The 261,342-nt window shown below is 39.2% G+C and overlaps 8 protein-coding genes and 1 pseudogene across 17 annotated transcripts; 4 read left to right on the plus strand and 5 right to left on the minus strand.

The window, feature by feature from the left end:
- Positions 1-6,983: 6,983 nt before the first annotated feature.
- Positions 6,984-26,812, minus strand: LOC148367310 (troponin T, fast skeletal muscle isoforms-like). Of its 5 annotated transcripts, XM_088334177.1 has the most exons (16): positions 26,612-26,811; positions 21,913-21,952; positions 21,758-21,771; positions 20,123-20,140; positions 18,310-18,426; positions 14,458-14,475; positions 14,253-14,273; positions 13,784-13,802; positions 13,661-13,706; positions 13,331-13,447; positions 13,176-13,253; positions 12,391-12,504; positions 12,165-12,274; positions 12,006-12,096; positions 11,220-11,260; positions 6,984-7,198 (listed from the first exon to the last, which is right to left on the minus strand). In XM_088334177.1, the coding sequence occupies exons 2-16, from the start codon at positions 21,930-21,932 to the stop codon at positions 7,159-7,161; spliced, it is 864 nt and encodes a 287-aa protein (XP_088190303.1). In that variant the 5' UTR covers positions 21,933-21,952; positions 26,612-26,811; the 3' UTR covers positions 6,984-7,158. The 5 variants fall into 5 exon arrangements, with proteins under 5 accessions (XP_088190303.1, XP_088190304.1, XP_088190306.1 ...); XM_088334178.1 differs by lacking the exon at positions 14,253-14,273 and having other exon boundaries at positions 26,612-26,812; XM_088334180.1 differs by lacking the exon at positions 18,310-18,426 and having other exon boundaries at positions 26,612-26,810.
- LOC148367311 (uncharacterized) lies at positions 15,242-60,788 on the plus strand. Of its 2 annotated transcripts, none has more exons than XM_088334172.1 (3): positions 15,242-15,507; positions 54,843-56,750; positions 59,001-60,787. In XM_088334172.1, the coding sequence occupies exons 2-3, from the start codon at positions 54,851-54,853 to the stop codon at positions 59,690-59,692; spliced, it is 2,592 nt and encodes an 863-aa protein (XP_088190298.1). In that variant the 5' UTR covers positions 15,242-15,507; positions 54,843-54,850; the 3' UTR covers positions 59,693-60,787. The 2 variants fall into 2 exon arrangements, with proteins under 2 accessions (XP_088190298.1, XP_088190299.1); XM_088334173.1 differs by lacking the exon at positions 15,242-15,507 and adding an exon at positions 50,311-50,519 and having other exon boundaries at positions 59,001-60,788.
- LOC148367312 (insulin-like growth factor 1 receptor pseudogene) lies at positions 39,368-41,476 on the plus strand (annotated as a pseudogene).
- LOC148367313 (uncharacterized) lies at positions 52,049-94,948 on the minus strand. Its single transcript, XM_088334174.1, has 14 exons — positions 94,769-94,948; positions 83,735-83,857; positions 80,238-80,538; positions 80,059-80,159; positions 75,432-75,624; positions 73,420-73,542; positions 70,902-70,925; positions 68,979-69,020; positions 67,315-67,346; positions 66,657-66,738; positions 66,431-66,562; positions 62,703-62,780; positions 62,493-62,592; positions 52,049-54,702 (listed from the first exon to the last, which is right to left on the minus strand). The coding sequence occupies exons 1-14, from the start codon at positions 94,825-94,827 to the stop codon at positions 54,698-54,700; spliced, it is 1,395 nt and encodes a 464-aa protein (XP_088190300.1). The 5' UTR covers positions 94,828-94,948; the 3' UTR covers positions 52,049-54,697.
- A 2,810-nt stretch (positions 94,949-97,758) lies between these two features.
- On the minus strand, positions 97,759-115,844 carry LOC148367314 (forkhead box protein N5-like). Of its 4 annotated transcripts, XM_088333239.1 has the most exons (9): positions 115,435-115,583; positions 112,383-112,475; positions 111,158-111,227; positions 109,971-110,164; positions 109,726-109,788; positions 103,359-103,486; positions 100,820-101,052; positions 100,715-100,750; positions 100,309-100,521 (listed from the first exon to the last, which is right to left on the minus strand). In XM_088333239.1, exons 2-8 carry the CDS (start codon positions 112,473-112,475, stop codon positions 100,722-100,724), a joined length of 810 nt encoding a protein of 269 aa, XP_088189365.1. In that variant the 5' UTR covers positions 115,435-115,583; the 3' UTR covers positions 100,309-100,521; positions 100,715-100,721. The 4 variants fall into 4 exon arrangements, with proteins under 4 accessions (XP_088189363.1, XP_088189365.1, XP_088189362.1 ...); XM_088333237.1 differs by lacking the exons at positions 100,309-100,521; positions 111,158-111,227 and adding an exon at positions 97,759-97,925 and having other exon boundaries at positions 115,435-115,844; XM_088333236.1 differs by lacking the exon at positions 111,158-111,227 and having other exon boundaries at positions 115,435-115,844.
- A 2,827-nt stretch (positions 115,845-118,671) lies between these two features.
- atp6v0d1 (ATPase H+ transporting V0 subunit d1) lies at positions 118,672-129,008 on the minus strand. The gene is made up of 8 exons (XM_088334182.1): positions 128,780-129,008; positions 126,494-126,665; positions 125,465-125,643; positions 125,281-125,360; positions 124,038-124,115; positions 123,525-123,701; positions 120,274-120,351; positions 118,672-119,504 (listed from the first exon to the last, which is right to left on the minus strand). Exons 1-8 carry the CDS (start codon positions 128,904-128,906, stop codon positions 119,343-119,345), a joined length of 1,053 nt encoding a protein of 350 aa, XP_088190308.1. The 5' UTR covers positions 128,907-129,008; the 3' UTR covers positions 118,672-119,342.
- Positions 129,009-139,368: 10,360 nt separating this feature from the next.
- LOC148367316 (low choriolytic enzyme-like) lies at positions 139,369-150,642 on the plus strand. The gene is made up of 9 exons (XM_088333240.1): positions 139,369-139,382; positions 139,469-139,569; positions 139,645-139,672; positions 139,781-139,828; positions 140,081-140,212; positions 142,368-142,488; positions 144,672-144,850; positions 147,041-147,122; positions 150,507-150,642. Exons 2-9 carry the CDS (start codon positions 139,516-139,518, stop codon positions 150,640-150,642), a joined length of 780 nt encoding a protein of 259 aa, XP_088189366.1. The 5' UTR covers positions 139,369-139,382; positions 139,469-139,515.
- An 18,997-nt stretch (positions 150,643-169,639) lies between these two features.
- Positions 169,640-182,896, minus strand: LOC148367317 (hatching enzyme 1.2-like). Its single transcript, XM_088333241.1, has 10 exons — positions 182,833-182,896; positions 182,710-182,743; positions 181,903-181,944; positions 179,262-179,306; positions 176,747-176,899; positions 175,192-175,312; positions 173,197-173,375; positions 170,545-170,626; positions 170,350-170,468; positions 169,640-170,275 (listed from the first exon to the last, which is right to left on the minus strand). Exons 1-10 carry the CDS (start codon positions 182,884-182,886, stop codon positions 170,265-170,267), a joined length of 840 nt encoding a protein of 279 aa, XP_088189367.1. The 5' UTR covers positions 182,887-182,896; the 3' UTR covers positions 169,640-170,264.
- A 27,112-nt stretch (positions 182,897-210,008) lies between these two features.
- Positions 210,009-254,728, plus strand: c1qtnf4 (C1q and TNF related 4). Of its 2 annotated transcripts, none has more exons than XM_088334184.1 (3): positions 210,009-210,152; positions 243,692-244,055; positions 249,389-254,728. In XM_088334184.1, exons 2-3 carry the CDS (start codon positions 243,699-243,701, stop codon positions 250,175-250,177), a joined length of 1,146 nt encoding a protein of 381 aa, XP_088190310.1. In that variant the 5' UTR covers positions 210,009-210,152; positions 243,692-243,698; the 3' UTR covers positions 250,178-254,728. The 2 variants fall into 2 exon arrangements, with proteins under 2 accessions (XP_088190310.1, XP_088190309.1); XM_088334183.1 differs by lacking the exon at positions 210,009-210,152 and adding an exon at positions 239,086-239,161.
- Positions 254,729-261,342: the final 6,614 nt, after the last annotated feature.

Raw genomic sequence — 261,342 nt, forward strand, 5'->3', positions numbered from 1 at the left:
ATAACAAATCAAAAATTAATAAGGAAATCAATCAAAGAAGAAAAACATAAAAATAATAATACAAGGTATCGAAACGCCTGAAAAAAAAACATATGGCTGCTGACTAGAAAAACACATTTTTATTTAGTTCATTGCGTGTAATACCAGTGCTCTAACTCTTAAAGTGTTAAACATGAATGGAAAGGTGAACATTAACTGTTCTCTACATTAGTTCTCATCCCTACTCCTTGCTGCTACAAAACACACAAAAAGAACCCCCAAAACAACTGAAAAATGATTAAATACGAACCTTCAAAAACAAAAATAAACCACCCCAAAAATGACAGAAAAACACCAAAACAACCCCAAAAACACCTGCAAAATGATCAAGAAACGAATAGTAGCCCCCCAAAAACACCAAATTTAAAAATTTGAAGAACGTAGAAAAGTATAAAAAAATAACTGAAAAGTACTGAAGTACTGAAAAGAATGGAAACATTTACAAATGCTGCCGTTTCTCAGGAGGTTGAGTGCTTATCTAAGAGATCACGGGTTCAATTCCTGACTCTTAGGAGTTAAATGTCTCCTTGAGCAAGACACTGAATCCATAAAACCTCAGATAAGCTGACAAAAGGTAAGCCTCCTTCCACCAGATGGCGCCAACCAGCTTTGGAATATGTGTGTCCAGTCACCACGCTCCTGAACCTTTATAATGGCATTTTTAACATTGCCGGGTCAGTTCCATTTCAACTGCCACACCAGGTTTGTGTTCTTTTGTTACAGATTATTTGTCAGACATCTTTTACTTTGTCCCTTGCATCATCCATTACGTAAGTGTAAATTGTCTGCATTTATATAGCGCTTTTCAAGTAAGTGATGACCTCCCAAAGCGCTTTACAATGTGCTTCACACTTTTCCCTTTTAAACACTAACTGACCAATAGCAGCGTCAGCCATGCAAGGCAACTACCTGCTATCGGGGGCATTAGGGATTCAGTGTCTTGCCCAAGGACACAAATCACACAGAGGAGCTGGGAATCGATGCTGCGACCTCTTGATCCGTGTTTTGTTCTTTGTTTCTGGTATTGACTTTGTCAGGTATGATTTTGTTTGGACATATCATTTGTTTTCTAAAGATTTTGTTACTTTGTTCCTGGTTCTGATAATACATACCATCCTTATTTTGAATACCCTTACCCCAGTTCCTGCTTCCTCTTGTTTGGGTCCACCAAAAAAAATATACCAAAGAGCCTCTTTAAACTGCAAAGACACCTAGTTGCTTTTTTTAATGCGGTATTTTTCAATCCAGGTGGTAACTGGTAATTTCCAATCACTGGGCATAAAAAAGTATAGTTTGATAGAAAATGTTATGGTTAAGCGAAAGAGAAAGTATTTACATACCTGGAATACGATGTTCATTGTTGATATTGACTACGTTTTATGAATTGATACCAATGCAAAATCTATTGCAGCCCGGTCATCCTGGAAAGGGGATTACCTCTTGTGTGGCCCCTTCTCAGGGTTTCCTATTTTCCTCATGCTGAGTTTTGCCTTGCCTCCATGCAGGTTTCAGAATATGGGATGGTGTAATTGTAGCCTATGGAGTCCTTATGACTATTTGATATTACGGGCTGTACAAATACATGTGACTTAACTTGACCCCCTCGCACCCCAAGTTAATGCAATCATATTACCTCAAAGAACACATTCATGAATTCTATTTCAACTACAACAACATCAGAATGGATTTGTTTCCCCAGATGTTCTCTGGTTGATAAATGGTAGTCATCAAATACAGCCACAGTGGGTGCTTTTCCTCGGGTTTGCCGCTTGGCTTTGGCGACATCCAGTGGACATATTTAAAACTGCAATGGTTGGTGTAATTCGGCTGTTTTCTCTCTTGTGCTTCTCAACAATACTCACTGCCTGGATTAAATCTGTTGGCAGGCCGAATGTATAACACTTGTTTTTAAAATTATTTTCATAGTGGTTTTTAACCTGAGTTTGATCGAACCTTAGGAGTTCAATGAGGGAGTCTCTAGTTTGGTGGACCCTCTGCTGCAGATGTTAAAACGCACTGACTTACTAGAGTCTAGTAACTAGACGCTATGGTATGCCAGCCTTGACCATCTCTAGCTGCAAATAATCATGTGACATTGCTTGGCCAACCAGCGCTTGCGTAATTCAGCCCGCTCAGGAGCTTTACATTGTAATAATGTTCATAGTATGTTGTGTAATTTCTCATACTATATTAACTCGTACTGTGTTTGGCAAAACAGACAGTGGTCAGAAGAATGTGTACGTTTTGGTTCTCCATGTATCGGGATAGAAGTCACAATCCTGTCTGTTGGCCTCGCAATACGAAAACTTATCACTGAATGGGGTCAGAATTTGTTGTGTTAGACAGCTTGTTCCCCTTTTGTCAGTCATTTGCACTCTGCCGCAATCATGTACCAATCATTTGTCCTTTCTTGAGTCTTCGTCCATTTCCAACAGCTTTCAAATGCACATTCAGCTGAATGTGATGCTTAAGTTAGACCAACCTCCCTCTGAAAATTGACTTAATACTCTGGCTTCGCTTCACTGTTATTAGCTTACTAACCTGCAGGCGTGCACGGTACGTACAAGGCTGGGTAATACACAAATGTTAATGTTATTTCTGTGATTGGCTGTGTAGCGCAGGTTAACCTTATCTATCAATTGCTACCTATCACATTATTTTTTATCCCCCAAAAAAAACAAAAACTGTATATATACATATCCATTTAAATGAAGATTGATCTCTCTCTCTCTCTCTCTCTCTCTCTCTCTCTCTCTCTCTCTCTCTCTCTCTCTATCTATCTATATATATATATATCTCATTAGCTGCACCGCTTATCCTCAGTAGGGTCGCGGGGTTGCTGGAGCCCATCCCAGCAATCATCGGGCAGGGGACACACTGAACTGGTTACCAGCCAATCGCAGGGCACACAGGGACAACTCGCTCGCTCATTCACACCTAGGGACAATTTGGACCGGCCAATCCACCTGAAATGCCTGTCTTTGGAATGTGGGAGGAAACCGAAGTGCCCGGAGAAAACCCACACAAGCACGGGGAGAACATGCAAACTCCGCACAGGAAGTCCGGTAGCTGGATTTGAACCCACACAGGAGGTTCCCAAGACCTTAGAACTGTGCCGCACACGCACTGACCACATATATATATATATATATATATATATATATATATATATATATATATATATATATATATATGTTTCTGTATATAGAGTTGTGGTCAATAGTTTAAATACACTTGTGAAGAACATAATGTCATGGCTCACTTGAGTTCCCAGTTATTTCTACAACTATGGTTTTTCTCTGATAGATTGATTGGAACAGATAGTTCATTCTCACAAAAACATTCATGAGCACAGTATATTCAACAGCTTATGGATGATGTTGACTTTATGAAGCTGTCAATTGACATTCTGTTATCACCTATATTTCATGTTGATGTCTGTGTCCTGTTTGTTAATCTCCTCATCCTGAGGTTTTTGACATTTTCTTTGCTCTCAATTGAGTTTTACAGGAGGGAATTCTGTAGTCTATACAGCCCTTGGAGACTTCTTGTGATTAAGGGCTTTACAAATGAACATCACTTCTTGCCCCCCTGTTCCAGATTTTAGTAAGATCTTCTTTCCACTCCTTTACAGTTTGGACTGTTTAAGCAGCATTGTGGAGAGCACCAACTCAGACGAGATTCCCTGGGCACTGGCATGGTACCTCATGGATCAGGATTCCCGCAGAACAAACAGCCCTGCAATCCAGTCTGTAGAAAACTGAAGTGCCAAACGGATGGCAATTTCGAGCTGCTCTGCAAAGGACTTTTCCTCCATAATAGCAGCAGTTGCCGTGATCAATTTTATAAGTATTGCAGTGATTTTCAAAACAAGAAGATGATTGCTTTGAATATAAGAAAATAAAATCATGTTTTCTTTCCCCACATTTCATTGAACCCACTTGCACAACTTTAAATATAGGGTTTTTTTGTGTGGAAGTGAGATGTAATTTATAAGTACGGTTTATAATAAAATACTGTAATTATCATTCAAAATCCCTAAGCTGATGATTACACTTATTTTAACAAAGTCTTACTCTGGGTTCATGTTGTAACTTTGTTTCGTAGCTTTGTGGGAATTTTCTATTCTATCCATCTACCCTGGTTATATCCCTCGAGAGCACCAGCAAGACAAACACATATAAAAACAAAGAAAATGAAAAAAAAGGGAAAAGGTAGCTAAAAACACACACAAAAAAATTTGGACCTTGGCCAACCCAAATGCCTAAACACCCAAACAAGTTAAGCACCTCGGCACCCAAGTTGGTCATGCTTTCGTCCATCCAGATGAAACTGGACACAAGAAAGCGGCCATGTCACTCGGGTCAGGGTGACACAACACACTCTTTGGTTCAACAGCAGGGCCCGACAGCTTTCTCTGGTTTACCCCTGCTGCATCATACGGGAGCCCTGCCCATCCCTTAGAACACGTCTAAACATCCCACTATCCTATACAACACCTCCCCACTCATTCCTGTCGCCATCAAGAGCTATAGCTTCCATTATATTTAGACCTCTTTCCTGCAGTGCACTCATAACACCATCCATCCCCGTCAATCGCGGCCTTCCTCTTTGTCTCCTTACATTTACCTCTGCTCTGTAGATCCGCTTCAACATTCGCTCCTCATCCATCCTCTACAGTTCAGTTTACTGCCCAGATTTTATTTTCGTCTTTAGTCTGTGACTCGGTGTGGATTGTCTGGTGTGTGGAATTTAAACCCAAAACATTTCCACAGCAAGTTAAACACATTGTTTGGCATGGCAGTTTATTAAAATTGTAATATTTACTGTAATATTTGACCACTATATGTGACTTTATTGTGTAGTGCAAGTCAAGAATGCAAAAATGTGAGTACGTCCTTGACTCTAGCCAACTCCCATTAGGGGGATATGGCTCCAGTAAATACATACATCAAAATATTTGTCAAATTTCATAGAAAAAATGTTTCAAGTATATTGTCAAATGTAGTGCTTAAAATGGGACATAGTATATTACATTGCTTTGAAATGTTTTTTTTTTTCAAGCAGATTAAATGGTCTATTTAGAGAAAGCAATGGAATATAACATTGGTAATTTTTTTCTATTTTTTAATATTGGACAACTGCAGAGCAGATTGCATAGGATGCCAATTTGTTATTTTGTCCATTATTGCACACTGTTGTTCATTTTTGACTCTTATTAACTGTTTACATTGATACGATTGGCCAATCCTGTTGCTGTTCTACGATTCCCACACCCTCAAGGGCAGACTTGGTTTTTGTAACTTAGGAGATTTACTATAAAGAAAGGTCTCAGGCTAGGGATTATGAAATAGGTTTGGGCTCTACTCCGATTTTCTTGCAAGTTCATGATCTATTGATGTCTTCGCTTCTTATTTTGAGTGTCTGCTAAAGTTAAAGTGTATCAAGCATGTACATGTAGATATCTGCAAATTTTTTCACCGGTGCAAATTGTTGCTGCTAATCTAAAAAAAGTTTCTATTGCCAACAAAATTGAACCACCCCAATCGCAACCGGTTTCTAACTGGCATGATGTTTAGTAGTTATATATTGAGCCAAATACGGTACTGAGACTTCGTAGTGGCTCCCTGGTGCTTTTTCAAAAATATTTGATAATGAAAAAACATAGGATTTCAGTAGGACTGAACCGGACGGTAAATGCAGTTTTTTATAACGTCCACACGATGAAAGCAAATTACAGACGCTCCCCTACTAACGAATATTTGGTAGATACATTTTTTTCAGGATCTCGAAAAATATCCGTTCATTGCTGTAAGTTAGATGTTGTATTGTGCATCTTTTTTCTGAGTACAGGACAGCACTGTAGTGCTTCTTTCCGCCGCTACCTGCGTGTGGCAGTGTGAGAGCTCACCCAGTATCCATTCTGGAGAAAAAAATCTGCTACCTCTTCCGAGTTTGTGTGTAAACATACTATACTGTATCTCCAGTGCGCTAAGAACTTTGAAAATTGAATTGTTTAATGTCCCGTGCATCCATTCAATATGGATGGTGTAAAGTGTAAAATAGAAGCGAACCGTTTCATTTGAAATGAAAGTGGAATATGAAAGCTCGATGCGGTTGAGAATATAGTTGGATCGCTTTTTTTCAGCCACTTTCTACCACGGAGGAGGGAGTCGCCTAACTTTTGAAGCTCATCTTCCAAAAGTAAGTGAGACTTAACTTTATTAATCTTCATAGAGCATTTTATTTTATGATTTTTTTTTTTTTAGTACAAAACAATACAGCTTTCTTACACAAATCTTAAACATACTTATATAAACCTTAAACACACATTCCATACAAAACATAGCACTGAAGCAACTTACGAACAAATTCAACTTACCATCTCGTTCGTAGGTAGGGCAGCGTCTTATGTCCTTGAACCATGCGGTTTTGCAAATAAAATAACAATTTTATTTTTTTGATTAGTATTTGACAGTGCAGAAGTTATTTGTATAAAGTTTATTTAGTACATTACTTTTATTTGTTAATTCTTGAGCCTGTAAATCGAGTTTGTTCTTCAGTAATAAATAGCTAACTAAATAATCAACTAAAGGTTTCTATTTCGCGAATTTTGACCATTGTGAGACGATTTTAGAATGCCACCCTGCAAAAAGGGATTACTGTATATGTAAGTATGTGTTGCCTTCTTTATCAGGCTTATATAAAGCTTTTCATTTTTGGTGGCACCAAACATGCCTTTTTTCTCCTATTTGTCTCTTTCAACATGTTGGGTTGCCAACCCCTGCCCCAAACCATATGTATTAACCCAAGGCAGCCCTTGACTCAAAACATTTGCCCATCCCTGTTCCAAAATGACAAACCCTATAAGGAAACCCTTTGGGATATCTTCAGTTTTAAGTTTGTTTCGCTCGAATGGTCAAATGAATAAAGACGATGCCGGGTTATTTTGAATGCAGTATTTATTTTCTGGACAGTCACACCATCTTTATACAAATACATTGATAAACTCTTGATGTACTCCGGGGCGATAAACCCATCCAGAAAACTGTTTCACGAAACAAAGGATGTACAGATGTGTTGGTTCTGCAGGTTTGGTGTGGGTGCATCATCACATGCTCACTTTCTGCGACGACGTGTGGCAGCTCCTTTCTTGCTACTGTAAGGTTCACACACAAAATGAAAAACTAGGTCAGCTCTGGATTAATTGATTTGTTTTTCCCGATGCATTCACGAGGTAAAGTATGAGAATAGGAAAATATCATATTGGATGTGTTGGACCTAAAATAATTGTCTCAGCACAGTATGGCAATAGAAAAATAGGTTTCTTACAAAAAACACAATGATAGTTTAGGGAAATAGTACGGGATACCTTAAGTCCTTTTTTCAGTATGTTCTACTTTTTTAAAAAGACTGTTGGAGTACAGCAGGGGTGGCCAACCCGGTCCTCAAGAGCCGCATGTCCTGCATGTTTTTGGAGTTTCTCTGTTCAAATACAGGTGATCCCAATCACCTGGGTCATTATCAAGCTCCCGCACAGCTTGCAAACAATCTTAAAATTTGCATCACCTGAGAAACCTCCAAAACATGCAGGACATGCGGCTCTTGAGGACCGGGTTGGCCACCCCTGGAGTACAGTATGACGGATACTTTTAAGTACAGTTTTTTTTTTCTCACAATAAAACACTTAACCCCCAAAAATAGTCTTTTGTCATGTATTTCTCATACATAAGGCGCACCGTACTAAAAGCGCATGAAATTGGTTAAGAGTGCAGAAAGAGCTATTGTGTAGTAATACACTTAAGGTATATATTAGTGCAATGATTAGTGTCACGATTTATCAGACGATAATTCACCGTGTTGCTGACCAAAATCACCAAATTTTGTATAGTCAACGGGTATCTACCCCGATCCACGGCAGTGAGAGTGACAATAATTAACTAATGAACCACCAGTGATACAGTTGAGAGTATTAACATTGCCTATTGTCCCTCGAATCACAAAATTGTGTTCGTCCTTCCTCGCTAATCGTATGAAGCACAATATCGACTACATTTATATGAAAAATGTCTTTTTTTTAAGCCTTCTAACCCACACACATAAACGTGCCGTGCTCCCTCTTGTTTTGGAAAAAAGATTGCGCTTGACCAATTCCTAAACCTCATCTGTGAAATGCTGGTCTGGGCCAGTAAACAGAAAATTTGGTTAGGTTATTAGCTTTTGTTCTCATCATAGGTTGATGAAAACGATTCTAAAGCTGTTTTTAGTTCCCTATTGTGTTTTGTCCATGTTAGATAAGGCCTTTCAACATAAAAGACTTGAGTTGACCTGCTTGGTTGCTTTGACTTGTCCTAGTTTAGCGCCTTCCCACCTAAAAGCACCTTTGCACACATCATCTAGTTAAAACAGTTAAGACCATTGGGTCACACATTGGTGAGGCTTAGTGAGTGGCTCTCCCTAGTGGCTCCTTGTTTTTTTTTTCAAAAGTATTTGATGAAAGGAAAATATATGGTTTCTGTGAGACAGAACCAGAAGGTGAATGCAGTTTTCCATAACGTTCTCATGATGGCGGCAATGTATCATTTAAAGTAAAGTAGATCTTGTCCTTAATTCATGCAGTAGTGCAATAAAACAGTAAGATTATTTTTAAATTTATGATTTGACAGTACAAAAGTGTAGAGTATAGTACTTCTATTTGTTAAACAAATATGTGAGTCTGTAAATTGGGGTTTTTCTTGAGTAAAAAATAATTAATGAAAAAGAAAAAAAAAAGGTTTGACTATAACAGGACGTTTTTTGGAACGCTATCCCTGCGAATAAAGAGGGATTACTGCATTCAAGCTTTCTGGCATCCAGTAAAATATGCAGTCTCTTGGTTCTTATTTATTGTATACCAAGCATTTAGGATAAAAGAACCGGGCTGAATTTCAGGCGAAACCTGACATCCGCATATTGGTGTCATGGCCAGCATGGTCGCCGTGGCGACCGTCTGGCCCCCTGGGCACCTGCTGAAGCAGATCGCCTAATTTGAGTGTTTGCTTCATAAGGGGGGTTTTGTGTATTGCGGGTTGCTGGTTCATTGCATTTTCTGTTCTGTTTTGCTCTGTCCTGTTTTTTTTGATTCGGAGGAAACCTGTGTTTGCACGTTTTGAATATAAGCCTGTTTTTGTTTTGTTTTGTCCCTGAGTGTTGGACGACTTTTATTTCCTTAATAAAAGTATTTGATCGTTAACGCGAATGAGTTCACCCTTCCTGCCTCCGATCTGGTCCGGTCCCGTGACAGAATGAACCAGCCAAGATTTGAACTCAGCGAACGATCCCAACACAATTTGGGGAGAGCTGGAGGACGTCGTTTGGCAAGCGCCCAGTGAGGTAACCTTCCCTGCCCATTCGAACCATGGCCCCGCCCGTCGTGGCCATTGCTGTGCCTCGAATGGGGTCCCCGGGAAGATTTGACGCCTGCCTGTCCGACTCCCCTGCCTGCCTGTTCGACTCTCCTGCCTGCCAGTCTGACTCCCCTGCCTGCCAGTCCGACTCCCCTGCCTGCCTGTCCGACTCTCCTGCCTGCCTGTCCGACCCTCCTGCCTGCCTGTCAGACTCTCCTGCCTGCCTGTCAGACTCCCTTGCTTGCCAGTCTGATTTCTCCTGCTGTTCGCCAGTCTGATTTCTCCTGCTGTTCGCCTGTCTGATTTCTCCTGCTGTTCGCCTGTCTGATTTCTCCTGCTGTTCGCCTGTCTGATTTCTCCTGCTGTTCGCCTGTCTGATTTTCCCTGCTGTTCGCCTGTCTGATTTCCCCTGCTGTTCGCCTGTCTGACTCTCTTGCTTGTCGGTCGGATTCCCTTGCTTTCCTGTCCGACTCCTGCTTTCCTGGCCGACTCCTGCTTACCTGTCTGACGCCTGCTGTTCGCCTGTCTGATTTCTCCTGCTGTTCGCCTGTCTGATTTGTCCTGCTGTTCGCCTGTCTGATTTCTCCTGCTGTTCGCCTGTCTGATTTCCCCTGCTGTTCGCCTGTCTGATTTCCCCTGCTGTTCGCCTGTCTGATTTCCCCTGCTTTTTGCCTGTGACTCCTGCTTACCTGTCTGACTCCTGCTTACCTGTCTGACTCTCCTGATGATCGCCTGTCTGATACTCCTGCTTACCTGCCTGTCTAATACTCCTGCTTACCTGCCTGTCTGACTCTCCTGCTTTCCTGTTGCTTGCCTGTCTGACTCTCCTGCTTTCCTGTCCGACTCCTGCTTACCTGTCTGACTCCCCTGCTGATCGCCCACCGGACTCCCCTGATGACCGCCGGTCGGACTCCCCTGATGGTCGCCCGTCGGACCCTCCTGATGATCGCCTGTCTGATTCCCCCTGATGATCGCCTGTCTGATTCCCCCTGATGATCGTGTGTCTGATTCCCCCTGATGATCGCCTGTCTGATTCCCCCTGATGATTGCCTGTCCGATTCCCCCTGATGATCGCCTGTCCGACTCCGCTTTCTATCGCCTGTCCGACTCCGCTGCCGATCGCCTGTCCGACTCCGCTGCCGATCGCCTGTCCGACCCCCCCTGCCAAGCGCCGAGTCCGATCCGTCAGATGCCGATGGCGCCTGCCTCTCCCTGTTCCTGCGTGTTCGGAGGAGGGAGCGGGGTTGCCCCAATCAAGAGCGTCGACCCATTCCGGGGTGCGAGGTAATTATTTTCTTTTTGGGACCTCAGGAGCTGTCCCTGTCATGGCCAGCATGGTCGCCGTGGCGACCGGCTGGCCCTGCCCCCTGGTCACCTGCTGAAGCAGATCGCCTAATTTGCGTGTTTGCTTCTTAAGGGGGGTTTTGGGTATTGCGGGTTGCTGGTTCATTGCATTTTCTGTTCTGTTTTGCTCTGTCCTGTTTTGTTTGATTCGGAGGAAACCTGTGTTTGCACGTTTTGAGTATAAGCCTGTTTTTGTTTTGTTTTATCCCTGAGTGTTGGACGACTTTCATTTCCTTAATAAAAGTATTTGATCGTTAACGCGAATGAGTTCACCCTTCCTGCCTCCTGCCTCCGAACTGGCCGGTCCCGTGACAATTGGTAAACGAAATTATTCTGGAGCAGTGCTTTAGGTCAATATCATGTTGTGTGCAATGTTTTATATTTATGTATTTATTTTGAAAAAATCGTGTGCAAATAAAGCATTTTGAAAAACACAATGGGTAAACTTACTGTTTTTGCAGCTCATCAATGCGATTTCTGAGCGAGATCACCTGAAACAGAACAGAACAATACTTAGATTTTACATGAACAATTAAAACAATTTAATGATTACGTTTTAACCATTCTGATGTGAATTCTCCTTATAAATTGATGAAGGTGCTGTATCTGAGTCAGATCAGGAGGCTTCTGCTGCTACTGGTAACCATGGAATTTAGTACTTTACATGTGCGGGCAAACCCTTACCCCCCAAAAAAATCAGCCGGTAGAGGGATGGGTGCTGTCAGGCTGTACTTTCCCAAAACACACCACAGAAAGTGGTGCCCCCACGACCTTGGCGGTTAAGGGATACTTGAAACGTGTATAACATAGTAATAACATATTATTTTAGGAATGCATATTAGATTGGTGGGACTTTGCCCTAATCAGTAACAAAAAAGTAACTCTCAGCTTCAAAAAGGTTAATGACCCCTGTACCAGACTTTAATAGAACACTAATTGATGAGAACTGTAAAACTTAAATATGATTGATCAAATGGTCTCAAAGAATGGAATGTGAATGATGTGTTGCGTCTCAAATAATTTTCCACAAGTCATCGCAGGGTTATTGAACAATAGAAATAAGTATTATGAGAAAAACTGTATGTAATATGCGTCACTGTTTGCTAGCTTTACCAGTAAACGTGTCATCATATTGCAAAACAACTCATCGTACATTCACCATCATCATTCCATATTAGAAGACTTTCAGATGAAGCAAGTGCAAAATATGCCAAAATAAAAATGCTCTCAACAGACCTCGTATCGCTGCCTCTTGAGCTTCTCTAAGTGGTCGTACTTAATCTCTTCTAGACTGTGCAACCACTCCCACATCTCCTTTGCCTTTTCCCTAATGAAGGAAAACCAACAAGTCAGTTTTGATCCCTCGCTAAGCGCTTGAAGATACCATTGCGTTACCTCAATTGGTCGTCACTCATCGAGTCGACAGCCAGAGGTTGGCATCTCTCTGCAAGGATTTTCTTCTTCTTTTCCCTCTCAGTTTGCTTCTTTCCTCTCTTCTGGTCCACCTGCCGAGTGAGAGGAACCCACACTCATTATTTTTCAGATTTATTTACAGTATGCTTATTAATACGATATGTTTTCCGTCCATTCAGTCATGAATACAAAGTCTAATCCAGCATACCCTTTGCAGATGGCTGGTGAAGCCTGATCCCATACTAGCCAGAGCATTCTTCTTCTTGGCTTCATCTTCAGCTTTCCTGTGGGCGTCGGCCTCCTCCTTTCTGATCCTCTCTGCCTGTCACGTCAACATTTATAATCAGTACGATCTATTAAGGTCTCCCGAGCCCTTTTCACACTGCATTTTGCAATTTATTGTGTATGAAGTCAAAACTACCAACACCCTATAAATAAATATCACAATTATGTCAAACTCACCAAAAATATTCAGTAATCCTTGCTGTGTCATGTTTTTGTAACATAATTTCGCGACCTCACTGATTCAAAAGTAGTTACTTCACATTTAAAAATGTGAAATTTGTTGCTTAAATCATATTCCATAAAAGATAATCAGAAAAGGGTCATTTGGACCCCTACAGAAGATCTAACACAGCGTTGTTGAAAGGAAAATGTGTTGAATGGCAATAACTAATGTTAAGTTTTAGTTTTTAGTTATGCCTCGTGTTGCTGGAATCTGGACTTTCATTTGCCACAATGAAAGTTGCCGACTGCAGTAAAACCTGCTTTGGTGAGCCGACTCCATCAGCAACTCCTCACATGGGCGTTACCAAGAGAGTGCAGTGTGAAATGGGCTTTAAAAGGAGCAAAGACAAACTCATTTTGGCAGCTCTCCATTGGATCAGTTGGCTTGTGTGCAGTTTAACCAAGTGGGAGCCACTCATTAATGTGATCAGAATTTCTTTTTCCACACTGTTGTGAATAATAAGTTCAAAGCAGGACACTTCATACCTCCCGCCTGGCTTGACGCTCTTTATCCTTCTCAGCTCGAATCCTTTGCTGCTCCGCCCGTTCAGCTCTACGCTTCTCCTGAAGGTGACATTCCAAAGACACAATCAGACATCTAAAAGACACGATGACACCCACTTGCTCCCGGGGCATCTCACAATTCTCTCCATGAGCGCAATGAGCTCTTCTTCCTCCTTCTTCCTGCACTCAAAATGCGCATCGATCAGCGACTGGAGCTCGACGAGGTCTTTGTTTTGACGTTTCTTCTGAATGTCCTGCAAGTCACAAACCAGAGAGGACGATTAGTACACAATAGAATTGCATTATACCTTTTTTTCTAAAATTAGTTTGTTTTCAGTATAGATTATTTATCGTATTATTATTGTATTTTACTATAGGTTCAACTGTATACAGTAAACAAATCAACCCATCTATCCATTATCTGCACCGCTTATCCTCAGTAGGGTTTAATACAAATTTACACTTACATCAAAGTCGACTTTTTCCCCATCAGGGATCTTTGGAGCACTAGGTCTGTAATGACAAAACACGATAAGTAATCAGCTCGGCGATAACAAAAATACGGTTGCAGAAGTCGGAGACTTTCTCACTTGAACTTTGGCTTCTCTTCTGGATTGGCACCCCGACAACCAAAAAACGGTGAAAGGAAAAAATAATGACAGGGTTAGGATTACAAATATGGAGGAAGATGAAGTCAAACATGTCGGTTAATTGAGGGGAAGGAGTCTGGATCCGTTTGGTCAAGCGGTGTTACATCAAAGGGCTGCAAGTGATCTCCACCTTTCAATGATGTGAGTTAATTTTAGAAAAACTTTCCACAACATGGCTGTCAAATTCCTGTTAAATACCCCAGGTATACACCCCTTTGTTGAGTTAAATTGGTCAATTAGTGTGTAAAGGAAAGTTAATCAGTACCCTGTACTACAAATAACCTCAATGATTGAGTCGAAGAACTGTTAGTAGATGCGCATGGTAATAAAGGTTTCTAAGATTTAGTTTGAAGTGATCTTAGAAATGTCTCCAAAGAAAAAAAGTCAAAGCAAAACAACAGCATAGTACCATCTTGATCTCCCTCCTCCACTGGTTGGATACATTCATGCAAAAAAAAGAAGAGGCACATGTGAGTTGTTTTAGCGCAGCCGCTGCCTTTCTGCCTTTCATGACACCTCAGTTGGCAAGATTACTTGTGCCTTTTACCGGAAACCAAATTGGTGCATAAGAAAACTTTGCGCACATTAAAAAAAGATAATCTAAACCAACATACCTTCCTCCTCATAGTCTTCTGCATGCAGCAAGCGTCCAAAGCAAGAGCAGAATAGAAATCATTAGTAATCAGACTTAATTGCTTATTGCCGCTTTACAATGCAGCCTATTTACCAAACTAGGGTGTTGCATAAGTAGGGAGACACTGCAAAGTCCCAGTGCAAAGATGGCACAACAGCTTCCAAAGGGATGGCTTTGTTTTTTAGGGATGGTCGGCAATTATATTGATTTTCAGATTCTGAGGGGATGTTTTTCATAACACTTTCTTGTTCCCATTAAATGTCGTGACTCATGCAGTGACTCCCTCATAACAAAAAATCCAGTTAAAAGTATAAGAAAAACATGTCGTACAATAAGAAAAATAATAACCATGTGATATGGAGTTGTTCTGTTAATCAATAACTTTTTCCTTCTTTCACAATATTTTCCAGTCATTCCCACTTTCTTTGCAGTGTCATGATACAAGCAGACTGGAAATTAAATTGAGTTTGAAAAATTAAGAAGTAAAAAGAATGTTAAAGTTGAAATGAAAAGAAAAAAACTTATTTTTGGGGGTATTATTATGGTAACTTCAGAACTACAAGCTGCTACTCTTTTGGCACATGTTAAACACAGCGCCTTTAAATTTAGTGGGGCTTATCCTTTTATTATTCAAGGGGAACGGCGAGCTGTTCTTTTACACATAAGATATGCTCTAATTACAAAAAAAAAACGCGGTGACGTGTATATATACACAGAGACCCCTCGCCAATTCGCGCTTCGGTTATCGCTGGTTCACTCCTTCACAGATTTTGAATTTAATTGCCTTTATTGTCATTAATATAATTGTATAGTGCATTGTGTTCTTTCTCTGTGTTGGGTGGGTGTGACTGTCTTTGTGCGTGACTGTGATAGGCTCTTAGTCAAACAGCGGGCGTTACATTCAAAATAAATTCATCAATTAAATTGGACGCCGAGAAAAGTCAAAACAGAGCAAAGAAATGGTGGTTACGAGGGCGTGCTCCATGGATTATTATCAGGTTGGAGAAACCACTGAAGCGTCGGGGAGAAGGCAAGAGCGATGCTGCTAGTCTAGCCTACCACTATGGCTAAGCTACATAGCAACCCCCACAAGCTATTCCCGCAGATTACTTATTCCAGCAACGGCAGATCATTTACCAATGAAACGGATAACCTGGAGCTACAACTCGTGTGAAATCGTTATATTGAATGTATTTTAATCATTGCGGGGACTTGGTGCCATTTGAGGACACCCGACGCTAGCGTGCAGCTAGCCAGACAATCTCTAAATTGCTTTCATTCACTAAAAGGAGAAGCCCTTAAATTTAGTTTTCATTTTCTTTTAACAATATAAGAACTCATTCAACTGCAATTAAGTCTTTTGTGTTATTATTTGTAGATTTATAGTTGTTACTTAGTTACAGTCGTATACTCTCAGTCGGTAATGAATTCATCCCCAGATAAGTTTGCCGTTTGGGGGCTTTCATGAAGGTGGGATACTCCTTGCGGATTTTCACTTTTCGTGAGTGGTTCTTGTCCAATTAACCACAAAAAGGGAGGGGTCTCTGTATAGAGGATGCAAGATGATTATTGGGCCGATGACAGACAAATATGTCCCAAGTCTAATAGAAAAAAAAAGAAAATCATTTTGCTTCGTAGCACTCGTTTTAGGTTGCACTACACAATACATTGACATCTAGTGGTCAAATATAACACGGTGTCCTATTGTCATTATTTAACAAAACCAATGGTCATCTGTAACCAAAGTTTTGTCGTGCAGAGCTACTGCAAAAAGTCACATTAAATATTAAGAAAATATAGTAACAACTAAGAACAACTGCACTTAAACTGACCTAAAATATCTACCAATGAAGGAAGAACATTTGACTTCTCCTATCAAACTGTCATTATTTATTCTTATTTTACTATGTTTTTCCTTCCATTTTGAAACTAGTCCTTTTGGAGTGCAATACTATGTTTAAAAGATCTAGAGAGTGTGATTTGATCCTCACCAATTTGAAACAGTTTTCTGCTAACACCCCAGTGTAAATATCACGTTGCAATTTGCTCATCTACACAAAAACTAACAATGACAAAATAATGGTAGAACAAATCGCTTTTACATGACATCAGAAGAAAACAACACTTCATCCAAGGTGTGATGGCCGTTAATATTTCTGCATCAAATTTTCTAAATGACAAAACAAATTTAGTTGAAGACCTCAAATAAGGTTGGCCAGTTAAATCATGTAAAAGCAGCTGATTTCATTATTCCCACACTCGATATTTGAAGCACATCTCCTAACACACTGTTACAAGAAACACAGAGGAATGTTTGGTTCTGATTATGTACAGTATAAACAGCCAAGATTGATGGAGACGTGATTTAATCAGGATTGCCGCAGAGCAAAAGCCCAACACTGGTTTGTTACAATTTGCTTTTCAAGAACAAAATTCATTATCTAAACACATTTTGATCTTTCCACATGTAGAGACATAACCTTTGGTGAGAAATTGTTTTTCCCTTCAAAAATGAAATTATGACAGTTTACCCACCTAGAAAATGTAAAAAAAAAAATGAGTTTGAGTTTCTTTCATGCATGTTTGTGATTTCACAAAGCACAACAATGCTGCCTGCATGCTTCTAGAATGCAAAGGCCATGAGTCATGTAGCTTGTAGAATGACATTATTTTAGTATCTTGCAAGTGACCTCCAAATGTAAAGAAAAAACAAAATTATAATGTAATTTTTTTTCACCATTTACTAGGCTTTGTTGACTTAAGTTTTTTTTTTAAAAGTACACTACTGTTGAAAAGTTTGGGGTCACTCAGTCAATTTTGCCTTTTCCATTATAAAGTCACACTTCTGTTTGTGTTCTTTTGCCCATAATAATTTCTTCCTTTTGTTGGCCAGGCTTATAGTTATGGCTTTTTCTTCGGCACTCTGCTAGCATCTCGGAGTCACCTCTTCACGGTAGATGTTGACACAGGTACAATTTAACCAAACTGCTAGTTGAGGACTTGTAAGGTGTCTTAGAGTGTAAGGTGTCAAACTAAAGACTCTAAATTAACATACTTGTCATTTTACTACTTCTCTTTCTACTCTGGTTAGAGCCTAATAGCGCTGTTTTCTACATGGAGTAGTACACACCGTTGTAGGAAAACCTCAGTTTTTGGCAATTTCTTGCAAGGAATAGTCTTGTTTTTTTAGAACGAGAATAGACTGTCGAGTTTTTCTTGCCATTCATGAGGTTGAATCACACCCACAAATTCGATGCCCCAAATACACGACTACCCTAAAGGAAAGTCAGTTTTATACATTTCTAACCAGCTAGAGTCGCTTAACTGTTTGCAGCTTTGCTAATATCATTGCACAACTGATAATTCATTAGCTTTCTAACGCTAATAGCAAACACAATGTGCTGTTAGAAAAGCTTGCTAGAAATTGGCCTCTATTCACATGTGAAGATTTTTCACTAAAAACTGAAATCTGCATCTAAAATCGTCATTGACCACGTCCACAATGTGTGTGGTGTATTTCTTTTTTTTTTTTTCATGTAATCTGCATTGAACCAAACAGTGCATTTTCTTCAAAAATAACAACAATTCTAAGCGACCCCAAACTTTTAAACGGTACTGTAGATATGATGCATATGTACATTTTAGGTAGCCATTTGCTGTAGTTTCTTTACTGGCTTTGAGTGATGTGGCCGGCATCTATTTTAAACTAAATCCAAGTTATTGTTATTAAACGTCTTCCTATAAAGAACCTGTAGTTCCATTGCAATTCAAGTAACCTGGCAATCCGATGAGCTGGCTAGGGTTTGTAGTACAGACTGTCCGTGGCACGTACCTTCCTCCTCACGAACCGGCTCTGGTTCAGGCTCGGGTTCAGGTTCTACTTCTGGCTCTGCTTCTACCTGAGCCTCCGCCTCAGGGGCTACTTCTACTTCTACTAGCTCCTCCTGGGCTACGGCATGCACCAAACCGCCAAGGAGAGGGTGTCGGAGGAGGCCATTAATGAAGACCACAGACATGACAGAGCCATTAAAAAACAAAAAGTGAGAGATTGCTTTAGTTACACAGATGATGGATTGGTGAAGGACGGCACTGCTGGAAAACAAAGAGAGAAACAGATGATGATGATGACGATGATGATGTCGATGGTGATTCGAGTCATTTCAGCATTCACACAGAAGCCATGGGGGAATTTGAGAGGTGGAAAACTAAATTATTATTAAATTAAAAAAAAGATAAAGATTGATTATTATTACTATCTGTGGAATGCAATGAGAAACACTAGATGGTGCTAGAGCAACTGCCCCTATCCCTCCTCAAATAAGTTATTTTTAAAATGTAATTTTAGTTATTTTTGTAATTGATATTAAACAGTTTACTTCAAGGGAAAGTGTGTATTATTTTGTGCCTCCTAGTGGTAAAAACAGCTTAATTCAAAATGTTTTATTCATTCTAACATAATTGTCCGCTAGCTTGTTGATAAAAGTAACCAAAAATCCAAAACCTCGTGAAAGGTTGGGCAAAAACATGAAAAGAAAACTGATGCTGTTAGATTACTTTGAATAACAGTAGTTTTTATTTTTCCTTGTGGTTTTTAGCATTCATTTTTGGTTGCTTGACACAATACAGTACCATCTAGTGGCCAAATAATACAAGCTGTCCCTTTAGGTCGCTAATGACGGGCAGTTTATAATTTCTTCTATTCACACTTTTTTTTGTAAACATAGAGGAAAGACGAGGAATATACTGATATTTACCAGAGTGGTGTAAAAAGTGCTGATATTCAAATGTACTTTTGAAACTATTTTTATTTTTTCTTACAGGAACATCATGGTTTATTACACATTTTGTAGCACAGACTTGCTCAGTAGTTTATCATTTGGATCCATTGATCACACATAGAATGTTGAGAAAATATTAAAATAATGTAACAACTAAGATTTAAATCGTTTTTCACTTGGTGGGGTGGTAAAATAGTTATTTTTAAAATTTAAAATTCTATGGAGAAATTCACGTATGCATTTGCCCTCTACATGACATTGACTATTGTTAAGATAAGTTCACATTTACGCGTAAAATCTATTTAGATTATAACAATGACATTGTGTAGTCCACCTTCCGACTTGATTTTAATGTGTGTTTTCTAAATGTTTTTAATAGATGTTATTGTATTATTCAGATAGTTTCCCACTTTCATGGCAATTGCGTGAAAGACGTCAATGACGGCTGCACTAATCACATGGCAAGAAAATGAATGCAGTGAGCCTTGGAGCTCAATCCCATTTTTTGCTTAACCATGCGATTTAAGAAAAATCACTCGGAAGTCAGCAGAACACCCTTAACTTGAACTGTTTGACTGGCACTGGTATGTTAGTTGTTGAATTTAAAAAATCTCATTATTTATTCTAAAAATCTATTCTGATACTGGTGGCTGTTTGGAGTGGCAGGTAGGCAGATTTAAGTGTTTTGTGTTACAGTTGTGTCAAAGTTTTTACTAGTGGAAAAAATAAAGAGATGACGGTGTTTTCTTCCTATTTCGAAAGCCAGATGTCTGTGCCAAACACTTCAACTTAAGCATGGAACTCAGAAACAAAGAAATTAGTTGAAGGCAGGTCTTCACGGCTCAGAACAGGTTCAGTCACGTTTACCTTCCTGGTCTTCGGTTTCTTTGAAAAGATCGCATGGAACAACAGGGGAGAAAAAATAGTTCTGTTAGTATGCCTTCAAACTGCAGTGTACTGCACCAAAATGGTCTGTTGGTAGACATGCATGGCAGAAATTTCACTTGTGTGTGGCATAACTGTGTTCATTTGTTAGTGATTATGCATACAGCTGGCAGATCTGAGAAACATGGATGTGCAATTCTGTAGAAGTGGTCACAGCCCACTTTATCTTGGCAATTCATTTTGAGTCTTCCTTTCCCTTTAAATCAGGGATGTCAAACTCAGTTTGGCTCTGGGGCCGAATCCAGACTTTCTGTTCTCAGGTGCCCGGAATAAGTAGAAGAATTTCAACTCCATTTTTTTTGCTTTGTTTTTCAGTATTATATTTCAGTAAGCATAACACTTTTATTCATTAACAATCTGCAAAAAAATACTTTCAGGTTTGGCACTTAATTAGTTAACTTGTTTATTTTAACAGTTAAGTAAATGCAGTTTTACACTTAAATCAACTCACCATACAATACAAGCTCAAGAAAATGCTATAATAAATACTTTTTTTATTGCCTTGCTTGTCGTACTGGTTTAAAATAAATAAAAAATAACTACAAGATGAACGTTCAGGCAGCGCATTGGCAATAAAACTAGACTAAATCAGATTAAACTCCGAGCTTGAGAGTACCATTTAAAGGCCAGAGAGAGTATTTGGTTTGCAATTATTTAAAACATCTTTTGAAAGAAATGACCGAGAGAATCACTTCTTTTACTCACATACACAGAAATGTATGGCGGGTTATATCTAATAACAACATTACACAATATTACAGATCAATCAATCCACTTCTAACAGTGCTTTTCTGTTGTGCACTTTATTGATGGGAAGGTGCTAACATGGTAACATTCTTCACCAAGAAAACACTAACAACAAAAATGACTCATTTTATCAGTCAACTGTTCTAGACCAGTGTTTTTCAACTTGTGGGTCGGGTTCAGACCTGTGCTTTGTGGGTTGCAGGTTTTTGCCTAGGTAAAATATTGTTAGGAAGAAGAAAAGTCAAGGGTCAATTACACTCCTTAACAGTAGATCGTGATAATGCCCTGCTTGATCTTTTCTACCTGTTCAATCAATGGCGTGTTTGAGAGGGACCACATCTTATTTTATTGAGATTTTGTATGTTTTATTAGTGACAACAATGATCGAGTCGGAGAAAGAAACGATTGCGAAATAGGCAAATGGTGTACGAATATTTGCCATTGAAGCGCTGTTGTACACTAAATGGTTTAAAATTGTTATATTTAAAACTTTCTACCAGTATATCAACCTTTATTAACTACATAATTAAATATACATTGATTTCTAGGTACATACTTAATTAATATTTTGAATTTATTTTATGTATAGTCGCTTATTTGCGATGTAGGCACTTGAGCGAGTTTATACAGTACATCGTTTTTTGTTTTGGTTTTGCTGGTCAAATGTGATTATATTCTACTATCTTTCTATAAATATCAGAAGTGGAATCTTCTGTTTCAGAACTAACAATTTAGATAATAATGGTCTTCTGCAACTATTCGAATTGTTGGGAAAAAGACAACAATAAACATTCCTTGATGCGTACTTACCCTCGTACTGATCCCTGAAATAAGAGCACAAAACAGAAATCATGTACATTTTACAATGCATAGCCTACTTGAACTCCTTCCTCCAAGTAAGATATTGTCAGACAAAATGTGACCTCTTGGCGTGTTTATGGACTGTCAGCTTGTGATGCACTTACACTTCCTCGTTGTCGGACATGGTGACAGCAGACCTTTCAGCTGAGGGCAAAAAGACAAAGAGCCTCATGAGACCAGCATTCAAATAGCTGCTTCTGCATCACTTTCACCTCCATTTAGTCTTTAGCCTTTGTTTTGATGAAAGAGTGTATAAATAACATCTGAACAAATGGCAAGCAGCCTGCCACACGGAGTAGTGCATCACGTTTTTCCAATGCATAAGAGTCTGCAGGATTGTGTCAAATAAGCGGCTGGGTGGTTAGCACGCAGCCCCACGGTGCATAGGTTCAGGGATACCGTCCAGCTACCGCAGCCTCTCCGTGTGGAGTTTGCATGTTCTCCCTGTGCCTGCATGGGTGTTGTCCGGGCACTCCGGTTTCCTCCCACATTCCAAAAATATGCATTTCAGGTTAATTGACCGGTTTGAATTGTCCCTAGGTGTGAATGAGTGAGTGAGTCGTCTGTCGCTGTGTGCCCTGCGATTGTCTGGCAACCAGTTCAGGGTGTCCCCTGCCCACTGCCTGAAGATAGCTGGGATGGGCTCTAGCACCCCGCAACCCTACTGAGGATAAGCGGTGCAGATAATGGATGGATGGATAGTGATCAAGGGCAACACACAACCGGTGACACTTAATATACACTCATACAGATGACACATGAGAAATACAGTGTTTATACAGTAATTTGGGTTCAAAAGACTCGCGTAGAGTCAACGAAATTGTGTGGTAACCTGTATTTTAGCTCATATTTTATATACAGAGTAAAAATGTAATCTGATACAGTTACTAGTTACCTGTTGAAAAAATGTAATCAGTAACTTAATTAGAATACTATACTGTAGTAATAAAGTGATGTAACTGGATTATTTCGATAACTTCGGGCTACTCCAATACAAAATATGTTCATAAAAGATATAAATGAGGTTACTAAGATTAGATTATCATACATTAAAAATGTTACTTTTACTAAATTTAGATTAACGTAAATTATAAATAATTGCAGGAGATCAAGGTTAGGTAGTGCTCCAATATTAACCACTTATACAACCACAATAGTTTATTAAGCGAAAGGGAAATTTTCTCTTTCACATGGCAGACAATTTATGGCAATCCGTGTTTTGCTGCGCGTTTAACTTCTGGGATTCAGACAGAATATTTGGACGAAGAAAAACGATCTGAAGAGAGCAGTTCAGTTGAGGACTTTAATTGCAAAGTTACAAAATAAAAATAAACAGTACTCTGGGATTTTAAATGAGATAACATATTCCCTCAAACAACCATAGAAAAATTGGCTGACCACTGGCTTTTTAGGAAAAGGTGGTGGCTTGAATAAAATCAATTTGGCAGGAAAATAAAACTTAACTAGGCAACGTTTGGAAGTCACATCTCCACACGAGACCTTTTGTCAAGACTGGACCCAGTTGGATTTTGAATGTTGTATGATAAAATAAAGGCCGACTAACAAGAAAACCACCTTGAAACAGCCTTGAAGAGTTTTTTGGTCATTATTCAAGGTTGGGGTATACTTTTATACACAGTAATCGTTGTCTTTCCCGGGGGTTGTGTTTCAGCAACATTCTGCTGTAGTCAAAACCCGTGAAGTAGAAACCTTTGTTTATTGATTTAAATATGTATTTATTTGTCAATAATAAACCATATTCAAAGGCTCAAGTATTTGTTTAACAAATAAAAGTACTGTACTTTACTTTATGAATGTTTTTTTTTTTTTTACAAATAACTACTGTACCATCAAATTGTAATTATAAAAGTGATCTTGATATTTTGCTGCACAACTGTCTGGATTGAGGACACGATCTACTTTACTTTACATGATACTTTGCTAACATCTTATAGACGTTGTACTAAACATTTTTGAAAAAGCGCCAAAGACCCACATGTGGCTCCAGAGCAAGTTTAGCGGTTTGCAAAGTCCAGGTTTGTTGGCGATAAAAAGCCTCTGTTTCACCTATGTTTTGCCAATCAGAATGCAGAACACAATGCACGATGAAAGTCCTCGAAGTAGCAAAACTACGATAAATAAACTGCAATGCAGCAATTGATTACTGTATACATAAAATATATATCTTATATCTCTATCTGTATTCTATTTATATCCATATCTGTCTAACTGTCTATCTGTCTGTCTGTCTGTTAGCCCGCCTGCCCGTCTGTCCGTCTGTCCGTCTATCTTTCCATCTATCCATCGATTGCATCCCAAATATAATGATGGATGGATCGACGATAATGAAGGAATATACAAGATTAATTATAATTGTCAGACTGGTTCATGGCTGGAGTAAAGGAGCAAAGTTATTGCCAGCAATTTAACCCATCAAAGCAAGATCAATTCATAGATTAAGTGTGAACATATCCCACCAGTCGTGTTAACGCTAAACACCTCGTCCCTCGTTATTCAAGTCAGAGCAGAGGCAAGTGAGGAACAGGTCTACTGTAACCCAAGTGAAAGGATTTCAACACACTGTACGCAACTGTATCATATTTGATATATAAAAAGTCTTGTTGGATGGCTCTTTCACACTTAGCAGTGGGCACAGGTGCTGAGGACTTAAAGGATTAGCCAAGGATCAAATTTCTCCCCATCAGCTGAGCAGAACAGTCCAAATAGTTCCATTAATCCTCGAGCTTGGACCAGAGGGAGGATCCTCTGAAGCCCAGCAGCCAATCAGCATCAAATCCCGACAAACGAGTACTCCGATCGACTTAAAGCTGACAGCCATGTCCCCTTTGTGTTCAGCATTCAGGCAGCGCATACTCATGCATCAGCAATCTGTATATTTAGTGGACGGTCACTTCATTTCTCAAGTATTGCGACGTTGAATTCTGAGCAGTATTTCTCAGTCATTCTGAAACTAAAACGGAACAGGTGATCCGAGGGAGATGCTGAGCCTCGGCCAAACTGATTGCAAATATGTAATGTATTTATAGACAGATGCATCAGTCTAACACACATGGAGCAGAGCGAGAGAGTAAATGAGAAAGAGAGAGAGAGTGATGCCAGCCAACTGGACTTAGTATATTATTACTGTAGCTAAAAGTCATACATTACCAAAGTGACAGCCGGGCTTCCCAGGCCCGGAATTTGTATCAGATTAAAGTTTGTTACACTGACATGCAAGAGGAGCACTGCCATGCACAGATAGACACTAAGTTGCGCTAGAGCTTCTGCCCATTATTTGAGTCTCTATTTTAATTGTAGTCATGAAACACTTTATTGAGGTCAATAATGACTGACAGGTTCTTTTGGAAAGGTTGCACCTTTAACCTACATGAAGATTTATAAATCGTTTCTTTACATCAAATCAGATAAAACACAGAGAATATAACTACTAGGGAGCTGTTATTTCAGTGATGTGTAAAAAGGTGCTGATATTCAAACTGGAACATTTTTGTCGTATCCAAACGACTGCAGTATTATTATACCTGTTGTCACAATTTCATACAGAATTCTATGTGCTATATTCCATAGAATGATCAGAATGAGCTCTGTTGATTGAATTCAGTCAAAAACTTGAATTAATTCAACATCACATTTAGACATTACAAACAGGAGAGAAAGCTGTTTTTATAGTTATGCCTGCTACAATGGTTGATGTGGTCTGTCAAGTAAACCTCACAGATGGCACGATCCGCCTTCCATTTTATTACACCAAATTAAATTAATTTAAATACCCAAAAGAAATCTAATGTTTGACATCATTTTAATTATTTTTTTTATAATTTCATTAAATATCAAATTAACCTTTTTTTTAATAAGTCACACCATGACATACAGCTCATAGTCATCCATACTTTTTTAATCCGTTGTAAACCAGATGTGTAAAATGTAGAACAACTGATTCAGAGAATTTTACAAACAAAAGTAAAACGGAAGATCCAATTATGGACAGCATACATGCCCGTGCGCAAATGCAAAATCAACGCAGAGGACCGTTCGACTTGAAATATTTTCATGCGATAGATAGTCATGCATTTTGCTACTTGAATGAAATATAAATACATCTCCACTTGGCTTGTGAACCCGAGACCTAGTCCTAAATCCGTGAACACAAGTAGACATCATTTGCAGATGTTGCTACAAGTTGGGGCATAGCTGTCAAAAAGAAAGATCCATTTCAGCCCTTGATAGGACCTGAAGAAATGGTGCATTTATTTATAGAACTCTCATTTAGAAATTTGGAAGATGGGTATTCGAAAGATAGAATAATAATTGTAACGGTAATTGTGACATTGCGAAACATTCCACCATAATGGGTTTTTATTATATCACGCTAATTTGTGTGGCTTGACTTCACAACTACTAATTTTTTCTATTACTTAGCCAGTATTACTAGCAGAAATGGATTGGATTAGCAATACAAATAATAATGGCTCGAAATGTGCATTAAAAAATAAAAATAAAAATATGATTAAATTGATTTGTAACTGGGAAATTTTGTAAAAGTTACCCAAATAACAAATAACTAATCCATTCCTTTACAGTTGTAAGAACAGAAAAACAATTTTAAAATGTGTAAAATCAAGGTTTGGAACTTTTCACAATCTTAAGAATTTGGTTTGTAATGTTTTTCACTCTTATACACCAAATCTTCCGACCGAACACACACAGTATGAGCTGTCAAAATGGTATTGGAGCATGAAACGAATCTGAAGGTAAATTTTCCCCTGGGTGGCCAGTGCTTACCTCAGAGAGGAAGAGAAGCGCCTACGACGACCAAGATGAAGGTGTGCACAAACTGTAGCTTCTGCTCAGAGAAGATGTCCTTGTGTTACAGTGATACTTGAGCTCATCTGGCCCTCATTGGCTGCTGGATGACAGTGCCGTGTGGGTGTCGTGGATGTGTTAGTGTGTGGGAAATGCGGGGAGGGGGCCAGAAATGACCCCAGAGAAGGAGATGGATGGAATACTGCGGATGGGAGACGAGGGCTCGGGTTTTGGAAAGGAGCAGCTGAGAAGCTTCTGTTTCTAAATTTACATTGATGGAAGGCCGGGAGGAGGGGACAGGTTACACATCAGCTTGGCATCCAGACAATGAGAGGGAGGCGGGGGGTCCGCCTGGGGTTCTGTCTGTGTGGTTGTCAAAGTGTTTTTTTTTCAGTCATTTCATGGATCTGTTTTTCAATCACTCGTCCATCCCAAACAGGCACTGTAAAGAAGTCGTTCTCAAATGGTCTGATTTCAGGAGCCACAATGCCACCCTAATTACAGGTTGCGACCCAAATTCCCCAATGTATTGAAAGAAGATATAGTGCGGTTACGATCAGAGATGATAGAATGTAGTTAGTCTTTTAAGGACAAAATGACCAGCGAAACCAAAATGATATTCTCTTTAATGCTCAATTAGCCTCAATTTTAAAGACATCTTAAATATTTTTACTCACTTTGCCCATTTTGAACAGGCTCACAGTGGACAAACATTAAAGCTGGGGTGCCCCTTTTAGGGTCGCCTTAAAAAGAGCTGTTCGGGTGGAACTCATTACGTTCAAAGAATGGGGTGTGGGGGAATGCTGGAGAGTGACATTATGCTCGTCCTTGCAGGTTTTTTTAAAAAGCATGAAAATGGTGAAAGTAAGAGAAGGTTTTAAGTTGAGTTCGATTACCAACCCCAAGTCCAAGAAAGAGTAAAAAAGAAGAGTTGCGCAACATATTGTTACAGTGTTAATGTTACTGTGTACCTGACTTGTTAACCTGACTGCCCATTTTGCGCATCTGGTTAGCTACTCTTCTTGCACTATCGGCACTATGGTAAAATACTATACGTAGCCAAAATACAATACAACATTATTTATATCTGTACATTCAAGGAAACTGTGGGGGTCAGATGCATCGACATTTCGTTCTGTATACACGTGTACTAGAATGACAATAAAGTAGATCTGAATCTGAATCTGAATCTGAATAAAGGCGTTGACATAGGCTGAAGTGATGACAAAAGCAAGAAGATGGTGTCAGGAAGTAAGAAAGTTGCAAATTGCGTTCAGCACCATTAAATGAAAAAGTGGAACTACTGAGATGTATACATTCAAAATCAACTAAAATTATGTACTTTTAGCTGAGAAACCTCACTCGCTCATGGGGGAAAATATATTAAAACCCAATATTTCCTTTTGGCCTATCTTTTGAGAATATATATATTTTGAGAACTTTAATATATGTGCACAGTTAAGTCAAATCAAGTCATTTTTATTTGTATAGCCCTTAATCACAAAGAGTCTCAAAGGGCTGCACAGGTTATTAAACAGACTATTTTTCAGACTATTATTACACCATCCCCTGATCTGGAACCAACATGAGAGCAAGGAAAAACTCAAAAAAAGGTTTGCATCATCACGCCCCACCGGTTCTTTGTGAGAGCATAGATCCCCTCAGGGCTGTGGGCTCCAGAACCAGAGGAGCTCAGAGCGGGAACTGTCAGGTCCTGAGGCGGAAAATTACTTTTGGACAATCAGCTTTTACTATACAAGGCACTAAAGCCTGGAACGATTTACCCACTGAACTAAAGGAAGAGTCAAACTGGGTCCTATTTAAACATAAACTTAAAGACTTTTCAATAAGAAGTCAGCCATGTGACCACATGTAGCCTCTCCAATTGTGCTCTTTTATAATATTGTGTATTTTATGTATGTTTTTTTCTGTAAAAGCCCATCTAGAGATAGACATTAAGAATTAGCCTTGGCTAAAATGTTTTAGTATGTGACATGAGTTTATGGAGCATATCTGTCCCTTTTCAAATAAACGAAACCTAAAATGATGCCAACAGTAAAGCATGTAGGTGTCAGTTTGATGGTCTGGGGCTGCTTTGCTGCCTCAGGATCAGGACAACTTGCTATGGTTGACGGAATAAGGAATTATGTTATTTACCAGCAGATCCTGAAGAAGAACCGCTAGCCACCAGTTCACTCCTACAAACTCAAGGACTCTTGCATCATGCATTTGGACAACAATCCGAAACACACCAGCAAGTCCTCCTCTGAATGGCTCAAAAACTACAAAATCAAGGCTCTGAAGGGGCCAAGTCAAAGTCCAGATTTCAAACCAATTGAAATGATGCGGTGTGACCTTAAAAGGGCAGTTCATGCTAGAAAACCCTCCAATATGGTAGATTAAAAACACATTTGCAAAGAAAAGTGGGCCAAAATTCCTCCACAGCATTGTGAAAGACTCATTGCCAATTATCATAAAGGTTTGATTTCTGTTATCGCTGCCAAAGGTGGCCCAACTTGCTTTTTTTTCAGGGAGAAATTTTCCTATAGGGCTAGATAGGTTTAGATTTTTCAAATTTTGATTCAATTCAATTTACCACTGAAAAACATTACCTTAATTTTTGCATGACTTCTAATACATGTCCATAGTTGATCCGTAATCCATGCATAAATACACATTTCATAGTGCTGGGCAGGTGTATTATGCACCTGTCCTCTTGGGCATGACCCGTAAGGTGTAATGACACTTCATTTGATAATGCCATACAAACTAATGCCAGCTGCTGTTAATTCAAATGGATTAAGAAATGCGATGGCAAAGCAAAGCCAGCAGAAAGTGTGTCTGCACATTTTTAAGCAGACTTGTTGAGAATCATGGCACCAATTCCAAAAAAGTAAAAGTATTTTACTCAAAGTTCAATCACTTTTCAATCCTTGAAAGCACGTTATTAAAATGGAAGCATTTTCACGGATTTCAAACACCTGTACAAACCCTGTTACAAAAAGCAGATCAGCCCGAAGGGGCCTGAAAATCAAAGAACAGCAACATGAGTGGCCATTACTGTGTTAACAGAATTGAGTCGTTTCCATTCGAAATCAACACATTAAGCTATCCTCAGAACCGTTTTATGTTCAATCTAGAAAAGCCCAAAAGATCTTTTGGCACTGACAAATAAAGTATGGGGCAACTGTATGTCTGCCAGTCTAGCGAATATCCATCATCATAGATGAATGCCAGCTGAGGTGCTAAGCCCATTGTAGATGCCTGCATCGTTTTCACGCTTCAAAATGCTATTTAGAGCAGTATTACGCATTGTTGCAGTTTGTGTAAAGTCAAAGAGTCAAATCAAATTAAGCTTGTAAAATGCATGCAGTGCAATCTTTGAACTAACATATGGTGAGTACAATGGAAAAAAGGAACATTAAACTTGTTTTTTTGTGGGGTTAAGTTAAGGTATGTTGATAATAGAGAGCATCCAGGTTGGGTCTAACCTAGTATACCTGTATATTTGTCATTATCCTCATTGAGATCACACTTGTACCTGTCTTGCAGAGCAAAATTTGAGTTTGAGTTGTGAACTGAATTGATTGTTTGGACATTGTGATTAACAATAGGGGTGGGAAAATGGATCGGCAATGGATACACAAGTACTTGGATCAGATGGATACTGTTGTCCTCAAATCCATACATCACTCATCCACCAATTTCCGCAAAACACCACTTCTCTATGTAGATAGCGCAGCCATTCTCTTTCTTACCGAGTTCCTTCGGCTAATCTCATTTAGGACTGAAAGGCACACTTTTAACACCTCTCCCTTTCCAGCCTGTTGTTGCATCCTGCCTTCTAGGCAGAAGAGAAGGCCAAATCTATGTGCCCAGGCCCTACCAGAAGCTAAAAATGTCATAGGCAAACAGAAAGTGTGGCACGATGTGGACTAATTTTTTCAACTACACAAAAGAAAAATAGCCAGGCTTAGTTATTGCGGTAAAGTGATCTGTAGCTGTGGGAACACCACAAATTTACGTAAACACATGAAAAAAACATAAACCTGGTAAGAGCAACAAGCTGAAACTACAAATGTAAACATGTTATCGTTCCTGAAAAAAGAGCCCGTAAATTCGTTGTCACTATGGCAATTATGGCAACTATTGTAATTAAAAACTAACTCAAGAGGGTAAGATTCATTTACTGGATGATCGTGACATTTCCAAGCAAGTAGTATCAGATCAGGCATGGAACGATACTATTATCCATTTACTTGGATCAGATCAATAAAGGAACTCCCAGTATCACCCACACCTACTTACCAAAGTTTTGGAAAACACGTTGTCAACATTTAGTTAAAATGCAGAATCGATAATGATGACTGAAAGTAGGATTAAATTAGTAGTTATCAAGACTGCTTTTTCTTACATATCGGCTGGAATGGGTTCACAGGAATATGGGTGGCAAACAAAATGTCCGAAATGTTTGGGCAGCCATTTAGAGACTGAAACGGAGGAAGGCTTTTTGAAAAATTAAGGGTTGTGCCAATATAGTGTATATTGTTTTATTGATTGTATCATTTTCTTATTGATTTGCACTGGGTTCATAAGAAACACAAGACAAAAATTATATTTTTTGGGAATCTGTGATGAGATTTAAAACAACTGTTTGTGCCTCTTTGATGCAACCTTAATTCAAATCAAAACTGAAATTCAAAAATTACACTGGGATTGAAAGATTATTGTTAAATCAACTCAAAATTGTATGCTGCCTTGATTTTAATGAATCAATTGGGAATAAATATCTGACCTTAATAAACCTTTTATACTATGTCTTTTTAAAATATACATTACCTTTCAAAATTATGTTCGTTCACTTTTGATAATATGACTAAAAGATGGGGCCGCACGGCGGGGCAGTGGTTAGCGCGTGTGCGGCACAGATCTGAGGTTGTGGGAACCTCCTGCGTGGGTTTAAATCCAGCTCCCGGCCTTACTGTGCGGAGTTTGTATGTTCTCCCCGTGCTTGCGTGGGTTTCCTCCGGGCACTCCGGGTTCCTCCCACATTCCAAAGACATGCATTTCAGGTGGATTGGCCGGTCCAAATTGTCTCTAGGTGTGAATGAGCGAGTGAGTTGTCTGTCCCAGTGTGCCCTGCGATTGGCTGGCAACCAGTTCAGGGTGTCCCCTGCCCACTGCCTGATGATTGCTGGGATGGGCTCCAGCACCCCCGCGACCCTACTGAGGATAAGCAGTGCAGCTGATGAGATGAGACTAAAAGATGGACATTTTCCCAACCTATATATACTATCATTATAATAGTTTTGGTGGGGGAATGTATGTTGTTGATGTTCTAGTTTTGGCCAGGCAGAAATCTAAATAGAAGGCACGATAAGCTAGCGCACTGTAGCAGGCCATCCAACCGACATGGCAACATTCTTTTCATTCCCATTACTCTGTTGCAAATTTTACAATATGGTAATGAACAATGTACAACAGAAGATTGAAACACTCTTTATTTTGGAGTTTGTGACCCCCAACACAGAATGGTCTATAATAGTGGTCCACCGGGTGGTCGACTAGTACAGGGCCGTGGGGAGTTTAATCATTGGGCCTGATGGATTTAAACTCTAAAGATGTTATTCTACTATTGCACAAGCTTCTTTGCATACAATGCGCCTTTCTTGCTTGTGTGTGAAGAAGGAGGAAACAGGATAACACCTAATTTGCGGCCAGATAAGGGACCTCTCTGACCGCAGGCTCACTTAGTTTTTGTTTGCTATAGATAACATGTTATCGTATAAACAGGTCTCAACTGTTTGTTTTGTCACTCCCACTTCCCTTGCCAGAAAAGACCTTATGTAAATTAGGGCCTTCCGAACACAATAAAAAGACAAGGAGCATAAGAATATTTCAGAGTATCCAGCAGACTGCCTTAGGGTAGACTATGGATATTTCTCCTTGCAAGTAAATCAAATATCACGTTCTCTCTGTCTTTTTTGTATATAGGTTTTGTACATCTGTTGGGTTAAACCTGACATTTATTTGGTCCTTCGAAAGCCGGATTCCAAGATACCTGACGATCCCAGCGTGTGAGTAAAGATCCAGGCAAGTCTGTGGCCACAGCATTAAGACCCTTTTCGGGACTGGTCCTTTCCTTACAAGTTGGGATCCGAAGGTTGACGGAAAGTCCAAGGACTCAGAGAACTGTGAGTAAAACTTTTATTTTAAAAAGGAATGCATGTGACTAAAGTAAAAGGGTATGAGTGTGAAGAATTCAAAACAGAGTTAAGAAAATAAATCCTAACAATCCTAGGCACTATTAGGTAAAAGAGAAACGTGGCCAGTGGGCCTTAAGACACAGTGAAGTCTTAAGTAAGAGGGCAAGGGTTCCTCTAAGTAAAAGGGCAAGGGTTCCTCTTTGTTTAAAAAGAACTCAAGGGAAGTTCTTTGTTCTTCAAAAAGAGTGAAAGTGAGTGTGAAAGAAAATACTATTACCACTAGGTAATTGTATTTTATACCAAAGCAACAGGGAATAAATGGTGAGCCTTTGTGGATGCATGTAGGCAAGAAAACTCCACCTGGGAAAAAGGTAGAAGTGAGTTTTACCACAAAAGGTTATTTATCACCATCCTGTTGAAAGAGAAACTCAGTGTTAGAATACACTAGGTATTAAAAACCACTGAGTCCAAATTTAGTTCTAAAAATGGGAAAGGGGCAAAGTAAAGCAAAACAGAAGCTTTTAGAAGATTTTTCGTGCAAAGACTGGAAAGTTATTGAAAAGGAAGATTCCTCAGCAATAGAACCCCTATGTTACTGGATAAAACAATATAACTTTAATGGGAAGTTGTCCACAGCAGGCATTAGAGAACTGCAACAAAAAATAAGAAACAAATGCAAACAGAAAAATAATGAGATGAGAAAAGAAGGTTATGAACAGACACAAGTCTGGATAAAAATAGCAAGACAGGAGAGAGAGGATATAGAGGAATGCATAACGCAGATAGAAAATCTAAGGCGATCTTATCATCTAAACGGAATGGAAGTACAGCGAGTTTGGATGACACAATTAGGGCCAGATTGGTTCCACGTAAAAGTAGCATACTCTCCAACTAATGACGCTAACCCTCCCGTGATACTTGCACCCGAATCTGAACGATTGACACAAAAGGTGACCCCTCTCCTAGAAAGAATCAGAACTAAATACAGGAAAAGAGCAAATTACAATGAAATAGGGAGATGTAAACAAAAACCAGATGAGCCATTTGATGAATACAGAGTAAGAATGGAAAAGGTGTTTAGGGCACATAGTGGGTTAGAACCTGGTGATGGAGCTGACGAGGGCCCCTATAAACAACAATTAAAAAATGCATTGCACTCAGGCTCCTTACCAGAGTTTAGTGGATGGGTAAATCGCCACTATATAAGCATGAATGGAGGAACACTTGCAGAATACATAAATCATGCCCTCCATGCTGAGAAAGTGATCAAAAGTAAGAAAGGGGAGAAGAAGCCATCAACAATTTTCTACCAAGAAGATGAAGGAACCACAGTGTTCTTTCAACAATCTAGAGGTAGAGGCAGAGGTTTTGGATCACGTGCAAGCAATAAACCTAGAACCTGTTGGTCTTGTGGGAAGGAAGGGCATATTGCTATAAATTGCAGAAGCAACCCTTCCCCACAAGACCATCAGAGTGCATGACTAGGCCCGGAACCAGGACCAAAGCCTGAAATGAAATTTGAGATAGAGATAAAGCTAAAGGATAAAAATGAGGAAGAGGAAGAATATCTTTTCAAAACTCGCCATGAGAGATTTGAAGAAGAGGTTTTAAACTTAGAAAACATACTCTATAAAGAGAAAATAAGAAACCTAAATCACCAAATTTTGTTAAATTTATTAGAAGTTTGATTGTTTGGGCCCTGTGTATGTCTTATGTTATATGTTTGTCTGTCTTACTTGTCAAAAAGAAAGCTAAACGCTAAAAAAAGTACGTTTTCAAAAGAGCTGAGATTGTTTAAAGAGTGATATTTAAGAAGAATTGATAGAACAGATTAAAGGAGTTGGAAAAAGTAAATTTTTTGAGGAATAGGTGTTCACCATAAGGGTGTTTAACACAGGCACTGGGGGCCACAGATGGTTCTGGAGATTTTCTTGCGGTCCGAATTTTTTAGTTGAAAATCGATAAATTAAAAACTGAGAAATTTAGGGAAAAAATGAGTGAGTTATTTTAGATGCGTTAATTCAAGATAATGACAGAATAATACAGAAAAAGATAAGATATTCCTGTTTTCAGTAAAAAAAATTGGTAAAATAAGGACTCGGAAGACTAGAAAAAATCTATTTGAGTGAATTGGAATAAATTAATTTGAGATAAAGGCATTTTTATACAAAAAGTATTGAAAAAGCGTTAATAAATAATTTATTTTCAATGAATATGGAGGAAAAATGTATTGAGTGGAATACAAATGAGTAATATAACTTGTTGCACATCAATACATGTGATTTTCACATTAAATAAGTGAAGCTAAAATAGTAGATTTAATTGGTTTGAAGGAAAACATTAAAATTGAGTGAGATGATTATACGTCATTTTCGCATTAAACTGGTGAGCTAAAAAGCTATTGTGAGAGAGCGTGTAAGGAAGGAATGTTATGTTGAGAATGGATTGTTGGCAGAACAGGTAGGGAAGTTACAAATACAGAAAGATAAGAGTAAGTAAAAGAAGGTATAAAGGGAAAAGAAAATAAATATTAAGAAAAGGAGCATACAAAAAAAAAGAAAGAGAAACATAAAGGGGAAAGTTAATTAAATATCAAAAAAGATAATTGGTTGAAAATTAAGTGAGACTAACCGTAATACCATAGATTGGGACAAATAACTTTACTTTTTCAACATTGAATTGTGTTAAGTCTAGATGACTAAAAAAGCAAATGGGTGAGAGTGAAGCACATTATAGAGTGCTTTTGGAGGTCTTCGTTGATTTGAAAAGCGCTGTATAAATGCAGACCTTTTACCATTTATAACATTACTTTTATAGAAAAGCTACAAATATAAAAGAATATTATTTCAAGGGGATGAATATCTAATTAAATGCTAATAAGCATGGACATAATATGTTGTTTTGCTTTAGAAGAAGAAGAAAGAAATACCACAATATTTATACACAAATAATATTACAGAGGAGAAAATGTACGGTATTGGGTAGCAACAGGCGTTAACACATGGTTCAGCGATTCTACTGGACTATCCAGGAAGTCAGTATTCTAGACTATAATAGTAAACTCAGGAGTACATCTGAAAAAAAAAAGAAGGAATGACACATTTACTTTACTAAGGAACAGCAGGAGCTATTAAAACAAATTCCTAATAAACTATGGTCCCAGGGACCCACATATGCAAGACTAGTAAAAGTAGCACAAACTATAATAATAAGACCCAAAACAGAACATCGGCCCAGAATAAAACAATATTCTTTAAAACCAGATGCAATGGAAGGAATATAACCTGTAATAGAAGATTTAAAGAAGGTGGGAGTACTAGTAGAATACGCTGAGTCACCCGTAAACACACCGATATTTTCTGTAAATGAGGCACCCCATCAACATGATGGACAATTGTTCAGGATTTGATAGCAGTAAATAATACAGTGATCCAAAGGTCCCTGTTTGGTGGATCCACACACGCTATTGAACTCACTGAACCCAAAGGCCAAGTATTTCACAGTGGTAGATATAAGCAACGCATTCTTCTCAGTACCAGTGCATAAAGACAATCAATTTTGGTTTACGTTTACGTTTAAAGGGAAAATATATACCTACACCAGATTACCTCAAGGGTATTGTGAAAGTCCAATAATTTACTCTCAAGTAAGTTTCGAGCCTCTAAATAAGAGCCAACTACTAATTTATGTAGATGACATATTAGTAGAATCAGGAAAAGAAAAAGAATATTGCATACTAAAGAGCAGGAAATCTGAGTCATTTCAAATAATCAAAATTTTGAAATGAGTTTGAAAATAACGACGTATTAACACAGAAAAAGAAATAGTAAGATTGGAAATTAAATTTTCCGTTTTAATCTCTAAATGAAATGTGCTTTGTTCTTAAAAGGAAAAAAAGGACACACAAGTATTAATTCAGATAAGGTCATGTTTATTTGTATAGCTCTTAATCTCTAAGGATATTAAGGGGCTGCAAAGAGAAAATACTATTGCAAACCGAAGATTATGATAATAATATAATATAATACAATGCGAGTTGATAAGGCAATTTATTAGTGACAAGTATATGTTGTTTTATATTGAATCAATGAGAAAAGATAGTTGATTATGATTGAAGAGAGAGGAAATGACAATTAAAAAAGATTTGACGTTGAGTTCCATTTGGCATTTTTGAGATTTTTGATGTTTAGGCAGTGTGATGGTTTGGAATTTTGATAAGTTTAGCGCCAAGGACAAGATCCCCTAGGAGGACAACTGATAAAAAGTCTTTCAAGAGAAGGTGAAATAAGCCACGCTTAATTTTTAAGTATAAGCATGTTACAATTAACAAATGATTGATAAATACGTAACAAATGCTGACTTATAGTTAAAAAGAAACAATTTCTATGGAAGGAGTGTTTTCAGAAGATAACGAGAAACTGATTGAGCTTGAGTAGGTATGATCATAGGAATTTAAAAATAGCAGATTAATTATCTTGAGACAGATCATGAAAATTTTAAAAAATGTATATCTGCATGGATAAAAAAAAAAAAAATGTTTTCATTTAACTAAAAGAAAAAAGGAAACAGAACGTGAACAAAAAGAAAAAGAGGCTAAAATAACAGAGAAAGTATTGTTTCGTAGGAAAGAAAGATGAAACAGGAAAAAGGAGGACAGGCTATGCTGTAGTAACACATGATAAAGTATTAAAGGCAGAAGCATTAACTCAACATTGTTCAGCTCAAACTGCAGAATTAGTGATCCTAACAGAAGCCTGCAAACTTATGAAAGATAAAATAGCAACAATACACACAGATAGCCAGTATGCCTATGCAACAACTCACACGTTTGCACAACACTGGAAAAATAGAGGTATGATAACATCAACAGGAAAACCAGTGACACATGCAAAACTGCTAACAGAACTATTACAAGCAGTGCAGCTGCCAAAACAGTTAGCTATATGTAAATGTGTGGCCCACACACCAGAAACAAACCCAGTTTCAAAGGGCAATGCATTTGCAGATAAAATAGCAAAACAAGCTGCACAACGAGAAATAACAGTTCTAAGTCTAACAGAAAATGCCTTAAAAAACAAAATACTACAAGAAATGCAACAACAATCGCCTAAACCAGAGCAAGAACTCTGGAAAAGAAAAGGAGTACACCTAAAAGATGGAATCTGTAAATGACAAGAAGATAAACCAATCCTACCAAAAAATCTATATAAATGGGCAGAAATATTGAGACATGGGAAGACATGTCTCAACAGGAGGGATGTAGGATTGATTAACCAGATATTGATAACCTATGGTTTTAACTCTTATTAAAAAAAATAATAATAATAAAATAAAAAATTGTAGAACATGTTTGATATGTGCAAAGCACAATGCTCAGGGTAATCTAAGACCAAAGAGAGGACAGTTTCCAAAGATAGAGAACTGTAATTAATCACCTTTTATGGACTTTATAGAACTTAACAATAGTGAAGGGAAAAAGTTATGTTTAATGATAATAGGTTCATTCTCAAAATGGATAGAGCTTTTTCCTACAAAACACCCAGATGCGCTAACAGTAGCTAAAGCATTATGCCAAGACATAATTCCATGTTATGGGATTCCAGAAAAGATCTATAGTGATAATGGTTCATTTTGTAAATTAAAAACTTAACTAAAATAGGCATTTCATATAGACCTAAAATATCACTGTGCTTATCACCCACAAAGTGCAGGGTTGGTGGAAAAAAAAAAAAGAATGGAACTATAAAAAAATAGACTTAGGAAGTGTATGGAAGAAACCAAAAGACTATGGACTAAATATCTAGAATTAGTAAAACTGTATATTAACATCACCAGTACAAATGTGCTAACACCATATGAAGTAATATTTGGTGAATTACCATTCTTTAAAAATATGTGGGAAACTGATGATGAAAGTACTCTGGCTGATTACATGAGAAAAATGTTGCAGCACCAGAAGCAACTAGCAGATCCTAATGAGAACGATGATACACTTTCTATGTCTCCACAGGAAAGCCAATTAGTTGAACCAGGTGATTGGGTTCTGATAAAAAGCAGTAAAGATTGCAGAAAAACACATGAGCTCATTTGACACACTGTAAGAAAGTAATTAAGCATGAGTAAAACAACTGTTTCGATGTTTCTATTTTAGCATACGCTTTGATTGTTCTTAGGCGTCATTGTAATAGCACTGTGGTACCTACTGGAGAGCTGTTATTCCTCAACAAAACTTTCAGAGGAAGTCTGGCTACAAAGGGGGCTGCAATTATAGTTTGCAGTCGTCTCAAACCAGTGAAGATTGTCCACAACTCTGGAAGTGTTAGGAGGAATTGCAGATCTGCAGGTAGAATGCTAACAGGTAGAATGGTAGCGGTAGGCGAATTGATAGTAGCAATTATAGCAACGTTTTTATTGTTGTTTGAAGAAAACCTTAATGTGCAAAAGAGAAGAAGAAAAAGTAAAAGAACTCTCAGGAAGACAACTGGGATGGCGTTCCCCAGGTTTCTCCAAGAACCCCACGGGCGCTGAGATGCTTTTGCACCCGGCAGTGGTGAAGCCATATTTGACACTCCTTGCTGAGAGCTCCAACCCTGCAACTCTGGAGGGCGCTGCAGGGTCACTTCAAAACCTCTCACTGGAAGTTTGCGGCATACCGTGCTGCAGTGTGGAAGGAAAAAGGACTTTCCATCCTGGTGGAGCTGCTGCGAATGGACAACGATTAATGTGTCCCAGCCGTTGCAAGCACGCCTGCACCGAAAAAGGCGAATGCTGCCACCGCCAATGTCTGGGCAGTTGCACGCACGCAAACAGCGACACGGCATGCGCCGCCTGCCTGCATTATTACCACGAAGGCCGCTGCGTGCCCGACTGCCCGCCCGGCACTTTCAAGTTCGAGGGATGGCGCTGCATCACCATGGACCTTTGCTCACAAGTTCACCTGCCCAGCGACGTTCACTTCGTCATCCACGAGGGCGAGTGCATGCCCGACTGCCCCTCCGGGTCCGCACGCAACGAGAGTAATCGGATGCTGTGCAGCGCCTGCAACGGCCTATGCGACAAAATCTGCTCCACCTCCGTCATCGACTCGGTGAACGCCGCTCAGTCCCTCAAGGACTGCACCGTCATCGCCGGCAATCTGGACATCAACATCCAGCACCTTCACAACCTCTGGGACTGGACTCAGCACAACCTAACCATCCGTGCGGGACGTCTCTTCTTCCGCCTCAATCCCAAACTCTGCATGTCCGAGATCCACACCATGTGGGAGAAAACCAGCGTCACGGAAAAGCCCCAGGAAGGCGACTTTCGCAATAACGGCGAAAGAGCCAGTTGTGAGAGCCACGTCCTCAGGATTTTGTCCAACAGCACGTCCAGCTATGCCATCCGCCTGATGTGGGAGCGCTACCATCCACGGGATTACAAAGGCCTTATCAGCTTTATGGTCTACTACAAAGAGGCCCCTTCTCAGAACATCACCGAATTCGACGGCCAGGACGGCTGCGGTTCCAACAGCTGGAACATGGTGGACGTGGATCTTCCAAAGGATAATAATACGGACCCCAAAGTCGCCATTCACCACCTCAAACCCTGGACCCAGTATGCCATTTTTGTCAAGGCCATTACCCTGCGGGTGGAGGACAAGCACATTCCTGGTGCAAAGAGTGACATTATTTGAATTCGAACTCGTCTGTCATTGCCGACCGTGCCCAAAGAACCCCGTGCCTACGCAAATTCATCCACGAAGCTGCTGGTCAAATGATCGCCGCCTCTTTTTCCCAACGGCAACCTAACCTACTACCTCGTCAGATGGCAGCGGCAGCCAGAAGACCGAGAGCTATACCTGCACAATTACTACTCCAAAGAGCTGAAGATCCCGATCCGGATCCCTGCCACGGGATTTAGCGACATGGAGGAGATCAGCAAGCCCACCAAGTCGGAATTGTCCGGGGCCAAGAAGGGTCCTTGCTGCGTTTGCCCAAAGACCCCAGAGGAGAAGGACCGGGAGAAGGATGACCGCGTCTTTCTCAAGCTCTTTGAGAACTTCCTCCACAACGCCATTTTTTTTGCAAAGACCTCAAGATCGTCGTCGCCGGGACCTTTTTGGCCTGGCAAATGCCACTTCCTTACATTTTCCAGATCTTTTTTCAGAAGTTTTTGACTACGGTGAATCAGACGACAAAGTTTAACCTCTAAGTGTAACATGAGTACTATAACATGATTCTGTAACTGAAAATCGAGAGAAGAAGTTATTGGATGACAAAGAGAAATAGTGCAAAGTGAATAAACAGGAGGGAAATGATGGATTTAAACTCTAAAGATGTTATTCTACTATTGCACAAGCTTCTTTGCATACAATGCGCCTTTCTTGCTTGTGTTTGAAGAAGGAGGAAACAGGATAACACCTTATTTGCGGCCAGATAAGGGACCTCTCTGACCGCAGGCTCACTTAGTTTTTGTTTGCTATAGATAACATGTTATCGTATAAACAGGTCTCAACTGTTTGTTTTGTCACTCCCACTTCCCTTACCAGAAAAGACCTTATGTAGATTAGGGCCTTCCGAACACAATAAAAAGACAAGGAGCATAAGAATATTTCAGAGTATCCAGCAGACTGCCTTAGGGTAGACTATGGATATTTCTCCTTGCAAGTAAATCAAATATCACGTTCTCTCTGTCTTTTTTGTATATAGGTTTTGTACATCTGTTGGGTTAAACCTGACAGGCCCTACAGAAAGAAATCTAAGTTCCATTATGTTTTTACCTAGGGGCAGCACGACGGGGCAGTGGTTAGCGCGTGTGCGGCACAGTTCTGAGGTCTTGAGATCGAACCTTCCTGTGTGGAGTTTGCATGTTCTCCCCGTGCTTGCGTGGGTTTCCTCCGGGCACTCGGGTTTCCTCCCACATTCCAAAAACATGCATGTCAGGTTAATTTGCCGGTCCAAATTGTCCCTAGGTGTGACTGAGCGAGTTAATTGTCTGTCCCTGTGTGCCTTGCGACTGGCTGGCAACCAGTTCAGGGTGACCCCTGCCCACTGCCCGAAGACAGCTTGGATAGGCTCCAGCACCCCGCGATCCTACTGACGATAAACGGTGCTGATGATGGATGGATGGATGGATGTTTTCACCTATTGTTTTACTGAAACTGCTATGTTTCAGACTGAACTTGAACCGGGGCTTTGAGGTGGTACGAGAGAATCAAAATAAGGGTTGTTCACACGAGCGGGCACATGTTCCTATCAGGTGGTGCAATTGTAACATCGGAAGCAAGGATTCCCACTCGCCAAAGACATAATATGGGATGAATAGAACTTTTCAGATTTTAGCCAATCAGCATGGATGGTGGTCCATATGTCATGTTGAATGATTATATGCATAGATCCTTATGTCACTGAAACAACACAGAAACCACATAAATTATATAAGTATAAGCTTTTTGCACGGTTGGTTCATTTGGTGGGTTTGTATTTTTAATTACTTGGAGTTTGACTTTCTTTGCTTTGAAAGTAACTACGTGTGTTAAGTGACAAATTACTGTATAAATGACATTGAAACCAAACCCCTAAAACCGCTTCAAAATAGCCAAACAATAGTAAAAATAGAAGAAAGTGTTGACACTAGCCTGTGAAAGCAATATGAAACCTTTCATATTTCTTGGCTGGTGCAATCTTGAGAGCATGCAAACACTAAGCTCAGATACTACGTATCCATTTTGTCTTTAGACTTCAAATAATTTGATTTCCATTTCTATTTCTAGTTTATGTACGTATTGCAAAAAAAAGATTACAAATAAAAAGGCCAATATTTGGCACACTCCATAAATTTTGTGCTCATGTTCGCCCCAATGAGTTTGTTGTTCCTGTATAAGTGCCAATACACACTGCCTAAAATTCGCTACTGGTGACACACAGTCAAATATGCACATATAGCTGACCCCTTTTTTCCAATTTTGTTTTATAGCTGAAAACAGCTCAGGTGCGAGTATATACGGTGGGGAGAATATCTCCATGAGGAGGATTTCAGCGACCTCATACTCTGTGCTAGAGACAGCGTAATAGTAAATGTTTATAGATGTAAAACGCTTAACCTTCTTAATCGTTATCCATCCATCAACTGCACCGCTTATCTTCACAAATGGGCAGAGGACACCCTGAACCGGGTTGCCAGGGCGCACAGAGACAAACAACTCACTCGCTTATTCACACCTAGGGACAATTTGAACAGGCGAATTGACATTTTGGAATGTGGGAGGAAACGGGGATCACATGCAAACTCCAAACAGGGAGGCTGCAGTAGCTGGAATTGTACTCTGAACCTCCGCACCATGGAACTGCGCGCTAACCACCTGGCAAATATTATTAAATATTACATTATGAGCTGAGGAGGAACAAGACTCAATAAGAAGACGCCGAAGTCAAGTCAAGTAACTCACCATGTTATACTGATAATGGAGTTATAAATTAGTAATAAAAACATGTTACATTACTTGTCACCGAAAAAAGTAATTGCGTTCCTGGAATGCGTTCCTTTATAATGCGTTAGTCCCAATGCTGGTGATAGTATATGTGGATGTGCTAATAAAGTAAGTCTAAATAAATTATGTTCTATAAAATGTTCAACAAAAAAACCCATGGGATTTTGCAACGTTACAAATGTTGGGTATTGTGTTAATAAAGCTGCTGCAAATAACAAAAATCTGTTCTACTACTTCATGGCCCATGTCTGTTCATTTTTTTTACAAATTTCTACCACAGTTTTTTTTTTTTTTTTAATTTATATAACTACTTTTCATATATAAACAAACTTCCCCCCAAACACCCTCCCTTTAACAATAAATGCAAGAATACATGGTGGAGTACAGAGAAAGCCTGTGAGTAAAATCACCCAGGGAGAACTTATTGGCACTAAAAAGAGTGACAGTCCTCTGGCACAGGCAAGGACCCCAGACTTTGATTGACAGAGGCAGGCCCCACACAGAGTGTAGACCAGAAATCCCAAACTCAAATTTCTTGTGGACCGCCGGGTGAGATTGGGCCGCATTAGGTTTTAGATAAGTTAATTTTATGACTGGACGCCAGTTGTTTATTTTTACTAAAATTGCATTTTTGTTTTGACTATTACAGACTATTTAAGTCATTGTCACCAGTGGCCATGTGTTTTTTTTTTTTTGGTTTTCACACTCTTTAGGGCAGATATGCTTATGTAACCAATGTGATTTCATAAAAATAACTCAGGGGAGGGCCTTTAGAACAGGTTTTTTATCCGAAGGTTTGCCTCACTGTTCTCCTTGCAAGTTTAAAATCACCTCTTCTTATTTTGAGTGTCTACTAAAATGTCAAACTGTTTATAAAAGATGATAAAGACACCATGTGCTTCATTATGGAAGAAACGATCAAATGATTTGATGCAATTATATATATATATATATATATATATATATATATATATATATATATATATATATATATATATATATATCTCATCTCATTAGCTGCACCGCTTATCCTCAGTAGGGTCATGGGGTGCTGGAGCCCATCTCAGCAATCATCGGGCAGTGGGCAGGGGACACCCTGAACTGGTTGCCAGCCAATCGCAGGGCACACGGGGACAGACAACTCGCTCGCTCATTTACACCTAGGGACAATTTGGACCGGCCAATTCACCTGAAATGCATGTTTTTGGAATGTGGGAGGAAACCGGAGTGCCCGGAGGAAACCCACGCAAGCACGGGGAGAACATACAAACTCCGCACAGGAAGTCTGGAGCTGGATTTTAACCCACGCAGGAGGTTCCCATGACTTGAACTGTGCCGCACATGCGCTAACCACTGCGCCGCCGTGCTATATATATATATATATATATATATATATACCACTGCGCCGCCGTGCTATATATATATATATATATATATATATATATATATATATATATATATATATATATATATATATATATATATATATACTACAAATTCACTCACTTTAAAGAGGCCTGTTATTGTCAACATGGGTAAACCTCAACCATAAAAAAAAGTGTTCACATTTTTTGATTTTTAGAGAATTTATTTCCAAATGACAATGGAAAATAAGTATTTGGTCACCTACAAACAAGCAGGAGTTCTGGATGTCATCGAGGTCCAACTTCTTCTTACAAAGAGGCTCCACTTGCTACTTGGCACCTGTTTTAACTCATTATTGGTATAAAAGATACCTGTCCTCAACTCAGACCAAAGAGCTGTCGTAAGTCCCCAGAGATGAAATTGTAGACCTGCACCAGGCTAAGAAGACTGATTATACAATAGGTAAAACACTTGGTATAGAGAAATCAACTGTGGAAGTGAATATTAAAAAAGTGGAAGACACACAAGATCACTTATAATCTTCCTCGATCTGGGGCTCCATGCAAGATTTCAGCCCGTGGCATTAAAATGATAAAAAGAACAAAGAGCAAAAATACTAGAAACACAAAGAGGAATGGGGCGATGCATCAGGGATTTTGAGTAATGATTTCTTTCAATCAGCAAAGGCATTGAAAATGAGACGTGGCTGGGTCTTTCAGCATGACAAAAATCCAAAATGCACAGCCTTGGTGACAAAGGAGTAGCTTCGTAAAAAGCATTTCAAGATCCTAGAATGGCCCAGTTAGTCCCAAGAATTAAACCCCATAGAAAATCGATTGAGGAAGTTAAAAGTCTGTGTTGCCCAACGACAGCCCCAAAACATCGATGCACTGGAGGAGATCTGCATGGAGGAATAAATACAAAAATACCAGCAGCAGTTTGTGAAAAGCTTGTGAAGAGTTACAAAAAATGTTTGGCCTCTGTTATTGCCAACCAAAGGTTCATAACAACTTTTCGTTTTATCCAAATACTTAATTTCCAACATGATTTGCATTTTTTTTTTTCATATTTTGTCTTTCATGGTTTCCTGTGTTGACAACTACAAGCCTCTCTAATATTTTTAAGTGAGAGCACGTGCATTAGTTGACTAAATACTTGTTTGCCCCACTCAACTTACACTAAAAAAATTATTGCCACTAATGTGCAAGGCACCCCCACCATTGTCTACATGAAGTTAAGAAAACCACTTGACTATCATTCCTCTGAAATGATTATTCATTTTAACAGCTTTATATTTCTAAATCCAATCTCAACATTCAATCACTTGGTGTAAAAATCTGTTGAAAAACAATTATTGAACTCAAGGTCCCCCTTACTTGATGTAACGTAGCCTCGTTGAGGAGCATTGCTAATGTTGATTATACTAACTCCAACACCAAGTTCTTGGCTTTCCTTTTTTTCCTGTTCTAAACATTCCAACCAGCTATAGCCTTGTCTGTCATGTCTGCTTGATTTCCTTCTTTGACAGGGTAAGAAAAAAAAACTTACTGTCTAGGGGCGTATGTGAGCGGGCGGGGTGGGAGTCACCCTAGTAAATAGCAAGCCAATCCTATTGCGGGGTAGACGTACATCAAAGTCATTTTTTTCTCTCCCTTGTCTCTCATGCATGCCTTTCTATTGCCTCTTGTGCATGTCTTGTGCTTTTAACTGCCTTGCAAATACTACATTTAAACTGCAGATAAAACTCGCATTTTACAAGCTTATATAAATGTATTTACTCTCAAGCACTGTAGATAGGGTCACATTTGTGACTTAATTAGTCTGAATTTAGATTCCAGTTAAGCAAATTCGTACAGAGGTTTCATCCATATCAAAATCACACATACCCCAATAATCTTAAACCTTTCATATTAAGGATGGGTCCTTTGGATTCTGTCCCCTATGCCTGTGTGGGCTTGATTGAGGCGTTCCGGTTTCCTCCGATATTCCAAAGACATGCATGACAGGTCAATTGGTGACTCTAAATTGTCCCTAGGTGTGAGTGAGCGAGTGGATGGTTGTCTGTCTTTGTGTGCCATGTGACTGGCTGGCAACCAGTTCGGGGTGTGCCCCTGCCCATCGCACCCCCACAACCCTGGTGAGAATGAGCGGAATGCTTTTGTCAGAACTTCCTATGTAATCTCCTTTGCAGGTGTCTAATATTAAAAACAGAATAAAAACAGACAGGGCAAACACTGTTCAAATCAAAGAGGAAACAAACTTAGATGAAAAAGTATTGCGCCAGAAATAGATCCTTAGGAAACCATACATTTAGTTTGAACGGCCATAACGGCAAACATATTCAAAGTAAGAGAAAAAAAACATCAGTGAGATAGGAATAAAACCAGTGAGGAGCAGTGGCAAAGATGCCCACTAACATTCCAAATATATTTAATAAAATGTGGTGGTAAAACAAATTCAACAAGATTTGAAACCTGAAACTCAGAACATAATGCTACCCTTGACTATTTAAACCCTGCCAGGCCATAAATCAGGGGTCACCAACCTTTTTATAGCCGGGAGCTCCTTCTTTGATACTGATGGGATACCAGTTTGTATACATTTCTACTAACTTTTATGTTAGTACAAATATTGTTACTATACCATTATAACGATGTTACTAGATTGGCATTATTAGGGGTTTGGCAGAAATAAGCTTGGTTACCCATAGTCTTCCTCAAAAAACAGCACTGTCCCAGTGCAGTGATGATTTATAGGTGAATTTGAAAAAGATTAATTCAGATTGATCATGTATGTAAAAGTGTTGATCAGTAGACTGTAGAGAAAAACATCTTTTACCTCAGCATTTTGTTGGTTCCGGGTACCAGAAGGCAGGTTTTCAAAATAAAGGCTGAAAATAGATTATCAGTTTCTTTTGAAGGTTTCATTACAGAATCTATACTAGGTATAAATGAACCAACAGACAACAGCTGTAGCAATTCACTGGTGCGAAGGCTGACCTGTTTTACAATCATTCTTCTATTAAAAAAAGCAGTCCATTAGCTCATTCAAAATCTATTACAAACAGTTGAATGGAGCACTATTCTACTGAAGATTATCTCGTCACCTTTGGGGAAGTTTTACTCAAGCCGCTTAACCCTTAATGAGGAAATCAACTGTATTTTGAAAAATTGATGTCTCAACTTCCACTCAACTTTATTGTCAAATATGCTTTATGAACAAGATACAGCACGGATAAAATGACTTCCTCTTGCAGAGTGCAAATATGTAATAATAAGGAATAATACAAATAATAAATAGCAGCAGGAACAAATAGAGGCAAGTTTTCTATTGTCTTTTTTAATAAAAAAACAGAATAGAAAGAATGCATATACAAACCAATACGCATACATATAAAAATACAAAAATATAAAAGTTTAAATTGATAAGTGTGCAACATATTGCTGGAATCTAAATTGAACTGTTTTGCATTCATTTAACAAAGGGCATAGAGATGGTAGGTGGTAGGTCAGGGTGAGAGTTGAGAGTCCTGACAGCATAATGGAAGAAGCTGTCCTTGAGCATGCTGGTTCTGGCTCAAAGAGACTGCAGTTTTTTCCCTGACAGCAGTAGGTTGAAGAGGCTGCGATATCGTGCGGCCACCTGCCTTACTGTTGGCTTTGCGCATAAGGCAGGAGTTGCAGATGTCCAGGAGCAGCATGAGGGGGACATTAACGACTTTTTCCGCTGTTCTCACGATTTCCCATTATTCATTGTGTATCCCAACAAAAGAAGTAAGGTTATATTGTAAAATCAATACAAATTCCCTCCTCTGTATCACTCTACCAGGAGGAGTCAAAATCGCAGAGATGGTGGAAGAGGGGTGCCCTCGACCACCCTGGGACTTGGGGTGTGAGTTTTTTGTATAATTGAGTGAAAGAGAGGTGAGATTAAAAGTTTGTTTCTGAGAAGAAGGTTAAATGTTTGAGTGTGTTCTTGACTCTTGCCACTTCCCACTAGGGTAAGCGTGTACAAACTTTTCAGAAAGCGGGCCAGATTTCGTAGGCTGAAAATGTGCGAGGGCCAAAACTTTCTCGACCATTTTTATGACACAGCTTTTAATAAATTTACCCTCCAAAAAAGGTTTGCTGTGCTTGGCAATTAGTTTCGGAACCTCGTAGTTCACCTTCATAGCATTTTCATTTGCGATGTTCGTTTATTTTGTGTCTCCCTACCAAAAGGGGTGCCAAGGATGCAAAATCAGTTTTACAACTCTTGCTGTAGGTTTAATTGGATCCAACAACAGCAATCAGTCATTCAGAAAGTCAGATATGTTATAAACCTACAAAACAATACACACAATTTACTTTACTTTCATTTAGGGGACCAAATAACCAAGAAAGAAATAAAATGATATATAAATTCACTATCTCAACTCCCCCCGAACATTTGAGCAGAACAACTAAAATACCCAAAAATCCCTGACCGCTGAAGTGGGGTCAAGTGACCGTGCCCCAACATGTGCTTACTGAAATAATAACAACAGTCACACAGGAGCAAAATGGGCAGCACGGCAGCGCAGTGATTAGCGCGTGTGCGGCACAGTTCTGAGGTATTTAGAGCGAACCTTTTTGTGTGGAGTTTGCATGGTCTCCTCGTGCTTGCGTGGGTTTCCTCCGGGCACTTCGGTTTCCTCTCACATCCCCAAAACATGCATGTCAGGTTAATTGGCCGGTCTGAATTGTCCCTAGGTATGAATGAGGAAGTCAGTGCTCTGCCTCTTTGTGCCCTGCGACTGGTTGGCAACCGGTTCAGGGTATCCCCTGCCCAAGGATAGCTGGGACGGGCTCCAGCACCCAGTGACCTTAGGATAAGCAGTGCAGATAATGGATGGACACAGGAGCAAAATGAAGGAAGAGCTACTGGTGAAGTTTTGCTTCGCATGACGTTTTAAGTCATTTTGACTTGAGTTCCAATGCACATTAACATTTGCGCTTCGGTTTCAAACTCTGGACGCGCAGTTGTTTTGGATTTCGGTGAAAAAGATCCTCTAATTTCCACTTGTCCTGGAAGGGGAAGCACTCACAATCAACTCTCCTTTTTTATGTAAAGTCATCAAGTTGGAAATGGGGAAAGTGGCCAAAGGGCTACTGCCACCATCTGGTGAGATGGTAAATTATTTTTTTAAAGGTTTATTTTATACTGCGGTCAACATTAGTGGAGGACCACTTATCATTAACATTATGACAGACGCCTTTGGCCGGTATAAATTTAATCACGGACCGTATTTGGCCTGTGGGCCGGACTTTGGACATGGCTGCACTCGGTTGTCAAGGCTTCAGTTGAAAGATGGACAGACAGACGGACGGACGGACGGATATATATATATATATATATATATATATATATATATTAACATAATGACTAAATATTGGCAGTGACATATTTTATCTGTAAATATGTCACTGCCAATATAAACTGGTCTGAGGGCAATCTATGTGTTTCTTGGGAGCTATCCGGTGCCTCTGGGCCCCTTGTTGGTGAGCCCTGCTACAAACTCCTAATATTAGCATACATGTTAAGTCACACAGTTATTGTTTGTGAAGAAACTTTGCCTTCCTCCAAGTGAGCTCGTTATAGACTGCCTGTAGGGGCTGCACCTTGATCATATCTGAAAACCAGGAGGGAAAAAAACATGTTTCCCTGCAACATGTATTGGAGGCAAGTGTTTTATTTTTGGAGTCCCCACGCCACCGTGACTCTCTCCTTAAGGCTCCAGTTCTCGAAAGGATGAGACGGCCTAGTAGTACTCTGAGCCCGGATTAACAAGCAGAGAGCAGTTTGTCCCAACATCCACTCACCAAAGGTAAAGCAGACAGACGTTGTTGCCTGATTGACAAGCGGGTGATATTTCCATGTATCCTTGTCTGGCCAGGGGCCAGATGCTTCCTTTGTATCGTATCTTGGACTTGCTAGCAGCATGTGGCTAATTGGAAGCCTTTAAATGCATGGTACATAGGTTACAATTGATCCCCCCTCCAAAGAAGTTGCAATATTCTGCATTGTTTTGAAATTGAAATATATTGATCGATTACTTACCAAAATATGCACAACAAAAAAAACAGGTGAACTTTAACTTTTTAACATTGATGTACGGAACATTACTTCTCTTTCAGTCCCCAATTCATAATGGTCAGGTGTTGTATCAACATGACTTCTTTAGATTTACATAAAGCCACAGAAATTTAATGACTTCATTTTGCTCAATGTTGTTATTAAAAGATCATTTGTTGATGTAATGGTACAGTTCTATCGGAGATGATCTTATGCTTTCCACCTTTAAGCTGCTCCAACGTAAGCCAAGACACCCAAGTGCAAAGCCTTAAAAAGGAACATCTCATGTGTCAGCCTTGCCTCCTTGTCATTGCAGTCGCTTGGACAATCCAAATTTGTACTTAGGTTTGACCACATAAACGGTATTCACTTTTACATTTGAATATGGATTTAAATACTTTTTGCATTCCAATGTTTGGTAATTTTAGTTTGAGACAGATTTACACAACTGTTGTAAATGCAAATAAAGTAAACTTTAGGAGACAAGTCAAAGCTTATGAAAGCTTTGAGCAGATTTTGTGCCTCATATTGATTTCCAACTGACTGATGTTGTTTCTGTGAGACGTCACGCAGCAGGTGTGCACTGTCAGAATGTTTGCTCTTATTTCCCTCGGACTAAATTTAGACTGCAAACCTTTTCTAGTGGCAACCATACATACTATTCAAACTGAAACTTGGGGATTCCACGTATCCTCAATGATATGCGGTGTATAAAAGCTATTCATAATAATCAAAGGCGTTAATGGATGCTATGTTTTCCATGAACAACTTGCATTCCTAAGTTTAAATTTTTGTTTCGGAAGCACTCACTCAGTCACTATCACTCCTAAACTGTGCCTCTCTTTACCCTCTTCTGCGTGTGTCGTTTACTTTTATATCATGCCAAGGTCTGTCTCAAATTTGACCGCCTTCTTGGGAGACTATTTTCATAAGAAGCTTGTCATCGGTTCAATGCATCCTCACCATAAGCAGCAGCTTTGCATGCCTTTCTATTTCTAAGAGTATTGGCTTTGCGAGGAAGGCATCATCTTCAGGACCCAATTAAGACTTTCAAAATGTGTAAATGAGTCGGTGATGAGAGCTCAGACTCTAATTTCAGCTACAGATTTAGCTCAGAGATCTAAAGCCAGCTAAAACAATGTCACAGCAGGCAAGAGGAAGCCAAAGAACATGAACTTGACTTGCTGTACGTAAATAGAGATTTATAAAATAAAACAAATCAGAAAAACCACAGCGTTAGAAAAATACTTTTATTTGTTTCCAAGTTAAAGTACAGTCTTAATGAAGTATACGTCTCAAATAAAATGTTTTGTTCTGGTTACAGGTGGCTGATGAGATTACCGTATTTTCACGACTAAGGTGCACATTAAAGTCAAGTGTCAAGCATTAAAATTGAGTGCCACGCCCTATCATGCGCTGCACTCTGTGTGTGTGTTGTAGACTGTGAAACAAAAGACACCAGGAAACTGAGGGGACATGTAAGCATTGCATATAATGTGTAGAGAATTGGAATGTTACTATGAGTATGTGCTATTAACATGCCCATGTGTACAAGAGTGTTCTGTATACATTTCACACATCAAAGTGGTGTATAGTTTATGTCACAATCAATGTTCCCTCTAATTTTCCACGGGTCTGAGCGTTCACACAAAGTCGGTGAGCAGCGCTTGAAACAACAGTGAGCAACCATAATCCCAAGTGTGGCAAGATAATTAATTATCAAACATGTCCAAAACTTGACATCAAGTTACATTTTGCTGAGTTTCCGGCAATGCAAAATTATTTTTCTCTTTTGAATGAATTGACTCATGTACTATTACAAAGGTTGTACGGCCTACAAACGTCATTTGTTCTTAAAATTATTTCACAAGATATCCATTTCTTTTTATTTTCCGATATATTTTGTCGCATAATATTAACATTTTTGGGGGCTTATTTAGTCGGTTGTAAGATACAGAACTGTACTTAATCACATTTTTTAGTAGAAGTACAATGTTGGCAACAAGATTTACTTGATATAATTGGAAATTATTTGAATGCAACGCAAACTTTTTCTGCTTTTTTTCCGTGCTTTTTTTCTACTTTTTTTAAATTCCTGTACAAAAATCTCATTGTGTTTATTTTTTCCTAGCTGTTACTTTTTTTTTTTGTTCTCTATTTTGTCCTACATTTCTTTCTTTTCTTTTTTTCAGTTTTTTTTTTCTAAAGTTTTCCTTTTTTTTCTCTTCCTTTGTTTCTTTTTTTCTCAGCTTTTCACTACTTTTTCATTTTGGTATTTTTCTCTTTTTTGGTCTATTCCCCCTTGCTTTAAGTCATTTTGTGCATAATTTTACATAATATTTGGTCATGTTGGGATTAAAGAAGCAAAAACAACCCGAAGAGCCGTTTAGGACCCGAAAGAGCCGGTTCCTTTAAGTGAGGCGAGCCGAAGACGCCATTTCCCCGACAAACTCTACTAACTTTACTCAACTTCGTTCTCCTTTGACTCGACTTCAAAATACCGCATTTAGGAAACAACGTCAGGGGAATCCGTGTATTTTTACCTTCATGCACTGTAACTTTGACTTGAGTTGCTTCTTAATTAGTAATTTTGAGCCTTGATTTTTGTGCGCTGGCTAGATTTTCTTGTGCGCTGAGAATGTGCGAGCAGTGCGCAATTGTGCACGCGCGCAGCTTAGAGGGGACACTGGTCACAATATACTCACACTTTGTTATCAGATTGTGCCTCTTCGTCTCCCAAGGTCAAGCTTCACACAATTCTGTCGAGTTTTGCACAATTCTACACTGTTGATTTGATTTTTGTTCTGGTGCTGTCTTTTGTTACTTCTCACGTATATATTCACAGAAAACCTCCAATGACACTGTAAGATTGTTAAAAAATACTGCTTAACCTGTGTTGGCATCTTGAATGGTCACGTGATTCCAAAGTCATGATCAACATGTCTCTGAAAATGTCGTCTTGTGTGTGCCGGACAGCACGCGAATGTCATCTCGCTAATGGCACTTCAAGTGTGCACGGCTTTACAGCCGATATCAAAAAGCAACCAAACAAAAAAACAAGCAAAGCATATGAACTCTGAGCCGGCTGTCATTCTGGGAGGCCCAACATAGGAACTTCAACCACTGGACATGCGTGTGAACCGGCCGTTTAAAGAAAGGCTTCTAGTGGAGTGGGTGCGATTGATGACTGATAAATATTAAATTTTTACTAAGAGTGGAAGACAACGCTGGGCGAGTCAGGCTCCAATTTGGAATGGAATCTACATGGTGGGGCTAACATGTCTGCTCGTATTGTTGTCCTGGCTTTCGCAAAGGCTGAGATCATTACCAAGGACATGGAACGTTTCTGACAGTGAATACAGGGAACCTAGGACGTTTGATGTAGCTTTAGCGCAATTGTTCAATTCAGAAAGTGGATTAGGACTGCGATGGATTGATTAAATAAAGAAAATTGGTAAAAAATGTTTCGCTCAGGCTCGATTTTTGTGCTTATTTTATCAGTGTTATTTAATATCCCCACGCCCGTTGATGATTAAAAATGTCACTACTTTGTCATCGATACAGTTCTGCTATGCTTCTCAATTTTTAAATATGGATGCTTGTGTGTTTTAGCACGTTGTTGGTATAAGGGCGGCACAGTAAAAGACACTAAGGAAGGTGAGATATTGGTGTGCGGATTGCATATAAAGCCTGTGCCCTATAATTAGGTGTGTTTTACTTGCGTGCTAAATACAACAATGGCACACAAAATGCAGATTGTGCCTTGGTGTGCGGGGCGCCTTATTGTCATGAAAATACGGTAAAATTTGATGGAGAATCTTTCGAGTGTATGTAGATAACGTTGAAATATATAGATTCATGTATCACATTTCCATTTTTAGCAGAATTATATTACTGGATCCAGTTGGCATGCCTGACTTCTGCTTTTCTTCAGGCTGAAAAACACAAAACACATATTACTGCTCGTCTGGATAGAAAAATATCATAAAAATATCATCAAGACTTGAATTGTATTGAATTTGTAACAATATTGACGTAAAAAAGGCTTGCTGGTTAATATGGTTCTATTTTGCAGGACTACATATGCTGAAGGAAGTAAGCAATGGGTTGGACTCTGGTCTTACCCGGCAATTTCCACCACCCTTACTGCCAAAACCTGCTAAAGACGATGTGAGACTTCAGAAAATAAAAAAGAAGAGAGTCAAAAGGAAGGGAAGTCTCTCTCAGACGCCGATACCGTTTCGGTCTTGTCTGTCACCAGTCAATGAAGCCTGCACAGACCTTGAGGAAAGTGACTTATCAAGCCCACCAAAGTCACCTGTGGAATCCCCCTGGCCCACTTTAACACAGGACACCTTTGATCAACCGACATCTGAGTTTTCTCATGTTGAACGCAATGGAATACTTCCCAAGACCTACACAAAACATACTAAGACTTCTGCAGATCAGGTGGCACCACTCCACGAATGCTCTGCATTCTTATTTGATGAATTATCTTCGAGTTTTTTGCAACCCGGAGATTCAACTAATGAACCTGCAAATGAAAATGAATCTGATTTCAATTCCGGTTTGTCAAAATCCCCAACATTAGTCACAAAAGACCCCCATGTTACTGTCTCAGATTGCAATCCTCAAATGTCGAATCATAACCTCACAGGAGTTCCACCCGTCCTTGACCACGGAGCAGACTTAAACCATTCTAAAGATGCAAATATGCCTTCTGTAGAAATGAAACCTATTTCAAATAAATATTCTGTATTTCATACATCAACTTCTTGGACCCCCAGACTTCTTAGTAATGGTAACTTGTTGAAGCAGTTATCCCAGGAGACTCAATGTGATGTGCCCCTAAAATCAGTCTATACTTCAAATGCCACATTTGTTGACATCCCCCAGCCACCTTCCAACCAACACCAGTCAGCAATAAACCTGACCAACAAAGAAGAGCCGTCGATGTACATGGCGAAAAAATCTATAGAAGACGGAAAATATTTGAAACCATCGATGCCCACAATCTTATGTGGAAATGCCCAAAAAGCATCTAGTACACATTCAAGAGTTTCTAATTCTTTTTGTGAAATTTCTCAAATGAATCATCCAATATCGTGTCAAAATGGATTTGCATACTCAACCGAGTGTCTTCAGAGCAAACCATGTGGCGCAGATAAAGAAGTCCAACTTAATGCAAAAAAAGACAATAATAAAAGTAAAAATATCAATAATAAAATAAGTGATATCCGAAATACCTGCAGGAGTACTTTGAATTTTACATTTCCCATTGACACTTCTGTTTCGAAAGAGATTTTGACTTCAAATGAATCCAGCCCGAATATAAATAGGGACCAAAGAGATGCTGCTCATTTGCCAAAGGTCCCATCATTTCTGTGCACTTCACCAAAGAGCAAGACAGAGTTGTTTCATCAACAAGAACCGAAAAACTCAAAACATCAGTTGCCCGCCTACCATCATTCACTTCTTAAGGCACAAAAGTCTTTGTCATCTCTACTGGAGAGTCAAATGTCATTGGCCTCCTCTAGATCAAAAGCACAGTCTACATACTATGGACTTACTCCGCTTCAATATGCAGCCCATGGTGGGATTCGAACTCAAACGTCATATCAAAGTCTTGTCACGCAGAAAATTGAACTGAATTATTTCACCAAAACACAGGATGGTCAAGCATCTACCTCAAAGTACCATCAAACAAAATCACTGTTACCAGGTGAATTTGCAAATACTATGCCACCACTTACATCATCGCAGTCTACAAAACAGCAAACAGAATGGACTGATATAAATAATAAAGATGTATATGACAAAAGTTATAGTGTGGAAAACCCTTCATGTGAAGAATCTCGTTTGGAAAAGGTCCAACCTGAAATTTCCCTTGGCTTGGTACAGAAACATAAATGTCAGTCCACACTTGATTTATCTACACGAAAGACTCCGTACTCAGATGTTTCAATGCCAATTCCTAAAGCAGGTGAGGTATACAAAGAGATGTTTCCTGTAGAGGCTGATTTTAATTTGACCTCATGTCAACACAATAGCATTAATTTGCATGATGAAGTCCCGAAGCTTGTGGAGCAAGATTTAGTACCAGAAACACAGTTAAATTTAAAAGTTATAGATTCTAAGAAATATGTAGAAAATTACCAAAAATGCACCATTTGCGACTCAAACAATACATTTGACAAATCAAATGAAACTAATTCAAACAAGCACTTTAGCAACAATGTAGGTGGTTCAGGCTCAATATCAACGAAACATATATTATCAAACATAAAGCCTTTTATCAAAGTGGAGAGTCTAGCTTCACCGGACAAAAGAAAGCAGCCTAAACAAAACATGAACAAAAGTACTGATCTCATTCTACACAATAATAAAACTGATAATATTCTACTGTCAGCCATAAGTAATGAAATTCCGGGAATGGTCAACAGAGGCTACCCATTTAAAACTGAAATTAAAAACCCAAGTGCAGCTACAACAGAATCAATGCTTCAACATGAGCCTGTAACAGTGTCTGCATGTAACACACACAAACACAGATTCAGCAAGATTGCTGGCCACAAAATGTGTTTCCTTGGAGACAGCTATGCTTTGAAAACATGCAGTAGCCCTGTAAATACTTTGTCAAGCAATAAGCCAATGCGCCCCAACATGCCAATTATTACAGAGGAATCCCATAACGCATTCCCTTTGGACCAACCAAATATAGAATCTGTAATGCTTCACAAAACTAGTGAGAATAGGGTTGCAGAGCCCAGACTGCAATATAAAGTTAACCCAAAGCAAAGCTCCGTTGCTAATATCAGCAAGTCCTTGAAAGATGGGCCAGCAGCACTTATAGCAACTCAAAATTGCATTACTAAAAATACTATACAATTGAGCAGAGCAAATATGAAAACTCCAGCAGGCATTTTTAATGTCTCTCCTCCATCAAAAAATGGCCTCTGCTTTGTGGCTGAAAAATTACCACAAATGTCTCCTCCCTCCATATCTGAGTATATAGATACAAAAACTGCAGGTAATATATCATATACGGAAACACAACTGAATAGGTCTGAGCATATCAGTAATCAATCCGACACAATGTTTGAACGAACACATGCAAACACGGAATTAGGTGATATTCAGAAAAACCTAAATGATGTAGGAGCTCTAAATATGAAGTTAACCCAATCATACATTGGTGGAAATCTCCCTTCCACACGAATGATTTTCTCAGACACAATTGTAAGTGGTAAACCGTCATGCACGGCACAACACATCATACAGCATGTGCCCTCAAGCCCTACAATGAGACGCAGGAACCTAGAAAGTCCTCAGCCAAGAACACCAGTTACGACTTCAGAGCCAGCTGGCCACAGGATAGTTGAAAATATTAAAAACAGACCTCGGTCTGCAACAAATGAAGAGACTATAACTCACAGTCCTGTAAAGAGTGTTGTAAATTTAGGTGATTATGTTACTGCAATAAACAATAATAATGCAGAACAAAGTCCAAACTCAGAGTTTATGGATGAAAATATTTATGATTCTTTAAATACATCAATTCTTCAGACGAGAAGGGAAAAAATAAAACAATTTAGCAAAGACAAAAGTGCAGTTGTCAAAACTGGCATTCATAATATTATTAGAAACATCACACATAATGCAGCAAATATGCCACCTGCTAATGCTCACTCAGTAACCAAAACCCTGCCTTCTGTTTCTACCTCACCAAGCCTAATGATGCGAACACAATCTTTGGTCTTCCCACAGACTAGTTTGCGCAATACGCCAACACAATCAATTAATTCATTTTCCCACCAATTTTGTCCTTCAGTGAACAATTCGACCACACCCTCCTTCGCGAAAAACGAGAACATTTCTTTAAACACAATTTCTAGCACGGCTCAGATCTTTGTTAAACCAGAGTTCTCATCAAAACCCATCAACACAAATGTCGAGTTAAATTCAGACGCCAAAAGCAGCCCTCCTCGTCATCCTTTGATTGGAGTTCTTAACTCATATCCCTCCAAGCAGGTTGAAATAAGCCCTTTTTCTGTCACTGTAGAAAAAAACCCCTCTAGTTTGAACTTTCCCCATCGAGGCCAGAAAAGCCATTATACCCTTAAAGACCAGAATTTGCCAGATGAGCCAGTTGAGAGTATTCCTCATGTGTTTGATTCTCCCACTCCTGCCTCTTTGCCTCAGGCCTCAGTATCAGTCTCACCTCCATCCCCAGGCAAAGGAACGTCACCGCCATCTCAGCTAATCACTGGCATTGTGGAGAAACCGGTAGTCAAACCCTCCATAAAGTCGGTGACATCAACTGTATCTTCAACTTCTAAGAAAAAGACATTTGGACCAGGAAAATCTCCCCCACCCACTGAGTTAAGGGAAGCCAAGAATTCAAAAGGCTTTAAGGCTAAACCCAGTGGTTGGACACGGCTCAAGAAACACATGGTAGTTGAAACGGAGGAACCGGCCTTTCCAAAGCCACTTGCAAAACCTCAAGATCAGAAAAACACAGACAGCAGACAAAAGCAGAAGTTGTCAGCAGACCTATCGGACAGTCAAGGAGTGGTACAAAAGGATAAGAGTCCCTGGGCTTTGAACATGTGGGATGCTCTTCTGTTTCAGATGTTCTCCACCAAGGAACGGATCATGCAACACATTAACTCCACCAAAAAAGATTCCAAAAACAAAAAGACCACCCAAGACAAGCAGGGGGATGTTCCCGCTTTCGTCAATCATCTACCAGTTTTGCTGTACAGTCCTCGTTTTGATGCAAGAAAGTTAAAAGGCGCAGCAGAGAAACCACTTACGAAAATTGCAGCAGTGTTTGGAAGGGGGCTGCTGAAACAAAAAACTCAGGAGAACGATTGCAAGGACTTCAACAGAAAAGCGAGAGGATTTGGACCGAAAGAGACATAAGAAACGGGACTTGGACACATGTATTTACAACCATTAGTCCCTCAAGATTACAAAGATTTACAGTATTTGTTACTACGTAGGAGAACATTGATGTACACAAATGTGTTAGATAGAAAAATAAATGAGCCACGGTGTTAACTATATGAACAGTAAGGGAAGTTTGTTTGCTGTAAAAATGCATTATTTGCAGGAGCTGCATTAATTTTGCACATTTCATTTGAAAATGGAAAAAATAACGATATCGCGACAAACTAAGCAGGAAGACTTTAAATGTCAACATTGTTCAGTTGCACTACTAGCTGTCCGAATGATATCATTTGCTATACGTGCTAATGACTGTTTCACATCTATATTTGGATTTACATTCCTTAATTAACACGTTGCATTAAAAAAACAATCATATCGGACTGAACCATTTGGAAATCCAAAAATGGAGGGAAACGAGTAGGTTACTAAAAAAAAGATGACCTTTGTAGTCTATATGTTTAGAAGGGAATTAGAAAGCAGAAAAAAATATTTCCCGTTATCTGGAATGGCAACAGCATAAAGAGCCATAATTATGATTAAAATCGAAATTGTAGATTTATTGTTGATGGTTATGTTAAGCAATGGAAAGTAAGAAAATAAATTACTGTCACTGTCACATTTCGATGTAATTCCCGCGGTGCGAGGAATTTTAGACTGTACAGGTATCGATCTGTCTTTAAGTTCTCATTTGTGATTTAAAGGCTTCAATATCCCAATATACTTTTTAGTATTTTATTTACTACACGAATGCTACATCACGCTGATGGTGAAAAAATACCCATTATTTTCTCACTGTAAATGTGATTACTTTTTAAAGTTTTGAATACTAATCGGTATTTTTGTATTTGCAGTTTACTGGAATACTTTAGGTTGTTCAATTCAGCTTATTTCAACTGCAAGGTGAATAGAAGAAAATATGTTTAGTCTAACAGAAATTATAAACAAAGAATACATGTGACTTTTCCCTATTCTCCATGTAATATCATATTTGGGGGAAAAATATTGATATTATAGAATTTTCCATATTACCAACAAGCAGCCATAACTGAGCGAAATATATTTTGGTAAACCAGTTGACAAAAAAGTGCATTAATTAAATGGGACAGTGTGAATTATTTAGCGCCTCCAAGTGGTAAAAAAAAAACCTTCATCCGAAACAAAATATAATATTGATTTGATTTCTCAACTGGCTTAGTCGGGCAAGACACATTTTGAGTGGGTCACGGGCCTTTTCCTTAGTGAAATAATATTAAGAAAACAAAAAAGGCGCCATTTGACACCACAGAAAAAACAATAATGTTTGTTTACTCATGTAAAGCCACTACAATCCAATAAGGATAGAATAATATCTGACCACTAGGTGTCACTGTTGTATAATACGAACAAAAAAACATTGACACAGAACACAGCGAAGTTGGAATATCCCAGTCAAACATAGCAGCGACGATTAGGTAGGGATCCTACTATGTGAAAGAAATACAAATTGATTGTTTTTTTTTTTTTTATTACATTTGTATGAGAGTTCATTTATTTGTGCCTAGTATTTAAATCATTTTTTTTACTGCATGTGAGTTTTTTTATACCACTAGGAGGCACTACATATCACACCTTTAAAAAATAGAAAATAGATATAAATATTTATATCACAGCTGGTTCAATTTTTGTGATTAAGAGCTGTACAAATAAACATGACTTGACTTTAAAAGGACAGTGTGTAATATTTAGTGCCGCTGAGTGGTTAAAATAACTTTTATTTGGTAAACGAAACATACATTGATTGGAATAACTTGGCAAAAATACATACACTATCATACCAATGTTTATTTTTATTAAAATAAAATCCAAGGTTAAGACATTTGTATACATTGTGGAATCCCACCTAATCGTCCCACCTATGTCTATAAGACTGGTGTCTTGCTGTGGCACTGTTTCCGTTCGCATTAGACAATGGTGCCATCTAGTGGTCACATATCACACACTAAGTCGGGCTCCAAGAACTAATAATAATAATAATAATTTCCTTTGTATTGTCATTCTTTGTAACAATGTACACAGAACGAAATGTCGATACACCTGACTGAAGTCAATAAAGACATACCAAAAAAGGCATAAATGTAACGAAAATACAAACACTGTATTTCAACGTCAAAAAGACCAAAATATCTTAGATTGCATGATATTTTTAAATTAAAGCCAATTGTGGAAATAAGGTATCATTTAGCTCTCATTCCCAGCCTTTGGCTCTCAGCTCAGAGGGAGCGATTTTGGCTCTGTTGCCATAGTGACAACAGATCAAAATGTTCAGGAACAGTAACATATTGACATTTTTGTTTACAATTCGTTCCTCTTTGTAGGGACAGCGTTTTTTTAATGTCTTTATGTAAATTGATGATGTTGCCACTGAAGCAAACCACTTTGAAAGTCCACTCCACTCTGGTAGGGGTGGCCCGATGGATCTCACTGCTCTTTCGCTCTGTTGCCCTTTTCTCTGCTTGCCAGAAGGACCCAGCCGGCCAATCAATGGCCAGGTAGGGCAAGAGGCTAAAAGTGTGCCTGTCAGTCAGTTGCTTAGAGAGTGCTAGGTGAGAGGCAAAGGAGGTGCGCTATCTTTGCAGGAAAAAAAAACACTATTTGAGGAAATTGTTGAAGGAGCGAGGTATCAATACCAGAACAATAGTATTGATCCGATCAAAGTACTTGCTAAGTATCGATAATATGGATAGGTGGATACATCCGCCCAGCCCTAGTCATTCGCTGCTAAAATCAAGCTTACCTGTCCAGTTTGCATCATCACTGCAACCGTCCTCATCAGAAACCTCATACTTGCCATGAGCCATTACAACATACTTGTACTTTTTACCAGCTGGGCATTCCTGGCACAAAATTAAATAAGAAAAAAGGAAACAGGGGGTTTTTTAAATACACTCAGGAATGTTACTTAATTGTACTACTTGCAGCATTGCATCTGTGCTAAAATAGCTACCTTGCTATTCCCCTCAGAAGAAGCCAGAGGTCTTTCCCATAATGTTTTCTTCTTTAGAACATCACCAGGTTTTATTTCCTGAAAATAAAAATAAAAATAAAAAATACGGGGAAAATAATTCAAACAGAATGTGAAACTCCCACTGTGTTGCATGAATTCACAGCCATGGAGATTTATATCCACTGTATATTTTGAATATAAAACATACGTTGTTTTAAAAACATCCCTAGCATAGACATAATGTTGGTGAACAGATTAATAGGCTGAAATAAAATGTTAACTGCAGTTTGCATCGACGTCAGTAAAGCATAAACGCAATTAAATACTGTCTTTACTCAGGGTTTTTCACAATCCGACAAAAACAATTTGAAGAGAATAAATTAAAACATTTTCATAGCAAATGTGTACATCTTGTTTACAAATCCCCACATTCTCCCTAAGAGGTCAAAATGAGAACAGCTACAGTATTTGTGATTAAGGGCTATAAGAATGAATGTCACTTGACTGTATTTTCGTGTTTGACAAATTCCATTTTATACTGTCCTTGTATGTCATTTTAAAGCTCATATAAGGATTCAACAAACACATATTTTCCAGGATGGCCAGGGTGGTTGGAGCGTGCGTGGCACCAGCTTTCCTGTGCGGAGTATGCATGTTCTCCCCGTGCTTGTGTGGGTTTCCTCCGGGCATTCAGGTTTCATCCCACATTCCAAAAACATGCATGTCAGTTTAATTGGCCGGTTTGAATTGTCCCTAGGTGTGAATGAGCGAGTGAGTCATCTGTCTCCGTGTGCCCTGCAACTGGCTGGCAACCAGTTCAGGGTGTCCCCTGCTAACTGCCTGAAGATAGCTGGGATGGGCTCCTAGCACCCACACGACCCTACTGAGGATAAGCGGTGCGACTAATGGATGGATGGATGGATGAAAATGGCCAAAACAAGCACTGCATGAATATAAATATAACTGTGCACAAGTTGTGAGGCAGGTTTTATTTCCCAAACGCAGACAGGAAAGAACGTGTGAACCACTAAATAGATTTCCTTCAAAAATTGTAGAGACAAGACATCCAAAATAAGGCATTATACTGGCTACTGGGAAAGATAAAAGAAAAGACTAAGATAAAGTAATCAGATGACAAAAACATGGACATGTCACAAGTGGTGAGAAGAAATGATTGGCAGAAATAAGGATAAAGGTATATTTATAAACAATACAGGTATAGTTATTGTGTATACCCCCATACTGTTCTGCATAGGCCTGGACCGCTTCAACCGGATAATGAGAAAGATTGACTTTGGGTACCACTACCGGAATGGGAAAACCGTCTACCACTTACTCTACGTAGAATGTGTATGCCAAGAATAAGCGTGACACTGACTCCCTGGTTCACTTCACTCAAATCTACAGACATTGGAATGTAATTTGGACTGGACCCACCCAAAGGGAACATAGAAGATATCCAGGTTTTGTGTGCCCGCCCGGCTGTTTAAGTGACTGTATACACCGGCCTATCATAGTTGCGCACAATCACACCCACTCAACATACACACACATAAAGAGCCCTCCATGACCCGCTTCCATGATAGCATTTGCTGTGTGCCATCTGCTGCATAACACAATGCACGGTGAAAATCTGCAAAGTATCAAATCCACGAAAAGTAAACCGCGAGACAGCTAGGGATTGAGGTATTCTAAAATTCCAATAGTGGGGTTTAAGGCAACAGCACCACAGCATCATTGCTTCCCTATGGGGAGTTGATGAGGTTTTGAGAGCACTGGGCTATGAAAGAATTTGTCTTATTTTGTTTCTTGACCTATCAACAGTTTTTGTCACTGTGGACAATGTTCTGTTGTATGAAATTGTCTGATCAGGCTGTAACCAAGTTTGCAGAGAACCTGTCATGTACTGTACAATGTGTTCATGTGGCTGCCATGTGTTCAACATCTCTTGAGGTAAAGAAATGAATAGCCAGAAGCTCAGTGTTGCAATGCAGATGAGGGCAGCATGGTGGCGCAGTTGTTAGCGACACAGTTCTGAGGTCATGAGATCGAACCTCCTGTGTGGAGTTTGTATGTTACCCCCATGCTTGCATTGGTTTCCTCTGGGCATTCCGGTTTCCTCCTACATACTAAAAACATGCTTGTCAGGTTAAATGGCCTGCCCAAATTGTACCTAGGTGTGAATAGGTGAGTGAGTTGTCTGTCTCTGTGTGCCCTGCGACTGGCTGGCAACCAGTTCAGGGTGTCCGCTGCCCACTGCCCGAAGATTGCTGGGATGGGCTCCAGCACCCCCGCGACCCTGCTGAGGATAAGCGGAGCGGATAATGGATGGATGGATGGGTGTATGCTGATGATTTGGCAATTTATAGTCGCTCAGTCAGTGCCTTTTTGCCTGCTCTTGATTATGGAGATGTGAGCTTCATCCTGCTGCTTGCAGTCTTTGACACTAGTGTATCATTGTGGTCTGAGATTAATCTCTGGTTGTAGCCACCACACGTACCACTGTGATCTCTATGCCAAAGCTGGCATGCCCAGACGGGATGTAAAGTGGCATCCCATTGGATGATTCGGACTTTTAAGAAACTTCTTGGTTTGAGCCATATTTATTCAAGTCATGTTTATTTATATAGCCCCTTATCACAAGAAATCTCAAAGGGATGTACAGACTACAGACGACTATTACACCATCAATAATATTTATTACACCAAAAAAAAGAAAAAAACACTAGTACAGTAACACTGTAATACAAACATACTTCTACGGAAATATTACACAACTACTAAATTAATACTACAAAAATACTATGATGAAAAGACCAAGCAAAATGCTACAGAAATACTGCAAAAATACAACTACAGTAATACTATAAAACAAAAATACTACTACATGAATAATATGATGGAAGTACTACAAAAATACCACTACAGTAACACTCTAATAGTAAAATACTACTACAGAAATATTATGACAGAAATACTCCAAAAACACTACTATGGAAATACTACAAAAATACTAATATGGTACTATTTCAAAAATACTCCTACAGAAACATCAACAAAAATATCACAGCCATACTACGATAGAAAAATACTACAAAGAAATATGACAGAATGCTAAAAAATAGGACGACATAAACATTAGGGGAATACTACAGATATTCTACAAAAATACTGCAGAAATATTACGAAATACTACAAAAATAAAACTACAGTTATACTACAAAAACAAAACTAAAATAATACTACAAAAGTACTACATAAATACTACAAAAATCTAACCATCAATAATAATATTTATTACACCCGAAAAAATAAAAAATGATACTATAAAGATAGTACATGCACCTTCCTCTAGAGAACAGTGAGTCATTATTAATCCCTCTGACCGGTAGAAATGCACTACGTTCCTCTGCCAATTCTTTTTGGAATGCACTATAATCATTCAGCACTCGTTTCGTCTAAAACCCCCTGCTCTTTCATTAATGGCCCGACAAAGGATTTACACCGAGCAGTGTTTGTATTCTTAAAACGATGCTTTAAAAAAAGTCCTGCATATTATTGATTCAATTGTTTTTATCTTGTTTTCATCTAACTTTATTGGTTGTATGTCTTGTTTTGAGTGATACAGTTGTCACCTGAAAAGTTCACCAAAGGTCTTGATCTTAACGTTGTTTTTGTTATCTTGTTAAGTAATGATCAAATCGTTTTTTCATCATATTTCAACTGACCTTTGGTGATATGTTTTGAAGAGGGATTTGGCTAAATGTGCCTCCAGCCTCAAAAAGATTCCTTTTCTGGGTGATCGGACTTAGCACATCTGCCAGGACTGGACCAGCTGTTTTGCAGTCTTTAGCGGACACCTGAGAAATAAAAGTAGGATTTTGAACAATCAATCTTATTGTACGGATTTTTAGAAAACTAGCATCTCGAATTGCGATCCATTTAAGGCCTTACCTCAAGGGCATGGGTGTACTGCTGCAGCTTCTTGTCAATTTTTGAAACACAAATAGGTTGGGAAGTCTTCTTGACGTTGGAGCTTTGGCAAAAAGAGGAAATACCAAACATTTCTTGTGGCTTAAAGGGAAGTTATCCCCCTTTTTTTTACAATAGAACAGTATGTTCTATGCCAGTCAAAATAAAGTATCCTGTTTAATGTAAATTTTGTACAGGTGAAAAGCGGAATCCAAATATAGTTTGCAATTGTGTTCTCAGCTAAAGATGGTGAAATTTATATCTTTAATCAGAAAACTTTAAACACATTTATACATGCCAACCTTTGGACATTAAAAAATGGCAAATTTCACCCGAAAAACAATATATGTATATAATACAAAGGTTATATGTAAAAATACCTCTATAAAGTATTGTCATTTTATTATTTAAACAAATGCTTGAGCCTGTAAATAGGGCTTATTCTTTTCTTTCAGTGTATAACAGAGTAATTAAGTAAAGGTTCGTACTTTGATGGTCATTTTGTAACGTGACCCTCATGAAAAACGAGGGATTATTGTATTTGTACAGTTAACCCCGTGACCCCCTTATTTCCAGAAATTGAAATTTACCTCTTGCTGGTTAACAGTATTTCCATTCTGGGAGATTTCATAGGACTCACCTCTTTTTCAAAGATTCTGTACGCTCTGTGATCTGAGAAAAATGGCACACTTTAATATTGGTTTTTGACCATGTAAAGGGATTGTCAAAGGTGTATTTTCTAAAACATGCAAAATGTGAGAAATATAGTACATGTTTAAGAAATGATATATATATATATATATATATATATATATATATATATATATATATATATGTATATATATATATATGTATATATATTTTTTTTTCATGTGTATATTCTCGTTATTTTCCTAGATGCATTTTAAAGACAGGGGGTCTTGTATTTGACTTAGTGAGCTGTGAAGTTATGTGAAGAATACCGTCACTTGAGCAAGACGTTTGCCATATTGGTCTACGTGTTGATAAGTCAAAGAGGTTACAAGTGTTTTAAGTAAAGTTTAGGGTAGTTTTTGTCGAGAATGCTTAGGGGTTGCGTCTGAGTAATGGTAGAACAAAGGACATGCACCCGAAATGCTAACTGTCAAAAATAATGCACGGAGAGCTAAAGGAGTCTAACCAGGACAATAGACATAAAGCGGATGCAGCCTCAGCAGACAAAACGCAAAGCTGGTCGACTAAAAACATGCAGTGAGCAGCCAGGCTGACCGGAAACCAACAACAAAATACGGCTACGGCAACAAACACGAACACAGAATAAACCAATGGAAACGCCATGTTAGCCGGCTTCTAATGGGGAATAACTGAACAGTAAGCAGACAGGGTAACTGGAAACCAGCAGGGAAAAACAGCTACGGCAACAAACACGAACCCAGTCGAGAATAAACCAATGAACACGACAGGCTAGCCGGCTGCTATTGGGGGCAGCACCAATGCTAACGGCGAGGTAGCCTGACAATATTGCACCAACGCGGCAAAAAACACACAAAAAAGAATGCAAGGGCTGCCTCTTGTTGTGTTAACGGGATTCACCATTTTGATTTGATTTTCTTGTGTTCATCAGATGATGTCACAGTTTTAGAGGATATGAGCCGAATGCGTCAACTTTTAGTCCCCCGGCGTCTGGAATATTTTGCAACATGTCTGCAAAACTGTGCCAAATTTTAAAAAAATGTGTCTTTTTGAAACCCTCTAAGACAGGGGTGGCGAACAAGTTTGACACAAATTTTTAACTGTGAGAGTCAAAGAGCCACACCACACACTGACCTGCCATGAAAGAAGGACAGACACACACACACACACACACACACGCACACACACACACACACACACACACACACACACACACACACACACACACACACACACACACACACACACACACACACACACACACACACACACACACACACACACACACACACACACACATGCTATTAAAAACATTATTTCCCATAACACACTCCTCTCCTTGCAATAAAACAAGTATTGTTCTTGTGTTTATTTCAGGGAAAGTATCAGCCCTCAATACACAGAAAAAAAAACTAAACATGAAACATGGCCGCAGTACATGGAAAATATGATAATGCAAAAGCCGCATTCTTTTTGGCTAAGAGCCGCATGCGGCTCTAGAGCCACGTGTTCGCCACCCCTGCTCTAAGAGAATAAGTCAAGAAAATACATCAATATTGTCAGCAGATAGCGGTAACAAATTCATACAGCCCGTAAACAGTCAGCCGGTGGAGACTTTTGATCCCAACTTACCACACATTTCCCATCCGAAGGAATTCTGCTTCTGGCCTCATCCTAGTCAGAGAAACAGAGAGCTGAGATTGTCAATGCTCGTCTCTCTTGCATTCTTTGCCTTTGTTATGGCAACAAATCAGGTGAAGACAATATGTGTATCCTGCACACGACAGACACTAAATATGTTGTTTCAACCTTTTGATGTCTCTAAAGCATATAAAGGACAATTTCAGGTAGTTTGACTTGTACTTAGCAGCGCAACTTTTGAGTGAGCCTTTGCGTATCATTTTAAAAATATACAAAATATAAAGTGTTTTCCCTTCGTGTAGTATCCAGGTATTCCCCCAAGTAAATATTTGCATGTCAAATATGGTACCTTTTGCTACAGGATTTATAAACACTCAATATATTGTTTTTGTAGACAAGCATTTCATGTATTTTCTTTTTATTTGACTTTATATTTTTTAAAAAAGGTTTACCACATATTTTAAATTTAGACCTGGACTTTTGGGTGTGTGAAGGTGCAAAGAAAAAAAGTGAAAACAAAACGAATCAATTCATTTATTACAAATAAAGAAAAATGCTAATAATCAACCTATCTCTTGCCACCGTTACAATAAATATTTAATAGGAAAGATTATCATGACTGTAATTGCTTGTTGTGTCACGGTTTCTTTATTGCAATTTTACTACTTCACAGATTTTCATTGGAAGATGCTTTCCATCACCCAGAGTGGGACCTCTCCACCCGCTAAACTTTCAATGGACCCACATATGGGTTTTTGGCGCTCCCCAGTGCAGAACAACAGCAAGATTGTCTTCAAAATTATAATTTCACAGTACAGCAAAAATTTGTTTAAAAAAATATATATTTAAAAATAACTTTTGTTTGTTAAACAAATACTTGAGCCAGTAAACTATGTTTGTTCTTGAGTAATAAAATAAATAATTAAATAGATAAAATAAAATATTCTACTTTGTGAGTTTTTACTATCGCAGGACGTTTTTGGAACGAAACCTCTGCGAAAAACCTGGAAAAGTCAAGAAACTATGATGCAATAGACGAATGAAGTGTAAATTATCACCCTCAATTTTTTTTTTTAATTTGCATTACTGAGTGTACCTAAATGCACTTAGGTATAAATACATAAAGACTTCAGTGAAATTATACCGAAATTCTCTTGTATTTGAAACTGGAGGATATTCTATTAAATTACGTCGAACTTAAATTAAATGAGCAAACAAATGTACTAATTACAAGTTAACCACTCTACAGCATTCATACTGTAAATATTAAGTTTAAAATATGTCCATCATGCCAATGTGTTAAATCCAGTTAGGTATGTGCAAAGCTATTTTTCTTGCCAAGGAATACGAGTAAAAATACACTTCCCGAAAAGAATAGATTATAATAGATTGTGAATTTCCCTTCGGGGATGAATAAAGTATCTATCTATCTATCTATCTATCTATCTATCTATCTATCTATCTATCTATCTATCTATCTATCTATCTATCTATCTATCTATCTATCTATCTATCTATCTATCTATCTATCTATCTATCTATCTATCTATCTATCTATCTATCTATCTATCTATCTATCTATCTATCTATCTATCTATCTATCTAGATTAAAACAAAGACGTGTTCCATTGTTTATATGCGTCCCTTAATGTGAATTTGTGAATAATAGTTTCCGATTACAATTACAGACAGCCCGACATCTGGTTTCTGTATCACTTAAAAGAGTAAAACCCCAAAATTTTAACAGACTATTAAAAACAAGCTTTCATGCACCTGGAGGATAACATCATTAACCACAAACAGTTTCGCATTAGAAATACTTGATTGGGTTTGTTTGAAAACGTTTAACATTGGGTAACCAGATACAATACAGCATCATGATCACGTAACATGGAGGAAGAAAACGTGACTTACTGGGTAAAACTGAACGAGGAGTTTCTGTTGGGAAAAAAAGAGATTTGTTTATGGTAGTTGTGTTTATAAGTCACACCTACGCCTTCAGTAGTGCTAGGTCATAACCAATTAACCCCTCAATTACTTTTTTTCAATACATTTTATGGATATGGCTTATTTACTGCAGCTACAACTGTGACACATATATAAAAAAAACAGTATTAATAAATTAATAAATATAGAGTATCCTTTAGGAATGTAGCCACATTTTACTCACCGAAAATCATTTTCATTTGTGTACAAAATCCATCCTCTTTTCTTTCCTCAAGAAGATTTCAATTACTCTGTCATACAGATTTCCCATGTGTTTCACTTATGTCAAGAAGTTCTTTTCTATCACCATCAAAACTAATGCTGAATGTAAAGCCAGTCCAATTGTATTTCTGACCAATTTTTATCCGATTAAGAGCTGAAAAGGTCGATTCGACTGAAGTAGTGGACAAGGGCATTTTTTCTTCACATTTTTGTTGTGATAATTTGGTTTCTGCCCCCAGCCAATCATACTTTGTGAAACGTGTGACGTTTTCCCAAGGCCAGGTAACTTTGATTCTGATTGGCTAAACCAACAGTTTAATCAAACACTGATGTTATGCTACCAAGCCTTCAGAATTGTTTTTGAAGGCCTCTGGGTAGATTTATGACCCTGGCAACAAGTAATGGCTAAAAAGGTATTGGTTAAATGCCTACATATGAAAGCAAACATCTGGGAGCAGCGCAACAAGGGAGAACCAATGAAAGAAAGCTAACAGAACATTCTGAATTACGGTATTCAATAAGTATTGATGGACAAAATATCATTAACAAAACATGATTCTGATATTTTTAGGCCAACTGAGAAGGCCTTGCAGGCCCTGACGGCCCACCACTGGATTGTGTACTTAGATACATTTTTTTTTTTCACGAAACAAAATTTCTAAAATAGGGACTATCTTTGCGTACCCACAGCTTTTTGTTTGTATCCCTAACTGTTAGACAAGTATCGGCAGCTGTGGTTTTGTGCATGGTTTGCACGCATAATACAACATTTGTAAACCATACAATTTTTGATTCACACACAAGAAATAATTATAAACACAAATTAATACAATTACAGGAACCAGTTGTAATTGTTTGGATATGAGTCGTCATTTTACAGGTATGAATTGATAGTTATGTGTATAAATCGATTCATTTTCTTGTTATCCATAACATTTTGCTTGGGCACGGTACAATGGCCTATTAATGTGAGTTTGACGATGAAGCTATTTATCTTAAAACAGTGCGAATAATGTTCAGTAAATTTACACTCATAAGCACCAAGACTTTGCTTTAATTTTTAAGTGGATTTAATTTAAACCAGAGGTGGGCCATGATGGCCTGCAGGACTTTCTCTGCTGGCCTTAAAAATATCTAAATAATTTGATGTAAAATATATATTATCCATCAATACGTATTAAATGTTTCCAAATAGTCTGTCAGCTCCCTTAGTTGCTTTTCTCCTGGTTGCGCTGCTTACAACTGTGTTTTCATATTTAAGCATTTCATTTATCACATTTCAGCCATTAGTTGTTGCTAGGTTCAGATGTCTGCCCAGAGGCCCTCAGAAGCAGATCTGCAGGCCATCATAAGACCTAAGAAGTGACAATAGAACTGTTGGTCTAGCCAATCAGATTTCAAGTTGGTGGCTTTTAGAACTTCTTGCAGGCATAAAGAAACGTTACCTAGGCCCTAATGCACCAAAACTATTGCGCCAAATGCCGTTCAACTAGGAAACACACTGTTGTGTTCATTTATTAGGGAAAGGTTGGACAACTATGCCTTTTGCAAGTGGGAAAAGGTTTCGTCTGGCACTTTTAGCCTAGAGGTAAAAACCCAATCCCAATCCTAAACCTGAGCCGATCCTAATTTCAGGCTGGTCGGGCCTAAAAGTCAATCATTATGTTCGGTTTAGGCTGAGTTGCTCTCTCGCTGACTTTTTTTGTATTGTCCACCCATCTTTGATCTGTTTATATAGTCTTGCTTAACTTAGATTTCGTTACAACAGAAAGGCGACCCCCCCTCTCTCGTTCATACGATCCAGCCGGTGTGGTTTGAATCGCTGGTTAATTGCACCCTTATCACAAGGTAAAAGCAACTCGTTTACTTGTCCATCGTTTGGTAAGAAAAAGCATTGTCATTTCACCAAAGTAAATACATTTAACTTGCTGAAATGTGATTTCTATACAAGGTGTAATTTCTCTGTGCTTTTCTTTGCTGTTACATTTTCTCCAAAATTAAATAGGAAGTCGTTTTAGTGACTTATGCGAGCGACTAATAAGCGCTATTGCTCTGGGGGACAATTCACGTGAGGGGGAATTTTTTTTTTGCACAACACCGGCTCATAGACCCAATTTGTTCGCAAACAACACATGACTAAGTAAGACTGGAGTGAAGGTCCAAGTGTACATTTCAGGGAACAGTATTGGTTTCAACAATGGGTAGTATTTTCTCTTTGCGATACCTTGAATGTAGGGCTCATGGCTCCATAGCAGTTCCTTGTCTCCTCCTCTTCATTGCTCGAAACAGAAAGACCAGACTCCCCGTTTTCATCTTCATCAATCCTGTGCCCTCCTTCTTTTGACCTCTACGACCAATACGGCTATATTAAACATAATAGATTACCCTGCAAAAAATGGCATTCTTGAATCTTATCCTACAATCTTAACAATATCTGTATTTTTTATGCTTTCCTTCTTTTGCTATTGGAAAGCCTGAAATTTCATTAAATTCATTCATCCATCCATTATTTGCACAGCTTATCCTCACAAGGGTAGCAGAGGTGCTGGAGCCCATCCCAGCCATCTTGGAAGTGGGCAGGGGACACCCTGAACTGGTTGCCGGCCAGTCCAGGGAAGACAGGGACAGACAACTCACTCACACTTAAGGACAATTTAGACCGGCCAACTAACCTGACATGCATGTATTTGAGAGTGCCCGGAGGAAACCTACGCAGGCACAAGGACAACATGCAAACTCCACACGAGGAGGCTGCGGTAGCTGGACTGAAACCCTGAACCTCCACACTGTGGGGCTGCGTGTTAATCACCACATCTACCGTGCTGCCATCTTTAACATTAAATAATAAATTATATTATTGAAATCCAAACATGCTGTGCAACTGGCTGGCAACCAGTTCAGGGTGTCCCCTGCCCACTGCCCGAAAATAGGGGGTTGAGCTCCAGCACCCCCGTGACCCTATTGAGGATAAGTCGTGCAGATGATGAATGGATGCAATCAGAACAGTAGGGATGTTCGATGTATTTTTTCAGACAAATACAATACCCAAATCTTGAGTCGTCATTTATACCACACACTGATAGGCTAAGTACATACAATTCTCTTAACTAACCAAAAAATGATGTTCTTAAACAAATACCTCTAAATCATTACTACAAAATAGCTTATACTGGTGTCATCCACCATCATGAGTGTCGTTATCTTAAAAAAAAACGATTAAAAAACGAAAACTTGTTATTGGTTCCCACCAATCCCAACAAATCATAGGTTATTATTTATAAAAACGACTTCTCGCCCGTGCAGCACGGCGGCGCAGTGGTTAGCGCATGTGCAGCACAATTCTGAGGTAATGAGATTGAACCTACTGTGTGGAGTTTGCATGTTCTCCCCTTGCTTGCGTAGGTTTCCTCCGGGCACTCCGGTTTCGTCCCACATTCCAAAAACATGCATTTCAGCTTAATAGGCCCTTTCAAATTGTCCCTAGGTGTGAACGAGTGAGTGAGTTGTCCGTCTTTATGTGCCCTGCGGTTGGCTGGCAACCAGTTCAGGGTGTCCCCTGCCCACTGCCCAAAGATGGCTGGTAAGGGCTCCAGCACCACCGCGACCCTACTGAGGATAAGCGGTGCAAATAATGGATGGACTTACTTGCAGTTCATGCACTGTATGTCCAGTCCATGTACTATTTCAGTTTTGGCTGGAGATAGTGTTTAAATTATTTGGTTTTTTAGCCGGGTCAAACCTGACCCTAACAATACAAATGTAACAATTACAAACATTTATATTGTTCAAATCGATAAACCTGGAAAAGTCAAGAAACTATGATGCAATAGACAAAAGTAGTGTATGTGGTTTTTGTATGCCTTCAAAATCCAAACCAAGTCAGTAACAACCCCAACACAAGAGGAGGGTTACGTGTTGGCCTAGTGGACTATAGATTAAATTATCACTGATTCCTTAATGTTCATATTAATTCCGATTTCTTTAATCTTATTTCTTTAAGGGATTAATAAAAACAAGAGCTGCCTTTTTTATCAGAATTTTTTTGTGGAAAACACAACTTGGCACAAGCTCATTCAGACTCTAGCTACACCGGCCCCCAAGTAGCGAGTTCAAGTCCCCTGCTCTACAGTAAGTTGATTGAAAACATTTGAGAATGTAATTGGTCTCTCACTGCTTGGCGTATTCACAGTAATACAAGCGGTAAGATCTGTACCCAAAATTCATTTCAAAACTGACCTCTTGTGACGGTTTCTTTGTTGCGTCGAACTCCACAAGCCTTGCTTTTCTCTCCTCATCGGCGACGTGCAGATCCTCCTTCTCTTTTACCGCTTTGTACGTGGGTATTATACTGGTACTATGTTCTGAACTTTGCCTTTGCAAAATCCTCTGCGGACCTACGTTCTCTTGCGTCACCAAGGGCAAAGCGTCACTGTTTAGTAAAAAGAAGACCGAAACATTTACTCTATGGACCATTTACATCACTGGCTTTAATTATGAGAATCTTAAAAGATGAGTATTTTTTTAGGGGTGGTGGGGCTGGTTCTGGCTGATAGCAGACATCGGCATAGGGCCGAACCTCAGTCAATCCATACTGATGCCTGCGTAGACGAGTGTTCAGCAGATCGATCCTAATATCAAAACTATCAATACTAAATAAGTACTTCGATGGGATCGACAATATCAACAATTTCCTCAAAGGGCCCCTTGTATATGTAGATGATGCGGCCCTTCTCTCTCTCACCTAGCGCTTTCGCACACTCTAACTTTATGCCTGCTTTTGTTACTGACCGGCAAACTTTTAGCACCTTGCCTTACCTAGCCTGCTGCTGCATCTGGCCTACAAGGCACAAGAGAGGGCCAAATCTACATGTGTACCCTTATCACAAGCTAAATATGACAGAGGCAAAGTGGAAGAGCAGTGTGGTGTGGAATTTTAAGGCCTAGCGTTGCCAAATGGCAACATAACAGTTACCACCCCTCGAACATCTTTCAATGTTTTTGTTTTTCAAAGACATTATTTACTGTACTTTTACAATGGATCTTCTTGTACCTGCCATGAATGTCATGGGACAGTGTTTGTGTTTATAAGTCAAGCTCTCTGGCGCTGAAGTCATAAACCCTACAAACCGTATGAACCTCAACTTGCCTTGGATTATATTTGTCACATTCAGGTAAGTGATTTAGTTATGATTAGAATGTCTAGATGCATGTTGTACTTAATTCAGTTTCCATTAAATACATACATCAAATGTTATTTTTAGAGACTGAAATGGCCAGACAAGTGGAATGCTTTTGAGATGCAATTTGAATTATTTGGGAAGGGAAGATGAATGCAACTGTTGGAATTAGGGGTGTGCAAACAGGATTGGTACATTGGTATGTCAATATATGTTTTACTGCTTCCATTTCAGAATGCTATTAGCAGAAAAAAGGTCATAACATTAGTGTGCAGGATGTGATGTCTGCTATCTGAGATAGTGACAGTGACTTTGAGATGGGAATAGACAGTGATAAGAGTGATGACAATGCATTGTTTGAGTGTAAATTTTTTTCAGATTTGTAGTAATATTTTGTCTTGTATCTTTATTTACTTTTTATATGTATATTGATTGATTCTGTTCTAATTAGGTAAACAAATTAAGAAAGAGAAGACGGCCTGATGAGAGTGGGACGCCATCCTAAAAGCCATGTGCACGACCGAACAAGTCATGTGGATATCCTCCATTGGATGTCCCCAAGGACCTAATGGTACATTCCCCACTGAAAACCGATAAAGGACACCGCAGGCAAAGGGTACCCCAGCCTTCAGTGTTGCAAATGAAATGTTCGCCTTTGCCTCACAGGAGAAAATAAGTGTTTTCTAAAGTTTCACTTAAAATAAGTTAGGTAAAAAGAGCGGAGAGGAGGCCAGAACATGGCTGAACATGGGGAGTTAAAAGAACAGTTTTTCACTTTTTTGATGTATATTGTTTGACTAATGGGTGACTTAATCATAAAAAAAAATATATGATTTGATGTGTGGTTACCATTCATGTTATACATTATACGGTATTGGGCCAAGTAGGCAATCAACCCTGCAAATAAACACTTAGTTGTTCTTTATATGTGTTTAGACAAAGTGAGTACAGATACAGAAATTCTGATTACCTCAAAGCCCAATGATGCCATATGGCAAAAAAATATATATGAACTCACCAAAAAAGCTCTTTCATTTCTACATCAGAGGTCCCTTAAAGTATCTGAAAGGTCCCCAAAAATGTTTTGCAAGTGATGTCCTATATCTGGGCCTTACAGGGTTAAACAACATTTTTTATGGTATAGTGTTCCGCTACTGTGGCAAATTTATATGAACACATGAAAAAAGTTCACCTGCAGAGAGCAATGGGCTGCAACCCAAAATATAACCATGTTGATGTTCCTGAACAAAAAACCTGTAAAGCTGTCGAGCCCAAATGGCTTGTTTATCGCATTTCTCATGTTTTGGTTCGACTCTGTTGACTTTTGCTCTGTTACTGTTCAAATGTACCATGTATTCACTTGGATCGGATCGATACAAAAATTCCCGGTATCGCCCACCCATATTGGTGACAGCCCGTGGCTATGGTTTTATTTCAGAAGTACCGATATTATGCACACTAAAAAAGAATCATACTCCTATTGCCACAAAAGGTTTTAGTATACGGTAATTAAAATATCATATATATATATTTTAATGAGCAAGAAATTAGAATTTATCAGTAGAGTAAAATAATTGAAAATAGTTATTAATTTAATGTCATGTGAGAGTTGGGATACATTCTCCATTAAGATAAAGTTTTTAATTGTATCCCTTGCCCTTAGTCTTGTTTTTTTCCATTCAGTGCCTAATGAATAAGAGTGTAGCTTTTTTAATGTTTGCAATTTTAATATATTTTAAGAAAATGTAAGTACAAAATTCTTAAATTTCTTATTTGAGGCATGCTTTTCTAATCTCAGCAGGGAGTGTTTGTCACCTAGAGATAATTTTCTCAATTTGTGTCTTGAAAAAAAGAAATATAGGGAAAAATCTGAAAACAAGAAAAATAATACTTAAAAAATTGTATTCCATTTGTAAGTGTTTGTTTGATTACTCCTTCTTGAAACTGATCGCCCCACCCCTATTTTGGAATTATGTTGCTGCTGAAAATCTTTGCGAGACTTCATTCAACTATAGTTGTGATACACTCATGAGCCGAGCTTGGCAAGAGAAAAACACATATGCATAACTTTCAGCAAAATTGTAAGACAACCGTATTTGTTTCATTTTCTTCAACAACTGACCATGGGCATTATAATACGGTGCCCCATTTATGAATATTGAGTCGCAACAGGTCTCTTAATATATATATATATATATATATATATATATATATATATATATATATATATATATACACAGTGGAACCTCGGTTTTCGAACGCCACTCAGTTCGAACAAATCTGAGTCGGACCAAAAATTTCGAGAAATTCTTGCTTCAATGTTCGGTCAAAAAATCGGAGTTCGAACGCCGGTAATGCATTAGTGCGTACACTGGGATGCGATGCTGAGCAGCGTACGGGTGTAGATCTTTCTTTTCGTGACCAACTGTTATGGCGTGCGGACGTGCTTCGTTTTGCTTTCGCTTTTAATATAGGTGTACGAAGTGTTTTAGCCTCTAATTATGCCTCCGAAGAAAGTCAGTGCAAGCAGCAAAGTTGCTACAGGTGAAAAAAGAAAAGTAGTGCATACAACTATTGCATTTAAGAAAGAAATAATAGCACCACCGTCCACCTGCGCCTTCTGCTGACCACCATAAAGGTCAGAAATCCTATTCATAATTCTTTTCTTTATACTTTTTTTTATTTTTACACGTTCATGTTAGCGTAATCTGTCGTACGGAAGATTACGATAATGTGAACGTACGATTAGCCAGGGTTAGCATTATGTTTACGTTGAACATTCAGGTAAACATTCAGGGTGTTGGAACGGAGCCCAACTTTCAGGGTGTTGGAACGGAGCCCCCTTTTCAATGAACCGCTCACCACTTGTTGTGGAGACCCGGGTGCTAAATGACTTGTAAACAACCTGATTTTTTTAATTTTACACGTTCATGTTAGCGTAATCTTTCGTACAGAAGATTACGATAACGCGTACGTACGATTAGCCCGGGTTAGCTTCATGTTTACGTTAAACATTCATGGTAAACATTCAGGGTGTTGGAACGGATTAAAACGATTTACATTATTTTTAATGGGAAAAATGATTTCGGTGATCGAACAAATCGGTTTTCGAACAGGGTTCTGGAACGGATTATTCCACTGTACTTAAATATCTTACATGGTTGGATTCACTACAATCACGGATGTAAAGGGACCATGGTTGCGTATTATCATCAAATGTGATGGCTGCAAGACGACGTCTTTGGTTAGTTACCCAGGCGTTATATTGTTAGGGTATCTTGTTTTAGAGTGACCATGATGTTTCTGTGATAAGTATATTATTAAATAATATATCTTGAATCTTAAGAATATAAGCTTTCCAACGATAGGCGGCATGATGTATTTCAGTGACAGATGACACCGTACAGACACCATGTTTGTACATGTCTGAGAAACGTATTTGCTTCTCAAGAGTCTGACAGGCCAACCGAGGGCCGTCAGAACGCTTAGGGGTTAATAAAGGTCGACTGAGCTATTCGACTGTTTTGGTGAGGTTCCTAGTGTAACTCCCTATAGTCCTTTGCACCTTATGCATGGAAAATATATGACAAAAGACAATAATTCGGTGCGCCTTATAGTGCAAAAAATACAGTACATTTTCCATTATTGGTGACGCTATAACAGATTATGTGCATGGAACACGTAACCTCATCTTTCCTGCCACGGTGTAGGGTAATGTTTCTGCCGGCTTTCTTCCATCACTTGCCAAAAGCACTTTAGAACAGAAAGGAAGAGCTGCTTCTTTGTTCTAAATGTGAAATAGGAGTCAATCAGAAGATGAGTGAATAAAAACAAGGACAAACGTATTCTGAGTAGTGCAGCATACCATCAGTGGCGGGCTTCTCCTCGATTGCACGGTATGACTCCTTTGTTTTGGACCGCGGGCATCCTTCTCCTCATCCTTCTCCTCATCCTTCTCCTCTTCTTTCTCCTCATCTTTCTCCTCATCCTTTTCCTCATCCTTTAATTTCTTATGATTTTTGCCTGCTTCCTGCTTCAGTGCTGAAGGTTGTTGTGCCCCAACTATCTGTCGTACAAAATCGTAACGGTTTTCCAATCTTTGGTTCCAGTCATTGAAGCCCTCATCCGGAGCAAAGCAGCCACCAGGCTTTACATCTCCATGCGACCTGTGCAATGGCAGAGAAAAAAAAATGGAATAAAGATAAATCCAGTGGAATTTGGAGGGATTAAGTGTGGGGAAAATGTGCTTTAATAAGAAGGCTTCAATTGAGATCAAACTGTACTTTTTTTACTACATCTGCATGCTCCATGTTAGCCGTTTTCCCAGCTAAAAGGGGAGAAAATGGAATAAAATAAATATAGTCAATTATTTTACTAAATGTTTGGTGTTTTAAAATATTTAATGTCATGATGACTTTTAAGAAGTACCGGTATTTTAGCAAAATGTTATTCTTGGGAAATGTTTCTGCCCTTCATTAACCAAATGTTCACTTTTCCTGACTGGCACATAATAGAGTACATTTTAAGTATTTATATTTTGTGGGAAATTGCATTTCAATATTTTTTTTTTTGTTCAGGAAAAGCTGTATTATTTGTCCGAGTATTTTCTATATAACTTTATAAATGTATTATTCTTTTAGTGAAGAATCATAATCAGTATTCTACGATCAAAGGTTTTTCAGATTTCAAAAATATCTATTTTAATTTTACCTCAATGAAGTAGAAACATAATAAACAACTATATTAAATTTTTTACTCTGAGGTATTGACCACTGCTGCTTGCAATCCAAGCTAAAGTTTGTTTACTCGCACAACACCGAGAATTACACTGCATCATTGTTTTAAATGACAACTTCACTATCAGTAGACTGCAATTGGTGCCACCGGTCACGGAGGTCTTAACCCCTTGGGTCGTTAGGGCACGAATGAGGAGACGATTCCGGACAGCTCTCTCCTCTGCTGACGGTTCCTGTCCTAAGTTTTGGTCGTGGCAAATTGGCATAAGTCCATTCCTTTGGATTGTCGGCCTAGTTCTTCTTTTGTCTTCCTCTTTTTCTGCCCTCTTGGGGCATGCACTGATGATTTTGTGACGTGACCATACCACTGCAGATTTCATCTGGGCACAGGTGGGCTCCGATGGTGTTGTGCATTGTTTCGTTCAAAACGTGGACAATGTAGCCAATGCTAAGAAGTTTCCTGTAGCATAACATCTCCATAGCCTGGATTTTATATTCTAGCTTTGCTGTGAGAGTCCTTGTCTTGCAAGCGTAGAGGAATATGGAAGTAATCAGCGCTTGCATGAGACTGATTAGTTCTCTTATTGCAATGTTTTTGTCTCTCCAGTTTCTGGCAAGTGTGGCTTTAGTTTGAGCTTTTCTGACCCCTCCTCTGATGTGACAGCTCCAAGATATTTAAATGTGGTGACGGCCTCAAGCTCTTGGTGGTAGATGGTGATATTTGTTGTGAAACCATGGGGGTTGTTGGTCATTGCATTTGTTTCTTCCTGTACTGAATTTCATCTTATCTTGGATTGATGCTTTGTCCAGGCGACTGACCAGATCTGACTTCCTGTTCATCTCCTTGAAGTCCGGCAACATCATGAGGAAAACAGAAATTAGTGACGTTCTGTCCCACAATTCTTACTATACCTTCATGTTGGTCAAGGGCTTCGGTCAAGGAATGTGTAGAGATAATGCAGCCTTGAAGCTGTGTTAGGGTCTGACATACTTCCTACCACCAAACGGCCCTTATAATCACACACCTGTGCCCAATTATACAGAACGCTTTAAAAGGACATTAAGGAGATTTTTAACATTGCAGTGGGTCAGATAATTTTCACGGCATTTCATTCCACCACGTCGCCAGGTTTATTTGAGTTTGTTTCTGGTGTTTCTTTGTTACTTTGCTCATTACATTTTCCATTTCCAGCTTCGGTTATTTTTTTTTCTTCTAGTTTTGACTTGTCAGGTTTGTTTTTTTGAGTTGGGTTTCTTGTTTGGACATGTTATTATTTGTTTTGTGCCCTATTCTTAGTTTGCTACTAATATTTTTGTTTTCAGCACCCCTGCTTCAAGTTCCTGCCTGCCCCACATAGGTCCATCATCTCCAAAACTTTAACACACTGTCTGTGGTTCAAAACTACGCTCCATTGGATGCCATTGATCAATAACGCCCTGCGTTTCAATGGTCTGAATTAGTTTCTGGCATATGTTGTACTTTTCCATGGTGGCTAACAAGGCAGCTTGCAGTACTCTGTCTTGAAATCCACAAAGACGTGATAGAGCTTTCTCTGGCATTAATGAAACTTCTCGCGTAGGATGCGCAAATTAAAAAGTCATCCGTCAACTGCAAAATGGCTCGCTTCATTTTCCTGTGAAGCAATGTGTTCAACCCCCTAAAAGGGGCCTCTCTTGCTCGCAAAGGTACACAAGAAAAGATAATGCAACGACCTGTTTTTCAGTGCAGGGGCATCTTTCATTTCTGACATGCTATAAAAATAATTCCTGATCATTCAAATGAGTAGATGATCTTGAAATTGGCTTTATTGATCAGTTCTTTCGTTATTGCTACCAAATTTCTTCCCTCGTGTCCCCTTTATAAGACTGGGAGCGCTTGTGTCAACAATGTGTTTTATTATTTTCTTTGATTACATTTTCCTTGTCATGTAAATAAAACGTAATTTGTTAGAACCAAACATTGGGCATTATTAATTTTTGTGTCAATATTATTTTCCTTCCAGACTGATCAATTATTATCTATATCAATTAACTGAAAAATCAATAATTTAAAGCTAAAAATAAAATATGTTTTGAGTTTTGCTTCCTTCATGATCAATGCTGGAACCAATATGAGGCTATTTCGAATTGATTTGGGTGGGAAACCGTGAGCACCACCTGCTGGCCAAACCTGTATCCACCAAATTAGATTCTGAAACAAATAAATATAATTTAAAGCAATTTTCTCTACATTGTTGACATGTTGGTTTAACACAAAGCTTCTGAGAAACATTAGTCCCTCAATTAGCTAACGTTCAAAAGCCTGAACTGGGGAAACCAATTTAACAGATTCTGAATAAATTTGCCAAAATGACTAAAATACAAATAAACTGCATATGTTTGTCCCTAGATGAGTATTTTTTTTGCTCCAGATTCTACTGTATTCAACTGACGGACCCAGGAAATGTTGTCTGAAACACATTTTTAAACAATATATTGGTCTTAAACTAGGTGTGAATTTTAACTGAAATGGAGAAGCAATAGCTGAGCATTACAATAAAAAAAGATTGTGACCACTTTATGGATTTCGAAATCTTTACAATCATTTTAGCAAATAAGGAAAGAAATTAAGCGTTTTGAGCCTTACACTTCTGAAAATGTTTGCTGAGGTGCCATCAGAAATGTTTCTTCTCTCTGCCGCTCCCTGATTCTTCTCCTCCGCTCTCGCTCCACTTCTTCTGCATCCTCGAGACTTCGCTGAAACGTCACCCTGGGGAAGGCACCATACAATTGCGATTAGAACATAACTTTTATAAAGTTCAATGCAGCAAACCTTATTTAATATGGTAGCAATAAAATAAACACAAAACCTTATCTTGTTCTTAGATCATTTGATTCATTGTCTGTCTCAGGCCGTGACTTTTTTTTTTTTTTTCAAAAACTCCTCTGAATATTGACAAATGTAACATCACCCAGAGTGACTCAGTCAAAAATTTAGGTGTCATATTTGACCCCAATCTGTCCTTTCAAACGCACGGTAAGAATATTACTAGAACAGCTTTTTCCCATCTTCGCAACATTGCTAATACTCGACCTATGCTGTCCCAGTCTGATGCGGAAATTATAATTCATGTGTTTGTTACCTCCCGTCTCGATTACTGTAAAGTACTACTCTCCGGTCTCCCGAAATCCAAAATCAAGAGCCTTAAAAATGCTGCAGCGAGGATTTTAACTAAAACAAGAAAGTTTGATCACATTACCCTGATTTTAGCTAACCTGCATTGGCTCCCTGTTAGCTTAAGAAGTGATTTTAAGGTTCTTTTGGAAGTATACAAAATCATGCATGGGTTTGCTCCTTCATATCTTTCAGATTAAATTTCCACCTATGTTCCGGTCTGACACCTTCGCTCTCAAAATGCTGGTCTACAAGTTATCCTAAGAGCTAAGAAGAGAGTTAAAATGAAATTTTAGTCCACAGGGTAACTATTTATTAACAAATCAACTTTTTAGTGGTGATGAAAGTTTTCATAATGTTCAATAAATTAAGTTGGTTATCTTAATTTTTTTTGCTTGTTTTAATGCAATCCCAGTAGTTCTTACTGCCGTTTTCATTTCATGTGATTTATCATCAGGAACGCGCCTTATACATGAAAAATATTTCACAGAAGACTGTTTTTGCAGGTGCTCTGTATAATCTGGTGCACCTTATAGTCAATACAGCACTCATTAAGGTGTAGGATAGTGGGTTTTACATTCAGATTACTTGAGGACCATTGGCTTAGTCAATAAGAATATAAAACAGAATTCGCGATGCAAATCCGTTTAGTTACGAAACTGTGAAAAGAAAATTGCGATATGGTGTCACGGTTGCCATGTGGCGTCGGCTGCGGTTCGTTGATGGATGGGCTTCCCTTCTATTTAAGCTCAGTGCAGCTCACTCACCCTTTGTCAGTCCGTCAACGAACCCCTGCACCCGCAAAACGTGGGTTTTGACTCTGTCTGATTTCCTGCTGGTTTTCTGTCCGGTATTGTTCCCGTCTATTTTGTCCTGTTTAATATCGATCTTCAGTTTTGTTCCCGTCTAGTTTGTCCTGTTTAACTTCGATATCCAGTTTTGATATCAATCCTGTCTGTCCCATCCCGTCTGGTATGGACCCCATCTGTCTGATATCTGCTCGTGTAATTGGTATCAATCTCGTCGGCTGCTGGCTTGCTGTCATTCCACGCCAGAATGCTGCCTTAAGTCTTTTGCCCAACGATCGCCGAATCACTGGCGTTTGGGTTAACGTGCATGACTGCCCCATTTCCCGTAAAATAAAAGCTTGTGTGAGAAACGTCACACATTTGGGTTCTCCTCCTATTCCGGTTCATGACTTATGGTGAATTGTACTCATGAGTCAATATTAGTGACAGTGCTGCATGTGACTTCTCTGATGGTGTCTCTTCAATTCTCACACAGTTGTGTAAATGACAGTGGCCGACTGTCAAGAGACCTCACAAATGAAAGCTAAGAAAAATTGGGATGATGACCATAAACTGTAAGTGTGACTTCTTGCAAATGAGTGCCAGTGGCATCATCTTGAAAGTGAAAGACATGTTAACCTTGACTTCAGAGTACAAAATGGAGGGCTAAAAAATACAATTTCCATCTTCCCAAAAAATCTATTCAAGCTGAATTGAGGCAAAGCACAGACAAAACTGAATTTGAATTTGAAACATAGAGACTTTAAGCATATTAAAATTTATAATGCCCCCTATTTTAGCAACAAGTTGGTTAATTGACCTGCCATGCATGTCTTTGAAATGTGGGTGGAAACCGGTGTCCCCGGAGGAAACCCACGCAAGCACAGGGAGAACATGCAAACTCCGCCTCGGGAAGCCGGTAGCTGGAATTGCAGTAACCACCAAGCCGCCACAAGGTTTCATGAAAAAAAAAAAAACATTTTATGGAGGTCTACAAAGGAACAAGTATGGCACCGAAACAACGTCATTTTTCAAATTTGTAGTAGTTTTTATGTTTACTTTCTGTTCACGAGGCCGAATTAAATAGCCCGGGGGCCGTATGTGGAATAGTTTGCCCAACTATAGCGTCTCTGACTGGAAACAAATCCTAGGCACTTTGTCAAACAAATCAAGCATTTTATTTTTTGGGGTTGGTGGTATTTTAAAAAATATTTTTTGAAAATGTAACTGATTATTTTCCCACGTAGCTTAAACCATTTGGATACAAAATTGAATTCCTTATGCACAGGTTGGTTTATGACTAAACAGTAGTAATAGATAGATAGATAGATAGATAGATAGATAGATAGATAGATAGATAGATAGATAGATAGATAGATAGATAGATAGATAGATAGATAGATAGATAGATAGATAGATAGATAGATAGATAGATAGATAGATAGATAGATAGATACTTTATTCATCCCCTAAGGGAAATTCACATTTATAATACATAATTTATAATAATTTATAATACAGCATATATGCACGTATTTGTATGTAGATAAATAAAGACATTGATTAAAAATGTTTTGTTTTTTTTCGTTAACCTATGTAAGATGAGCATTGCTAAACAAGGGTTTAAATAGAAGACAACAACCTGAGGAACAGTTTGTAAACAATAATCTGTTTTGGGGTTTAAACACCATTTTAGTAAATATTATTCATAAAAATGTTCTGTCTTTTTAGGATATAATGGTCAGAGGATAATTCTTTAATACATTCAACTGCTCTTATGAACACTATGTGCCCTCAATTTTTTTTTCTTGGGACCTACTATGCTCAGTAGCCTAGATGGTAAGGCGCCCGCTTTGAGACTGGGAGGTTCGGGTTCGCGCCCCGGCCGAGTCATTCCTAAGACTTAAAAAGTGGTCGGCGGCGCCCTCTCTTGGCTGCGGCTGCATCGGGTCAGATGCAATCGACATTTCGTTCTGTGTACATTGTTACACAGAATGACAATACAAGGAAATTATTATATTATTATTATATTATTATGGTCAAAAAAAGGAAATAGAACAAACCTAATCACAATCAAATGAGATGCGGTCCCTCTAAAACACAATCAGGACAGCACCAATTGACTGAACAAGGAGAAGAGATTGACAGGCCATTGTTGTCATCTACTGTTGAGTGTAATTGAACCTCAGTTTTTTTCTTCTTGGTAGCATTTTTTTGCCAAGTAAAATGCCCATAAAAGTGGGTCGTGACCCACCAGTTGAGAAACATTACTCTGGACTGCCCTAATATGAGAACCACTAATATAAACCACTTCGCCAACTGCTTTACCTATGATTCCGTTGACTGCAGCCAACAAAATCAAGTACAAATGCAAATTGTGGAAATTAGGGTATTATTCATTCTAATATGCATCATACTTTCCATCATCATGATTGCAGGAGTAAGAGAGGACTTCTACCTAAAAGACGCTAACCGTAAAGCACACACCTACACACACACGTGCACACCCTCACGCACATGCACGCACAAAGAATTTTGCTGCCTTTACAAGGATTGTGCAGCCGAATATCATTTGTGCGTGGGTGGGTGCACTTTTAGTGCAGCTTAGTGGGAGTTGGGGTCTCCTGCCAGATGATGTCATTGCCATAAGGGAAATTGCAACTATAAAACGCCATTGAACTGAGAACAGATTGAAGTGATGTCACACTTTTTCCGCCCATAACTGAGGATCCGGAAAAAAACCCCCACAGATAATGGAAACCATAGGGCCTGTTTTTCTAAATCTCACATCAGTAAGTAAGTCGTCAACTTTGGGATCATCGAGCATTGCTTTAAAGGCACACAGTGTAACATTTACTGCCTCCTAGTGGTACAAAAACATTCAGTAAAAATGAAAACACTGATTTGAATTTTAGGCAAAATCACATGCACTATCATACGGGTGTTATTTTTTATACATATAATAAAATATTTCGAGAAATCTTCATTTATTTTACACAGTGGAATCCCTACTTTGAAGTCTCTGCCATGTTTATCTGGCATCTTGCTGCTACAATCTGCTCTTGGCACTGGTTTTCATTCAGATTAGACGATACAGGGCCTCCTAGTGGTCAAATATTACACACTGGGGCTTTAATCAAAATGATTTCGTGCATTTCTATTTGTTTTTTGCACATTTGGTGAAGAATTATTTTTGCATGCATTATCAAAGTTTAAAAGGATACAGCAGTTCCCCGCTAACTTTTGGAACAGTGAGTTCATGAGGTCATTGAGACAATCGCATTTTCAGATCACCTGCTCTATCTTTACTGGGAATGGATGTTTTTGGTCTGTATGAGTTTCACTCATAAATTGTATTCCCCAATGATGTGCGGTGAATTTCGTGTCCAATGAGTAGGGGTGGGCGGATCAATCCAAATATCGATTTTATCGATACTTAGGGCCCGGTCACACAGCCGTTTGCGTCTGTATCGCGGACAACATTTCGCGAAATTTTTTGCCCGTGGTTGCCCGCGGTAGAAAATGCGCAAAATTGGCCAACCCGCTGTTCATCTGTGGTATGCCCGCAAAACAGACGCCGGCGACTGTTCCGCTTCCTCATCGCGTCAGTTCTACGTCATTTCCGCGTGTGGACCACGGGTATAAAAGCTGCCGAGCCGGGCTGTAGAAATCATAACCGCTCAAGACACAGTCCCGTGAAGATCAAGATTTCAAGCTATGGCACCGAAGAAGCCAATATGTTATTATTGTAATAGTTTTTCATTTTGATTTTATTATCTTGTTATGAAATGAAAAGAAATGTCAAGAAATAAAAATGGATTAAGACGAAGTCACTACGGTGACGGGGATCCATGTTTACCCCTTGACGTCTCGAGCACAACTGACGTGTGTTCAGCAAATCGCGCTGTATATACGCGGAGAAAGGCGTTTGACCGTCACATGCGTTACACACGCTAATTCACGTGGTAACTCCACGATACAGGTGCAGAACAAACGTGCTATGACAGTGCTCCACCCGCGATTACCCGCTAAAATTTCGCGTCCTACCCGCGTGTAACCGCGCCCTGGCCGCGGCCGTAGCACGTCGTTCTGCGTCTGTACCGCGTCATTACCTCGTGTGTACCACGTGTGCCGCCCGCGGTTACCCGTGGTCTAAAGTTTTGAGCAGCGGAAAACTTTTTCGCGCGGCCAACCGCGTGTGAATTTCTTGCCGCGTGTAAAGCACTGCTGTATGTCGTCTGTATCGCGATCTCAAAGCGTGCAACGCGTCTGCTTCACGGGCAGAAATTTCTGGCCGTGATTCAGCCTCGATACGCCCGTGAAAGGCTGTGTGACCGGGCCCTTAAGCAGGTATTTGGATCGAATCGTTGTTATTGTCCTGGGATTGATACTTCACCCTTCCATCAATTCCCTCAATGCGCCGCTTCTATATGTGGATGGCAAATTCCTTCTTTCTCTCGTCCAGCGCCAGCCAAACTTTTAGCACCTCTATCTACCTGGCCTGCTGCTGCATCTTGCCTGCCAGGCAAAAAAGAAGGCCAAATGTACAGGCAAGAGAAAAGTAATATGCCAAGTGTTCTTTGTATGGTAGAGATGTACTGTAGCAAATTTACACAAACATAAAAAAAAAGTTCACACCACAGAGATCAACGAGCGGCAAACAAAAGTATAAAGAATTTACTGTTCCTAAAAAAAGTCTTAATCTGTTGTCACTATGGCAACAGAGCCAAAAGGGATTGTTTATTACATTACTGATTTTTTAGGGTTTGACTCATTTGGCTTCTATTCTGTAACATTTGTTGTTGTAGAAGTGTACCAATTAAAGGTTTGTAGATGGCGGCGCAGTGGTTAGCGCTTGTGCGGCACAGTTTATGTCATGGGAACCTGTCGTGGGTTCAAATCCAGCTCCAGATTTCCTGTGCGGAGTTTATATATCCTCCCCGTGCTTGCGTGGGTTTCCTCCAGGGACTCCGGTTTCCTCCCACGTTCCAAAAACATGCATTTCAGGTAAATTGGCCGGTCTAAATTGTCCCTAGGTGTGAATGAGCGAATGAGTTGTCTGTCCCTGTGTGCCCTGCGATTGGCTGGCACCCAGTTCAGGGTGTCCCCTGCCCACTGCCTAGAGATGGCTGGGATGGGCTCCAGCCCCCCCACGACCGTAATGAGGAAAAACGGTACGGCTAATGAGATGAGATGAGATGAGATGGGATTGTATTTACACTATTTGAACTTTCAGACTTTATTCTCAAAATATTGTGAAATGGAACCTATCGTAGACATGATGACATGTTGACATATTTGTATTTGTTACATTGCTGTTTTTTTATTTGACTCTCTTGGAAATAAAATGTTTTATCTTAGCTCCAGGGTGAGCTTTCAGTTATTCAATGATCATGACATATCCACGCAAGAAGTAGCAAGAAGTGCACCAAATAAGATTCCTTGGTTTCACGATTGGCCTCTAGCACGAGGGAAGAGAATCGCGTGACACAAAGCTTCTTAAAATGTATGGAGGACCTATCTTAAATTCTAAATACTTAAACATATATTCCATATATATCACGTAATACTTTTAATACATGACATAAATGCATTGTGTTCATTTATTCATGCATTTTGTCATGTAGAATATTATGGATAGGTGTACTAGTAGATCGTAAGCAATATTCATCAATATCAAAATAATTAGAGGCTTGCGATTCTTCTGTTGATTTATTATGAATCCAGAATGTATGACTTTTTTTTAATTGCATTGCACAAAATAACTATCACAATGTTGTAGTTTTCTGAGAAAGTCCTGTAGGTCAGTCGCCCCAAACCATTTCAGTACCAAGAATCGATTTGATATGAGACCCCGAGACAATATTGCATTTTGTTGCCCACTTGCAAGGTTTAGTTAGCTATAGTGGGGCATGAGGCCAGACGGGGAATGTCTGGCCCATAAGGCAATCCGTTTTATTCAATAAATAACTTCATGTGTTTAAAATATGGTGCATATCTAAAACGGTTGTAGTTTCATTAAGAAGTGATTACATAAATATGTCCATCTTTTTTAGAGCTTGTAGTTAAAAAATATACAGAAAAATACTACTACTTCTGTGTTTCCTGCGATATTTCCAGTTCTGACGCTGTCATAGTTAAAGATATATCCAAATTCTAAAACGTGCAAAATTCGAGAAAGTTGTACAATCTTTCTGCATAAATTCTGTACATATTTCATCTGTATATTCCAATTTTTTTCTGAGTTACAGCATTTTGACGTCCTGAGCTGTGAAGTCACCCTATTGGTTGACATGTTAATTAGTCGAAGATGTTCCGGGTGTTTTAGGCCAAGTCTTGGTAGTTGATAGTTTTTGTGGAGTATGTCCAGGTGTTGCGTCAGAGGTGAATGTAATAATGGTACAACAGTGCAAGCAACACAGAAAAGTGGCTACAGCAGAAACGTGGGGATAAACTAATGGACAAGGCAGGTTAGCCTAAAGGGGGCTAACCAGAATGATAAAAGGCATCCACAGCCTCGGCTAAAAAACGCGAGGCTGTTTGAGCAAAAACACAGTGAGCAGCCAGGCGAACCGGGAACCTATAACAAAAAACGGTTACTGCGACAAACACGAACCTGGCCAGAAATAAACCAATGGACACGACAGGCTATTTAAGGGAGGCTAACCGGCAGAAAAAAAAACAGAAATTCCTCGGAATCCCCAACACCAACGAGCAGCTAGCCCAACATCATTATACCAATTGCTACACACGTGGCTAAAAATACAAAGGAAAAGCCACAATTGCCTACCTAAAAGGAGGCAAAAGTGTAAGAAGAACCCACATTGTAACGGCGGCAGGTAAACCTACCTCATGCAGATTTTGGAGGTTAAGGCACGCAACTCCATAGAAACAATCATGAGCCCCCAACAACATATTGGACCAACAACATTTATCCAAGCAGAAACAAGCTGTGTGCAATTTCTGTGCACTACAATTGCAGTCTGTTTTGGTGCTGCCTCACATGTTGTGTTAATGGAATTCGCCATGTTAAAAGTGATGGTTTCTTTCAATGATGTCACAGCTCTGAAGGAAAGGAGCTCGATCTGTCAACTTTGAGAATACATTTCTCAAGGCCCCCTTTGCATGGAATATTTTGAAACACATCGCCATAATTTTGGGGAAAACACTACACATACTGTGCCTCATTTGTATTTTGAAAATCAAGACTGATGCTAAGGATGATTTGATTGTTTCATTTCAAATTTGTCTCCATTCACGTTAATGGATTAACAAGGCAATGCCCTATTTTATTAAAAGTGATTATTTGATTTTTGGACAACTATATGTTGTATTAATCCGGAGAGAAGCAAAGCTTATGCAATATTGTTTTTTGCGAATGTATTGGCACATGTTGTCAATGCACTGTATTCCATGTGTGTAAAAAAAGTGCGACAAAGCCGAGCTTCGAGCGCATTTTTGAGGCAGAATGGCGGAATACAAGTCAGTTTATACCAAAAACATGGATCGTAGATACGACCATCTCAAATAAGCAACAAGATAACAACTTTATTTTATGATCAAAGTCAACGACAGCAACAAGAAAACCTGGTCTATCTACCTTGATTGTGTGAGACATTCGGTAAAGCTTTTGTGGGTAAAATTCTCGCTTGATATACAACGAGGGTCCATATCGGGTAAGTAATAATTAGGATAACATTTTATGCCATAGAGTTAAATGAGCGAAAAATGTGGCTCAGATGTCCAGTTCATATTAAAAAGAGATTAGTTCACACACGAGTTTAACTTGAGAAGAATTGATTTAAATGCAGCGCTAGTGTTCAATAGTAATAATGATCATGAAAATTAATGAATAATTATTATTTTAACAATTATGTATCATTATTAAACATACATCATGTAACATATGCTTTAATAATAATGTTTATAATAATATGAGTATTTTTATTCTTATTATAGAATATCTAGTCGTAGTAGTAAACTTACAGTCTATTGTAAGCATTGGTAGCAAACTCACAGCGTTTCCCGACACTTATCATACTTACACTTACTAAGATAATCAGCCTTCAAGAAAATCCAAACCCGATCGCCAAGATTACTAACAAGATTTGAATTCTGATTTGCAAATGTGTCATAAACCGGAACAGGATCAGGACCCAAATGCGTGACGTGATCACAGAAGCCTTTTGTTTTACGGGAAATGGGGAGTCATGCACGTTAGACAGCAGTCTGGCGTGGAATGATAGGAAGCCAGAGGCCGACGAGTTCTATACCAATTGCCCGAGCAGATATCGGACAGAGAGTCGTTACCGGACAGGACGGGACATACAGGAATGATATCAAAGCAGGATATCAAAATTAAACAGGACAAACTACGCAGGAACGAAACTGAAAACCGATGTTAAACAACGGGACGGATAGGAATTATATCAAAACGGGATATCGAAATGAAACAGGACAAACTAGACGGGAATAAAACTGGAAACCGATATTAAACAAGACAAAATAAACGAGAACAATACCGGACAGGAAATATCAACATGAAACAGGACCGAGTCGAAACCCACATCTTGTAGGGCAGAGGTTTGTTGACGGACAGGCAAAGGATGTGTGAGAGCACTGAGTTTAAATAGACGGGACGCCAATCCGTCAAAGAGCCGCAGCTAGCGCCAATTGGGCGCCATGGCAACTGTGAAAAATTTGGATATTCCTGATTATGTCCATGGCCCAGTGAGTCATTTTAATGTCTTGCAGCCACATGGCTCTTCTAAAAATTGCTCCTCCCAAAAATATGTTTTTTAGAATTGCACCACACAACTGGTTATGATGTTTTCGTAAATTGTGACTCTAAAAACACAACTCAACATACAAATCTTGTATTGCTTCATTCAAACTCATACTGCTACTCCCACTGTTGTGGGTCAAAAATGTGCACGCATCCTGCGGTGATGAGGTAGGCTGAAAAAGGTTCTAAAGTTGTAGTTTTAACCATCCGAAGAATGAAATAGAAGCCTCACCTACACGTCCCTTATGTTCCCAGTCCATCTTTGGTGGTTTAACTTGGTGTAATAACGATGGCACACATGCGCATATGTTATGTCATCGTTTACTATAGTTCATCCTAATGAATCATGCTGCAATTAATAAAATCCATCCATCCACTATCTGCATTGCTTATCTCCAGTAGGGTTGTGGGGGTGCTGGAGCTCATTCCAGCCATCTTTGGGCGGTGCGCAGGGGACACCCTAAACTGGTTGCCAGTCGTCCGCAGGGCACACAGAGACATACAACTCACTCGCTGTTTCACACCCAGGGACAATTAGAACTGGCCATTTAACTTAACATGCAGTGTGGGAGGAAACCAGAGTGCCTGGAGGAAACCCATGCAGAACATGAAAACTCCACACTGGGAGGCTGGACTTGAACCCTGAACCCTTTCACCGTTTGGCTGCGTGCTAACCACCCAGCCGCAATTAATAAAATGAATAATGAAATTACAGATAACAGAATAAGCACACACAAAAAATAACTATCACATGTCCGGTCTACATTCTTAAATCATTTAACTTGAAAATGAATTTGCGTTTGACATATGTAGTATAGATAGCTTATGTAAACCATCATTGAAACACACAATGATTAAAAGAATGACAACACTGAACTATCACTTAAATAATGTTTCACGTTTCCCTTTAACTTTAAAAAAAATGTTTCTCACTGGATGAGGTTTTGCAAAAGCTGTCTGCTGGAGCTCCGTCTCCCAGTAAATTCTGACATGGTGGCCTCGTCGGCTCCAGCACCTTTCCTGGTCCAGGTTCAGGACTTGAACTTCATAGAGTAGCTCCCTTTGCAATCCAACTCTATCTGCAGCTCATAAAGCATTGGTCTTCATGGTGAGCCACTCTTCCTCTCCCTCCAGGAGGTTTTCATCCAAGTGTTGACTGAGTCCAACCTCCTTAAACAAAAAGAGTCATGTGACTCTCCCCAGACACTACGCAAGATGAGTTTACTACAGAGGAACCGACATCACAACGCATATGCTGTAAACATGAACATAATCTTTTTGTTTAGTAATCAAAAATCAACTGTTGCACAATCTTACACTAGGAGTGTTTTTTTAATCTTTGTTGACAAAAATATAAACACAGGTTTGGTTTTGAATGAGGAGCCTTGTGATCTTTCTTTCAAGACCGAAGTGAAGCATTTCTCTGGCACAAAAAGTACATGAGATCACCAGGCATCTCCAGCCAACTTTGATTGACACTCAAACAGGATTTTTTTTTGCTTGCTTGCAAGCCTCCTAAAAAATAGAACCGCTGTGAAACACTCAAATGTATTCTACTCAACAGTTGCCATGGCAGCACCACCACAGCAACACAGTCCGGCACCTGAACAGCTCAATCTGAAGTAGAAGACTGCCTAGGCACATCCATCATTACCTATGTGGCACATTTAACACTTCTGACTGGGCCAAAACGTTGCATGAATACTCCAATTAATAATGCTTCATTGGTTCGACTGTTCTCCTTGTTTATTATTTTGTAATATTTTGATGACACTACTGTACTGTATTAAAAAAGTGATGTACAGCAATCAGTATGTAGGGGAGCTGGATCAGCATGGAATTTAGCTAGTCGAGCACGGTACAGGCTGATACGAGAACTATTCAAGGAGTTAAGCTCTGGAATCCTGTAAAACGGACAGTTAAATAATCTTGCGTAATCTTTTTTGCAGGAATGAAGACAAACCAAGGGTATTTAGCATTTCATGGGTCGCGGATCCCTTAAACAACTTGGTCGTTGAGGTACCATTTCCTGGGGTACAGCCTGGTGTCCCTCATCCCTCACCTGGCTATTTTTCTGGGTAGGGATTGACTTCCCCAAATGAAATGGACCCGTTGTGTTGAGATTTATTGCTTTGCCAACCTGGAAGAGGTAAATGTCTTTTTTGAAAAACCAAAACTGCTGAGTCCATTTTTTGGGTGTGGCATTTTCACCTCTAGAGTGACCTACCTGATTGCTTGTGAATGACTGTAATCCTGGCCAAACTTGTTCTGCATTGGGAGAGTAGAATGGCTTTCTGGAAACGCTGCTGAGTAAGTAAAACTTTAAAGGATGACTCAATTTCTACTACGTGAATATCTTGTCCGTGATCACAGGGATGATTTTTATAACGATTTAGGGTTAACTTGGAGGCTTTTGGGAGTTCAGGAACGGGTAATTAGTTTTTTATTATATTGGACCAACAAGAAATCCTCGATAGGAGCACAATCCGAGAAAAAATGTATCTCATTGCAGAGTTATATTTATATTGGTAGATTGGGGAACATCCATCCAAATATTGATATTATCGATACCACGGAAGTTTGTTGATTGGATTGATACTATTGTCCCGGGATAGATACTTTGCTCTTTCGCCAATTTCTTCAAGGCACCACTTCTCTATTTAGAGAGCTCAGTCCTTCTCTCTCTCTCACCCAGAGGCCTCGCCCACTTTGTGCCTGAGTTGGTGACTGACAGGTACAATTTTAGCTCCTCCCCCAACCTGGCCTGCTGCTGCCTCAATCCTGCCAGGAAAAAGAGGGGGCTGAAGCTTTGCGACCACCCCTACCAGAAGCTATAAATGACAAATAAGAAGCACAGCATGGACCTGTTTTCTTCAGAAAGTACAATGTTGGACAAATTTCAACATATTGTTTTCTTTTATTGATCTTCACTATGTGTTGTGTACCATTACCCAATGCTAAATCTATTGCACCCTGGTCATCCTGGAAGGGGGATTACCACCTGTGAGGCCCCTTCTCAAGGTTTCTTATTTTCCTCGTGCTGAGGTTTTGATTTTTTTCCTTGCCCGCTTGTCGGTTTTAGATCAGGAGATGGTGTAATTGTAACCTGTGCAGTCCTTTGAGACATCTTGTGATAAGGCTATACAAATAAATGTGACTTGACTTATCTTGTAATTTGTGTGGCAAAGTAGTTGCTACTGTGGCAACACTAAAAACTTGACATAAGCACCTGGTAAAAGCTCATCTTCACAGTGCAACATGATGCAACCAAAAATGTTAACATGTTAGTGTTCCTACAAAAAATCTGTAGGGCCATTGGCATTATGGCAACAGATCAAGTGAGAGACAATTGATACTTTGTCTGCATTGCTGACTAAATTTTAAAATATTGAGCAATAGGCTTTAGTTGACTCATTGACATTTTTATACAGTATTTGTATTTTCATTACATTCCTGCTTTTGACTCCCATGGCTATTGTTCTGAAATATATAAGATAAATATTTCTACTTGTTTTTTCTTATACTTTTAAAGTTTTCATAGTTATGTAATAAAACATTTGTTTCCCAAAATACGATGCTGTTTATCTCAAAAATATTAACTCAATTGGGAAGGGTTTCAATGATAATGAATATTCTAAGCAAAGTTATCTGTATTGGATTGATAGTGATCAATACCGTATTTATTTGGATCATATTGATACTAAAACCAAATGTTTTATACTTTGTGAAAACATGAATTATAGTTTCTGTTTTGTTTTTTAACTGTCTGGTCACCTACTTTGCAAAAAAAAAAAAAAAAAGTGATTGTCTTCTCAAAATGAGAGCAAGGGTGGTGGAAATGGCTGAAAGTCATGACTAAAGTAATCAGCTCCATAAAAAAAAAACTTTTCAAACTTGCTCACTGAGGCCCAGTTTCCTGCACATTTGGAATCTCCAAACACTTTATTTCTTGTAATTATTGAGCTTGTTTCATGTGCTGCCATGTTAATACAGCATAGATCATTTGAGAGAAATGAACACCTCACGCCACACAGGATGCAAGCAAATGTCTACAGGCACATTAAAGTTCCATTCGAAAATATTCAGGCACCTGAAAAAGATTAAAAACAGGTGGATAGGAAACAGACAGAGGATCATGCTGCTAGAGACATTACAAAATCAGTTACCTTCTAATTATTCTCACTAACCGAGCAAAAATGTTAAGGGGACAGTGTTTATTTAGTACCTCTTACTTGTACAAAAAACCTTCATTCAGTAAAAAAAAAATAAAAAAATGATTTGAAAATTAGGCAAACGTGCATAAACTATTGTACCAATGTTGACTTTTATGAAGAAAAAAAAAAAGGAAAAAAATTCATGAGTCAAAAAATTGGGATTTCTTTTACTCCGTGGAATCCCTACTTAGGTATCCCCCATATTTGTCCGGTCTCAAGCCGCCACACTGTGCATTGTGGAACTGAGTCCCACTCTCGCGTGACAACAAGGAGCGGATTTTATTTCACTGACATTTGATAAAATAATGCCCGAGTCTAACATAAATAAATATACCACTATGATAGGTCTCCTCCCCACAGTTAAGATAGTTTAGGCTCATTTTGACAATTATTTTTGTCGTAATGGTTTAAAAAAAAAATGGTGCTAAGAGTTATTTTGTAAAAATGTCAGTTTACTGCAAAAGAGAAGGCTATCTGTCTACCTTCAGGCCACGTCATCAAATTGCTGTGGATACCTGGCTGGTGTATTCAGATGTTTGTGCATTGGGTTTTCATCATAAAGTGTCTCAACAATCAGCATTTGTTGTTTAATAATTTTCAACAAAAGGATTTCATAAAGACGTAGAACCAAAACAGTGTCTGTTGTTGTAACACCATGACTGCAAACCGTAGTTTAGATTATGCGGGTTTACTTGTGACTCCAAGAGCCAAGAGCGATCTTCCTTCAAGCCCAGGTGCCGTGGAATGCTTTGCTCCGAGAAGAGATACACAACATCAGTAGGAATGTTTGGGACTTAAGACACCTACATTTGCTAGCAATACTTTTGTTTTCCTGTCTTTTCCGGCTGTCTAGCTGGTGGCGGAGGGGAGAAAGAAAGAAACCTGATGGGTAAGCAAACCAGCACATGGACCTGAGACATAACTGCATTGAGTAGCTGGCTAAGATGGGTAACTACACTGTCGCAGTCTCGGACTACTAGAACAATGCCAATTGTTATAGTTTTTTGATCATTTTACTACCGTATTTTCACGGCATTAAAGCGCACATAAGTCTCGGATTTTTTTCAAATTGTAAGGCATGCCCTGTCTCTCATGCAGTGCAGCCCCCCCCCCATGCAAACGTTACTTAGTCTTCATATCCAATTTTTGGGCTAACGTAATAAAACAGGGCATGGATCATTTGCTCCCTATATACGTGAGGGATCACCCACACCCCATTGTGTAGATGCGCCACCAGTAGTCAAATTCTGAAACAGAACCAGAATTTATTTTCACTCAGTGCGCCCTATAGTCGTGAAAATACGGTGCATTTTCTGTATTATCCAATGCAACATCTGTTAGTTTGCTCACCCCAGAAGGAGGGTTATCTTGTGTGGCCACTTCAAGTTCTTACCTAATGCTGAGGTTTTTTTAGTTTTTCCTTGCCCACATACAGGGTTTGGATCAGGGGGTGTTGAAACTTTGGCCTGTGCAGTCATTAGAGACTTATAATCAAGGGCTATATTCATACATGTGACTTGATTAGTTGGCCATATGTTATCCAGACCACACAATTTACTGTATTGATTCCACCTTCACAAACACAAAATAGGTATGATAAAGAATATGAACACGTCTGTATGCCAGATACTACTCAGGGAAAATATCCATATCTGGCTTGCGATCCAGATGATCTAGATCCTGCTTGAAGACACAAAGGTCATGCATGTCCGGTTGCTGGATTTCTCATTAGTATTCCATCTATCTACCTTGGTCATATCTTTCAAAAGGGGTGACCGACAGCAAGACACACACATTTTTAGACCATGGCCAACCCAATTGCCCAAACACCCAAACAAGTTAGGCACCTCGGCACCCAAGTTGGTCATGCTTTCGTCCCTCCAGATGAAATGGGACACCAGAAAGCGGCCATGTCACTCGGGTCAGGGTGACACAACACACTCTTTTGTTCAACAGCAGGGCCCGACAGTCATTAGTATTACCTATACTAAATGTTGATTGTATATAGTCTGCTGATGCCCATGCAACGTATATTGCAGCCTGATCATCTTGCAAGCATTCGTTGCTTAGAGATGGTGTAATGGTGGTCTGTACAGCGTTTTGTGATTAGGAGCCATACAAATACATTTGACTTAACTTTAAAAAAAACTACAACATTTTTTTTGCTTCAGACACGATGGAACAAACAAAAACAATTCTTTACAAATAATTAAAACATCAGTGGAGAAACGACCAGGAGGCAGCACACACGACGCAATGTGCTATATGGTAATGGTTTACTAACCCCAAATAAACATATCTGATAAAAATTTCCACACAAATGACTTAAATACAAAATAAAGGATTTTATTTTAAGGACACATGCGGAACTAAGGCCCATTTCCAGTGAGGCTTAAGGCACCCAATGCTTTAAACTATTCTTTGGGAGCTCGGGCATCTGTTCCTTGAGGGTTTTCACTTGATAGTGTAGCACTGCAAAAGAATAATTACAATGATGATACACATACAGGTCAATATACAAATGTTGTATAAACAAAAATAGGCTATAGTTTATCCATTCCTGTTGCATAAAATAGACTTCCGAGTAGCCCCATTTGATTAAAATTAGGGTTCAACTATCTAATAAGAAAATAGAACTGAATTTGCAACACCAATTCTTTTGTACCTTTTTTTCACATTCCAAGTAGTCTGGCAATTAAGCCTATGGGGAGGAAAAAAAGTGTATTAAGTGCCTTTAAAACAAAGTAACTGTTCCAGTTATGAAATTCACCTGGGCGGGACATGCTCCTCTCCAGCTGCTTCGCCGATTCGGCAGTCAACCAACTCATTTCTTCCCTGAGACGATGTTGTCCGTCCGGGGTCAAGTGCCAGAAGCACGACTTCCTCTTGCCGTCTCTACACATTTGGTTGCAAGTTTTGCGGAAACTGCTGTTGAAGCACAGGTTGTGTCGAATCGTGTTCTTCCAGCCGTCGGGTGCCGTCTGAAAGAAAGGGAAGTTCTCTCTGGGGAAAAACGGAAAGCCACGTGAGCAGTGTTGGGGCAAATTTCCTGGGGAATACTCTAACCTGTCTGTCAAACAATTTTGTTCCTCAACCGTTGTTACAATACGGGGTTTTTAAAAAAATATAATGAACCATAATGTCCTCAGTCCTTTGACGGTTGTTTTTTTTCCCAATTTGCCAGAAACAACAGGCAGGGCATGAGGTCACGTAATTTCTCACTATTGATATTCTCCCTATCCAATACACTCATATTCAAGTTGCATTTACAACTATGAAATAAAATGCTGCCAACTGCGGGTCAGTTTATATGTGCATCACCAGTATTGAAATGTAGGTAGGGAGGGAGGGAGGGAAGGTTGTACGAGAAGACAATAAAAATACGGTAAAATAGTGCTGAATTATTTTAATACGCCATGCCGGGAGAAAAAGGAAAAAAAAAATTGAGAAGGGAATCTGAGTGGTTTCAAGACAAATAGGATATAGAGTGTCTCAGCTAAATGTTCATTTCCGAGTTCAAGTTTGTACAAGCAAATAAATATTACGGTTTCACTGCTTCCACAGCTTGGTATACACATTTCCATCTATTCTCTCTATTATGTGGCTATTTTTGAGCAGTTTTAGTGGGGTCAGCTTCAATGTAAGAATTGACAGTAGTTTGTAAAGAAGTTACTTTTAGAGTACCGTGCTTCTTTGGGTATCGGTGATCTTGGGGGCAGAGTTAATGTAATTACTTTTTAAATGAAGTAACTCATAATTATAAATACTTCCTTACCAGTAATGCGGCAAACACTGCATGTGAGCTAATCCTCATTTGGATGGGAAAGTTTGTAGAGAATTTTTACTTTCTGCAGTCATCCCCAAACTATATGAATCCTTTTTTATAATGCTGCAGATATTAAACCCATTCCAATTGTTGGTGATCCTTTTCACACAAATTGCTGTATCTTGCACCCAATTTGACCTGTACCGTAAATTTCCGACTACAGAGCGCACCTGATTAAAAGCCGCTTGCATGGTTTAAGAATGAAACAACATTTCTCTGTACAGGCCGCAACTAAATCACGTCCATTTCTTACATTTTAAGCCTGGCGCACACTTGTTTAAGTGGGGGCTCTTCGCTCATACCTGAAGCCGCGCTAGCTTTAGATGATTGTCCTCCAATCTCATTTTGTACAATGACAATAAAACCATTCATTCAAATGCAGTTATGAGTCCTGTTGCGGTGTGAGGTAAAAATAGAGATTTGTTGATCTAGAGTTGTTATATAGTTAGTCGTATTCTCTCAGTCGGTAATTACGTCATCTCAAAGTAAGTTTGCACCTTGGGGGCTGTCATGAAGGTGTAAAGCCACCAAGAGTTTTTACTTTTCGCAGGCGGTTCTGGTCCCTATTAACTACGAAAAGTGAGTGATCTCAGTACTATTGTAAAATGACAGTAATGACCATTTATTTAACTGCAATTTTGTGTTTTTAATTTTAGATTTATTGCTACCATGTTCTTGCAGTCCTTTTTTTTATTACCAATATCTAATAAATGAGTAAATGTTTCAACGTCGCAAGTTCGACCATTGCAGGACTTTTTTGTAATGGAAAAACAAGGTGTTACTGTCGTGCAAGATTGCAAAACAAACTTGTCTTTGTGTTGGTAGTTTCCATGGTAATGGACCAAATTGCTTTCGCTCGTAATAGCTCCTCGAGGATTAAAGAAACTGACTTTGATGCTGATGATAGATGACATTGATAGATAACATCCACAGATGTATTATTTGTGGATTTGACAAGTGTCTGAAAAAGTTAATAATGTGAGTACATTGTAAATACAAAAAAAAAGTACTGTCAAACTGCCAGTTTTGCTCCTTTTATGGATATGAATAATGTTGGGAAAAACTGAAGATGTTTTCTCAAAGAAGGCATACATTTTCCAGACGCAACTGCAGTATTTTGTACTTAGAATTTGTGCGAAAGAGCATCTTGACGTTTTTCTAAGTGCTTCCACAACCACAAAGTCAAGTCAAGTTTATTTGTATAGCCCTTAATCACAAGGAGTCACAAAGGGCTGCACAGACCACATATTACTGCAAACCACAGACTATTATTACACCATCCCCGGATTTAAAACCCAAAAGAGTACAAGGAAAAACTCAAAAACCTCAACATGAAGAAAATGAAGAAACCTCGAGAAAGGACCGCACAAAAGGTAACAACAACCAATTGATTATGTCGCATTGCATTTACATCTGCAGTGTGTGAAATGGAGCATAAAAAAAGTGGCTTGAGGTCTTTATGGAACCTTAGCAATCGTCCTACCTGGTAAAGTTGTAAATCTGTTGCACTTTGAGGCTCCCATTGTGGCTGCTCTTCAGGGCCAGGGCAATGAGGATGCAATAATTGACGGGTGGGCGAGGCCAACATCCTGGCTTCAGGGTTTCATTGTCCTGGTAACACACACACATTTGAGATTATGTTAAAAACATTTTAGGCCTGGGGTCTCAAACTTCATTTACTTGGGGGCTGCCGGAGTTATAGACTGGGTGAGGTTCGGACAAATCGGGTTTTACATTTAAAAACGTTAAAATGTTTTTGTTTTTTAAATTTAATACACAAAATATAATCCATATAAAAAATCATTAATGAAAAAAATATATAAATGAGTATTAAATAAATCCATAACCCACTAGGGCTTCTTTTAAAGGGACAGTGAGTATTCGTCAGTGCCTCCTAAAAGAAAGAAAATGTCTTTAAAAATAAATAATTAGCAAAGAACATGATCATACAATTTTTTTCTTAAATACTGTCCTGTTTTTACGTAAAATGAGCCTCACCTAGAGGGAAATGACAACCAACGACCATCTTGCTGCAACAGGTTCCCCCCCCCCAAAAAAAAAACCCAACAACAATCGAGGCAAAATAAAAAATAAAAAAAGTGATTTTCAGTACTTGTTTTTAAGCTGCATCACACAATACATCTATTGGTCAAATAATACACATGATTCCTTTGAAACTGCACCTGAACAGAAAGCACAGTACACAGGAATGGAATTGGGGATCTCTGAAACAAATGTTGCACGACGATAAAGCGACATCTAGTGGTCAAATATACTGTCCTCTTAGATTTCAAATTAAGGTTGAAGACTCACGCTAACATCCCTGAGGGCTGTATTTGTCCCGTGTTTTGCAACTTTGAAACGCTTTTTTTCGGCAGTAATTCACAATTTCGTTGACGTTATTAAAAATATTTTACTGCCAAGATCGCTTAAATCGATTAGGATTTTTGATAATCAGGAGTGACAAAACAAAACAATTCATTACTTGGATTAAAAAAAAAAAGACTCAAAGACCAATTCGATTAATTTAATTTTAAGTTTGTAATATTACAAATATATATATATATATATATATGTAAAAGATATTAAATTCACCCGATTTGATTTTGTTGTTGTTTTTTTAAAGAAATTTGCCTCTTTTTGAGCAATTCAAAGAAAGTAGTTTAAGGAACACCACTGGTTTGGTATTTGAAACAAAAATCATCCAAATGTGTGTTTTTTCACAGTGCAACTATCCTTGGTGTGAGCAAAAATTGCAAATTGTGTTTCTATATTCACCATGAAGCACTGTACGTATCATATATCAAGTCTAGAAATTTGTATATGATTTGTAAGTATAGAAAAAAAAAATGTTTCCTCTCAACACCTAAACCCTAGATATTCGAAAAATAAATTCACCATAGTTCATTTATCAACATGAAATTGTCTTTTTAAAATTATTTGGAAAAACCTTAGGTAAATGTAGGTTTCTGCATATTTTACTTTGTTTAACCACTGACTAAGGAATTTGTCAAGTCAAGTCATTTTTATTTGTATAGCCCTAAATCACGAAGAGTCTCAAAGGGCTTCACAGATTGTTACACTATATTACACAAACTATTTTCAACCGACAAGAGGAGTAGGTTATTCGTATACAATGGAGTAGAAGTGAGTTTTAAGTTTAGATTTAAACATTTCCACTGAGGTTGCAGATCGAATCTTAGGGGGAAGAGCATTCCACAGCACCGGTGCCCGGATGGAGAACGCTCTCGAACCAGCAGAAGACTTCTTTGCTCTCGGGATCATCAGAAGACCAGCACTCTCAGATCGTAGGCTTCGGACCGGGACATAGTGGCAGATCAGATCTGAAAGATAAGAGGGAGCAAGTCCATGTATGATTTTGTACAATACTAAGAGAACTTTGAAGTCACATCTTTGGCTAACTGGGAGCCAATGCAGGTTAGCCAAAATCGGTGTTATGTGATCGTACTTTTTTGTCCTAGTTCTATGCGGCAGCGTGTTGGGGAGGCAGCGTCAAGAAGAAGGATGCCTCTCGTCTCAATAAACTGGCTAGGAAAGCGAGCTCTGTTGTGGGCAAAGAGCTGGACAGCCTAACAACAGTAGCTGAGAGACAGGCACTGAAAAAGCTTAGGTCAATCATGGACAATCCATCGCATCCGCTTCACAGCATTATCTCCGGACAGAAGAGCAGTTTCAGTGACAGACTGCTGTCACTGTCTTGTACTACGGACAGACTGAAGAGATCTTTTCTTCCTCATGCCATGAGGCTCTTTAACTCCACCCGGCAGAGTAAAGGCCCACATTAAACCACACCACCTACATTGGATATTACCGAATCTTACTGCATTATGTGTAGCACTATTTAGTTACTCGATATAACATGCTAAAGTGGGCATTTGCACGTCACACTGGGTATTTGTATATTGTATTCTTTTGGCTGTATTATTGTATTGTTCTCAGCTCAGGGATGCTGCTGGAAATGTGAATTTCCCTTAGGGGATGAATAAAGTATCTATCTATCTATCTATCTAGTTAAAAGCCTCGCTGCGGCATTTTGTACTAGCTGAAGAGACTTGATTCTGGACTTCGGGAGACCGGAGAGTAGTGCATTGCAGTAATCGAGACGGGAGGTAACAAATGCATGAATTATTGTTTCCGCATCAGACTGAGACAGTAATGAACGGATTTTAGCAATGTTGCGAAGATGGAAGAAGGCAGTTCTAGTAATTTGCTTTACATGCATCTCAAAGGATAGATCAGGGTCAAATATGACACCTAAATTTTTAACTGAGTCACTCTGTGTGATGTGACATTTGTCAATGTTCACAGCAGTTTTTGAGAATAAGTCCCGGCATTTAGGAGGACCAATGACTAACATTTCGGTCTTTTCAGAGTTAAGACGCAAGAAATTGAGTGACATCCACTCTTTTATCTCAGTGAGACAGTTTAGTGTGGAAGATTTCTCCAACGGAAGATATAGTTGAGTGTCGTCTGCGTAGCAGTGGAAGCTGATATTGTACTTGCGAATAATATCACCTAATGGAAGCATGTAAATGTTGAAAAGTAGGGGGCCGAGCACTGAACCCTGCGGAACACCGCAGGTAACATTAAAGGGCTCAGATGTCGTTTCACCATATTTAACACAGTGCGTCCTATCTGAGAGGTAGAATTTGAACCACGAGAGGACGGCTCCTGAGAGACCAATCCATTTTTCCAACCGTTCTAGTAGGATATTGTGGCGCACTGTGTCAAAAGCAGCACTAAGATCCAGCAGCAGCAAAAGTGATGAAGCGCCAGAATCCATTGACATTAGGAGATCATTTGTTACCTTGATCAGAGCTGTCTCAGTAGAGTGGTTAGCCCTGAATCCTGATTGCATGGATTCAAAAAGGTTATTCTCCGATATGAAAGCATTCAGCTGCTGTGCCACTACTCTTTCGAGAGGAAAGGTAGGTTTGACACAGGTCTGTAATTACTTAATATTTCTGGATCAAGGTTGGGTAGTTTCAGTGTGGGTTTAATAATGGCGGACTTAAAAGCTGCTGGAACTACACCTGAGGAGAGTGATGTATTTATAATATTTAGAACTGAAGGCCCAAGGACGCTAAAAAGACTTAATAAGTGAACCTGGGAGCGGGTCGAACTGGCAAGTTGTCGGTTTGGCCGCATTCACCACTTGTTTGAGATCATCAAGCGACAGTTCACTAAAACCGGCCATTTTCCCAGGGCAGCCACCCTGTCGTGCATCTGTAAATTTCAGTCCTTTAATACGTGTGGTACTAACAATATCTTTTGCAATTTCTTCCTGTATGCATTGAATCTTCTTAGTGAAGAAGACCATTAAATCCTGAGCAGAGTGTGTTGAACTGTCTGCGATAGCCTGTTGCCTTGTAAGCGATGCTACAGTGTCAAAAAGGGCTTTGGGGTTGTTCTTTTGAGACGCAATCACCTTCGAAAGGTAGGCCGATTTTGCAGAGGCAAGGGCCGCTTTATACTTTAACAAGCTGTCACACCAGGTTTGATGGAAAACCTCAAGCTTGGTAGCGCGCCATTTTCTCTCCCATTTCCTGCATTCTTTTTTAAGGGTTCTAGTTTCATCAGTAAACCAAGGTGTGCGTCTTTTAGGACGTGATTTTAGTTTTATGGGCGCTATTGAATCCAGCACACTAGTCAGGGTGGTATTGAACTCATTCATGAGTGAGTCAATCGAGCCATTGTATTTAGGAAAGGACGCAACTGCTCCAGGAAGGAGTTCAAAGAGCTCAGAAACTGTGCCAGTGCTTATATTGCGTCCGCTAAATCCCTCAGCTTTATTAACTCTACATTTAGTTAGCACCTCAAATGTCACTAAATAATGATCAGAGATAACAGTAGTACACGGTAGCACCATAATGCTTGAGGTTAAAACTCCTCGAGTCAGAATCAAGTCTAGCGTGTTCCCATTTTTATGGGTTGGCAAGTCAACCAGTTGAGTAAAACCAAATGCATTAATTAGAGAACTAAACGCAATAGTAAGTGAACTGTGTGGGGAGTTCATATGAATGTTAAAGTCTCCCATAATTATAATTTTGTCTGCATAGGTTACTAGTTCAGACAAAAGTTCAGCAAATTCGTCTAAGAAAGTTGTGTATGGCCCAGGTGCACGATAGATAGTTATTACATCAATTGACAATTGAGGGGACCGCATCACAAGAGCCTCAAACGTTTTGTAATTATTAGAGGTACGTGTATTAAATTTGAGCGATTTTTCAGAGATTAGCGCAACACCACCACCCCTTTTCAGCGTGCGTGCTATATGACTACTCTCGTAGTCTGGGGGAGAGGCATAATTTAGCGCTAAGTACTCATCCGGGCGTAACCACGTTTCACAAAGACCCATACAGTTAAGTTTATAATCACGAATAATGTTATCAACAAGTAAAGCTTTTGGAGCAAGCGATCTAATATTTAACAGACCAAATTTCAGCTTTGCTGAATCATTTGACTTAGCTGAACTCTTTGTAGTCTTTGTCGAGATCTTCAAAAGCTCCCGGCGTTGTGGCCGTTCGTGAGCGCTGAGTTTAAAGCGTCGGTTGTCCGGCGAGGAATGAATGGTGGAATTAGTTACATCCTCGCGTCCATCTTGCTGCTTGGACTTCACACGCTTCACACATCTACCTGCACGGCAACCACGCTTCTGTTTCCTTTCTTTACGGCGCCGCCGCCGTCGTTTATTAAGAGGAATAGCTGTCCACAAGGATGCCGGGTCTCTTTGAAGTTCGCTCGGTATATCATAGGCGGTATAAAAAGTGCCCGAAAAATCGAAATTTAGACGCCCACCCAACCGAATAAGTTCGTCCCTACTGTAAGTGTTTTTGGCCACACATGTGTCCAAAAGTGAAAGCAAAAAAGACAAGAGAACGGCAATAATTAGAAGATTAGCTGGAGAGCTACGAGCCGCAAGCATGTATCCATGCGCAGCCGCCATATGGGTTGAGTGTGCCACCCAGATTCCTCAGTTATATTTTGTATTTTCAAATATTCCATTAAAGATTTTCTAATGACTTGTTATTTAATTTGACACAAATTGTTAATTCTAAAATGATGCCATACTTCTAATATTATAGACTTTCCCCCCAACTACTGGGATTTATTAAGAATTTTTTTTTTAAATAAGCCCATTAAAAATAAGCAACCACGCTAACTCCTTTCAAAGTTGTTGTGCTATCAGTTTCATGTGGGTGAGCAAACCTGTACCCGAAAAAGTGGACTGGAAAGGAATGGGTGCCACCAGGCTGTACTTGCCCAACACAAACCATAGGAAGTGCTGCCCTGACGACCCAGGCTGTTAGGGAAACCGTGAACCTTGAAAAATAAAGGTCTAATATTTGAGGTTTAAAACAAATATGAAAATATTTTGGTCTTTGTAAATAAAAAATAATGTCATTTTATTGCGATTATGATGAAGGCTTTTTTTTCCTGCACAACAGAGCATCTTCAAATATTCCCTACTTTAAAAGGGACAGTATATATTATTTAGCACCAGAGATACAACAATGTCACTCATTAAAAATAAGCAAAATACATGAACTAAAAAAAAGACATGGATTTTTGAAAATACTCGTAAGTCAAGAAATTTGATTTTACCCAAAAGAAACAAAAACTATGTAAAAAGCTGGGCAAACTTTTTTTTTTATGTGCAGTTTGGTCGCTGAGTCTCTGTAGTTTGCATTCTTCCTAGTCCTTTTTAAGTGCCAATTCTCAGTTGTACTACCCAATACAGTGACAGCTAGTAGTCAAATAAGACACACCGTCCCTTTAAGGGACTAACCCTTTTACACATGTCACATGTATGGTTAGCTTCTCCTTACCCATACTTTTAAGGATCGACCCTTGCGTCTCCGATGTGTTGTCCGGCAAGAGGGGCCATCATCCTTGACGTCATAACACACCAACCCAAAAAGGTGAAAACAATTTGATGTTAGATGTTTATCACACTCTTGTCCAACTACATATTTTTTTAAATTCTAAAGTACAGAGTATCGGACCTGTACTACACAAAGAAAACATGACATCAATAAACATCAACGTGGCACAAAGTTTAAATAGACTGTACCAGGACATCAATGGATGAGCCGAGAACTTTCGTTCTTCCCTCCTTGGGACAGTACTTGTGCCTTTTTATGTCTTTCTTTTGAGTTCCCTCTGCAAGTTTAAGACTCTGCCGGGGTGCCGCAGGTTCTGCGTAGGGAATCGGACAGGCGATGTTGGGATTGACGAGAAGCCACAAGTTTGGCTTCACAAAGGTATCTTATAAATGAAAAGAGGGGTCAGGATTAAATACATTTCATATCAGGTAAAATGAAGAACTTTTCTTGGTAGACAGGCAACATGTTAAACCAAACATAAGGTACATAAATTAAAAAATTGAGAATGCTAGAAATAAAAAAATCTCTTGATTTAAAGTAACTATAGATCAAGGGTATTCCAAAAGTCTTGGGCACATTCAAAGTCTCCCCATATCTCCTTAACTATGAAGGAGTGTAAGACAACAGTTGTGCCATTGTAAACCCAATTTTGGAAGGCTACTTTTTATCCCTATTCAGACCCATTTATAGGGTTCATTCAACCAGAAAAGGAGTTTTGTGTGCTTGAATTTGCAAAATTTAAATAATGGAAGATTGTTCAACGTGCATTTTGCAGAAAAGGAGCCACCAGAGAGGAAGTCTATAGTGAGATGGCATGGTAAAATCACAACGGACGAGTGCTCATACGGTGCTAAAAGAACGGGACTCTCAATATCGGAAGATGTAATTGAACACGTTCAAACTGCTTTCTGGCAGTGATCCTGTGAATCAGTGGTTCCCAAAGTGGGCGGTACCGCCCCCCTGTGGGCGGTGGAAAGATCTGGGGGGTGGTGAGGAAGAAGGCGGTAGGTGGGCGGCAGTCCTAGGTCGAAGTAAGAAATTTGAACCTAGTGCGGTTGTGAAACCGCAAAGCACTGTTTTTTTTTCAAGGTTTCGTAGCGAGTGATGAGTTTTGGCCAACCACAATTGTTACTGTTCGAGTTTTAAAAGCGCTGACCAATTAGAGGCAAGTTTTAATAATAGCACAGGCCAATAAATGTGACTCAAAGTTTGCAAGCACCACGCTATGCCACACCCACCGTGTGAGCTCATTGAGTGTCATGGCGGACTCCGTTAACATAGTCCTAAAGTCAACAAACAAGAATGAAATTAAGTTCGCAAAGGCACAAAGACATAACCAATTCTGTGACTAGCTAAAAATGTCTAAGTGTCCTACCCCAAAACTGCGCTAGTAGAACACTGGGGAGCCAAGGGGGCGCCAGCTTGCAAACGTTTGGGAACCATTGCTGTAACTCAATCAGAAGCGCAGATACAGAATTTCAGTGTTCAACAAAAAATGTTTGGCGTGTCTTAAGAAGCAAACTGCACATAGATGAAGTTATTCAAACAGTTGAAGAACACTGATAAACCAGCTCGTCGTGATCTTTGCATTGCAATGCAAAAGAAGACTGATTAGACGGCCAGAAGTTAACACGCCTCACACTGGTATATGGGGTACTGAGAACCCACATGAACTTCTTGAGTATGAGCAAGATTCCTTAAGGATGACTTTGTTTTGTGCCATGTCAAATAAGCTGTCTGTGAACCATTTATCCTTGAAAGAGCAACAGTCAATGCTGAGTCGTATCTCACCATGCTGGAAAACTAGTTGATGGATAAATTGGGTGAGAAAGTCTAGTGATTTCATATTCCAAAACGATGGGGTGCCACCACACTGGAGCCTCAGGTTTAGACAGCTTCCAAACAACACTGCCAGAGATGGATTGGAGTCATTCTAGAATGATTACCATATCATATTCTGGCCACCCAGATCTCCAGATCTCATGCGATTTATTTTTCTGGGGATTTGTGAAAGCATTCTCTATGTGCACCCTATTCCAAGAGATTTGGATAAAGGCATGAATGAGAGAAGCTTTTGTAACCATTGAAAATGCAATGCTAGGACGCATTTGGCAAGAATTTGATTATCAGCATCGTGAGACCAATGGTTCTCATATTCAACATTTCATGTAACGATTGCGATTACGTCAAGTTTTCTGAAGTTTGAATTTTTGGGGTTTTTATATTCTTAAAATGTTTGAGATATTTAATGTGAAATGTGCTCAATACACCCTGCAATTATGAAAACACACCTTTAAGAGTTTGTGTATTTCTTCTTATTCTTTAAATCAATACTTTATATTAATGAAGTTTTTTAACCACTAAGGGGAACTAAACAACACACATTGTCTCAAAGTGACTTGAGGGAACAGGAACATCATAAAACATCAAGAACTTGTTGTTTGATTATTTTAACTGGTTTTATTGACAAAAAAACTAATAATACTTCAACACAAGGACCCCATATTTAAATGTTGTGGTACACGATGGGGTAAAAAGAACAAAAACCACAAAGCGCACCACATTAAAAATTAAACTGTAAAAGTAAGAGTCGCATTCACCTGATGTTTTGTCGTACCAAATGAACTCATCTTTTCTTCTGGAGGCTCTTGCTGAAGGCCTCTGTGCCACATAATGATCACCAAGTTTATCATCTATAGGTTCAAACAAACCTTTATTAGACACACAGTACATGGACAGCATCCCTTTTCAACTGAGTCAATTGCCAATCCATTTTGGTGAGAAATCACAAACTGATTTGGTTTGTTTTGGGGGAAGTGAAATACAATTAAATAAACATGTTGTGCCAAAATATATAAATAGCAAGTAGCAATGTGTCTTTCTCAAAAGTAATAGCTATATGAGCAGGCCCGTCACGATGGGAGGGCCACAGGGGGCCTGCTTCGCCCCGCAAAGACCTTTTGCCCGCCCACTGGAAGCCTCATTTTTTCTCTTAATTATTATTGTTATTGTTAGCTTTATCACCAATACATTAAATTATAAAGAGACAAGTGTGCTTTAATTTAATTACGCTCCCAAACAGCTCTTCAGATATTTTTGTTCCTTTATATGCAAACATAATAATTGCCCATCTTACACAAAAAATGACTTTAAAAAAGGGGGGGGTAATGAAGCAAAAAAGAAAATAATTCAAATTGAAAATAAAATAAAATAAATCAAAATGCAAAAAAGTAAAACAAAAGACAAGAAAAAAAATAGTAGGAATGGTAAATGGTCTGCATTTATATAGCATTTTTCAAGATTGAAGACTTCCCAAAGCGCTTTACAAAAAGCTAAAAAAAAAGTGAAAAGCTAGGTAAGATGAAACAAGAAAATCATGGGGAAAGGGGCAAGCAATAAAGCAGCAAACACACAGGGTTTTGGTGGTCTGTTCGTTATCTTAATAATGTAATATTATGCACAAAAATGAATAAATAATTAAAAAAACATCTGGGAAGCCCCAAAGGGTTGCCAGCCTGCAAAAGCTTGGGAACCATTGCAATAAATTATAGTAGCATTTATTTCATCTTTTTTCACCCTCCAGTGAACTTTTAACTGGTTTAAACTTTTAACCTTTCCATACTAAGCAACTTTAAAAGTCAGGCGAGTAGAAGCCCTGCGTGACACAAAAAATGTCAACAAATAAACTCCAAAGTACAATAATAAACTACTGTATAGTGTTTTTAAAAAAAAACTTAACACGAAACACATTCCTTAAAGACTATCTATCTAGGTCATATCCCTCAAGAGGGGTGACCGACAGCAAGACAAACACATACAATAACAAAGAAAATATAAGGGAAAAAATTGCAAAAAACACAAAAATTTTTGGACCATGGCCAAACACCCAAACAAGTTGGGAACCTCGGTACCTAGGTTGGTCATGCTTTCGTCACTCCAGATGAAACAGGACACAAGGAAGCGGCCATGTCACTCGGGTCAGGGTGACACAACACACCCTTTTGTTCAACAGCAAGGCCCGACAGTCATTAGTATTACCTATACTAAATGTTGATTGTATATAGTCTGCTGATGCCCATGCAACGTATATTGCAGCTTTCACTGGTTTACCCCTGCCCATCCCTTAGAACGCACCCAAACATCCCACTATCCTTTTACAACACCTCTCCATTCATTCCTATCACCAACAAAAGCTCTAGCTTTCACTCAAAGACACTGGAAACAAATAATATCTACAAATCTTAAAAAATATATACATTGGGACCTCGCTACTTCGCGTTTGACGTGCGTGGGTTCAGAAAAAAAAAAAAAAAAAGTATATATATATATATATATATATATATATACTATTTTTTTGAAGGGGCGTCACTACTTCGCGGATTTTCAATTTTCGCGGGTGGTTTTGGTCCCCATTAACCGCGATAACTGTAGCAATAAATATAACCCTACTTAACCTTTCATATATTCAACAAAGGGCAGCATGGCGGCGCAGTGGTTAGCGCATGTGCGGCACAGTTCATGTCTTGGGAACCTCCTGCGTGGGTTCAAATCCAGCTCCAGACTTCCTGTGCAGAGTTTGTATGTTCTCCCGTGCTTGCGTGGGTTTCCTCCGGGCACTCCGGTTTCCTCCCACATTCCAAAAACATGCATTTCAGGTGAATTGGCTGGTCCAAATTGTTCCTAGGTGTGAATGAGCGAGTGAGTTGTCTGCCCCTGTGTGCCCTGCGATTGGCTGGCAACCAGTTCAGGGTGTCCCCTGCCCGATGATTGCTGGGATGGGCTCCAGCACCCCCGCGACCCTACTGAGGATAAGCGGTGTAGCTAATGAGGTGAGATATTCAACAAAGTGCAACACGGCAGCACAGTGGTTATCGCGTGTTCGGCACAGTTCTGCGGTCATGAACTTGAACCTCCTGTGTGGAGTTTGCATGTTCTCCCCGTGCTTGCGTGGGTTCCTCCAAGCACTCCGGCTTCCTCTCACTTCCCATAAACATGCAAGTTTGGTTAATTGGCTGCTCCAAATTGTCCCTAGGTGTGAATGAGCAAGCAAAATGTCTGTCCTTATGTGCCCTGCGACTGGCTGGCAACCAGTTCAGGGTGTCCCCAGCCCACTGCCTGAGGTAATGGATAATGGATGGATATTCAACAAATTGAAATTCAACAAAACATAATCCATGGGGAAAAATGCATATTGACCAATCACAAGAGAAAAACAATCATCCGACTGTCTTTTGCTTTAGAGTAGATAATGAAGTATGTGAGCAGTTGTCGAATGTGCTGTCGATTATGTTTAGCATGCATCAGTCAAAAAAATAGGGTTACTAATCTTGCATTCCCATTCATATGATATGCCACCCTCTGAGACTGTTGTTTGTAAATAAACCATTTATCATCTTGTTTAAATTCTACATAGTCTGTCTTGCTGAAACGAAAAGGGTGCTGTATTGTGTTTGTAAGATCTATTAAGCCTTAACGAGGGAAATTGCAACCATTAAAAGGGGAGCAATTGACCGAAGTTGAAAGTTAAACTATAAATGAGTATGCATTATATTAGACGCATTTTGTCAAAGCAGACACGACTACATTATTGTTACAGTTGAATGAAAAGACGTCTGTGAGGATTTCAAAGCAAGGATGAGTTCAAATAGTCACCGTCTCCAAATTGATCCGTGGTTGTTTGCAGTTTCACCTCTTTGTCCAAGTCCCAGTCTGTTAGACCGACTGAGCAGTGGAGCTCAAAGAGGCGAGCTTGGGTTTCGAGCCTTAAAGTCATGGCAAACGATTTGCAAAGTAACATTTCCTCGCCTTTTGGAGGCTGCTGCATACCTGCTGCAGCTGAAACTCGTTGCACTTAATGGGAGCGTGGCACAATAAAAAAAGCAGCAAAAGAAAGAAAAAAATAAATAAACCTGCAAATGGAAAAAGTAGATAAGATATAGTTGAATCAAATTATAATAGAAAAATGCTGCTACAGGATAAAAACGTAATCGTTTGTGCACACGTGAAACACACTTTCTGCTTTGACGAATAAATAAATAACTGGAAACACACATACATCCCCATGAGAATAAATTTAATTCTAGAAAAATAAAATGCTGAAAAATCGCGTTTATATAGTTTCGCTCAATCAATAAAGTTTTTTAAAAATATTTTTTTTACCACTAAGAGGCAGTAAAAACACACAAATAACTCTGAACGAAAAATGCTTTTCATATCACGCACTGTAAAATAATTTGTCCCCAATTTGACATTCGACATTTGACATTGTGTAATTTTAACATTCTTAAATAAGGACCATATGTTCACTGAAATAACATTAAATTAACGCTATTACTGAGTACATTACACTTAATTAACCAGTGTTAAATTAACACTTAACGAGTAAACTTTTAGCAATACATCATTGAACATTTGTTTTTTGCCTACGAGTTTTAAATTAACTCTGATACTTTTACTGTGCATGCATTTGTTAACACTATAAGGATAACAGCTTAAGTAACTTACAAAATAAACTACCGGTAGTTAACATCCATCCATCCATTTTCTGCACCACCTATCCTCAGTAAGGTTGCGGGGGTGCTGGAGCCCATCCCAGCTATCTTTGGACAGTGGGCAGGGGACACCCCGAACTGGTTGCCAGCCAGTCGCAGGGCACACAGAGACAGACAACTCATTCGCTCATTCACATCAAGGGACAATTTGGACCGGCCAATTAACCTGACATGCATGTTTTTGGAATGTGGGAGGAAACTGGAGTGCCGGGAGGAAACACACGCAAGCCCGGGGAGTGTGCAAACTCCACACAGGAAGGTTCGATCTCATGTCCTCAGAACTGTCACACGCGCTAACCACTGCGCCGCAGTGCTGCACTAGTTAACATATCAGAACATTTTGCTTCACTTGTAAAAACTTAATATTTATGGAGGAAACACTTCCTATATTAAGAACAGTGTTGAGTCATTGTTGGGTATTTAAAACCACGCCAGACAATATATATTAATGTAAATATTCAGAATTATCTTTCAAGCCCCAATATGTAATATTTGACCGATAGTTTGCAATGTTTTGTCTGGTACGAGCAAGGGCTACAAATACACGACACAGCGTGGCGGCAGGATGCCTAAAGAACATAATCCAAAAAGGGATTCCACGGTGAAAATGAAATACGAATTTCTCGATCTTTTCATACATATTATATATATATATATATATATATATATATATATATATATATATATATATATATATATGTTAGAATCAAGATTAAGAATGGTATAATAGTTCATGGCGGCACAGCGGGTGATGGGTTAGCACAGTTCTAGGATTATGGGTTCAAATCTAGATACCAGCTTTTCCCTGTAGAGTTTGCATGCTCTCCCCGTGCTTGCGTGGGTTTCCTCCAGGCAATCCGGTCCAAGTTCCCTGCGACTGGCTGCCAACCAGTTCAGGGTGTCCCCTGCCCACTGCCCGAAAATGGCTGGGATGGGGCTCCAGCACCCCCTACTGAGGATAAACGGTGCAGATAATGGATGGATGATTGATTGTATTTTCTTACGGTTACTCCCTCACGGGAAAATTCCTTGATTCCTTGAAAGAGTGGAAATCTCGGTGATCCGAGTGGCAAAGCACCCCAGACCCAGAATCTACATCAAGGACCTGATTCTTCATAGACCTCTGCATCAAGGTCACGGTAGAAATTAGATTAGTCCTTCGATCTTGACTGTGACTTATGAACTTTGAGAAACCAGTGATACCCATTGATTTGGGATTCCCTGAATTGGAAAACATCTGAATTGAGTTTTCTCTGCTAATTCATTGAAACGTTTTGTCTTTTCTAATTTGATGAACCATCTTGTCTTTTGTAATTTGATGAACCATCTTGTCTTTTCTTTGCTTTTTGATGAACCTTCTTCTTGAATTGTCATTAAAATAAGAAGTGTATTAAGTGACTTTTAATTCTGACACAAAAACATTCAGGGTGATTAAAAAACCCTATCAGTGAGCTTAAATTTAAATTTTGCGTCTAATAAGTCATCAATCAAAATTAGAGTAGACGGCCGTCAAACTGAATCAGCAATAAAAGAGGATTTGTAAACCAATGGGGTGACGTGGTCAGCGCGTCCGCGACACAGTTCTGAGGTCATGGGATCAAATCCTGCAACCAGCATTCCTGTGCAGTTTGCATGTTCTCCCCGTGCTTGCGCGGTTTCTTCACACATTCAAAAAACGTGCATGTCAGGTAAATAGGCCGGTCTAAATTATCCCGAGGAGTGAATGAGCAAGTGAGTTGTGCGACCTGCTACTGGTTGGCAACCATTTGAGTGTCCCCTGCCCACTGCCCAAAGATAACTGGGATGGGTTCCAGCACCCCCGCAACTTTACTAAGGATAAGCAGTACAGCTAATGGATGGATAGTAAACAAGGATTAACCAAATTTAGGATTTCTCATCCAACACCTTAGACAAAATAAGAATGTTCTTTAAATATGATTGATTGGATCCCTTAGCCAATAAAGTCGTAGAGGCACCATTTACTGTGGTATGTCTTGGGCAAGTGCAGCTTGTTGGCGCCTATCCCTCTCAAGGCCAACATGTGTCCACCCGGTCTCAAACCGGGGACCTTTCGCGTGTTAAATGTTGTATCTTGTTTTGTTCATTATATTGTCAGGTTTCGTTCAAATTAACTTCGAATCTGGTGTTTTCTTTATGAATTTTACCCCCATCAAACCTAGATCTAATCCGGTGGCTTTTATTCCCTCTGCCTAACAGAATACGTGCTACAACACATTGTCAAAAAAAAGGCTTCTCTGACAACACCTCCATGAGCAATCCCACATTTCCAAACACACGCGAAAAGAACAAATATTTCACATTCCCAATTGCACTAGTCTTCAATCTCACACACAAAGTGTGCATAGGTAATTTATTGACACTTTTACAACACGTCACAGAAATCAATATTGATATAATATTTGTACAGCATGGTAAAACAGTATATTTTTATATAGCAATCTTTTTATAATATATCTTTCATTCAATTACACTAAAGTTTATCATTCCACACTCACCGTAGCACATCCTATATTTGATGCAAAAACTTGTATTCTGCAATGCATCCTAAATCTAACTATACCAGAAGTAGTATAATTTATTTCTGTGGTGCAAGAATGACAACGTTTTGAAACAAGGTTAATGACACGTCACATCAGTTCAAATCTGAAAAAACTTCCAATTATTAATTAAGTACTTAATGCTTCCATTAGTGGATTCGTACTAGCAACTGTAGCAGCTCCAGTCACTCTTTTTCCCTGACTCCGTATCACAAAGAATACACAACACAGGGTCACAAATAACTTACGATTCATTCAAAGACTACATAGCCAGCGCTTCACCGACGACGAATGGATAAAGAAAAGGATCCAAACATGCTCTGAGGGCCAACATACACCAGCAACAGAAAATTGAAAGTTGCTTGGTGTGGTGGCATCGGACACTTTACCAAAATGGAGTGAACAGACAGAGCCACGAGACGGAATGACATGAAAAAGGAAGAAAAGGAGCTTAAAAGATAGGAATGTAGTTGTCTATCTTGGCGCGGTGTCGCTGCGCGATGCACTCAGCAATCCAGACGATGTTCCTGCACTCTTGCTCCTTCAGCTTGACGTAAGCGTAGAACACACTGAAATGGAACTGGTTGAGGAAGGCAAGCTTGTTCAGTTTCACCTGCATAAGGAAGGAAGACGTCAACAAACATTGTCAGGGTTGAAACAAATGACATCGGCTTTAGGGCTGCAACTAACGTTTATTTTGATCATCCAGGAATTTGATGATTATTCTTTTTAATAATGGACGAAACTGATTTTTAAATAGCACATTTTTTACTGCCTTCCCTTTTGGACGGATAAAAATAAGGCACAAAACAACAGAATATTCTACGATATAAAACAATAGAAACATCTGAGTGTTAGTCAAATAACTTCACATGAAAAATACATATGAATGTATGTGAAACACCTGAACATTTGTAAAATCCTTTTTTGTAAGAGGCAAAGATGAATTAAGAGGACATCATACATTTTTTTATGTTTTTATCCTGTTGCACTTGTTTACCTTTTCAATTTGTTTTACTTGCACAGAAAAGACAAGCCCTCCAAAGTTGTTATACTTGCAAAAGACAATAACGACCATTCATTTATTCATGCATCAAAATAAGGTCTTGAGTAGTAGTAAAAGTACTACCCCAAGCTTATCCATTCAATGTCACAACGAAATTCAATGCATTAAACGGATGTGGTGAGTGACAACAAATCGATGTTGACATTTGTTGCAAAGGCTTTTAATTGATTTTAAAATCAAGATGTAATTTGTTGCCAACACTTTCAATAATTGATTTTAATCGGTTTTATTGATTTGTTGTTGCAGCCCTAATCTGCTTTGCCATACATTTGTCAAAGCAAAGCTAAATGATCGCTGTTTGGTAAAAATTTGTCACCTCATGCTCAAAAAAACGATCTTCCAATGTTTTGTCGCCTGGGTTGCTGCCGGCACCCTCAAATAGAAGCTTGTACTCCTGCCAAAGAGACACAAAAATAGGATTAGTTGAGCTGTGTGTGGACAAAGTATTGAAGAGTTGTTCTTGTTGTCATGGTTACTGTAGTCTGGCACATCTAGATTCAACTTGCCCACTCATGAAAGTCCATGCAGGATCGATCCAGCCGTATTATTATTATTATTATTATTATGTAGGAATAATAATACAGAATAACTACAACTATATGACAGTGGTCCTTATATACAGGGTATTGCAAAAGTCTTGGGAACTTTTTGACATGAAGTATCTCTGATACTATTAAAGATATAAAAACACATCTGGTAATTTCAAAAAGCTTGTAATCTCAATTTTTATATGGAATGTTTAAAAGTATTCAGTGTGAGCACCATTTGTCACACAACACACATGAAGCCAACAGTCAAATTCTTGCCAAACATGTCCAAGCATTGCATTGTTAACGGTTGCAACAGCTTCTGTAATTCGTGCCTTCAGCTCGTCTATGTCTCTTGGAATAGGGGGCACACAGTGTTCTTGTTTGCCCGCGTCCATGCGTCCTAGACGCATTATTTTTGCCGGGGACGCATTGTGTCAAATCAACGTGCGTCTTCGGGACGCAACTTTTTTGACACCAAATTGTCATCATCATTTTGTAACAAAGATTTACCGCACTCCAAACTTTTCATCAGGCAGATCCGCCATTGTTTTGGTTTTCGTCTGCACGCCGATCTCGAGTTCGAGTTGTGTAGTGAAAGTCCGTCTCTTTTTAGAGAACCGGCTTTTTCGGCTCAACTCATTAAAGAGCCGGCTCTCAAACGACTCACTTGCTTTGATGCATTATATTACGAATGATTATGTTGGATAAATAAGTTAAGAAAAAAAAGGAAGTATAAAAGGAGAAAATGCAAAAAAGACAGGTTTGTGGTGATCCCTTTTAATCAGTATATTACCAACAATAATTTAATGCAGAAAATAAATTAATAATTTGAATAAGAAAATGTATTATTCTACTTAATTATATTTGCATGTATTTTTTCCTTCTACAATGAACGTTCAAGCGACTTCGTTTGGAATTTTTTTTATAATAAACCTCATGTCGAGCAACTCTGTCTCACAACAAAATGTTCATTAACAATATATATGATACAAGGAAACATGTACAATATAACATGTTAAACTACATAAAGAAACGTGTTTGAAAAAATATATATATATTTTTTTGTATTTTGTAAGGGAAAATACGACAGTTTGTAAGGGCATGGAGCACACTAAATTTTGGGGACCCATAGATCTCTGTTGGGACCCATAGATTTATGAGCATGCGAGTCCCCGGGACCAATCACTTTTCAGAGCTAAAATGAACACTGGGGCACATAGACCAATTCATTCACAAATCTCCACAAAAAAAGTATTTCATGGTATGAGATCTGACTGGCCAGGACATAAGACCGTGAACATTCTGCACAGAGTGTCAATTTATCTGTCTGGCCGTGTTGTGTTCAGAAACTGTCTAACCCTAAGGCTCCAGTGTGGTGGCGCCCAATCCTGTTAGAGAATGAAGTCACCAGACTCCTTTTCATTTAATTTATTCATTAACACATTTTCCAGCATGTGGAAGTACATCTCATCATTGACTGTTGCTTTTTCAAAGAATAACGGTCTGTAGACCGCTTTCTTCGACATAGCAACAAACCACCTTTCGAAAATCAGGCTTGTGCTCAAGACGTTCATATGGGTTCTCAGTACCCCATATGCAAGTGTTCTGCTTGTTTATCATTTACGTGGAAAGTCGCCGGTCATCTTATTCATCATCCTCCATCCTTTGTTGCATTGCAATGAAAAAGTCAGTGTCCTTCAACTGTTGGCCTAACTTTAATTTGTAAGGCGTCATGTGCAGACGTCTTCTTAAGATGCGCCAAACAGCTGTTGTAGGACACTGAAGTTCCCTACTGGCTCTTCTGATCGATTTGCGGGGCCTCCACTGAAAAGCCATTTCAACTTGTTCAAAATACATCTTCTGACGTTGAGGGGGAATCTTGTCTTTTAGTTGGGCATAGGCACCCATCTGTTATGAATTTACCATGCCATCTCACTATAGACCTTCTCTCTGGTGGCCACTTTCCAAATTTTCAGCAAAATGCAAAACAGTCGGTTTGAATGGGTATCTTGGCCCTTTCGCAAAAGAGAACACCTCCTCCACCAATAGGCTCACTGCCTCCTTCATCTCTTCTTGATTTTGGAAGAAAAAGTACTGACTCAGTACTTCCGCCAAGGAGAGCAGCTGCTATCCCATCATCTTCAAGGAAGTGAGTAATATATTATTTATTTATGGATGTTAACAATACGTGTGTAATTATTAGAGACAAATCTCTCGCCATATAGGTGTTGGGTAAAAATGACATTTTCAGTTGCGTGAAGTTCTTCCTATTACAATTTACGACGGGAAACTCTCCCTTCTTTTTCTACATGGTCATAAATGCCTGTAATTGATACATAATCCTTGCACGAATACACAATTCATAGTGACCTGTGTAGCATGGAGGCAACTGTGTAGGTGTAGTATGGAGCCAACTGTTAGCAAAAAAAAAAAAAAAAATCATAGTTAAGCTAGTCATCTATGTGAATTACCTGACCCATTGTGAAGAGCTGGATCCCTTTTCTACACTCTGCAGCATGCTGTGCGTGGATTTGTTCCATGTTTTAACCGTTGTTTGTATTTTTCTTTTTCTGAGTCATCCTTCATTAAACTGCAACCTCCCGGCATATAGGTGTGATTTACCTGTTCTGGAGCACCTAAATTTTTAATGCATCTATGGGGGGCAATGACGTTTCACATGAGAACACCATCCAAAGCAATGCAATCCCAGCGCTGGGCCAGCGGCGTCATTTTTGAGCCGACGGCCAGGATACATCATTTGGCAAGAATTTAACACTTTCAAGCACATATACACAATTCAAGCATTTTCTTGACCTTGAAAGCATGACATTAAAATTCAAGCATTTTCAAAGATTTCAAGCACCCGAACAAACCCTAAGTAACACGCCCAAAAATGCTGATGCCTATATAAGATTTGAGCATCAGTCTGGTAAAAAAGTGCATAATCAAAAATCCCTAAAAAGTTGTTTATCAAACACATTCCATACAGAATACCTAAAATTTTTAAAAAAGAAGGTCTTAAGTGGTTTGAACTCACAGGATAGTAATCTGCCACAGCCTTGACTTGCTCGTAGTCGTCAGCACGTGCCAGCTGAGCAAGGCCTTCTGGGTAAAGTTTACCACAGTGGGGAAAGAGCTTAGCCCGGTCCTCCTTGGAAAGCTCGGTTCCAAATGAGTTGATGGTTATGATGAACGCTCTTCTGTCAGCCTCAAACTTTGGGGAAAAAACAAAACAGTTAGAACACATTTACTCGGAGCAGCCTCTAAATAACAATACTAAAACATTGGGAATATGCATAACCTTTTTTTGGCATACATTTATAGGTATTTTTTTAACATTTCTTTCTACATATGATAGGATCGGCCCTCTATGAATTAAAATCCTGTAGCATTATGAGACAATTTACTGAAAAAAATCCCACTTTTTCACATTTAAATGTTTTGTTTTAAGAAAGCTTCACAGCCCCATTGAGAGGTTTTGACCGCCAAAACCTCAAATACTCAATTATCTTTGTGTTTATTTGAATCTAAAAGCTAAGCAGAAGCTTACTTCCAGGATGGGACACATGGTATCAGCTGTAGTTCCTCCTAAAGTGGAGCAGAACTTGTAGAATGCTTCAAGATAAGCCTGAGAAAAACAAAAAATAAACAACAACCTATTTATAAAAGCGTGTGGCTTTAACAATATCTAATGACAATATTGTCGACCCATATTGGAAATTGTAAAATGAGTAATTGGCTTCATTCTCATTAATATCAAACATTGTATGCAATAAGATTAGACCTGGCACTCCAAGGTAAAACATTTAATAAAGACAATGAAGAGAGACAAGATAAGACTTTCGGGATAAATGGGAAAAAAAAAACTAAACGTAGTGCTTTGAAAACTAGTTGAAGTCAGAATAATAATGCATAACAAAATTAGTCTAGAGTTGCTCCCCTACTTACGAACGTTCGACTTATACAAAACATTTTTTTCGGGATGTCGTAAGTTAGACTTTGTATTGTGTGGACCTTTTTCCGAGTGAAGGGCTATGCTGTAGTGCTTCTTTCTGACATGTGGTGCTGTGAGAGAACACCCAGCATCCACCCCGAAGAAGAAAGCTGGCTTCTACTTTCTAGTCCGTGTGTGTACACACACTGCACTGTATCTCTAGCACGCTAAGAACTTTACACATACTGCACTGTATCTCTAGCACGCTAAGAACTTTGACGTTTTTCTTGTCTAATATCTCGTGCATTCATTCAATATGGTTGGTGCAAAGTGTAAAAAAAGAGGCGAGCCATTTCTTTTGAAATGAAAGTGGAATAAGAAAGCCTGATGCGGTTGAGAAAATGGTTGGATCGCTTTTTTTCTGTCCACTTTTTACCTCGGAGAAGGAAGTCGCCTAACTCTTCCAAAAGTAAGTTAAACTTAAATTTATTTATTATTTATTTAGTCAAGTCATGTTTATTTGTGACGCCCTTAGTCACAAGGGGTCTCAAAGGGCTGCACAGACCACAAAATATCAACGCTTGATGTGTACCTTTGTTTTTCGGTACTATGCTTTATCATTTAGCCTACTTTGTAACGTTATAGAGCATAATTTATTCAACGTTTATTTTTCAGTTTCAAAACAATTCAGGCTACCTATACAAGCCTTAAATATACTTATATAAACCTTAAACATACAAAATATAGCACCGAAGCAACTTACAAACAAAAATTAACTTACGAACGATTGTTCGTAAGTAGGGCAGCATCTGTAATAAAGATCTGTTTGACCCCCAGTCGCGTATTTTTTTTCTTTTACCTTGTAGAGTGTGTTACGAATGATTTCAATGTTCATTTCATCCAAGTCTTGCTCCGATATACAGTCCTGGAAAAACGCAGCTGAAAGCAAACAGTAGTTCATTAGAGGTGAACTATTTCCTAAACATTTCAAGCACACCTTGCAACAGGAAATAACAAATGTTTGTGACCCAAGTTGTCATTACCAAGAGGCGTGTCCACCAAAATTGCGTTGTACAACTCAGCTGGCGTCTGGGCAATATTGACTGCCTCCATTTGCTCAAAGCTGCCCAACGGGTGACACTTGGGCACCAACTCAGAAATGGCCCGCTGGTGAAGGGTTCCCGTAATGAGCAGGATCACGTTATCAATCATGTAGCTGTACCTGAAGTTGCCACCAAACAAACAAGCCACATGAATCGTTTTTCGTAGCACTCCGTACACCGTTTTTTAGGCCAATAACACTAATCAGGGTTCATTCAACTTTTTCCCCAGCCAAATTCAAGCACTTTTTAAGGTCTTTCAAAGCCAATTTTCCAATTACTCCAGTTAAAAAATAATAATTTGGTGTATTTCGTACAGCCACAGATGTTTCTGCGGTTCACATATTATATTATAGATTATTTTGCTGGTTCAAACCTTGGTCGAGTAATACCCAAGACTTACAACATTGGTACTCATTGCCTCCCTGCTTGGCGCTCGGCATTTAGGGGTTGGAATTGGGGGGTCTGGTCACCTAATGACTCCCAACACAGCAGTTGGGTTGAGCGAAGGGGCTGAGAATCCCCTCCTCTGTATCAATGTCCCAGAAAGACTCAGAAATATGAACGTGTTCCTGACTCTAGCCACCTCCCACTGGGGGGATATGGCTCCGGTATATAATAATATAATAATAACAATAGTGCCCTGTTTAAGTGTAGCATGCACCACTCCTCTTGGGCGTGACCCGTAAGGTGTGATGACGCCTCATATGACAATGCAATACAAATGAACACCAATCATTAATCACAAGAAGAAATGCAATGGCAGAGCAAAGCCACCAGAGAGCCATGTTGACATAATTTTTAAGCGGACTTGTTGAGAAACATGGCTACAATTTTAAGGATTTTACAAGCACTTTTAATTTTTTTTTTAAAACCAGGACATGAAAATTCAAGTATTTTCAAGGATTTCATGCACCCGTACAAACCCTGACTAATGATGGCCAAGCATTCATTTGTTAAATTTTCACTCACGTGATGAAATCCATAAAGCTGGCCAGTGGTTCATATGACTGGTTTCTCATGTGGCGAAACTCAACGACCATTTTCTCCTTTAACTTGTCGTCAATGACGGACACAGTAAGGGGCGATGCCTCATTTGCCAGGAAGCTGCCATAATCTGTGCTCTGCAGGTGAAGTTTCAGATCTGCAAAAATGGTGAAGGTGTAGGGGAGATACGGACCTTTAAACAGTTCTAGTTCCCTAATTTTAACAACATTAACCTCATAAAAGCTGGCATCATAAATGCACATTAAGCAAGAAGGTCTTGGGAGGTTAAAGCAGCTTTTAGGATCAGTGGCGAGCAACTTTCAGGGGGATTCCTTATGTACGGTCCCTTTTCAAGATTTCTTCATTTACCTCATGTGGAGGTTTTGAGTTTTTCCTTGCCCTCATGTAGGTTTTAGATAAGGAGATGGTGTAATAATAGTCTGTAGTTTGAAATGATCTGTGGTCTGTACAATCCTTTGAGAATCCTTGTGATGAAGGGCTATACGAATAAACATGACTTGATTTTAAACATGGATTATTAATCATCAGTACTAGAATTATCAAACACTGACAAGAAGCTGACTTGTGTCATCATTGCAGCTTCAGTGAGCTCGTTGGTAATGCACATGCAAATACGGGCATTTCCAAGACGCACTCAAATAAATTCTTCATTTCTTATCTTTTCATGGGTTTTAGTTGGCGTTTGGACTGGATATCTTACCTTCACCATTTTCATGATACACTACAGACAAAAAAAACCTGCGGGACAGAACATACAGTCTAAAATAATAAAAGGCTAACAATATTTCTGACGATTTGTAGTGGATTAAAAATGTATGACATTCATGTTTTTTTTAATTGCATTCCAAAAATAATAAAAACTATCAAAATATGCTGCTCTCTGGAAGGCACTACATCTGCATCAGAGCAAGAACTAACAGATGAGGAACAGCCTCTTCCCAAAAGCCAATACCACCCTGAAATACATCAACAGCATTCATGAGCATGATGTTCTGTACAACTGCCATTGTGAATATGAACAAATTAATTTTATCGTACACCTTTATCATGTCCAAATGCAAGCACTTTTAGAGGACTTCCAAAGTCTTTAAAATGTATCCAGTATCATTGAAAGAAAAAAATGCAGTGTCAATTACGTTTTTTGCATAGCCACAAATACATATTGTACTTACAAATGTGATTTTTAATCTTAGGTGTACATTTACCAAGACGTATGATTTTTAGATATTGAGGTAATCGTGAATATATTTTTTTATGAGACAATTTTCTCCCCGTGTAGGTGTTAGGTGAAAATATGTAGCTTATATTTTTTTAGTTGCAGTTTACACTACCTTCATTTATGCTGGCCCATAATAAATGTCCATTATTGATTCATAAACCTTGCAGTAATTCACATTTATTAGGGCCCTGTGTAAGTGTAGCATGCACCGGTCTTCTTGGCCGTGACCCATTAGAGGCCATGGCGCTCCATAGGAAAATGCCATACAAACTAATGCCAAGATATGCAATGGCAAAGCAAAGCCACCAGACAGCGGTTTCATTGTCATTATTAAGCAGATTTCTTAAAAAAAACATGCCATAGTTTCAAGCATTTACAAGCACTTCACCCAAAAGTCAAGCACTTTTTAATCCTTGAAAACACAACATTGTAATTCAAGCAATTTCAAGGATTTCATTCACCCGTGCAAACCTTGTATATAATGGATACATTTTTAAAAACGTTTATATCCGTTTGTATCTTTTTACGTTTTTACATTTATTTTACTTGCACTGGAAGGACAATTCATTAAAATTTCACTAGGATGTTTATTTATTCAGTCACAATAACCCCATTTTCTGTATGTTTTTCTGTTTTCTTTGATCATAAAATTGGTTTATTTATATGGTTTTAGCAAATTGGAGAATCGATGAAAAATATGAGTGAAAAAGAATAAGGCGAGGTAAAACAAGGTCATGATGATCTGAGCTTTTCATTTATTCTCGATCCAAAGGAGTTGCTCTTGCTTTATCGCTGTAGAGTAAATCCATACCGTTAGGATGCTAGCATTAATTCGATTAGCGGCGTTGTAGTTCCTTTTTTACGAATGACGAACACTAAACGATTAGAGCAGTTAGTTTCCCTATTTAGTAAAGCTGGGCCATTTTAAGATATGGACTATTCGTTATTATTAGTTTATTTTCAAGAGGGTATCAAACGCATTTGTATCGTTAGCTACAAGAGCTGGCTATCGTTTCTCTCATGAAACTCACCTTCGAGAGTCTCACATTGCACAAGGTTCAAATAATCAGCCTGAGACAATATTCCGGCTTTGAAGCCCCTGACCAGACCTTCCAGGTACCCGTTATCCACGTTAAAATAAAGCTCAGAGAAAGGCATCTTGTTGGATGGTCACTTATTCCTTTCTGCCGTTGGATCCTCCGACTGGCAGCCGAACATTAGCGTTAGCATTAGCATCAGCTGACCCGACCATGTGACTGTCACCTGATCAGTCATCACTTTACTTCCTCCTGGGTAAACCTTTCATTTTTACAAATTTACGCTAGATGACGCCAAATATTTCCTTCAATCCTATGACAGTTGTACAATATTAAACGGGCCTTAAAAATACAGCCACCAGAAAAGCCCGTAAATAAAACAAAATATTTTTGCAACAATTGAATGCGAACCCAAACAATGTCGTTGCTTCCCATTTATTTCAATAGAACAGTGTTTCTCAACTTTTTTGAGTCATATGCATATTACTGTTGTTTTATTTTTATACTATTAATATAGTAAAATATTGGGGTCAATTATTTGAAGAAATAATTGATTGATTAATATGAAGACACAAGTTAGTTCTTGTTATGCTCCTACATCTGTTTTTAGATCAGTGTATTTATTAATCCATTCATTATCTGCACAGCTTATCCTCAGTAGGGTCGCGGGGTGCTGGAGCCCATCCCAGCTGTCTTCAGGCAGTGGGCAGGGGACACCCAGCCAGTCGCAAGGCCACACATGCATGTTTTTGGAATGTGGGAGGAAACCGGAGTGCCAGGAGGAAACCCACGCAAGCACGGGGAGAACATGCAAACTCCACACAGGAAGGTTTGATCGCATGACCTCAGAACTGTGCCGCACACGCGCTAACCACCGCGCCACCTTGCTTTCCATATTTATTCATATAATGCATAAATAATTTAAATATAGACACAAAAATGTACAAAACGCAAAGTCTTTTGCCAAAGAATGAGCCTTTAATATGTCACAAAAGCAAAGGACATAACCTGATTGCCGCAAAGTTTGTTTTTTCAACAAAAATGAAAAGACACAAGTGATGCAATGCGAATTATACGATGTGATTCTCAAAATTTCGGAACAATATTGTTTTCCCTAGTGACCGCATTGACGTCGCTGCCAGTCAATGCAGAGGTCCGGCAAAAAACAATGGCGACCATATGATGAAGGTGCTGTATTTGAACCATATCAGGAGGCAGATGCTACTGGTACTTACTGGAAACCTGGTACTAACTGAAACCATAAAACTATCTGTTTCATGTGGGGGAGCAAACCCCTACCCCCAAAACGGCACGGAGAGTGTAGGGCAAATGAGCCATAACAGCAACCACAACTTATTTTTTTCAACTCCCCCTCAGGAGGTGTTCCGGGCATGTTCCACTGATAGGAGGCCCCAGGGGCAACCCATGACACACTGGAGAGACTACGTCTTTAGGCTGGCCTGGGAAGGTCTCGGGATCCTGTTGGTTGAAGTGGCTGGGGACAGGGAGGTCTGGGCTTCCCTGTTGAGGCTGCTGCCCATCGACCTAACCCCGGGTAAACGTAAGAAAATGGATGGATGGATGGATCAAGGTCAGGATAAATTGTCAAAAATATTTACCAGGTATTTCTTGGAGACTGGCCTGAGTTGTAATAGTAGCAGTGGTGGACTGTTCGGGCCTGCTAGGCCTTCTCTGCTGCCCTAAAAAATATCTGAGTCATGTGGTATCAATTATATTTTGTCCAGCAATTCTTATTGAATAATTACCAATTACCTGTCAGCTTCCTTTCATTACTTCCCCCCTGGTCTTGCTGCTTCCAGATGTGTGCTTTCACATTTAAGCATATAACCAATTACGTTTTAGCCATCGCTTGTTGGCAGGCTCAGAGATCTACCCAGGGGCATTCAGTTCTGCAGGCATAACATTATGGTCGATCAAACTGTTTGTTTAGCCGATCAGATTTCGATTTGGTGCGGCAGGGCCTTCTAGAAGGCGTAAAGAAACATCAGTGGTTCCACAAACTATGATTGGCCAGGGGGCGGCACCGGAATTATAACAACAAAAAGTTGTGGAAAAAAAATCTCCATGTCCACTGTTTCTGTCGAACGGACATCTACGGCCCTTCATCAAACAAAGACTTATGCCAAAAATACGACACTACAGGCATAACTTTCAGCATTAACTTGATGGATTTGAAACGCAATTGGACAATCTGTACTAGGAAAGAAAGAAGGTTGGATTTTGTGCAAAAATATATATTTTTTTTTTGTGAGTATAATGTGGCTTTATTCCTCATTAATAATGCAATTTTCTGAGATTATCCTTGATGTTTTTTTATAGGTTTTGCAGCTGTAGCCATAAGCTAGTTGTTGAGGGTTGGATCAATTTAGATGTTATTATAGAAATATTCAGTTATTCATTTATTTTTAAAAGGGACAGTGTGTATTATTTGACCACTACATAGCGCTGTATGGTATATTCCAGGGGTCAGGAACCTATGGCTCGCAACCCATTTATGGCTCTTTTCATGTGTATATATGGCTGGAAGATAAAATTATTTTAAACCATTATGTAGGGAAAAAAATGACGGTCAAAGTGAGCTTCAACACTCTTGAGTTACTGTGGTGTGGAGACACAATTTAAGAGTTATATTTATGTCGATTTGGGATGCAGGCTCTGTTTTTTATAGATTTTATTAAATCATCAGGGTAATGTGATGATACTTTTTTGTCTTAGTTAAGAGCCTCACTGCAGCATTTTGTACCAGCTTCAGGAGACCAGAGAGTAGTACATTACAGTAATCGAGAGGGGAGGTAACAAACGCATGAATTATAATCTCTGCATCAGACTGGGACAGAATAGGGAGAATTTTCGCAATGTTGCAAAAATGGAAAAAAACTGGAATATTCGTGACGTGTGTTTGAAATGACAGCTTGTGGTCAAATGTGACACCTATATTTTTCACTGGGTCACTCTGGGAATTATTACATTTGTCAATGTTTAGAGCAGTTTTTGAAAAGAGTCACGGCATTTGGATGTACCAATAATTACCATTTCAGTCTTTTTAGGGTTGAGACGCAAGAAGTTAAGTGACATCCATCTTTTTATCTCAGTGAGGCAGGCCTCCAAATTTTCACAATTTAGTGGGGCAGATACCTACATTGGAAGATATAGTTGCGTGTCATCTGCATATCAATGAAAACTTATATTATACTTATTATTATGACAACCCCCTTATGCTGTGTGAAATAAATGCTAATTTCTAGACCCATGAGTATTAAAAAAAATGCACATTTATATAATAATTCATTTCTGTGAATCATTTGAAACAATTTGTCTTTAAACAAATTATTATTTTTAGCACTAGAATGTGCTAAATGATACACACAATCCCTTCCAGAATTATTTCAAGTGAAAAAAAATAGGCCAAACTATGTTTTATGGGTGGGATGTCGAACTCTATTTGGCTCTGGCGCTCTGGATCCAGACTTTGTATTTTTAGGCGGGCCAGGTCAGTAAATGAATGTCAACTCCAATTTTTTAGCTTTGATTTTCAGTTTTATACTTTATAATTCAGCCTACATTAATAACCTACCACACATATTAGAATGCGGGATGAGAAGGGATCTTTTCTTAAAAACCAACCGATCACAAACTTTGGAGGATAAATATTTTTATGTTTGGCATTGGATGTGTTATCTGGTTTATTTTAAAAAGTTGAGTAAATGCCATTTGATAACTTAACTCACAATACCTAGAGGCGCGCTTCTTTTTTTGACATTCTCAGAAATTTGTGGCAGCCTGGATACCAGCTCAGTATGGTTCGCGCCTCGGCCGAGTCATACCTAAGACTTATAACATTGGTAAAAATGGCGGCGCCCTCTGTTGGCTGCGGCTGCATCGGCTCGCTACAACGGGTCAGGTGTATCGACATTTCGTTCTTACAAAGAATGACAATACAAAGGAAATTATTATTATTATTATTATTATTATTATAAAATCATTGTTGATGGTTGATTTCCGACCCACGGGGTGTATGTTGGACATGCCTGTTGTATGGCTTATTGTTTTTGGCATCATGAGCAAATTGTCCACTCCAAACTGGCGTATGTGCAGTAATTGTAGTTGCATCATTGGCAACAATCGTCATGACCAGCACAAGCAGTGGACCCAAATGCGTAACGTTTCAAACAATGCTTTATGGATGGATAGGGGAAGTCTGGGCGAGAGGAAAAAGACCGCGATCTGTTGTTTGCTGGGCAGGAGGAGCGAGAAGTCTTCGCGAACAAAGCGTGGTCGGGGATCGGGAGCAAGTCAGGCTGCCAGGATAGGAGAACGGAGCGTGGTTGAAGATCGGAACAAGTCGGGTTACCAGAGGTGATCGGACAGGGGATCGATAGAGGAAACAGGGGACTAAATCGAGCAGAATACGGGAACAGGTCGGAGACAGAACGGGAGCCAGGGTCAAAAATGCTTGCCTTGCATGTGCGGAGGTTTGCTGAAGGACTGACAAGGAGAGAACAAGAATGACGTGCCTAAATAGGAGGAGGACTTATTGGGAAACAAGTGGCAGCTGGGCCTGGAAGAGTGAGCGCAGGTGAGGGCATTTGACAAATCATGACAACAACTGTGTTATTTTTGGAACAGTATGGGTACTGAATGACATCAGAAGGGTCTGTTGTGTTCAAATACATGAGCTTTCGTATAATAATTTGAGCAGAATTCAACTTGAAAGGCAAAATGTCCTGTTACCATAGTTCTATGAGAAAGGAGGACAGTGTTTTGTGAATTGCATCATACCTAAAACCTATTTATGATGTAAAATGACTCTTGTATTGTGTGATTCAGCATTTAATTATATTAATGAATGAATAACAGTGACTGAGAAGAACAGGACGGACTACCCTTTACTTAGATTTGGCGCTAGTGGCAACCTTCAGTAACATTTTCATAACACAATGCACAATATAGACGTGACAAAAATGAGAGGAAGAAATCATCACCGGGTGAACTGTTTGTGGTTTGTACGTAATTCAACACTCACGCTTTTCTGGTTTTGCGGCATGTAAAGAAGCATCTACTGTACTTAAAGTTACAGTAAGGCTAGGTTGGGTCAAATGTTTGGAAAACTTACACATGTAATTAATACATGATACATATATGGATACAAGTTGTATCGTCTGAAAATATTCAGTCTAATAATAAGAATGTTACTCTAGAAAAAGTTAATATGTTAATCATGCCAATTGTTGTATTCATAGTCATATATTCAAAGAGTAGTAAGAACAATTAAGTCAGACATATGTACAAACAAATTATCAGTGACGGAAGTTAATAGACACAAAGTAGTGCTAGAGCCCCTGCCTCTATCCAACCCCCTGCCAAAAGGGTCTCTTTCACAATTTTGGATTAATAATCTTAAGTAATCATTAAATAGTTAAAATATTTCAATATTGACTGACATCGTCTTTTGGAAATACTGCACTATAAACCATTTATGCTTTTTTATTTTTATTTTTCTTCGTACACATCAGAGTAAAATAAGTAAATACAATCAACAAGTAACTGAAACATCCAAGGGTAATGTAATAAGTGTAATTGATGACCACCATACTGTCCTTTCCTACCCAGGTCATGTAGTAGTGAGGGGAATTCCGGCTCTTTTTATAGAACCGTCTCTCTCAGCTAGGCTCACTAAAAACAGCCTGTTATTTCGGCTCTTAAAATTTTGTTGTTGTTGCTGCAATCGGTATAATAGCAATTGCTATGTAACCTTATGCACAAAACGACCTGATACTTGATTGAAATAATCTACGACATTACTTAATTTTAATAACATGCATTTTTTCACTCTACAGTGAACTTTTAACTAATTTAAACTTTTTGATTCTGAGCAACTTTAAAGTCAAGTAATATAGAATCCCTGAAAAACACACGACACACCAAAATGAAAATTAAAAATCATTCATTCTTGACACAACAAATATACTTTAAAATACAAGAATACACTTTAAATGTGCTATGTTAAAAAAAGATCATCGTTATCCCTGAAAAAAAACAGGACATATTTAAGTACCGGTAACATATTTACAGATTGACCCAAAAGAATTATAGAATACAAAACATATTTTACTTTCTAAATACAGTAATTCCCTCACTGTATCGCACTTTACTCCGCGCGGTTTCACTATTTCATGGGTTTGCATTGTGATTTGGATTCTGATTCACTAAACAGAGGAACATGCTTTCTATTGCCAGAAATGTTGGACTTCTCTCCCCGCTAAACTTGCTCTGGAGCCACATGGTGCTCCCATGTGGCTGCCTGTTGCTTTCTCAAAAATGTTTGATAATGGTTAAATGTATGGTTTCTGTAGGACAGAACTAGAAGGTAAATGCAGTTTCCCATTACGTAAACATGATTGTGTCAAAGTATTATTTAAGGTCAGATCGTGTCGTCAATTCTTATAGTTGCGCAATGAAACGGCAAGTTTATTTTAAAAATTATAATTAGACAGTGCACAAGTCATTCTTAAAAAAACATTTGTAAATGAAATAGCTTTTTTATTTGTTAAAAATACTTGAGCCTGTAAATTTGGCTTGTTCTTGAGTAAAAAAAAATATAATTGAATAAATAAAGGTTTCTACTTCACAATCGTGGGACGTTTTTGGAATGCAACCCGCGTGAAAAACGGTGATATTATTAAGCCACAAAGCTTGTTTTTGTAAAGAGAAATGGCTTATTTATAGACCTAAATATGTAACAGCTGTGCGGAAACTCAGGACAAAGACAGTTCATTGAACAGGTTTTAGTGCTTTGCCTTGTTGTATCTGGACTCATCCAAGCAATTCATAGAGCTTGGGGCATTTCTATGTAGTTCCTGAAAGTAGAGAATTGAAAGCAGGTGGAATGACAGAACATAAAATTTTCCCTGTAAATCCTGTGCTTTTTATCATTTTACACCCTTTTTTATACATTTTTTGCACTGAAGAGCAACAAATTTAATCATAAAAAAGAATGCAAAGAACAATATGCAGCAACACTGCATTCCTTCTTCAAGGTGAACTGAATGTCGTAAGATCAAATTTCAGTTTATACTGTAGTATAGAATGCACCACGGCTTCTCACACTGACTGAGGCTCCATTTATTATTACTGTTGTTTAGTTCTTATTTGGAAATAAGACAAGAAACACTCATGACCAAGACAAGTGAATTTTGAAACAACGTTTTACACCATGTTACCACAATATCAAAGGATGTGTCTGTCCATTGGTGACACCAGATTAGATATTTGATGCAAAATGATACTGGATAATGTTTTAGCGTTATAATTGTGTCTTTGAATTGTTGGAGGAAGGACAAAATGTAAATAAATAATAAAGTTAAAATGAACTAAGTTACGAATGGATGATTCCAAACCTATCTCAGATCATTTTTTTCTTTTCATAATTATTAATGTTCTAGTACTGTATTACAGGTTTTCTTCCCATTTCACTGTACCAGTAGTCTTTCCTCAATGCTTGAAGCTCATATGGAAAATAAATAAATATAGTTAAAGAACAAAGGGGACATTATTTAATGGCTCTTAGTGGTAAGAAATCCTTCATTCATGAAAGAAAAACCATTTGACTTCGAATTAGCCAAAAATAGATGAGCCTTCTTATAAACATACATTTTTTTAAATACTCACAGGTCAAGAATTGTGTACAACCCAAAACCCTATAAAAAACATAGTTTATATTCTTCCTTGTGCTTCGTTGCACTCGTTTTTGGTTGTACTACACAATATACCGACATTTGAATACTTTTGTAGGCATTTGAAGATGTTTAAGAGTTAAATTTTGATATATTTTTAGTGTCAGTCTGCTAACTGGGTATCAGTGCTGCTTACGACCCAAAACCAAATTGCAGAATGGTACACAAAGGTACTTACTGTAAAGAAGCCAGTCAGGGTAGTGCGAAACACAGTGCAGAAACACAAATCATTACAGTAATGGTAGTCTTTAATTTCAGCAGAGTTCAGTACACGGAAAGTCAAGTAGTGAGGCAACGATCATGGTACAAGAGGCAGGACGTTTGATTAACAAATACGTGTCTGTACGACCAGTGACTGAAATATGCCACATATCATTGGAAAGATTAAACTCTTGGGATTCAATGTATGATGACCATAACAAATATTCTCATTAGAGAAACATCACTATCAGTCTCAATCAAGATACCCCAAAACTCTAAAGTTGGCGTAACGCACCATGGCCGTCTTCAAACTTCTTTGAATGTCCGCAAAAACGACTTTGTTAAAACAAGGACAATCCGTAGAATCCAACCATGTAAAATATTAACTCCAAAACACACAATAATGCTGCCTATAACATGCAGGGGGCACTTTTGAAGAACTTCTTCTAAGGAGTGGTCTGCTGGTGGAGCAGCATTTCAATGGCTGACAGGTAAAGACTGGACAATGGCTGCTCCCCTGACTCAGTGGAGGCGGTAGGGGAGAGGAGGATGTTGGCTAAACTGTCATCCATGACTAGGAACATCTCCCATCCCCTGCAGGACACCGTATCTGCTCTGGAGAGCTCCTTCAGTGACAGGCTGCTTCACCCCAAGTGTGTAAAGGAGCGCTTCCGCAGGTCCCCCATTCCTGCAGCTGTCAAACTATATAATATGCAGTGCTCTCGATAGACTGCACACCCTCCACGACTTTGCATATTCGCACATTACTGGCCACTTTAACTATTTTGCACACCTGCCATTGGAAATATTCTGGTTTTTATTTTTCATATTTTTAAATACTTGTTTATACTGTTGATATTCTTAGCTGCTGGAACAAAATAAAATTCCCCACTGTGGGACGAATAAAGGATTATTTTATCTTATTTTACCTGTTTTGTTGGACTTTGCTTTTTGTAATCTGTTTGTTTTGCCACATTCTTTATGTTTACAGATAAAATAAAATCATTTCCGATATGGTAGTTAGCCACCCCCCCCTTCGATCGACACCTTTTCAATGATGAGGGTCCGTTCATGCTAATTTCCTTCATGCACCAAGGGCGGAGTTACATTCAATTTTTGTCATCCTTATCAAATATATTCCACCTGTCTCACTCCTATCTTTACTGCTCGGGCGCCCTTTGGCGGCCGTTTGAAAAAAATGCATGAATTAGCCGCATCATTGTACAAGCCGCAGGGTTGAGAGCTTGTGAGAAAAGTTGCGGCTTATAGTCCGGAATTTAAGATAGTTATTTGCAGGGTTGGTAGGGTTACTTTAACTGGATTACTTTCAATTACTTTTAGATTACTCCAATACCAAATATGCTAATAAAAGACATAAGAAACTAAATATGAATAAAATTACTAAATTTTGTGCAGGCTTGGGGAGTAACGGAACACATGGAACGGCAAAAATTATGTTGGCAAGCTGTTTGGATTTATCTTCATTTTGTTTCTGTCGCATTTTATGTTAGTTTTGTCACAGTTAGATGCAGTCATGGTAAAACAAAGGGCAGGCAACAGAAAAGGGGATAACTAATAGGAAAACGAAACAGAGACAGCCGCCAACACAGGGATTACAAGGACCAATAACCAAAGGCAAGCTCAGTCTTGACAGAAAAACGCATGGCAGGCTGAACAGAGAACACATTGAGCACCCAGGATAACCAGGAACCAACAACGGAAAGTGGCAACGGCGGTAAACGCGTGACCGGCCAGGAATAAACCAAATTCCATGGAAAAACGCCTGGCGAGCCGGCATCTAACAAGCACCTACCGAGAGCAAACAATTCAGGAATGCCCTCGGCAGCCCTAGAAACACGGCAAAGCAAGACATAGACAATCATACCAACGGTAATACAAGCGGCAAAATCACAAACGAAAATCCAGAATTGCCTCCCGGAAAGGAGGCAAAGGCAAGCAAGGAACATATTCTATGACAGCGACAGGGAAACAATCCCCATGCAGCTTTTGGAGCTCATTGCTCATGTAACTCAAAAACAGGCAAGGCCCCCGTTGACAGGGTGGGAAAAGATACAATTTCTTTAAGCAAAAATGAGCTGAATGCAATTGCTGTTCACTACAATCCCTGTTTTTTTTTCGGAGACAGCCTCACATGTTTTGTTGGTGTAATTCACCATTTTGAAAGTGATGTGTTCCAACATTGTCGTCAAAGCTCTATAGGAAACAAGCCAGATGAGTCAACGTTAAGACTAAATTTCTTAAATCCCCCGGCACGTGGTATGTTTTGCGACATATCTGCATAATTATGGGGAACACAACACGCTCTGCGCCTATTTTGAAAAAAAAAAAAAAAAAAAAAGTTTGGAATACCTTTCAGAAAAGGAGGATCCTGTCACAGTATTAGAATTGAGATCTTTTAATTGTGTCGCAAGTTATGGGGATTTTCCTTCGTTTTAGACAATTGGCTATTTTGGGCATTGAGTTAATTACTACCTGAAAAATTCTCTGAGGGGTCTTCTACTGAACCATACGAGGTTAGTCTCACAGAAGAGTTTTGTACTTAAGACACACCCATCTGGAAAGTATCGTAGAGACAACAAGCTCATCATCGGCATTCAGCAATCAAGGTCTTGACAAGACAGGTACAGTACATCACATTTGCCTCACACTTCATTATAAAATTTTCTTCCTTGAAAAAAAACCACCTTAATTTTGCTTTATTTCACAGAGATTAGGATACACCAACACCAGACAGCGGCTGCCTTTAGTCCAATCATGACTCTGATATTTCTTATTATTGTCCAACTGTTACTAAATGATCTTCCAAATGTAAGACTACACTGTTGATATATTTTGTTAAAGTACTGTAAATGTGTGTGATGTAAAAATGAATTTGTCTTTCAGACACTATCCGTGAGTAACGATGACGCAGGCAAGTGAAGTAATTTAAAATACAATTATATAAAGATATTCATATTACTGTAGATATAGACGACGTGTCGACGAGTGATCATTTTAAGGATTTTTTTCCCCTTTTCAGAAAACATGGACATCAACGGAATGATTGAGAAGACAAATGCGAACATAAGTAAGAGCACACACACACACACACACACACACACACACACACACACACACACACACACACACACACACACACACACACACACACACACACACACACACACACACACACACACACACACACACACACACACACAGTTCCAAACCTTAAAATAAAGTGTTGATGGATTGCGTTGTCTCCTTTGTACTATTTTGAAATGGAAACAAATGATGGAACTTAGGATGGTAAATGAACACAAGTGCTTTATTTTTTCAGCTACACCTCTCATACATGGGGACATTGCCATTAGTCTTCTTAGGAATGCTGATTCCTGCACTAATACTGGATGCAAATGGCCTAAAAGTGGAGATTACGTCTATGTGCCTGTAATCATCTCCAGTGCTTACAGTAAGTCCCATTGACTTTGATAACAATTTTTTTAGTGTATACCAGTGGTTCTTAAATAGTGGGGTGGGCCCTTCTGGAGTAGCGTGAGGCTCTGTCAGGGGGAGCAGGCGCGTTTAATCCAGAAGGTTTTTTTTTTTTATTATTTCCAATGAATCAAGTGCAATTGCACCTACACAACTCTAGGAAGCAGTGTCGCTCTCATTGACAGTGTTTTGTTTACATTTAACCTCCACACCGTGCATATAGCACAGTTTATAAGCATTGACTGAAGTGTTGATGGGAAGTAGAGCAGACTCTCGAGTGACCCCATGAACAAATAGTTGACCAAAATGAAGAGACACTGGTGGATACAGACATAGCCACACCCAAGAACTTTAAAGGACAAATTTACTTTGCTTTTTTGAGTTTTGAGGAAGACTTTTAATTCTGGAGTATTTGGCCACTGCTGATAGAATCCGAACCAAATCACTGACATTGCTCAATGCACTTAGTAATGTCATTATTACGTAGGTTATAAAGCAGCAACAACACTAACACGGTTAATTGAAACCTAATACAATCAATCCAACATCTTTACACAATAAACCAAATGGATACATATACTGTAATGGCATTTTTCTTTTACCACATACAACTCTTAAAGCAAAATGTCATTTGATTGGAAACATTTGAACCCACTGGAATTTTTCTTTTCTCTTTGCCTTTGTCAAAAACGTCCCGGTTTAAATTATCCAATTGTAAAAACTAGAACCCTTTAACATATAAACCTTTTAATCATTAAATCAACATTGCAACACGTCTTACGGTTTCCATATCAAATGTTTAAAAATCAGTTTAAATACCATTGTTGGGCTATTGTCACTTCCATTGATAACCTTTTTTTTTTTTTTTACAAAGGAGTAATTTCAGTGTATTTTCAAAAATTTATTCTCTAAATCGCTTTATTTCAAACACTCAAGACACCCTTCTTGCGAATGTTTAATCTAATTTATAAATCATTTTACTGCGTGTGTGTAACTTGTGTTGGAACGGTTTTTGCTCATTTGTTGGTCATATTTATTCTTTTGTATTTTCGTTTGTTGTACTCTATTTTATTTTACACAAAAACGTTGAAAATACTTTACATTATACATCATTTACATAAATGTTAGAAAAAAACGATGTTGAGGTTTATTTATTTATTTAGTTATCTATTTATTTACTTATTGATTCTTCTGAAGAAGAAAAGCTATATCAGAATCTTCGTAGAAAACCTTAATTTACGCCGGTATTTTCACACAATTTTTAAAACGACATAACGGATATCACAGATTGAAACATAATTACGAAACAATTTAGAGGTGTTGAAGGTGTGTTAGAAATCTTCATCACATCATTAAACAATTTATTTTTAGATAAACAAACTTCAAACAAGAAACAACAATAATGCCTCTTCAGTGTGGTTATAATAGGTTTTGGGATTCGACTGGCAATTGTTCATACTCTGAGCTGCAGTCTTCCAAATCCTCATTGTCTCCAAACAAAATCGGAACCGGTTCCACTGGTTCAAAGCTATCAATGCTTGCGGTTTCTATATCATATGCGTCATTTGTTTCACAATCCAGGGAGCAGGAAGTTTTAAAACTTTCCAGGAAATGAGAGGAATAAAATTGAGGCTAAAAACAAAAACAAAATGTGATTTTTGTTATACTAGCTTTGAATGTTGAAATGAAGTACTGTATTGTACTGTTTTCAGTGAAAATAATCTAAAACAGTGGTTAGCGCGTGTACGGCACAATTCTGAGGTCATGAGATCAAACCTCCTGTGTGGAGTTTGCATGTTCTCCCAGTGCTTGCGTGGGTTTCCTCCGGGCACTCCGGTTTCTCCCACATTCCAAAAACATGCATGTCAGGTTAATTGGCCGGTCCAAATTGTCCCTAGGTGTGAATGAGCGAGCAAATTGTCTGTCCCTGTGTGCCCCGCGACTGGCTGGACAACCAGTTGAGGGTGTCCCCTGCCCACTGCCCGAAAAAAGCTGGGATGGGCTCCAGCACGCCCGCGACCCTCCTGAGGATAAGCGGTCCAGATAGATAGATAAACAGTAATGTATCCAATTCTCTCACGACTGCTACTCATTTGCTTGGACATATTTGTGGTTGAAATTTCCCTTTGCAGCCTCGGAAGAGCGTTCCATCATCATTAACGGCTTGATCAGTTTCTATGAGAAAACCTGCATTCGCTTTATGTGGAGGCGCTGGTGGCAAAGTCAATATCTGTACTTCTTCTCTGGATCTGGGTAGGGAGACACAAAAAGTATCTTTTTGAAGGGGAGTATACCCTGATAAATGTATTCTTCCATCCATCCATCCATCCATCCATCCATCCATCCATCCATCCATCCATCCATCCATCCATTTATTCATCCATCCATCCATCCATCCATCCATCCATCCATCCATCCATCCATCCATCCATCTATCCTTCCATTCAGCTACTGTGCCTAGCAAAAGTATACCGCCCAATAACATTTTGACACGATGCTACATTTCAGGCTTCAATCTTAAGGCTAAAAAAACATATTTTCTAAGAATCATCAACACGTGAGACAAAATCTTGAATTGGAACCAGATTATTTCAACATTTTATATCAAATCTACGACGACAAAACTGAAAAGTAGGTGTTGCAAATATATTGGCCCCCTGTTCTCTGCTCAGCCAACTGACTCCAGACATTCCTTGACGACGACTGAATCCACTGTCGACCTAAATGAGTAACAATGACAAACAGAGTGCAGCTGTGTGTCATTATGTCTCAGTTAATATTCACCTGCTCTGTGGTGGGCTCAGAGGTCTGTCAGGTGACTGTTCGGTTGGTTGCTATTGGACGAGTGCAAAGGAGATTTTATGGGATGCAAGCTTCTTATTTGGAGTCACTGTTGTTTTTATTTTGATAATTGCATCATTTTCCTTATTGGCCCATTATGTTGCTGTTCTTTGATTACCACACCCTTTATGGCTGATCTTTTTTTTTTGCAAACTTGAAGATTCAATAAAAATCGAGGGTTTGGAGAAGGGTTTTAGGAAGGGAGGGACTTTTCAGAGAACTCTACTCGCCCGTCCTCCATGCAAGTTCAAAATCTCGCCTTACTTTGACTGTCTAATAAAGTTATAAAAATAAAAAAATAAACTTATTAAAGACTCTTGATAACATCATGAAGACCAAAGAACACACCACGCAGGTCTGGGATAGAATTGTGAAAAGGTTCAAAATAGCAATGGGACACAGGACAATTTTGCAACATTTACCGATCTCCCGGATCACTGTTGGAGCAAAAATCTAAAAATGGAGTGAGCATAAAACCACTGCAAACTTACCAAGACCAAATTGTTCTTCGGCCCAAACAAGGAAAAAACTAATCCGAGAAGCAACCAAGAGACCCATGATTACATCGAATGACCGGCAGGCATACACAGCTGAGGTGGGACGATTTGTGCATAGGACATTTATTTGTCATACTCATAAAGGTACCCTTAATGGAAAAGTTGCAAGCAGAAAGCCCTTTATGAAAAAAGGGCCATTTGGTATTTGCAAGCAGCATGGGAGCCGCAAATAACATATCGATAAAGGTGCTCTGGTCAGATGAGACCTAAATTGAACTTTTTGGTATGCAACGTGTTACATTTAGCGTAAGAGTGACACTGCACATCACCCTGCACATCACACTATCCCCACTGTCAAACATGGTGATGGCAGTATCATACTCTGGGCTTGCTTTTCTTTAACAGGGACTGGGAAGATTGTTATAGTTGATGGGAAGATGAACGGAGCCAAAGGGCGATTCTGGCAGAAAATCTGTTACAGTCATCAAGAGACCTGAGAATGGGGCACGGGTTCCTTTCAACAGCATAACGGCCCTTAACATAAAGCAAAAATCTACAATGGAATTGTTTAAAACTCGCAATATATAAGTGTTGTAGTGGCCAAGCCTAAGTCCAGACATCAATCCTATGGAGCATTTAAAAAAAAACAAACGAATAAATGCTGTTCACAAATGATAACAATCAAACTTTAAGGACCTTGGCTGTTGGCTGTTGGCAGAAGAATGGGCAAATATGTCTGTTTGAAAATGTGAAAAATGTATAGAGAAATCTCCTAAAAAACTTGTGGCTATAAAGAAAGCAAAGGAAAAATTTACAAAATATTAGCTCAAAGAGGGCAAATATTTTTGCAACACTTACTTTTGATGATAGAACCATATAAAATGCTGAATATGTTTGTTTTCTTTTCACGATCGTAGCTCACATTTGGTTGATTCTTAGAAAAATGTTTTATCGATAAGTTTGAAACCTGAATTATGGCAATACAGTATGTCAAAAAGAAAACAATTTTGCAAGGCACTGTATGTGGACAACTCCTATTTCTGCCCAGAGGATTTGTGATGTCAATGCAGTCAATCATTTTTTGACACATATGCGCAGGTGCTGGTCATACCTTGGTCGCCAGTCGAGTGGACAGCTCATCTCTTTGCAGAAAAATGGCTGTGTATTCCTTGGCACTGTGCAGCATGAGGTTCTCCATGCGCTTGGATTCCACCATGAGCAAGTTCGGTCTGATCGAGATGATCACGTCACCATAAATTTTGATAACATCATTTCAGGTGAGCCTATTTTAATGAGAGGCCAGGATTAAGCACATTAGCCTACACAGTTACAATGAATAGAATCTCATAGAATTAGAAAGTATGGGTTGGTGCAGAAAAGGATTAAAAACGACTAAGTAAGACTATTGAGGAGTATTGAATAGTCCTGGTATGAAGTACTTAACAGTATTGAAAACAAAAAAAAAACAAACAAACAAAAAAAACTTACATTTGAAGCAAATAATGATAATATAAGACAGTACTGAAAGGTACTAAGGTACTAACAAGAATTGAAAGGACCTCAGATACTGAAGTGTGCTAACACGGACTGAAATGTACTGAAAAGTACTGGTATTAATGAAACCTGTCAAAAGTACTGATAGGCCCTAAAAAGTATCAGAAAATCCCGAAGAGTTATGAAAACTACTCCAAAACTTTAGAGACCTAAATGTACTCACAAGTACTGACAGCTACTCGAAAAACCAACACAACTGAAAAGTACAAAAAATATCTTGACAGTACTTCAAACTAAAGTACTAAAAAGTACTGTTGAATACTAAAAAGTAGAGCAATATAATGCGAAGAATGTTATAGCATTGGAAAGTTGGATCAATAATCAATATCTCAGTTCTTTCTGGGTTATGATGCAAAAAAAATTGGTGACCTCCATTTTTTATCTCAGTGACACAGGCCTCCAGATTACGACCGCTTATCAAAACAGTTTCCTCCAATGGATTATTTTTATTTTGTTGCTTTTCTTTGGCTCAGTGCAAAGAATAGACTTTAATTGCTTATTTATTGAGCATTGTTTTAGCTGATTAAATAATCCATTTAACACACATATGCCAATAGGTTATGTTTTAATGTTTGTGAACAACCATGGGTAAAATATATGTGTAATATGTACAGTGATGTCAAATTAAAAAAATAATTAGTCATCGTTACTCACTACTTACAAAAACTTAGTAACTGAATTACTCTAAAGTAAAAGTAATAAGTTACCAGGGCAAGTGACTACTTTAGTTACTTTAAAAATAAGTTGTTATATGTCAAATTATTTGAACTTTTCTGAGCAATATTTGGATCAGTGGAGAAGAACAGACGGATACAGACGTTGCCCCACTTACGAACGGTTCTGGATGATCGTTTGTAAGTTGAATTTGTTTGTAAGTTGCTTCAGTGTTATATTTTGTATGTTTAAGGTTTACATAAGTATGAATGAGTAACCGGTATTGTTTTGAACTAAAAGTATAAACATTTCATAAAATGATATGCTTTATAAAGATAAATAAAGTTAAGTGTAACCTACTTTTGGAAGATCAGCTTCAAGAGGTCCTCCTCCGTGGTAGAGAGGGGCCGATTAAAAGCGATACGGCCATTTTCTCAACCGCATCAAGCTTTCTTATTCCACTATCGTTTCAAAAGAAACAGCTCGACACTTCTTTACACTTCACACCAACCATATTGAATGGATGCACAAAATATTAAACAAAAAAAATGTTAAATTTCTTGCGCGCTGGAAATTCAGTACAGTATGTTTACACATGAACTAGGAAGAGGTTTTTCGGGGTGGATTCTGTACTCGCGAAAAGGTGCACGCAATACAAAATCTAACTTACAGCAGTATACGGATATTTTGCGACGTCCCGAATTTTTTTTTTGCATCTACTGTTTTGCGTAAGTCGAATGGTCGTAAGTAGGGGAGCGTCTGTAGTTGTGTTATAGAACCTTTGTAATATTTATTGCACCGTACCAGCAGCAGTTTTATCCTACACTCAAAGTACCACTTATGTAAACTGTAAACGATGTAATAAAATAATAAGGAAATCATATACAAATGATATAAACAATAATAATATGAAGTGAATTTAATAAATTAAATGCAAAAAAAGAAAGAAAGAAAAAAACAAAAGAAAAAAGAGAGAAAAGAAGTCGAGGCAAGTCATGTTAAAGAAGAACAACCAAAAAACTTTTACATTCTTTATAAAAACAGACTTACACTAAAAAACACATAAATGACAGTTTAAATATTTTGAAAAAAAAATAAAAAATAAAAAAGATAAAATACAAAACAACTGTAATCTTTCGACCTGGGCAAAAACATCTTTCGTGTAAAATCAGGATTGTTAGTTTTTTTCTAAATGTGAGGTAGTTGCTGGATAATAACACCACTTTGAGTATTCAATTCCTGTCTCCATTCATTTGCAGGAGCCGAAAACAACTTTCAGAAAGAGAACACAAATAACTTGGAGACTCCCTACGACTTTGACTCGATCATGCACTACAGCAAGTAAGTTTTTGGGGAAATAAAATTCCAAATATTGGGTCCAACTTTCAGGTGTGGATTATATTTCTACTATAACTGTCCTGGTTGGTAAGAATTGGTCATCTTAAAGCCAGAATCAAAAGTAGACTTTATGCCAGCTATTATCACATACTATTGATGCAGGTAGATTTTGGTGATAGATAATGCTCTTCTTGTAAGTACACGTTAGCATTTTATGAAAAATATGAAAACTGAAATAAACAATCTGAATGGAGTACCAATGAGTTAATATATGTAGCTATACTTTTGTTATATATATTGTATCAGGGTTCTTGAGTGTGATGCACCAGGTAGCCCCCTAAAAACCCTTAAGAGGCCTGTGGACAGGTACTTAAAAAAAGCTCCCCAGTGACGGGTGACGGTGAAAAATAAATCCACAAACAATAGTGAACATAGATGACAGTATTTGCAAATTGTCAGCTTGCTTTCTTTGCCTCTCCCTTAAATGTACTGCTTCCAGACGAGTTATTTCATATCTAAACATTTAACCAATCACATCTCAGGATGACTTGCTGTTGGGCTCAGAAATCTACCATGAGCCTGCAGAAGAGGATCTGCAGGCTCTCATTAACCCCACCAAGTGAGATTGAAACTGTTGGTACAGCCATTCAAATTTCAAATTGGTTCAAATTTGGATTCTGAAAGGCCTAGAGAAATGTAACCTCTTTCACCAACATAGGGGGTGATAAATCACCAAAATGCTTGTGCCATTAACCCACTGCACAAGCAAATACAGTATATTCATTGAGTCCATTGCTTTATTTGAACGGACATTTTATGCCTTAAAAAGAATAAAAATGTATCCCAGAAATACAACAGGATAATCTCAACTTTAAGCATTAGTTTTAGTAAAGAAAGAAAACTTCTTGATGAAACTGAAACGCACGGTTAATCTGTTCGACAGAGTAATTGAAATTATACTGAAGTAAGAAAGAAGGATATATTGTATGTTCAAATGAAATTACTTTTACCTTGCAATGTTATGAGGTTATCATTGATGTTTTTTATGTAGTTGCAATAAAAGGTCTTGTAGCCATAACACGTTATTGAGGGTCGGATTGATTCAGACTAGTAATGACTTGATAAAGGGGAAAATAAAGTAAAAATTAAACAAAACAAGAAAAATATAAAAGGAAAACGGGAAAAAAAAGAGGAAAACAGCTGTAAAAAAACACATTTTAGGGTTCCCCCTTAATCAATAGTTTGTTTGGATTCCTTTAACTACTATTGTCATAGGGGCTCCATTTCCTGTGCTGTGTCTTGGGCAAGTCCCTCTTCAGGCCAGCATATGTTTCCACCCAGTCTCAAACTGTGAACCCTTATTTTGTGTTAGGCAATTGTGCTAACCACTGCACTATAGATCAATACCAATAACAATGTAACATTATGCATAACATGAATTGATAATTTAGAAAGCATCTATTGTTCGACTAGATTATAGTAGAATTTATTTTTTAACTCTACCACAAGATGTCGCTGTGTTACTCATTAAAACTTTGAACTTTATTTATACTAAGCAACTTTAATGTCAACATCAAGCAACTCAGAATCTCTAATAACACACAACAAATTGTTAAAAGTATTGACTATTCAGTGCAACAACTAATACCCTTTGTAATACAAGAATATACTTACCATTCATGTTAAACAACATAAATGGAAAAACACAGGATCCATTTAATTTAAACTATTTACATATGTACATAAAATATAGAGTAAAAAACAGCTTTAACAATTTTTATACTTAACAAATTTAAAGTCAACAGCACATAATCCCTTAAAAACACTGTGTTGGTTAAAGACATAACTCCCTCACTACCATCACTACTCCACCACTGATGCACGGAGTTTCTGTAGTTTGTTCTCTTCTTTTTTAAATTTTAGCACTCAGTTTCGGGCACAGTACATCAGGGTTGTCAAGTATACAGGCCACCAATAGATTTAATCCGGCCCGCGAGACAACGATGATAGAAGCACAAGAGAAAAATGAGCCACAATGACCTGCAGGTTTCAGTATGTCCACTGGGAGTCTCTAAAGCCAGGTGCCACAGCAGGAGAGGTGTTACTTGACTTAAAATAGAAGTCCTGCATGTGCTTCTTTCAAACAATACGATTGGATGTCTCTCTTAACCGTAAAATTTGCTACAAAAACTGTGCTTTTTATCCACAATGATTGGATATTATCTGTTGATATATATATATATATATATATATATATATATATATATATATATATATATATATATATATATATATATATATATATATATATATATATATTTCTTTTTTTTTTGTGTTCGGCAATTATGCGGCATTCAGGGGCGGCAGTAGCTCAGGAGGTAGAGCGCTCGTCTTGGGATCAAGGGATCCCAGTTCGAATCCCGGCTCGTCCGTGTTACATGTCGAAGTGTCCTTGGGTAAGACACTGAACCCCTAATACCCCCAATAAGCAGGTTAGCGCCTTACATGGCTGCAAGGCCGCTATTGAGAAATGTGGAGCACATTGTAAAGTGCTTTGGGAAGTCATTGACTTGAAAAGCGCTATATAAAATGCAGATCATTTCATTTTATAATGAAATCTTACATCCTGGCATCATAATGGTAATTCAATTGTGAGCTGCCGAAAGATCCCCAGCTGAGGCAAATCTTTCATTCCATTAAATTTATTAGTAAGGCCCCTGTGAGAGTGTTTTTTTCTACCAATTTGGCTCCTGAGATCAAATTACTTTAACATCCTTACACCACACCACACATCAGCATCTAGTGGACAAATAATACATATTGTGTTATGTTTTGGGTGGACCCAAATGCAGAATAGCATGACCAAAAGCTGAGTTGCTCGAAAAAGGATGATGTTTAATAAAAGACCATGAGAAAAAAAATGATAAACAGACAAATAGTCAAAAACAATAACAAAACTGCCTGAACTGGAATAAATAAAATTAAAAAAAAACCTCAGCACCATTATGAAAGTGCTAACCATGGAGATAGTGATATTGATGATGACCTGATCCAGTATGCAGGTCCTTATAAAGGGTTAGGGTATTCACAACTGGGCCTGGAGATAATATGCACGTAATGCTTCACAACTGGTTGGCGCCCTCTGGGGAAAAGTGGCGTTCCTGACATACTGTCCCTTTAAAGTAGAGCTCTTCACTTCTGACAAAATACAAATACTTATTATAGCCTATCCCTTTGTATCTTTCCACAATGTTCATAGACTTTCTTTAAAAAAGACGCTTAAAAGAAATTTCATGAAGAAATATTTTCAAATGAAATGTTTATAACTTATATTACCGTACGGATGTCAAGGACAAGTTGTTGACTCAAATATTTTCCCTCTTGCAGTTTTGCCTTCTCCAAAAACGGACAGCCAACCATCGTCGCCAAAAGTGATCCTAACCTTTCCTTTGGTCGTTCACTTGAGATGAGCGACAATGACATTGAACGTGTCAATGAATTATATGAGTGTAGTAAGTTTTGATACCCGATTTTTTTCATTTGCTGTGTGATTATAAGGTAACTAATGTGAAAATACTCAAAAGGAAAAAAATGTAGTAATCTGTGCATGGGTTTGTGGTATCATATTTTAACATATCAAGATTTGAGTACGTAAATCAGCAACATATCGATACATATTGTCTCATATCTCTCTTTTTTTTCAGATTAACCGTAGAACAGATTGTGACTCGAGACTAGTATGGTGTGGAGCTGCTATTTTTCTAAGCAAGACAAAGTTTTTGTGCGTGAATAAAGATTTCCGATTTGGTAAATGTTTGTCCCTTCGGGTTTTAAACAAGCAGGTGTTGTTTTTTTTTTAAATATTCTGTAGACGGATTGTATTTCGCAAGTGAAAACAAACTACGCCATAATGTAAAACGGCATGTATGTTAGCGTAGTGAGAAAATTGTGAAAGTAAGAGAAGAACTTCTTTAAGTAGAGTCCAAACGCCAATCCAAACCCCAAGAAAGAGGGAACGAGAAAAGTTTATTTGAGTGTGTCTAAGAAATGCACATACTTGCGTGCACATCATGAACGAGCTAACAGAGGCTGCAATGTTGACGCAAGCCAGGAGATGACGACAGCGAGTAATAAAAGTTCCAAATTCAACACAGCTTCTTTAAAAAACACGTGTGTTTAATCTGGGGTCGCCCTGCAACAGCCTGGCAACCAGTTCAGGGTGTCCCCTGCCCACTGCCTGAAAATAGCTGGGATGGGCTCCAGCAGCCCCGCGACCCCTACTGAGGATAAGCAGTACAGATAATGAATGGATGGATGGATGATCTGGGGTCTGTGAGCGTTGCTTGAAACTAGAGATGCAAATAACTGTTTTTCTACCAATGTAGTAAAATTATAAAAACCTGCTTCATGAAAGAGATAAAAAAAAACTTTTTTTGACACAGTCAAAAACTCACTGAAAAGTGACTCCACTCCTCCTCAAGTTTCATGTCAACCATAGTGACCAGGCTGCAATGGATGTCCACTGGGCATCAACAAACAATACAGATACATCATCAACATACAATATAAGTACCGTAAATTCCGGACTATAAGCCACTACTTTTTTCCCAAATTTTCAACCCTGCGGCTTATTCAGAGATGCGGCCGATTTTTAAATTTTTTTTAATGGCCGCCAGAGGCGTTCGAGTATGAGAGGTAAGATTTAGACCGGTGAAATATATGCGCCGAGGAAGATCACAACTCATTAGCGTAAACACACCCTCATCGGTGCAAATTGCACAAAATAGGGTTCATGACGCAGGTTCCATGTGTGATGCAAATGGGCATTTTGCTGGGGAGTATTGAAGTAAGGGAGCGTGGAAACACGTCATCATGATAAAGTTTCTTCCCGATAGTGAGAAAGACATCTTAGACGTCATTACCAAGGAGGAAGAAGCGGATGGTCTTCCGTGAATCTAACGAGTACGGCGTTTATTTCTTTATCAGAACAATTTGCAGGTATGCGAGCGTCTTGATAGTCGCGTGAGGGTACCTACCAAAGGCACGGTTTAGGATGAAAGTTATATTATTATTATTAAAGCTTTGAAAACTCTCTCGATGTACCGTCTTTCTTTGTAAATATGTGTAATATGTATTTGCAACTGTATATTTTTGTAATTTATTTATTTGTATTTATTTGAGACACTTATTCTGCACAAACAAATTAAAAAAAGAGGGGCAGAGCAAACGCGGGCTGATGGGAAAGTGGAGACCGGTAAAGGTGAGTTTTTGTGGACACGGCGGACAATAATGGATATATATTTTTCCCACCCTTACCTTTGGAAATATACACTTTTTTTCCTTGGATTACTATCAAATCTGCAGGTCTGCAACAAATTTTAAGTACCTATATCATTTTACGCTCATTTTGGCGGCTGTGATTTTTGGACTGTGTGCTTCAATGAAGGACATTTGGTTTCAATCGCGGGACTTGAAGTTTGGCTAGGATTAATTTCGTGTTTATTTGATGTGGGTGCATGCGGCTTATATACAGGTGCGGCTTGTGTATGGACAAAATCAGTTTTCCCCTTAAAATGTAATAGGTGCGGCTTATAATCAGGTGCACTCTATAGTCCGGAATTTACGGCAATAACAGAATGTACAATTGACAGCTTCCTGCACAAAATTTTGACCAATGCAGAAGATTCTAGAGGATGGCATACACAGGTCCAAGTCCCGGTTCATTGGCTTAAAATGCACACACCGTGCAACAACCAGGCTAACCCTTTTCTTTCTCTCTTTCTTTCTTTTCTCTTTTTTCTCCCTTTCTCTCTCCATTGTGCACGCTCTCTCTCTATGGTGCCAATTCTATTCTTCTCACTCTTTCCCTCCTTTCCTGTCTCGCTTACCTTCTCTTTTACTCTGTCTTTCTTGTTCAGTCTCGATGTATCTCTTTTTCCTTCTCACTCTCTCTTTCTCTAGTCTGCTCCCTCCCGCGAGTTTTTTTTTTCAGCATGTGCCCCCCAGCTAAAATGAGTTTGTGACAGCTGACTTAGACGTTTTGACCCAGTTTGGTCAGTGGAACATTTTTCATTTTTTGGCCTCTGCAAGCCACCTCTTTAAATTTGAAGAGACACTGTGTAATATTTGACCAGTAGATGTCGCTGTCTTGTATAGCACAATTGAAACAGGTGCAAAGAAAGCACAAAGAAAATTAGGCCTAAAAGCTACAGGGATTCAAAGTGACCAAACCACATATTTTTCTTTTTTTTTTTGAGCAGTCTTTCACAAGATTTTTGCTATTTTTGGGCTTCACTTAGCTGTAAGACTGCGGACAATCTTATTTTAGATGAGGCTCATGTTATGTAAAATAAATAAAAGATTCTTGACATACACATATTTTCAAAAACGATTTTATGATTGTTCATGCTCACGACACATCAATAGTTTTTTTAACTAATGAAGATTTGTTTTTGACCACTAGGAGGCACTAAGTAAAATACACTTTCTGGCGGTGGTGGAATTGGTGGAGAGAGACGTTTTCAGCTGCTCCATTTTCCACTCTCCCATAATTTGCCTAGATTGTGTGAACGAACAAGATGGTGATCTCAAAGCCGAACACTGCACACACAAAAATGAAAATGATGGCTGCATCTGGCATTCACTTGTCATCATTTCTTGTGGATTTTATGAGGTTTTATTGACATAAAATTCGTCCTTTTCTATAGTTGACTACCCAATCATGCTTACACCTCAACAATGCAACGGTGACTGACAGCCTAGAAGTGATTACACAACAACTATGTATTTGCATCTTGACGTTGTCATTGTTGAAATTGTCTTCTTACATAAATGTCCTAAAACTTTGGGGAGTGTACCTTCTTCATGCAGATTAAATTATTTCTGGTTGTTACTTATTATGTCTAAAGGTTAAAAACCATTTACCTATCTCTACCAGGTAAAGAGTCAATGATTTATGGAGTACCATTTTGTTGACTGGTGTATACAATTCTTATTGACAGAAACTTTACCAGATGATCCACATATATTTAAATAAAGCCATATTGCATATTAACAAAGCAGTGGTGCAAGAAATGTTTATTTTACGCCATGTTTCTTTTACTACAACTCTTAGCAAACAGTATGGAATAACCAGTCTTGGGCAAGCCCTCACTCAGACATTTTATTCCGTAGAAAAAAACTCAACAAACATGCAACAATCGTCAGGTCAACCTCAAAATGCAACATATTGACATTCAGAAACACTAAAATAAATGAACAAAAATCATTGCAATGGTCAGTAAATGTTACTTTTATAGAGCAAGTGCAGGGAAATAAATATGGAATCACTCAATTCTGAGGAAAAAAAATGGAATCAGCACATTTTGAGTATAAAATAAGGACACACCCAGTCAATTTCCTTTCCTAGATTGGACACCTGCCTTAGATTAAGTCTGCTTGTTAATCAGAGGTTGAAAAACAGTGCAGTTATCACACTTTGGAGGGCTCTTGGTCTAAGTGGATTGCCAAGAATCCTGGCTCTGACAAGAGAGATGTCTCTCGAGACCAAAGATAGGATCGTCAAAGTTATTGAAAAAGGTAACTCTACTCGTATGGTTGCAAAAGATGTGGGCTGTTCACCATCAGCTGTATCAAAGATTTGGACTGAGTACAATTAGCATGGTAAGGTTGTTAAAGTCAAGGGTACTGGTAGGCCAAGAAAGACATATAGGCGTCAAGACAAACAACTAAAGGCCATATGTCTCGAAAATAGAATATGCAAAACAAGACAAATGATGATGCTGACACTTTGGTGCCGTTCTGGCAAGATTTACAAGGAACACTGCCTAAAGAAAACATTAAAAATTCTCACAGTCCTTAATGATATGAAATTGAGAAAAATTGTACACAGCAAGGATCCGACTTGCAAAGATGATCTGGCAACTGCAATCAAAGAGAGAGTTGGCACCAGATAGATAAAAAATACAGTTTGTCACTCATCAAGTACATGCCTCAAATACTGCAAGCTGTCATAAAAACCAAAGCTGGTGCAACTAAATACCAGTGATGTTTTGATTGTTATTTCTTTGTCTGTTTTTCATGATTCTATATTTTTTTCTTCATAATTGAGTGATCCCATATTTATTTCCATGTACTTGCTCTACAAAAGTATCATTTACTGACCACTACAATGTTTTTTATTCATTTCTCTTAGTGTTTCTGAATGGCAATATGTTGCACATTGGAATGACTTTACAACTGTTTCATGTTTGTGATCTGAGTTTTTTCCTACAGAATGAAGTAAGCTAGACCATACGTTTATACATTTCTGTATTGTACTCAAAACCAGTTAAGCTTTCAAGTTGTTCTCAGGAGCAAGCACTTTCAACGTCAGGACAATAAGGTTCCCAAGCCAAAAAGCTGCAATTCAGACACTCACTTTTAGATTCCTATCTGTAATCAAACAGGTGCGCCGAACTCCTTTACTAACCATCTACAGCTTGAGGGCCGTTGGGTACGTCTTGTTCTGTGAAGGTTTGACTCACAAATCTCAATGTTCTATTGCTCATTAATTATACTCGCATGCCGTCTAGCGACCAACATGATACACTGCATTTCCTGTCTAAACCAATCAGAAATCTTACTCTGTCCTCCAATCAGAATCCACAAGACTGTATAAAAAAGAGGCGCACACTTAAGTCTGCGTAAGTGTTACATTTCGATTTACAAGAACGCAATACAGTGGGACCTTACTACTTCGCGGTCCAACGTTCGCGGACTCAGAGCTTTTTTTGAAGGGGCGTCACTATTTTGCAGATTTTCACTTTTTGCGGGAATCCCCCTCAGCCGACGACCCTAGCACGGCGCGCCGTTCTCGTTTCCCGGGTTGTGCCCAAATCCTACTCCCGTACAGAATCCTCCCCCCCTCACGTGAACGCGCATTCTGCTGCGCTTCCGACAAAAGCGATCGTATTCTATATTATACGCTTATTGAAACCATAAAGCGAGCTAATTAAAATAATTGGGCGATCATAGTCTATCTAACGCGTTTATTTAAACAATAAAGCGCGATCGTAATCTAAAAAATGCGTTTGTTAACGCGGATGAAAAAGTCACCAACGTTACGTCTCCCGCTCGGGCCGCGATGGCTCTACATGGCGCTACACGACCTCCGATGGCTCCGGCCGACGGACAGGGCCGCGGGGGAAAGGGGTAGGGGGGACCTGTGGGGTTAGGGGGCGGTGAAGCGGAAGCCGCACCAAAACCGTGCGCCGGTGTTGTGCCCAAATCCGACTCCCGTACAAAATCCTCCCCACCCTCGCGTGAACACGCATTCTGCTGCGCTTCTGACAGGCCGGCCCGCTCGGCTTGTCGCGGTGTCGTGCGTATCGCGCCCGAAAGTACCCGCGCCGCGGGTTAGGGGCTCGCTCGCGAATAACAAGGATAAGCGGTGCAGATAATGAGATGAGATGAGATTTTTATTTTTTTATTGAAGGGGCGTCACTACTTCACAGATTTTCACTTTCTGCGGGGGGTTTTGCTCCCCATTAAACGGGTCTAAAAAATAATCATTAAAAAAAAAAATATATATATATATATATATTTATTTTTATTTTTTATTTTTAGGTGCGCCGCTACTTCGCGGATTTTCACTTATCGCGGGTGGTTTTGGTCCCCATTAACCGCGATAACCGAGGTCTTACTGTATTGCCTTGTTTCTATGTGGTTGCTTTTCTTTAATAAACGAGTTTGATTAAAACTTAAACATTTCTTAAATCATTCGGACATCGTTTTCAACCTGACATTAGACCATCCTGTCTTTGGTCTCAAGAGACATCTCTCTTGTTGGAGCCATGATTCTTGCCAATCTACTCAGTCCAGGAGCCCTCCATGGTGTGATAACTGCACTGTTGTTAACTGCTGACTAACAAGCAGATTTAATTTAAGACAGGTGCCCTATTTGGGAACGGCAATTGACTGGGTGTGTCCTTATTTTCTAATCGAAATGCTCGAATTCCATATTTTTTTCCTCAGAATTGAGTGATTCCCTATTTAAAAGTAACATTTACGTCAGTAAAAGTAAAGTGCAATGTTTTTTTCTGAATTTCTTTTAGTGTTCCTGAATGCCAATATGTTGCACTTTGAGTTTGACCTGACGATTGTTTCATGTTTGTGATCTGAGTTTTTTTCTACTGAAAAAAAAAAGTCTGAGTAAGGGCTTGCCCAAGACTGGTGATTCCATACTTTTTTCCAGGGGTTGTATTATAGAAGCATATTAAACGCATAAAACAGATTGTGAACTTTATTGCAAAAACTTCCAAAATAACCTTGCTTTATACTGGAGAGACAATGGAAAAGCATCATGGTTAACTACTTACAATGTAATGGCAATGTGTGTCCAAGCTTTGGACTAATAAAGACCAAGATGGTTTGTGGTCAGGTCTAAATAAAAAGATTGAATCATTTCTCTATAAGATGTGTTATGTACTGTTCTTGATCATGCTTTGCAACTCACCCAAAGCACTATAGAAACTTTAATACTCACTCACATTTTAAACCTACGGCTATTAGCTTGAACTTGACGGCAAAGAGCATGCTAGGATGTTGAGGAACAATGAGTTGATGTACTGGCGAAAAATGTGTGTAATGTTCTCAAAGTCCTCAATGGGAAGTTAAGCACAAGAGCATCAAAACCTTTATGCTAACTATTTGTGACTCTATTACTTGTTTTAATTACTTACATTGTAAACCTTGGAGACATGTTTGCAATCCTAAGTGGTCTTACTGTTAAGATTGTTGAGAAAGGTTGTTCAAACCTCACATTGTTTGTATGCTGTTATTAGTGTCAATAAATTTGTTCAAACCACAATGTTAAAAATGTCAGAAAAAAATGTTAAAACGTTATATTGTCAGATATAACGAAATTGTGAATATGCTGGATTGCTGTTAAGATCGTCGAGAGGGGTTGTTTGAACCTCACATTGTTTGTTTGCTGTTATTAGTGTCAATAAATTTGTTCAAACCACAAACCCCACCGAGACACGGTAGTTTTCTATTTTTGAAGTGAAATACCGTGTATTTGTGTATTTACATGTTTGCAAATCCTTTTTAATCTTGTGTGATTTGTAAAAATGTGGAAACATCACAGTTTGCATGTTTTCCCCGTGTTTGCGCAGGTTTCTTCTGGGCACTTCGGTTTCCCCCCACATTCCAAAAACATGCATGGCAGGTTAATTGGGCGGTCCAAATTGTCTCTGGGTGTGAATGAGCCAGTGAGTTGTCTGTCTGTGCCCTGCTACTGGGTGGCAAGCAGTTCAGGGTATCCCCTTTCCACTGCCCGAAGATAGCTGGAATGGGCTCCAGCACCCCCGCGACCCTAATAAGCGGCGCAGATCATAGATGGATGGATGGATCACTTGAGCAAACTTTACCGAAGAGAAAGCAATCTGAGTGACTGTTTCGTATCAAATGTCCTAATGAAAAAGAAATCCCACATGTTTAACCATATTCCAATCCTCAGCTCTTGAGCAGTGTTGAGCACATTACCCTAGAAAAGTAATTTGTTATTGTTACTAACTACTTCTTCCAAATAGTAACTGAGTTAGTAATTCAATTACTAGTAAAGTACTTACCAGTCAAGTCAAGTCATGTTTATTTGTATACACCTTAATCACCCCAGTGTGCCCTGCGACTGTCCGGCAACCAGTTCAGGGTGTCCCCTGCCCACTGCCTGAGGATGGCTGGGATGGACTCAAGCACCCTTGCGACCCTACTGAGGATAAGTGGTTAAGATAATGGATGGATGGATACTTTCAAGGCTGTTGAACATAAAATATAGCAGTGTACACAAATGACTCACTGAAATTGTTAAGTAACAAAGAAAATAATAGGGCTGACACTCGCATTACATAATATTTTTCGTCATCTTTTCCTGTTTGTGCAAAATTTTGACAAGCATGCGACTTACTCTGCAAAGTAATTATGATATCTGCGTGTTAAACTGGTTTGAAAAGAAGGAGAAGGAGATACCCTTCAACAGCTCTTGATTTCTAAGTTCAAGTACAAGCGCAACAGGTTATTATTATCTGTGTTCAACACAGCAGCAAATCCTCACACATTTACCACCTGGAAGTACCCCAGTCCATGTCGGTTGCATATTTTCCTTTAAGTAAAAAAATCATTAAATGAAAGGTGAGGCTGACTTGAGTTTGTCAAGACCCGAACAGACGGTGGACCCAGACGCGTAACGTTTTCACTTTAGCTTTATCTTACGGGAATGGGGCAGTCATGCCCGTAAATACAAACACCAGTGATTCGGCAATCGCCGGGCGGAAGAAGTAAGACAGAGAAGTCAGGCGCCGGAAAACAGGAAGCCAGAGGCAGACGAGATACAGGATACACGAGCAGATACCTGACAGGACGGAACAGACAGGATCGATACCTGATACTGGATACAAGAGCAAGATACAGGACAGGACAGACGGGATCGAGTAAGATACCGGACAGGACGGGACAAAGGGGATCCATACAAGATACTGGTTACACGAGCAAGATACCAGACATGGCGGGACAGACAGGATCGATAACGGATACTGGTTACATGAGCAAGATACTGGACATGGCGGGACAGACGGGATCGATGACGAATACTGGTTACATGGGCAAGATACCGGACAGGGCAGGACAGACGGAATGGATACCGGATACTGGATACACAAGCATGATACCAGACAGGACCGGACAAACGGGATCCATACCGGATACTGGATACAACAGCAAGGTACCAGACAGGAAGGGACGGACAGGATCGATACCTGGTACAGGATACTGGAGCAAGATACCGGACAGGGCAAGACAGACGGGATTGATACCGGATACTGAAGACTGGAGCAAGATACCGGACAGCTTGAAATGTAGTAACAGCCAAATGACTTTTCCCAACTCAACGCATCCACACCAGCTGGGTTTTTTTACATCTGGTGTCGCCGTGGCAACTCTCAAGGCGGTGGTCTCGCGATAATTTACAGCGAGATTTGGAAAGCCGGTGCCAGTCCCTGCTCATTCGAATTCACTGTTTTCAAGCTGTCTGGAGCCTCTCCCACTGTTATTGCCAACGTTTATCGACCCCCCTGAGGCCCCATACTGACTTTGTAACTGACTCGCCTAGCCTGCTCACTCAACTCTCCACTCTGTCATCTAACATTATACTACTGGGAGATCTAAACATTCACATTGACGATAAATATCTGCCACTTACCAGATACTTTTTATCTTGCCTCGAAAGTTTTGGACTCCACCTATCTGATTACTTTCCAACACACACCCAAGGACACACATTGTCTTATCCCCTCCAACTGTTTTCTTGACCTTCTCCTTGTAACAGAAAATGTTCTACTCACTTTCACTGCTTCACTCAGTCTCTCAGCAAATAAATCACAAAGGCTCATCTCATTTAGCAAACTTAAAGACATCAATGCTAACGCTTTATGTTCCAAAATGGACAGTATCACAATCCCAGATTTTACCACCAACCCAGATCAACTCCCAGCACTTTACAATAACAATTCAGCTAATATCCTTAACTCTCTTGCCCCACTGAAAACCCAGTGTGTCTCCTTTGCAACATCTGTTTCCTGGTTAACACCTGATCTCCAGCCTCTGAAAACTAAACGACGCCAACTAGCACACCTCTACAAAAAATGACTCACAATACAAAAAAAACCCACTCACATTCTTCTTTATAAAGACTCCAATGCACATAGTTAATCTGCCTACTATTCTGGACTCATCTCCCAAGAAGGCATTACAAAATCACTTTTTAGTCAACAAAATCATCCAGCCTCTTCATCCTGCACTCCACCGTCATCTGCAACTCACTGATGCCTTTCTTTAATGACAACATCAGCTATATCCACCAGTTTCTCTGTTCCCACCCTTCTCCTTTCTCGACACCTGAACCCCTTCTCTACAATAATCCATTCTCCTCCTTTCATCTCCCCAGTATAACTGTATTATCTGAGTTAGTATCTTTATCCAAGCTCTCTAAATGTCTGCTCGACCCTGTTCCTTCATCGCTGGTCAAATCGTGCCTCTCTCTTCTGTTTCCTCTCATTTCTGCCATTATCCTTTCTTCACTGTACTGTCCCTTCTACCCTTAAAACTGCCACTGTCTCGCCCATTTTGAAAGAACACCCGGTTCAGACCCCAACAACTTAAATTATCTCCCCCCTACCTCCAACATACCATTCAGTTCCAAAATCCTCGAAATAGTAGTCTCCTCCTAACTTCAGGCTCATCTCATTATCCGACGTTTATTTGAACTCTTTCAGTCTGGTTTCCGTCCGCACCAAATCTCTGAAACTCCACTTATCAAGATCACAATCGACCTCCACATTGTAAATGATTCTGGTTTACTCTCCAATATCACCCTCCTAAATGCAGCTTTTGACACTATTTCCCATTACATTCTTCTTAGCAGACCTTCTTCACTTGTCCTAAGGGCCCGGTCACAAAGCCGTTTGCGTCTGTTTCGCGGGTAAAATTTTGCGTTTTTTTTTTGCCCGTGGCTGCCCGCGATGGAAAATGTGCAAAATTGGCCAACCCGCTGTTCATCGGTGGTATGCCCGCAAAACAGACGCCGGCGACTGTTCCGCTTCCTCATCGCGTCATTTCCGCGTCATTTTCTCGTGTGGACCACGGGTATAAAAGCTCCCGAGCCGGCGTTATGCCGAGAAATGCATCCTTGCCGAGATTTGCATCCCCTCGCTACTACAACCACTTTTACCTTGTTTTATCTCACTTTTATATCACTTTTAGGGAATTTAATGGCGAACATATAACCAAAACCACTTCGTCTTGCATTTGTTGGGAATGTAATACAACTTAAACCATTCCGTCTTTGTATTTGTTGTGAATGTAATCGAACGGTCATGCACGCCGTATACAAATCACTTTTGAGCAGGTAACATGTTTATTTTGCCTTTTTCTATTCAAATCGCTCGTATTGAAACTGTTATGCACTCTACCATGAGGCTTATTTCTGCATAATAAGCTTTACGGGCAGGGATGAATTTCTCGGCATAACACCGGGCTGTAGAAATCATAATCGCTCAAGACACAGTCCCGTGAAGATCAAGATTTCAAGCTATGGCACCGAAGAAGCCAATATGTTATTTTTGTAATAGTTTTTCATGTTTATTTTATCATTTTGTTATGAAATGAAAAGAAATGTCAAGAAATAAAAATGGATTAAGACGAGGTCACTACGGTAACGGGGATCCATGTCCACCCCTTGACGTCTCGAGCACAACTTACGTGTGCTCGGCAAATCGCGCTGTATATACGCGGAGAAAGGCGTTTGACCGTCACACGCGTAACACGCTAATTTCACGTAATAACACCGCGATACAGGCGCAGAACATGCTATGACCGTGCTCCACCCACGATTACCTGCAGAAATTTCGCGTCCTACCCATGTGTAACCACGCCCTGGCCGCGGCCAGAGCACGTCGTTCCGCGTCATTTCCGCGTCATTTCCGCGTCATTTCCGCGTCATTTCCGCGTCATTACCTCGTGTGCCGCCCGCGGTTAACACGTGGTCTAAAGTTTTGAGCAGCGCAAAAGTTTTTCGCGCGGCCAACCGCGTGTGAATTTCCGACCGCGTGTAAGGCACTGCTGTATCTCGTCTATATGGCGATCTCAAAGCGCCCAACATCGTCTGCTTCACGGGCAGAAATTTCTGGCCGTGATTCAGCCTCGATACGCCCGTGAAAGGCTTGGTGACCGGGCCATAAAGTTTTGAGCAGCCATAAAGTTTTGAGCAGCGCAAAACTTTTTCGCGCTGCCAACCGCGTGTGAAATTCCGACCGCGTGTAAAGCACTGCTGTATCTCGTCTGTATGGCGATCCCAAAGCGTCCAACAGCGTCTGCTTCACAGGCAGAAATTTCTGGCCGTGATTCAGACGCAAACGGCTGTGTGACCGGGCCCTAACCCACACCCCACTCCAAAGGTTCCACTCGTACCTTACTGGCCGCACTCAATTCATTCAACCAAGGGAGAAGTGCCCTCAACCCATGACATAACAACTTCAGATCGAGGGAGGTCGGTACCTCACTTGGAGTGAAGTGACTACCCAGAAGGCTTTGTGAATTCTCAATATCAACAAACATGGCTGGAAAGGAACCGCACAAATGTAAGTTGTTTTCCACAAGCACTCATGTATTTGCAACGAAATATATTGAGATATCTTAGTTAGACGTACATGCAATAGAAAATCGTATTTTCGTGTTAAAACATGAACATTGCAAAATCACTACTTTACTAAGTGCACGAATCTACCCAGGGAGCCGCAAAAAAAAAACTCTTCACACTCCAAACCGTAGAGTAGGATAACTGTGCAGAAAATCGCGGTTCAGCCTATCCCTGTTTTTATCTTAAATGAGTCGTGTTTTTAAATCTACATGGCCAGTCGCTAAAGCAGCATAGTCACAGTAACGTTTTGGATATATGCGCTTGTTTACTGCCCACAATTTCGGGTGTCGTGTTTTATTTACAATGTGATTCTTTCACCTGAGATCAGAATGCATTAGTTTTCATCATGCATCATGAGTAATGTCTCTGAATTTCACTTGGATATACAGTTGAAACAAATACCTATCACATAGTCCACTGCCTTCTCTGTAAACAAATATTAAATAAACTAATTACCTTCTCAAAATGTTGTCCAAATGTGGAGACAGTTCTAAAGCATATGTGATGCTGGCCAATAGAAGGCTCTTACAGCCATACGAATAACATGTCAGGTTTGTGTATCTATTTACTATCAAATAATTATCAAGAACACATCCTATAATTTCCTGTCTCACATCAACTTGTTCAGTTCAGTTGTTTTTGTACAATACACCAGCATTAAGTAATTCTTGTTTTTTCCACCCAACCTAAAGGCCAATGTAGAACATCCCGTGGAAAAGCTGGCCACCATCACAGCTACTACACCATCCAACCACCGGGCATGTCGGCGGCATCTTCCACTCCGGCGCCTAACCCCAAATCACCCAGAAAAAAAAGGAAGCACGATACACTCCTTGACTTTTTGAAAGAGGAGTCTCCCAGAGTGCAGAAAAGGACTGAATAAAACAAAACTGAACGGTTCCTGATCCTTTTTTGAGAAGTTCGTGGACAAATTTCCAGAACAGTGTCATCCAAGCAAGTTTCCCTTTGTTTTATAAAAAGAAAATATCATATTTTAGTAAGAACTCAATGAAGTTCCAGTTTGTGTTTTCCAGTTTCATGGAAGTATTGGTATATTTTTGTTAAATTTTGTGACACATTATTTATTTACTATTATGTATTTCGGCCTAATGTGAGTTTGTTTTTCTGAAAGTTAACTATTATTTAACCCGGAGTTGTTTTCTGTCCAACAGTCACATAGTTCACACACAGTATGTCACATCATTATGAATTGAACCACCAAGGTGTTACTCAAAATAAAGACGTGTATTGAACAGTAATGCTTAAAAGCACAGGATGCAAATGTGGGTCTGACTCCCATAGCCTGAAACATGGCTTTTGGGCAATTTATTCCATATTAACTGTGAACAATTCTGTGTATGGTGGACCTGGGAACCCTGAAGACCCGTGAATCAACACGGTAGGACAGACCGTGGGCCAGCCAGTACACGTAGATCAGGACCTCCAGCCATGGTCCTGTTCCCTCTTCAGCAGCTTCTGTAGGGCCAACATGGCCTCCTTGCTCAACCTTAAGTCCTGAATGAGTTCTGACTCCACATCGAACCATAAGCACTGGATGGGAACATTCCTGTCCAACCTGTCCAAGCTTATGGGACGGCCACTCTGGAACACAATAGATAAGATAAACAATTTAGACATAAATGTGGGCATACAAAAGAAAAGGACAGCTTTTACTGTGATGTTTGCATCATGAAAAATGTAGAAATGATCTTTTTTGATATCCAATGACAACTCTTTTGAATTCAATTCCTCATGAACTAAGGTGTTTGGGTCCTACAGGGAAGTTTGGTGACGATCATGTCAGCTTAAGGGTCAGGTGGACTGTTCTTATGTTTGTTTACTTTTCATCGTGTCACAGTTAAACATCCCTATTATACGTTATAAAATGGCATTAAGATATTAATAAGTAGGTAGTCATTTATGTCTACACAAACATAGGGTATTATGTGAACGTGTGTTGTACGTTAACCCTTACTGTATTTGACCGAACGGGTCATTTTTTTAATCAGTGGACATACCTTGTAAAGATGAATCAGTGCTACATAGCGCCGAAGCCGTCTTCAATATCGCGCATTTCTCCTCCGTTGATTGGAGACACAGAGGTGATGAGCTTCCTGGCGATCGGTAATAACACAACTGTAGCGGGCATTTTTAAAGTTGCACGGACTTTCCAATTGCCACACCACAGGTTGAGACACGAGTTGTTTACATGTGACGTAGGCCAATACGTCACTGAGGTCTACAGCCAATTCGTATTACGGCCATCTACTGGACTGTGGTGGAACCTTGCAAGTCCCGTCAAATTTCTTAGGGGACCATCTTCACTTTGCACTCCACTCACTGAGGGGACTTCCCTATGGACGGACCTCACTGGAGGGTTTTCAGGCCCAAGTTAGAGGAATGGGATTGGGCCAATATCATCCATAAATTTAATATTTCCTTCCACTGCTTGGCAGATGACACCGAACTTTTCTGCAAAACCAACTCCACACTCCCACCACTCCACCACAAGTCCTGCCTTTCATGGTTCCACGCCAACTTCCTAAAACTATACAGCAATAAAACTGAACTGTTTCTCATCTGCACCAAATCCACATTCTCTAGATTTGACTCCTTCTCTCTTTCCATTGACAATTCCCCATTTTTTCCCTACCCTTTGGTCAAAAGTCTAGGTGTCATCCTTGACAGTACATTCACCTTCAACTCTCATATAAACAACTTCTGCTAGTCAGCCTACTTTCACCTGCGCTCCATTAACCCTCTTTCTTTGTTCCGCTTTGTCTCTCACTCTGTGTCTTCTACCTTCTTTTTCCCTCTATTCCCATTTTCCCTTTTCTCTCCTTCCTACATAGGCTCCATCGAACCACTACTAAATGAATTAAACGCTACCCTGGCTAGTGCCCTGGGTTCAGTAGCGCCCATCCGGCATAAATCACGACCTAAAAGACGCACACCTTGGTTTAATGATGAAACTAGATCCCTTAAACGAGAATGCAGGAAATCTGAAAGAAAATGGCGCGCTACCAAGCTTAATGTTTTCCATCAAATCTGGTGTGATAGTTTGTTGAAGTATAAAGCGGCCCTGGCCTCTGAAAAATCAGCCAACCTTTCGAAGGTGATTGCGTCACAAAAGAACAATCCCAAGGTCCTTTTCGACACTGTAGCATCGCTCACAAGGCAACAGACTATCCCAGATAGCTCCACTCATCCTGCCCACGACATAATGGTCTTCTTTACTAAGAAGATCCAAAGCATACAGGAAGAAATTGCTAAAGACAGTATTAATTCAACACATACTAAAGCACTCAAATCTATAGATGCACGACATGGTGGCTGTCCAGGGATTTTGTCCCATTTTAGTGAACTGTCACTCGATGATCTTAAACAGATGGTGAATACGGCCAAACCGACGACTTGCCAGTTCGACCCGCTTCCAGGTTCACTTATTAAAGGTTTCTTTGGCGTTCTTGCACCTTCAGTTCTAAATATTTTAAACATATAACTATGATCTCCTACGGGCAATGGACTCGGGCGCATCATCACTTTTGCTGCTGCTGGACCTTAGTGCTGCATTTGACACAGAGGACCATAATATCTTGCTAGAACGGTTGGAAAAATGGATTGGTCTCTCAGGAAACGTCCTATTATGGTTCAAATCCTACCTCTCAGATAGGACACACTGCGTTAAATATGGCGAATTGACATCTGAGCCATTTAGTGTTACTTGTGGTGTTCCGCAGGGTTCAGTGCTTGGCCCCTTTCTCTTCAACAATTCTATGCTTCCACTAGGTGATATTATTCGCAAGTATAATATCAGTTTCCATTGCTACGCAGATGACACTCAACTGTATCTCCCGATGGAGGAATCTGCCACACTAAACTGTGGAAATTTGGAGGCCTGCCTCACTGAGATAAAAGAGTGGATGTCACTCAATTTCCTGCGTCTTAACTCTGAAAAGACTGAAATGTTAGTTATTGGTCCATCTAAGTCCCGTGACTTATTCTCTAAAACCGCTGTGAACATAGACAATTGCCACATCACACAGAGTGACTCACTTAAAAGTTTAGGTGTCATTTTCGACCCCGATCTGTCCTTTCAAACACATGTGAAGAAAATTACTAGAACCGCTTTTTTCCACCTCCGTAACATTGCTAAAATTCGTCCTATACTTTCTCAGTCGGATGCGAAAATCATAATTCACGCTTTTGTTACCTCCCGTCTCGACTACTGTAATGCACTACTTTCCGGTCTTCCGATGACAAGACTCAAGAGTCTTCAGCTGGTACAAAATGCTAAAACGAGGCTTTTAACAAGGACAAAAAAGTACGATCACATCACCCCAATTTTGGCTAACCTGCATTGGCTCCCTGTTAGCCTAAGATGCGATTTTAAGGTTATCCTATTACTATACAAAATCATACATGGACTTTCCCCCTCATATCTTTCAGATCTGATCTCCCCCTAGGTCCCGGCCAGAAGCCTGCGTTCCGAGAGCGCCGGTCTCCTGGTGATCCCAAGAGCCAAGAAGTGTTCCGCTGGTTCGAGAGCGTTCTCCATCCGGGCACCGGTGTTGTGGAATGCTCTTACCCCTGAGATCCGATCTGCAACCTCAGTGGAAATGTTTAAATCTAAGCTTAAAACTCACTTCTACTCTATAACATACGAATAACCTAAACTTCTTATATGTAATAACTTGTGAAGCCCTTAGAGACTAATTGTGATTAAGGGCTATACAAATAAAAATGACTTGACTTGACTTGACTCTCTCTTTTCTCTATTTCTCTCTTGCTTTCCCCTTCTCTCTTTCCTCCGTTCTCTCTTTCCTGTAGAGTATTCAACGTTTGGTCAGAATCTCGTTTTGCAATGTCAGAAAATGATATCAATGTCAAAACCTGTGAGGTGAATACTGTGTTTGAAGTCAATCACTTAGACATGTTATCTGACTGTTTCTGCTGGAATGTGAGATTGGGGACGTGGGCGTCAGCTTCATTTGCACATCAAAGGTTTTCGTGACCAATGCACCACAGGGGGTCTGCCCCCACCCCAGGAGATCGGAACCGAGAACTAGTACACGTCTCACATCGCAAGGGCAGTCTGATTTTGGCCAGCCACAAGGCAGGAGGAATGTCCTAACAGGAAAAAGCTGGACCAAGGCCCTCGCCGGGCCTGGCCAGGTCTCAGCCCAACAGGCAGTCGACAAGCCTTGCCAGGTCGGCAGCCAAGCTTGATCAAGCTAGCTGCCAAACCTGTGGGAGAAAGCCAGCAACCTCCGAGAAGCGTCAAGCCACCAGCAGTCAACCTCTCCTTCAACAGTCTGCATCATGTGGTCCTCGTCCCAACCGGCTCTCGAGCCTTCTTTTGTACAATACACCAGCATTAAGTAATTCTTAAAAATTCCTCAATGTTCTAAAGCCGGAGATTGGGGGAGTATTTTGACCGCTGAAAGTTGCTAGCACAAAAATAAAGTTTCCTGCTATAATGCTAGTCGATTTGATATGAAATGAAATGATCTGCATTTATATAGCGATTTTCAAGTCAATGACTTCCCAAAGCGCTTTACAATGTGCTCCAGATTTCCCAATAGCGGCCTTGAATTGCAGCCATGTAAGACGCTAACCTGCTTATTTGGTGTATTAGGGGTTCAGTGTCTTACCCAAGGACACTTCGACATGTAACACGGACAAGCCGGGATTCGAACTTTGAGTAGATTGCCTCGTACAGAAAAAAACGCTTTTTCCCAAGTACCAGCAAACATAGTGTTAAATTTGAAACCGTCCTCTTGCTCTCTTGCTCCGGTTGTCTGAAACGCATTGACCTCGTGCTGGACTCAGAATGTAGGGCTCAGAATAATACTGTTCGGATTTCTATAAAATAACTTGGATTTTAGATTTATAATGCAACAATGAATGTATAATGAAGCAGTAATTGTGTGATGTTTTGCTTTATCTAGTATCAAGGTGGTTGTTGTTTCTTTTTTTGTATAATGTTATGTGTTCTTGTTGTTTAGTTTTAATTGGAAAACATGAATGAATTGTAGAGTATTTGATTTTAATCACTTTTTATAATTCAAAATGTAATTCAGTGGTTACTGATTCAGCCAGCTGGTAGTGCTCACGGTTTCCAACCCAAATTAATTCGACATAAACTAGCAATTATCATGAATAAGTAATACTCTAAACATATTTAAATTTTAGCTTGAAATTATTGATTTTTCAGTTTATTAATATAGATAATTATTGATCAGTCCAGAAGGCTAACAATAGAGACACACACAAAATAATGAACACATTTGATACCAATGAACTACATTTATTTACATGACAAGGAAAATTGGATCACACAAAATAATTGGGCGGTTGGCTGCGTGGCGGAAAAAAAACACCTCCTCAGAAAAGTCTCTCTATCCCTTTTCGTCGCATCCCTCAGCCGAGGGATAGAGAAAAAGAGAACCCCGGCTTAGTTTTGCCATGTTTCCTTGCTGGGGAAACCGTCAATGGGATTTTGTGAATTATTCAACAATGAGGCCATTCCAAAGCCAAAAGATGGGTATCAATCGATAGTACTCTGTATTTACCTGGATTGGATCAATACCAAAATTCTAGTTATTGCCCACCCCTAGTGTAAAGTGAAGCAGGGGAAAAGGTGGTCACTATACTCTCGCTAACGTCAGTATACTCAAACAAATATATAACTTTAATTTGCCATAAAGGTCATTTAAGCCATAAGACAAAAATACATAGAATTAGACAAGCAAAGTGACATTTATTTATTTTTGTGTGAAAATTGTGAAAAATACTTAATGCAATTAGAAAACCACAACAAATGAATTATATTTCAAATTATATGCTGATTTGTTAATGATATCATAGTACTCAAAACATGCCACTAAGAGACCTTGAGATGTGGACCCCCATCATTCCCCACCTGGAGAAAGAAAGTAAAAAACAATTAACAGTCTACATTATCATGTATGGCCGACAAATAAATGGATTACTCACTGCAGTATAATGCATTGATGCGCAACAAGTCATTGGAGCTCATTTGTTGTGATGTGCCAAAGTCAGTGGCACCATTTAGGGCAGTGATGGTTGGTAGGCCATTACTGGTAAAGGCGAATCTATGTAACAATGAAAGGAACATGGTTTATATCCAGTTTAGGAGTGATTTTCCACATTCCTATATGCAGTACCCACCTGCTGTAATGCATCACAGAATATAAATCATAATCTGTATTCAAATTGTTTGTTTGCACAAGAAGAAAGTTGCCTTCTCTTCCTGTATGGAGGCCAAGAGCAAAGAAAGCAAAGTTTAGCAAAGTTATTACAAATACATATGAGACATTTTCAGTGTCTTATTTCAATTCCAACAGTTTCTTTTAAACCAAAAGACCAATGTTGCTATACACAAACAAGAACAAACTAATAAATGTCAACGCACATTTTTTTTAACATTTGTTTGGGGCTTTAACACATTATGAGTTTTGGGGGAAGGGTCATTAACAATAAATCCCACACTGGTTTGTAAAATATTAAAACATTTTGTGGCAGGGGTCTTCAACAAAGTGCCTGCAGGCACTAGGTAAACCCCTAAGAGCACCTGAGTAGCACTTGGACTCGATCTGAAAATATTTAACCAGTGATGAGTCAAAGTAATTTTTTAGGAAAATTGATTTCTAAATGGCTTGAGAAATCATTGACATGATCAGTGTCTTTAAAAACATTGTTTTAGTCTTTGGGTGCCCGAAGCATAAATGCTTTATGGACGTTTTAATTTGTTGTTTTAGTAAATTATTGTTTTAACATGCTTTGTGTGTGATTTCTGTTAAAAATGTAGTGCTTTTAAAATAATATTTGACACGGACAACAAATTTATTCGTACTCACCTTATCAATTTAAAACTTTTACTGACACTGACAGGGAAAGCACGCCTCCTAGTGACACTTTTCACTGTGTGCCCAACACTATCACCCACTGTCTGAGTTTGAGGGCTTTGTTAATAAAATGTGATTAGCGAACCTTGGTTTTGTTTTGTTTTTACCCTTTTTCTGTTGTACACTTTTTTGTATTTTTTTTGGTGCCCTCCTGGGCACTTGATGCTCTACGCCAGGGGTCAGCAACCTTTTCGGTGTGGAGTGCCACTTTTAAATGTCCTTGTAAATCAGTGCGCCACACCAAGATTAATGACTCGCAGAGCTGTCATTTTACACCAGTCCAAATATACAATATGGATATACATTTAAATCGTATAATTCAGTGTTTTTCAACTCTTTTTGAACCAAGGTACACTTTTATTTATAAAACAGTTCCGAGGCACACCGTCCGTTCAAAATGTTTGAAAATGAGGTTATGTCAAATGTTTCACTATACTAACTCATAAGTAGATAATTAGTATATAAAAAGAAGTAAATAATACTTAAAATAAAAAAGAATAATGTGCTTTATTTATCTTTTTATTTATTTACAGTGCAATGTCAAACTGCTTTGTTAAACAAATTATCAAAATGTACTGTGCTACCCCAAGAGCTGATAATTAGTACATAAAAATTATATAGAAATCTACTGTCACCTACTGATATGGATGACTGTTACTGTTCCTCGGCTGAAGATTGCAAAAATACTGAATAATGGCCTGATTTTTTGGAAAGATAAAATTGGTCAAATTCCAGCAGCGCACAAGACAAGGTCTCACGGCACACTATAGGGTGCCCCAGTACACTGGTTGAAAAACACCATTCATCAATGAAATCTTATTGCAGAAAATATCAAAACTTGAAATAACAGCAGCAAAGCTGAAGGCACGCGCGCGCACACGCACGCGCTCTCACACGCACGTGCGCGCACACACGGCCACACACGCTTCTTTGAAATATTTGCCATCAGTAAATGGTTTTCTGTGCTCTGCTATGCAGTGAGCAATGTGATAACTTATGTTTTAGCAATGAAAAAGGTTTTCAGGGTCCGTGTTTGTTTGCCGTACCTTGACACAGCGCGTTTTAATGTCTACGCCTTGAATTCATGTTTCGCCTCATAAAGACGTTTAACACTTGATATGCGGGGTACAACGCTCTTGAGGCATAATGCACAAAACAGCACGGTCATTTTTTGCACAAAGCCTCATTCGTCTATCCACGTTGGCCGAAAAGAACAAGATGTTTTCGCTCGAGGGACCCCCATGATTCGTTCATTTATTGCGCGTGTGCGTTTCGTTGGCTGGGTTAAAACACAGATCTCTCCTCTGCGAGGTGCTGCGCAAACACACAATGACACACGAAGCAGGGGCGCTAACGTAAACACGGCGCAAAACTGAAATTGTCTAAATTTCAGGTAAAAATGTGCATTTTTAAAATATAATCATTATTATTTTGCCGTGCGCTCGCGTGCCACTGGTTAACCCCTCGTGTGCCACTGCTGGCATGCGTGTCATGGGTTGCCAACCCCTGCTCAACGCATGCGCGTTATGGGCGGTTGCGAGGCTACGGCTCTGTTTTAAGCTTACCTCTAATAATGAAAAAATGGTAATAACATTGTAACAAAACAAGTTGCTATTTTAGAAATACTCTTCTAATTGTTAGCCATCTGCGCTATTCAGTAACAAAAATGTAGCTCTCAGGTTCAAAATGTTGGTGACCTCTGTTTTAGGGCCGTGAGTTGTTTTGTAATGAAACACGTACATGATTTTTCCATTTTTTTTGTGTGTGTGTTTTTTTCAGGTAAGAGTATAGGCGCTTGCGAGTCGTAAACTTGTCCACTCTTTACCCAAATAAGTAATTTTGACCCAACTGAAGATTGTATGGTGAGCTTTCTAGTACTCTCTAGTAGTGAAGTATCTCATGTTGGTTGACTGACCTGGAATGATGTTCTCAAAATTAATAGTGACATGATTATCTCTGTCGGATCGGACTTGCTCATGATGGAATCCAAGTGCATGGATAATCTCATGTTGTATGATATATTTTCTCATACAACCATTTCTCTGCAAGGAGATGAGCTGCTGACCACCAATTTTGCCAAGGTAAGACCAACACCTGGCAAACAAACACAAATATTGGCACAAATAGATGAACATGAATTTCTGACTACAAGAAAATCATAAACCATTAAATTCTAAACCAAACATGTCCTGTCCACAATCCATCTTTTAAAAGTGTTTCTCAACTGGTCTGACTTGAGGATCCACTGTCCTACCTTAATTACAAGCTTGAACCAAATCAAGTAAAACATTTCCGCTTTTTCATTGTATTGAATAAAAGGCCGCTTATACCATTAAAAACAAAAGGACCAGAAAAAAACAAATCATTGCTCAATTAGCTTCATTTGAATTTGTATCATAAGTGGTGTCTCTGTCCTTCAGTTCTGTCCGCCTAAATGAACAGCACCCATGCAGCAATGATCTATTATCTCTGGTTGATTACTTGGTGAATTTTTGGATATTGAGGGGGGTTCTGGTCCCGAATAACGACAATAAACAGATAATTGTATCATGCTTAAAAAGTGTAAACACTTACCTCTGTGGTGTGAAATGGCAACCTTCAACTCACATTTGCAGCGCATCATCACTATCTTCTGTAAAGTGTGCCATTGACCCTTAACTATTTTTTTTCTTAGACAAGTCAAGTCTTGTTTATTTATTCAGCCCTTCATCAGAAACGGAATAAAGAGCTGCACAGACCACTATTGCACCTAGCAAACCTACATGAGGGCAAGGAAAAACTCAAAAACCTCAGCATGAGGGGAATAAGGAAAACTTAAAAATGCTTGAGAAGCCTTAGCATTATTCTGCCACGGATCTGCGACCCACATTTGGGTCTCAACCCACCAGTTGGAAACCGTGTTCTAAAAACCCTTCTAAGTATCAGGGGTGTATGAAAGTCAAACTTTTTGTTTGAGGAATTCAATGTCGGAAACAGTAGCTAAAACAAAACAACTTGGCAGGTGTCATAATTTTTTTTGAAGGGAACTAGTCAAGGTGGCGCTAACCACATGGAGTTTGGCATTGACGCCTGTGGCTGCAGAATGCCAGCAGCGCTACACCCCACATACCTGAAGATTCTATGAGGTGTTTATGTCACATTTATACAGATCATATGCCCATTCAAAATAGCGACTACCACAGAGTTAAATAGCGATTACAAAGAAGAGCACATATCTACTACTGTGCTGATATAAAACAGAAATGAGGGCTGTATTGCATAAACAGTGAGCCCTATATTTCTGGACTTCATCGGGCAACCATAATGTGGAGAATAGTCCCAGATTGCAACACAGGTGTAAAAAGTTTTTTTTTTTGTGCTGTTGTCAATAGTGGTTGCCATGAAACTCCAGCGACCTGGCAATGACTCAGATGATACAGAAAGAGAGCTTTTGATAGATAGATTGCAATGGTGTTCAATTTGGATGTATAAATTGAGGGGATGATTTGTCCGTGAAAAAGTTTAAATATCATGAGTATGTGGTAAGTATTGAATAAAATACTATCAAACCTCCCGTTCTGCTCTTATTATGTATTATATGACTAATGTTGGCAAAAACAACAAGTGATTTATTATCTAGAAGGGCGTCATAAATCTTTTCAGATGTCACCTCAGCGTTTTGTATTTGAAAAGGGCAGTTCGCCGTTATCCTCTGTTTCCCACACAATTGAGGAATTTAGAAACCTAGCGCCAAAATATAAAACATGTTTGATACTCTGCACCATTCGTGCCCTGCCGTTTTCCCGCAAAAAGTGCCCTCACACATGTGACACCAAAAACAAAATGACGATCGCCAGTGGCGCAGCAACCAGTTGGCGTCAGGTGTGCGCGGGGATTAAAGAAGATGAAGGGATCTTTAAACATGACTTACCCGGAGCCGGAAAAGAAGGTTATGTAGTCACTGTCACTTCTTTTCCTTTTCACAAATTTAACGCAGGTATTGTCCTCAATCTCGCCCATGGCTGTTTCGATCAAACTCCTTTCGCTGCGACCTGCAATGCCACACAATGTGTTAAGCTGATTGAAATCGTATCAAATACATCATATAAGTAGATATCAACCTAGAGCAGGGGTCGGGAACCTTTTTGACTCAAAGAGCCATAAAAGCAAAATATATTAATTTTGTTTTGGGAAAGAGCCACACCATGTATTATGAGACAAATTTATTAAATTGCTAAACCCGCGCCCAAGACAAAGCTTAGTCTTCAGCACATTTATTTTTGATGATTTGATAAAAATTATGAAAAGAGAATAATGCCAGGGCCCGTGTCCCCAAATCAACAAACATAGTACTTTAAACTTGTCTCTTTCTTGCAATTACTCAAGATCGGTTAAACTCATTTTGACCCTTTTTTCATACATTTTGGTTCCAAAACCAGATGCAAGCAGTTATTTTGTAAAAACGTCACAACATTCTGCAAACAGGAAGCCTAATGTGCTTATCTTTGGCACAGACGGTGAAGGGCGAGAGATGGGAGGGAGTGCTTGCACCTTTTGCATAGCTCCACCCATCCCTCCCACTCACCCGATCAAACAACTTTTAAGGTCTCTTCCGGTGTTTTGGCCTATTTACAGTTTTTTTCTGTGGATTCATCATAAGGTATCGGAACACTGAACACAGTTAGCTTTTATATAAAGGATTCTTTAGCGTTGTTCAGCCAAAATTAGTTTTTTTTGTTTTTTTTTTGGGTGTGACACCTTGACAGTAAATTGTACTGAAAAACGTGCCCTATATATTCTGCAAAGTACTGCTTTGTAATTCAGCTTTGGTTTGGCTTTGCGTGTATCTGAACAGGATTAATGGCTCACGTTTCACGCCTTCCTTCAGCAATGGAAAATCAGATGGAGCTGTAATCTACAAATACGATCTTAATTTAAAATTGTGGGTTCAGACCAGCTGCAGATAGAACTTTTTTTGTAATTGTCTCTGGGCTTCCAGATAAAGTAAATTTTAATGCGTGCTATTAGGAAAATGTGCAAGCGTTAATTTTGACAACACTAGTAACAGAACACCAAATATTGAATCATGGGCTGTTGTCACGATTTTGGAAAAACTGTCTGCATTATTTCTTAATATGTGCTATAATGGCAACTACAGTATCAGTGGTGTTTGTACAAAACTTTGTGAACAAACATTGTTTAATGAGGATTCCTTAGCTACATACAGCCAGACTGGGGTCTTATAGTGGGGCACCGTGACTTAAATGCAGTTAGGATTGTGCCCTATATATACCGTAGCGTACCACTTATCCTTCCGTGTTGTCTTGGCATTGTATGCACCAAAATCAACTTTGCATTTATTTAAACTGGTGTTACATAAGGAATCTTTCATGAGTTAGATTCTATCTCTGAGCCATAGGTTCCCATCCCCTGCTTTATAGTCAACCCTGCCTTCAGAAAATTAATGTTGAGTAAAAATTACTTACTGAGACCCTGTGTGTTAAAAGGTATAGTGATTTGGTTTCCTTTTTTAGGCCACAAACAGCTGCCAATTGTGCAAGGGACGGCATTCCTCACGATACCGTCGTCGTCTTCTGGGATCACGTCAACCATGATGTCGCCGTGTGTCAGGTGAGAAGCTGTACATTGAGAGATTGTGAATATTTGACCATTTTTGATAAAGCATCTCCGTGACCCGAGTGAGGATAAGCGGCGCAGAAAATGGTTTGCCGGATGATGCGGCAGGGGTAAACCAGTGAAAGCTGTCGGGCCCTGCTGTTGAACAGAAGAGTGTGTTGTGTCACCCTGACCCGAGTGACATGGCCGATATCTTGTGTTCCGTTTCATATGGAGGGACGATAGCATGACCAATTTGGGTGCTGAGGTGCTTAACTTGTTTGGGTGTTTGGGCATTTGGGTTGGCCATGGTCCCAAAAATTTTGTTTGTGTTTTTTGCTACTTTTGCCCTTTTTATATTTTTGTATTTTTGTATGTGTTTGTCTTGCTGTCGATCACCCCTCTCGAAGGATATGACCTGGGTAGATAGATACATACCTGTCAACCTGTACGTTTTTGCCGTACAAAGTACGTTTGATATGCATTTTAAGACGTGTAAGACGTACAAGAAAATTCGTACGGAAAAACGCAAAGTTGTCAATTATGGGTACCATCCGGTATACAACGACTATCACGAAACGGCAAATCAATCAAGTCAAACAAGTTCGCCGCGGTAGTCTCTATCTCGGTATCGTTTTTTTTCGTTGCAAACGAAGCGAGTGGTTTGATGTAGTGAAAGAAAGTGCGTCTCTTTTTAGAGAACCGGCTTTTGCTGCTCAACTCATTAAAGAGAGCCGGCTCTCAAACGGCTCACTTGCTTTGATGCATTATATTATGAATTATTATGTTGTATAAAGAAGTTAAGAAAAAAAGGAAGAATAAAAGCAGAAAATGAAAAAAGACAAGTTTGTGGGTATCCCTTTAATCAGTATATTACCAACAATAATTTAAAGAAAATGAATTAATAATTTGAATAAGAACATGTATTAATCTACTTAATTAAATTTGCATGTATTTTTTCCTTCTACAGTGAACGTCCAAGCTACTTAATTTTTGAACCTTTTTTATAATAAACCGTATTCATGTCGAGAAACTCAGTATCTCACAAAAAATGTTAATTAACAATATGTATGATATAACAAAACACATATACAATATAACGTGTTAAACTACATAAATAAACACGTTTGAAAAAAGAAATATGCTGTAAGATTAGTTTGTATTTTGTAAGGGAAAATCAGTGTTCATTTTACCTATGAAAAGTGATGGGTCCCAGGGACTCGCATGCTCAAAATTCTATGGGTCCCAACAGAGATGTATGGGTCCCCAAAATGTTGTGTTATTGAGGTTGAAATTGTAAATCGGCGACAAATATATAATATAAATCTATATATTCATTCAGTTTTAATTCACAGTTTATTGGTAATACAAATCAGTTATCACTTCAAGATTTTTCAGTTCACAACAATATTGTACATTATACAAAATAATATTGCTGAAATAATCCTATTCATCTATATTTTCATTCAGTTTTAATCATCACAGTTAATTGGTAATACGAAACAGTTATCACTTCAGATTTTTCAGTTCACAATATTGTACATTATACAAAATAATATTGCTGAAATATGAATCTATATTCTCATTCAGTTTTAATCATCACGGTTAATTGGTAATACAAAGCAAGTTATCACTTCAGATTTTTCACTTCATATAATCTTCGTGGTTTGCTGTCCCACCACAGTTGCAATGCCTTCTCAAGGTCCAATCCATTATCATCCTCCACATAGCGTAACCAGGAATATAATTTAGTCCATTTTGGCAGAAAAGTCCTTTTCTTGCTTGGAGTATTATTTTGTTTATTTTCTTTCGTCGAATCGTTCGCTTCAAAACACGTGTTTTCCTAGTCTCCGCGATCTTCCGAAGAATTTCTCCGCCGTTTTTTCGTGCCGGAATTATTGCCGTTGTTATCACTTTCTGCATTATGTTTCGACTTATTACTAACACTGAAGAGATTACCAATTTTGTGTTGACTTTCACCTTCCCTCGACGACAACCACCACAACAATGACGTAATCTCGAAGCAACGAGATCTCCTTGGCCGAGAACAACAAAAAGTCGAACCGCGAGACCAAAACAACAATGGCGGATCTGCCTGACGAAAACTTTGGAGTGCGGTAAATCTTTGTTTTAAAAAAAAGTAATTGGTTAATAATGACAATTTTGTGTCAAAAAAGTTGCGTCCTGGGGACCCACGTTGATTTGACACTATGCGTCCCCAGGAAAAATGATGCGTCTAGGACGCAGGGACGCGGGCAAACGAGAACACTGGAAAATACGACAGTTTGTAAGGGCATGGAGCCGTGGAGGTTGACAGGCATGAATATGGATAGGTAGATAGGTCTGATATTCATGTATTAATAATATAATATATTTTCAACTTACTTGAGCTGTCAGGTGCATCATGTAGATCAGAAGTTTTAAATATTTCTGAAAAAGTCAAACCACATATTTTAATACAATGTCATTTCATCCCATTGCTTGACTGGCTAGCCGATTCATTGGACATCAACGCCATTCAATATTGTTTTAACAATAACAAGGATCCCCAGAATAAAACAATAATGAGATATGGGCTTCCATTATCCCTGAGCAATGCTACAAGATATCTTCCTCAATGCAATGATGCATGGGGGCAGTTATTGTTGCGAAAAGTCTTTCAAGTATCAAATACTCAGGTACACGGGTTGGTACACCTTTTTCATGGCCAAATTTAAGCACTTTTTAAGGACTTTCGAAGACAATTATTCAATTCCTCCAATGTGATTACATGTGTTATGCAGAGCCATAAATATGACTACAATCTGGATATGTGATTTTTAATCCATTTTTCAAGACAGATTATTTTTACATCTTGGGTATAACACGAATATAATTGTTTACTAGACATTTTTTTCAGATGTTAGGTAAAAATAACTCTAATATGTAGTTTACATTTTCGGTTGCAGGAAGTTCTTCCCAACACAATTTACCACTGGGTAACACCTCCTTAATTTTTTGCATGGCCCATAATAAATGTCTATAATCGATACCTAATCCTTGCACTAAGATATACTACATATATACTTCATAGTGCCCTGTTTTGCTGTAGTATGCGCCAGTCCTTTTGGGCGTGACATGTGAGGGGCTTCATAGGACAATGCCGTATAAGCTAATACCACCTGCAGTTAATTACATGGGAAGAAGAAATCCAATGGGAAAGCGGGGCCACCAGAGAACAGTATCAAAGTCATTTGTAAGCACACTTGTGGAGAAATATGGCAACAATTTCAAGCATGCACAAACACTGCGCCCACAATTCAAACACTTTTCAATTCTTGAAAAAGCATTATTGAAATTCAAGCATTTTCAAGGATTTCAAGCACCCGTACAAACCCTGAAGTACAGACAACAAAGTAGAATATAATGATTGATCGATATTAATGTATTATTTTCTTTTGGAAGGGGTGAAAACAAAAACTCCTGTTACTTAAGTTGTGGACCGTAAATCTATGGTATTTTAAACAAATTTATAGAAATTAGTACAGAACAGAATATAAAGAAGGCTGATTCTACAATTTTAAACTTTTACTTTTCAATTGAAAACATAATTACAATTTCATTTATTCAATGGGAACAAACTTTGAGAAATGTGATTACTGTATTTACTGCTATTTAACTGATTCACAGTCCCCCCCCAAAAAAATCGCAATAAGAAAGATAAGGGAGTACTTAACAATCCTTCACTATGAATTAGGGGTGGGCAGAGCAATCTAAATATCTATTTCACCGATAATAAGCAAGTACTTGGATTGGATGATACTATTGTACTTCATTCCTTCACCAATTACCTCAAAACGTCACAGCCCTTATCTACTCAGACCCTAAAATAATTGACGCACAGGCAGACACAAGCAGAAAAGAAGCGGGGTGACTTTTTAGCCAATCAGAATGCAGAAAACGATGCACAATGAAAATCCACAAAGTAGCAAAACCGCAATAACTAAACCGTGCTACAGCATGGGATTAATATAGAGTACTTTTTCATGGATTGAAAAGTTCTTTTCACATTAACATTTTTTTTTTTGCGTTTTTTGTTTTCAAATAATTTCCACATGACGGCAACAGAATATCATCTGGAAAAAATAAAAGTGGATTGCGTCCTGGGATAATTTCCACCCCTTTTTAAAATCAATAATGCAATATTATTATATTATAATTTGACAGTACAAAAGTTATTTGTGAAAGAAAAAATACCGTACTTTAACTTGTGTAAAAATGCTTGAGCCTGTAAGTAGGGTTTGTTCTTTGGTTTCTAAGTACAATACAGTATTTAATAAATAAATACTACATATCCTTTGCACATATTTTGACTACACCTGCGAAAACCAAAAGATTTCGGCAGTCTAATTTTCGTGATATGATCATTGATGATATGCTTTTTTTCCTATTTTTAGAACCTGTCCTTAAAATGTGTGGATATCTAAACAAAGACAATCAGGCACAGAGACACCTTTTTCCCCAGGGCCATCGCCATCATAAACAAGCGCACACAACTGTGAAAACATATATTGCGACTTATTTTGCTATTTTGTTGCTGCTTAATGTTATTGCACTTCTTTTCATTGCATTATTGGTAAGATGCACCATTCTTTTTCATTGCTCTATGACTGTGTTATAACTTGGGCCAGTATCCAAGCACTATGTTGTAAAGATTCTATGATATATTCAGAGTTTTTCGTCGTTTTTTTCTCTTTGGCGTATTTATTACGTTTAACTTGTCTAATCTCGTTGTATACAAAGTTACACAATAATGATAAAAATGACACTAAAGATAATTCCATTCAATTACCGTTTTCAACACTCAAAGTACCCAATGGGCTCCACATGATATGGGATATATTGACTTAATACATCTTGGGTTAATGCAATAGCCTTCTGACAAGTTTTCTCTACTTAAAAACTAATTGTTGCGATTTTTATCTATGGTATTTTAATGGTATAATAGAACAAAAAATATTTCCAAATTAAAATGAAAAACACTTACTTGAAAAGAATGGTGAATTTGCGTTTTCAAGTGCCTCAGAAACTGAAAACGAAACAAAAACAAAATAAATAAAAGACAGCAATCACAAAGATGCATTGTGACTTTTCTAATATGTTGGATTAGAACAGGGGTGTCAGACAGGTGGCCCGCGGGCCAAATCAGGCCCGCTAAGGGATTGAATCCGGCCCGCGAAAAAACCCTCGGAGAAGCGCAAGAGAAAAACAGGCTGCAGGTTGAAATATATCCACTTGCCAAAGCCAGGTGCCTCTCACAAATGCTGTACTTGTATTTCTTTCTTTCTTCTCTCACTCTCTCTCTCTCTCTCTCTTTCTCTCTCTTCCTCCCTTTTTTTCTCTCTCTCTCTCTCTCTCTCTCTCTCTTTCACTCTCTCTGTCTCTCTTTTTCTCTTTCTTTTTTCCTCTTTGTCTCTTTCTGTGTCTTTTTACCTTCTTTTGCTCTCTCTTCCTTTTTCCTTTTCTCTCTCTTCTCTCTATTTCTCTTTGGATTTTGTTCTTTCTCTTTCTTTCTTTCCCCCTCTCCAACTATTTCACTTTTTAACATTTTTGTTTCTCTATCTATTTTTCTCACTCTCCCTTTCTGCCTTTCTCTCTTTCTTTGTCACATCCTCTCTAATTTTCTCTCCCTCTCTTTCCATTATTTTTTTCTCTCTTTTTTTCTTTCTCTCTAATCTACTACTCCGGCCCCAGAGAAAATGTTTGTTCTATCTTGTGGCCCCCGAGTTAAAATGAGTTTGACACCCCCGTATTAGAATATTTGAATGCTATATTTTAAAATGATTTTTCTCACTTGTAGTTGATTTGTCTTTTTCCTTTACTGGAACCTTAAATGGAAATACATCATTTACAATCAAAATATTGTGCATTTTGAGTATGTCTCTTTCACAAAAGTACATGTACGCAGAGAGCTTACCAGAAAAACTCCTGATAAAGAGACAAGAAGAACTGTTAGGGTAATTGGTGTCATTGTGTTGCTGTTCCCTGAAAAAGATAAATGAAGTAAGTCAATGAAATTGAAGCAAAAAAATAAAATAAAAGAAATAGAATACAAATTCAGCAAGAGGAAGATAGAAACTGTAGTAAACAGGCATACTGTATTATTTCCTACCTCTGTTATCAAGAAAGGTTTAGTGACGTTGTGATTCAGACACCTTTTAAAGGCTACTCAATGGGTGTGACTGAGGTGTGACTACTACATTTCTATCATTATCTGAATGACAAGGTGTTATTTCATTTCTGAGTACAATCCAAATTGCAACTTAATGTAATATGTTTTTGTCACTAAAGAGCCTGAGGTTTATGGTATGCACAACCTTTGGTTCCAGGCATAGAGCTAGCTACTGCCAATACTATGAATTTTGTTATTGAATTGTCTTTATTGTCATTGATAACAACATAATGCATATTGTTTACGATCATATTAGACACGGGACTCTAGGTTAAACAAGACAAACACTTAATAAAGACTTAAAAGAGAAAATTAGAAAAAAACGTCAGAATGAATAGGCAAACATACTGTATTTTATTCTAATTGAATTGTCTTTGCTGTCATTGATATCAACAATTACAATTTAAAAGGGAATGCGAAGAGAGTAACCTAAGTTATGTTGACAGTGCAATAACAAATAGTTTAATAACATTTAGCAGCAACAAAAAAATGAAAACGAGTATCCATTTTTCAATGCAACTGGCAAGATATATTTTTTTTCACAGTTTTGCTTTTTTAGGGTGGTGATGGCCCTGAGGGAAAAAAGTTTCTGAGCATTTTAGTCCTAGTTTTAAATGACCTGTAGCGCCTACAAGAGGGCAACAGGTCAAACCGGTGGTTGCCAGGGTGAGAGGAGTCCTTTATAATGGGGTTGGCTCTGTTGGAGTATCGCAGGCTACTAATGTCCTCCAAACTGGCCAGAGAGAAGCTCATGAGTTTCTGGACTGTTTCTTCCTGTTTGCTGCCCTGCTTCTAGCATACCACACCATGAGACTATATGCCAGAATATTCTCCACTGTGGCTACGTAGGAAACCTGAAGCTTCTGTTTCAGGTTGTTTTTCCTGAGCACTCACAGAAAGTGGAATCCATGCGGCGCCTTCCCCACCACAGTCCTGGTATGGCAGACCAGGAAAGGTCCTCGAAGATGTGCACACCCTGTTTGAAGGAGTGTACACTCTTTTCACAGTCTCCATTGAATGACCTCGGTCAGTGCTTGTCCTCCTAAAGTATAGTATGACATCTCTGGATTTTGTGGTGTTTAGTTTTTTTTTTTTTCAATCAACATATCGTATGCGTTTCCACCCCTGTTTCCACCTCCACCTGCGTGTTGTCGGAAAACTTTGCATATGTGTTTGTGTCCGAGCTATACAGGGTGAACGGTAGAGGGCTCAGCACACATGTTTGAGGGTATCCGGTGCACAGTGTTGGAGTGGATGTGATGCGGCGGCCAAGTTTCAGCAGCAGATAGAGGGGGAGAGCCCCAGGTGGGAGAATTCTTCCACCAGGATATCCAATCTAAGTATATACAGATTAATATGGATTGATACCCATACTTTTTCCTGGAAAATGTAATTATCAAGGACTAATTAGATTACGATACGCACAGCCCAAATATTTTAGTCACTGATAATGTTTAATTTCTTGTCAAAAACAACAATCCAAAAAATGAAATATAAATGTTTCTATTGTAACTTTTTCAAAACAAAAGCCAAGAGAGTCAAACCAAAAAAAGCAATACTGTAACAAAATTACAAATGTTGTCTAACAAAGTTAACAAGACAACTAGAATACCCTCCGCTTCCTTGATTTTTTTTTAAATAAAGTGAGTCATAAAAATAAAGCATCAATTCTCCCTCATTTCCAGCTTTTGACTTTCTGCTCCAACAAAGAAGACTTTTTGGCTCTGTTGCCATAGTATCAATGGATTTCTATGTATTTGTTAAGGAACATGTTTAGATACCTGTCAACCCTCAAGGCTCCATGCCCGTACAAACTGTCGTATTTTCCCGTACAAAATACAAAATAATCGTACACATATATATACATTTTTTTTCGGAACGATGCATGATGGGAAATCCCCAGGGGGAAAATTTGCGTTTTTCCGTACAAATTTCCTTGTACGTCGTACTCGTCTTAAAATGCATAAAAACGTACTTTGTAAGGCAAAACTGTACAGGTTGACAGGTATGTGTTTACCTCTTTTTGTTTGCAGGTAGTTGTTCTCTGCTTGGTAAGCTTTTTTTGAGTTTAGGTACATTTGTGGTGTTGCCACAGTAGCAGATCACCTTACCACTCAAATTATACCTTGTCTTTTAGCGCAATGGAAAAGTTCGCACTTCCCTGTGCTTCCTGTTTGCCTGTCATTTTTAGCTTTTTGTAGTGTTGGTCCTATCAATTTGGTTGTTCTTTTACTCTCCGATGCGCTCTCTTCTGCCTGGCAGGTAGGATCCTGCAGGCCAGTCAGTGGGCAAGTAGTGGAAGGGGTTCGATGTGCCAGTCAGTCACCCACTCAGGCATAGATTTGAGAGTTGCAGAGGGTGCTGCACTTTGTGAGCAGAGCTGACGCTTTGAGGAAATTGGTAGAGGAGCAATATATGAATCCCAGGACAATAGGATCAATTCAATCAAATTATTTGCTCAGTATTGAGGATATCAATATTAAAATAAATCCGCTTACCCTTAAATAGAGTATTTACTGTTCGGTTTCAGTTTTGGTGGATTTGGCACTTAACATTTTGCATTGTTGCATTAACTGCCCACTTAACTGCTAATATTGCCATGCATTTTTGTACACTCTACAGCAGGTTTCTCCAACCATTTTAGAACTGAACACTAGTTTATGTTACTCATTAGCGCAAAGGACTACCAGTTTGATATGAATTTGTAAAAAAAGAACTTAGTATGTTATTACCAGGTTAATTATAGGAAGTATGCTTATATAGGCTCAGTCAACCACTAGAAATATCATTTCATTTTTTTGATTTTCATTAGAAAATCACAGTGACCCTGCTTGGATGAGCTATTTTCGCAACCGGTCCGCAGGCACCCCAGTTGTCCATAGGCGGTACCATGTTAGCAACCCCTTGCACTACAGGTAGTGTTTTAATGCCCAATGATTGCAATTGTGCACATTAGTTGATTTAATTATTGCTTTAGTGCTTTCCTAGACTTAACAGGTAGAAGGATGAATTTGCATCAATGTACATCAATGTCATTGCTACCTCTTTGTTAAAGGGATTCTAAAAGACCTTTTTTCAATTGGGCACAGAAAGTGTAGTGCTCCTCCCCACAATAATGCAGATATGTTGCAAAATATTCTACTCGCCATGGATCTCACGGAATCAATTTTCAAAGTTTACAGTTTGACCACATATCTTCTGGCACTGTGACTTTACCGGAAGACAATGAGAACAGAATCAAATGGCGCGTCCCGATAAAAAAACAGATAGTGATTCTAGTAGTCAGCGAATGCATGGTGCACATTTCTGCTTGGATTAACTGGAACTTTGCTTGCTGTGTTGCTGGAGGACTTCTGACTGTTTTGTTCAATTTGATCACGAAAGGGTTGCCGTCGTGTACAGTGTGGGTTCCTTTTCTGACTTCGCCTCATTTTAGGTATTTTATTGTGACCTTTTCCCTCATTTTTTTGCTGATTGTTTTGCAATTAAGATAATATTGTTCAGATAGCTCCGTTAAGGCTTTCAGTTTTATTTGATTTAGGTGAGCCCCTTAGCAGTCAGCTTACTGGCTTGCCTGCCATGCTCATTGTTTATTCTCCCGGCCGGGTTCGTGTTTGTTGCTGTTGTGGCTCGCGGTTATCCTGGCTCAACCTGTTTTCGGTCAGCCAGCCTTTTTTCCACCGATCGGTCCTGGTTCATCTTCTATGGCACCCGGCTAGCCTGCCGTATCCCGGCTTATTCAGCCCCTGTTAGCTCGGTGTGTGTTATGTTCGTCCCATTTTGGCTGCTCGCCATTTGTTGTACCATTGCTGCAGCAATCTGCAACACATCACGTCAGGCATTCTCCACAAAAACTACCAAAACTTGGCTTAAAACACTCAAAACCTTTTTGATTAGTTAACATGTAAATCAATAGGGTGACTGGCTTGCTAGGCTGCTGGTGTGCCTCAGATGACGTCATAGCTCAGGAAGTCTGACGAGACACTGCAGTATCTCGAAAGGTAACTGAAATATACCAATGAACTATATAAAAACATGTACTATTTTCTCACGTTTCGTATGTTTTAGAATTTGGGTCACAAGGGCAAAGGACTTAATCTCATCATCGCAAAGTTTCTCCAAATAAAATATGAAAGCCCTTAAAATGCAGTGTACTATGTGATACTCAAGGTTTCAGCGCAAAATAGTTTCTTACCAGTAATGTAGGATATAGTATTAGTATTGCCAAACAAACACAGCTACCCGTTTTTGCCGAGGTCTGGCTTATCTCGGAAGAGCGGGATGACACGACCAGATGATGTAGGTGATGTATCTCAGTCAGATCACATGGCTTTTCTTGCTACTGGCAATCATGAAACCATTACTATCTGTTTCATGTAGGGTAGCAAACCCCTACCCCTAAAGAAAAAAACTCCTGGAGAGACCTTTACTTGCCCAAGGCACACTACAGAAAGTGCTGCCCTTTTGACCTTGGCCCTTAAGGGATCCGTGAGACATGACAAAAAAAATACAAACAAGGAAACATTTTTTAGTTTTGAGAAAAATCATATGGTTGAGATGATATGCACACTGTCCTATAATTAAGGAAGTGTTTGTGTTTGGAATTTCCTAAGCACTTAATTTCATGTGTTTCCAAGATGTAATGAGATGATGAGCCTCTAATTATTTTCAGGTTAAACAGGTATATTATGCCAACCATATGTTTTTTTGAGTAACGTCAAACCAGTAAGCAGTTGGCAGTCTGCCTACCTTGTATTTTTCTTTTCCTCCATCTCTCTGACAATGTAGTCCCTAAGTGACTTTTGTCTTTTTCTTTTATGAAAATAAAAGTTGTATTCATGTGAGGACACAATAAAATACATAGTTAGTATCAGTAGCTTTTTATTTTATGGTGCAAAATCATATCTAACAGGAAGAGAATTTAATATTTAAATTGTACGCTACTGTATTTACATCCAAATTATCTTTGTTCAATTTTCATCTACAGTAGTAGCAAGCAATAGCCATTGACTGTCGTCACATGAGGAGTATCCAAATCACGTCACTTTTTGTATGGTCCTCAATCCAACAGTCTCAAAGAGCTGCACAGGCCCACATTTTACAAACAGTAACGACATCCGCGAATTTAAAACCAACGTGCGGGGAAGAAAAAACTAAAAAAAAAAAACAGGATGAGGAAAAATGAGAAACTTGAGAAGGGACCTCACATGTAGTTATCCCTTTCCAGGTCTACCAGGCTGCAATGTATGCTAAATGAATGCAAATAGACATTAAACAGATTCATTAAAAACAAAAACCTTAACCTAAAAATTGGGAAAAGCCTTGATTGTGACGATAATGCTTTTGGGGCACAGTCATCCCTGACTACCGGGGACAGTCTTGGTGGGGACATAGCACATTTTTTTTAAGTGATCACGTTATATTGGTAAAAAAATAATGGTTGCAATGCCATTTTCCAATATGATCCAAGCGTTTGGTGCTCCAAAACACAGCTCCATGGCGTTGTAATGCATCAGATCATGTTTCTGGTTTGATGACTTTGTTTCCGTAGAATTTGGCAGCATCGAAGCTCATACTCCTCTAGCAACTATGTTTTGAGGATGATGGACCCATGTGGGACAAGCAAGAACTGAGGCACGGGTGCTCAAAACAACGATGGTATTTATTAACAAAACCAGGACCAAACTAACAAACAAACTAGTGGGCACAAAGCTACTCACAACATTCCAAAACAAGAAAAACAAAAAACAAACCTGACAAAACCCAAATAAGAAACATTGACAGAAACTGGAAATAGAAAAAGCAAGGAGCAAAGTGACATTGGAACCAGAAACAAGCAAACAAGCGTGGTGGAAATGAAAATGAGCCGACAGTGTGTCGTCCAAAATATTCTTACAAAGAATGAGGACAATTAGGGGCAGGTGTGTGGATAGTGGACACTCTTGTGCCCAGTTCCAAACCGCTCAGTGCCTCCCGGTGTAAGGAGGCACACCAGCCCCTAACATAACCTCCTCTTCAAGGGCTGGAAACCTGACGGCCCCAAAGAAAAAACGATGAATACTGCAGCAACGGGAACCAGGCACATCTGGGGGGCCTTTCTCCTCAACCCTGAGACAGGAACCAGGTGCAGCCAAGATACTTTCTCTTCACCATTCATCTAGGAACCAGGCGCGGCCAAGGGGCTCTTTTCCCGTTGGCGAACCAAATATTCTGGTGAAGTCAAGGGCTTTTTTCTGTGCTGCTGAGACAGTAAACCAAAAGATGCTGCCGGGGCTGGGATGTGAAACGAAGCGTGATCGCGGATCAGAACAATTTGGGTAGCCGGGACGGGAGAACGAAGCTTGTTCGGGGATAGATACAGGAAACAGGGGACGGAATCAGGCAGGATACAAGTAGCCTAGACAGGAGAACGGAGCGTGTATCGGGGAACGATACAGGAAACAGGACGGAATCAGGCAGGATACGGATGACCGGGACAGGAGAACGGAGCATGGATCGGGGATCGATACATGTAACTGGTCAGGATCAAAACGGTAGCCAGAGTCAAAAGGAAAACCCTCAATAATCATTTTACAATCAAATCTTACTTCCCCAAATCATAATTGAATTTTTAGCCTCCAAAAGACCACCTTTTATGCCATTTTTTTAATCTCATCCCCTGTGAGAATGTTGTTTTTCCATTGTGGCCCCCAAGCTAAAATTAGTTTGACACTCTTGCTATGATAAAACAAGCATAGAACTTTATTTTGCTTTTTGGTAACACCAGTAAGCCATACGACAACAGATAAATACATTTATACAAGAAAAGGGGAACAACAGTCATTAAATGTTTCCATTTGTGCTGTTATTGTGAAAGTCAAAAATCGTACGCAATTAAAGAATTGCAATATAAATATTCATTTAAAATGAGATGCTGATTTGTTTACGATATTGTAGTATTCAAAAATGCCGCAAGAGACCTTGATCCTGGACACCGCTCTTTCTCCTGACATTTCTAAGAGAAAAGAATGAGAGGGCAATTAACTGTCTACGTTATCATGTGAGGCATACAAATCTATTTATGAAATTGTTTTACTCACAGCATTGATATAGATTGTTGATGCGTAAAAAGTCATTGGCGCTCATCTCGAGTGCTTCGCCAAAGTCCGTGTTACCATTTAGAGCGGATATGGTTGGTTGTCCATTTTTGGAGAAGGCAAATCTACATAGCAGTACATTGAAATTGTGTTATGTAAAACGTTTTTACACAGTACAATATGCAGTACTCACCTGGTGTAATGCATCACGGAATCAAAGTCATAAGGTGTATTCAAGTTGTTTGTGTTGGCTAATTGAAAGTTGCCTTCAGTTCCTGCATGGAAGTGAAAAGAGAGCAATTTATTAACACTTTCAGCGCAGTAGACAAAATATCGTTTGAAAATGAAAAAGCCTTTCTAATTTTTATTTTCATTTAAATATAAATGTATTTCTTTTGATACAGCCTTTTACAACAATCCTTTAGTGTACCAAAATGTTTTACAGTGATTACACTGCAACGATGAGTAAAAACCAAACATAAAAAAACAAAAGTAAAGACAATAAAAACAATGGAATAAAGGGGTCCTCGGACTGCTGTGTATTAATAGCTATCCTGAAGAAGTGCGTTTTTTGCCTGGATTTTAAGAGACCTATGTCAGAAATAAGACGTAACTCGATGGGGAGCTGATTCCAGAGACAGAGGGCAGCAACAGACAAGGCTCAGTCACCCCAGCGTTTATATTTTTTGACCTGGACACTTCCAGCTCAAGTTGCCGATTGGACTGCCAAACTCTACCAGGATTCTGAATAGTTATAAGCTCAGACAGGGAAAACCGTTAAAAGATTTAAAAACAAAAAATAAAAACGATTATAAAGGATTAGGGTTAGGCTGAGGGTTAGGGTGACTGTCAAAATTCACACCCAGGTTTCTGACGGGGTTGAACTCAATTTAGAAGACAGGGTGCCAAAGCAGGCCATCACGGTATTTTCAAACACCATATACTGAGTTTTGTCTTTGTTTAAATCAAGAAAATTTGGGGCTATTGAAATCAAAATGATCAATTTTCAGGGAGAGAGTTGTTTTGTGTCAACCAACAAAATTTTAAATAAAACAATCCAAGACTATGGGTAAAATGAACTGAAGTAGGGCATTAGGCCATTCTTGACACAAATGAAATACGTTGTTGGTTTTTAGAGTGTATGTTATGCTACATAGTACCATGTATATGGTGGTTGACTGTGTTGGTTAACTAACCTGAAATAATGTTCTCAAAATGAATGGTGACATGGTCATTTCTGTCAGAGCGGACATGCTCATGATGGAATCCAAGTGCATGGCTAATTTCATGTTGGATGATATCTGTTCGTAGACAACCATTTTTCTGCAAGGAGATGCGCTGCATACCGCCTATTCGTCCGAGGTACGACCAACACCTAGCACAAAAACACACATATTGACACATATTGATGACCCTGAATTCCTGAGGGGTGTCAAAGTAATTTTAGCTTGGGGGCCACATGGTAGAAAAAACACTATTATGGGGGCTGGGAAAATAGATTAAAAAGAAAGAAAGAAAGAAAGAAAACAAGAATGAAGGAAGAGAAAAAGAGTGAAACAACTAAAAGTGAAACAGACAAAGTGAAACAAAGAGAAAGAGAGAAAAAGAGGGAGAAAAAGAGAAATAGACAAAAACGAGAAAGCGAGAAAGGGTGAGAAAGAGAAAGCAAGAAAGAGAGAAAGGGTTGCCTTGGGGTTGGCGCCTGGCTTTGGCCATATCAAGTGGACTTATTTCAAACTGCAGCTTTTTTATCTTTTGCTTCTCTTATTGATGTCTCACAGGCCATATATATATATATATATATATATATATATATGAACGTATGTATGTATATATGTTATATGACTTACCCAGAGCCGGAAAAGAAGGTTACATAGGAGGAGTGCGAAGAATCCTTTTTCACAAAGCGAACGCAGGTTCCTGCTTCAATCTGTGTCATGGCATTTCTGATGACTCTCTTTTGACGGCCATCTGCAATGCCACACAATAGCTGATTAAATGTTTTTTTTAATACATATTATTAAAGTGGAAGTCACCCTGAAGGATTTCCTACCTAGTCATTGTCATAACGTGTAAATATGTTTTCAGAAGCATTGTCCCTGTGTGCCCGCTGGGGATGTGGAGGCCATCCCAGCTATTTTTGGGCAGTGGGCAGGGAACACCCTGTACCGGTTGCCAGCCAGTCGCAGGGCACACAGAGAAAAAAAACTCACTCGCTAATTCACACCTATGGAAAATTTGGACCGACCGATTAACCTGACCTGCATGTTTTGAGTTATTTAAAAAAAAATACTCCCATGAAGGGTTTTGGGTCTCATCAGTAAGTATAGAGCCTCTGGTAATGATAACCATGCTATCAGCATATCGGAAATTGAGTTAAAATGACTTACTGAAACCGGTCATTCTGTAGGGAAAGATGACTTTGTTTTGTCCATCTTTAGGCCACAAACAGCTGCCGCTTGTGCAAGGGACAGCGTTCCTCAAAATACCATCATCATCGTCTGGGATCACGTCAACCATGATGTCACCGTGTTCCAGGTGAGAAGCTGTACAGTAACAGATTGTAAACATTCAACCCGTACGGTTTCTCATGTTCATTGATCACCTATATTCTTTAGACATCATAAAAATGTCTCAAATCTCAAAATCAGAGGTGTCAAACTCACTTAAGTTTGGGACCACATGGTAGGAAAAAAAACTCTCACAGGTAGAATAAAAAGAAAGGAAGAGAGAGAATGAGAAAAAGTGATGGAAGGAGTACAATAGATAGGGAAAAGGAGAAAGACAGACAGAACAGAGTAAAAGAGAGAAAAGAAACAGCAAAAAGAGAAAGAGAAAGACAAAAAAATAATGGGGGAGACATTGAAAAAGAGAGAGATAGAAAGAGAGAGAAGAAAGAACTGAGAGATAGCAAGAAACAAAGCAAGATAAAAAATAGAGACAGAGAGAGACAGAAAGAGTGAGAAAGAGAGAGGAAGAAAAAGGCATAGAATGAGGAACAGAGAGAAGAAAAATCCATGTGTGTCTGTGAGAAAGATATAGACACAGTGAGAGGAAGAGCGAGGGGAGAATAGAAAGAATTGAGAGATAGCAAGAAACAAAGCGAGATAAAAAAATAGAGACAGAGAGAGACAGAAAGAGTGAGAAAGAGAGAGAAAGAAAAAGGCATAGAATGAGGAACAGAGAGAAGAAAAATCCATGTGTGTCTGTGAGAAAGATATAGACACAGTGAGAGGAAGGGCGAGGGGAGAATAGAAAGAAAGAGAGAGAGAAAGAGAGAGAGAGAGGGGGCGAGAGAGAGAGAGAATACTGAGAAAAAGAGATAGCGAGACAGAGAAAGAGAGATACAGAGGAGAGAGAGTGAAAAAGAAAGAAAGAGATACAAATAGTAAAAGAGAGAGAAAAAAAGAGCAGAGAAGAGAGACAGACAGACGGACAGAGAAAGAAAGAGGTAGGAAGAGAGACAGATGGTGAAAGGAAAGAGAGAGGGAGAAAGATAGACAAGGAGAAAATACGGACAAAAGGAGAGACAGAGAGAGAGATAAAGAGAAACATAATGTAGACATATTTAAAACTACAGCTCATTTCTCTCCATCTCTCTCTCTCTCTCTAAAAATACACACACACACACACACACACACACACACACACACACATACACACGCACACACACACACACACCAAACACACACACACATATATATATATATATATATATATATATATATATATATATATATATATATATATATATATATATATATATATATATATATATATATATATATATATATATATATATATATATATATATATATATATATATATATATATATATATATATATTATATATAGGAAAATGTTTTTACTTACTTGAGCCAGTTGATGCATCATGTATATCAGAGGTGTTAAATTCTCCTAAAAACGACAAACCATATTATTTTAAAATTTGATTAGTGTCACCAATGACTGGCTAGCCAATTTAATTGACCTAAAATGTAATGAGAATGTGTAGGGTATTAAAATAAACAGCAGAACCCTAAAATAAAAAGAATATATATACATATAGCCAGTTGTATATAAAAAAAAGGTTCTTGTAAGAAAAATTTGTATTTCAGATCGTGGTGCCGCTAAGTGGTATTGCATTACTTTGCATTGCACTATATTTACATTTTTGAATCTCATTTTTCCTCTTTTAAGTCTTTATTACGTTTTTATCATTAAGTGTTATGTCCAATCTCATTGTAAACAATGTTCACTGTGTCGTTATTAATGACAATCAAGACTATTCTACTCTATATTTTACCATTTACAGTTGTTTCAACAATTTTTCCCTCCTCCAAAGTTAACGTTAGACATCGTATTATTCACTGTACTGCAGCAGAGAGGAGAAACAGATTATCAACAGTGTAAACACTTACTTGAGAAATATTCAGAATTTGTCTTTTCAATGCTCTCAAAAATGGGGATTCCTATAAAAAAGGACAGCAAATAATATATTACAGCAAAGCATGATGCTATTCCCCGAATTGTTGCATACTTTACATTTTATTTCAATGTTATTTCACTCACTTTTTTTCGAATCGCCTTTTTTATTGGCTGGAGCCTGAAACAAAAATTAACCTTTTATGATCCATGATTCTCTGGTTGTTTCCTTTTGTCTTACATGGACACGCACACTTACCAGAAAGACACCGGTAATAGATACCAGAAGAATTGTCAGCGCGATCGGCGTCATGGCGTGACTTTTGCCTAAGAGAAATAAATGAAATGAAGTTGGTTGATGAAGTTTTTATAATTATAGAGAGCGGGATAGTTCAGCAAGGCAGAGGGAAAAACTGTAATAGGAAAGCAGCAGGTAACGGAGCTGTTAGGTCTTACCTGTGTTCTCAAGGAAGCTTGTTGTGGTGGGATGATGGGATTCATCAACCTTTTATGGAATTCAAGAAAGGTGGGACCAATTCTATACTATGTTGCAATACGTGATATAGGTTTTGAGTGACATCCTTATTGACAGATGCTTCAGCACCCTGAGGTAAGATGCTTTACAATAGCCATGAAGTTAAACTGGTTGTCCAACATTTGCTTCCTCAACAATCACAGCATACGTTCAGGAAGGGGACACGCTGATCAAATTTTGCGTTGTTTTATAAGATGATGACTCCATTGCAAGGGTTCCATAAACCTGAGATACATTCCGTGCAAGTGGCATTGCAAAATGAGTACTCATATCTTATCTATTGAAGTATTTTATTTAATTTGTTTTACTGCTAAATGTTTTTCATTGCATTGTAGACAAAACTCTTCTCACCCCAGCCACCACCTCTTTCACCTCTCACCTTCCAGTAGGTCCCTTAAACTAGGACCAGCAGGATCACAGAGAGTTGAAAAATATATATCTAGCAACTCATTTGGGAATTTTTGTTGCTGCGAAATGTTACTGCACTTCTGCTCATTGCTTTATTGTTACAATGCACTATTTTTCATTGCACTATTTTTACAACTTAAGCCAGTCTCTAAGTACATCTTTGTAAATATTTTTGCTTATTTATCCTGACATTTTTTATTTGATTTTTCTCTTTTAATTCTTAATGACTTATTTCCTCTGGAATGCCAGGTCTAATATTGTTGCAAGATTTTGGTACTGTCCTAGATTGTGTTTACCTTTTGTATTCACCATTTTATACTACCTTGTCATATACGTTTTTCCAATATTTTTCTTTTTTTTTTTTTAAGATCTCACAATCGAAGCTTTACACCATTTCATTTTGAATGTATTTTCTTTAGCCTTGCAGTTTTTCCAATGGTAAGTACTTGAAAGTACACTTACAAATTGCTCTACAGCTGCCAGGTGATGAAGGTGCTGTATATGAGTCAGATCACAAGGCTTTTCCTGCTACTGGTAACCATGGAAACCAGTACTATCTGTTTCATGTGGGAGAGCAAACCACTACCCCAAAAACAGCCCAGAAAGTAATGGCCGCCACCAAGTTGTACCTGCCCAATATGACCCACAGGAAGTGGTGCCCATATGACCATGTTGGTTAAACGGTAAACTGTCCACATCCTTTTACAGTTGACGGGTGCACATACATGGTGATGTTGGATGGAACCTGAATTCGACTGACGCCAAACAAAGCTGCTACCCCTTGTTCTTAAGAGAATGTGGGTGCTACTTTTATGGAACCTGAAATTGACTTGCTGAGCCTGGGTGGGTCATGTGCCTCTATGGACCACCTCATTGGTAATACCTTTGTTAATTTAAAACAAGGGATTATCATGAATTAGGTCAAGTCAAGTCCTGTTTATTTGTATAGCCCTTAATCACAAGGACAATTATGACACCATCCCCTGATCTAAAACCTGCATGAGGGCAAGGAAAAACTCAAAAACTTCAACATGAGGAAAATGAAGGAACCTTGGGAAGGGACGACACTTGAGGTAATCCCACTTCCAGGATGACCAGGCTGCAACGGATGTTGCAAAAACAACCAATACCCAAATATTGTCAACATGAAATATTGGTCATTCATAAGCTATAGAATTAAACAGTCCCACTGAGGTTGCAGATTGAACCTCAGGGGGCACAGCATTCCATAATGGGGCCCGAATGGAGAACATTCTCGAACCTGCGGTTCTCTTCTTTGCTCTTGGAATCAGTAGTAGCGATTATTTTTAGAGTGAAGAACCGGAACAAAGGGGGAATTAAAGTACGATGATGAATAACATATGAATGATAAATGAATAGGGCAGCACGGCGGAGTAGTGGTAAGTGCGTATGCGGCACAGTTCTGAGGTCATGAGATTGAACCTCCTGTGTGGCGTTTGCATGTTCTTGCGTGGGTTTCCTCTGGGCACTCCGGTTTCCTCCCACATTCCAAAAGCATGGGTGTCAGGTTAATTGGCCGGTCCAAATTGTCCCTAGGTGTGAATGAGCGAACAAATTGTCTGTCCCAGTGTGCCCTGCGACTGGCTGGCAACCAGTTGAGGGTGTCCCCTGCCTACTGCCCGAGGATGGCTGGGATGGGCTCCAGCACCCCCGCGATCCTACTCAGGATAAGCGGTGCAGATAATGGATGGATGGTTGAAATAAATGAATAGATGAATAAAAAACAAGCAAGGTCTATGGAATTGCGTGTTCGTGACAAACAAATGGCACACCTTGGAAAGTTACACACGTTGTAATGCGTTAATCAACCGTATACTTTGAAGTGATGCTAATTTTCGGTCTGCCTGTTTGCTCATGTAACATAAGGAAGGGAAAAACTAAAAATCATTGTGCAAGGTTCCACACACTCTGATAATTGAAGAAGTATTTGTGTTCCAAATTACCCAAGCACAGTCAATCTCAAGTTTATGACCAAAAGTCCCGAAAAGTGTAAAGGAATGCTGATCACCAGCTGGTGCTCCATGTATTGATTTCGGGTCCGGGAAGAGACGGTGGCGGCTCCGGGAGAGAAAGCAATAGCGGTGCTGCAGGTCCGGCTGACTGCGACTTGGCAACGTAACAACTCTCTCATGCCACCCCTGTCGAACCAGTATCTCAGATCCAGATCCATTACCCATGATTAGATGAACTGGAACCACAACTCATGGGAGACTGCTACATTCCTGACTGTTGTATTTTGATCATCATGGAGACCTGGCTCAATCCGAATCCCCGAGCTAGCCAGCCGCTCTCTTTATCGCTTTCTTACACTGAAAAGAGAAGCCCTCCAATTTTGTTTTATTATGTATAATGACAACAAAGACCACTTATTCATTTACTTATCTGATAGTCTGTGTTTTTGTAGTTTAGTAGCTGTTATTGTGTTACGGTCAAAGATATTACATGTTATTGATATCTAACAAACGAATAGATGTTTCTACTTTGCGAAATTTGGCTATCACAGGACTTTTTGGGAACGCAAACCCCGCGAGAAATCTGGGATAACTGTACCTCCCCAAAAAGTCTCCTTTGCCTCACAAGTCTCATCCTCAATGGTCCAATCAAAATAAACACCTACCTGCCTTGCAATCCTGTAGCAGGCCTGCATGAGTTGAAAGCTTCCCAGCACCAGTTAGTGCCCACTCTAATCCAATAACTTTAAATTGGTAGAAATGATTGGGTGAAAAAACAAGCTGGGCCCTATTGCTGGCCGTTAATGAGCTCATAAACCAATTCTATTTAGACATCTCTAACACAGACCTAGTCATCCATGATCTCTGTATTTTGCGTGAGTTAAAAGCAAACCCATTTGAGATTTGAATACTCTTCTGCAGTGAAAATGTTTGTTGGGCATTATCTGTGATTATACCTATCTACCTGTCAGAATTCCCAAAGGATGATGATGCTAGCAGGCTTCAGCAATGGAGCTGAATTTCCCTCAGGGTTAGCCACTGTTTCACACATTGCACACTTCCATCATTCTGGAAATGTGCTGCCTGCTTGATTTTTACTTCTTTCAAAAGTGTGATTAGAGTTCTTTTCACAGGGGGACATATTGCTTGAATTGTAAAACACATTGCTCTTTAACACAGTAGTAGGTCTTAGTGATTTTTGATCAAATATGTTTTCATTGACTATTTCAGGTAACTATTTTGATTTGCTACTTGCAAATGACAGGAAAGGTTGTTTGTGTGACACCAGTTTACCAGCCAGTTTATTCAAATCCTTCAAATAACGGATGCCAATTCCAATGATGTAAACAACTATTAATTTCACAAGTTATTCTAACCAACTCATAGGGTTGATGCGTCTATTCCTAATGTGTAATAGTACCTAGCTTAAATGAGGGGCCTTAGGAATGTGCATTACTCTGGCTATGTTTGGGCAATCACTTCCGGGTTATATTTTCATTCTCACAGCTTTTTTCACTTGTCCTGCTTCTTCCTTGTTCCTTAATAGAATGTTGCCTTTGTTGTCATGATCCAAGCTCCTCAGTAACAGGGCTATTGTCTACCTAGAGGGCCGAAACCCTGCCTGACCTACAGTGCTGCAAAAAAACCCCTGATAAACTATTGAGTTGTTGACTTTGCTACTTGGATTTACTCGATCAAGGGACTTTTCGCCTGTCTATTTGGTAACGCTTTTTGCCTCACTGCCTGTCTTTCCGTGTGATGGAAACAGCCCTAAAAAGGGAAAACTGTTTGTACGCAGACACGTGACACATAAAGCCTGTCTTTCGTAATGAAATCTAAGTTAAATATAAATTCATAAACAGAGACAAAAAGGAAAAATGACAACTGAGATTAAACAAGCAAGTCATGGAGAGAGAAGCCCAGCCCAAACTGAACCCAATGATTGACATTTTAGGCCCATTCGGCCCAAAATTCGGGTCAACTCGGGCTGGGGCTTGAGTTTAAGATCTTACCTCTAGGCTGAAGGTGGTAGACAAAACGCTTTCCCACTTGCGAACGGCTGGCTCGCTCCGGAGTTTTCCGTCCTTTCGCTATTAAATCATCACAACGATATATTTTCTTGTGCAGCTCGGTCTTTTCAAGTTCCCTGGCTGTTGGCACGATTATTTTTGTGGATTTTCCACCCCCAAGCCAATCATAGTGTTTGAAACCGGTGACCTTTCCCAAGGCTAATTCGGAATCTGATCATCAGCTTTCTTGAAGCATAACTTTACGGTACAGGCCTTCAGGATTTTTTTGTGAAGGCATTCAGGTACATTTCTGAGTCTGGCAACAACTATTTGCTGAAATGTGAATGGTTGAATACTTAGATATAAAAGTACACATTAGGAAGCAGCACAACCATGAAGAAGCAATGAAAGGAAGATAACAGATAATTTAAAAGTATTTAATAAGTTTTGATCGAAAAAATATAAGTATTATCACATGATTCAGATATTTCGTACGCCAGCAGAGAAGGCCTAGCAGGCCCTGACGGCTCACCACTGGCAGATCCAAATAGTACAGGAAATTGATTCAGGACTTTGTCCAATGGAGCGACGCAAACCACCTGCACCTGAACACCACCAAGACCAGGGAGATGGTGGTGGACTTCAGGAGAACCAGAACTCACCCGGTTCCTGTAACCCTCAAAGTAGAATGTGTAAAATTTGTCCAGACCTACAAATACCTGGGTGGGCAGCTGGACGACAAACTGGACTGGACTGCCAACGCAGAAGCTCTATGTAGGAAAGGTCAAAGCCGACTTTACTTCCTCAGAAGGCTGGCCTCCTTCAACAACTGCAAAAAGCTCCTGAAAATTTTCTATGAGACATTTGTGGCAAGCGCCCTCTTCTATGCGGCAGCGTGTTGGGGAGGCAGCGTCATGAAGAAGGATGCCTCCCGTCTCAATAAACTGGCGAGGAAAGCTAGCTCTGTTGTGGGCACAGAGCTGGACAATTCATCACATCCACTACACAGCATTATATCCACACAGAAGAGCAGCTTCAGCGACAGACTGCTGTCACTGTCTTGTACCACGGACAGACTGGAGAGATCCTTTCTTCCTCATGCCATGAGGCTCTTTAACTCCACCCGGCAGAGTAAAGGCCCACATTAAACCACTCCCCCTACATTGCATATTACTGAATTTTATTGCAATATGTATTCTGTCTAGCACTATCTGGATACTCTATATAACACGCTACAATGGGTATTTGTTTATTGTATTCTTTTTGCTTTATTATTGTATTGTTCTTAGCGCAGGGATGCTGCTGGAAATGTGAATTCCCCTGCGGGGATGAATTAAGTATCTATCTATCTATCTATCTATCTATCTATCTATCTATCTATCTATCTATCTATCTATCTATCTATCTATCTATCTATCTATCTATCTATCTATCTATCTATCTATCTATCTATCTATCTATCTATCTGTCTGTCTGTCTGTCTGTCTGTCTGTCTGTCTGTCTGTCTGTCTGTCTGTCTGTCTGTCTGTCTGTCTGTCTGTCTGTCTGTCTGTCTGTCTGTCTGTCTGTCTGTCTATCTATCTATCTATCTATCTATCTATCTATCTATCTATCTATCTATCTATCTATCTATCTATCTATCTATCTATCTATCTATCTATCTATCTATCTATCTATCTATCTATCTATCTGGTAACCAGGTTGCCGTGCCTGTTGTACATATCTGATCTTATGTCATAAGAGTATTCATCAGCAGTAAAAGGCTATTGGCACGTGCAACACTGATTTAAATCCCATGCAGTCCTTTTTTGCAGGGTCTCCAAATCTCTCTTTCTCTCTTGCACATTCTCTCTCAATCTTCATCTAGACTATTAATTAATCAGCTTAAGTTTAAAAAAACGAAAGAAAATCCGTGTTTTTTTCTTTTTCAAAATATTCAAATTGACGGATACAAAACTGTCAACATGTCAGTCTTGATGATTAAGAAGTAAAACAAAATGTTCCAGATAACTCGAGTGCCTAGTATTCTAGACTACAAATTATGGCCATTGTTTTAAAACATGTAGGACTGGATTCTTTTTGAGGATTCGGGACACATGTTTTGTGGATCTTGCTGATGTCTGGCACGTGTACATTCTGCTCTCTGGGATGCTTTCGAAAATATGTTGACAATCGTACATTTCTGTGGAGCTCTAGGTTTGCAGTTTTTTTCCTATAAACCTTTTGACGTTTTTTTTTATAATTTGTAATCCGATTTTGGGAAATTGGGAAATTTTGAGAAGGGGGCCGCACATTAGTTAATTCCTCTTTTCGGGATCACCAGGCTGGAATAGATGTTGCAAGGGCATCAACATAAAATATATGTCACTCATAAGCTACAGAATGTATGTTTTTTAAGCCTTGTCAAGTCACGTTATGTTTATTTGTAACACCCTTAACTACAAGGAGTCTCAAAGGGCCGCACAGACAACAGATTATTGCAAACCACAGAATATTATTACACCATCTCCTAAACATAAAACATACACGAGGGCAAGGAAAAACTCAAAACCTCAACATGAAGTAAATGAAGATTCAATTAGATTCAAACAGTTCCACCAACGTTACAGTTTGAATCTCAGCGGGCAGAGCATTCCACAGCACCGGGGCCCGGACCAATGCAATGTTTGTGAATGAAAAGAAAAGTGCATTGAAACAATTGAGCAATAAAAAGAAGCGCAACAACAGTTAGTAGCAACAACAACAAAATACCTAAAATAAATCGCAAGACCTGTTTTCACAGTTTTGAGCTCGCGTTTAGGGTGGTAATTGTCCTGGGGAAGACTCTTAGCTTGTTTGTCTTTGTCTTGAGGAGCCTGTAGCACCAGAAGGCAACAGGTCAAAGAGGTGGTGGCCGGGGTAGGAAGTGTCTTTTATACTGATGATGGCTCTGCTACGGTATCGCGAGCCAGCAATGTCCCCTGGACTGGGCAGAGAGCAGTTGATTATCTTCTGGGCCGTAGATTACTCTTGGTATGTTTTTCCTGTCTGCTGCCATATTAGTAGTGGTTCCGCTGCCATGCTAGTAGTCGTACACACTCCAAATAAGTTGAGGACACTAATAATGACAATTGCCAACCTGTTCTAAAAGCATTCCCCTGAGCCCTATCTTTTTATTTAATCTCTGTGGTTATAAAAGCAGATCCCCCCTAAAGGATCTGTGACTCAAGCAACAGTAACAGATTAGCTGATAGTGACAAAGATGTGAACACTGCATACTAGTCAAAAGAACAAACAACAGTGTGGTCAAAATAACAAATCAGCATCAATGAAATCTTCTTTGCATGTGTCCTATATTAAAAACTGAACAAACTTATCCCTGTGTTTCTACTACAGAGTCATTTAATTTACTTCCATCAAACCTCAATTTGTCCTTCTCATCCTTTTCCTTCTATTTGCCTTGGTCTTACTTTCCATCCTTTTTCACCCCCCCCCCCCTGCTCTGCGTGTTTTGATTTTCACATCTTGCCTCCTTGCTGTAATACTGTCTTACTTTTTTTCCTTTCATACCAGATCCTGATATTTCCCCAAGGAGCACCTTTTCAGCCCCCGTTGGATGTTTTTCCACAAAGGAGACACCGAATGTGGTCAGATTATAATAGCATGGAAAGCAAACTACAGCCTGTCGGCCACATACAGTAGGACCTGTCAGCCTTTTGAATCTGGCCCGCCAAACAAAAATGTTAAAAATATGATAATATAGAATATTTGGCTTCCCCCCGTGATTGTTCCCTCATTACCTGACTCCCCGTGTTTACAAAAATACCAAATGCCCAAATATGGAGATATACACAATTGAAGAGGACTACATGATATTTTTTGTCCTCATGTATCACCGATCAAAAAACCAAAAAAATCTTTTGTTTTTGGCACCCGGCCCCTGAAATCTTTTTTAACGCAATGCAGCCCCCTACTCATAAAGTTTGAACCCCTTTGGTCTTGATCAGTGTTTCTCAACTGGTAGGTTGGGACGTTTTTAGCCAGTCGTGGATCTTTGCCTAGGAAAAATAATACTATATCTCATCTCATCTCATCTCATCGGCTGCACCGCTTATTCCATATAATAATAATTTTGAACTCCTAAACGGTATATGGCGATAATTCCCCACGAATGCGAGTTGACACCCGCCATTAAACACTACAGAAAACGATCGAAGGGTTTGTTTACACATGTTGAGCAAGGCCGAATGCCTATACAGTAGTGTGAAATATGGATTTTATCATCCTAGAGACAAACTAACTGAAGTAAAGTAACATAGACCAAAATTGATTATTAAAATCATTGGCAGAAAAAAATCGTCATTGAGTAGTTGCTTTGCGCGATTTAATTCAATTCCAATAAGAGATTGCGTTGAGTTTCCTTTATATCCGGCGACAAACTTCTAGTAGCACTTTGATCTGGCAGAGGGCGATTCAAGACCGTATTTTGATGCATGAGGTCATCTTGATCTAAATCCAAATATATTTTTATATGACTTTCAAAAACAGAAATAAAATTCAAATTGCTTCATGAAATCATTCAATGTACAATAAGATGACATCAGACAAAGGACCTGGATTCTCCACCAAGTTTGCCTTTCTTTTTTTGCACTTACTAAAATAAGTATCTTACATATGTGCAAGTGTATAGCTTACATGTATTATTGTTTTTTTGTTAGGCTATGCAAACTCCCTACGGGGAGGCCGGGGTAGTTGGAAAAAGGTGTTTTAAAAAATCAGCCGATTCATTGATTATCAAGTTAATCGTTACTTGCAGTTCTTTATAAATGCAGCTGATTCATCAAAAAAATGAGTATTACTAGTCTGAGTCGTTTTGGTTTTACTGATCATTTTTATGACCTAAAATCTCTGGTTGAAACAGCACAATTCGTTCATTCAATACATTTTCGTTGTGGAATTATTTTTGGGATGGTTGGTCCTGAAGTCAATCCAATTGAGAACCACTGGTCTAGATGATGGAATATTTTGAGTATCTCTAGATTGTTTCCAAGACTTAATAATGACACGCCCAAGTCTTACTCAACTGGAAGGATAACGATGTCACATCAGAACGTTAAACACAAAAAGAAGTGATAATGTTGAGCACTCTTTAGTAGTTTACACTTGTTCTTAACTAATTGATATTAATAACAAATAAGAATTATTTCAATTTTCCATTCATACTTTTAATACCGGTAGTAGTTTCTCAATTGGAATCCATCGACAGTGTTAAAACTAGAATGAGTGTGCGCCATTAGAGCATTACCGGCGTTGAGACGAGAAAACATTTTTGGGTTGCATTTCCCTTTTGGCAGCGTGATTCAGCTTTTTAGTGACCTACTTGATTACTTGTGAAAGCTTATGATCTTGGCCAAATCGGTTCTGGCCTCAGAGCAGAATGTTTCTGTTGAAAAGAAATGCTGACTCAGCTAAACCAAAAGGGCTGATGTGTTTTTTTGGGCAGTTTCGACATTACCTGACTGCCTGGAAAATATGGTGTTGATATTCAAGTCGTTCCGGCCAGGGAAAGTGTAATGAGTGAAAATTTGACGGTTTGGTCCAGGATATAAATAGCATACTCCCATTACAGTTTACAGTCAAGGTGTCAAACCAACAACCCCGATTTGGCTGTACGTCGTTTAAGAATCCTTTATATGGCTGCTCATAAAACAATTTAGGTTCACTGTTGGTTCACTGGTTTTAAGGTTCTGTTGGTATTATACAAAATAATGCATGGACTTGCTCCCTCATATCTTTCAGATTTAATTTCCCCCTATGTTCCGGTCCGGAGCGTTCGCTCTGAAAATGCTGGTCTACTAGTGATCCCAAGAGCCAAGAAGAGATCCGCAGGTTCGAGAGCGTTCTCCATCTGGGCCCCGGTGCTGTGGAATGCTCTTCCCCCTGAGATTCGATCTGCAACCTCAGTGGAAATGTTTAAATCTAAGCTTAAAACACACTTCTAAACTATAGCATATGAATGTTTATGTTGATTATATGTGTATTTGGGATTTGGGAGTTGGGATTGTTGAACACGATTTGACGTCAAAGCTGAAGTGTTTTAAGACATCTTTTATTTTTCTAACTAATGTTATGTCACTCAGTAAAGGAAATGCATCCAGATATATATGAGCGTGTCGTGTAAGTCGCGGAATGTCTTGAAAAGTTTCCTGGAATGCTTTTTAAAGGTCATAGTATAGCAAGAGTAATTAAATGAATCATGCTGTGGAAATACAGTAGGCATGTACAGTACAATACTGGCTTGAGGGCTTTCTCCCAAAGCAGTTAATCAGCAGTGACGTGTCTGTGTGAGAAAAATAATTGTCGACAACAAGAATCATTTACGTCTCTGAGAATGGATCGTTTTTACAGCCGTTCCCCAGAAAATACGTTGAAAATGGTCGCCTATTTAGCTGTTATATTTTTTCCCCGAGAGAATCAAGTTCAACTAGAATGGCTGTGCGCCACAAGAGTATCACCCATGTTGAGAAGCGAAATCATTTTTTTTAAGGCATTTCCCTTTTTGGCAGTAGCATTCACCTCTACCGATTGCTTGTAAAAGATTGTGATTCCGGCCAAACTCGTTCCGGCCAGAGAGTAGAAAGTCTTTCTCAGAAAAGATGCTGAGCCAAAAGAAAGCTAAACATGCATTGTTCTTAATGATCAGCTTATAATTACTGTAATTCATGCAGCCTTCAACTTGAACCACATTTCCAGTATCTGTACTTGGCACACATCCTTTCAGCACGATTAGACCACCACCATCATACAGTGGGTAGTAAGCGCTTGTCTTGGACAGCTGTGTTCTTCTTTCACCATACCCATCTCCCCTTTATATGTCCCAGTAACTCAATTTTAGTCGTATCTGTCCACAGCACCTCATTTCAATATGAAGCTGGTTTATCCAAACATGCTTTATCAGATAGATAGATAGATAGATAGATAGATAGATAGATAGATAGATAGATAGATAGATAGATAGATAGATAGATAGATAGATAGATAGATAGATAGATAGATAGATAGATAGATAGATAGATAGATAGATAGATAGATAGATAGATAGATAGATAGATAGATAGATAGATAGATGGATGGATAGATAGATAGATAGATAGATAGATAGATAGATAGATAGATAGATAGATAGATAGATAGATAGATAGATAGATAGATAGATAGATAGATAGATAGATAGATAGATAGATAGATAGATAGATAGATAGATAGATAGATAGATAGATAGATAGATAGATAGATAGATAGATAGATAGATAGATAGATAGATAGATAGATAGATAGATAGATACTAGATAGGTTTCATGCCATTACACTCCCATACAGCATCTCCTTGTGCAAAGTGAGCTGAGTAGTTGGGTGATGCACGAAGACACCATCTGCAGCAAGATCATAGTGTAAGTCTTTGGAGCAGGTCTGGTTGAGTTTGTCTGCTCTCCCCATCCTTCACCTTTGCTCTTCTAAGGTTTTTTTAGCCTGCGACTCTGGGCCTTAACTTGAACTGTGCCGCATGAACTTTCATTTTCTTACTTTGTTTCTCACTGTGAAAACTGACGGCTAACATCCCTTAGTTCGTTTTTTGTATCCTTCCTCAACCATGATTATTTCTGAATGTATGGTGACTTTGGCTCCCAGGTCGTCGCGTTAGCACCAGATTTTGTGTTGCCCCGTCCTTATGACTACGAGAGCTAGATTCCTGCTCTAATTGGTTACTCTATCACCTGTAACATAAAGCTTAGCACTCCAGCCACAGTTATGTGTATTTCTGGGGCCAGAACATCTGACATTGGGGCTTGTTTAGGGGAGCTAAAATGCAAACCTTGTCACCAGGACAGGGTTACGTACACTATAATGTTATTCACGTCACCTCCAATGACACTAGGATGAGGCAATCTGAGATTACAGAGAAAAATATAGCTAGGACCTTTGATTACGCCAGAAAGATGAGTCAGCATCGATTATTAGTCTCTGGCCTCTTGCCTGTGAAAGGCAATGATGAGAGGTTTAGCAGACTTGTCTGCCTCATTCGGTGCCTGGCTAGTTTCTGTAGCCAGCAGGGATTTAGGTTTGTGGATAAATGGCCCTCTTTCTGGGGCCCACCTGACCTGCTGAGTTCTAATTTGGAAGATGTCCTCACTCTTTATAGAAATATAGATTGCCGTCCAAGCCTTCCATTACAGGGTACACGAGTGCAGGCTGGATCACAGGTGCTTAACGAGCCTGTAGTGTGTGGAATCTGTAATGCAAGACCTACAGTAACTAATGCCAAGCTATACTCACATAGTTTTTGTAGGTCAGAGCTTTCCATTGCCCGCACCACATACCCTGATCTATTTTCTTCTGTAGCATCCTCTTCTGTGATCCTAACCTCCGATTTTCCCTTGATAGATTATGAGGAAGAAAAAATAACAACGTATTGTATTCACGCACTGTATTTCTCCCGTTACTCCACCTGTCTACAATGTTCTTTTGGTGTGGAATCTGGGCTGCATCTGCCGCCATTCGAGGCACAATATCCTGGAAAGGCAGCAAAAATAAAAATTAAATTCTCACATATTATTCTTCACATATATATTACTTTTCTTCAAAACGACCACTAGAGGACAGCCAATACTGGTATCAGTTACCATTCTGAGTACCGATATCTTAGAAAAGACTGATATCTGCACTAATATCAGGTATCAATACTTACCTACAACTAGCAATTAGAATGCTGCAGAGATCTGAACCTTTCTCCTCTTTCACCGCATTTTTTTTAACAAGGAGCACAGTTAAAAATATTGTAAATAGGTATAGTGTGCAGACTTAAAATGCATTTCCAGATAGTGTTGTTCATGCTCATTACTGTAAAAAAAGCAAATAAGCTTTTACCTCAACAAGATAAATCAAGGCATGGATGCTCTCTTGGCCATACCCTGCAGTAGCATCTACAGCAGGTCCCCTGCTTGTGCCTTTACTTTCTTGGCACATTTCAAGCAGATCAAGGATAACGTAATCAACCAAAGAGAAGAAAAGAGTTGGCACACAAAGCAAAAGATACATAAAAGTCACACTGATGCTAAAGTCGGAAAAACGGGGGAGGAAGAAGAAACTAGCTTTCACTGGGAGATTTTTGGGATTATTTTCAAATAATGTAACAGTTCTAGAGAAAAGAGACAAACGATAGCTGTAAATAGAGGATGTAGCCAGTGTTTGTTTTGTTGTTTTCCATTGTGAAAGCAGACTCACGTTGCACTGGCTTGGCCTCATTGAGGAGCCGCTTTGCCCACCCTTAAATCTATTTCCAAGCGTTGGCTGAATCACACACAACGCAGCAGTTTACTGCAAAGGATGATGAAATGCAAGAAAGTGCTGCAGCAGTCTGCCAAATGCCTGACAAATAGAAAAAAAAAAAGCACATGAAACAATGGAAAATATTAATTAAAAGTGTTTTCTATGTAAAATGTCTGCTTTCTAACTAGTGTAATATGTGGTTAATGTGATTATTTGTCTTCATGGGATCAATTATTAAAGGGACATTTTGTATTATTTGACCATTTGATGGCCTGCAGGCCATAAGGCATTAAGACAGTTACAATAAAAAAACTATTAGTTTAGCTAATCAGATTCTGAGTCGGCAGAGCCAGAGTCATCTCGAAGGCACAAGGAAACATTAGCGGTTTCACAATATGTGATTGGCTAAGGGGTTTCAACAGAAGTATCACAAGAAAAAAAAAATGAAGAAAAAGATGTCCACTGCTTCTGTCAAACAGACTGTTTTAGCCCTAAATCAAAGAAAAACATGTACCAGAAATACGATAAGACAGGCTTGACTTTCAGCATTAGCTTCGATGGTGATAGCAACTCCTTGGAACTGAAACAGCTTGATGATCTGTATTACACGGTAATTTAAATATTCATTAGTAAAGAAACGAGGATTAGTTTTGTGCACAAATAAAAAGGACTTTTGTTGAGTAAAATGTGGCTATATTTCTAAATGATATTCCAACTTTAGGAGGTAATTATTGATGTTTGTTTATAGGTGTCGAAGCTGTAGCTGCATTAAATATGTTATAGCCATGAAATAGGTTGGATTGATTCAGTCGTAGCTCTACTGAAGGGCTAGTTGTGAAATGCACAGCCCGCCACTCATACGTAGTAATAACATAATGGGCAAGATTTTAACAGCCGAATAATTCTTATAAATTTTAGAAATGCATATACAACTGGTAGTCTTTTGCACTAATGAGTAACAAAGAAGTAGCTCTCAGCTTCATAAAGGTTGTTGACCCCTGCACTACACTGTATCCCATGTGCCCACTGGAAGTGTGTGACCGTATCTCAACCGCATCCCTGCAGCATGCGCATTGCACCTCCGAAACCAATCGGATTGCATCCCACCCTGTTATACGATGAGCGTGTGAGGGAGGGGGTTTGGGGGTGGGGTTGAGGTGCCTTAACAGAGGAGGGTGGAAGAGAGATAGAGCAGATGGAACAATAAGTGATGGGCAAAAGGAGGGGGAAGGAGATTGAAGAAAAACAGAGGGAGGAAGAGGAGAGAGGAACTTCCCATACTACATCGCGTGCACAAGTGAGGTGCGAGATTCCACAAAGCACAAACCCCAAGGTGAGAAGACTTTATTGTCCTAATCATTATCATCACCATCCTCATTCCTCATTGTTTTTGTCAATATCCTGTGCTGCCCTCCAGGTAGGATTGTAAACTGTGAACTTAACCACGTCAAGAGTTAAAAGTGTGCAGGCATGCTGTTTTTGGAACCCTTCCGCATCATGAGAGATCGCCCACAAAAAACCTCAAACAAAAAAAAAAACAGGATGTCTTGGTGTGATTAATTCGAAAGGACATTATTCATTACTGGTGGATTGCCTGTGTTTTTATTACAACGGGTGAATTTTTGGCAAAGCATGTTGTGATGAAATCACACATGCGATCTTAGTATGCTGCACTTGTGCCACATTTCAGCAGTATGCATTATTTATTTGATGTGGAAAAGCGATATCTTAACTGGGGAAGGAATCCATACGCTCCGACGCATGATTATCACATGGGAGAAGAGCCGTAGCGCTGCTATCAAGGAGGAGGAGTATTCACGGAAGTGGTGGGATCCATGCTTACCTTTTTTGTCTACGGCAGTGGAGACCCCTCAGGCAACAAGAAGCTGCCGCCACAATAGGGCATAGCTGATGAGCCCTTAACTTACATGGGCGTTCAGAAGAAGGGGTCTCCTTTTGTCTCTCAGAGTGTAGATAGGGCTTCCAAACAAAATGTGGTGTGCATGTCAAATCTGGGAGCTGTGTGTTTGAGTCCCACTGAAAAAATAGATTGTGCATGTGTATGTGTTTTCGTTGTGACCAACAACTGAGCTAGGCTGTTTCGTTCCAATGTTGACATTCATTTTTTGGGAGAGTTAACCACGTGTGGAGTGGATGGAAAATCTAAAAATTAATATGCAGGTTGTCCCAAAAGTCTTGGGCACATTTTGACATTGACATCTCGGAAACTACTAAGGATATAAAAACATATAAGGTTATTTCTGAAAGCTTGTAACATTCATTTTTACATGGAAAGTACAGTATGTTCAATGTAAGGACCAATCGTCATAAGACAGACATCAAGTCAAATTTTGCCAAACGCGTCCCAGCATTGCATTGTCAATGTTTGGAATAGTTGTTTAATCACATCTTTTGGAAAAAGGGAAAAATAGACCAAACCTTTCACAAACCCGTTCAGTTTTCCAGTATGCCGAGGTACTGCTCACTATTTACTGTTGCTCTTTTAATAAAGAATGTAGAGAGCTTTTTTGACATAGCACAAAACAGTAACGCACGAATAATAGAAGCTGTTGTGACCATTCGCAATGCAAGGCTGGGACCCGTTTGGCAATAATTTGATTTGGCTTGATGTGTGTCGTGTTACCTATGTTGCATACAATGAAATTCTTTGAACATTCCATATAAAAATTGAGATAGCAAGCTTTCTGATTTTGCCAGATGTGTTTTTTATATCCTCAATATGTTTCATATTCAATGTCAAAACTTTGGGAACACCCTCCACTATTGAACAATATGTATGATTAAACAAAGTATTTACTCTAGGTTAGGGGGTCCCAACTTAATTTACTTGGGGACTACCAGAGCTAAGGTCTGGGAAATATTTTGGCCAAATCAGGTTTTCCACAAAACTGCTCTAATCAAAACATTCTGATGGTGTCAAACATTGGTTTTTATTTTTTTAATTCCCTCTACAGAAAACAAAAAAAACAAAATACATTAAGAATTATTATGAAAATAAATAAATCAATCAGTGATTCATTATTCTATACCCCCTTTGGCCTCACCTAAAGGAACAGTGCGTATTATTTAGTGTAGTGGTAAAAATGTCAGCAAAAATACATTAACTATCTTATAAATGTGCTTTTTTTATACTCAAGAAATTTACATTTAATTTACATAACATGAGCCTCATCTAGAGGGAGATGACATATTTTTTGCCCTCTTTTTGCTGTAAGTTGCTGGAAAAACAAAATACCAGGCAAAAAAGTAAAATAGACCCTTTAATTTTTTTTATTAAGGAGGGTGCCTTATACTATGAGGAACACAAACAGCTAGCGGACCCCAAGTTGGTTTGATTTTATTGCCAACGTACTCTTTGCATTACAGACTAACTCTGTCACCCCCTGATATGGATAACTTTAACTATTTCGCAATCTTTAAATATTTGCTTTCAGGATTTGATATTTCATGTATTGGAGAAAAAACATTCAGCATATTTTTTTGCAAATTTTATGTTGTAGTAACACACACACATATACAAAAGACAGGACAAGTTTTGATTGAAACACATAAATAAACTTCAATGTAGTTCATTCTTAATCCAACAACTGCTTGGACTGTCAGTGGTACGTTGACTGTCACTAACTTAAAGGGGCAGTGTGTATTATTTGACCAATACATGTTACTGTGTTGTGTAGTGCAATGTTAAAAAAACACAATGAAGAATATAAACTAGATAGACTCAAATTGACCAAAAAGCACAATTTTTCTTTTTCTTTTTTTGCCCCATGTTTTTGAGGTTTTTGGGTACCCGTAACGATTACTTGATGTCAGCACCCTTCAGGTGAGGCATACGTTATGTTGATTTAACAATAACCTCTTAAATGATAAGAATTAAAAAAAATGCATGTTCATAAGATAGTTCATGTATTGTTGCTTATTATGAAAATCAATATTATTTTTCAATTATTGAAAAATTTTAACCACTAAGAGGCAGTACATAATACACACGTTCTCCTTAAAACATGTAAATAATATACTCATTTTATAGTATATATTTATAAAAGAGCACTAACCAAAAATGTTATTTTTCTGTGCTTGTAATGGATGTTTTTCCTTGTACAGTATATATTGTGAGGTTTTTAATTAGCTGTATTTATTTTATTTTTTAGGACAGGGGGACCCAAGAAGTGACATGTGAAAAGAAACGTGCATGGCACTTCCTCAGAGATTGAAGTATTAAATTACGTTTAGGAATTTGCATAGTGACGTACCTTGAAAATGAGTCAGCGTAGAACCTCATGTCTTGCTTTTTCTTCGAATTGCTTGTTGTTCTGAAATGTAGTTGGCTAACATATTATGTCCTTCTACAAAAACGTTGTGATGTTTACTCTTAGGTGAATGGTTGGGATTTGTCAGATAGCCTTTTTCTTTTGCCCTTGTTGCAAACTTTTATTTAATCAAAATAGAACTTTACTTGCTTACTTTGAACTCTGGGCCACACTAATTGATCAAATTCTGCAGGTCAATGAGATCTGTTGTGATCAGCATTTCATACTTTTCATCTTTGTACTACTGTTGAAAGCCCGGCTTGAGGCAATTGGACCACATGATGTGGTTCAGATTTGAAACGAGTCCGGTCTGGAACTGATGCAAAGCAAACAATGTTGGTGCACAGACAATTTATGGCCTAAACCTGGCTCATAAATGGTCTTTATAAGCATTGCCTGGCATCCTGATGTAGTATGGATCCAGTAAACAGATCTGGAAGAAGCCTGAGCAAGGACTGGCGCAGAGTTAGACTATGTTGATATAGTGTTCATTTCTGGCCCATACCCTACTTGGCCCGTAACAGGCTCAGATATTACAAATGTAGGACATTTCAATCTAATACTTAATTACTTTAACAAGGATATAATGTAAGTAATTAAAAAAGAATATTTACTTGAATGATTTTAACATTATTATTTTTTTCTTGGAGAGATGAAAACAGGGTGGAAATGGATAAGAGAGTGGGAAGAGAGTTAGTGCTCTTCCGTGAGCAGACCACCTGCACCCTCTCGGGGTGTGCGATACTGGGAATTTTGGTATAGATCCGATTCAAGTAAATACAGGTTCGTAACAATTGATACAGATCCAATACTTTTTGCTTGGAAATGTCATGATCATTAAAGTATTGAATATCCCCTCCCACTTTGATTTTTGTTTATTATAGTTATGATGAAAATAGCACAAACAGCACAATATACATGTTTTTTAAAATTAAGTAACTGCAATGCAAACATTTTTTGAATATAAACGTTTTTTTTATTTATTAAAACAAAAAAAGGTAATTATAAAGAAAATCATAACAAAGTCAACAAGAAAAATATAATACCTTCACGCCACAGGATTTTGAAAATAGTCAGAAAGAGCAAATAATCTTAACAAAAACAAACAAAAAATTATCAACAAAACAAAAATACAAATCTGTAATGTAAATTTGAACAAGACAATTAAAATCCCTTCAATTTCACAATATGATGAAAATATTGTCATTAGTGCAACTAAAGTGTAAACACGAATCGATCAAATTTGAATATTATAATGTACTCTATTTTACGGACTCTAAGGCACACTTAAAAAACAAAAAAATAACAGAAATTTTAAAGTGTGTGCTTTATAGACCAGAAGTACACTATGTGAAATCGGAAATACATAAAAATACAATGAAATGCTTTTACCTATGATAACTATTTATGAACGAATCGAAATAATTTAAATGTGAAACCAGATTGCATAATATTTATGTTCTATATAATAGTTATTGTTTTTTTTTTTTAGTATATTCAGATTTTTTTTTTAATGCAGCCCTGGCTCTTACCTTAGCTTTAGTTTTATTCATGATAGTCGTGTGGGCCTTATGTATTAGATAAATAGCTCATAGAGGAATATTTTGAGGGCGCGCCATATATTCCGGAAAATATAGTATGTGTTTTCCTCCAATAAAACTAAGATACAGTACTGCTAGTTAAATGGGGAAGACAGTATTAGATACGTGGTGCAGATAATGGATGAATGGATTTTCCAAAAGTATGTACATTATTGCTGTATTGCTGAGATTTTAAAATGTAACCAAAAAAATGATGGTCTCAAGAAAGTCTTTAAAGAGGTTGTAGAGCATTCGATGTTGGGTTAGCATTCTGATTGATGCTTGGGATCCTTTACCCTCACCTGTCTCTTTTTCCTTTTCCCTCCCCCAGCTCAACTCCACAATGTTAAAACAGTTGAATAGATTTCACGCACAATCAGAAATTCTCATACAAACTATACAGTTATAGATTGGTGTGACTGTAGGGGGGGGGATGTTGATTATTTACAATAACGCCCAGTTGCTTTAAATCTTCACTCTACAGTAAAAACTAAGCCATTGTTGTTTTTCCTTCGAAAAGGTGCGCGCCAAGAGCCCAAATTCTAGATTTTTTGTTTCATTTTATTATCCTTGTTTTATTTTGGTGCTCTATTGAAGTTTCTCTTGTAGTTGATTAGTAAAAGAAAACCAGATACATCCATGAGTGTGTGTGTCTTGATTGAAGTGTTGAACTACCAAAAATTAAGCGAAAAACAATTCGCTTAATGTTGTGGGTAGCCAACCCTTCAGATTAACTTAAAAAGTTTTCCTACTCGTTTTCCTGATGTAATTAACGCAAAATGAATGTAGCGCTACCGAAAGGCAAGGCCAGTTTTAAAAGAATAAACTCGGCTCTTCAATATATTTGGTCAATAATTGTTGAAATAATGCTTGACCACCCAGATTTTGCTACATGGTTAATATAATTTACATAGGTCCATCTGTCTTTTATCTTTTTTTTTGTTCAATCATTAAAATGGCTTGCCCTTTTTGGATGATTTTCCAGACTACAAATTATTATTCGGCATTTTGACATGAGAAAGTCTACCATCTCATTGCAAAGTATATTTTTTAGTGAGTGTGATGGCCTGAGGTACTATAGGTAGGATGCTGGGGACAAAAATCCAGAGCGAGACAGTCCCTTCTTGGATTGCCTTCATCACTGGCCTCCCTTTATTCAGTTCCTCTGCTGAGGTCATAGCCTGGCTTTGTGGGCCACCCCTGGGCCAGCTGTGTGTTCTTTTTCTTTACTGCTACAAATCCTACGTTCCATGCCAGACACTTTTTGTAATCATATCAATTGGTAACTGTCAACTGAACTCACTTACCAGCTTGCAGAGTTCTTATATATGTTTTGACTTGCTGCCAGCTCCTCTTTTGCTCGGACAAGTTTGGTTTTTAAAGGTGAGTTGCGACGTTTGAAGTGTCCTTAAAAAGGTGAAAGTAGAATTTTCTCTTTTGAGCGCAAACATAATGGCCCGGCTCTGTGTTACCGGGCTTTCTATTTGGGTGGAGTTGTTGAGGCCGTCGTTTGTTGAAAAAGTGCCAGGAAGCCACTAAGGAGCCCAAAGAGCCGAATGAAGCTCCAGGGACATTCAAAAGCTGATTGTTTGAAATAGCATCGCAGGTATATTTGCGTCCCTGCAAAATACATCATGTACACCGGACTTTTTTCTTTCAGCGGTACTGTAAAAATTTGAAAATTGGCATTGGAAGTCCCTAAAAATGCTTGAATTTGGTCTACTAGTGATCCCAAGAGCCAAGAAGAGATCCGCATGTTCAAGAGCGTTCTCCTTTCGGGCCCCGGTGCTGTGGAATGCTCGGTTCTTTGAGATTCAACCTCCAAATCTAAGCTTAAAACACTGAAGTTCAATCGCTTACGAATTATGTTGACATCAGGAAGCTGTCAACCGGACATACTGTTATTACCTACATGTCATGTTGATGATGTCTGCGTACTGTCTGTTTGTTCTCCTAATGCTGAGGTTTTTGATTTTTTTTCTTGCCCTTATATACAGTAGGTTTTAGATCAGGGAATGGTGTGATAGCAGTGGGTACTCTTTACAGCTCTTTGAGATTTATTGTGATTAATGGCTACACAAAAAAATGTTAAAACTTATATGAACTCTATGTTGGCAGAATTAAACAAATAAAAACAAGCATTAAGGTAAATAAAATTTATTAGCATTGGTGATGGCCCAAACGCCACTCGCCCCGGCTGGGCTCCCGGCCACACTGCGCGCCCCCGTGTGTCTAGCTAACTTTAGTCACACAGGAAACAGATATACACCGGAAATGCAACTTCAAAATAAAAGAGTACAAAACTGATAAACGTACAAGACACGCAATTAGACTGATTATTGAACCGTTACGTCATGTGTGTGTGTGTGTGTGTGAGAAAGATTGTTTTTATATTTAGAAATATAAAAACAAGTTATATTCACACAGTGAATTCTGAGAAATGTTACAACCAAAACGACCACCCTATCAAAAAAGATGACTTGACTTGACTTTTTCACCTCGTATACAACACTGGTCTAAATCAGGGTAACTTTTTTATGCCAGCACTTTAGATGGACAACAGAGGTGGCTGAGATTACCAGTTCATTTTAACAATTGCTTAGTTCACACATACGTTAAACTTAAAAATAATTACCTTTCCTTGGCTTGCACCCACCCTAAATACATTGTTACTGTTGATGGGATCAATAATAATAATAATGATGAAGAAAATTAGTCAATATGTCTAATACATTATTAACAATACAATACTGTATTTTTGTTATTAAATATATGTTCCATAAACATGCACACTAACAATAATGTTGATAATGTTATTATTGTTATAATTGTTGTTATTACTATAAAAGGATGGACTAGGTAGCAACAATAGTAGCAAACCTACAGTCTATAGTAGCCATTGGTAGCCGGCACGTAGTATTTCCCCAACAACTGTACTTATACTTACCAAGGCGTTCGACATTCATGTAAATCCAAACCAGACCGCCATAATCACTTACCAGATATGAAATCTGCAACCTGGTGTAGGTTATTTTAATGAATTGCAGCCACAGGCTCCTACGGAGCTTTTCAAAAGTTCTGTTTCTTCTTGAAATCGCAAAAAGAATTGTGTTCCCTAAAACTGCGATTTGTGCACCTGTACACGCGACAGCTGGGCAAACTGTTTTTCTAAATAATACTCTAAAAATACAACTCAATACACAAATCTTCTCTTGTTCTCTCTCTCATACTGCTACTCCCACTTTTACGGGTCAACTATGCAGATGCATCCTCTGATTATCTGGTGATGTTGTAGACTGAAAAGGGGTCTAATTTGAGCACACTCCTTCCTTTTATAGCACCTGCTTTTCCTTTACAATGGAAAGCAGGGTTATTTAATCCACATTTATTTAAACAGTCTTGATCTTGTATTTGTTGTTGATGAGAAAAACCTGTTCTGGTACGACGCTTAAGTGGATGACATCATCTAATTTAGCATCCTAACTAATTAATGAGTCACTGAGTTCTAAGCTGTTGACCATAATTACATTTTTGTTACTTATTCAGTTGTTAGTTTTAAATGTAAGTTATTTGCCCTTTGTGTTAGGTAACAAAGTCACAGTGTTGCTGTATTTTTAACATTGCCAAGGTAGTGCAAGAAGGCTTTGAAAAATACATAGCTTTGCTGTTTCATCTTCTGTCGACAGACCTGAATTGTGATTTGAGTCCCGCTTTCTGTCTATCGCGCTCCCCTTCGTTGACACTCATCCCGTCCCAAGGCAGCTCCTGGGTCTGTAGCCATGCAGACAGCTGTCAGCCCGGTGACAAGTGTTGAAGATGAGAAGCAGGGAGAGGAGAGAAGAGGAAGCCAGTCTAATGAAAGGGATTTCAGCAGCATGGTTCCTTCAGTACACCTCCAGATAATAGACCCCGAACTCTTTCATACGTCTCAAGAGCCCAGTTCACTCCACAGCTTGTACAAGATAGCTTTATTAGATATCCCTGTATTCTTTCGACAAAGAACAGGGTTAACTACATGTGTGCATAGATTAGCCAAAATTGGATTTCAATCATTTTTTGTATTGTATTTTTATATTGTTTACGATTATACGAATATTAAAGTGGTGAAATTACTTTAAAATATGTCAATTGTGTCAGGATTTATTCATCTTTACGAAAATCCTAATCATAAAAACTGTCAGGAACCAGGACAGAATCTCGGACCTACGCGCCCGAGTCCACAAGGGCAGACAGGTACTGGGTTGACCCGGAACTTTGAAGGTGCACCTGGAGCCTTGGCCTTCCGGTCGGGGAGATCGGGGTGTGGACTAGACCTAAGATTTATGGCCCAAGCCCGAACCCGAATCCGAACCCGAGGCAATTTCGGGCCGGGTCGGGCCTGAAATGTCAGTCATACGGTCGGGTCGGGTCGGGTTCGGTCCTGCTTTTTTTTTTTTTTTTTTTTTTTTTTTTTTTTTTTTTTTTAATTAATTAATAATTATAAATATATGTTCATTAAAAATATATACTTAAACTATGTATGGATACTAGACCAAGGAATACTTGTTATAAAATAAATAATTTGGATAAAACGGAGAAGGAGCTGTAATTGCTTTTAACGGAGCCAGAGCATGCTCTGTGCACGTGACGTGACGTGAATGCTGTCCTCTTAATAATCTTCCCCTCCGCAAATTCGCGTGATTTTTGAATCTTAAGGACGTACTACTACTGCTGCTGTGGATTATGGCCCAATGATCAAGTCGTCAAAATGACGGACGCCCTTAAATGTTTTCGCTACCTCAAAAAAAAAAACCCGTCAATGACAGATTGTCGCTTAATGTAACATCTGCAGTGCAGACACAGAAATATAAAAGATGTAAATGTTTATACAGTTTTATTTAACTTAGGCCTAGATGTTGTAACAAAAGGCAGAGTTTAATTTGTTATCATAAATCACCCCTCCTTATAAATAAAATATGTAATTTCGGGCCCCTTTGGGGCCGGGCCAGCAAATCCAGTTAATTAGTCGGGCTCGGTCCGGGTCGGGTTTAATACCCCTCGGGCCTGCGTCGGGCTCGGGTGCTTTTTTTTGGCCCGATCTTACCTCTAGTGTGGACGGATCCCAACCGGACGACTCCAACCATCCGTTGAGCTCCCCCTTTTGATGGGCAGGATGATGCCCGGTGTCCTTGCCCTCCACAGTACAGACAGAGGCCGGTAGAGAGTCGACGCTGACGCTCCTCGACGGACAGCGACATGCGATCCACCTTCATAGCCTCTGGTGGGCCTAGAGGAATCCGCGTTAAGATTGCTTTGGCTCACTAGTGTCCGGAAATCGATGGAGTAGTCGGCAATCGTGCGCCTCCCCTGGCGAATGTTCATAAGCGAGCGGGAGGCGTTGGCCGAAGTGGAGCCCGTATCGAACACCTTCAGCATTTCTTGGGCCAGAAGGTCGAACGATGAGCATGTTGCCAAACCCTGTTCAAATTCGGCTGTTCCCCAAAGACGAGCCCTCCCGAACAGGTGCTTAATTGTGAAGGCCACTTTGGCCGCTTCGGACGAGAAGTTACGGGGTTGCAAGTCGAAAATAAGCCGACAGTTCACCTGGAAAGCGCGAACTTGGGCAGGATCGCCCCAAAAAATTTCCGGGACGCCCACCAGCGGCTCCGCCGTTTCGATGGCGGGAAAAATTCACGAGTGGGGTGCGGGCTTGCGGCGGCACGGCAGACAGAGAATTACTGGGAGACGGGACCGATGCGTGCAGCTGACGAGTGAGAATCTCTGGGAGGGCATCCAACTTTGCTTGCTGGTGCTGAAGCATTTATTGTTGCTGCCAGAGAAGTCGGAGAATGGCGGACACGTCACCCGACATACGTCGGAGTTCCGCCTCAGTCCGATGCAAACGCTGCATGGCTCTTTTCTCCGATCGGCGCTCGTAAAAAACGTCCGCTGGGTCCTTCTCTGGTCAGACCGTTCTGCCAGGAACCAGGACGGTATCTCGGACCCAATTGCGTTCGTTTTAAAGGAATCTTTATTGGAATGAGTTGTCAGAGCTTGCTTTGGACTCCGGTGTTTGTCGGTCATCAGCAGCGTCGGACGGAATGCCAGTTCCATGACAGGTAGGCAGAATCGATACAGCTTAGCGGGCAGGTCGATGGCCAGGGCAAGAGAGTAGATCATAAACGTAGGACAGAAACAGGTTGAAACAGGAGGCAGGCAGGAATCAAGCAGGAGAAGTCTTTGATACTAGTAATCTGGCAAAGTACGGTCTGACACTCCCCTCTGGGTGCTGACAGCTGAAGAGGGGAGTGTCAGCCAATCAGAGAGCGCGCTCCTTAGCGCCAAACGATTTCCCCAGGTGTCTTGAGTTTGGCAATCATGACAAAAACAGCGATGAACATTGACAAACCATCCATCCATTATCTTCCGCTTATCCGGAGTAAGGTCGCGAGGCCAGCAGCCTCTACAGGGAAACCCAGACCTTTCTATCCCCAGCCACCTTTTCCAGCAGGATCCCGAGACGTTCCTAGGCCTATTTAGTGATGTAGTCCCTTCAGTGTGTCCTAGGTCATCCCCGGGGCCTTCTGCCGGTGGGACATGCCCGAAACAGATTACCAGATGCAGTAGCCAACTCAAATAGCAGCTCTTTATTGAGTCCCTCCCGGATTTCTGAGCTTCTCACACTATCTCTGAAGGGGTCCAACCGACACCACCCCCTTGTTGTAATACAATCTCTGGTCCCCTTTCTTAAAAAGCGCCAATCGAAAGTCCCAGATGTCCATGAAATATTGGCAGAGGTGTGTCAACCATGACATGCCCACAAAATCCAGAGTCTCATTAAACTCCACGCGGATCTAATTTACCCTTGGGGCTTTGCCACAAGTAGAATTTTATCCACCTTAGTGACTTGAAATACACTGATAGGAGAGCCCACCTTGGATATCATAGACTCTACTTTCTCACAAAAAAAAAAAAAAAACATTAAGGAACTCTGCCCATATCCGGCCCAGTCAATACTGATACTAAAAACTGAAAATGACAAATACTTTTAGAAATATACATTTACAGTAGATCACAGCATAATAGTTTTCTTTAACAATGCAGGAATGTTGTAGTAATTCATCAATTTCTACATTTATATTTTTAGCATTTTGAAACAGCCTGGATGGTATTTGCTATGGTCACATATATCGATAACTTAAAACAAGAGTTGTGTATGCATTGCTAAAAGTATACGGTATTGACCACAGACTTCTCACATATTGAAATCTACAATGTGATTACAAAAAGTGTGGGCTCCACCAGCCTTAAAAGGGCATACTCTTGGCTTACATGATACAACTTTTGAAATATATGATTTATTTTGGATTGACCAGGAGTTATTTTACCAGAATGTATAAAGGGCAATAGCAAAACCACTCAACTGGACTTTGCTTTTATGTCCTTGAACACTCGAAGCACTCATTTTGTTCACAGACTTCCCATAGGGGCCAACAGTATACTTTGATATAAATGCCTCTCACCCGGTTAAGGGCAGCATCAAAAACATTGCAGCTGTATTGTACTGTACACTGTGGAGAGTTTTTATGTGCATCTTGCTGTTATTGCTTGCATGGATTTAATGTTTAAAAATAAAAAAGTGCAAGAATAAAAATTTGAATAGAATGCCCAAAATTGTATATGTAAAGAATATGTCTTTTGAAATAGCAGCAAGGATATATTGAATATGATTAATTATATATTTACCTATCCGTGCTAAATCATGATTTATATGAATCACCCTCAAATATTCATCCAGCAACAGGAAATATCCCCCCTTTTGATATTTCTAGTTTCTAGGCAACATCTGCCCATGTGTAAGAACTGCAATCTGTTTCGACCTTCAAACCTTTTACATTTCAGTGCCTCCAAGGTCGTTCATTACATGACGACCTCAAAAGCCGGTCCCTGTTTGCAGAAACATTATTTGACAAAGGAATATTCATCCATCCATGCTTATCCTCAGTAGTGTCGCGGCGGTGCTGGAGCCCATCCCAGCTTTCTTTGGGCAGTGGGTAGGGGACAGTCTGGACTGGTTGCAGGGGACACCGAGACAGACAACTCACCCGCTCATTCACACCTAAGGGACAATTTGGACCACCCAATTAACCTGAAATGCATGTTTTGGAATGTGAGGGGAAACCGGGGAGAACATGCAAACTCCAGATAGGAAGACTGGTAGCTGGATTTGATCCCATGACCTCAGAACTGTGCTGTGGACGCGTTAACCACTCATCGGCAATACCGCCAAACAAAGAAATTTAACAAAAGCTAATCTCCGATTCATAAGGTACATTTATGAAGTTACATTCTTTTTTCCTTCATGTTGCTTTTCCCAAAGCCATCTGGGATGGACAGAAAGCCCGCTTGTGGTGAAAGAATAATGAGATGATTGATGAAGGGAAGTTAATTTTTATCCCCATCTTTCAAATTACAATGACATCAGCGTTTATGTGGATACTAAAGGGTGCTGTGCTGTGATCATATTAATCTGGTTTTGCAGAGCGTTGTTTAGGCTGATAAATTGCTTTGCAAATTGGCCCCCACGACAACACTTTGCACAAGCATTTGAATGCATTCCAATTAAGGAACAATCTTTTTGGAGTTTTATCTAATAGCAATCAGAGCAAACCTAGAGACGGGAAATACTCATTTTGCTGCATTTAACGACAAGAATGTTTACAACTGGGGGGTATTTGGGTTGAGATCAGAACTAGTCTTTTTCGACAAATCTGTGTGATTCATTTAAATGGATTTTGGGAATAACCTGACTGATACTAAGCAAATAGACGTCATTTCTGCATTTAAATTTTGACATTAATTATGACCCTTACCGCAGTTAATGCAGAGTGGTAGTTATCTCCTCACCATTCCACTAGTGAGTGTTGTTGCTGCGTCAACTGTGTTTACAAAGTTGTGCTTGTTATTCGCAAGAAGCATGGACATAAAACCTAAAGGTAAAAAGAGAAAGAGAAATCCACACAAATAAATTTTGAACAGTATTAATGTGATTTTATTTACTTACTTATTCAAAAGGGTTTTTTTTTTTTTTTTAATACATGCGTGCAGCGTTTTACTGCACTCTTTTTGTTGGCCAGATAACGGATAAGGGGGACATTGTGCACCTACAGTTTTTTTTTTATCAATCTTCAAAATAAAAATGACGTAAAAAATCAATTACATTTATCTACATCTATCAAAAAAATAAGCATTCCTTAATTATTGATAAACTTGAGGCGGTAATATACAACAGAGTAGTCACGTTATACTCCACAGGATGTGCCGCATCCAACATAGTCATTTTGACAATAGGCTAACATAGATGTGTACAGCATCTGGTAACTTCATTACAAGGTTTTTTTTTTATAATGGTTTTAATTTTTTGCATCCCCTGGCAAATTTGTTTTTGTCAAATATGGCTCGTTCAAAATTTTGGGGTGCTGACCCCTGGAATAGCTTGTTCTTCTTCCTGCAGAGCCAGTTAAAAAAAGCATGCGGGCTATTGTGCTTAATTTACTTAGGTAATGTATACCACTTGTGAGGCCCCTTCTCAAGGTTTCATTTTTCCTCACGCTGAGGTTTTGAGTTTTCCTTGCCCGCATGTTGGTTTAAGATCAGGTAATGGTGTAATTGTAATCCTGTGCAGTCATTTGAGACATTTTTGTGATTAAGGTCTATATAAATAAATGTGACTTGACTTGACTTAATTTGATTGTTTATTTAAATACTTCAATTTACCTTGATTATTGTAATCTATTTTAAATCAAATGTAATTTATTGATGATTTGACAGATTTTGATGATTTGTTCATCTAATTGAATGTTTTTAAAAATATATATAAAAAAATATGTTGCTCCAGTATTTGACTAGTAATTTTATGGATGACTGCTTTCACTTTAGTCATAGTATTCTGAATTAACAGTATTTTCACTTCAGTAAAATTTTTGGCTACTCGACCCACCTCTGCTAGAAATATGACACAGGACAGGTGATAGAAAATAACTTTGTGATGGAACTGAAACGCATGGATAATCTGTACATAGTATAGTAAAACTATTTTCAAAGAACTGAAAGAGGATGTATTTTGCGCACAAATAAAAATGGATTATTTGGTGTGCCAAATGTGTATTCATAATAATAATAATAATATTACAATTTTCACAAGACTATTATTGATGCTTTGCATATGTGTCGTAGCTGTAGCTGCAGTAAATGTGTTATAGCCATAAAATACTGATTGAAGGATGGATTGAAGCCCTAGGTGTGAAATGCACGGCCCAACACTGCATGTCTATATAATTCATCAGTAGTGCCTGCCTTGCTGTAGAAGCTTGATATATCAAATCTGAAATTCATATATTTCCTGGAGGCTCTCCCACCCACATTGTGCTATATTTATTTATCCTGTTTTGCTTTCAACACTGCAATCTACACTCTATTGATCTGTCCCTAGAGCTCTATTTTTAGAATCATTGCACATTTCAGAGAGCCACACAGACATGGAAGACAGATGCCACTGACATAGTGAGGTGGTGGTTTATTTGAAAACGTGGTGATAAGATGTCAAACGGTTTCGGGAGCAAGATATGTTTTCCCCACTTTGCCGTGAAGCAGAGAATACATGCATGCTAATTGAATTGCTGTGTGTTGATGCAACCGTGTTTTTCCTCAATCTTCTAAGCAAATATGGGAGCATCAGCTTCAGGGAACTAATCTTGGGTTCAGAAACAATAGGGGAAAGTGCAGAGAATAAAGGTAGATTTGAACTATTTAAAGGAAGATAGGTTACAGTAAGACAACACATTTTTTGAGTTACATTACAGTATTATATTTTCATTTGCCTTAAAATTATGATAATTCTGACACACTTTGTTGCACCAAGTGTTTGGGGTGAAAATATGCTTAAATTATTGTTACAGACGCTCCCCTACTTATGACCATTCGACTTGTGAGAAACGGTAGATAAAAACATTTTTTTCGGGATGTCAAAAAATATCCGGACAATGCTGGGGGCGGCAGTAGCTCAGGAGGTAGAGCGCTCGTCTTGGGATCAAGGGATCCCAGTTCCAAACCCGGCTCATCCGTGTTACATGTCGAAGTGTCCTTGGGTAAGACACTGAACACCTAATACCTCCAATAAGCAGGTTGAAAAAGTGTTGTAGCCATAAAATACTGATTGAAGGATGGATTGAAGCCCTAGGTGTGAAATCCACGGCCAAACACTGCATATCTATATTATTATAATAATTTCCTGGAGGCTCTCCCACCCACATTGTGCTATATTTATTTATCCTGTTTTCCTTTCAACACTGCAATCTACACTCTATTACATGGCTGCAAGACCGCTATTGGGAAATGTGGAGCACATTGTAAAGCGCTTTGGGAAGTCATTGACTTCAAAAGCGCTATAGAAATGCAGATCATTTCATTTCATTTCATTGCTGTAAGTCAGCTTTTGTACCAGGTGGTGTGGCGCTGTGAGAGGTCACCCAGCATCCACCTGGAAAAAAAAAAATCCGCTTCCTCTTCCTAGTTTAAAAATTCTATACCGTCTATGTCTATATTATCTACAGTGCGCTAAGATCTTTGACATTTTTACTGTTTAATATCTCGTGCATCGATTCAATACGGTTGGTGTTAAGTGTAAAGCAGAGGTGAGTTGTTTTTTTTTTAAAGAAAGTGGAATAGGACAGCTTGATGCGGTTGAGAAAATGGTCGGAACGCTTTTTTTTCGGCCACTTTTGACCACAGAGGAGGACCTCTGGAAGCGCTTGAATGAATGAATGAAAACATTTTTCTTTGAATGAAAACTTTATTTCGAAAATTAAGATAAAAACAGGACAAAAACAATGAGTCAACAACAAAATAATGTTACATAACATGTTTGAAAAGGGGTAGTTGGAAGCAGATGCTTCCAATAGTAAGTTAAACTCAACTTTATTTAATTTTATAGCACATATTATGTGATGAAATGTTTATATTTTAGTACAAAAGAATACAGGTTACTTAAACAAACCTTAAACATACTTATATAAACATTAAACATACAAAACATGGCACTAAAGCCCCTGACAAACAAATTCAACTACGGACGATCGTCTAGAAGTAGGGCAGCGTCTGTATTATTATTATTGTTTTTTAAATGCCAAGGTGGCTCGATGGTAAGCATATCTGCCTTCAGCTACTGGCCTTCCTGAGCAAAGTTTGCATGTCCGCCCTATTTTCCCCAATTTACTTTATTGCTTTGTATGTGAATGTCTCAGAACAAATTGATGAAATTTAAATTTATAAAAAAATATAAAAAGAAATATAACATGCAAAAATATGCATGTAGCCTATTTTTATTCCTAAATGTAAATTAGAAAAAAATGGATAAGTCTGCAGGACATGGGCCTAATCTTTTAATCCAAGTGCCCATCCCAGTTACACTTGTTTTTCTTGCAGGGAAGACGTATTCAAAATCAAAACAAGGAAACAGAACTTTTTAAATGAAATGTTTATTGAAGGTTTTGTTGGATACATTAATCAAAACATGACACACACAAAAAATAAAACTAATGCTGAGAGTGAGCATGGCCAAATTTGGTCACCTTACGCCCCCTCCCCTAAGAAAATTTGACAAATCTATTTCTGCCAACCTTTGCTTAAAGGTTTGCACCGTATTTGCACTAATAACCCGGTCAGGCAAAAAATTCCAAATTTTTGGTATCCTGAAAGAAATAAAGTTTCCATGCAAGTTGTTGGCCTGAACTTTACCTCCACAAAAAAAAAAAAAAAAATTAGAAACACACATTTTAAACTTTTAATTGTATCAATACTGACTCATATACAGTACATTGAATGCCCAAAGAAAATCTCGATCCGTCAATATTCTTCAGAAATTTTAAGGTCATTTAAAACTCTCCATAAATTAATAGCTTTTTGCGCAACAATTGTTGAACAAGTGCGGTAATAGGTGCTTACTAGCTTTGTATACAAAAAGTAGGAATTTAAGTTTTCTATAGTTTTGAGTTTTAACATGTTTGGATTTTATGTTCTTTATATCCAGTGGTGTGCACAAATCTAATACAATAAAACTCGGTTAGGTCCGGATTCAAATGGGCCGGGAACATTATCCGGATTATCCGAGTATTCCCGGGATAGAGTGTTTCCGGTATTTTCAGACCCCCTGACCCATACAAATAAAATGAGAATTTTGGCGTTTAAAAACCGGAGTCTGAGGGGGAGTAACAAATGTCGGAGCAAACGAGAGTTTTATTGACATAGCTTGTCAAAACAGGGCACAACAACAATAGCACGTTGCTATCTCTAACCGGAAAAAGGGACAGCGCAACTTCCTAAACTGTTCCACTGGAACTCAAAAACAGTTGTGATGGAGTATATAGTAGTAGAGTGTGTGTGGGAGTATAGTAGTGTATGAGTGAGAGTATAGTAGTGTGAGTATATAGATATAATAGTATGTGTGTGAGATTGTAGTATTGTGTATGAGAGAGTACACTAGTGTGTATGCATGGGTTTGACTGTATCTGTATGTGAGTACAGTTTTGCTTGTGTGAGAGTATGATGTTTTATGTGAGAGAAAATATGATTTACTCCTCAAAAGGCCTCTCGTAATTGTGCTCTTATGTATCAGCTTTTGTATATTTTGATCTATTATATTTGAATATGTGTACAAGTAAGATCATGCTAAGAATGAGTGATATTTCTTTTCGATTGGCCTCGATTAGCATTTTTATATTATTACATACTGTATTATGGCTGATTGAGTTCATACAGCATAATTGTTTCATGTTTTGCTCACCCTTTCAACCAAGGCAAAAACGTAGTTGAGGCGAATAAAGAGTAGGGAAATTTTTTGACGAGATCAGATTCCAAGTTTCGGAATATAAACAGAGCAATAACCAGCAATTCAGCATGTCCGTTAAAAGTGGAATCACTTGTATAATGCAACCAACAGAACTTCCAACCGCAAACTTTCCCAATCACACCTTTTTAATTCGTGCATCAATTAGCTAGCTTCGGAAGCCACATCCACTTAACCACTAGTAGAATCTCGGTCAAGTTAAAAGGCATTTAACATTGGAAAACAAGCAGCCAATAAACAGTAGAAAATGCAGTGTTAAAAGACTATTGTGAAAAAAGAAAAGCTGACGGTAGTGAAGACACACATTTCAGATTTAAATATCGCGACATGGTGTCCCAAAACATGTAAAGACATTTTAACAGCTCATAGCACAATTATTTGTTCTTTAGACTGAACCCATTGAACCGAGTGTTGGCAGTCAGAGTTGACTTTGAAGAAAGGAAAGGTATTCTAAAATAATACAGTACAATAACATTTCAGAGTTTATAAGTTGGAAAAAGAACCATCAACACATATTACCATCACTAGGGCTGGGGAAATACTAGGAATTTTAGTATCGAGCTGATCCAAGTAACTACATTTTAGTAACAATTGTTACCGTTTCAATATCGATAATTTTTGCTTGGACATGTCATAATCACAGAATGAGAGGTGAGGTAATAATTTCACTAATTGCAAAAAAAAAAACTTTTGTAATAACAATTTTGTCACGACCGGTACAAGCGGTGGACACAAATATGTAAGGATTCACACGATGCTTTAATGAGGGATTGGGGAAGTCAGGGCAAGAGGAAAAAGACAGCGATCTGGTGCTCGTTGGGCAGGAGGGGCGTGAAGCCCTTGCGAACAAAGCGTTGTCGGAGATCGGAACAAGTAAGGCAACCGGGACAGGAGACGGAACGTGGATCGGAGATCGTTACAAATCGGGCAGCCGTGACGGGAGACGGAGCGTGGACCGGTGATCGGAACATGTCGGGCAGCCGGCAGGGGGAAACGGAGCGCGGATCGGAGATCGGAACAAGTCAGGTAACCAGAGACAAACGGGAAGCCAGGGACCAGGGATCGATACAGGAAACGGGGAAGAAATCAAACAGGATACAGGGACAGGTCGGGAACAGAACAAAAGCCAGTGTCAAAAAATGCTTGCCTTGCATGTGCGGAAGTTCGCTGAAGGACTGACAAGGAGTGAACGAGAATGACTTGTTTAAATAGGAGGAGGACTAATTAGGGAACGAGTGGCAACTGGGGCTGAAAGGATCAGCGCAGATGAGGGCAATTGACAAATAAAAAGTATAACAGTGTGTGAGAGAGTCTAGGTCAGGGATGTCAAACTCAATTGTATAGAGGGCCAACACTCAAATCACACATTTGGTTGCAGGCCGAACAGGTTAAATATTTATTGAATACACTAAAACTTGACAGTTTTTTTAAAACAAAAATTTTATTCAAAAACAGACAGGAATATTATTCCAGAATAAACAAACATAAACATTAAATAAAGTAAAATACTTTGCTCTTCAAAGTTATACAAATTCAAATATGAAAAGAAAGGAAATATAAGCAAAATTTGTACTTCTCACTTTGGGATTTTGTTTGGTGAAAAATATCTGCTCGATCTTCGTATTATTCTTTAACTCTTCAACTTCTGGTTCTTCTGCTCTGCGTTCAGGGTTTTCATCTTATACTGTCTTGCAGTGTCGTTTTACATTATATTCCTTAATTACGGCCACATTAGCTCCACAAAGAGGATATATCCATCCATCTATTGTCTTCCGCTTTTCCGGGGTCGGGTCGCGGGGGCAGCAGCCTTAAAAGGGAAGCTCAGACGTCCCTGTCCCCAGCCACCTCCTCCAGCTCATCCGACGGGATCCCGAGGCGTTCCCAAGCCAGCGTGTCCTGGGTTACCCCCGGGGCCTCCTGCCGGTGGGACATGCCAGGAACACCTCCCGAGGGAGGCGTCCAGAAGGCATCGTCATCAGATGACCGAGCCACTTTAACTGGCTTCTCTAAATGCGGAGGAGCAGTGGCTCTACACAGAGTCCCTCCCGGATGACTGAGTTTCTCATCTTATCTCTAAGAGAAAACCCAGACACCCTGTGGAAGAAACTCATTTCGGCCACTTGTATCTGGGATCGTGTTCTTTCGGTCATAACCCAAAGTTCATGACCATAAGTGAGGGTAGGAACGTAGATCGACCGGTAGATCGAGAGCTTTGCCTTTCGGTTCAGCTCCTTCTTCACCACGACGGACCGATGCAGGGTCCAAATGACGGCAAACGCTGCACCGACCCGTCGGTCGATCTCCCGTTCCATCCTACCCTCACTTGTGAACAAGACCCCAAGATACTTGAACTCTTCCACTTGGAGCAAGATCTCATCCCCAACCTGGAGGGTGCATGCCACCCTTTTACGGGTGAGTACCATGGTCTCGGACTTAGAGGTGCTGATCCTCATCCCGGCCGCTTCACACTCGGGTGCGAATCGCTCCAGCGAGAGCTTAAGATCATGGCCTGAGGAATCCAACAGCACCACGTCATCTGCAAAAAGCAGTGACGTAATGCTGAGGTTCCCAAACCGGACTCCATCCCCACCAAGGCTGCGCCTAGAAATTCTGTCTATAAAAGTTATGAACATAATCGGTGACAAAGGGCAGCCCTGGCGGAGTCCAACCCTCACCGGGGAAAAATCCGACTTACTGCCGGCAATGTGGGCCAGACTCTGGCACCGGGCATACAGGGAACGCACGGCCTAGAGGAGGACATAAGGGTTTACTGGCAATGTCAGTAAACAAATTTCGCCTCCCATCGTTTTTAAGAGAATCAACTTTTCTCTTGGCCATTGTGAGGGTTTACCACCAGCGTAATCCACAGCAACAGAAACATCACCCTGCTTTTCTCCGTTTAGCCTTCCGTTACTTCGTGTTAGATAGAAGCTCGTCCCCGGACATCTCCGCTTCCTGACACTAAAAACTCACTGCTAATGCACCTCACAGTTTTTTTTCAACTGGCCGACATGTTGTTTGTCAGTAGATAGTTTTAAAAGTGGTTGCGCTTGTCAGGCTACAGTTAACTGGCGGGCGGCAGTAGCTCAGGAGGTAGAGCGATCGTCTTAGGATTAAGGGATCCCAGTTCGAATCCCGGCTTGTCCGTCCGTGTTACACGTCGAAGTGTCCTTGGGTAAGACACTGAACCCCCAATACTCCCAATAAGCAGGTTAGCGCCTTACATGGCTGCACAGATCACGGCCGCTATTGGGAAATGTGAAGCACAATGTGAAGCGCTTTGGGAAGTCATTGACTTGAAAAGCGCTATATAAATGCAGATCATTTCATTTCAACACGATTAATGCGGGAACGTTTCCGAGAAGTCTTGGAATGGCAAGGCAGCTGAAGCGCTGCATTATGGGACATGTAGTTAGGTTATCTGCCAGGCAATTATAGTAGATGTATATAAAAAAAATTCACGGGCCGATTATAATTATATTCCGGGCCGGGTGTGGCCCGCGGGCCTAGAGCTTGCCACGTGTTGTCTAGGGTACTGTCTATGTGGGAGTATAATAGTGTGTGCATGAGAGTATAGTAGTGTGTGTGTGAGAGAGTATAATAGGGTGTGATGGCATCTACAGTAGTGTGTGTGTAGGAGAATATTTGTATGTGTCTAAGAGTATATTGGTGGATATAAACAAATGATCATTGAATGTGAAAAATGTAATGTGAAAGTAATGTTTTTGGCAAATTTAAACAAAACAAAGAATAACCTATTCTGAGTGATGTGAGTGAAAATTGCTGGGAGTCGTAATCGATAACATAATTCCCTGGAAAACCCACGTCAGACACAAAAAGTCGAGTCAACTCAAGTAATAATTATTTGTATAGCCCTTAATCACAAGAAGGCTCAAAGGGCTGATCATACCACAGACTATTGCACTATCCCCTGATCTAAAACATACATGAGGGCAAGCAAAAACTCAAAACCTGTTGTTCAAATTTCAGGACCTTGTCAATTATAATATAGCTATATAGCTATCTTATTTAAAGCTTTTAAAAAAATGTTGCCCATACATTTACAGAAAATGTAGGACATTTAAGAAAGGGCTCATCATTTGAGAGGGAGGGAGTAAAATACCTGGAATTCTAACAACACATAAAGGTTTTTGTGTGTCAGTTTGTAATGTGAAATGGAATAGTCTGAGTTTACAACTGAAACAATGCAAAAATATTCACATGTTTAAACTGCTCTACAAACAGTTGGTCTGGTTGCAGTATGCACTGCAGGGATCTTAGTGTGCTATGTAATATGTGTCTGTTCTCTTGCCATTGTTTGGAATTTGTCCATGCCATTGTTGATATTTTGTCATTGGTATTATCATTGTGGGTATTTTGCCCTTACTATTTGTTGGTATATTGTGATGAAGTTGTCTATGTGTTCTCTTTGCAGCGAGTTCTATTGCCACTGCTGGTGAAGTGTATGCATGTATGTGTTGTTATCAGGGTTGGGGAGTAACTGGATACATTTACCGGCGTTAGGTAAATTCCTGGATCACTTGATCGCATGGGTTGTCAGAGCACCAATGAGGACACAACTCTGGACAGCCTTCTCAACTGTTGACAGTACCTGGTCTGTTCGTGGGTTGTGGCAAAGTTGGCACCCCTCCATTCCTTGATGTTGTCACCCCAGTTCTTTATCGGTCTTCTTCTCCTCCTTTTCCCTTTCACTGCTCCATGGAGAATGATCTTGGACAGTCCTGATGGTCTTGTGACGTAACCATACCACTAAAGTTTTCGTTCACGCAGTTGACAACAGTTCTTCGTAGGGTCCATTGTGCTAAGTAACTCATACCTAGAAGTTTCCTGTAGCGTCGCATATCTAAGGCCTTGATTTTCTTCTCCAGTTTTGCTGTGAAAGTTCATGTCTTGCAAGCGTATAGGAAGATGGAAGTAAGGGACCGGTCACACAGCCTTTTGCGTCTGTATCGCGGGTAAAATTTTGCGATTTTTTTTTTTGCCCGTAGTTGCCCGCGGTAGAAAATGCGCAAAATTGGCCAACCCGCTGTTCATCCGTGGTATGCCCGCAAAACAGACGCCGGCGACTGTTCCGCTTCCTCATCGCGTCAGTTCCACGTCCTTTCCGCGTGTGGACCACGGGTATAAAAGCTGCCGAGCCGGGCTGTAGAAATCATAACGGCTCAAGACACAGTCCCGTGAGGATCAAGATTTCAAGCTATGGCACCGAAGAAGAAGCCAATATGTTATTATTGTAATAGTTTTTCATTTTTATTTTATTATCTTGTTATGAAATGAAAAGAAATGTCAAGAAATAAAAATGGATTAAGACGAGGTCACTACGGTGACAGGGATCCATGTTCACCCCTTGACGTCTCGAGCACAACTGACGTGTGCTCGGCAAATCGCGCTGTATGTACGCGGATAAAGGCGTTCGACCGTCACACGCGTTACACACGCTAATTCACGTGATAACACCGCGATACAGGCGCAGAACAAACGTGCTATGACCATGCTCCACCCGCGATTACCCGCTACAATTTTGCGTCCTACCCGCGAGTAATCACGCCCTGGCCGCGGACGTAGCACGTCGTTCCGCGTCTGTACCACGTCATTACCTCGTGTGTACCACGTGTGCCGCCTGCGGTTACCCGTGGTCTAAAGCTTTGAGCAGGTGCTAGCTCTCTGTGGTCGATGGTGATGTTTGCGGTGATACCTTGGGGATTGATCGTCATTGATTTGTTTTTTTTCTGTGCTGTTTACATCCCATAATGGGTTGATGCTTTGTCCTGGCAATTGACCAGATTTCTAAGTTGCTGTTTGTCTCCAGCCAATCCAGCAATATCATCAGGAAAACTGAGGTTAGTGATGTTGTGTCCCTCACTACTGACTGTACCATGTTGCTCCAGAGCTTCGGACATCATCTTCTCCAAGAAGATGTTGAATAGAGTTGAAGAGAGAACGCAGCATTGTCATACACCGGCTTTGGTAGGAAACCACGCTCCAATGATATCATTGATAAGTACTGCACTGTTGGTATTTGCATACAGTTGTTCAATGGTCTGAACTAGTTTCTGCCCCATGTTGTACTTCCACATCGTGGCCGATAAAGCGGCTTACCATACTCTGTCAATCGCTTCCTTGAAATCAACAAAAAACGCGAGAGGTTTGTTTGATCTTAAACTTTTCACATAGGATGTGGATATTAAAAATATGTTCTATGGTGCTCTTTCCCTCCCTGAAACATGCCTGCTCTTCGGCTAGGATTTTTTTCACCCCTAGTTTGAGTTTGTTCAGTAGGATCTTTAGCATAACTTTACTTCAGACAGGCTGGAGAAGAAGGGCGTCGTAGTATTCGGAAGAGTGATCAGGAGTCAGACGGGCAGGGCAGGTCGTAGGCAAATTCGGAAACTGGTCGGCAACGGAGACAAAGAGTCGGAGGTACGGGCTTTCTGAGCAGATGGCAACAGATCGCATAGTACAATCAGACAAAGTGTTACCGGAAGCAGGGGATTTAAATGTACAGGGTGCGCCAATCAGCTGTCCTGGCTGTTGGCGCCAACTCCTGAACACAGGTGTTCCTGATCTGGGTGATTGCGACATAATTACTACAGATTGTATCCATGCAGATGGACAGTGTGCTGTTCGTCAGATTTTTCTGCAAATCTTTGTCAAAATGTCTATATTGTGCTCATCACTATTTCGTGTGAGATCTGGTGGGATGTTGTCGATCATTGGAGACTTTTCGTTCTTCAGTGACATAATTGCTGCCTCTTTTTCTTCTCTGAGGATAGAGAAGTCATCACTTTCCCCTGGGCCAGAATTCTTAACGACCTCAGGGTCTCCCTGTGTGGGGTGGTCTTAAAGTTTGGAGCAGTATTCTGTCCATCTATTCATGATCTCTTTTTCTTCAATGAGCTTATATCCTGAATGCTGCTGACTTTAGCCCACTTTATTTGTGTGAGTATTTTACAATCTGAAAGGATCTCTTTGAATTGTTCTTGTTAAGGCACTCTTATAACTCCAAGCATTGGTCTTCCATTTCTCCTTAGCTCTTTCTGATTTTGTTGTTAGCTTCTTTAAATGTTGTAACTCTTCCAAAATGTTGAAGGATTTCATTTGTAACCCACGGTTTTGTCTTCTTCAGTTGTTTTCCTAAAATGTATTTTGCTACTTCAATCTTCATCTCTGAGAACTTGGTGGTCAAGGTTTTAACATCTTCGTCCAAGGCAGCAAAGGAGAAAACCTCCCTTTGAAAAGCTCTTGACCATCTGTGGGTCTTTCAGTCGCTCAAGGTCAAAGTTGATTCGTGGGTTCCGTGATTTCTTGACCTTAAATACGATACAAAAAGTTAATTATATTTTGCTACAGTTACAGATAAAAAAAATGTTATCAAATTACAAGTACATATAGTTAAAATAAGGATTACTATGCAGGGTTACGATTTTATGACAAATTGTGTCATAATTCCAATCACAGACATAAGAGAGACAGAAAAAGATTAGGTTTCCACACGACATACACGGGCACTATCTGTTGCGCGGATTGTACAGCACCTTATCCTCCAATGCATGTTTGGTAGAATCCGTTGCAGGTAAAAGCATTTTTCTTGTTGTCTGTATTTTATTTCTCCTTCAATGTAGCACTTCTTGTGGTAAATCGAAACTACTAACGTGTGTGTATTTATTACCTGTGAACCTCCACGGCTCCATGCCCGTACAAACTGTCGTATTTTCTCGAAGAAAATACAAAATAATCTTACACCATATTTTTATTTTCGAAATGATGCATGATGGGAAATCCCCAGGCAGCTGACGCATGCGCACAGTAGCATCAAACCGCTCGCTTCGTTTGCAACGAAAAAAAAATGATACCGAGATAGAGGCTTCCGCGGCAAACTCATTTGACTTGATTGATTTGCTGTTTCGTGATAGTCGGTGTTTACCAGATGGTACCCATAATTGACAAATTTGCGTTTTTCCGTACAGATTTTCTTGTACGTCGTACAAGTCTTAAAATGAATAATAAACGTACTTTGTACGGCAAAAACATACAGGTTGACAGGTATGGTATTGGGCACCTGTGAGCAAAGATGCTCGCAATTGATGTGCTATATAGGTCAACTATCTGCAAGACATTGTGTTGAAATGTCATGATGTTCTGTCCCGGAAGAGGGGAATCTATTTTCGTAAAAACTGCTGAGACACCTTTTTGGGGAAGTTTTCACATCTAGGGTAACCTACCTGACTGCCTGTAAAGGAGGTGGGTTAATAGTAAATGTCGTTCTGGTCTGGGAGAGTGGAATATCGTTCCGAAAAAATTTGCTCGGTCAACAAAAACAAAAGTGCGGTGGCATCTTTTTTGGCCCTTTTTCACTTCTAGGGTAACTCATCTGACTGCCTGTGAAATATAGTGGTCATATCTAAACGCATTCCCCCTTTTCTTGGGTGGACAGATAGACAAACATACAAACTAAACAAAGCAACAAACATATACAGACTTAAATCGCTGAGTGTTAAATGTAACAAAAATTTTAATCGAAATGAATTGAAATAAATTGTACATTAAAAAGTATGGAAATTTAATGGATAATTGCTGTTGCAGATGCAATCATTTTCAGTTATGTTATTTTCCAGCTGCGGTGCGATGTACAGACAGGGCAGATTGTACATCCACGTTTGAAAGCAATTAGCTAGACTCAGATGAAACCGCACTGATATCTTATAGAACAGTTTGTTCACATGCAATTATGCACATGTCATTTGAATTTAATTAATGGTTAGAGATAAGAACATTGTACAGTAGGTAAGCTGCTAAACACTGTAATTTGGACATGATTGAACGAGACTGGATTGTTGGCAGCTTGTTTTTAATCGTTGTGCAACATGATAAACACAATCGAGGCCATATGAAATATACACAATTTAAATGTTCACAAAATCTCCCAATTTTAAAGTTAAGTAAGTCTCTGTGTACTATTTCAGCCATTGCCAAAAGGTTAACTTGGAATGATGCATGGAAAAAAAATAACTATAGTGTGCACATGGTCTGACTTGTCAGTCTGCAATTCATCACCTGCTGTAAATACTATTGTAAGGCATGATGTTGTTTAAGTATGTGGAATAAAAGTTGTCAATATTTCCCATCACATGATGCGTTAATGGCACAGTGTGTTACAAAATTGTTTTCGTACCGGTGCCTGGAAATTAATAGGTAGTAATCTCAATTTTTGCTTTTTTAAAATTTCTGAAAAAAAAAAATTAAATAAAAAATATTTGCTAGTCCTAACAGTCGTTTTTTTTTTATTTGCGGCCCACAGAGTACATGTGGCTCTGCAAGTTTTTTAATACAAACATGGTCAAAGTATGTATAATGACAAGATATAAGTAAATATAGTGCTACTACTAAAGTTTTTTTAGGGGGGGCGCCAGCAAGGACAACATGCCGGTGGAAGAAGCTGTTGAGTTAACAGTGAAAGTAACAATAAATTTAAGTGGGATTGAATGATGCACAATAATAATTGGGTTAATGGTTATCGGCCCCATAGAAAAAAGACTCAGATGAGCTGACAGTATTTGGTTAAAATATTTTAAGCAGTTTTAAGCATTTATGTTCCTCATTAAAATCTATTTTGAGTTTCTATAGAAGTAGCTCAGCAGATTGTTCTCAGCTCAGGGATGCTGCTGGAAATGTGAAATGTGAATTTTACCTTGGGGATGAATAAAGTATCTATCTATCTATCTATCTATCTATCTATCTATCTATCTATCTATCTATCTATCTATCTATCTATCTATCTATCTATCTATCTATCTATCTATCTATCTATCTATCTATCTATCTATCTATCTATCTATCTATCTATCTATCTATCTATCTATCTATCTATCTATCTATCTATCTATCTATCTATCTATCTATCTATCTATCTATCTATCTATCTATCTATCTATCTATCTATCTATCTATCTATCTATCTATCTATCTATCTATCTATCTATCTATCTATCTATCTATCTATCTATCTATCTATCTATCTATCTATCTATCTATCTATCTATCTATCTATCTATCTATCTATCTATCTATCTATCTATCTATCTATCTATATATCTATATATCTATATATCTATCTAGAAGCACAGCTGTGTGTTTCCTCTGTACCTTTTCATAACGCGTGTGAGGCATCAGAGGATAGTTAATGGGGAGTTTTTGTAATGGGTAAAAGGAACTGTGAGCTGCGATCTGTGAAAGTATTTGGTTAAATACCTAAACAATTTGAAGATAGATACTAAAGTAGAGGATACCGAAATGCTAAGTCCTTTACAGGACAAAGAGCCTATAATATATCACAAAGGCAAAGGACGTTTGTTCTTGGACAAAAGTATGAAAACCACAAGTGATGTAATGCATTTTGTACAATGTGATAAATATTTGATACTCAACAATAGTTTCGCCCTAGTATCAGTATTTATATGCTGCTGCCCATCAATGTCAAAGTCTGGCTTATCTCTGAGGAGCAGATGTCACCAAAGACAGCAGCAATCAGGTGATGAAGGTGCTGTATTTTAAGTCATGTCATGTTTATTTGTATAGCCCTTAATCACAAAGAGTCTCAAAGGGCTGCACAGACCACAGATTATTTCAAACCACAGACAATTTTAGTTGGATTGGGAGTCATTTCCAGCTACATTTACCATGTAAACGAGTACTATCTGTTTCATGTGGGGGATCAAACCAATGTCATAAAAAAGCCCATTTGAAGAATGGCCCAAGATGCACCTCAGGAAGTGGTGCCCCCACAACCCTAGCAGTTAAGGGAAAATACTACTACTGAAATACTACAAAATTACTAAAAAACAAAATATCCAATTAAGTGCTTGAACAAGGGACCTAATGGATTATTTTGCTTTCATTCTGAAAAGAAAAAAAAAACTACTAAAGTAACAGGGTGTTTCGAAAAGTAGATATCATTTGAATATTAATAATTAATTGTTGTAATAAATATATGTATATCCCTGTACTAACTCACAGATAAGTTGCATAAAAAAAGAAAATAAATAGTAATCTGCTGGAGACTGTTAGACAAAATTTGCTTCAGTGCATTTGTCAGGAGCTAGATTATCGAGTTGGCGCATGCAGTGTCTTAGGCGCTGCACAAGCCCTTGAACATTTGTGAAATCGTTCACATAATCCACAAGCTTTTCAACTTCTCATTTGGATTTGGAAGAATAAATCTTATGATTTTTAACATTAATACTTTTTTTTTCATTTTCCTTACTTAATGAAATGAAATGATCTGCATTTATATAGCGCTTTTGACTTGCGCGACTCCAGTACGTGGTTTGCTTGGGGAGTGGCGCCTGACATTGCAACAATCTAGTTAACATATTTTGCACTAAAGTTAATAGTTTGAAAGGATGCAGCTCATTAATTTCTTGTCCAGCACTCAGAATTGTGGCATGGGTGTCACAATCCTGCACTCAGGTTTCCGGGGTTGATTTTTCCTTTTTACAGCTGTGGCCACTTGTTTTGATTTCCCCAATATCTGATTCCTATGACAAATCGTCCTCTTCCCTTTACTGTGGAAATTTGGAGGCCTGCCTCACTGAGATAAAAGTGTGGATGTCACTCAATTTCCTGCGTCTTAACTCTGAAAAGACTGAAATGTTAGTTATTGGTCCATCTAAGTCCCGTCACTTATTCTCTAAAACCGCTGTGAACATAGACAATTGCCACATCACACAGAGCGACTCACTTAAAAATTTACTACACGTGTGAAGAAAATTACTGGAACCGCTTTCTTCCATCTCCGTAACATTGCTAAAATTCGTCCTATACTTTCTCAGTCGGATGCGGAAATCATAATTCACGCGTTTGTTACCTCCCGTCTCGACTACTGTAATGCACTACTTTTCGGTCTTCCGATGACCAGACTCAAGAGTCTTCAGCTGGTACAAAATGCTGCAGCGAGGCTTTTAACAAGGACAAAAAAGTACGATCACATCACCCCAATTTTGGCTAACCTGCATTGGCTCCCTGTTAGCCTAAGATGCGATTTTAAGGTTCTCCTATTACTATACAAAATCATACATGGACTTTCCCCCTCATATCTTTCAGATCTGATTTCCCCCTATGTTCCGGCCCGAAGCCTTCGTTCCGAGAGCGCCGGTCTCCTGATGATCCCAAAAGCCAAGAAGTGTTCCGCTGGTTCGAGAGCGTTCTCCATCCGGGCACCGGTGTTGTGGAATGCACTTCCCCCTAAGATCCGATCTGCAACCTCAGTGGAAATGTTTAAATCTAAGCTTAAAACTCACTTCTACTCTATAGCATACGAATAACCTAAACTTCTTATATGTAATAACTTGTGAAGCCCTTAGAGACTATTTGTGATTAAGGGCTATACAAATAAAAATGACTTGACTTGACTTGACTTATTAATATTTTGTCCCTCTGGTTCTTTGCTAGTTCATTGTCTTCCTTGTCACGTCCCAAAAGCCCTAGTCTCAGCTCTTTTAGTGCACAAAATTCCTACCTGTCCTTCTGAATCAGGAGTACTACTTGATGAACTTTTGAACAGTCACTGCTTGGGTTTACTGTTTTTTGTCAAACTCATGGCCTGCCGCACCAGTTTATGTTACCCGTGAGAGCTTGAAATGTCTGAGAGTTTAAAAATAAATGGGTAGAATCAGTGCTTTGACCAAAAACAACATATCCCACAATGACTGTCGTCTATTATCCCAAACGAAGTTACAGTGCAGAGCCACAACAGGGCAATGTTTCTATATCTATGTCAATGAATGGAATTGACGCATGAATTTTGAATTTGTCCTGCAAGCCATATGATTGTCACCACTGGTATAAAGTATATCTAATTCTTGGGAAGTACATTCGTAAATTCAGATTAATAAAACAATATTGTAGTCACAGTCTTATAAAATGGACGAAGTATTTTTGTTTTGTTTTGTTATGCATATAAACATTTCATAAATGCAATAAGTAAAATGATGCCAACAATTTTCATTGCTATGCATCAAGTATGGAGTTTAACAACTAATGGAATTTCTTTTTGTTCCAACTCAAGCTGCTTTTTGCTACGGTTTATTTTTATAGAAGGATTCACACCTGCAACCAGAACTAACTGTATTAATATTTATCCCCATGGGTTGCTTTGAATTGCCATGCTCTGATTTCTAACCAGGTTTTGGTTGCCTGGCAACAGATATATTGCAGTTTGCAGTCTAGTAGCAGTCTAGTTCCGTTTTTACTCATCTTGCATTATAAACAGCAGCAGTTCCATCTTAAGGGATCCCTACCCTTGATTTTTTTTTGTTTGGGGGGGGGGGGAGTTATCGTATGGTTTAAAAATTCTCTTACGTTTATAATTTAAGTTATTTCAGGTCGTCTTGAATGCCTTTCTGAAAATATTCATATTTAGTATTCTGATTTGTGGTTACTTGTCAATATCTTTCTTCATTGCAATTCTGTAGTCCCTCGGTGGACTTCCGTCTCAACTCTAAGTGGACACAGCAGCAACGTGCTACCGATCCTCACTGGGATAGAGCAATTTGTCTTCTTTTTTTTTTTTTTTTAATTTAAACCACCTTCTAAATCTAGAACATTTAAACCAGCAGTCAATTATACACTTTCAACACAAATTTCTGAGTATGTTAAAAAAATCCTAGTCTCTCGGTCATTTGTTATAAAAGTAGGATTTTTTAAAAACGAATGCAAACCAAATATTCTCTTAGGGCCGTTAGTGGGCGGGCTGAGTTTGTATTACATGGTGAGTTGGTTCAGGTGTAAATCTGTATTCACTCCCCTGTTAAAATAAAGCAGTTACACATTCAATGCCAACATGCAAATGTGTGCTCCATTGTTTTTAAATAAATGTGTTGTGTTAAGAAAAGATCATTTGTCATCCATGATTACTATATATAGCGTTACTAGTGTTGGCTGAATGATAAACTAACTAGTGAAAAACAAAGCTAAATATTTGGAGCTGTCATTCTTTCACTGATCCGGCCCACCTCAGAACAGGAAATCTGGATCGGGCCTCAGAGCCAAACAGAATTTGAAATCTCTTATTTAAACGGACTGATCCCGTGTGTATGTGTGAATGTGGGTGAAAACAGCTCTTATTTTTCAGGTTTTCAGACCACTTTGGTAAATGGACTGCGTTTTATGGCACTTTACCAGTCACTGTGGACCTCCTAAGTGCTTTACAATACACTTCACTATGTAGTCATTTACACACACATGCACACACACACACAAATAGATTATATATATGTATATTTGGACTTTTAAAGGGCGGATTAACACTTTTTTCAGGGTCAGAATACTATATGATACACAGGTATATATATATCTCATCTCATCTCATTAGCTGCAACCGCTTATCCTCAGTAAGGTCGCGGGGGTGCTGGAGCCCATCCCAGCAATCATCGGGCAGTGGGCAGGGGACACCCTGAACTGGTTGCCAGCCAATCGCAGGGCACACGGGGACAGACAACTCACTCGCTCATTCGCACCTAGGGACAATTTGGACCGGCCAATTCACCTGAAATGCATGTTTTTGGAATGTGGGAGGAAACCGGAGTGCCCGGAGGAAACCCACGCAAGCACGAGGAGAACATACAAATTCCGCACAGGAAGTCTGGAGCTGGATTTGAACCCACGCAGGAGGTTCCCAAGACATGAACTGTGCCGCACATGCACTAACCACTGCGCCGCCGTGCTGCCCCGTATATATATATATATATATATATATATATATATATATATATATATATATATATATATATATATATATATATATATATATATATATATATATATATATATATATATAAAGAATTGGTAATAGTCGAAAAAATTAAGAGAGCTTTCTTTGAAAATGATATTTCTCTATTTTAACCATCATTTTACTAATTTTTAAACTTTATTTTTGTAGTGTATTTATGGCAGTATTGTATGAGTTAAAGAAGATATTTTTGTAGACATACAGTAAATGTACACTGTTTATTTTTCAATGTGTCTAAGAGTCATTATTTTCTTCAATTTATTTTCCCTGCAGATATAAAATGCTGCACCCAGCAAGCATGCTGATTGGTCTGCTGTGCCTGTACCCCTCGGGCGTCGTGCTTGGTTTTGCCCGGCTGCCGGGCAACCCTGAATTAAGATCAGCTTTCTCTGTGGCGCGGACCAACAGTATGGAAGGTGGACCAAAGATGACAGTGACCTTTGACACAGTCTACGTCAACATCGGGGGGGACTTTGACCCAAAGACCGGGTTATTCCGCTGCCGCATCCCCGGGGCATACTACTTCTCCTTCACAGTAGGGAAGTTCCCCCATAAAGACTTGTCTGTCATGCTGATGAAGAACAGAAATGAGGTGCAAGCCATCGTTTATGAGGAGAATGCTGGCGAAGAGAGGAAGGTAAGTCAGAGCTTTGTTGCTCAGGCAGCACATTTCGGCATGTTAGATAAAGGCTAGATGAGAAGATGCATGCTTTCACCCCAGAGGTAATATTGGGCCTAAAAAAATCCAGCCCAACCCACCCCAAACACGACCAATTTACTTGATTTGAAACTTGGAGCAAACCTGACTTTCGTATTTTATTTGTGAGGATTCGGGAGGAGGAGTGGTTATTTACAATAACAAATTAAAGCCTGTCTTTTGTAACAAAATTGAAGTTAAACAAGACTGTATAAACAAACACAAAAAAGAATAATGACCGGTGGATAATAAAAAAGTCAGCGAGAGAGAGAAGTCAGAAATTTGGGCTCAGGCTTGAAATCTGACCTCTTGGCCGAAAGTGGTGTACCAAGCCTTTTCTTGTGAAATGCTCGCTCGCTTCAGAGGTTTCCAACATTTTGCCGTTGAACCAAAACAATATATTTCTTTGTACAGCTAGGTCTCTTCAAGCTTAACAGCTGTTGGCACAATCACTTTATTGGATTACCGCCCCCTAGCCAATCATAGTTTGTGAATAGGGGACATTTCTCAAGGCCCTCTAAAAGGCTTTCAGATACGAACTCGAAATCTCGTGGGGAAACCAGGGGTTGGGTACCGTTTTGACTCCAAAAGCCTAAATAGTAAAGTACTTTGATTTTGATTTCTTTGAGTGAGCCAAACCACATACTTTAATACAATTTCAGTAAAACCGCCAAACTCTCTCTCCGGACAAAAAATACTTTTTAAGGGCAGTTTATTTCACTGTGTGAGGTTAGATGAATTGATATAATTGATGAAATAAAAAATCCAAACCAACCCAGCCTGCAAGTATAAAAGTCCTAACCCGGCTAAACCTGAACCTGAACCCGGCTGAACTTGATTTGAGGGCAACTCAAAGCAAAACCCGAAGCTTTTTTTTATTTTTTATTGCTTTATTGAACATAAACATATACAATACCATAAACAAAATCTTATAATGTTGCAGAAACAGTACACTCAAACCGTACAACAAATACAAAATAACCCGATGCTTTACTTAGGCGCTGAGGTAAACCCGAAGATTTCTGAAGTATGCAAAGTGTGCGATTTGGCTGAGGTATGCACCTCGGGGTTTACTTGGGCAGAGTCCCTTAAATCAAGTGCGCGTTTCGGCAAAGTGCAGCGAAAAGAAACTGAACAAAATAACACATATTCTGCAGATTAAAAGATGCAAATAGTAAAATATTTGGCCGAAAAGCAGAAATAAAGTTTGTAAAGCTATTGGCGAAAATCAAAAACGACGTCCTACGTAGAAGACGTAGAGGTGTAAAGAGGAAGTGGCGCATTTTCTACTTTGATACTGGGCATGAACATTTCTTTGGGTTTCATGATTAGAAGTTAAACTGATAGTTTGGTAAGCGTGTTCTTGATGATAAATTTATCTGAATAATATAACTTAGGTGCAGAAGTCTGTTACTCAAATAAAAGTTCTGTGACTTGAGGAAAATATTAACCAAGTAGAAGTAAAAAGCAGTCATCTAAGTATTTACATGAGTAAAAGTAAATGCATCATGTGCAGATCCTCCAACAAAATATATATATACCGTAAATTCCGGACTATAAGCCGCTACTTTTTCCCCAAACCTTCAACCCTGTGACTTATTCAGTGATGCGGCCAATTTATGTAATTTTTCTAACGGCCGCCAGCGGCGCTCGAGTACAAAAGGTAAGATTTAGACCGGTGGAATATATGCGCTGAGGAAGACTGCAACTTCTTAGGTTGTGCACAAATTAAATTAGCGTAGTCATATTCTCATCATGCAAATTGCAAAAAGAAAGGCACATGACGCAACTTTCAAGCTAAACACAATCGAGCAGTCCGATAAAGAAGGAAACAGAGCTACTGCACGTAATCTTTACTTTGCGAGCATGTTGCTAGCGTGTTTTTGAATAAGGGAGCGTGGGACGACGTCTATATGACAAAGTTTCTTTCCTATGTTGAAGGAAGACGACTTTGATGACGTCAATTATAAGGAGGCAGATGAGGACGGTTTACCATGGTTTCTAGATGTACGGTATGTTTTTTTTAACAGACTGTGTCGCGAGCGTGTTTCTAGTAGCATTTTGCTACCCTTCACAGGCACGGTTTGGGATGAATATTATTATTTTTAATATTATTATTATTAAAGCTTTGAAAACTCTCTCGGTGTACCGTCTTTCTTTGTAAACATGTGTAACCATGTATAATATGTATTTGCAACTGCATATTTTTGTAATGTATTTATTTTAGAAACTTATTCTGATATGTTTTGCACGAACAATTGAGAAAGAAGGGGTGGGGCAAACGCCGGCTGACGGGAAGTGGAGTAAAGGTGAGACGTGTTTGTGGACGCGGCCGACAATAGTGGATATATATTTTTCCCACCCTTACTTTTGGAAATATACATTTTTTTCCTTGGATTACTTTCAACAGGACCCGGACTCTGCAGGTCTACATCAAACCTTAAGTACCGGTATCATTTTCCGTTCATTTTGCCGGCTGCGATTTTTGGACTGTCGGGTATGGATTAATTTTGTGTTTGTGTTGCATTTTCTCAATGTGGGCGCATGCGGCTAATATACAGGTGCGGCTTGTGTATGTACAAAATCGGTTTTCCCCCCGAAATGTGGTGGGTGCGGTTTATAATTAGGTGCGCTCTATAGTCCGGAATTTACGGTAGATATACTGTAAAGAATTCCTTAGCGACGTGCAGCCAAAACTGGGTCTGTTGCGTAACACCTTGACTGTAAACTATAGCTAGCAGTATATTTTTTATGTACAGGACCGAACCATTCATACTATCAGCACTATGCTACGGAAACATGGCGACGGAAAGCCGGTAACAAGTACAAAATGCTTTTGCAGCAAAGTGGGCAAAAACCCGCGTGACCTGAAAATCCATCAGGCCAAGATGAGGTGTGTGCAGACAAAACACGTGACACAGAGCTCAGGGATTTAACCCTGGTGAGACGCGGGAGTTAGGCCCGGAGCCAAACCACAGTGCCCAGATTCTTAGCGTGACACAAGCATCAAACCCACGCAGAACATCAGAACATGGCTGGGTAAAATAGCCCCAAGCGAACAAGGAGAAGGAGTGGCTCGAGTTTGACAAAGATGCCAACACCATCTTAGATGCAACAGCGAAAGGCGATGATGATTGACGCCTCGAGACAATGACAGCAATCATCATCAGTTCAGCACCTGAGAAATTTAGACTGGAGGAGAAGAAAGAGGTGAAGGTCCCCTACTCTATGAACAACTCGGCTAAAAAGATCCACCAGATGAGGCAAGAGCTTATGAGCCAGATGAAGAAGTTCAAAAAAGTGAGGGAGAGGTGTCCTCTAGCAGAAGTGCAAAACACCCTATGCAAAAAGTTCATGACTGAAGAGAGCAGAGCAGCACAGGAGGAGCAGAAACGAGCGGGCAAGGAAGAGGGCTACCTTCGTGACAAATCCCTATGGGTTCACAAAGCAGCTACTTGCGAAGAAACAGAGTGGCCAGCTCAATTGCTACAAGGAGGAGAATAACCTCCACCTTAATAAACCCTTCTGTGATGGTTTCCAGGGAGAAAGATCTGGGCCACTGCCAGCACCTGAATCATCTACCTATATATGGCCATCCATCCATCCATTATCTGCACTGCTTATCCTCAGTAGGGTCGCGGGGGTGCTGGAGCCTATCCCAGCCATCCTCGAGCAGTGGGAAGGGGACACCCTGAACTGGTTGCCAGTCGCAGGGCACACAGGGACAGACAATTCGCTCACTCATTCACACCTAGGGACAATTTGGACCAGCCAATTAACCTCATATGCAGGATTTTGGAATGTGGGAGGAAACCGTAGTGCCCGAAGGAAACCGTAGTGCCCAAAGGAAACCCACGCAAGCACGGGGAGAACATGCAAACTCCACAAAAGAAGGTTCGATCTCATGACCTCAGAACTGTGCCGCACACACGGTAACCACTGCTCCGCCTGTATATATAACCCTGAACTGGTTGCCAGCCAATCGCAGGGCATATATATATATATATATATATATATATATATATATATATATATATATATATATATATATATATATAATTAATAATTATAATAATAATTTCCTTTGTATTGTCATTCTTTGTAACAATGTACACAGAACGAAATGTCGATACATCTGACCCGTTGTAGCGAGTCGATGCAGCCGCAGCCAGAGGGCGCCGCCATTATACCAATTAGGTATGTCTCGGTCGAGGCGAGAACCAGCGACCTCCCAGTCTCAAAGCGGGCACACTACCATCTAGGCTACTGAGCTGGTATATATATATATATATATATATATATATATATATATATATATATATATATATATATATATATATATATATATATATATATATATATATATATATATATATATATATATATATATATATATATATATATATATATATATATATATATATATATTTATTTATTTATTTATTTATTTATATATTATATATTTATTTATTTATAATTTTTTTTGTGCTGTGCTAAAATAAACTAAACTATGAGTCACCAACACGGGCAGCATGGCGGCGCAGTGGTTAGCCGCATGTCCTGCGTGGGTTCAAATCCAGCTCCAGACTTCCTGTGCGGAGTTTGTATGTTCTCCCCGTGCTTGCGTGGGTTTCCTCCGGGCACTCTGGTTTCCTCCCACATTCCAAAAAAACATGCATTTCAGGTGAATTGGCCGGTCCAAATTGTCCCTAGGTGTGAATGAGCGAGCGAGTTGTCTGTCCCCGTGTGCCCTGCGATTGGCTGGCAACCAGTTCAGGGTGTCCCCTGCCCACTGCCCGATGATTGGTGGGATGGGCTCCAGCACCCCCGCGACCCTACTGAGGACAAGCGGTGTAGCTAATGAGATGAGATGAGATGAGTCACCAACACCTCAAAATGATTGCAATTTAAAAACAATTGTTATATATACCCCAAAATTGGCACTTCTTATTAATAAACGGAACGAAATTATCATATTGTAAGAAACAAACTAAAATCAACCTGGTTTGGTTTAAAACAATTCAAATGGTGTTGTTCTGTTCAAACCAACACAAAGTCATTGTAAGTTTGGCTTAATAATGCTCTCCTCGACGCTTTGTAATAGTCAAGGAGATTTTAAATATTTTCACCCTGTTCATAAATTAGACTCTAGCCGGATTTTCACCTGAAATGTTTTCTAATTCGTCCTTTCAGTGATTAAGTACTTCCCTAGAACTTGATAATGATACGACCTAAATGTGTTGAAAACATCTAAGCCTGCTCCTATATTTTAGGTACAGAGCCAGAGTGTCATGTTGCAGCTGGAGTTTGGCGATACCATCTGGCTCCGTCTCCACGGAGATCCTCGCTATGCCCTCTACAGTAACACAGGACACTATACAACCTTTAACGGTTACCTCATCTACCCAGACACCTACGAATACCAGCTGAAGCATACGTTGGGCCACCGTCCTGACGATAGCTCCAAAGAGCTCCATCAGGACTATGCGTCGACGTGGAAAAGCAACCAGGATGTAGCGGACCCTGTGTCGGATGTATGGAACGCGGTGGACAAGGAGGAGCCACATCAGGATGACGGAGAAGATCCACGTTCTGCTTTTTCGGTGGGTCGCACTAGGAGCATCATCGGAGTGAATCAGGCAGGAATGCCGCAGCACCAGCCAGTCAATTTTGACACAGCGTTTGTCAACATTGGCGAAGACTTCAACGTGACCGAAGGAGTATTTATGTGCCGCCTTGCTGGTGCGTACTTCTTCTCTTTCAATGTGGGAAAGCTTCCTCAAAAGACGCTCTCCGTCAAACTGATGAAGAACCACCTAGAGGTGCAGGCCATGATTTACGACGACAGTCACGGGGAAAAAGCACTGCAGAGTCAGAGCTTGATGCTGTCTCTTAAAGCCGGCGACACAGTGTGGCTTTACTCTCACCAGAAAGATGGATTTGGGGCCTACAGCAACCATGCCAAATACATCACCTTCACGGGGTTCCTGGTGTACCCAGATATGCCCACCACAACGGCCGACAACATCAACCAACTGTCGCGTGAAGAGAAGAAACCCTAGACAAAGTGCCCGGGCTACAAACTCAATGTTAAACTTGGAGTTAATGCAAATTGGTGAACATGAAATATGGCGGCTCTTCCATCCATCCTCTTCTCTTAAAATCCATCTGTACGTTACTGGATCGAAATTGGATCAGATTTCTTGAAAATAAATGTCTCCATTATCTGATAAACAGCAAACGGATTAATTTTCCTGCCCTGATTATTCAGACATTGATTAGGAAATATGTGTGTCAGGAAAATGATCCCCAAATGTGTATATAAGTTCCATAAGCACTTTACATCAGAATGTAGTTTAATGTAAATAAATGTAGGCATCATTTTTTCTTTAACAATGTTACTTCACACCCAGGGTCGACAAACTTCAGAATTCGGGCTGCATTGACTTGAAAACATAAAAATACCTGATTTAGGTCTTCATTTTTTTTATATGCTGATAAAAAATCTTAAATCTGATACCTCGGCAATACATCATGAAAATAGATGACGTAAGCAAATAGTTTTTTTCTCGTTTGCATTTATATGCAAAAGTTGTGTCCATGTATTGGACATATCCAGTGGACATATTACAAACTGCAGGTCATTGTTTGCCGAGAAGTGGCTCATTTTTTTCCTCATGTTTCTCTCAGCATCGTCTTGCCGGCCAGATTAAATTTGTTGGGAGGCCTGATGAACCCCTGCTTCATACGATGGTTCACAGACTTCGGATACAAGTGTAAAACAACAACTATGTTGTTGTTTTCTAAACCTCTACCAATGCAAACACACTGTTGTGAATAATTTACATTGGCAAAAAACTATGCTATTTTAGGAGTCTTTCACTTTTGTTTTTTCTAGTCAAATAAGAAAAAACATATTTGAAATAAGCATTATTGGCTGTGAACAATACTGAATTTTAACTTGTAAAATAAGTTACAAATACTTAAAATAAGCAAATTTGTCGACCATGGCAGAAAATGTTGTACAAGAAAAGTATACCCAGCGGATATTCAGTAATATATTATAGGGCCACCACCACTCTCAAGAGTGCTTTTTGATTCATTTTGTGTCTAAAGGGACACTGTGCATTATTTGACCACTTGATGTCGCTGTATTGTGTAGTACGATTGAAAAAGAGTGCTACTAAGCAGAGATAGGATACAGACTACGGAGAAGTTCAAAGGAATCAAGTGAGCAAACTGCACCATTTTCTAAAAGTGTTTGGGCCAGCCATTAACAAGTTTCTGTTTTTGTTGTGGTACCATTAGCAGCAAGATAAGCGGTAAATTATGTCAGCCCCCCCTAGGTGAGCCTTAAAATTTATACAAATTTCTTTCAGGACCAGAACGGAAACAGGAACCAGTTGCGTTACGTTTCTCACAAGATTTATTGGAGGAAAGAGAAAGGGCTGCGCCCACGATCCGGTGTTCGCTGGACACGGGAAGCAAGTCGCTCTCGTACTTGGAATGTGCTCCGAACGCAGTAGTGGATCTTCCGTAGCGAGCGATGGTGGTGTCAGGGACGGAAAAAACGGGTCGGTAGCCGGGACTGGGAGAGCAAGGCGTGGTCAGGGTCGGAAGCGAGTCGTAATCCAGATCGGGAGAGTAGACGTGGTCGGGGACAAAAAGAGGTCGTAAGCCGGGACAGGAGAATAAACGTGGTCAGGAGCAAAACAGGTCGTAACCGTAGACGGGAGCAAAAAATGGGACAGGTGGGAGTCAGGGTCGAAAAGGATTGCCTAGTGTTCACTGAAGTTCGCAGATGGACTGACAATAGGGGACAGACAGGACTCGGTTCAAATACTGACAGGGAGCCAATCAGAACCCGTGGCAGTTGGCGCCAAATTAGCGGGCACAGCTGAGTCAAATCAGTAATCATGACAATTTCTTAACCTACGCATGTTTATATTATAGTTCATGTACGTTTGCTTATTATTCCAATGAGCCCTACAGCAAAGACATTTTTTTACCATTAATTTACTAGACCGCCCAACATGAAAGAGTTTTTTTCTACCATGTGGCCCGAGTTATAATAAGTTTGACACCCTCGGCCAGTACAAAGCAAAAGAAGACAAAATATTTTTTTGTCCTTAGGTTGCAAGACTGTTTTGGTTTTATTTAACATTGTGATTGCTAAATAATTAGGGAAAAATAACTTTTACCATTTACCATTCGTAACTGAAAACACACACCCAAAAAGGTTACAGAGGTTATCTGAGGACAAACCAAACAGTTTTGGGGAATATTGTCATCTCCGTATCCAACCCATATGCCCTGTTGACCGCATGCCATCGCTGAGCCTGCGGGAGTGTGCAGCATAATTTGATTTCTAAATCTGGCAGTGTAATTTATTGCTTAAGATGGAGACCATCAAGGGGAAAATTAAATTTCCTCTTCAAGGCCACTGATAATACGCGTGTCGGTTTCATTTTCCCTTGCTGAGAGGAACATGATGCAGTTAGAAATTGTCATTAACCTTTACATTGTGAAACTATCACACATACCGTGACTCTTGAGGAGTGAAGTCTCCATTTTTCTTGTAAACTATTTTGCCATAGGGAACAGGATGGTAAATTTTCACTAAGACTGTTGTTTCTATGATTTTTTCTCATGATTCTTTAATGTGGAGCAAGAGAAAGTTAGAAATGCACTCTTTAAAGGACAGTGAGTGTTATTTGAGCTCTAGAAGTACTCCAGGGGGAAAGCAACCAGCAGCTCTGGAGCCGTAAGAGGCCCAATGGCGCTTTTTGGTGGTACCCCGGCTCCTTTGCATTTTTTTCAACAATGTTTAAAAAAACGATAAGGCTAATAGGAGGGAAAACATGACACAATTTTCAAAGTTTCCAATAAATTTAGGTATAAACAGTATGAATATATATTATGTGTTGCCTTGCTTATAAGGCTAAAACAGTATTCCCTTGCTGTATTGCGCTTTACTTATTGCGGTTTTGCTACTTCTTAGATTTTCATCGAGCATTGTGTTCTGTATTCTGATTGGCTAAACAGAGAAAGATTGGACATCTCCACCCGCTAAACTTGCTGTGGAGCCATATGCGGGCCTTTGGCGCTCCCTAATGGCTCGTTGGTGCTATTTTAAAAATGTTTGATAATTGAAAATGATCATTTTCTGTAGGACAGAACCGGGAGTTGAATTTAGTTTTCCATAATGTCGACATTCTGTATTATCTAAAGTAAAGTTATTCAGGTATTTAATTTGTTCAAGATTACTGTTTAAAGCTTTTAATTAGAAGCAGTTCTAAACATATGTTTTTTTGTTGTTTTTTTTGGCATGGGGGTCCAATATGGCTCTTTTAACATTTTGGGTTGCCTACCCATGGTGTAGTGTAACCAAAAACGAGTTCTAAAACGAACAAGCAAGAATACAAACTGTGGCGATTCAAAGTGACCAAACCGCACCATTGTCTTCTTCTTTTTGGCCCAGTTTTTTCTTTTTCTTTGGGGTAGCCATAGCAGCAGGATGTTGGACAATCAGGTGAGCTCCCTCTAGATGAGTCTCATGATATGTAATACTGATGTGTCGTTTTTTTTTTCTTAATTAAATTGTAAATAGTTAAAAGTTCCTTTATTTTAAAGTGTATTTATAACACTGAAAGGGTTCAGATGTTATTCTTTTCCAGTTAATCTGTGTCGATTGACTATACAGTTGCTTAGTATAAAAAAAAGTAAATGTTTAAATGTTCACTCTGGGGTGAAAAAAAAAAAAACGTTTATTGCAACATAGTCGACTTCTACATTTTTAAAAATTAATTTTTAAAAAAGTAATCTTGTGTTTAATAATACATGATTTGTTGCGATTTTTTGTGGGTGAGACAAGAACCAGAATCTGAAAGGACAGACATGTGGGGGCTATTCATGGGTCCTTTGGTGGGGGGGGGTCATTCTGTAATGGTTTTTGGGGGTGATGGACCCATGTGAGGGGAGGCCTCCCCCTGGTTCCTTAAGGGGTCGGGTAATTTTTCATTTTTACTGCCATGTTAGTAGTTTAGTTCCCATCATGTTTATGTATTATATTACTTGTTCGTGGGTTTGTTATTAAATTCCACCCTTATTTTGAAAACCCCTACCTTAGTTCCTGCTTCCCCTCATATGGCACACCCCACAAAACCTAACCCTATTATTGGCAATATACGGATTAAAGCAACAAAATAATCTGAAGAGCCGTTGGTGGCGGTTCTTTTTACTAAGATGTGCCGAAAGAGACAGCTTTCTAAAGAGAGATGTAATGCATATGTAAAATAGATGTAAATTTCTCGAACAACAGTGAATTTGAAAAAAAATCACATTTTTATGATTTTCATGTAGTTTTACTTTCTATTTCAATAATAAGTGTCTTTTTTAAATATATGTTTTTACCACTAGAGGCACTAAATAATACACTGTACCTTTAAATGGAAAAATAGAAAATAAAATGTGAAATATGACACCATTAGGACAATTTAAAATTATAAAAGGCTATTTTTTAGCAATTATGGCAAACGTAAACATACTTTTCACCTCTTTGTGAAAGATTTAAATAGCAAAGAATGTGTGTTGATTGTCATGTGCACGTTTGTCAAGCCCAGACATGGGACCAAGTCACACATGTGCAAGTCTCAAGTAAGTCTCAAGTCTTCACCTTCAAGTCCCAAGTAAGTCCCAAGTATTTTTTTCTTGGGCAAGTCAAGTCACAAGTCAAGTCCCGAGTCTTAGATTGCCAAGTCCAAGTCAAGTCACAAGTCATAAAAACAGCGACTCGAGTCGACTCGAGTCCAAGTCACTAAGTCTCAAGTCCCCATGTCTGGTCAAGCCTCGTCAGCAATGTTCCTTGAGGCACGAACGAGTTTTGGTTCTGACACGTGTTAAAAACTAATTATGTGATAACCATCTACATTCACACTCCCTTCAGACCGCCCACCACCTAAGTGGTGTTAATCGACATTTTTCCAAAGGTTACTTTACACAAAATATTGCCATACAAGCGGCATCACCCCTTATGCACACTTTTGTTTTTCTTCACCAGCCACAAATAAATCTTCTTTTCCGATGTTTGCAAAAATGTACTTTTAGAATAATCTTAAATAAAAATGTATCCGTGGTGTAAAGTGACTTGACAATTGTCATGTGATATCTATGGTAGCATGTCATGCATGCATGTAAATGCAAATTCAATGAATTGAAAACACATTCCAGTACCAGGTTGATGCTTGTGTATTATTTATCTGTACAGATCTTGCAATAGGTTGTTGAATGTCATTGTTTGGTGTTTCCTTATGAAGGACTTATATATATATAAAACAACTGTGGATCCAATAATGACTTTTGAGACCATTTATCTCGACTAAATGCATTTTGGACAGATATGTTTTTGGTGAATAATGTTTGATGTGAACTCATCAATTATCCAATGAAACTAAAAAAACATTTTAAGGAGTGAACTGTACTGTATCATACTTGCCAACACTATTGTTTTAAGCATTAGGCTCCTGCACAATTAAATGTACCGCTTTTTAATGTCAAAGGTTGGCATGTACTGTGTGCTGTAGAACAGGGGTCTCCAACCTTTTTCAAGCCAAGAGCTACTCTTTGTCACTAATTAAGGCGAAGGGCACCCTGTTTTATATGCATTTCTAAAATAACTCATCATATTATAAAAATGTTGGTAATATGTTATTACTACATTACTACCAGGTTAATTCTTGAAAGTAGGGGTAGGTACCCTCAGTCAAACACAAAAAATATATTTAATCAGAAAATCAGAATGGCCAAGAACTGGTAACTTTTTTTTGGATCAGGTCCCCAGGTACATCAGCTTCCATTAGGGGGTACGCTGGTGCCCATGGGAACCATGGCAACTCCTGCTGTAGAGGGTGTTCCAAATGTCTTATTTGAAGTGCTTATATCTCCTTAACATTAAATGGTAGTAAGAATTAAGTTATGCCATTTCAAAACTAATTACATTCCGTTTTTTGTGAGGCTATTGCTTTATTAAAATTTCTTTTCAAAACCAATTAATGGCGTTCACTCAACCAGAAAAGGCGTTCTGTGTGTTGGAATTTACAAAAGCTGAGACATGGGCTGTTGTTCAACATGCATCTCGCAGACAATTCAGAAAGTGGCCACGAGAGAGAAAGTCCATGGTGGGATGGCATAGTAAATCCATAGCAAATGTGTGCTTATGACCAGCTAAAAGAAAGAGATGCCCCTCAACGCCAGAAAATGTGATCGAATAAGTTTGTTCTGCTTTACAGCTAAGCTCCTGTAATTCAATCAAGTCAAGTCAAATCATGTTTATTTGTATAGCCCTTAAACACATAGTCTCAAAGGGCTGCACAAATCAAAGACTATTGCAAACTATTATTACAGACTATTATGACACCATCCCCTCAAGGTGTATCGACATTTCGTTCTGTGTACATTGTTACAAAGAATGACAATACAAAGGAAATTATTATTATTATTATTATTATTATTTAAAACCTTCATGAGGGCAAATATTACACATATTATCAACATAAAATATAGATAATTCATATGCTATAGAGTAGACGTGTGTTTTAAGCTTGGATTTAAAAATTTCCACTGAGGTTGCAGATCGAATCTCAGGGGGAAGAGCATTCCACAGCACTGGGGCCTGGATGGAGAATGCTCTCGGACCTGTGGATCTCTTCTTGGCTCTTGGGATCACTAGTAGACCAGCATTTTCAGAGCGAAGGCTCCGGACCGGAACATAGGGGGAAATTAAATCTGAAAGATATGAGGGAGCAAGTCCATGCATGATTTTGTATAATACCAACAGAACCTTAAAATCACATCTTAAGCTAACAGGGAGCCAATGCAGGTTAGCTAAAATCGGGGTAATATGATCAAACATTCTTGTCTTAGTTAAAAGCCTCGCTGCAGCATTTTGTACCAGCAGAAGGCTCTTGATTTTAGACTTCCGGAAACCGGAGAGTAGTAGTAGTAATCCAAAGAACCAGTGGGGAATTTCAGTGTCCCACAAGAAGTTAGTCCAAGAGTTGAAGAACACTGATACCAGCTCGTCAGAACTTTTGCTCTGCAATGTAACAGAAGATGGAAAATGACATGTATAATAATCGGCTAGTTTTGCAAAGAGGTGACTTTCCATGTCAATGGCAAAGTTAACAAGCATAACACTCGCATACGGGATACTGCGAACCTACATACATTTCTTAAACATCATCGAGATTCCCCAAAGGTGACAATTTTTGGAGCAAAGAAAGCTGTCTACGAACCATACTTCTTCGGAAGAGCAACATTCAATGGTGAGACATACCTCGACATGCCAGAAAACTGGTCAATGCATAAATTACGTGACTTCATTTTCCAACAGGATGGGGCGTCACCACATCTGAGCGTCCAGGTTAGACACACATTGCCAGTCAGATAGATTGGACAGTCCCTGCAGAATGATCACAAACTCCTGGCCACCAAGATCTTCAGATTTCACACCATGCACTATATTTTTGTAGGGATTTGTGAAAGGATTGGTTTGGGTGCTTTATATTCCATGAGTCATGGATAATCTGAAGGCACAAATAACAGAAGTTGTGGCGACGATTCACAATGCAATGGGACGTGTTTGGCAAGAATTTAACTATTAGCTTAATGTGTGTCGCGTGACCAATGCTGCTCATTTGGAACGCATTTGAACATTCTTTGTAAGAACTGAGATTACAAGCTTTTTGAATGTACCCAATGTGTTTTCATATGAATTATCTTTTAGAGATATCCAATGTCAAAATGTGCCCACCATATTTGGAACAGTCTGTAGTTGTCTTTGGATGTGGGAAGGGGTTAAAGCGAGGGCAGCCGTGTCCAAAATCATGCTTTGGTGTTATCTACTGGAAATCTTGCAAGAACAAGTACAAGTATTTTGCTGTTAAGATTTCACTATAGTATCACTGTGTTTTTTATGTTGTGTCAATGTTTCATTTTATAATCATGATGTGTGTAAATTCAGTTCTGCTTGACCACATGGCGGATTAATCAGAAGGCGAACTCATCCACGCCTGTATGTTTTGTCACACTACCAATGCATTGGTAGGACATCTCATACGTGCATGCAGCCCTTCGCTTTACGCTTCAGGTGGAAGACGAGCAACACAGGGGGAAGTAACCGTCCGGGATGGCGTAGCGGGATGCATCAGGCGGACAACATCGAGGGAACACCAAGACAAAGGTCCAAGACCCTCTACCGCCGTACAATAGTCGGCAGACCCCGTTCCTCAACCACACGCGCCGCCCTTGGAACCTACATCCAGCTGGGGATGCAATACCTTTCCCGTACTTTTGGGGTGACCAGATAGTTTGAAACTGAGAGTTACTTTTTCTACAAAAATATTTTATACAGCCGATGCTATATTTTACTAGTTTTTCTTGTTGTTGTTGTTGTTATTGTTGTTGTTGTTGTTCTCTGTACAGCCTTTTGAGACTTTTTTGTGATAAAGAGCTATACAAATAAATATGACTTGACTTGACTTGTTACTATGTTGTTTCCAGGTTTTAATTATTAGAAGTTAAGTCAACCGCAAAAACATCATGCGGGTTAGATATCAAATTTACTAGAATATGGCAGTGACCCTTCACTGGGGAGCTAGATTCAGAACCTGTTTGTGGCTACTCAGGTGTTCTTAGTGGGTCACCTGGTGCCCACATGCACTATGTTGGAGACCCCTGCTTTAAACATACAGAATATTGATGTGTTCAGTCGTGCAAAATGCAGTTAAGCATGTCATAATTATTATTTAATTGTTTTGATTAGTTATTTTATGTATTTATTGTTTGGGGGTACTTATGCAGTATTTAATTTTGCCTTGAATTTTTTACTGTTGCATAGTTGTCTTACTGTTTCATGCCAATTTTGTATGTAACGATGCATTGTTCAATAAAATGCGTCAATAATAATGCTTTCCTTAAAAATTGTTAATTTTCTATTTTTGTTTTGCCAACTTTGCTTGTATGACGTGATGTTCAATAAAAAAGCAAACATGTATATCATCAAATTCAACTCTTTTGTTGTGGGTAATTGTACAGTAATTCGTAATCAAACTAGTTTTGTGTAAATTATTTTCATGAAAATAAGTCATTTCCGCCATTGCTTAGTTTACTGCGCACTTAGTATTTGTTACTAACTAGCGCGCTCTAGTGGACATTCCGTGTAAAAGGTCTTTGCAGATAAAATTTGGCCTCGTTGAAGCTTGACCTTGATTTTCACACTTATTTTAATAATCCCTGTGTTTTTCGGGTACAAATATGTTTAAGCTTGTCTTTGCACATTAAGTAGTAACTCAGGGTGGACAGCTAAAATGTTAGAAATATCATCGCCTCAAAAATTGAACTAATAATCTAGAAAGAAAAAAAAATGCCCGGGTTAAAACAAGGCTTATGGGTAACACTGCCCTTAAATAACACTAGGGCTTCTTTTTTATATCAATCATTTGATATTTAAAATTTGATATTAAAAAGGGGATGAAATTCCTTTGTCACGTGACTCAGAATGTTTAATTTCCATCGGTATTTGCATCAGATAGTAGTCAAATTTCGATTCCTGAAAGCAGAAATGAATCACTTTCCGACCAGAGGCTCCGACCAGGAACATAGGGGTGGAGGGAATTACTTCAAAAAGATAGAAGGGGGCCTGTACAAGCTTTTGTATTTTAGTAACATAAAATGATGAGGAGCCAGTGCAAGTTAGTTCAAATTGTAGTGAAATATTTAAACATTCTTGTCCTCATCAAAAAGTCTCGCTGTTGAATCTTGAACACGCTGAAAACATTTGACGCTTGACATCGGAAGACCAGAGAGCAATACATTGTGATTGAGCCAAAGAAGTCACAAACCGGGAACTATTATTTCAGTAACTGATTTCGACAGTATCAGGCGTATCTTTGCAATATTACGAAGGTGGAAAAAAAGCTATTCAAGAATATTTTTCACATGTAACTGAACCAACAGATTAGGATCAAATATGCCACCTAGATTTTGATGGCTCAGGGTGATGTTATAGTTTTCAAGGTTCAGAGCAGTCTTTAATAAGTCCTGACAATGAAATGGACCAACAATCAACATCTTGTTTTTTTTCTGGGTTAAGTTTCACGAAATATATTTTCAAATAAAGAACTCCTGAATGGAAAATATTTGTTGAGAAATGAATTATTTGATCCATTCATTGTCTAAATGCTTGTACTTACTTGTCGGAGGCCATCCTCGGTGACATTGGGCTTGCGGCAAAGGACACCCTGGATTGGTTGCCAGCCAGTAGCAGGAAACAATTTCAAAAGTTTTTTCTTCTTTTTTCTTTTTTTTTCTTTGTAAACAAGCACAGTGGTACTTCATCATACGAGTTTAATTTGTTCCAGGTGAAATGGTCTGGATCATAGAAAGACTTGCAATGTCAGAAACCGTCTTGTGATAGTGCCAAAGCACAGTGCAGAAGCGCAGATTAGTATAATCAAACCGGAAAAGGTTCGGAGATCTTGTGAGTCTAAGCAGCATTTGTCGACAGTCCAAAAGGATGTATTCGAGTCTAGGACGTCAGGGAGGCGTCCAGTACACTGGGTAGCAAGAGCACTGTAGCAGAGGTGCTCAGAATAAGACAAAAAAAAATGCAGAAAACTAGCTAGGAACCATTACGGTGAAGGACTAATAAACAGAAGAGGGTGAATCGTGATATAAAGAAAAACTACAAGGAAATCAAGACAAGTGACAACAGTTATGAGGTGGAAAAGAGAACCTTGAACAAGTGACCAAAGAAGATGACATGGATCAAGCTCAAGAGAGAGAGAGAGATAGAGAGATAGAGATAAAACTCGGCGAGTCTAATGGCGACCGCTTTGGTGGATTACCGCCCACTAGCCAATCAGAGTATGTGAAACCAATGACGTTTCTCAAAGCCAGCTGGCTGGCATTCAGACTCCAACTTGAAGTCTTATTGGCTTTCTGGAAGACTTATTTAATGGGACACAGTCTTAAGTTTTTTTTCGTGAAGGCCTCCGGTTTGGTTCTTGAGGCTAGCAACAACCAATAGCTGAAATAGTATTGGTTAGATGCTTACATATGAAAGCACACACCTGCAAGCGGTGCAAGCAGAAAGAAGCAATGATACAAAGCTTACAGATAATTTGGAATTATCTAATAAATATTGACAAACAGGAACTCAGAGATCTGG

Source organism: Urocampus carinirostris, chromosome 4 (genome assembly GCF_059441175.1).
Source record: "Urocampus carinirostris isolate Australia breed hairy pipefish chromosome 4, RoL_Ucar_1.0, whole genome shotgun sequence".
Classification (NCBI taxonomy): Eukaryota; Metazoa; Chordata; class Actinopteri; order Syngnathiformes; family Syngnathidae; genus Urocampus; species Urocampus carinirostris.

Excerpts from the sequence above, each read along its gene's own strand:
- LOC148367310 (XM_088334177.1), bottom strand. The coding sequence starts at position 21,932 with ATGTCCGACAACGAGGAAGT. Across the intron at positions 12,275-12,390 it reads TCACCAGCCATCTGCAAAGG|GTGGACCAGAAGAGAGGAAA; the intron begins GTATGCTGGATT and ends CTCACTCGGCAG. Across the intron at positions 7,199-11,219 it reads ATTGATGAGCTGCAAAAACA|TAGCAAGAAAGGAGCTGCCA; the intron begins GTAAGTTTACCC and ends TGAACCTTACAG.
- LOC148367311 (XM_088334172.1), top strand. The coding sequence starts at position 54,851 with ATGCTGAAGGAAGTAAGCAATGGGTTGGACTCTGGTCTTACCCGGCAA. Across the intron at positions 56,751-59,000 it reads AATGCCAATTCCTAAAGCAG|GCAAAGGAACGTCACCGCCA; the intron begins GTGAGGTATACA and ends CTCCATCCCCAG.
- LOC148367313 (XM_088334174.1), bottom strand. The coding sequence starts at position 94,827 with ATGTCAGAATTTACTGGGAGACGGAGCTCCAGCAGACAGCTTTTGCAA. Across the intron at positions 67,347-68,978 it reads CTTCGGATGGGAAATGTGTG|ATCACAGAGCGTACAGAATC; the intron begins GTAAGTTGGGAT and ends CATTTTTCTCAG. Across the intron at positions 62,593-62,702 it reads CTTCTGAGGGGAATAGCAAG|GAATGCCCAGCTGGTAAAAA; the intron begins GTAGCTATTTTA and ends ATTTTGTGCCAG.
- LOC148367314 (XM_088333237.1), bottom strand. The coding sequence starts at position 115,606 with ATGCAGCAGCCTCCAAAAGGCGAGGAAATGTTACTTTGCAAATCGTTT. Across the intron at positions 112,476-115,434 it reads CACGGATCAATTTGGAGACG|ATGATAAACTTGGTGATCAT; the intron begins GTGACTATTTGA and ends TTGAACCTATAG. Across the intron at positions 103,487-109,725 it reads GTCGATCCTTAAAAGTATGG|GACAATGAAACCCTGAAGCC; the intron begins GTAAGGAGAAGC and ends GTGTGTTACCAG.
- atp6v0d1 (XM_088334182.1), bottom strand. The coding sequence starts at position 128,906 with ATGCCTTTCTCTGAGCTTTATTTTAACGTGGATAACGGGTACCTGGAA. Across the intron at positions 126,666-128,779 it reads GCAATGTGAGACTCTCGAAG|ATCTGAAACTTCACCTGCAG; the intron begins GTGAGTTTCATG and ends CCATTTTTGCAG. Across the intron at positions 123,702-124,037 it reads CCATGTGTCCCATCCTGGAA|TTTGAGGCTGACAGAAGAGC; the intron begins GTAAGCTTCTGC and ends TTTTCCCCAAAG.
- LOC148367316 (XM_088333240.1), top strand. The coding sequence starts at position 139,516 with ATGACTCTGATATTTCTTATTATTGTCCAACTGTTACTAAATGATCTT. Across the intron at positions 139,673-139,780 it reads CGTGAGTAACGATGACGCAG|AAAACATGGACATCAACGGA; the intron begins GCAAGTGAAGTA and ends TCCCCTTTTCAG. Across the intron at positions 139,829-140,080 it reads GAAGACAAATGCGAACATAA|CTACACCTCTCATACATGGG; the intron begins GTAAGAGCACAC and ends TTATTTTTTCAG.
- LOC148367317 (XM_088333241.1), bottom strand. The coding sequence starts at position 182,886 with ATGACACCAATTACCCTAACAGTTCTTCTTGTCTCTTTATCAGGAGTT. Across the intron at positions 181,945-182,709 it reads AAAAGACAAATCAACTACAA|TTTCTGAGGCACTTGAAAAC; the intron begins GTGAGAAAAATC and ends TTTCGTTTTCAG. Across the intron at positions 175,313-176,746 it reads TTTTAACACACAGGGTCTCA|GTCGCAGCGAAAGGAGTTTG; the intron begins GTAAGTAATTTT and ends GTGGCATTGCAG.
- c1qtnf4 (XM_088334183.1), top strand. The coding sequence starts at position 239,088 with ATGCTGCTGCCCATCAATGTCAAAGTCTGGCTTATCTCTGAGGAGCAG. Across the intron at positions 239,162-243,691 it reads CCAAAGACAGCAGCAATCAG|ATATAAAATGCTGCACCCAG; the intron begins GTGATGAAGGTG and ends TTTTCCCTGCAG. Across the intron at positions 244,056-249,388 it reads ATGCTGGCGAAGAGAGGAAG|GTACAGAGCCAGAGTGTCAT; the intron begins GTAAGTCAGAGC and ends CCTATATTTTAG.